The sequence below is a fragment of the Sinohyriopsis cumingii genome, unplaced genomic scaffold, assembly GCF_028554795.1.
Source record: "Sinohyriopsis cumingii isolate HCF-2022 unplaced genomic scaffold, ASM2855479v2 utg000043l, whole genome shotgun sequence".
NCBI lineage: Eukaryota > Metazoa > Mollusca > Bivalvia > Unionida > Unionidae > Sinohyriopsis > Sinohyriopsis cumingii.
This window is the reverse complement of record NW_028315864.1, coordinates 366,452-654,809: the sequence shown is the minus strand read 5'-3', so window position 1 is coordinate 654,809 and position 288,358 is coordinate 366,452. Positions and strand designations below refer to the sequence as shown.

Below are 288,358 nucleotides of genomic sequence, written 5' to 3'. Positions count from 1 at the left end.
AAACACCGGTGACGTAACGGATGCAATTGTTCTTTACGTTTCACTTGTATTTTGACCAGTTCTCGGTAAATGCGTTCTCTCAACTCCACAGGCAAACCACGAATGTTCTCTTGTAAAGTATCCATGAATAGGTCATACTAAATCCTCTTTTGTCTGACCCAAGAAATGCACTGTTTGCACAGACATGGTTTTACTTCAGTGTCGAATTTAAATGGTTTAGTCACTAATTTGCACATCACAATTTGTTCAGTAGTTTCCTCTTTCACTAAGTTGACATTGTGTAAAAGATGTTGGTATGTCTTTAACACTTCTTCTGGAATTCGATGCAGTAAGTTTACAATGTAGTACATAGAATCATCAATCCCAAACCAATCCTGTTTTAAACCATGGGGTCGTTGATGAATGTCTGTCCAATGGAACACGTTTAACTGAATCAGTCCTTATATTGTATTCAGGTACCAATGATTCAAACACCGGTGACGTAACGGATGCAATTGTTCTTTACGTTTCACTTGTATTTTGACCAGTTCTCGGTAAATGCGTTCTCTCAATTCCACAGGCAAACCACGAATGTTCTCTTGTAAAGTATCCATAAATAGGTCATACTAAAACCCTCTTTTCTCGGAGGTAATAAGTGAATTTTCTGTACAAATCTGATTGTACTCCAGTAGCTGAACCAAATGTTCTAGTCTCTAGTTCACACACTACACATCGCAGAGAATTTTCCTCTAGAGACAAAATTCGATCAGGTAAAAGATTATGGTAATCCACTAACTCATCCTCAGGTACAAGTTGTAGAATAGTTAACATGTAAGTAGTAGGATGAGTAGACACCAAAGTCTTACTGTCCTTGTCCAGTTCACCAATATCTTTCCATTGAAACATTTTCAACTCAATCAGTCCTCTTATAGCATTCAGGTACCAGTGGTTCAAAGACTGGTGACGTAACGGATGTAATTGTTCTTTATGTTTCACTTGTATTTTGACCAGTTCTCGGTAAATGCGTTCTCTCAACTCCACAGGCAAAGCACGAATGTTCTCTTGCAAAGTATCCATGAAAAGGTCAGTCAGTATGATTGAATTTACAATCTTCTCCTAGAGTAAAAGTAATCCACACAGTAAGTAATTTCTGACCACTGCCATACAGGGTAACGTCCAAGAATGTCACTGAAATCTTTTGATGTAAACGGTCTAAAGCGTTATAATAGGATGAATGCACCCTTGATCCAGAGAAACCTAACACATTGATTGACCTTTTTCACTTTCCTTTTGTGAATTTCTCGGCACAAACGTTCTACAGTTACCCATTGAGATTTCACTCTGGCAAGTCCTTGCCAAACTTCCTTGTAGATCTTCTCTTGCAGTTCTTTAGGTAATGATTCAATATCATTTTTGAAATGAAGTTTAAATACTGGTCTCAGTGATGTCGAACATTTGACTCCTAGCCAGTCTGGTTTCTTCAACGACATGGTAAGTTACTTCAATGTCTTGGTCCCACTAAGGGTAAGTAATGACAATTCGGTGACCATCGGGCATGTTCCAGGTAGGCTGAATCCTGTGGTTCCCAGTGGTGAAGTGACACACCGCAACTGAAGAACTTGACTTTATCCCCTTATCCCAAGTAGGAAAATCCGGCTCTGGCTAATTCTTTGGGGGTCGGTCCTCCTAGACACTTAGGCCATTTTCCTTTGAACATTTGAAGACGATTTTCAAAGTCGCAGTATTCAGGCAAACGCACAGGGAACGAATATTCGTCTTTCACAGGTTCGTTTCGATGAGGGCAGGGTGACATCGATAGGAGTTTGTTCAGGGCTGGATGACATCCGTAGTGTGGTAGACGTGAAGGTTGACATCCACATTTAAAATGAAACCCAGTAAAGTGTCCGAGAGAACGAGTAGCATCGCTTTCGCATCCATCAGGTTTGACACGCACAGCATCACTTTCCATGATAGGGGTAGTGAGAACAAAGTTCCCATGATGCTTTACGGCATCGCGTGCAGCATTGCTCCCATCGCAAGGCTCACAATCGCATTCCACTTCAGAGGCCCCAAAATTGAATTGTGCCTGTCTGAATTTGTTTTGTGTTTCTCTGAAAGTATTCATCTTGTTCGCTTGGTCTTGGTAGTCACAATGAACTATCGATCTTGGACATTGTCCCTTTCTATATACAGACCAATACCAACGTGTCCATACGGCAAAGTGAAGTGATTGGGAAGTCGCACTCGCTTCTGGTACACGATTTGATAGACTTTTTTCCAAGGGTCGACTGACGATTTGGTGAGTGGGTAAACGTACAATCTTGTTCGGCTGGTAGGTGAGCACTTTAAAGTTTTCATCTTCTCCAGACTGCAAGGCTTCTTTCAATACGCCAAAGTTCATCACTCGCCTGCTACGATAATTCAGAGTCAATCCTTTCACTTTACACTCCGTGTGCACTTCTTGTTTGTCCCGGTATTCGTATCCGTAATTTTTAGGACCGCCACTTGCGAAACTTAAAATGTTGTCGTCGGGGTGCTCGTCTGTCCAGGCTCCTAAACGGTCTCCTTCGATATCAGAGTGATGTTGACCCTTGCGCTCGATGTAGATGCAAATGTCTGTGTCAAAGTACAGGACACGTTCCCCTAACAGTTCTAAAGCTTCATACAGTTTTAAGCGAGCATGAGCTGTCACGTAAGCCGCAATTATGACATTTCCAAATTCATCGGCTTCTACAAAGTCCAGATCTTCGTAATTCACTAAGATCAAATCCTCGCGAACGACGTCCACGTGTTTCATGTAGATGATTTTGTCGTGAATCATCTGGAAGTAGCGGGAAGGTTCTGTCAAATACTCCGTCTTGGGTAAACACGGTCGTTGTGCCATTTTACCCCACAAGCAATTTAATATCACTTTGGCAAACGATCGCCTGCCTTCGATTTTCTTGATGTGATCTAAAGTAATGCCTACTTGTGACCATTATTTCTCTTTGAATTTCTTTTGGTGTTCGGGAGTGTGACACCAAGAAGGATAGCCAATGGCTTCTTGTTTCAGTTTCAAAAAAGCATCTATGTTGTCTGCGAAAATGCCTTCCTGAGTTTGGTCACCCTTGTGGTATTGTTGTGTCTTGGGAAAGTGACAAATTTCGTACACTTCTAACAGTTGGTATCCCATGTCCAGAGTTTTAAACAATTCCACGCTAACCCACGTCCTCGTCAAGGCGTGTTCTTCCTGGGTGTGCTGACAAGGTTGATCTTGGTTACACGTTTCGGTACAAGTACGGCACAAGGGAAACATCAGTCTGCCTTGGCAATGGTGAGGTAACACGGGATGGTACAAGGCCGTAGGAGGCAAAACTTTGCACTTGATCAAACCTTCGTATTGTCGAATGCCTTTCAGGTCGATGTGTTCCGTTAGCAATTGCGGGTGCCCTGCAGGAAAGCGACAATATTTGCACACGTAGGGATACAGCGAACACACGTCCAAGTATTTGATTTCTTCTCCTTTCTCTTCGTCGGCTTGGTACAGCAAACAGGTGGCATTGGTTATTCCTCCGTACAAACTACCCTCGGGTTCAGGGGGTCCATGACCTGGTAACTTTCCACGAGGCGTTTAAACTCGGGATCGATTTTCAAACGGTGATCGTACTCGTGTTCCCACATTTCCACCACTTGGTATCCTTGCTGTTCTAACTTCAAGCGCCGCTGACAAGTGTCCTGGTACAAGTCTTCCATAGTTCGATGTAAAAGCTGATTTTTAGTGTTACGATCAGTGTAACAGACGGCACACCCGTGAAATAAGCAACCGTTAAACTCGTACACAATCTTGGGGTTTTCTAAGTCCCAACCATCGACCGAATGCGTTCCGATGATCTTTTCACCCCCTCCGTTGCGGGCATGATGAATCCATTTGTCTTCCTTGTCGCACAAGTAATGTAACCAGCGTAGGGCTTTGACCGAGTATTGACGTTTGACATAGTTGGTCGTTTGAGGACTGATGACAGCCACGGTGTTTTCAGGCATGAATCGTTGTCGGTAGACTAAGGAACATGCTTTGGCAATGGTGCAAGCTTCTTTCAAAGGATCGACCCCTCCGTGTTCCATGAACAGTTCTCGAATTTTCCACAGCAACGCCTTAAAATGTCCACGTCGGAACGACAATACTTTAGCATTTCTTCCTGAAAGTCAAAAGGGTCCGAGGCGTGAGCCTGGTACCAAGCGTAGAAAGCTTCTCGTTGTTCGGTATGCTTGTTGTCGGGGTCGTAATAGTGAGCCTCAGGCAAATGGGGTAGAACGACGTTGATTGGCTTCGGTATTGAAAAAGTGTGGAAAGTACCCTTTAGCCATTTCTGTCATTCCAAACTTTTTAGGCATTCGACTCAAAGGCATGGCCAAGTAACTCATCGAATCTTTAAACTGTACTTGTCCCATCTGTATGAAAATGATTTTTGCTCCGTTCAAAGTGACTTTAGGACGCTCGGTACCATGTTCCGTATAGTATCTGAGAAGAAACTGTCCATCGTATCCGGAGCAATTGTGAGCCATCACCGTGGCATGACGATGACAATCTCGGTAACGTTCGATGTCCTCTTGACTCCATGTCTTGTCGATGGGGTCTAAGACCCATTGGGCGAAATCGGCTAACGTGTTCGGTCCCCGAAAGATATTTTCACGTCCTCCAGGAATCTTGCTGCAGTGAGGGCAATGACTGAAGATAGGTTCTTGAATGCACTTCTCGCACGCTCGATGAGCCACGGAAATTAGGAATGTAAATGCCAGTCTCTTGCATGCATTCAAAATCGAAAAAGATGAAATTGCCTTTCTTCTTCTTGTGATCATCCTCTTTCTCTTGTTGGGGTTGGTACTTTTGCATGTAGCATTGGTGTTCCAAGTTCACGATTTGGTGACAAATGTGACATTTTTTCTTTCCTCGACATACTTGTGGCTTGATAGTATTGGTACATATGCCTTGTCCACACGTAGGGCACAATCTCAGGAGTTGACAAGCACATTTCTGCTGTGAACCGTGTGTCTTGAGATGTTGTTGGTAACAGGCAGGGCTGACAAACGTGCGCTGACAAGCAGGGCAATGCACTCGTTCTTGTCCTTCGTCCAGACAGGGTTGAGAAGCCAAACATCCTGAGCATTTCGATCCACAATGTTTGTGTTGCTCTCGATTGTTATAGCCATAGTCACATTTCTCACAGTAATAACTGTATCCCAGGAATCCAGTGATGGTGGTAATGGCATCGAAATGTTCATCGTGATAATAGACATGAATGTATTTTCCGTCCTTAAAATCTCGGCCTCGAAACAACAGAGGTCCGCGCACTTCATGAGGGTGCACTTTCAAGGTGTAGTGTGGAGCTAGGGCATCTTGCAATTTTTGCATTTCAGGAATACCACGGGGTATGTCTTTGGAAAACAGACTTGTTGTAACAGGAGTTCTTTTTCATTTCGTTGTTTGGCTCGGTCCGATTATCGAATGTTCTCCCAGACTCTTTTCCATTCTGCCGTGTCGTTTTTGTCGGCATAGGTTCGTCCCACCACGATAGCCCTGGCTAAACACATCTGGTCTTGAGGGTTGTGAATTAGGACGAGGCTACGCTTAATGCTTCGAAGACCGTTCACCAATAAGACCTTTTTGCGTTGTCCAATTCCTTGAGGAGGAGAGACGTGGGTCATGGACAGTGTCGCTTTTCCATCGGTGATGTCAGATTGGTCATTAGATTTTTGCACGTGTTGAATCTTGTCCATGACTTTGGAAGCAGTCAATTCTGCAGGGCTGCTAAACTCGATCCAAACAGGGGATTTCAAACCGTCGTGTTCTATGGAAAGTCTCAAGCGATCGTATTATTTGGGTTGACATTGGTGTTTGAGTATGATGAGCAAAGAATCCCACATCTCGGCGATGAAGCCACCTGCTTTCTCTAACGGTACTTCGGACTTGAAATCTTTAAACTTCACCCTGTAAGCGTAAGCCGTGGTTCTAAATTTTCTAGAGGAGCGCTTTTCTGTCTCTCGAATGTGATAGTACTTTTCAGGGTTGACTAAGGGTGGTGAACTTTAGTTAGATGAAGACTCTCTGGGCCTGGATTCTGGTTCACTCATGTCCTCTTCAAAATCACTGGCATGAATTTGTGCCAAGACTTCAGCGATGGTACGAGGCGATAGATCACGTTTCTGCCTCTTACGTTCTTCTTCCTCTTTCTTCACGAATGAATTGGATCGTTTCATCTTGACTGTAAAAAGTCAAATGACTAAAGTTTAAACACCATGGGTCACTTTATATCCATGACAGACTAGCGTCTATATAAAGGGTGTGTGTCTTGTCCTTCCACTATTCTTTTCACTCTCAAACTGAGCAGAACGATGGACGAGACTACACAGATCGAGCTTTTCATCAGAGCTTTGCGAGGGGTCATCAGAAAATTTTCTTCAGACCAGCCAACGGACTACTCACCCTTCTTTCGAGATAAAAGTCAAGATACTTGCTATATCTGTAAGAATAAAGGGCATTGGTCTTCAGAGTGTCCAGACCGTCAAAAAAGCAAAGCAGGGGCTAAAAGAGACAAAAGTCAAGATACCTGTTATCATTGTCATAAAAAAGGACATTGGTCTCCAGATTGCCCTAAGAATCAACAGGAGCAAGAAGAAGAAGAGGCGATTGATGGAGAGGAAGAAGAGGAAGAAAGAAGATAGGTGAAGAAACAGAAACTGGAGAAAAAAAGAAGAAGGGAACAAAGTGAGGGTGAAGAGGAGGAAAAAGCTGTGAAGTGAAGAAATTTAAAAAAAGAGAGAGTGAAGACAGAAAAAGAAGAAGCCTATGAACTTTTTAAAGTGCTATGTTGTGTTGTGAATTGGATTGTAAAATTTATACCAGAATAGAAGTCTATAAAACGTAAGTGTCTCATGGTTTTGATTTTTAGAATAAGAATCTACACTCACGCACTCAATCATTCACACGTACTATATGGGTAAAAACAAATGGGTTTTTGAGTTTTAATTGATGTTCGCCATTGAAATACTATCTCTTTTCGAGAGACACGGGTGGCCCTGAAAAGGGCCTTTGGGTATTTGTTGGTTTAAATTAACAAACGTATGAAGCAATCAACTTTAACTGCCTTAAGCCTTTGCCACGGCCGAGGCCTACTTCTGGACTGCGTACTGTCGATGATTTGGTAGAAATCACTAAGGGTGGTATGGTAGGTGTTGTCACAGGGTTGGGTTGTTTAGCTCGGGAAGGTCTTGTTCTCTTCGGTCGTAATAAAGAAGTCTGATACACTTGTTTCAGACTTCTTAACTCCGCTAAAATGTCTAACAGTACCATAACCGTTTGACTTTCACCCTCTTGTTTCTTTGCTGCTTCTTCTTGTTGTTTCTTTCTTACCTCTTCTTCTTGCTGTTGTAGGAGAAAAGCTTGTTCCGCTTCCTTTTGCTGTTGTATAAATTTCTCCAATTCTTCTTTCTGTCTCTGTTTAAAATTCTCCACTTGTGGTAAAGAAGGAGAAGGTGGCGAAGGTACTGGTTCCGGAACAAATTCTTGCTAAAGAAAATCCACAAAATCCCAATTGACCTCTTCTGGAAGTAAGTCCGGGTTCACTTGGGTAGTCTCCACGGTCGGTGCACCCCAATTCATTGTCTTCTGAGTTTGCGCCATGTTTATGCTAACTGTGTCGCATGGATTGACTGCGCACAAACGCTAGTGCCTTTATACAGGGAATGTGACGTCACTGACTGCTCTTTTCCGATTGGACGAATGGTGACTGAATTTTGTAACGCGTGTTTGGATTGGTCAATGAACTCAATCCGTTTCAATCCTCCCTCTCCCTATAAATAATCGCAGTTCGCTGCATTCCTTCACCTGTTCTCGTCACCAAGATGTGGACCGACGTAGAATCCTCAACTCTCGTCTCTTCAATGCTGTTTAGAACTGACTTACCCATGTACGTCCGATCCTCGTGGGTCATTGTCAAGAGGACGGATACCTGTGTGTGGAAAAGAAGAATATACGTAGAAAGACAAGGTTGTTTAAAGAGAGTGATGATCTACGGTCCAGAAGTAAGACAGAGTTTAAGGACAAGAAGGAGACCTAAGCGGTGCCCTCTATGTTAACAGTATGGTACGTTAACATAAAACCAAAGACCCTTTTCAGGGCCACTCCAATGCCTCGAAAAGAAATTCACTTTCATGCCTAAATTTCTTTTTTTTTTTTAAAAAAAATGTTCAGTTTCCCTTGACGCTATACAGTCCCACCATGTTCCATTTCCCTTGACACTCTACAGTCCCACCATGTTAAATTCCCCTTGACCCTCAACAGACCCATTCCCCATGTTATATTCCCCTTGACCCTATGTTCCATATCCTGTGCTCCCTTGTTAAATTTACATAGACCCCATATCACATATACCCTATTTTAATTATAGACCTCTAGACCCGATATCGTCCCTATTCACTACCAACCGCATTGCAGGAGTTATGACATACGAAAAGCGTATCAATGTGACAAGATTTAGGATGCGTGTACTTTTACTAATTTTATTTTCAATTTAATTGGAAAATCTAATTATGCACAGATATTTCAGAGAAAGGAATATCACGTGTCTTAGAAATCCTAATGCGTTCAACAAAGACCGTCTTCTATACACTTTGTTTAAATTTTGATATCTTTTTTATTTCACTTTTGTTCACAGTCAAAATTTTAACACGATCATATGCATCACAATTAAGAAAAGTCAAAATATATTAGAATTAATTCATATGTTTTTATAGGCAAAGTATTTTTTGTTTCCATCTTCAGTCAAAGGAGAGAAATTTCAGCATTCTCTCTCTCTCTCTCTCTCTCTCTCTCTCTCTCTCTCTCTCTCTCGTGAAGCATCTCGAGTTAGGCGAAAACGTTATTGCTCGAAAAGCGATGCTTTGCAAAACGTTTCATCATCGCCATAATTATCATCGTCGTCGTTGTCGTCATCGTCAGTTGTGTGTAATGATTATTAATTAACTTAACTCTTTTAATTTAACAACAAAGTTAATATAAAATTCTGTTTCGGATCCAATCATCTGAACACTTGACCATATCCAGGACACTCTGCACCTAACTCGAATAATCGGTGAAAAGAAATCGTTGTTAGGTGTCAATTCCCATAATGATACAATATATACGGAACACAAGAATGATTATAGATGAATAAATCACGAAATTGGTTTCCTCAGGAAGCCAACTAATAGTCATAGTCATTTTATATCTTTATTATTGAGTAAGTGCATAATATGTTATAGGAGTCAAGGTCAGTACATCGAAAAATTTCCATTTGTATGTAGCCTGCCAATACAATAACACTCTCCAATAACATATGCTTTAGCCCTCACAGTTTTAAAAGCATTTTAATTTCATTGTGTTTCTTCTAAAGAGCTAATGTACAGATATCTGCTTTAAATTTATAAATTAAACAATCGGTTTTTTAGTCGGCACTTGCAGGAGTTACGCTCATCTCAGGCCACTAGTACAGTAATAGATACATGTTGAAGCTAGCCCACTCATATGTATGCGGGGTGGGTGGGTATTGCATCTCAGATACGAGAACATTGCAAATCAAAGTTAACAGTTTACGAGACCAATATGTATGTGACACTGACTATTTGTTTCCAGGTATGACCGAAAAAAGTTGTATTAGGAGCTTAAATTAAAGAGAATAAAAGTTGAGATTTATTGATTTCGAACAAAACGATATACCGTGACTCTTTAGAAAAGATGCTCATGCAGAGTCTGCATCTAGAATGATAATAGACAGAGAACTAGCAAGATGATTAAAAGATGGTTAACAAGATGGTTAAAATAGAACCGTAGGAGGACAAAAAATATTCATTTTATGTTGATGTGGATAAGCATGCAGACTCTTAACTTTTTTTTAAATTACAGTACAACTCGTTAACATTTAGTTTAATCTTATTTTATTTCATAATTTTTAATGGGGGACTACAACAAGTACAATATGGAAAATAAACGGTTAGAACGAAAGCCATTGGCTTATAATGTTTTTCACCTTTTACGATACAAACATTGCAGATATATATAACTATATGGCGAGTGTAATTATGTTTTAGTAACGAAAAACTAAATTTTTTAATAATCAAAGTCAGCGTTTCTTAGTTAAACATTAGCATTAATCAAGTTACATAAGTAGTTGCTGTTGCTTTTGGATTTAACGCCATTTATTAGCGCAAGATAGGCGGCCAGTATAACTGGTGGAGGAAGGATCCGAAAAATCCCCGATAAGAGTCACCGACACAAAGGGGAGCTACTAGCAGCCTTTTCGTATACCAATACTGGTCAAGCCCGAGACTCAAACCCACGCGGACAGAGGTGAAATAGAAGTGATCGGTAAAGGCAAGCGCTTTTGGTTACTCAGCCACCCGGGGCCCTGTCAGAGTATATAAAGCAAAATGATGAACAACGAGGGAGTAGGTGAAGTTGAAGATGAAGAAAAGGATGAAGTTAAAATGAGAACTTGTCAAAAATGTGTCAAACATGGTTTAGAAAGCTAGCAAAATATGGTGAAAAGAAAGGGGAGGGAGTAAAGTAACTAATAAATGAAAAGCAATTAAAATGGGATATTAAAAACAAACAGTACTTTCTACTGGAGCAAGTCTTTGCGATGTTGATGGCGAATCATTTGGAAAAGTAGAGAAATTGCAGTTTGCAGCTGTTCATGACCGGTGGAAGGGCATGCTTGATAGTAACATGAGCGCAAAAGTTAATTCTTTTTTTTTTTTATCTTGTCAATATATTTATGAACGGTATCAAAAATATGAATGCGTATTTCATACAGAAAACTTTTCAATGTCGTTGTATTATATGTGGTTGTTTTATAATCAACTGTACATAACCTCTGATTATTAACACGTTTGAAAGGATTGAAGAAACCTTGCAAATTGCCGGAACAAGGACGAGAAAATATTTTCGACGGGCGTTCTGTTAGCGTGTCGAAAATACGTGAACATAATGTTCAAGGCTTGAACCATTCTTGGGATTTTTATTATTTCGTCTTTATTGACCGACTTCAGAAATTATGTGGATCAAGACAAAGAAATACATTTAAGACAATTGTAATATAATTAAACAAGTACAGCTGCTTACACATGTATTAATTAATTGGGGAAACAAATTGAATTGGTCCAAATGAAAAAATAAATTAATTTAAAGAATTGTTAATTAAATGCATCACATGCACATTAGACAAGCAAGTTCTAACAAAATTTCAATATCGAAGTGTCTGTGTTATACATGTGGATGACCATTGCCATGAGGTCATTATTAAATTTAGAGTATATGATAAAAAGATGGGTATACATACATTTTTAACAGTAACAGATATTGTTAAAATACGCTTTTGCCCAAGACATACACGATATAAATCTTCAAAAGAGCGCAGTCTTGAAAAGATACAAGCTGATGAATGAAAATATTTGTACAACAAAAAAGTAAAAGGTTAACTGAAGAAAGCACATTCAACAATTTTCGTCTGATTCATAAAGAGCAATTGAAGTGCAAAGGTTTACATACTACTAAAGACCAGAGTTATGATGTATTTCACTACACTACTTGAAACCAGAAACTGGGTTCAAAACCAGTAAAAGAATACATTCAATTAATGACAAATAAACATGACCCCAGTCTCAGTAGGTAATGAAGCAAAGAGATCAAAAGTGTAATCGTTTTACTTGGTTACCCGACAACAGAAGAACTGGGATCACCCTAATTTGAAATCGATGTAACCGTCCGAATTTTAAAATAATAATAATTTGGGAAAAATTAAATCGTCCTAGCTGTAACGAAGAAATATTTAAAATCAAGCAGTTTCTATTTGCTGATCCAGCTGTTTACAAACTTAAAGATACAAGGGAGAGGAAACAAAAAGTGTGTTTCATGAACAAGGTTCATTACTATACGACAAACAGGATGACATATGTGAAATTTAAAAGATTTTGCAGACAGAAGAACAAAATGGAAAAGATGGTAAGAACAGCTGAATATATTATGCCGTGAAATCAGTGACTTGTTCAAGGCTCCTATACTGATCATGCGCAAAAGCAAGTCTTTTCATCGGAGACTAACCCTCCATCAAACACTACCCCTCCATCGGATAAAACACATAAAGATCAATACCAAGGGGCATGAAAACTCGTAGCATTTGAATGGTATCGTGTTTCTAGGTTATGACATTTTTGTTAGAAAAAGCTGTAGTAAACAATGATGAAGTTAAAATCTTCAATCACAACGAATTTCCACAACATTACCCCAAATTAGTTTATTAGGATTGGTTTTACGCCACTTGGATAAAGAAACACTAGAAAATATTTATTACGGTATGCAGGTGGACAGATGTTGAAGATGCAGTTTTATCAGAGCTTTCATTTGACATCTAGTAGCCATTGACATTGCAAATAAATCATGCATTCATTATGTGAGACATTCTTAGTTGTGAAATGTTGCAAATACATTAGAGACGAACTTGAAAAGAAAATGAAAAACAAAAGTAGACCCACCACCACCACCATACACAAAATGCCATGAATGTGAATGGTGTAAGCTCGTCATGATTAAAATGGCATCACATGTACTATATAAGAAATGAACCGTTTAGAAAGAAAGTTCAACAAAGAATTGGTCTTGTGTAGAAACACCAATAAATAGAAGCTTAATGCACATTATTTGTATAAGAAGAAACAAAATTTACATTATGTGTGTTTTTCTTTCGAAAAACAACATTTTGGATAGCTATGTTTACTAAACACCCTTTGTAGAAGGCGACAATATTGGAGTGATTGAGCGTCTGAGGATGGACTTCAGTGTTTAAAAAAATACGTCCCCCTCCTACCCTCCAAAATAAAGTCTCCACAAGAAACGGAATAATACGGAACCTTATACTTTGTCTCGCAATTCAATTTATTACAGTAAAATTGGTAAACTCACCTTAAACAATTTAGCATAACAAACGAATTTCTCTAAAATCACAATTACTATACTGAAACTCGGTTTTTCACGTACTGAAAAGTAAACATTATTGACAACTACAATTTACAATTAGATAGTGAAGATTTTATCAAGTGCTACAGAGCACAGTGTGACATTAGGATTTACTAGAATCAGTTAAATCAGACAGTGTGGATTTCAATATCGGGATGTGGAATTTCCTTTTGGTATCTAACATCATCAAAATGTGTCGGAGTCAGTTGTATCCGTTCACATGTTTATTTGTATTTTTTAGAAAAACCCAGAAACTATTAATAGCAAAGACCGATATTCCCAAAGCTGATAAAAAAAGTTATGATAAAATAGCAATAAATAGTAGAGGACAAGAAAGTTGTTGTTGTTGTGGGGTTTAACGCCATTTTTCAGCACACGATAGGCTATGCATGGCGGCCAGTATTAATGGTGGAGGAAGAACCCGGGAAAACCCTGGAAAGAACCACCGACCCACGAGAAGCTACCGGCAAGCTTTCTCACATACCCACACTAGCTGAATCCGAGACTCGAACCGGCGCAGACAGAGGTGAGATGGCAGTGATCCGTAACGGAGAGCGCTTTAGACCACTCGGCCCCCACTCGGGGCCCCGAGAACAAGAAATAATACAGAGTAAAAATAATTTTGATGATGATAGTCCCACCATATAAAAGACGGAGGTTGTGCACAGTTCGATTTGGATATTTAAATGTTAAGATCACACATCGGGTGCGATTGGCTCTGGCACGCTAATGCATAACAATTTAGAAACGTAAAAAAACCCAGAGGTTATAAATAAATAAACAAATAACCAGTTGAAGTGACACCAGTGGTATATGAGCTTCAATAATTTACTTTTTTGCATAGGACATCATTCTTTGTACCCATTTGATGTAATGTCTACAGCTTTTATCAAAATGTAATGCCCAAAAATAAAACATAGTATTATCAGTTTTCAAAAGCATCTTTTTTCTTCCTTTTTCGTTTCTGCTTTTTTATATATAGAATTCTAATATTGCAATTACCAATGTTTATTCGGCCTCGTTTAAAATTGCCTGATAGAATTGTAGAACCAGTCGTTTTTAATGATGATGAAAGAATACCTCCAAAAACAACCGCAATAATGGAAATTGGAATGTCGATGGTTCTGATTTCCTTGTTGTTGTGGTCGTAGATTGAAAGAGAGGGGGAAAAGTATCATTCTGACTTCCTAAAACAGCGGTGTCACTCTAGCGATGTAGGTGTTACATCGCTAATGTGTGCGAAGAGGTACCTGATCGAATTGTGTAAGAATTACCACAGACCAGAATTATTCTCCCCATGAAACGAACTGTATACGAAATGAATAATAAACAATACGCGAATTGTCTGTAATTCTGAAAGAGTTTAAACTGTACAAATTAAAGTGACCAACACTGGAAAGAAAACTGTCGATGCGGCTGTCGTTGACTTGGGACCTGAAGGAGATGTCGCTCTTGGAAACATGGAAATTTCAGTTTAAGGCATGTATAGATGTATTTGAGACTGGGTTGCAGGAAGCTGGAATTCGAGGCTGTTTTAGGTACTGTATGCATTCGACATTCGAATTTCAGGTGTTACTGCAAGAAGAATTCTCACCGGCTATGTAGCTGTTGCTGCTGAAAATCCTCTCAATGGTAATTGTGTTAATTTACGCAATGATGTTTCTAGTGCTGATGTTCAGAACTGTCCCTTCTTGTGGGCGAAAGGTACGAAAATCACAGAAGAGTAGTTCAGTCTTTGCGGAGTGACATCTGACTTCATGACAGCTTGTTTCCCAGTTAAAAAGGATCTCCACCAGTTTTAGTGAACGAATGAAAATGGGATGGTTATCGATTCTTCTTCCATGTTGTTGTAGTAGATCGGAGGAGAGAGAGAAAGATATCGTTATGGCCTCCTTTAGGCGGTGTCACTCTAGCGATATATGTGTTACATCGCTAAAATGTGCGAAAACGTACGGGATCGAACTGGAAAACAGAAGTCGTGCCCTAAGTACACGACAGCAATTCGTGACGAAGCCGTGCGGGCTTAGGGTATTTATAGTGATTTATATTCTGCGACACGTCGGCTTTACCATAATAGGGCGTGCCTTACAATCTCCAGCTTCACTTTACCCATGGATGACACATGACCCTCATGCTACAATGATACCTGGCTTGGTCAGAACTGTTCTATGTACACTCAGACCCTGACTAGATTTTGTTGACACCAATGTCTAGGAATTTGTAAATCATAGCTTGCAATGGATATAGTTTATTAGATACATCTGTTGTCTTATAATGAAGCTGGCATGGAACCACAACATGCAGTGACTAAAAGCATCTACTTGTTTTATAATATATAGCTGTAGTATATTATGGCTTTGTTGTAAAATCGGTTAATACCAAAATTCTACCAATTATTTTCAATATCAGATTTAATAGATTCTATTTTTGAATTGATAATTTGTACAGCACTTATATGACACCTAAATTCTCTTTCCTCTTGTACAGTGAATACTATTTAATGTGTATATTTTTACAACACATTTAGTTAAAACTTTCTTATGTAGTTAATATCCATAATTTCATACGCGTACTGAGTTTACGTCAGTATCGTTCTATAGCTTCATTTTTAATACCTTGATAGACTCTGATTATCAAAATCATAATCAAGATTTACAACATATTCAAGTTCTTTTTAAATTGTTCATCATGTTTCGAGATCATATGGTAAAAATCTAAGTAAAAAAGAGTTTGGTAAGTTTATTACAAAACAAATCAAGAAGATATATTAAATATTTGTCATTAATAGAGCTACTACAGCTTTCAGATCAGCGTTAGATATTGTAGTCTACGCTGTAACATCATTGATCAGGAGATTTCTTCAAATTGACAACTTTGGTTACAAACTAAACTGTAAGATGATATAAGACTTCAACTGGTATCATATACGTCACTGGATTATTATCATTTGAAATAGGTTTACCTCTACCGACAATGAGAGCAAGTTTAAATACTCTTAAATATGAATATTTTATAAACAACGGAAAATACGGAATCTGAAAATTGAAGATCTATTAATAAATGTGCGTTGGTTGTTTTGATATTGATAAAGGTGTGCGACTGTAGCAACAATGATTACACTAGTTATCATTATAGAAGCTGTTGTGGACCATTCAATTATGGTCCTCTGGAGGGAAGAAGACCTTTTTATACTGTTTAATAATGTCCTTGATGAAATTATCCACAACGAATGACTACATTTTTTTCGTGCATTTTTCTTTTCATCTTCCGATGGCATTATATGATTATTTGAAGAAAAAAAAACAAAGAACAGATAAATATGTTTTCACTGGTTATCATATATCATGAGTTTGACCAGTAGCAACATTTCGCTGTTGTTCGAATGAGACAAATCAAATGATGAATAAGGAAACAAAATGAGGTTCATCTTCACTGACACCGTCCAATTTAGGTATGTTTAATCAATAAAGGGACCAGCGTCGTATCAGATTTAATTTTCAGGTCTTCGTGTGCTGATTATTATTCTACAACGTTCGTCATTTGTATCTTTGCCTCTTATATCCATTCCACTACTATCTACTTTCAGATTTCCATATTTTAGCTTTTCTTTAAAGTACTCTTTGTTTTCATCAAATCTTTTACTGTCGTATAATTTATTACACCATTTCAATTTCCTTCGTTTTTTGTGCGTTTTTAAATGAACGTCGGTTACAAATTCAACCTATTGTCATTAATTTCCTTGCATCCATTTAGTTAACCTATAACATAGCAAATTCATTTTCACTGTATAAAAGCAGCCTTGAATGATGACTTGCAAGGAATGTATTAATCCCCTTGTAATAATGTTGAATATTATCAATTTACCGGTGAATAAGACCTATGTGAAAATGAAAACAAAGTTAGCAATGTACCTAAAATGTTACTCCACAAGGGCAGAACACTGATTCTAGCTGTGAACGTGGCAGAAACAATGAACAATATTCACAAGAATTAGAAAAGTGAAAACTGAACCGTCAAAGAAAGAACAAAAATGATCACACATTCTGTAAAATCGGTGCACGACATTCTACGTAAAAGAAATTATGCAAATTCGAATAACACGATCTATTGGATTATAGGCAGAGTATGGCTATTTAATGAATCTTTTTCACTGGATCTAAAAGCAAAGTTTCCTTATGGTCTTAAAGATGATGGAACGACAGAACCTGCATAAAACAATTTCAAGAGACCAAGAACGTCAAAGCCGCTACAGAACGACAGAAAAACCCGTATAAAGTTGGATTTTGTCCAGTGTATGATGCCCAACACGACAAGACTTAGTTCAACCAGATTCAGAAATGTTTTAACTTTTCAGATAATAAAAGAATATATGACACAGCGCAGCTTTTATCGTGAGATAAATAATACAGAATTTGCCTACAGTCAAATGTTGAGTGAGACGAAACATATTATCTACGTTGATCGTGTAGCATTTAAATCTTCTCTCAGTTTTATGTAGCAATCTTATGATCAAGTAGTTTAAGCTGACAACACGTCCACTATCAAACATGGATTGCGGACAAACTGCAACATTGATTATTCCATTTTCACTGAGGCGGTTCTCAGTCGACTAATGAATTGCAGATGAGTCATTTCCGGACAAAATTATTTGCACTGTAACCACAAATGTAAAATGAAATTGACATGGCCGAATGATTTATCTATTTTGGCTTATTATAAGCACAGTTTTATCTGCAGACAAATGTCGACATCAACACAAATCATGATGAACACGTGTTAGCGTTCAACAATAAACTCTGCCCCTGATCTTGAATACAGTACGCTGCTGACACAAGTTATTGAGGTGTACATTTGGTTTGCCGTCAGTGACAGATTTTGTATAGCTGATTATATCTAACTAGTCCAGACAGGGTTCTCTAATAACACTGAACGTAATCATAAAATTAAGGGTTGCAGAGGCTCATGTTTCCTAATATAATTTGAGGTCAGTGGTACAAACAATTTTAATGAGTATTGAACAGGTTTTTTTTTTTTCCTTTTATAACTTTGATAGCAACTGGCCGCCCATCCATTTTATCATGAAAGTTTGGAGACCACTAACCTGGTTTTTATGTTATACAACTGTGTTTGTTACTGGCCCGGGTTTTCGAGCAAAATTTGCGGGATTCATGGTCCAGATTTTTGTGTTGTTCTAACAAATATTTTGAATACCAACACCCTATATGTTTTCATAAAATTCTGAAGGCCAGTGACCCGGGTAATTAAGTAAAATTTTCAGGACCATTGGCCTGGGAAGACGTTTGGAGATTAGGGGTAAAGGTCAGATGCTTAAGGGGTGGGGTATATGACCAAGGATCCATATTATATACAATTGAATGCCACCAGCCCCTATCTTTCCTCTGTTATATGTATATTACCCAAGAATCGTAAAAGTTGCAAATCGTGATAATCACAATTCACTCTCTGTCTGCCTTTCTTATACTAAAGTATAATAGAAAATATAATTTTGAAAGAACTTAAATATTTATTGCAATCTGATATTATTGAATAAGATCTCTCCTGTCTTGTTTTCGTTGTAAATATAGCCTTGGGAGGGCCGTAGAGAGCGATCACGGGCCCTGGGGTAAGAAACACCCGGGTCTCTCCTAGTTCTTGTTCAAACAATTTTTTTTTCTTTTATAAAATTAAAAAGTATTTTTAGGCCCTTGCCCCCTTATAGGCCTGGGCCCTGGGGATATAGCCCCGGTTGTCTCCCCCTTGTCGTCTCTGTGCCTTGGTGTGGGAGGGGGCAGCTACCAATATGAGAAAAGCTGAGACATGATAAACATTTCTTCTGAGGAAAAGCTATTTTTTTCGCAACCTGAAAACATAAAAATCGAAGGTTTTACATTTATTTCGAGCGTCTCGTATTTTCAAACGGCGATTTATTTTCACCCTTCAGTAATCGAATTACTTTTTCTACATTTCATTCAGCTCGCAGGAGACCTTTTTATATTAAAAAAAATCTGGTTTTTGGTGACTCTCTCTCTCTCTCTCTGTGACATTTTTTTAATATCTGGCCTTTACTCTCTTAGTAGAAAATGTTACATAATTGTATTTTTTAAATTGCGTCCAACTCCTTTTTTCTCCTGTGAAAACGTAAAGAAATCCAAATAATGAAACAAAACCCCATAAAATGTACCAAAGCACAATAGAAAAGTTTCAATACGGAACAGATTATGTGTTTGAATTTTGTTTTAGTTCAAGCCGTTGGTCGCGTTACTTCCTGTTAGATTAAAACGCAGCCGCGAATATTCGTCCACTGAATTTTTTCATTCCTTGTAGCAAAAGTATTTCATTTCCGATGATGGGGGATGAGACAAACAGAACATTATGGGTTGGGAATCTGACTGATAAAGTTACAGAGGAACTTTTATATGAACTTTTTCTCCAGGTGAGGCTGTGATTTGCTATGGTTTCCATGTACCGCTTTCGTTATTGTGAATGAGGGACCATCACTCAATAGATTATAGAGATGCACACAAATCTAGATCATCAAAATTAGCTCGATTTAGCAATGACTGCCCTTCCATACGCTGTCAGTGTTACAGATTTTTAGATTAAGCTCAGCGTTTTATACTTTCTTGTTAAATACAAATGTGGAAGCGTTCAAAGAAAAATAGATTCGACACACGCTCATGGCAGACGACTATACCCCCCCCCCAAAAAAAAAAAAAAAAAAAACATCACAAGCTCCGATTCAAATTCCATAAGACTGGAATGCAATTTCCAAATGCCTAAAGATGTCTCATTTTGAAATATTATTTAGTTGCAATTGCTATACTTCAGATAAGAATTCAGTAGGGGTTATTATAGTCTGAATATACCTCCCCGTTTGTTTGTATCCCACTACCAATTTAAAAATCGAAAAAGCACAAATGAGATAAAAGATGCATAGAACTTAGTTGATTTATAATTTTTAAACTGATTATGCCCAGGTGGGAACCTATCACCGTTATCATCTATGCATTTCTTTCCAAATGGAAATTTTCATTGTAATAGATGACCCTGTTCCACCAGTCATTTCCAGTTCATGGACAAGTCCATTTTCAGCGAAAGGATGTATGCATGACTACACATCTATGTACATAGAAGGAAAATACTTTGTTGTCTGCTTCCGATATTTACAATGTCAAATCAGGCAAAAGAAAAGGATGATAACTACAGATTTGTCTTTCACGTGGGTTTAGCACGCAGTATAATTCTCAATATGTGTGTGGATATGGATATAGCTCTAAACTCTCAACATTATGGTAATATATGGAATTATCCATCAGTTACCAAATAGGAGGCACTACATCACAATGTTGTTGGAAGAAATTAACTCGCCCATAGTGTACACAATATGGCACCATGTTGGTATGGAAAGTCCATTAAGAATGCAAGGCACAGAGAATGCCAGCGTTATGAACACTCTGGTCACATTCAGGTTAGAAATTATAAATCAATAAACAAATTGGCTATGTTTTGTGCACTTTATATCAGACTAAAGATTTTCGTTATTGAAATTGGTAGGTGGATGCAAAGAAACAGGGAAAGTATATTCAGACTATAGTGTTCATCTCTTCACTCATTTGAAACTGGATGGTACTGGTGCTCAAACTTTTGCTGAATTCTCTAAGCAAATCCTGTTCAGAACTGCATGTCATGCAGTCTGATCATGATATATGCTAGTCTGTGTAGAAAAATGAATGTACATGACATTTAGGACTGCCCATTTCATTGAGGGAAAGGGGGGACATGATATGTTCAGATTTAATGGTGTATTACAGCAGTAATAAACGCCTCTATCTAGTACAGATGATAATACTTTATAGAAACAAATCACCTGTGCAAACACAAGTGTGTGCTTATATTATTTTCTTTCAAACTATCTGTTTCGTGGCTAAAATCATCCTGAAAAGCATGGGTCAATTAATAGTTGGTATTTTAACAAGATTAAGATCATGAATAATAAGAAAGAGAAGTATTTTTATAGAAAAGGTACACACAGGAATGATGTAAGTCGATAGGTTGTGATACCTTTAAGATTATCAAAATAGTTAAAGGTCACCTGCATGTAATGCAAATCTGATATAAATAGGAAAATGTTGGAGTATGGCCAGTGACCTTTAAGGAAACCTCAAGAAACAGTTTCATATGGTGACTTTAAGAAATAAAATGCCTAAATGTCTTCTATGTGAGGTGTCTTTTCTTTTGTTTTTTTTCTCTCCATTTTGCAGATTTATATATTGTTGTTGTTTGTACTTCGAGTTTGAAGATGACCATGACGTTACTAACTGGTTTGGTATTTGTGAGTACTAACTGGTTTGGTATTTGTGAGTACAAGAGTGGCTGATCAAGCCAATTTGTTCTCTGAACCGTCTCTAGTACACTTGATGGGAGATGTTGCGTGGGTTTGTTTGATCGAAGACTTTCTGTTTTTCTGAGATTTACCCTACTAAAGCCTATGCAGTTCCCCTCTATTCAAAATCTTTAGCGCCAGTATGGATGAGCCTCTGCAAGGTGGAGCGATCCTGTGTGAGATCTTCCCAGTACTTGGGTCAGTGTTAAAGTGTTTCAAGGATGACTTGAGGGAATCTTTGAAGTGTTTCAAGGATCATCCTGAGATTGTTTTGCCCCTTCAGTTAGCCATATAAGATCTTTGGTAGACACATTTCTGATATTGTTGTGACATGGTCTGCTTATCTCAACTATTAGCAGAGTGTGGATCCATGTAATTCCTGCTCATGTGAGAACCTCAGTGGCTAGGACTTTGTCCTGCCATCTTATCCTCATCAGTTTCCTTAGAAAGCCAATGTGAAAAATGGTTCATCTTCTTGGAATAGTGTGTGTGTGTGCCATACAGGTTTTGCAAGCATGCAGCAGGGCTGGCAGTACAATAGTTGTGAAGATCCTAAGTTTTCTCTGATAACTGATACCTCAGCACTCCCTCACATTTACATGTAGTCTGTCAAAAGACACACTTGCTTTAGCAATTCTGGTGTTTGCTTTATCAATGTGCACTGCATGTGTCATTGTGCTGCTGAGATAGATGGACTTGTTCACTGTCACAAGGGCTTGACCATTACTGTGCAAGTAGGCTCAACACCTGACTTTTCTGGTCAGGTTGGTTCATCACCTCTGTCTTGATACTGATTGTAAGACCAGAATGGTCACAAGCTGAAGAGATATGGTCCATAGAGTGCTTCATGTCAGACTCAGATTTGGCATTCAGGGAACAGGCATCAGCAAACAGAAGGTCACAAACAGTCACTTCCTTTGACTTTGTCTTTGCCTGTAGTCTTCTGAGATTGAACAGCTTGCCATCAACTTCAAATTGAAGAGCTTGCTATCAGGCCAGCATCTGATATTGATCCCCATGTCATAGTCATGGAAGGCATGGTAAGCATGGTGGAGAACATCATACTGAAGAGGGCTGGGGCCAACAGACAGCCTTGCTTGATTCCATTGGTGACTGGGAATGGTTCAGATGACTCCGCGTCATCCACAACATGAGCAAGTGTGGAATTGTGGAACCTTCATGGTTACATTATTTGGGCAACCAAACTTTGCCACAATCTTACAAATTGTGGGGAAAGGAGTAGTGTCTTGACTTGTGCATGAGTTGGATTCAAGTGATGGAAACTTGTGCAGTGAGGTCCTTATTTAATCATCCAGGCCTGTCTGAGTTCGGAGATCTGACAATGTTAAAACATCTGGAGACATGTCTGGATACAGTTCCACTGCACCTGAGCTGATACCCTGCTCAGATCATACACTTTTGACATTTGCCTTCACGGTTGGGGAATGAGCATATCTGTTTGCCCACCTGATTGACCACAAGGAACTTTCCAGAGGGAGACATGTGTAGCTGTCCACTCCGGACTGACTGTCATAAGTTGTATTTTCTACTGCTATGCTTGGTAGCATGTGAAGCCTATCCTGACCATTAAATGTATTACAGGCTTCTCAGTTGACATGTACCTCCTGGTTTTGACTCTTGGAATTCAAATTTGAACCATTTCTGACAAATGGATATTCCAGCCTGTGCATTTTGTGATGTACATTGAGTTGGAGTTCAGCATCAGATGTTACCCTTGATCCACTTTTGGCATGATTTCCTACTGAGCATGTTCTATCAGTAACAAACTGACTGCCTCAGTGATCAACATTTGCTAGATCACTGTTTACACAATATTGGCCAATAAGATAGCAACCAAATGTGCAAAGTCAATACGAAGTAGGGAGAGCTAACAGGTTACTGTTGGTGTGCATATCTGTATCAAAAACTAGTCTATTTTCAATTATCGTTGACATTTATGGTAAGTACAGGAAGAGAGCATCAGTTATGACTTGATTGGATTAATGTTTGATCAGATATTGCTGTTTATTCATTTGCCATCAACAAAGATGTAATTCCACTGTTGGTTATTACTTACAACACCTCATACCTGGTGCAGTGATGTGTGGATAAATAACGAATGCTAACATATGTACACAACAAGTGGTAATTGATTTACCTTACTGTTGTAATCTTGAGAGTTTAATATCAAAAGTGGCATATTTCATGAGGTGTTGTAGGTAATAAATGGATCAGATGTCGTGGCATTCAAGCCTTTTAATAAAATTTGACTAACCTATGACGGATGTGAGATGAAATGGAGAGACTGCCTGAAAAATTAATTCACATTAAACACTCAAGTAGGTATTTTGACTTTTTTTGTGTTGTTTACTTTTATTGTGTTGTTCAGTATGTTTTTAGAGGAATAATTAAGGGCAGTTATTGTGTTTTATTTCAAATCGTGTCAAAATTCCAAAATATAAACTTTTTTGCAATGCTAAAAAAAACACTGGCTGAATTAATAAATATGAAACATGGGGGATTTCGTCTCATGTCCAACTCTCTCCTCAGAGAGCTTAGTTTGGAGAAGTATTGGAGAGCAGTCAGTAGCATTAACACCCAGCTGTGGGAAAACTGAAATTTGAACTTTCTTGCAGGTTGAGCATGGTTGTTTTGTCATTACCACATTTTATTACTGATACTGAGAAGATGCTCTCCTTTCTTCACAAAATTTAGTGATTCAAGGGGAAATCTGGACCAGAAAACTATCGAGAGCCTGTTAAGTGTGAACTTTAATAATCAGTTAATGTCATCAGTGGTCACCAGTCAGCAATCTTGTGAAAGAAATTAAGAATGCATGTAGATTTTATTAAAAAAAATCTTTGCAGTGAATTACATGGTATTAACCACCTTCTTTCTCATTGAATTGTCATACACAGTCAGTAATAGCTCAACCCAACATTCAGATACTACCTGGGCTCTGGGTCCAAGACATATATCAAACTCTTGTGCAGTTTTGTTTACATGGGCTACCTGAATTCAACTTTTACCCCAGACCCAACATTCTGGTTACACCTGTGCTCTTGACGCAAGATGTATATCAAACACTTATGCAGTTTTGTTTCCCTTTCAGGCAGGACCCCTTGTAAAAGTAACAATACCCAAAGACAGAGATGGGCGACCAAAGCGATTTGCCTTTATTGTATTCAAGCATGAATGCTCTGTGCCATATACTATTCAGCTGTTTGATGGCCTTTCTCTATTTGGATATGAGCTGAAACTGCAGACAAGATCAGGTACAACAGGCTTGGCAGAAAATGTGTATGTTGCCTAAGTGACAGAGAAGATACTCATTGTCTAAGTGACATAGATGATACTCATTGTCTAAGTGACATAGATGATACTCAATGTCTAAGTGACATTGATGATACTCATTGTCTAAGTGACATAGATGATACTCATTGTCTAAGTGACATAGATGATACTCATTGTCTAAGTGACATAGATGATACTCATTGTGTATGTGACATAGAGGATACACATTGTCTAAGTGACATAGGTGATACTCATTGTCTAAGTGACTTAGATGATACTCATTGTCAAAGAGACAGAGATGATACTCATTGTGTATGTGACATAGATGATATACATTGTGTAAGTGACATAGATGATACTTATTGTGTAAGTGACAGAGATGATAATGCTTGTCTATGTGACACAAGATACTCATTATCTAAGTGACATAGGTGAAACTCCTCGTCAAAGTGACAGATGATACTCATGTCAGGCAAAATAAAACAATATCAAATCAAAATGGCAAAAGATCAATAGGGTATTTGGTAAACAAACATAAAAAGTTACAGCACTAGCACAACAAAATATCAAATGTCATAGGACTGTAAATGCATATAATTATTAAAAGTTGTAAAACAATAAAAATATTGTCACTGTTAGTAAGCCCATATTATTTAATGGGCTCATTATATTCCAGCTAACTTGGAATCTTAGTGACATGTAATAACACTTGGCAGATATTTGAAATTCAGCAAAACCTGAAGAAAAAAAGCTATTCATGGCACTGGCTGTAATACAGATGGAGTTGTTACGTGAAAGTTCTTTTTATATTTGTTCTAAAAGTGGCTTTCAAACTTAGGTGGCTATTAAAAATACATTTGACTAGAACAGAATTGCATTGAAAAATTTATCTTACACATGTCTGTTTGGTCGCATGAGTGTTTTGTCATAGGTCTCGTGTTCGCATGCATGTTTGCATGTTAATTGCAGTCAGATTGATGCAAAACTGAACCAGGGAATGTATTGAGTCATGACTTAATTATTTGTCAGTTAGGATGAAAATATTGCCATAAAATGTTTTGTTTTCTTCTATGATATGATTATATTTCTAAAAAGGAAGACACATTGAGATAGATAATTGTCTGTGTTATTGTGGTGAAACATTGGATAACTTTTGCATCAGCAGTGATAAGATTTTTTCTGGAAAGCACAAGAGTAACATAATAGTTGTAGTCACAGGGGGAAAATAGGCTGTCTTTTGGCAGGCCAGTTTCTTATACAAGAACAAGATGGTTCATATTGACCTGGCATGAAGATCATTCTGTTCTGGTGAATTGGACAAGAACAAAGATTGCAGAATGTACCAGATGTGATGCACCGTGTTTGTTGTTCCAAGATTAACTCTAGTTAGGCAGGCCTAGAATTAACATACATTTTTGTTTGTAGCCAGAAGGTCTCGTAGATTGAGAAATTACTAGTCATGTGGAATCTTTACTAGTTCTTACCACAAAATGTTGACCAGCATCAACTGATACTGAACTAGTCATGAGACCATTAAAATTATGAAAACTGATACTCTGACAGGAAATTTACTGGCCTTGGGTTAGTGGACTGCCACTACTTTTGAACCCAGCTAGGACAAGCACATCCTGGAAAATGTGAGAACATGTACTTGGCATTTGTGTGAAAATCTCAAAACAGATCTCTAAAAGATGTCCATTATGTTGTTTTTTTTAAACCCTATTTTCCATGCAAAGCAAGACATGATAATACCTTTAACATCTTTGCAATTACTGTCAATACCATTGGGTAGGTTTGGGTTAATGTTTTTGCACTGTCGCATGTTTCCTAAAATACTTGATGGATTTCATTCATCGTTTTGGATGTCTCATATTTGAAATCAGATCATTGTTTTGAAAGATACTCACCGCCTTAACCACAACCCATGGTCACAGGACATTTTTGTTCAGGTGTTTTTCTTAGGACTTGGAGTTGGGGGAGGAGATTAATTTGCTGACATTTCCTTAAACCCTTGATTGATTATGTTGATATTTTGAAGTGAATTGCCATACAGCAGACAATTCATCTTATGACAAATTTGTCTTTTTGGGGCTATATAACAGTCATAGAAGATTTGCATTATGGTTATGATTACAGATTTACAAGTGTTTGTCCTTTGTTAAACTGGTTGCAGAGCCTTTCAGTTATATTATGTAGCAAAGACACTCATTTCTGCTTCATGCTCACTTTGCCTTTTAGCCTTGTACTCAAAGTAATAATGTTTGCATCAATGTATCAAACAAGGATTCCACTTTCAGACCTGTGCATTTCTTAATATCTTTTGTGGGAGGTGAGTGGGAGAAAAATATAAGACATTTTGAACAAAGTCATAGTTCATCAGCATCGTTCACTCTTGTTAAAGACTTTGTGGAAGCCGATAATTCTCAGCCCCATTGAACATGTACTCATTAGTGGAACACCCATTGAATTTAACTCAGCAAGTCAATGCAATTAAATTAATAAAAGGCATTTGTGGTATCTCATTATGTAGCAAATACAGCTATTAATTGTCAGTTTCCTGATTAAAAGACCATAATAATTCTTTCATTTTTTATCAGTTATACAGAGGATGTGCTGTCCATGTATGATATTGGCTTTGAAGAGAAACCATTCAGCTAATTAAGGAGCTGTGTGTTTATATTTATACAACATAATGTATGTTATAATCACCTTAGAAGTAGTTGTCAGGATCTGCATCATGTGGATCAAATAAGCTTACTATTACATTTTTGAAGGAAGGTGATAAGGAAGATTCATAGAAGGAAAATTCACATTAAAGTGAAGGGAAAAAATATAAGGTTGGGTGCTGTCCATTTAGTGTGTATGCATGGAGTGGGGGTTTAACCCAAATGCATATGCTTGCATATGGGGGGGTCTACTGATAATGTACGTACGCATAGGAAACGGGGTTGTGTGTGTCCTCAATAATAATTTGTCTAATACGTAACCTGTTCCATCCAGACATTCAACATCAGTGGACTGTTTTATTAAACACGTTAATAATATTGATCCTTGATCGTTTCTGATTAAATCTAGGCCGTTTTATAGAATCTGGGTGTGTGTGTGTGTGTGTGCATCAAGCATACGTATGCAGGTGGGGTGTGTGTAAACAAAATTATGCATTTGTACAGAGAGGGGGTGTCAAGCTTTGTCAGATATTTGCATACATCCTAAATGCCACTGAGTTTGAGGTAACTATTTCTCAAAATGTACATAAACTACTCCGTTGCAAAAAAAAAGTTAAATAAATACCCATGGCTTGAATTCAGTTTAAGAAAGATTTTGCAGCTTACAGAAACAATATCCCAGACATCAGCTGTAGGGTTAATGCTAGCTTGGCTTGCAGATGTACATGGACATTATCCCAGACACTCACTTCAGCTGTAGGGTTAATGCTAGCTTGGCTTGCAGATGTACATGGACATTATCACAGACACATCAGCTGTAGGGTTAATGCTAGCTTGGCTTGCAGATGTATGTGGACATTATCACAGACACTCACATCAGCTGTAGGATTAATGCTAGCTTGGCTTGCAGATCTACATGGACATTATCCCAGACACTCGCATCAGCTGTAGGGTTAACGCTGGCTTGGCTTGCAGATGTACATGGACATTCTATCAAATCCTGTTTCTCAGAAAACTAGGACTAAAGTAGGAAAATCTACCTGTGTTTGAAATATGAAGACCTTTGAAGAAATAAATATGTTGTAGATGTATTTCCATTGTTTGTTCCATGGATTAAAATGTCATGTCATCAAGTCTAGGTAAGTTGACGTTACAAGGTTTGAGGGATGAACAACTTGTCTTAGACATATGGGTGAAAAAAATGATGTTTAATGGTATGGCTGTTTAACTGGTTAATTACAGATGAATGATGTATGCTTTAAGTGCTGTGTGGGTTTTGGCTATGAATTGGCTGCATAACAGGACCACAGTGCTTATTTACTCACACCTTATAGCCTAGCTAAGGTACTTCATTTACTCAAAGCAGTAAGAAAAGTAATATGGAGTAAGGGGGTTGAATTAAAGTCATGTCTCAAAAAAAGGTGGTTTCCAAATCAGAGACAGAAGTAGATGTTATACATAGGCCATTAAAAGATGACTTGTTGGCCTGATTTTCACATATGTTAGAATTCAAAACACATTTACAATGATGCATGCTGTTGTCATTGGGTTTCATTATTGGAATATTGCATAAACAGTTAACTTTCTTTCATTGTTCCAGGGTCATGTGCTGTGACAGTTTTTATCTCCATTGATCCAACCCCAGGAATATAACTTGGAAACCATTGTGATCCCCAGCTTGCAACCATATATACCATTTTTGGCATGCCACGACAGTGTGTTTTATGCAGCCTGTGTGTCTGTCATTTCCCCTGTTGAATGGATGCTGGGTCATAACTTTAAAGCTATTCATACCCCTACCCCTAAAGGATATATACATTTATTTGGCTTTATATGGGGAATTAATTTATAAAGTCAGCATAGATTTTTGGTAATCCTTATCACTACCCCTGAACAATACCCAGAAATCTTGAAAATATTATGGTGAGTCAGAAATTAGTCTTGAAATAAAAGCCCAATCTTCAGGCATGTATTAGATCTGTAATGGCATGTCATCACATTTATTGCACTTTTAGACAGTGGCAAAGCAGATTTTAAAAGTATGTGCATTTTATACAAAATTTAAATATTACTGTAAATAATGAACCAGGCAAAGTAAAAAATATAAATAGTATAAATGTAAAATATTCATAGTTATGCTGTAAACCTGTCCATCAATGAGCTGTCCATCAGTGAGCTAACATATTTGGATAAGGTGCTTAGTAAGTGTCCTCCATCTGACAACAATTTACTGCCACAGTATAGGATACAATGTAGAAACATGCTGCCTTTGTACAATGTAGATATATGTTGCCTATGTTGAAATGGGTGAAGGGAGATAACTTGAATGTCCTTACTATGAAAAGGTACTAGAAAACATATTCTTGCAAATATGATGACCTTGAAAATAACCCTTATAAATTGTTAAGAGAAAACGATATGCAGTTATTTTTATGAGATTTTAGGGTATCTTGGAAACTATTTATATCTGCACACTTTTACCGTGTATATACTCTCTTTACATGGCCATTCAGGTCATGCAACCATTATTGACCCCTGGATCTAATCCTAACCTATGTGAACTGGTCCTTGGGTCATAATTTTAAAACCTTGTTTTAGCCCCAACCAAAAAGTTGAGTGATCCCTGTATAAAAGAGCCTTTTCTGGGACTAGCTAAAACTGGCTTTAATACTTAGGTGTCAATTGGGGTTAAGTTTGATATGAAATTTATTATCTTGAGTCTTAGAAAATGTGACTTTCTTACTTAAGTGACTGTTACACGAGGGTTTATTTCATACGAAATTTATTATATTGGGTCTTGGCAAAAGTGGCAGTGTAATAAATCTGGCTGTAATGTAGAGCATGATATTATGTGGATGTTAATTTCATATTAAGTGTAATATATTAAGTTTTAGGAATTGTGCCTGTCTTATAAAGATGGTTGTTTTTTGCAGAGGTTTCTATTACATGCCCAGTATTTATTATATGAAATGTATTGTTGAAAGAAGTTTTTTATAAAGTTAGCTTTAACAAAGATCTCGGAAACGCTTAATTACGTGTATTTGGACGCCAATTTTTTATCTGGGACGCAGAAAATCACTGAGGCGGGTGTCCTCCGTATGCATGTAATAGGTGTGCGGCAAAATTCAAAGACTTGCCAGTCCTGTTTCTGCCACCTGCTTTGTGGGAAAATGTGTTGATCATTTAGCTGTGCTGATATTTACAGTGACAGAATTCAGTGACTGAAAGACCCCTTGATACATACATGTTGCCATTTTATAAGAGTACATAAAAAAGAACATGATGCAATAGCTGGGCGGCAAGTTCAAAGGCTTTGACTGGTGGCCGGGTGGGAAAATGTACTGATATTTACAGTGACTGAATTCAGAGGCAGAAAGACCCAGAGATGTACGTGTGGTCATTTATAAAAGAACATCAAATAAACAACTTTAGATTTCGTTATTGTGTTCATTTCTGAATGTAGCGGAATAAGCAGTGCACGTGACCTCAAAATTAAGACATGTTGAGACTTAGACAAAATGCCATTCATAAGTGGGTGACAAGTCGCCTAAAAATGTAAACTTCGCCTTTGTCTGTTAGGAAACTGAAAACGACTTTGCCCTGTGATTATTTAAGAGGTACATTGACTGACCATACCATATTTTTTTTTAATGCCCCTTGCCTTAGGCTGGTTAGTTCTAGTGTTGTAGTGAAATGTATTCATCAAGGCATCAGTAGCTAGGCCTAGTTTTTATATCAATTACGTTGACAAACAAACTCTTGCCCATTCACAAGTATTATGTTTTGATAGCTGATTGACCATTAACCCTTTTCCTAGTAAGGTAGCAACTATCAATTTCCTGCATGCTATCCTTTGATTATAAAACATACAAACTTGTGTTTTAAGAGCAGAATCGGTGATCTGGATATATATTAACTGCCTCTTATACACTATTTCGTCATAAAATTAGTTTGAAACTGTAAGTGAACTAGTAGGCCTAACGGGAAATAATGGCTGACTTCGCTAAGTCTGGGATGGACCAGTTTATTAGATTGTCAATTTTCTTAAATCATCGGGCAAATATATTCAGAAAAAATATAAAATCATTGAAACCAAAGCCTAGGTATTATTTTATTAAAGATTTAACTTTAAAATGCAAATTATGTAAGTCATAAACGTATGGGACAATGCTTTGTTGTGGAATTCGCGACATTCGCTTTAAGGTCTAAGCTGTTTTCTGACTTGACATGTATTTGTGAAAATACAGGAAAAAAACAGCAAATCAGATACTATTTATTTGCCTAAAATTACTACAAGTACATATACAAATAAATAAACCATAAATTTGCGATCCTGTCAGTGGACTGTTGTAATGAAGCTATATTATAGTGAGTGATTACATTATGAAAACCTCTCCATCTAAAAATAGATGCACTCATGTCTGTGTTGATTCTGTAGGAAAGAAGGGACTGCAACTTTTGATGGTGGGACTCCTATTTTTACCAAAATGGGAGTCCAGGACTCCTAGTTTTAAAATTCTAGCGAGACCTCTGCTTTAATACATGTATTGGGGTTGTTGTTGTATAGTGTAATTTAATGTCAAATGTATTGTGCTGGGTCTTGCAAAATATGGCTTACATAGGTTGCTGTTAGGGTATGTTTAAATGTATAGCTACACCTGTTCAGCATGAAAAGGGAAATTCATTTCTAGTAGCCAACACAAAATGATAGGGTGAGGCCAAAAAAAAGGAAGAGTTCCATGCAACCCTTGTTATGAGTTTATTGCTAATTTTTTGTGTTGTATATAGTAATGTTATATTTGTATTATTTCATTCTCCACAGTTGCGTCATTTAGCATATCCAGTGCAGTAAGGGGTTGTCCATTTAGTATGTATGCATGGAGGTAGGAGGGTGGCTTAACCCAAATGCATATGCTTGTGTAGGGGGGGGGGGTTACTGATGATGTACATATGCATCAGAAAGTGGTGTGTGTGTGAAACCTCGATAATAATTTGTCTAATACATAACTTTTTTAAGTTATGCAGCTTATTTCTTTGATGAAGCCAGACATTCAACATCGGTGGACTATTTGTTTTATTAAACACATTAATATTATTAATCCTTGATTGTTTTTGCGCTGATTAAATATAGGCCATTCTATAGAATTTGGTGTGTGTGTGTGCATTAAGCGTATGTACACAGGTGGGGCAGTGTAAAAAAGTATGCATGTATACAGGGACGGAGAAGGGGTCAAGTTTTGCCAGACTTTTGCGTACATACGAAATAGATGGCCCCTAATTTGCTGATGCTTTTCCTGTTAAATAGTTAATTGACTGTCTTCAAAATTTACTGCCATTGAAATTACTCTAAAGACATGATTGCTTAACCTGGTCAGGTGTGTACAAGTAGTGTTTGGTAGTAAAGCACTTTCATGTTGACATTCATTATTTGAATAATGTATTTAATTTTGATTTCTCATTATAGGTTCAGTACACAGTTCCCCAGCAAGCAACCAGAATGTTCCAAGTCCCACAAACATGCCTATACCGCTTGATAACAGAGTGCCCAACATAATTCGTTCCAATACTTGGCATGGAGATGACCTTGAAAGACAAGGGCAAGGGCAAGGCCAGGTCGGGTCAAGACAGAACCAGGGAATGTATCCTAATCCAGTCAAAGGTCTCACAGGTCAAGATGAATACAGTGGCTCTAGAGACTATAATGAAAGGAATAACTTGAGTCCCTATCAAGCAGGTGCTGGACCTTCAAGGAGGGGACCAGGTGGAACTTTTGAAGCACGAAGAGAGCGAGTTTTGCACCAACACATGGCCACAGCACAGGTTCACCAGGCAAGGCAACAGCAGCAGTCCCTGAATCCATACAATCAGGGGAGGCAACCTTGGCAATCCCAGGGGCCATATCAGAGACGTTATTGATTATGAATATCATCAAATAACCATTTTCATTGAAGACTCAGGATTTATCACAGCAAATTAAATTCTGTATTACTTTAAAACAAAAATGCATAGGTGCTAGTATAATATATTTTAGAAAAATAATGTCATCTTGTGAAGTAGGCTCATTAATTTTTGAAAGACTAATAATTTTAAAGTATTTTTTTCACTCAGGAACTCATTGTCAAGAGACATATATCTTCATAACTTTATTTTTTATGTTTAGAAAGTTGTAGGAGCACCGGCATAATGTGTCCCACATTATATCATTTTCTCATGAGTTTATGTTCATTACAATTTTCAAAGATTTTAACGTTACAAACCTTTTTTTAAAGCATATCATAATCATGTTTCTTCATGTTCAGTCATTACTCATTCATACAAGCCTTGTACAGCAAAATATTTCTATTGATTACCATATAATGGTAATAATAGCTAATCCAGTGTGCAATTTTTTAAATTGTCCATTTCATAATTTTTGGGGTATCCAATACTATTCTTATATTTTACGTGTTTAATATTTCTTCATCTATACCCTCCTGTTACCTACATATAATGCACCTTGTCATGTTTGAATCACAAGGACTGGAAGCAGTTAAGACAAAATCAGAATACATTTCTGAAACTGAAAATTGAAAAATGACCAGATGATAGCAGGAATGCAAATGAATTTGAATAACTGCAGATAAATTCAGATTTTTTTAAATTGCCTATTTCAGGTTCAGGATATCATAATTAGACAGTGTAGTGCATACCATACCACAGTCAAACCTTAAAGTCAAGGTCACATTAAGAGAAAATATAAAGCATTTACCTCTGTCCATGTATGGGAATAACATTTTAACCACTGAAGATATTTCAATTAACCTTTCACCTGTCATATATCTTGGACTTGGTAGTTCCTCAAATATTCTGTCATAACCCCTGCCTGCAAGGTCAAGGTCACAAGGATTAAGCAAGTGTCTCATTTCCTTATCCAAGTAACCTTCTTAACCCCAACATATATTTTGATAATACATCAGTCAAGTTCTTAACTTCATTTGGGTTCTTAACTTAAAGGTCAAGGCCATTAGCATGGAAAAGATAATACAGACTTATGTGTCATATTTGGTGCTTTGACACCAATGTTCCATTGTGAGTTTTAATACCATTTCTGGCTCTACTGGTCATAGGCCAGAAGAGCTTTGGTGATGACTTGTCTGTCATACAAAGTCTGTCTGTCAACTAGCACAGGATTTTATCACGTATCCTCATAAACTACTTGGAGGTTTGCCTTGAAACTGTACTCACACATTCATCCCATGGTTTAGTTTGTCCTAAATGAAAATGGTGCCATTCAGACATCTAGAATGGCCACCAGAGCAGCCATCTTAAAAAAAACCTGTGACTGCTAAACCTCCTGAATGGATAGCCCTTTGAATATTGGGTTTTAATTAAAAGACTTCACATGATGTATAGTTGGTTCTGTATAAAAATGGTACTTGATGTCCAGAAATCTTGCTATTGCTACTCATCCTGAACAGATGGACATATGGACACAGGATTTTCATCAGAAAACTTATTATGTCTTGTTGGTAACAAGTGACAATGGTACTGATCTGATGTCCAATATGGCCACCAAAGTTGCCACCTAGAAAATATTATTGCTACCACTTCTGAACAAAAAGTAATATTACCGTGGACTTTTCAGCAGAAGCCTTCTTATGTATAGTTGAAGACATTTTATTATGTCTATTTGGTCCTAAATGAAAACGTTGGCACATTGAACTAGGCTAACACGGTGGCCAGCACTGATGTAAGGTCTAGTGTGACCACTATGATAGTCCTCTTGAAAATGTTGTCATTGCTACTCCTGAATAGAAAGTCATCTCAGCATGGAATTTTCACCATGTCTTTTTAAAGGTGTCTTACTGGTACTGTATGAAAATGGTACAGATGTGACATCCAGCATGCCCACTATGGCATCCATCTAAAAAAATCATCTTACTGATAATCCTCCTTAGTAAAAGGTCATAATGAAATGGGGTTTTTCACCAGAATGCTAATTTTTTAATTTATTTAGTTGGTCCTGAATTAAAATGGTGATGATTTGACCTCAGAAGTGGCCTCACAATGAACATAATGAAAATCTTGTTACTAATGCGCCTGAATGGAAGGTCATATCAATGTTGGGTTTTTACCAAATGTCTTCTAGTGGCATCTGGTTTGTTCTAAATGTACATGGTGGCAATCTCACATCTAGTATGGCTGCCACAGTGGCTAATGTGATAATTTTATCACAAAAGATTATTCAACACCTGGCAGTTAAAAATAATGGAATGGTCTTATCTTGAATTCCTGGAAATTCTTTTTGGCCATTAGAGCACCAGTCATATAGAGGGAATTTGTTATATTAAGATTCTTGTTGAAGTTACATTAAATGTATATTTAATTATGAATAGATTATAGATCTTTAATAAATAATTTCACCTAAGTGGAAATATTACTCTCCCTTGTTATAACAATGTAATTGGGGTCCAAATAGCTTTAAACCGAGTGCCTAGATATATATGGACCCACAGTATATTGAGATTTGTGTAACATATAGAACCATGTTATAGTGAGCACTTTTAAAATTTGACACTTAGTGGTTCTTTGAAAAGGAAATTAAAATATAAGACTAACTTTTGTCAAGTTTTCTTTGAACCCTTATTTTTATACACATATAATTTTGGTCATGGGCTACACAGAAGTACTGAATTATATGCAGAATTGCATTATAACGGGAAGAGCTATATAATACTATCGGCAGCAAGATAAAGTCTACAAATGATACATTTAGGTGTTTAACAAATAATGTTAAAAAATATTTGTCACGAACAAATTCGTCGAGGAATAATAACGAGGGACCAATAAAGGCTGCATACCATTCCAGTCCACATTTTTTTAAATATATTTTTTTAAAAACCCTTTTGTAACATTGATGTCACAGTATGTACATGCAGCACATTTTAGCTACATCATTACAACCTTCACTTTTTGTCAAAATATGTCTTGCAGCTGAATACATTATATTACAAGAACTAATTATATAAAACATTGTTTTATTTACTTGAGCTTTTTTGGCAAGGAAAATGTCATGTGATTGCTCTTTACATCGTCTTGAAGAGATATATTAAAAATGGCAGTATATCAACAGGAAAGTGCTCAAGTTACATTGTCTGTTTTTATTATTGTTGGTATCGTCTCGTTTTTGTGTATATTACCTAATTAAGCTACATTGCACGTAACTGGGTGCCTTATTTTCCATATTTGATAGATTCTTTGCATAGGATGGTGTGTACGCAGCAATGCCCACAATTTTAAATGCAAAAATATTTACTTAAAATGCCTTGAGAAAGAAAATCGTCAGGATTATAATTTTGAGCTTACTTTATTTCAGGACAATATTAAATCTGTGTGCCTACAATATTTGAATCCCACTTGTTTCACATGACTTTACCACGCTGTTATATGTTTTCTTATGAAATTCCTTTTCTCAGCATTTTTGTACTAAATGCATCAGAAAAGGAAAATTAGTTACATGATATAAACTTGGAGAATTAAGATTATTTTCTTTGATAACCACAATTACTTCATTTTAAGCGATTGGGTTAAAGGAGAGGCGCTTACTCTTTTGCAGAGTGAAAGCCCAGAAGTATTGAACAAGATATGTTTCTATTCCATCACATATTATGTACAGTTTATATGGGCAAGTGTCTTTATTGTATATATCTTTTATAGATGAAGGAATGTTTGATAAACTTCAGCCTGATATGAGTGTACCTTTACAACAGCTGAGGGAGTGTTTGATAAACTAATGCCTGATATGAATGTACCTTTACAACAGCTGAGGGAATATTTGATAAACTTCATGCTGATGTGTATGTACCTTTATAACAGCTGAGGGAGTGTCTGATCAACTTTGGCTGATATTTGTATCTTTACAATAGCTGAAAGTTTTGTGTTACTCTTTTTACAGTATTTACCAGTGTGACTTATGATTTTGTATGAAGTAAATGATCAAGCTGTCTGTTTTTATTGAGAATAGTTTTGAATGATATACAGCTATTTTGCTGTAAGTGTGCATTCATTGCTATGATGACTACTAAATACATTTACTACTGCCTTATTCTCATTTTACTTTCAGTAAAAAATGCATAGTTATTCACATTTAATTCAGTATAAAATGACCCCAGGGGGTGGGGATTAGCCAATAGTATTCTCTAAATTGAGGTTCTCTAAACAAGTAAGGACTTGAATTTTTTTAAAACACATAATGAAAGAAAGGTAGATGTTCTTCAAGGGAGGAAAGGATAAAATAAAACTAACAAAAATGTAATCAAAGGAGTTCTAGAGTAAGTAGATTAAAAGACGATGAAAGTCAAGATGACATTTTTCACAGGAGACAGCACAGAACTGTCTTCATATAGCCACTGATCACAATATAACGTAAATAGGGATCTGTAGGACAGACAAATTGCCATTGATGGTTACATTGTTGTTTGATCAGTTTTTAATGGCATTTTGCGCTCAGTGTTGTATTATTGCAAGGAGATGGCAGCCAGATTCTTTCCCCCAAGGACACGTTGAGGCTGCATTGAGTTGGTGGTTACCATGTTAGGGCAACATGCATAGAGAAATAATTATGGTCATTATGGATAGGTATATATGCATGTGGTTTGTGGCTCTTAGGTGTAGATAGCCTTTGGCTCAAAATAAGATCCAGGTATGTTTGCAGCAGAAAATTTTAAGTTATTAGAGTTCTTTATGTACCATACACAACAGATACATTCTTTAAAAATTGTTCTAGTTACCATAGTGCAACAAAGAAAACCCACCAGTGGCTGGATGGCCTGATTGTAAACATTGCTGTCAATTTTTAGACAGATTGGAAAGCAATTCTGGCTTGTGCATTAATTATGTATGCATGTTGATCTGGCATTCTAGTTAGAGTTTGCATATTTTTAATTTTCTCCAACACTTTTGTTTGTATGGTCACAGAAGTTGGTATTTCAGAAGACTCATCTTGAGTACAACACCTGTCAAGGAAAATGAGACAAATGTGACCTGATTTTCATGGTTTGCTGGTGTTTATCAACTTTTGTCTTGAGCTTATTTTCTCAAGCTTTACTGACTGGAGTCGCAACTTGGTATGTAATTGCATCACGAGAACTATATTACTACAACAATGATGAAAAATTGGGATACTGACATTTCATGATTCAGTAGTTTGCACTTACATTTGGGCCTATTCTTCATGGTTTGATACATTACTACAACCATGATAAAAACTAGGACACTGACATTTCATGATTCAGTAGTTTGCACTTATATTTGGGCCTATTCTTCATGGTTTGCTACATTACTACAACCATGATAAAAACTAGGACGCTGACATTTCATGGTTCAGTAGTTTGCACTTATCTCTGGGTCTATACTTTATGGTTTGCATCAGTCAGTTCCTCACACTATTGCATAGAATTTTTCTTGAAAAATGTACATATGGTCAGATAATGCCAAGGCGAATCTCAAATAACAATACAAGTACCTGATCATTATTCAAACAATCAAATTGATGAACACTTTCAAAGACAATTATTTGAAAGTATACATCTCTAGTCCTTTCCCCAAAGGATGCTTCTTTTCACTTAAAAATCTTGACTTTGCATGAGGTTCTGATGAAGGCAGGGTGTGTGTATGGACATTTCTGTCGATCTATAATGAGCACATTAATTTGGGACAGAGAACAATTAATTAGATTTATGGGGACAGGTGCTTGTTAATCGCTATACTGCAATAATTTCTAATGTCTGTGTTGGTAGAGGAAGTGATTCTTAATTAAGCCATCGTTTACCTAACTGTTAGACGACTAGAAAAGTGAAGGTTAACTTCAATTTTATATTGGAAGTGTCAGAAGCTTAGTTTTGTTGTTTGGAATTCTATAAGTCATGCTGACTGCAATTTTGGTGCCTAGTTATAAGTCAGTAAACATTTAATCCTGATTAGTTATGCTAAATAAGGGGCATGGTTCCCACATGAAAATTCTTGGGGTTAAATTGCCCTCATTGGAAAAGTCTAGTCAGTCTGCAATTTTCCTGCAAGAGTGAAAATGTAAGGGACCCCAAGACTGAATTTGGAAGAAATTCTCTCATAAAACATTGGTCAAAGGGACCGGATATCTGGAAAGTCAACGGACACATTTTTGACGGTAGAAGCGAACAAAGCTTGAAAGCACAAGGTATTTGCATCCGTTTCATGTAATTCATTGATACCAATATAATGATTTGCTTGAATTTAATGGTTTATATTTGCATGAATTTATTTGTTTCAATCCGTAGATCAATTCTCTTGAAATGAGCATGACAGTGTTTGAATTCATCTATCTGAATTCATACAATGATCTTTATAAAAGTTTGACGAATTGTTTAAATTTTTTGTCCTGATTGTTATAGGAATCTAAGAATTTCATGCATTACCTTAGTTGACACGAGTTACGAGAATATGTGTGAATTCATCGATCTTAGATGATTTCACGTATGATAAAGACTGTACTCGCTGAAAATATTGTAGTTAAGCCACGTAATGAATTTTATTCATTCATTTGTGTAATTGAGATGAGAATGGAACTGTTATGCCTCGTGTAATGTTACTGGGAATCAGTGATGAAATAGCCATTAGGAAGTACATTAATCTTGTGAAACTAGGTTTGTTTAAGGCCTGCCATGTTTAGCTTGACCAGATAGCCTTTGGTATCTGTTTGAATTCTGATAGCACAATATCTGACAAAACGAGAGTGGAGTAATGATCTGTTCCCAGTAGGACAACTGACAGATTTCTCTGTTTATTTTGAAAGGGGAAATAGCTCTTGGATGTATCCACTGACATATCCATGTACCTACTTTTCCAAGTATTTACGTACTTATGTATCCACCTACCACCCAAGGTTTGAGGGCCAAAAGAGGCGAGACACTAGGTTGGAAAAGGGAAAATGCGAAAGGACCTAGAGGAACCACCATAGTGAATGTTGGAGTGGACTGGAATACGCAGGTTAGTAGTACAAGGTAATGACTTGATTGTTCACTCGATTATATGATGAACAATTCTGTCATTTCTTAGATAAATATATTTGTGTTTGAAATTCAGTGAAAGATTTCTTTCAAAAAGAAGTGTACCTTCCTACTGTAATGTATTATCTCAGTTGTTTATGTAATTGATTAAATTTTGTCGTTTTTCCATATATTGGGGGCTCGTGTCATTCTATTCTATATATTTGCTCAGATCTCTGTTTATTCCATCTGTAAGTTTCACACTTTATTTTAATATTTGCTTGATCCGGGCAACAATACTGAGGGCAATAACCCTCTAGATAACAATAGCCAAATAAAGCGGACACGTTGTAATAAGGTACAACCTCACAACACCACCATCAGGCACTTATCTAGGAATCAGAACATTTTTATTTGAGTAAAGAGCCTGAGCAAATATAGAATAGAATAAGTATGTAAACTGTGATAATTTCAATAGTACTTGTCAAGAAATGGCGATCAGAGTGAATAAGATCATTGTCAGCTTATTTTCTTTTATATTCTGTGCATGCAGTGTTCTTACTATTTCTTTTCATATTGTGATGAAAATATTGTAAGAGATTGAGGCAAATTCCTTGCAGTTCAGGTCGTGTTTTAAGTTTGTGAAGTAAAGTGAAGAATTACCTTTGTATTCTCTTGAGAGAAGAGATATTTAGGCCAACCCTGCAGTAGTAATTACGCCTTGAGTGTGTAAGCATTGCGTTGACTTTGGGGAGCCATTCCAGCTGTGTACTGCCCGTTTCTTAATTGTTGGTGCAATGGATAGTTTGGTTTAATTGAGTAGGCCATACTAGAAGTATGATAAACACATGTGGGGCTATTTTTGAGTAGGGCTGTAAAACTTGAATGTAGGTAAAGGACATAGTTCTTGTGTCACTCTACAAGTAGACCAGGATGGCGTCAGACAGACAATTAGTTAGAGAATTTTAAGTCAGTTGGTAAGGACGAATTATGTTATGAAGGGGCCCAGTTAGCTGAATTTGTTGAGCAATGTTACAGAACACAAGGAGCAACTAGCCATGGAATGAGAAAAAGACAGACAAGCAGCTGAACGAGAGAAAGGCAGACAGGTAGCTGAGCGCAGACGAGAGCTCGCACTAGCCAGATTGCAGGCTGAAGAAAAATCTAGAGAATACGAACATATGTTAGCCATGGAAAGGCTGAGGATTGAAGCAGAGTCCAGAAGGGGCGAAGACCTGAATGAACATTCAGGATCCACAAGTAGGCGATCTGAAGACAGACGACCAAAACAGATCACCATGTCCATGTTCGACGACAAGGATGAAATCATTGACAACTTTCTGACGCAGTTCGAAAAGTTGGCACTGGTTCATCAGCTACCCAAAGACCAGTGGGCTATCAATGTTTCGTAATTTTTGCAGGGAGTCACGAAAGACTTCTACCATATGACACTGAACGAGGTAGACAACTATGACACTCTAAGAAAGCGCTTTACAGCACTATGAGCTGTTGATGGAAATGTTTTGGAAACTCTTCAGAGAATCGTCGAAGAGAGCTACCAAAATGCACGCATAATTCCATAGCCGTGTATGCGTAATTTTTTATAAATGGATGAAAATGTCTGTTACCACGTTAATATATGAAGGCATATGCGAGGAAATTTTGAAACAGCACGTTTTAAGTGCATACAGAAAAGACTTAATAGTGTTCTTAGTGGAGCGTGAATTCTCAACCTTGGATGATATAAACATGATGGCCAAGCGCTATAAGAGCATGCACTTGCGTCCTACCACCTTTGGTGGCATGGACCAACCTGCATTGGCAAGCACAGAAAGATCACTGAGGTGGTACCCCAAAGAAGGAATGGTCAGAATGGTGGGAGGCCATGGGCTAGAAATCCCAGCCAAGAACATTTCTGTGGGTCGAGTAAGACTTAGGGGGCAGAGAAGGCTACCAGGGGGAGGAAAGGTAAGCTGGTGTGTTACAGCTGCAACAGACCAGGCCATGTCGTTAAAGATTGTAGGAAGTATCATTCAACAATGATTAATTTGGTAACTCTAAATACTGTTAAAAAACAAAACAGTGGAGTTGACTAACACAGTGGCAGCTACGGTTAATGGTGAGATGGCAACAATGCTATATGATACTGGCTGTAGTTATCCAGCCTTGGTAGATAGTAGATATCTCAAGCCTGGAGATTATACAGGTGAGACATAAGTCCAGTTTGCTAACCAGACAAAAGATTTGTTACTGGCCGTTAACATTGATCTTGATTCACCGTACGTAAAGGGACGAATTCAAGCAGCGTGTTTGTCGGGAATGTCTCACAACGTAATATTAGGGTGAAGATATGTGTTGCCAAAGCCTAACTCTGTGATGTGTACATTGGTACACATAGGGTCCATTGAGACAAGGGCTATAAAGCCGAAGTCATGGTCAAAGCTGCTAAGACCCACGACTTCACCCATAGACAATTTGCTACCTGGCGAGTTGAGGAAACTTTGAGGAAGATTTGTCTCTCAACAAGGTACGCAGGTATGCAAAAGATGGGTCCATACAGAAATTGCCAGACTGCGAGGTGAAGTTCGCGACGAAACACTGTATTTTGTACCAGTATGTCAGGAAAGGGGCCGATACGTTTAAACAAGTTGTTGTGCCCATAGCATAGTGAGTGGAAGTGCTTAGGCTGGCACATGAGGGTCTACTTGGAAGCCACGTGGACGTGGCAAAGACCAGAGATGTTAGTGAGGTAGTTTTACTGGCCAGGTGTGTACGGGGCTGTTTGGAGGTTTTGTTTGTCATGTGACAAGTGTCAGCAGGTGGCACCTAAGACCTCCCATCGACCAGTACCACTAGGAACCACCCCACTGACTGATGAACCTTTCTCGAGGGTGGCAATGTACCTAGTAGGTACAATAAAGCCTGCGGCAGAAAGAAACAGGACAAAGGAGCTTCACTTCGAGGTGGGTGACAAGGTGTTGTTGTTGTCATGGAGGGGACCATTCGTGGTAATAGACCAAAAGGGTGGGCAGAACTACTGTATCCGGGTAGGAGAAAAGGAGAAGCTGTACCATGTAAATCTCCTGAAACTTACTGTGAAAGAGAGGCACCCACAGAGTTTGTGGTTGCTACAGATGTGACTGAAAGAACCTGACAATAATGGAGGAGAGGTGGAAGTACTTCCTAGTTGCCCTTTGATGAGGGAAGAAACCTACGTCAATGATGTCGTTGTTGTTGTTGTTGTTGTGGGGTTTAACGCCATTTTTCAGCACACGATAGGCTATACATGACGGCCAGTATTAATGGTGGAGGAAGAACCCGGGAAAACCCCGGAAAGAACCACCGACCCTCGAGAAGCTACTGGCAAGCTTTCTCACATACCCACATTGGCTGAATCTTAGACTCGAACCGCCGCAGACAGAGGTGAGATGGCAGTGATCCGTAACGAAGAGCGCTTTAGACCACTCGGCCACTCGGGGCCCCACGTCAATGATGTCCTTGATGGGACAATAATATCAGAGCAACATAAAGAAGTGGAGTCATTACTCCAAGCCTACTCAAGCGTCATGACAGAAAGACCTGGCAAGACCGAGTTGGAGGAGTTCACCCTGAAGTTACTGGATGAGAAGCCAGTGAAGTTGAAACCATATCCTCTACCCACTGCGAAATAAGAAACTGTCCGAAATGAGATCCAAGCTATGAAAAACTTGGGAGTTATAGAACCAGCTGAGTCGGTGTATAGCTGTCCTGGTATAGAAGAATGACGGTACACACAGATTTTGTGTTGATTACAGGAAGTTGAACAGGATCACGGAATTCCAGGTAGAACTGTTATCTGATCCTGAGTCTTCATTTGCGGGGGTGACCAGCACGAAGTATTTTTCGAAAATTGATCCGAGGGATACTGACAAATTCAGTCCAAAACTTGCCTTCGCAACACCAGATAGGACCTACCAGTGGGTTGTCATGCCATTCGGGGCCCAGAATGTGCCGACTGTCTTAACACATATGATGTGAAAATTACATGAACCATTAAGGGGGAATGGAGTTTCAAACTTCATGGATGATTTACTCTTAGCGACAGCTACTTGGGATGATCATATCATTTTGCTGAAAAATGTTTTAGAGCGACTTTGACAAATGGGACTGACCGCACAACCATCTAAGTGCCATGTAGGGTTTAGGAAACTAACCTACCTAGGTCATACCTTCAGTGAAGACATGTTAACCCCAGATCAAAGGTCGACCAACTTAGGGACACAATATGATTGACCACTAAGACGGAAGTTCAATCTTTCTTGGGACTGGCAGGGTATTATCGTCAATATGTTGCTAACTTAAGCGATATTGCTTGCCCTTTGACCGACTTTACTTGGAAAAAGGCTCTGATGAAAGTTATATGAACAGACGCATGTGCATGAGCATTCCAGAAGTTGAAGGACAGACCGATGTCAGATGCATGTATTGAAATTGCCTGATGTGACACAAGGTTTTGTCTTATGTACTGACACTTGTGAGAGGTTATGGGGCAGTGTTATCACAAGAGCATGACGGAAACTTATTGCATTCAGTAGCAGGAAATTGTCAACTGCAGAACGAAATTATTCGGTCTCTGAGAAAGAATGCTTGGCAATTATCTTTGGAATATCAAAATTCCAACTTTACCTGTATGGATGAAAAATTATTTTAGAAATTGACCACAAACCACTCGCCTATTTAGCTCACACTAAGTTAACAAATGGATGATTAATGAGATGGTCATCATTTCTACAACAGTACCAATTCCAGGTTTGGTATATTAAGGGCAACGATAATGTAGGGGCTGACTGATTAAGTAGACTGTGGACGTCTGAGGTGAATGGTTCACCTAAGGATGTGTAAATGAATCAAGTTAGATCTCTTTGGAGAGTAAAGATCCCTGATTTTACCCTTCAAGGGGGGCCTATATGTAAGGATGCAAATTCCTGTTGATCTATAACATTAATTTGGGTCAGAGAACAATTTATGGGTGACAGGTGCTTGTTAAATTGCTATATTGCAAATGATTTCTAATGTCGGGAGAGGAAGTGATTCTTAATTCTTTATTTACTTAACCGTTAGACGACTAGAAAAGGGAAGGTTAACTTCGATTTTATATCGGAAGTGTCAGAAGCTGAGTTTTTTTGTTTGGAATTCTATAAGGCATGCTGACTGCAATTTTGGTGCCTAGTTGTAAGTTGGTAAATATATTTAATCCTGACTGGTTACGCTAAATAAGGTGCGTGGTTCCCACAAGAAAATTTTTGGGGTTAAATTGCTCTCATCAAAAAAGTCGTCAGTCTGCAATTTTCCTGCAAGAGTGAAAATACAAGGGACTCTGAGACTGAATTTGGAAAAAATTCTCTTCTCTCGTAAAACATTGGTCAAAGGGACTGGATATCTGTAAAGTCGACATACACACTTTTGGCAGTAGAAGTGAACAAAGCTTGAAAGCACAGGGTATTTGTATCAATTTCATGTAATTTGTCAATATTTAATTGTTTATATTTGCATGATTGGTTTAAATCCGTAGATCGATTCTCTTGAACCGAGTGTAACTGTGAGTTCAACTATCTCAATTCATACAATGTTTTTCTTTATATAAATTTGACGAATTGTTTGAATTTGTCCTCTTGATTGTTGTAGGAATCTAAGAATTTCATGCATTGCTTTAGTTGATATGAGTTACGAGAATCCATGTGAATTCACCAATCTTAGATGATTTCACATATGATAAAGACTCGAGTGTACTTGCTGAAAATAACAGTTAAGTCATGTTATTCATTCATCTGTCTAATTGAGACGAGAATGGAACTGTTATGTCTCATGTAATGTTAATGGGAATCAATGATGATATAGCCATTAGGAAGTACATTAATCTTGTGAAACTAGGTTTGTTTATGGTCTGCCTTGTTTAGCTTGACCACACAGCCTTTAGTATCTGTTTGAATTCTGATAGAACGATATCTGACATAAGAGAGGGGAGTAATGATCTGTTCCCAGTAGGACAACTGACATAAGATTTAGGTTGCTTCTCTGTTTAAAGGGGAAGTAGCTCCACCGACATATCCAAGTATCTACGTACTTACATTTCCACCTACCCACACAAAGTTCGAGGGCCAAAAGAGGCGAGACAGTAGGGAGGTTGGAAAAGGGAAAAAGTTAAAGGACCTAGAGGAACCACCATAGTGAAGTTGGAGTGGACCGGAATAAGCAGGTTATGAAGTTGTACAAGGCAATGACTTTGATCGTTCACTTGATTATATGATGAACCGATTCTATCATTTAAACAGATCGGCTACTTAGATAAATATATTTGTGTTTGAATTTCGGTAAAAGATTTATTACAAATACAAGTGTACCTTCCTATTGTAATGTATTATCCCAGTTGTTTACGTAATTGATGAATTTTTTGTTTTTCCATGTACAGGGGGCTTGTGTCATTCTGTTTTATATGTCTGCTCAGATCTCTATTTATTCCATCTGTTTCACACTTTAATATTTACTCGATCTGGGTAACAATACCAAGGGTGATCGCCCTCTAGATAACGATAGCCAAATAAAGCGGACACCTTGTAAGAAAGTACAATCTCACAAGACCACCACCAGTAGCAACCGCTACAGGGTGTGAATATTAAAGGACAGGTTTCCAATACTACTGCACACCTGCCAAAACGATGAAGACATTCTCAGCAAGGCAGTGGATATTTTTTTGTAAATTATTGACCTGGAAAACGTACATTAAACAGTTCGTCAGTGTCATCTGCTATTATCAACCTGAAAAATGTACATTAAACAGTTCATCAGTGTCATCCAGTGCTGATTCAGCAAATGCATAAAACATTTGTAAAGTATTTTAAACCTTAATTTACCTCAAGTACAGTTTCAGGAACTGCAGTCAAACCCCCAGAGCTCAAAGGCATCTTACTTTCCCTGACTGATATAATCTTTGGGTTTATTGTGAATTTCTTGTGGCTATAATCTCCTGCCATTAAGACAACACAAATCAACACATGATGTCCAATGATTGTAATTGTAGTCTTTGCATGAAAGATGTGGACAGTTTAAGGTGTACAAGGTACTCCTTCCTGTACAGTCAGGTTGGCTGCATGATTAACTCCACTGAATCTATAATATGAAACCCAGATCTGTATCAAACAGTATACGGATTCATAATATTTTTAATGGTCCATTATGTCCGCAGGTCTGCTTATGTAAAGAGTATGGTAGTTATCCCCGAAAAGATAAGGGACCTATGGTCTATGACCATATTAAAACCTTCAACTGAAAACATGCACAATATTTTCAGAGAGAGAGGGTATGCATGCATGCATGGGTATGAAAGGGCAGTGGTATAGTTCAACTTTGGTGGTTATTCTTTCTTTGGTTTAGTAAAAAGTTGAACCAAAAATTAAATAAGTTTAGCTGATACTAACATTGCTTTGGGAAAAGAAAGTGACCATGCAAGGAACTAAAAGGGCAATGCTTACTGATCCTAATTTCAAAGTATGATTGCATTTCTTCAAAGAGTTTTGGATTCAAATGACCTTGATCTACATTAGAGAGGTACATACAGGGAAGGTGAATGTTTGTTGGGATGCAAGGCCATTGGTTACTGATAATTAGATAATACAAGTATGAATACACTCCCTCAAAGAGTAAGGGGTTTATGTCCATACAGAAAAACGAACTGAAACTGTTGATGCTGCCATCACTGGAATGAGTGATATCTGTTACAATGAGACAAAACATGGCAAGCTGCTTTCAATGTGCAAGGGCCTACTACATGGTGAATGTTAACTGTCAATAAGAAATGATGAAAATAAACTTAAGATGAAGTGTACAAGTTTATTTAATTTATAAAAGACAGAAACAAGACAAATTAATCTAAAGCCCTGACTTTGAAGCTTACTAAGAAAAGATTTACATTAACAATGGCAGTTGCAACAGCAGTATAGCATTTTGTTCAAAGAGGCTTTACAGAAAATAACCAAAAGTCTGTTATTCTGCCACAAGTACTACAAATATAATAATGCCCATAAAGTGACTGATGACTGGCTAACACTGAACATTAACTGAAAGTTGATTACCAGTTGTTTATATTTTTTAAACCCTCTATTCTGAAAATCTGTACAGGACTGAAAGGGTCCGACTATGAGGAATGAGTACGAGTGTATAACTTCATAATAATAAATGCAATGTTCAAGCTACATGTCATGTCTTGAGATGTCAACAATTACATGCTAACATGAAAAGTTGTGATAGAAAACAGACATAACAAGATGGCAATATAAGAAAATTTTCTTAATTCTGATTTCAAATATGTAGCACAATATATATATCTCCTTTTAACTTTATCTAACAATACAAGATTAGATTTCTGAGGTACCAATAGCGTGTCTTAAGTACGCTACTCACCCATTTTTTAAATGTGTAAAATCTTCATAAGCAATAAGCATTCAGATTCCTCTCTCCTATTTGCCTCTTTTGTCTCCAACTGCTATCACAGTTTCCAAGGAAACATGGAATGTATAAATTAATGTCAGAAACAAACAGAGATAAAACGTTTCAATAGTATTTAAGGCAGAGTAACAGTCATGTTTTACTTGTACACCTCAATTTATCTATTAAAACGCCAATCAAATTAATACATGGTTCCTATTAAACCTTAGTCAGGGATACAAACAGTTGTAGATTGTTATTTTCATACATACAATTTACGTTTTTGTCTTTCTTTAAACAAAATTTATCTCTGCATGGGAAACAAATTATTAAACTGAGAAAAATATTTTAAAGGTTCACAGCCCCACAAAATCATGTTTAATTAATATAAGAATTGTGTGGATAGCCAAGACATTACAATCAAAATCAATACAAGATCTAAAACCCTAATTTTCTACTGGATATTGTGGAACAAAATGGTGTGCTTTCCAACATTGGTCTATTTATAACCTTTTACATGATAATTTGATTTTTTAAAATAAAAATCACTTTTACAGTTATATCCAGTTAGAACTGATGTAGAAATAGTTCTGTAAATATTTTTCTTTGTGCCGTTCAAAAGAAGATTTAATATACTGGCTGAAACGATGAAGAAAAAAACAACACATCTTATAATATGACAATATGTTAAATGTGATACAAAGTATACATCAAGTATATTCAAATATATAAATTAAGTTGATGAAAAATATTTGTAATCAAAAAGAGTGAAAAAAGATCAAGTGTCAAAGTGTCATAGATTTTGATCTACATGGAAAGCATCATTTTCCTACTAAGTGTTTACCAAGATTTCTTTAAAGGAGAATCACATTATCACAACTAGATTTAATTGCTAGAACCACAGGGATAGCACAAAAACAATGATGGAACACATGATTTACATCATTTGCATTCATAATGTATAGAATGATATACAACTGTAAATTTATAAAGTACATATTCAGCTAGTATGTGTATTGTACTTAGGTGAATATCAGAGTGTGTATTCAGCGAGGAAGAATGCTTTGCATTGATGGATATCAAATTCCCAAAATGCAACCAACTTACCATACCAATTGAACTCTTCTGCTTAAAACACTTGCATACAAGTTGAATCTAACAAAACACAACCAGGGTCTATGCTGTTTGCAGTTGGATTAAACTTGTATGCGAGTATATACGGTAGCTGATAATGTTCAATTTATTTTTAAAAATACAACTCCTAATATGCGGATTATAAAAGCATTAATGATTTTTTGTAACTGTACCCCTTCACAAACTTGTGCTGGTTACCTATTATGAGGTATGTACTGGCCTTTAACTGGAGTACATATGATGCAGATTTTATCTTAGGTTTCTCCCAAAATGTGCATGTATACCGGTCTAAAATTGGAGTAAAATGCAGTGAACCCAGGAATATCATTTCTTTTTCTTCATATCATGCAAGACATATCTACTGTAAAAAAAAAAAAATCACTCCCTTGTTTAAAATAATGTGAACCAGCAATATAATTCTCTTGCAATAAAAAAGTTTTACTTTGTAAGAAAGGTTCACCTTTTTTGTCTTGCAATTAGAAATACGACTCTTGAGAATGAAATGCACGTAATGGAGAACATTCAAGTGTGGTTTTCAGTCTGACTGAATGATGGGAAGTTCCAATGGGCTGACTGCATCTCTGATGTTAATTTCTTATACTATATGGGAAGAACAAACTACCAAGGCATGATAATACACAGGTATGTACATAATTTTAAATGGTCCATACTTTACATACATTTTGCCATTACAAAACACAAGAAAAACCAAAAATACAGATCTTTATGAAAGTACCTGATTTGCCTCCACTGATAAAGATTTTTTAAACCAATCTAGTGAAAAATTACTTTCAAATAAGATTCTATTCACATCCTTAATCATAAAACCAAACTTATATATAGATCAACATATCTCACTATTTGACTACATTTGGCATTTCCTATTCAACATACAATATTTTATTCTTTTATGATTTACCTTTGTTGAATTTATCAATGCTAATCATAATTCATAAATTGGTTAAAAATTTAACTCGCCTGCATCGGTTTATGTACAAATAAAACCGGACTATCTTGAATGCAGCTAAAAAAATAAAATTATAACTGAATACCACATAATCACAACGAGAACATGAAACAATAACTCTAAGAAAATGCAAGGAATTTTAAATTATCCCATACACTTCTAAGAATATACTGCTCAACTGTACCTGACTTGTCTGGAATTTTGAATGACACTAATTCAAGTTTTATTCTTTTTATTATAAAGTACAACCTATGAATGTGAATGTTCACAACATGTACAATGGATACGAACATGTGGCCATATACAATTGTGCATCTAAGCTAAGAATAAAAGCCAAAGTTTACACAAGGATGCATCTGTGGATCGTCACAACAGCTAAATATACTGTATATATGATCACATTTATGTAGGGTTAGTACTGGTGATAGAAATAGGATATTAACTTGTTTACAGCTTAGTCTGATGGGCATAGGGGAACTTGTAAGCTCAACAACAGCAATGATAAATGGTTTGTTAAGTTTTATACGACTTTTTTTTCCCCAGCATGAATTTGAAATCTGACAGCAATTGAAATACCAACTTCATGTAAGATGCATAGGCTGTCTTTTGGTGGCATTTAATTATTTTGTGACATTTCAAAATATCTGTATGTTGGATTTTCATAGCCATTCATCTGCATGTTTGTGACATGTCGTTCTTCTGGGGATGCAGCTGGATCCACTTCAACAAAACCGTGTGTAATAGGTTGTCTCTGAGAGCGCTTCCTCAACATGATAATGGCAATTACAATAATGATGAAAACAGCTACACTCCCAATTGCGATTCCTGCAACACTTCCACCCTCACCTACTTCAGCTTTTGCCTTTACAAAAGATTGCTGAAAATTAAAAAATAAAATGAAATTAATAACAATCATTCTGCAGAATGCAGCGTCTCCTGCTCAACCGCTGCTTTTAATTGTAATGAACAGTTTCCCCCCCGCCCCCAATATACTCCACCAGTGCTTGTCACTGTGATGAAGAATGCCCTGCACAATAGATATATTTACTCTACCAGTGCTTGTCACTGTAATGAACGGTGCCTTGCACAATGAATATACTCTAGCAGTGCTTATCACTGTGGTGAACCGTGTCCACCACAATGGATATATTCTGCCAGTACCTGTCAGTGTAATGAACAGTGCCCTCCAAAATGGTTGTTGTTGTTGTTGTGGGGTTTAATGCCATTTTTCAGCAAACGATAGGCTATACACGGCGGCCAGTATTGATGGAGGAGGAAGAACCTGGGAAAAGCCCCGGAAAGAACCACCGACCCACGAGAAGCTACTGGCAGGCTTTCTCACATACCCTCCAAAATGGACATAGTCATCTAGTAGCATGACTGTACATAAAACACTGTCAGCAAAATGGAGCTGTGTGCTTTAAGACTGAAATCTATGCTGTCAACAAAAGCAATGGAACTGCTGGAAAAGTCATACATGTGTATCATGCATATTTTGCAGAGAAGACAAAAAATGGTATAATTTCAAGCAGAATAAGGTGTAAGTACAATGTAATATATTTCTTGATTAGTTTATTTTAATTATTATCAAGTTTCAACATCTGATAGACAATAACTGGGTCAAATAAGCTGCACAAAATAGCTTTAAATTCCAATATGTATATGCTTTTGTTAACTGCTGTACTTTGTGTTGAGTACTTCCTTTCTTATAGACCTTGATTTTGTATCAAGTACTTCTTTTCTTACAGACCTCAATTTTCTATTGAGTACTTCAGTTTATATATGTTTCAATTTTCTATCAAGTATTTCTTTTTTTATACAGCTCAATTTTTTATTAAGTAGTTTCTTCTTAAATAAATTTCTGTTTGGGTGTCATCAGTTCAGAAGAAAAAAAAAAACAAAAAAAACCATACTTATGGGCTGCATTCATAAGGATAACATTACTCACTAATGAGTTGCTGTGATGGAAGGCATTTGAGTTCTCCTGAATGACTCGTCCTCTTGTAAGAATTTTCAATATGGTGTACATACTTACATCAAGGTGGTACAGCATCTAATATTTCTGATTTTAGACTTGTGCTCTTCATACATTAACAAATAAACATCACTTTCCTTTACAAAATGTATTTTTTGTACTAATACAGGGTCTACTTTAGGATGCGTGGACGTGTGAATCTGCACTATATGCTATTAACCCACAAATCATCCAAATGTTCAAACTTTGCATTGTATTGCAAGCCCTAGCTTTGAATCTGTCACTAATTTCCCTACATTTAGAAAATTCTGCCTTTTTTCACTGGAATTCTGCACCTAAATTATTAGTTATAGAATATAGCCAGCATTATCAGCCACATGTTTCAAATATCAGGCGTGTAATGATGAACCCATTGCACTGAAAAGTGCACTATGCCTTGGTCTATTTGATGCAAACCTATAAACCTAGGAAAATGCTTTTGATTTTTGTGTAGTTTTTTTTATGAAGTGAGTATTATATGGATTAAACTTTTGGAAGATTTAAATTCAACTTGTAAACATGAACTAAAAACGCTACTGTCAATGATAGGAATGTTTTGGAGGAATTAATTTTGACAAGATTGTTTTTATACTTTCAAACATCCCCAAATCATGAAACTAAACTTCTCACTGGCAACAGATGACAAATACTGTGGGGTCCATTCTTTGTGGACTTACATCCATTTAAAAATCTAATATCAATCCAACAAATCTGACTGAGTATTACCTCATTCAATTAATTATCTATATCACAGTAGTGCCCGTTTCAAAACAATTTCACCTTTTGAGATTTCAAAATTTTATTTATTCCGAGCAATACATCTACAAAAAATCTTCATTGCACTGACCTTTGTGAAACACGATGAATCCTAAACTTGCTGAAAATTCCATTTAAAGTTCTTCTTGTATAGTTTTACACTCTGAATTAAATATTGAAAAAAAGCGAGATTTTTCATTTTAGACTAATTCAGTGTCGTCCTATTTCCCCCTTCTCAATACTGACTGATCATATGAAAAACTAAAGACTTTTGAAAACATGAGCGTCATACTACAGCTTACTGCTCAACTCCAGATTGATGCAAGTAAACGAAGGCATCTTTGAATGCACTCGGTTATTTACACAATTTTGCTATGTTGATTATCTCATCACATGAGAGGAAGAACATGACAATATTCTAAAATATACAAGTTTCTAATGTGCACCTGATGGAGCCTTGAACTTGCATGAACTTAACATTACTTTTTGATATTTTTCTCTGTCCCTTTGAAATTCTGTTCATCCACATTTGGAGGACAAGACAACAGGGTCTGTCTTGCCCCTGGGTTCCTAGGTACAACATTGCATTTTGTGATATCTATTGTATATACTCGCTATTGCATTGAGTCCACCTGCAATTTGCACCGACACAGCCATCACATAATACACCTGCAGATCTGGGTCTGTGCAGTTTGTTAGGAGCAGTCAATAGAGCAAACAACATTAGACATTCAATCTGCAGGCACATTATGCTACGCAAGATCAGGATCTTTGCTGCTGCAGCTTGACTTGACTTATAAGCGAGTACAGATAATACTGCCAGAAGAAACAAAAGTAGCTTTGACAGTTTCTTTACTTCATCTTGATGGATCATGTTCCCCTTAAAATGTTAAGAACTTGTAAAACATGAACCATTATGTGTTTTGTTTATGAATGCAATTCGGCACTTACTGCATGGACTGCTAGTTGGTCATGCTGTTTATGGGCCACGAAGGGTTGTTTCTCAATTTCAATGGTATCAGATTCTGAGTCAATGTGAATGTTCTGGATGCCATTCTGGTTTTCTGTGGTCTTTTCCTGGACATTCTGTTTCACATCCAGAACCACTGTCTCTGTTTCTTTAGGCTCCAGCAAGGTATCTGCAGAAAAAATGTAGGAAGCTTGTTAGCAAGCCATTATTTGTGAGTGAAACTCTGTAAACAATTTGAGGAAAGTTTCAACCAGTTAAAAGTTCATGAAAAATGTTCTCATCTAATTCTACAATTATTTAAAGATAGCTTTATAAATTATTTTTTTTAAATAAACCAACTCTTCTGGTCTTACAAGAAGGTTTACATGTACTATAATTTGAGATGTTTCATTACTTTTACAACAATGTTTAACAATCCATTATATCACTACCAATACTGGATTGTTTTATTCCATAGACACATGACCTATCTGTACGTCAAGGAAAGACATACATTATTTAATCTGTCAAATATGCCTCATGGTCTCTTCTTAAATTATGTAATCTGTCAAAGTTTTCAACAGATCCAAACAAAATTCTTTTCATTTTGTGCAATTCAAAATATTACCAACAATCAAACACTTTAAACCTTCCTGGTCAAAAACAAGAACCATCTAAAGAACAAGAACTGATTGTTTGTATGGCAATGCCAAATGGTAACATCTGATGAAGACTTCTGATTGCTAAGGAAATCTTAGCTTGATAAGCAGTGAGTTTCATAATAGCCAATAATGACAGGTTAACACGGTTTATCACATGATCTCACTAATCAAAAGTAAGGCTTATGGATTCTGCCTCTTTAGCCAAACAACCTACAAAGCTTATTATTGGTTATTAATGGTAATAGTTTGAAAAAAGCATTTAAAATCAAATGAAAAACAGGAATAAGAAAAGGTATGAGAATAAATACATTATAAAAGTGATATTATTTTCTGGGTCCCATCCCTGTGGCTAACAACTCAAGTGAGTGTCATGTGCATCATCAAGACAAATGCACAAACCAGCTTTACTTTATAGAATTAAATTACCTGTAATGGCTTTTCAAGACTGAAATTACAACAGATATAAAGACCATAAATATTACTCAATGTAACTCTCATTAGCTGTTATACATTTATTTGTAACTAAGGACAAGAAAATACTGAAGAAACAACAACTCTGAGAATCTGAGGTGTTTTATCAATTCTTTTAAGAAAAGAACATGCATTAACTAGTGTGGGGAAAAAATGGATAATGAAATAAAACTCTTGGAATGAAAATGTGATTGCATCCAAAAAACATGATTCTTGAGAAATCCTTGGCTTTATAACCGGCCAAATTTGTAGATGGACCCAGGTGTGAATGGACTCTCCTCCATGATTGATATCTTGCAAATCAATATGCATACAGTGGAACCCCGCTATAACGCGATGATCAGGGTCCATAAAATCGGATCGCGTTAACTAAGGACAAGAAAATACTGAAGAAACAACAACTCTGAGAATCTGAGGTGTTTTATCAATTCTTTTAAGAAAAGAACATGCATTAATTAGTGTGGGGAAAAAATGGATAATGAAATAAAACTCTTGGAATGAAAATGTGATTGCATCCAAAAAACATGATTCTTGAGAAATCCTTGGCTTTATAACCGGCCAAATTTGTAGATGGACCCAGGTGTGAATGGACTCTCCTCCATGATTGATATCTTGCAAATCAATATGCATACAGTGGAACCCCGCTATAACGCGATGATCAGGGTCCATAAAATCGGATCGCGTTAAAAGCGGGGTCGCATTAATGCGGGGTTTTACAATATTTAACTTTTTTTCCGAGAACACATACGTGTATACATGTACAATGATCAAAAGTCGGCTTATCATCAGATGAATATTAACTGGAATGCATTAATTAAGATATATTCAAAATAATCGATGGCTAATATATTTATAGGTTATTACTGTGCATTAAAAACATTTACTAATTTTTATTTGTTTGAACAATAATACAGATTGACAGATAATACCAGACTATCGCTATATCATGAAAAGTGTATCAACACCGTATGCTACCGTGCCGTCGTGGCATGCAGTTCATCCATAATGGATGTAATTTCATTGAAAATCGTACAGATTTAAAATATTCAATAATTTTGTAATAGTCTGAATTCGTCGTGTAAAATATAGGATGAACAAAATATTGAAACCATTTACTTGCCGTCTGATATCGTACGGTCATTGCATGCAGCTATTCCCGGGTCTACATACGGTGTCTGTACAAATTTCATACTGCTAAAATTTTATCATATGCGACAACTGCAAGAATAATTAACAATCAACGCATGATTTCAGCGTGCAAATAACTTTTATTTCAGATTTTGTGAACATCAAAAGAAACATGTGAAAACTGCTAAATTAATCGTTGCGCAAAGTGCAAAGTCAGTGTGGTTCCAAATTTAAATTTCATAATTTCTTGAAAAATATATCCAATGACGTTTGCTTCTTTGCCGCGAACTGTTGGGTTCTAGCAAAGTCAAGAATGTTTCTTAATTGAAGGACTTTGACGCTGTCAACATCTTGTGTTTCCAGCCACCTTAAACTTGCTTCTAAATGTACTACTGCTTCAGACACTTTTGGTGGGGGAGTTGGGGTGCCATCGTCATCGTTATCATTATCGTCACTGGTTTCAGGTTCTGATTGTGCAGCTTCATTCTTCCTGCTGACATTTGTAACAATTTCGTCATCTGATATGTGTTCGTATATAGGGCAGATGTCACCTACTGAATACCAGTTAAGGATATCATGATGACTGTGCTCGTATTTTTTGAGTGCTTCTTCTGCTAAACGTACGTCATCTTCAGTGAATCCTGTAAATTCAAGCTCATCGTCACTATCATTTTGTGTTGAGGGCATAAAAGCTGGCCCAAGACCCTTTATCCAGCATCGTTCAATGCAGCGTGCAGTGATAGCATCCCAGGCTTTACCTCCAAGGTGACATACTTCTTTTAAGTTGAGTAATGCCAATGATGTGTCGACGGATGCGTTATTATCTGCTACCATTCACTTTATCATTTCACGGCGATAATTTTGTTTAAATACGGAAATTATGCCTTGGTCAAGTGGCTGGATTTCTGACGTAGTGTTTTTCGGGAGGTAAGAAACTTTGATCTTGCCATCACTGCTGACAAGATTTTCCACTGGGGGGTGGGCAGGGCAATTATCCAGCAGGAGGAGAGCTTTTTCCTCCAGCTTGAGTTTTCGTAAATGAGCCCGAACATCTGGAACGAATGTTTTGTGAAACCAGTCGTCAAATATGGAGCTATTCATCCAAGCATTCTTGCTGTTAGTGTACTGAAATGGAAGTGCCTTCATATTTACATGATGAAAACATCTGGGAGCTTTCGATTTTCCAATCATCAGAGGTCTGACTTTGTGGCTGCCAGACTTGTTAACACAAAATAAGAGAGTCACTCTGTCCTTCCTCTTCTTGAAACCTTCTCGTTTGTGACTGTCAGTCTTGGTTGCAAGGGTGCGATCGGGTAACATTTTATAACATAAACCAGTCTCATCGCAGTTGTAAACTTGGTCGGCTGTGTAGCAACCGTCCTCCAGCAACTTTTTAAGCCCAATCGGGTAGGAATTGGCAGCCTCTTTGTCAGCGGAGCGGACTTCCCCAGACACAAGAACTTGGCTGATAGGGTGCCTTTTCTTGAATCTGTCTAGCCAGCCATTACTCGCCTTAAATTTGGAATCATCTCCATTGATACGGCGATCAAATTTCTCTGCTTGGGCTTTCAGAATTGGGCCAGAAATTGGAACACCTTCTGAGCGAGCTTGTACAAACCATTGGTACAAAGCTGAATCTAGGACATTGTCATTAGCTAACTTAACCCTTTTACGCTGTAAACCAGTTTCCTCTTCAAGAATGTTGGGTAGACTACGGAGCTTTCCTTCATCTGTTTTCCACCCTCGCAAAGTGGACTCGCTGATTCCTAGATCTCTGGCAAGCTGAGTTTGTTGTTTGCCCTTCTTTAGTTGATCTAGGGCATACAGTTTCTCTTTAGCAGAAAACGACTTGCGTTTTTGAACTTGCTTTTCCATAACAGTAAAATATTTTTTTATATAAGCAAACAACGTACACAGATAAAGCTCGATAACTAAGTAATCAAGGCCTGCAATGGTTACGAATCACTTTTTATATAAAACAAAATTAAGCTGAACGGATGTACAATTTCATACCCTTTTAATTTACAGATAATAAAGTGGATATTATTTACTTTCAACTGTTTGTTGTTTGATCACACCGCCAAGCACAGCATACATGTTGGCGGCTTTCGTCCTTTGATGTTTATTAAATTGTGCGACTCTTGTATCAACCACAGCTTTGTCTGCTGCTTGGCTGTGATTGCAGTTAAATAAAAAGCCCATGTCGGCTATTGTTTGAGCAACGACTGTATACAGAATTCATGGAAGACAATCACAAAGACGATTTACTGGCTTTACTCATGGATCCGTAATAAGTAACACTTCCGATAATGTTTACTTCGGCTTAACAATTCAAAAACCTAATGAAACCAGTTTTCTCTTCTAGAGTAGAATACGGAGCTTCACCACAACCTGTTCAAATTGATAAATTTCAGAAGCCAAGCGTTGTACACACTATTTCTCGTACGTTATATATATCGTATTATTTTAGAATTCATACACGATCACTTCTCCAAAATCACTTAAAGAACCTGGATAAATTGTTAAGTTCCGATCGTTTATTATTAAAAGTCATACGCGAATTCTTCCACCAAATTATAATAAACGTTTTACACACTATTTCTCGTACGTTAAACAAATATTTTCACGGTCCGATAAAAATACACGTAAATGAATTTCAAATTTCAGGAACCATGCCACGATCATATTATTTTAAAAGTCACAACTAATCTCATGCCCAAAATGAAGTTAATTTCTTGTTTTTTTTTTTTTACTTTTCTCCAAATTTTTTTTCTCCATGTGTGAATGAATATACGAAATTTCGGGAGCCATGCTATGACCGCGTTATATCCGAATTCGCATTATGGCGGGGCGCGTTATAGCGGGGTTCCACTGTATTAATAACCTAATTAAAAATCTACTAACTGCATATCCATAACTACACAAAATCTCACTCAGAAAAATAAATCACTAAAATGGGACAGAGAAAACATATTCATCAACACATTAAAAAAAAAAAAAAGGAAAAAGAAAAATTGGACCCAGTGGCTAAATGTATGGTAATTTCAGGTTCAATACTTTCATATATATATGTAATCAACATATAATGTCTCAGTGTACTTTATATCATATATTCAGGAAAACGCTTCGTACCTAATCTTGTTCACAATCTCCTGCGAAAAGGATCTATTACTGTTTAACATTTTTCAACAATAAAATGTGCAGCATCATACACCCTGCTGACATCATAGGTTTCCTTCTGGGGTTTAAATAAATAGGCAAATAGGGTCTGAAGGCAAATCAAACAGAGACTGTTCTCAAGGAAGCTGGCCCTTAGGTAACAACAGAAAACTGGCCTCAAAGTTAAAAAAAGGAAGCTGGCCTCAGGGTAACAAAAGGAAGATGTCTTCAAGGTAACAAAAGGAAGCTTGCTTAAAGGTAACAAAGGAAATCTGGCACAATGACTTTTGACCAACCAATACCAAAATTGATAGGCTTCTTTCTTACCCCAATTACAAGGCACCCATAATTTGCTGCATATATGCAATGCAGAACTAATGTTATTGTGTATGAAACATTTTCTTTCTTTCAGAAAGTGATCTTGACCTTTGAACTATTTAGTCCCAAAATATATAGGCTTTTTTCTTACCAAATTGCAAACCATACATACAATTTCGCCTAGGTCTATGATGAAGAAATGTTACTTTGTAGAAATCGTTTTATTCTTTCAATCAGTGACCTTGACTTTTGACCTAAAATCTGATAGACCATTTTCTTGTTACAAGTGCAATGAATCCACATAGTTTCATAATGGCACTTTCGAAAGCAAAAGTTATGCAGAACTGAAATAGTGTCCAATTTTCATTATTTTCAGTTTTCTGATTATATCCATTTGTTTTTGCTTTCCTATCATATTTTTTGTTGTCAATATTATTATTTTTTTCTCTTCCTAATGGACTATTTCACTAGTCCAAATACATTTTTACCAACCTCAGGTCACCTGACTACTGCAAATTTTGAACCCAGGAGACCAAAATGCTTCTGTTGCTGCCCACTGTCCTACTGAAGTATGTTTAAATTCTCATCAACAGTAACGAATAAACTTAGCATCTTGAAGAAAGTAAAATGTATGATTTTAAAATGCCTCAAAATATAAATGAACCTAACCCAAATGGTAAAGCATTGGTTTTACCAAGAAAGAAAACTACCTTTCTCAGTGTCTTTGGCTGTCTGCTTGTATTTGTCCAACATCTCTTTCTGCTCATCAAAAGTGATTGGTTGAAGAACCACATTTGTGGCACTGGATTCAATGGTTTGGAACTTTTCTCTGAAGTTTTCTGTCAAATATAGTAAAACCCTATATTATTCCATAAACTACACTGTATGGCTTTTCATAGTTGAAAAACAAAAAAATATTATGATCATTCATAATGGAGATTTTCAAAACTTGCACAGAGATCAATCTGGGCACTGGACCCTGCCCGTGGCCAGTAAATTAGGCCTGGATCAGTTGAAACGATACTCCTGGGCTAGTCAGTTCTTTAAATGAATGTAAATTTTGTCTGATTTTCATATCACTTGTTGTGCAGTGGTCTATTAAGGCTTTTATCTTGCTTAAATAGACTACCATCACTGTTGCATGTATACAGCTTACAGAAAGGCACCACAAACACTACGAAAACTGCCTATCCCTGTTCCATTCTACTTTGAACACATAATACATATAAATACAGGCAGGTCTGAATGCATGCACATTTGTAAACATGGTAGATATTATAATTGATACTATCACTTTTCCTTACAAGTGAACCTAATGGTGGGAATTATCCTGAGGGCTATTCTATTCAAGGACTCTTGTTATTAATTCAGTTCCCACTGTAAACCTTTTAGAAACATCATGATATCAAAAACTGAATAAGTTTACATTTCTGAATACACATGATTTTAGTATAGACTCATCCTTGTTGCAAGCTTCTGTGTGGAAAAAGACATATCAACCAAAGCATTGTATTGACCCATCCTTGTTGCATGTTACTGTTTGGAGAAAGTATTTCGCAGTATAGACCCATCCCTGTTGCATGTTACTGTTTGGAGAAAGTATTTCGCAGTATAGACCCATCCCTGTTGCATGTTACTGTGTGGAGAAAGTATTTCGCAGTATAGACCCATCCCTGTTGCATGTTACTGTGTGGAGAAAGTATTTCGCAGTATAGACCCATCCCTGTTGCATGTTACTGTGTGGAGAAAGTATTTCGCAGTATAAACCCATCCCTGTTGCATGTTACTGTGTGGAGAAAGTATTTCGCAGTATAGACCCATCCCTGTTGCATGTTACTGTGTGGAGAAAGTATTTCGCAGTATAGACCCATCCCTGTTGCATGTTACTGTGTGGAGAAAGTATTTCGCAGTATAGACCCATCCCTGTTGCATGCTACTGTGTGGAGAAAGTGTTTGGTATTATAGACTCATCATTGTTGCGTGTTACTGTGGGGAGAAAGTATTTCGCAGTATAGACCCATCCCTGTTGCATGTTACTGTGTGGAGAAAGTGTTTGGTATTATAGACTCATCATTGTTGCGTGTTACTGTGTGGAGAAAGTATTTCGCAGTATAGACCCATCCCTGTTGCGTGTTACTGTGGGGAGAAAGTATTTCGCAGTATAGACCCATCCTTGTTGCATGTTACTGTGTGGAGAAAGACATCATGTCTTGTTGCAGGTTTTTTATCTAAATATATCTGAAACGTATTTTCAATTCATCACCTAGAGAATTAGGTGCTAATTTCATTAATGAATGTTCCATAGTTAAGTCCGAACCAAGGACTGAAATGGCATTAACGAGGCATCTTGTTTCAGTTACATAGAGAATAATCTCTCAAAAGATTCTTTTTACTAGAAGTTTACTTTCTTTATCAACCAATCATGGCCAGCAAAACCCATATAAGCTTTTTTTTTAATCTTCACCAATTTCTAGTCTGGCGAGTCCTTTAAGATACATTGTACACCAGTAAGGTAGTTTTTACATAACCTGTCAGCATTCTCTAATTAATCTCAGTTCTAATGCAAATCCTACAAAATTATCAATTGGATGCATTGGCAACTACTCAGATATGAAAGTACTTGCCATGGTTCTGAAATATGTTGTACTGGAATACTTCTTGCCTAAAGGTGGCCTTGATTTTGCACACAAATAGCCCCTACCTGAAGGCAGTCTTTTCAACCATGTTACAGCGCATTGTAGCTTACAAAGTTGTTGTGACTCACCACAATGGTGGTTTGGGAATACAGTGTTATTATTGTTTGTCCATCTGTACGTCATACTTCAGTTACAGTTGATTTTGGTCATTACAGGCACTGTTGTCAATAATCCATGCTTAATGAACACATTTCCAGTTTTATTTTACTTTACTAACTTAGGCAAAAATTAAGGAGACCAAAATGCTTCGGTTGTTGCCCATTTCTTTATACATTTGTAATGTACTTAGGCATCTTCCTTGCATAGGTGAAGGTTATCAATCATGCAATGGCATTCTTTACTGCTCACTGAAGCTATGGCCTTCATTATTGCAACTGAAGCTATCGCCTTCATTACTGCAACTATTCACTGAATCTATGGCCTTCTTTACTGCAACTATTCACTCAAGCTATGGCCTTTTTTTTACTGCTACTGTTCAATGAAGCTATGGCCTTCATTAATACAACTATTCACTGAATCTATTGCCTTCTTTACTGCAACTATTCACTGAAGCTATGGTCTTCTTTACTGCAACTATTCACTGAAGCTATGGCCTTCATTATTGCAACTATTCACTGAATCTATGGCCTTCTTTACTGCAACTATTCACTCAAGCTATGGCCTTCTTTACTGCAACTGTTCAATGAAGCTATGGCCTTCATTATTGCAACTATTCACTGAATCTATGGCCTTCTTTACTGCAACTATTCACTGAAGCTATGGCCTTCTTTACTGCAACTATTCACTGACGCTATGGCCTTCATTATTGCAACTATTCACCGAAGCTATGGTCTTCTTTATTGCTACTATTTAATGAAACATTGACCTTCTTTACTGCTACTATTTAAAAACTATGGCCTTCTCTACTGCTATGTTTCACTAAAGTTTTGACCTTCCTTAATGCCACTATTTTTTACCTTCTTTACTGTTTCTATCCACTGAAGCTATGGCCTTCTTTATAGCTACTATTCACATTTTGCCTGTGCATCTCATTCACTAAAATAATGTAATGTCATTAATAATCATGTGGATCAATTTCTGTGGTCTTGTGAAAACTGAAATATTTCTGGGTACTTGACTCCATGGATTCTAGATGGGTTCCTATTGTTTTCAAAGCAAGATCATTATTCTCAGAGTCTTTATATTCCTGGTTTGTCAGAGCCATAAAAAAAATTGGTGACCCATGGAAAATGTTGTATACTAAGTACATATTACATTACCACACTAACCAGTAAAACAATTATATTTTCTCCATGTTGTTGTTGGGTTAAATGCCATTTTTCAGCACACAATAGGCTATGCATGGCGGACAGTATTAATGGTGGAGTAAGAACCCGGGAAAACCCCAGGAAGAGCCACCAAACCACGACAAGCTACTGGCAAGCTTTCTCACATACCCACACTGGCCGAATCCTAGACTTGAACCCATGCAGACAGAGGTGAGATGGCAGTGATCCATAACATAGAGCGCTTCAGACCACTCAGGGCCCCGTAAAATAGAATGAAATTTGTCTGCATTCTTTCAAAAAGATAAGAAGACACAAATTTCTTCTAGTCTTATTAATAGGTCACTCTCAAGAGCAGTTTCTCAAACACAACATATACAACAGCCAGAGTGTATTTTTACACTAAGCTCAGTAACACAGTAACTTCCCAATAATATAGTGACTCCTTACATTTGATAAACTATAACAAACACTTACGAATTTCAGGAAGGATCTTCTTTTCAACATCAGGGAAGCGATGTAACATGTCCATGGCCTGGGTGATTCGGTCTGTAATCAGCTTAAGATGTTCGAGTGTTTGATCCCGGACCTTCTGTGCTTCTTGTGTATCTGTGTCACGAAGATGCTCAAAATGGTTCACGGTATGCAGTCGATCTTTTTCCTCAGCTCGGATGTAAGCTCTCAGGTATCTCAGAACTTCTGCAGTCTGAAAGATGAACATTAAGCCAAGTTTCAGCTATTTGTTTTTAGAACAAAGGTACCCATCCTTGTACTAAGCTAAAAAGTCTTATGAGATGAAAGCACAACAGCAATTTATCACAATTATTAGTCGATGGATAAATCAATATAAATGTGTCATTTTTATCAATCAAGATCTTTTTATCCAACTAAGTGTACATCTGTATGACTAGTATGTATTAAGGGTTATACAATAATCCAAAAAACTATACTTTTTTCAGGGAATGACAAGGATTTGAAGTCATATCCTACATTGTCTGCTGAAAATTCTCTTTTATCAGGTCTATACTTACCTTACTTTAAACAATATATTAGTGACAAGCTAAACATAAAGAAATAAAAAAGGGACACATTACTTATAAAAATATTGCATAGTAAATATCAGATAATTTATCAAATGTTAGTAATTTATAAAGATGTATACGCTTACAATCCGGACCAAAGATGTAAAAGAGAAAAAGTTATTAACAATTTATGAACAGTAAAATCTTTCAATCTCGACCAAAAAAAATGGCCTGGGAAAAGTGCTTTAATGGAGAGGTGATCTGAATTAAATTAGGAGAGGTTTCATCATACCTGATTTTACAAATCAATTTGTTTCCAACTCTGAAATCTGTAAATCGTGAAGTGTTAAAATTCATGTTATATCCCAGCTGATCTTGTAATACAAACCTTAGGTTCAGGTGTCTGAAGGGCATCCATGAAGGCTTCTAAGGCAACACGCTTGCGTTTGTTGAGTTCTCCTTGAATGTGCTGTTGATGTAGTGCAACCAGCTGTTTCTTCTCAGCCTGACCCTCTTGCTCATATGCATGGTACAGCTGTTGGAATTTCTGGAGGAAAGAAAATAGTCATGGTCTACAATGAAAAGATTTGTCTGCAGAAATGAACTGCAAATTATCAGTCATATCACAGAATTCATTATGTATTTATATAAAATAACAATTATCATATATACATATCTGCACGAGTTTTAATAATATATCACCACAATCTTGTTTTTTTTATAGTGTTGTGCAACTTTAGGCATACTCAAACATCATACAAAACAAGATAAAGGCAAAAAAGGGTACAATCCAGAGATAAAGGCAGTGAATGGTAAATGCCTTAAAATATAAAGTAAAATGCCTGAAATAAACTTAACTTTATCAAATACTGAAGACTGCTCAATATCTATAAGAAAATGACAAAATTAGGTACACTGGTCCTAATCTAAAACCTTGAGTCCACTGGAACACAGTTTTGGTGAATAGCAAATATACAATTAGCATTTAAAAGAATAGATCAAATGATCTGTCAAGGTCAAAGAATTATAGATTTCAAACTAAAACACATACTGTGATACAATTGAATATATGAAGATTTTTATTTTTTCCTACAAGAATTCAATATAAAAAGACTAGCTGGATTTAAAAAGATGTTGAATTATAGGTATAATTTACCTGTGTGATGTTGCCATTCAGCTGTTCTGCAGCCTTGAAGTCAGTTTTCCTCAACTCTGCCACATGGTCACGAGCTGCTTGCCATTCCTTCATCATCTACAACAAAATGGTTGTATCCTCAATACAGGTTAAAAAGCATATTTTCATATGATTTTCATTTTTATTCCTTTTCATAGCTGTTTATAGATGAAACAAAACAGGAGAATACCTATGATACACCTACTTACAAGGGTATTATATCTACCAAAGCCAAATGATATGTGACCAAAAATCTTGTCCATGAGTAAAGATGTCAACATTTTAGAAAAAGTCATCCAGGTAAACATCGATCCTAATGATCTGTTACCTGGGTACCCAATCAAAAGGAAATTATATTAAATGTGAACCTGGAATGGTTTGTTTTAAGTTCATACATGTCAACCACCCCAGAGGTATAAGCATAATTATTACTACTACGAGTGGCAAAAATGAAAATCGTACATTTATTTTTGCTACTTGCTTGGATCTGCAGTTAGTTTAAATTCTCGTCACAAATTGGTCAACTCTATATGGATTAGCGCGAGAACATACAAAACATGATAAATTATTTATGCACAACCTTCACTTTAACTATTCTACATCACATCTTAAAGTCTTGGTGAAAGGTCGTAAAGTGATGTTCATACATTCTGAATGCTGTATTAATTCAATGCAGAATTCCTCTTCCAAAATTTGTAAAACACTATTGATTTGTCCTTTTCCTAATGCAACATGTTCTTCAATTTAACAAAATACGTCTCCTCTAACACATTTTTTAGTCATATAACATCCACGACTCACACTGATAAAGCCCGTTCCACTTAATATTTGGCACCATGTTTGTTCAATATAGACTGGTCTGCTACTTAAGTGTGTATCTAACTATAATGAATATGTGATACATTGTTTCAAATTCAAGAAACCCATCTGTTTTCTTAGAAACGTGTCATGTACAGTTACCATAAATAGAAAGAAAGGAAACTGTTTAATGTACATAACCAAATGGTCACACATGGATCAATTTTACATAACATAACCTTGAACTGAACTTGTTATTCTGTGTCTTGCTTGCTCCTGATATTGCCAGATATAATCTTTGATCTGAACTTGGAAACATGGTTGTTTTTTTGTTTTTTTTACCCTATAGCTAATTTCATTACCTGGGTAATTATGAAAGGGTGGGTACTTGACTATCCAGTACCTGTTGACACCTTTATTCATGAGAAAACATAAAAAGATGCATAGTATAATACAGTGAGGTTCTGATGTCTCAAATGTCAATCATTCAAAAATCACCACAACTTGAATAACTCATCTCACTAAATGCACTGCATACTGTTGCCATCAACCATGAAAAAGCTCAACACAATCAAGAACTCAAACAGATCAAAATAGCAAGAAAACTAATGGATTGGTGATTCTGGTAAATTACAAATAATCAAACAGATGAACATAACTTGAAAGAGAACGATAATCACGTTCCTTTTTAAGACCGCTTACAAAATACCAAAACCCCACTAAAAAGTATCATCTTCTCTTTTTTCCTTAGTATAGAATTAAAAACTGTCCAATATTTGGTGGCAAAATATTTCAGTAAATATTTTAAGACCATTTTCAATCGAAATGACTATATATTTTGAACACAGATGCCATCACACTGTCTCAAGGGAGGTACACACTGCATCAAATAATTTCCTCTTATGTCTCTTCATATATATGGACTTTTTGGGATCCAATATAGCTCAACATAGCAAATCCATAAAGAGTGGGGAACATAACTGCAAACAACTCTGCTTTGGTTGGATTAAATGGCACTTAATATCAAGTTGAGGAAAACAGTGTGCATTTCCCAAAGACACTTCAGGTCAGCTAACACAGTTGACCTGGCTGGGTAATGAACCTGCAAACCCTGGTGTGTGAATCTGACACACTACCAACTGAGCCATTGCACCACTGATTACAAACAAACAATTTTCAACTCTACCCTACCATAAGCTGCAAAATATGGATATATATCTGCTGAGACTGTACCTCCCATTACTGATACACGTATAACTCATTCTTTATTACAGTACCGTCTGCTTGTTTCAATATATGAATAAATACACCCACTAAAGGCATTTAAATGAGACTGAAATGGGATAGCAATATACTGCTAACTTAAATTGTCAATATATCCAACACTAAAACTGTGAAATGGTTCAACCATACTAATATAATGGTTCCTAATTTTATGAATCCATTTTCAGATCCAGTTAAAACTGTTGTAAACATCTGCCTCTAATATGAAATTGGTTTCAAGTGATTGAATCAACCATACCTTTAATGGATTTCACCATAAAATTTGAAACAAAAATGTTCTGACTCAGAGAAAAAGTTGCTCTAAAAAATATGTTCAAGGCCTAAATACCTGGATTAACAGAAAAAACTAATTGCAATAGCAGTGAGTTATGAACAATGCATAAAACAGTTATTTAGAACCATAGATCAACTGGAGAAAAAAAACTTCAAGGTGCTGCTTTTATCGTACAATTATCACTTTGGTACTAAATTTTCCTTCAAGAATCGACTCTGATTTATTGATAAATCAAGTGGTGTATTAATCAATATTTCCTTGCCGCTCTATTATTTAATGAATCTGTTCAATAATAGCAACTTGAACGTTTTAATTAATGATAAGGTTCATGAAGTCAAGCTCAACAGTACTTGACAGGATTATCATCATATCCAGACTGACCTTTGTGATCTTCTCATGATGTCTTTTTAGCATGGCATTCTCAGCAGCCTTGTATTTCTGGTGTTCATTTTCATACTTGGACAGGAAGTCATCATCACCATGGAGATAAGCCAGATAGTCATCTCCTCTGGGCTCAGATGTGTCTTCCTTCCTTGGTTCTGTAACAACTGAAAGCAAAAATAACATTCTTCATGTTTATCTACATTTGTATACAGGTATACATAACCAAAATAAAAAATTGGAAAAGATCCTCTCTGTAGATGAACAATGAAAGCAACTGCCAAAGAAAACTTGCAGTAATGACAGTGTCCATCTGTTTTTCTGTTATTTACTTCCCCTGTAACAGTTCAAAATTTATGTTACATATTTAGCGCCCATGTACAATGTAACTCAAGTTTTATTTAGAAGTCGGAAGTCTCTTTTTTGGTCAGTGAAAAGGGATTGCTACTTCTGTAAGCACCAACAAATGCCTGTGCAGAACTGCAGGTAGATTCAATTCTTCAACAACAAGCAACTTCCAGAGACTGATGCTCCTCACTTTTCATTGGAAGTGGGAGAATATAGTTATGTGATCTTGGTGATACAGTAAATTAGTAAAGAAGCACTTGTAAAGGAAGATAGTTTTCTTAAGACGCGTGATATATGGGAGCTCTGTGGTGTTTCCAAGCCCACAGCTAAAGTTTCTCTTGCAGACTATGATAATACTGTAATGATGTGAGACAGTTCTGTGCAGAATGTAATCCCTATGTTACATACTGTTTTTTGTCTGACAGCTTCGTGGTGTTTCCAACCCAAGTTGCAAACTGTCTCACTGTCTCAGATGATATATATATATATATATATATATATATATATATATATATATATATATATATATATATATATATATATATCTATATCTCTGGGACTGCTATGTATGTGCAGCTTCCAGGCCCAATGTTATAAACTATTACTATTATAATGTATATTCCATTTTCTGCAGTTTTTGGTAATAGTGGAAAGAACACTACATACGCAGATTAGACAATCTTGCACTTAAGCCATATATTTGATTACTCTGCCATGATAAATCAGCAATCAGAAGACCTGGATCTAAGGGTATTTATGATTGTTTTTGATACATAATGAATAAATCACAATTCATAAAAAAAATGTTGAATAAATGGTGAAACATTTTTTTTGCACTTTTGCTGATTGGCCTAAAGTTGCTAATAGGACAGTTTGCAACCAATCGAATTTCATAAAGATATATGAATTGTGGGCATGCTAGATTAAAATGTGCTCATGGATGATGGAAAAAGTTAAGCTATCCCACAAGCACTTCTAGTCACTGACTTAGAGAGTTAAAGTGTCACAAAATAGTGATCTTGTTTGCTGAGGAAATGAAATTCTGACTAAAGTCAAATGTAATAATGCTGGTGACCTGGGTTGAAAGGCATGCATGTAATATCCTGTAGAGCAACACCTGCTCTACAGGATATTACATGCATGCCTTTCAACCCAAGTCACCAGCATTATTGCATTTGACTCACTCATGGCCCCTGGGCAGCATGAGGACCAATCTTTCACAAGGTGTGGCCTGCAGCCATGTAGGCAGGTGTTTTGAAAATAAGCATATTAATCAATATGCATAATTAGTGATAAGGAGCCTTACTGCTCATGCAGCCCATGACCTTACAAATGTATCTGCTTTGGCCCATAGCCAAACCTAGGCTGGATGTCAATGCTGTAGAGCATGGAAAATGTACATGCTAGGAATCAACCTGTCACATTTTGCCTACCACTCCATATTGTGACTAAAATAATTGTATTTGTAAAACAAGATTAAACCATTCAAAACAGGAATAATAGTCAACTGCTTGCTCTATGGTATCCTTCAGAATTAAAATGCAGTGACAAAACAAATGACATCAGCACTTTTTAATTGTAGGCTGAAGACTGTAGGAATGCACAAGATACCTATCAAATTTCTGCCCGGCCATGGTTGTTAACAACAGAAACTGATTTCTCAATTTCATAACACTTTCTACATAAATAACAAAAGCTTCAAAGTTGAGAAGTGATGTCTTTTATTCAGTTTCATTGTTCTGTATTCGCTGGAGAAATTCATTCAGCTTTTTTGCAAAAGTGAAAGGTCAAGGAGTTTACAGGACAAGAAATGGAATTCAAGGAATTTGCAATTGTTTTATAAACCATATTATACCCAATGCAACCTGCAAACAAGTCACACACATCATAAATGAAAGCTACAGTACCCTAGGTAAATTTGTGAAAGCTTATTTCTTTTCCTTGACTTGCCTAAGCAAGATAAGACCTGTTCTAAGCTACCTATTCAGTGTAATCCAACTGGAAAAAATTTGCAATAAAAATCATCAAGGGTACAACAAGATCATGAACTAGCCATAACATTAGCCTAGGTTATGGCATTATGTGGAGAATGGCACTAGCTGGGAATCCTGGTCTAGTATTGATCCAGTATGTGAAATTTCCATCAGCATCATTTAATGGCAAACAAATTCACTGAAATAAGCCTATGGTTTCAAGCACAAGAAGTGGTGAGTTCAGAAAATAAATATTTCACCATGCTTGGAGAAAATCAATAAACAATACCCTCCCTGCTAGAAGGAAATATTGATCCAAACTTGTGTGCAATCAATTACCAGCAAATGTAGACTGATGCTTTAAGAATTGATCTGATTAACTTCAGACCATCAAAAAAGGAGATGTAAGTTATGCCATTACAAACAAGACTACCATACAATTTTGGGGATGGGTTGGTTGTGGGTCATAAAGGCACTTTTAAGACATTATGGGCTATATCACTACTACAAATACAAGCCCTAAGTGCCTTTCCCAAAGACATCAAAATATTCCACTCTGACTAGGGTAGGTATCAAACACACAACACTTGGATTACAAGTCTAATGATCAACCAAGTGCTAGGATTTACAAATTCACAAGCCCAACTCATGGGACACGCTTAAATTCAGCTATGTCAAGCTCAAGTTTGCAAGTCACTTGGGGGTGGGAAAGTCTCAAAAAATTGAGAGTTGGAATGATAATACAAAATTTTTTATTTAATGTTGGTGGTGTAGGTAAAATATGGTAACTTTGTGCGCTAATTTACCTATAAAATTTCATGAGAGTTCCTAATGCTTTATGTGCTGCAAGTATTATACCTGTGATCTTGCCACGTTACAAACACCTTGATTTAGTATTTATATGTAGAGCATTCTTTGTAATACCTGGCTGGTTTCTTTCATCTGTAGTATGTGTCATCTTGCAGGCAAGGTCAGCCTCACATTTTCTTGCACACATATGATAATGTGAATACTTACAATTTGAAGCAAATTTTAACAAATAAGGAATAAATGTTTATATTTAAATTTATTAGTTACATTGAAATTGTAATATATGTACCTAACAGGGATTCGCTGATTGCCAAATCTAAACCATAGCTTTTCAAAGACCGTTTTCATGCATGACACTGATTTATTATGAGTAAGTGTTATTTGCTAAAAATACAACTGCTGAGATTTCTGTGACTGATGTGTGTTTGGAAATAAAAGGCACTCTCTTAAACAATTAACATCCAGGAGGATATCATTCAAAAAGTGATTGATGTTAGGAAAAAATCAGCACTCACAAGCAGATTCTGATATGTTAACTACATGATAATTACATGGTATTTCTTACCTACTGCTAGACAAACAATTAAATGGACCAAGAAATGTGTTTTCAAATCATTGTGAAAAGTTGGATTCTCAAACCCTTGAAGGTGACTACATGTTAACAGTAAATAAGTCATTACAAAGTCTTGCTTAAATTCTGTCTGTCTCACAGACACATATACATACACACTTAAAAATGATGTTTGGCGGTTTAACGCCCTTTTTCAGCACAAGATAGGCCATACATGGCAGTCAGAATAACTGGTGGAGGTAGAACCTGGAAAAACCTTTCGAGAAATCCACTGACCCACAGAAAGCAACTGGCAATATAACCACATTGGCCGAGTCTGAGACTCCAACCCAAGTAGACAAAAGTGAGATGGCAGTATTCCGTAACAGAGAGAGCTTTAGACCATGCTGCCACTCAGGGCCCCCTTAAAAATGTAGCTCTTTCTAATATCTTTTCTACCTGTCCCTTTATCTGTCTGTATAAAAGTACATGTCTGCTTTTGGTCTTTTAATTATATCTGCATTCAAACTCTTTCTAATCTCATATCTCTGTGGGCCAGCTGAAAATTTACAAATCTCTGATTTGAATAACTGCAGCAATCCTGTAGAGACAATGAGGCTAAACAAAAGAATCCAAGAAAAAAATCCAAATAAAAACCCATGACAGTGATATTACAACAAAATTGTGAAACCTGTCTTGATGCATTTGTCAAATGATTTGGGATGGTGCCCAGCTGTGCCATGGCTATAGGTCCTACCAGGTTCAGTTGAGCCTTTTGGGATGAATGATCTTGGAGACAAAAGAGGGATAAAGTGGACTCTGACCTCCATGCCACGGATAGGGTTTTCAGCTGACCTTTGACCCCAAAATCTCAGGAGTCAAAATGAAAATATGAAGAGTCAAAACTAAAATCTCGAGAATCAATTCTTTTGGACAGTCATGTGCCCACAGCTGTGATTAAGATTTACTGTCATGTGTTGAATATTGAGAAATAACTACAGTATTTTGTAACAAAAATACAATCTCATTTTTGTAAGTGTTTTTTGTTCTAATTATATGTTACTGTGTGTATGTTTTGTATATGAAACAGACGGATGATTATTTTATACTTTATTATAGTTTCAACTTTAAACATTCCATTATCAACTGCTCAAATCATTTTACGTGCAAAAATATACCCATACAACTATGAAGGATATATATTATTCAAATATCAAGGATGTACATCACAGAATTGTCAGTCCACTTGTCCTTCAATTTTCTATCAAATTTCGGAGAATGACTCTTCTTCTCCTTCGAGCAGACACTATCTGCTTCTCTGGAACCACAGGGTCAGAAAAGTCGTTTCCGAGACAGAGACAGAAAAGAAATACTTCTTTACACCATTGTGATTTCAAAGTTCTGATGTATGCACTGAGTGTTATGTCTGTTCAATTTTCTTCTGAATGATCCATTAATTAAAATGTTTGAGGTTTTAAACGTTTTGCTGATTTAAGAAAATTAATCACCAATAAAACACAATCCCAGACTGAAAAATGGCTTAATGAGAAGCCATTTATTCCCGTTTTGTCTAATTGATCAAAATTTAAAGCACTATCAAACAAATGCGGATATTTTATCAGAAATGAATCCAGTGAAGTCAAAAATGATTCTGGACTTTAAAGCATAAAGCAATTTGCAAATAAAACAATTGAAATTGGTTTAATTCTGTTTGAAAACTGGCTTTGTGAGTCGCCATAATGACATGCTCCAGTTCTGACCAGTTGATTATAATTGCTGATGTCCAAACATAACAGTGCTGATCTCTGATTAAAAGGCAGTCCATTCATGTCATAATTGTTTTCTCTTCCTCTATCATAAACTTCAAATGTAATCTCAAAACAATCCAACCTAAGTTAGCTGAATCTAAGCCTGACTTCAGTGAACAGTTAACTCCACTCAGTTCATGTATTTGTGTGATGGTAATGGCCCTCAAAGGCTAAACTATTGTTGAGCAGATGTCAATCAGTTCCTACTCAGTAAATTTGTTATGGACAGCTTACCCTTAGCAAGAAACTAAGCTGGAACCCAATCAAGGGTAATTAAGATTTATGTTTCAGCCAAAATCTACTTGGGTCAAAAAGACACAAAAGTCAAAATTTCAGTGTGTCATAAAAAGAATATTTTTAAATTATATGTGTCAAAACCCAAGGGTACACATCTATTGAAAACCCTGATGGATATTTAAGTACAAGTTTCACTCAGATGCAAGGCAACTGCTAAAACTTTGTGAGCCAAAATTCATTTGATATTAGATTATTTCTCAATACAGTGCAACTCCGCTATAACAAGAATTTGGATATAACGTGGTCATGGCATGGCTCCTGAAATTTCGTATATTCATTCGCACATGAAAAAAATTTTTTTTCTTCAAAATACATAAAATAGTGTATACAAATTTATTATCATTATGAGGAAGAGATCACATATGAATTCGAATTTAATATGATCCTGGTGTCGTTCCTGAAATTTTAAATACATGTATGTGTATCTTTCTCGTACCGGGAAAGAACATTTTTTAAAGTACGAGAAATAGTGTGCAAAACGTTTACTATCATTTTAGGGAAGAGTTCACATCTGAATTTTAATATAATACGAGCGTGGCGTAGCTTCTGAAATTTAACAATATCACCAGGTTCTTGAAGTGCTATTCCAAAATAAACATTATCATAAATGTTACTTATTTCTTGTCCATGAGTAAAGTCAGTAAGTCGTCTTTGTGATTGTCTTCAATTAATTCTGTATGCAATCATTGCTCAAACAATAGCTAACATGTGTTTCTTTAACTGCATACACAACCAAGCAGCAGACAATGCAGTGGTTGATAAAAGATTCTCACAATTTAATAAACATTAAAAAAAAAGGCCGCCAAGATATTTGCTGGGCTTGGTGGTATTATTAGACGCAATCAGTTGACCAGTAAATAATGTCCGCTTTATTAGCAGGAAATTGAAAGGGTATGAAATTGTACATGCGTTCAACTGTAAAAATTTTTTTTTATAAAAGTGACTTGTCATCATTGCAGGCCTACTGCACTTAGTTCTTGGGTTTTACATGTGTATGGGGTTTTCTTATGAACTCGTTATTAATTTCCTATTTTTTTTAAAAAATATTTTACCGTTATGGAAAAGCAAGTTCACAAACACAATTTGTTCTCTGCACTTTGCGCAAAAAAAAAATTATTATCATTCTGGGGAAGAGATCATGTATGAATTCGAATATAATATGATCATGGCATGGTTCCTGAAATTTTAGATACATGTACAGTTGAACCCGGTTATGTCGCCGGCCTAGGGGGTTTGCCAAAAAGCGTCGAGATAACCGATGATCGAGATAAACGAAAACCAATATGGCGGCAATATATTAACATGTGCTTGAAATTTCTTTATGTACATGATGTGCGTTAATAAATGAGAATGTACAAGCACGTGTTTTTGGAGGTTTTTTTACACAACAGCGTTGCCGCGATTTGTTTGATGAAGCGATCGGCATGCTATAAAAATGTACATACATGTTTGCTAACAACAAAAGGCATATGTGCACCAACTAACAGCAGAGATTTACCAGTATACAATACAAACCACCGTCAATTCTAGATACAAACCTTTATTATATTCTCCAATATTGCAAACACAAAGATCGCTCACAAAATCACAAAAAACGTGCGGGGTGTAGTTCATTTTTACAAATAGCTAACCAGTGTCAAAATTAAATTCGCGAGTCATTTCACTCTGACACAGCTCTGAAAAGTATCGTACACGCGGTTACTATGGTTTCTTTACAAAGTCTATAATGCTTTGTTGCTTTTTGCCTTTAACAGCCTGCTTGAAAACAAATGCTTCAATATTATTTATGCTGTCTAAAGCAGTTTCATCTCCTACAAAAGAACCATACCGTCTAATTTTCTGTAGCATTTCTACCACCTCACCAGCTGAGGGAATTGGTTCCAAATCTTTGTCTGCATCTTCTTCATCTTCTTTGTCATTGCCGCATGCAGATGTGCTTGCCTGTGCTGACTGCACACTTGATACAATGTCTTCATCGGTGATCACGCCATCAGTAACGACGTCTTTGTCGATTTCTATGTAATCTCGGAATTCCTGGACAGTGATGGCTAACTCCTGTGCCTCCTCTTCCAAGATAGCATCTGTAAGGCTTGATTTTTCTGCCACTTCCGCGAGTTCTTCTGCGGCTGCACGGTACTGTGCCTGAAACTCATCATCGGAAATATCCTGAATGACGCAGTGCATCCAGCAGTTTGAGATTGTTTCCTTCTTCACGTCATTCCAGGCTGATCTCAGGAAGTTCATTGCACCTAGAAGGGACGGGGTGTACTGTGCCTTCTTTTCATCATGGAGCAGGTATTGGCGCATCAACATTTTCCTGTAGTACACCTTAAGCACTTGGATTATCCCCTGGTCCATTGGTTGGGGTCATGGGGATCGAGATAACCGACGTTAAGTGGCAAATTTGACCCTCTTTTGTGCTCGAGATATTAAGGTTCGGCGACATAAAAGAATCGACATAACCGATGAGAAAATGCTAAGACAAAGAGAGAATTTGGCGGTTCCACTTCAAAAACGTCGACTTAATAGGGTTGGCGAGTTAAATGAGGTCGAGATAAGTGGGTTCGACTGTATGTGTATTTGTCTCGTATCTAGAAAAATACTTTTTTTCAAAGTACAAGAAATAGTGTGTAAAATGTTTATTATCATTTTGGGGAAGAGTTCGTGTGCAAATTCAAATCTAATATGATCATAACATGGCTTCTGAAATTTAACAATTTCACCAGGTTTTTGAAGTGTTAGGTCAAAATAAACATTATCGGAAATGTTACTTATTACTGATGAATGAGTAAAGCCAGTAAGTCGTCTTTGTGATTGTCTTCAATTAATCAGTAAATATGGTCGTCTTTATTAGCTGGAAATTGAAAGGGTATAAAATTGTACATGTGTTAAAAAAAATTTTTTTTTTATAAACATAACCTGTGACCATCGCAGGCATACTGCACTTAGTTCTCAGGTTTTACAATGGTATGGTGTTTGTTTATGAACTCGTTATTAATTTCCTATTTTATATAAAAATCTTTTACCCTTATGGAAAAGCAAGTTCACAAACACAAGTCATTCTCTGCACTTTGCACAGTGATTAGTATAGTGGTTTTCACACGTCTTTTTTCGATATTCAAAAAGTCTGAAGTAAAAGTTATATGCACACTGAAAGCATGTGTTGATTGGTCATTATTCTTGCTGTAGTCATTTGAACGAATAGGTGTACAAGCATTAATTATTGGAAATTTGCAATGCATAAATGAAAACACACATGAGAAAATTTTAGCAGTATGAAATTTGTCCAGACACCATTCATAGACCCTGGAACGTAATGAACCATACAAGTGCTTCGTCTTTCTTAATTTAATTTTGTTGTTAATTTTTCCCACTGAATTCAGACGCATAAGACACAATGATGTGTGACAAAATTATTGAATAATTTAAATATGTATGCAATTTTGGCAATGGAATTACATATATTATGGATTAATTGCAAGCCTTGACAGTACAATATCAGATAGCAAGTAAACGGTATTGATACTCTGTTCATGCTGTATATTAACGTTGAATTCAGACACAATGATCTGGGGAAAAAAATTAATAAATATTTTAAATATGTGTGCAAGTTTTCAATGGAATTACATGCATTATAGATGAACTGCATTCCACAGCAGCACAATAGTAAACGGTGTTGACACTCTATTCATCATACACATTAAACATGAATACTCGTATATGTGCCAAGGAGTTGTTCTCTGAAAAAAGTTAAATACTGTAAAACCCGGCATTAACACGACCACAATATTAACATGATCCAATTTCTTGGACCCCAATTATCGCGTTAAAGCAGGGTTGCACTGTATGTGGAACATAACAGTAACTTTATCCAGAATGAAAGTGACTGCTTATATGTTGTCTTTTCCTCTTTGCAAGGTAAGAGGAGGCAAAGAAGGCAGCCTTCTGTTGTTAGTGAGATACAGCTAAGAGTATGGAGCTTGTAAGCATACTGCACTATGTCTATGTGAAAGTTTAATACCGACGTCTCCTGTACAATCTGAGATGAACCTGGAGAGGAATGTCTTAGCAACCCCATGTGATGAGTTTAAGTGGCAGGAGGTAGTAGCCTACTGCCGAGCTCTGTGGCGTCAAGGTCATGTATGATACACTAGAGTGGGTGGTATTATAGAAAGGTAGACATATGTAGCTCTACAATGATACCAAATAATCTGGAATTTCAAATTGTACTACAAAAAAGCAGAGGGAAAAACCTCATATTTTTGGACCCGACTTTTTTCTACCCAAAACTTGCTCATGGTCGGAATCCAATTTTGTGCCCAGATTTTAGACTTTTTAGGTCTCAGATCCAAGGCAAACCGGTATGAACTGCAAACAGACAGGTGAACCTTTGCAAAAAGTAGGATAAGATGGGCATTTGGAATAAAGAGTGGTCTCCATACGAAATTAATGGGTCTATTAAGAAAAAAAAAAGATCCTCCATTTTTTAGCCTTTTGCTTGCACGTCAGTCAAATAGCCAATGAAAAACAAGGTTTCTAACACAACTAGGCAGTATTTTATTGGAAGATCACCTGAAAGTTGGTGTTTCCGGATGCATTCAGAAATAGCTTTCAAAATGTGTTTCCTACTCAAATTTCAGACGAAAATGACAAAAACCCCCAGGGGTTAATGTGTTAAAGAGTGGCCTACCAAGCTCACAGAATGTCCTGATTGGTTTCTGATCATCAAACAAGTGGCCCCTTTGAGTGACAAAGGCATGAAAATGGAGCAACTCCATATCCTATGTGTACTGGGGCACTAAACTGGGCATCATCTACCTTGGTTGACTTGTGGCTAATCCATGAAAGTGCCTTTTGGTATGAATTAGGCAAACTGCAAAAGGATTTTAAATTTTTTGACTCGAATTTTAAGATCTCCTGTGGTAGTGACCTGCTGCTATATGAGACATGGCATAGAATGTTTCTGACATAACAGTGCCATTTTATCTTCATGACATTGCTAACTGGTCCATACATCTTGATCAAAGACCTTATATCTTTGGCTAAATGGTACAATTGACTAGTAGTGACCTGTTGGGTGTGTATGAGTTGGATTTTTAACGTAGCTTTTAACAATGTTTCAGTCATATTACTACAATGTCTGCAGTGTGACAGTGTTATGTATATCTGATTTAATTAATATATATATATATATATATATATATATATATATATATATATATATATATATATATATATATATATATATATATATATATATATTAATTTAATTGTTTGTCAGTTTTAAATTTTTATTTTTCTTACATGCTATTGTAATGTAAATTTATTCACTAGAGATGATACTTTTTCAGAAAAATGTAAGACCTTGACTGTTAGTTTATAAACAACAGGTGTTAATCTAAATTCTGACCTGGATTCAGAATTAGTAAACAAAGTTCTATTTTATTTTAAAATGATTGGTTGTTGTCAAGGTCATGATGGGACTACGTGGGACAAGTAGTAAATACCTTTTTAAAATTTTTATTCTGGGAATAAAATCATTGGTCTAATCAAGACCATATTCTGTGTATGCGATATAAACATGATCATGTGACCCCCCCCCCCATTCGCAACTTGGGGGAATTTCGAAACTGCGTCTTATGATACAATATAATCTTTGTTTTGAGAGAGATTTCTCAGTTTTGCGCTTTTCATACTGATGTCAAGTTAATTTGTTGTAGCCAGATTTGAGCTATAACAATTCTTCTGATCAGTTGGATTTTAAAAGGATTAATTCTTTATTCTCTGGAAATATTTTGAGGAGTGCTCACACAGAAATTATGTAAAGACACTGCTTACAAATTTAATTTGGATTTCCAACACCAGAGTGCCATTATTTGTATTTCTACAAGGAACTGTAGATAAGCACAGTACTGACCACAGCATACGTCATCGTCATCCATCTTGGAATTTACATCAGGATTCGAATTTGAAATTATTAGAACATTTATTACAATGACTTTTGCAATTTAATTTGTGGATTATTCTTAGATTATTTTTGGACTTGATTCTTGAAACTAAGTTCTTCTCCTTTTATCATTTTTACAGAATTTTCCAGGAAAATAAATTATTTGTTAAATTTTAGAAAGCTGTTGTTTTCACTCTTGTGGTGTTACTGTTTATTCGAGCCTAAACACGTAACAGACAGTTTATAGTGATGTCTAACACTGGGGCATTACGCCGCAGACATGTAGCATGATGTCCCATCCAGTCACATTATCCTTACACCAGTCCGCCCAGTCCTAATACTAACCTCTTAATGCTGAGCGCCAAGCCAGGCAGCTGTTAGTACCATTTTTGTAAGTCTTTGGTATGACTTGGCTGGGGATTAAAACGCCCGACCTCCCGCATCTGAGGTGGATGCTCTAACCACTAAGCCACCGGAAAGGTCATGACCTGTTGGGATCTGAGACACATGGCCAAATACAAGTGAAATGTAATTTTAGGACAATCAGTTTGTTGCAAAATTCAATCCAAGTTCAACAAATGTACTATTATGACTTTTTGGTTTCCAAAATTCACAGCTTCCCACCTGATTTACAAATTTCAGTGAAAGGTATGAACAATAATAATAAAAAGAAGACTTGAATTCTGCATTATTTAAAATATTTTAAGATTAAAAAAAAACAACAAAACTTCACAAATGTGATGGATTCTACATATAAAAGCTAGAACATAGCAATGCTTGTGTGTGTGCGTGTGTTTTTTATCATGAATGTTTATTGTACACAATGCACCACATGCTTAATCCATATTCTTTTGCTTTTGTGTAAACAAATCCATAATAATGTCTCTCTGTGATCCTTGTTTCATTGCTACATTTGATATATCTGCGTTTACATATGTAAATAATTGAGGGCCACACAGGTGATCAGCTTTGTACAAATAGTGTCACTCATTAAAACTTAATATTAATTTGAACTACATCAGATATGGAAATGCATGGATGAACAAACAGAAACACATTACTGTTTCCAAATAATGTAGATACAATGTGTACATTTCACTCTGAAAGCTTAACTGTACTGTACAGATTGTAAATTCCACCAGTGTGCAATAAAGATTTAGTCCCATGGCACAGATTGTGAAATGAACCAATTCAGAGATGCTGCCAAGATTTTATCTAAAGAGGGGAGCTTCCCTCTTCTGATAAAACAAGGGGGATGAAATAGCCCTATTTCAATATTTAAATAACACTTCAATATCAATATCTCTTTCCTCCTGCTCCTCACTGTTAAGGCCCTACTGAAATCAAAATCTTAAAGATGTCACCCATAGTTATTTAAGCATTAACCTGTTGTTGTTGTTGTTGTAGGGTTTAATGCCATTTTTTAGCTCAAGATAGGCTATACATGGCAGCCAGTATAAATGGTGGAGGAAGAACCCGGGAAAACCCCAGAAAGAACCAATGACCCATGAGAAGTTACTGGCAAGCCTTCTCACATACCCACATTGGTCGAATCCGAGACTCAAACCCATGCGTTAACCTGTAGATTGTTTCTTAGCTTAAATGGTTCCTTACCCAAGTCGGGGGTCATGCTACCAGGTGACATGGGCAACTAAGTAGCCTAACAAATGAAAACTTTGCCATTTTCTGTTTGGAAAGCTAAAATGACTTTGCCCTGTGATTTGTTTAGATGTACATTGAGTGACCAAAGGATTTGATATGCTCCCCCCATCCACAGCAAGTTATTTCCGGTGATATGTTGTAGCTCAAGACAAAACGTAGTCTTCAAGCCATTAAATAGCTGGTGATGATTTCAAGTGTACATTATTTTCTTCATAACTGTTTTGTGCTGAGAACCCCCTGCTATATGAAAAGATGTATACATAGCTAACTTAGCCAGCTGGAGATTTTGAAATTTTTTTTGTTTTGGTTATGGTCAATTTTCCACAACTCACTGGGATTGTCTTTTTGATACTTCTGCTCCAAGAACATTTTTCACCAACATAAGATCTGCCCAAGCTTCACTTTAAGCTTTACTGATTAATATGCCAGAATTTGTATCTGTTCCACAATAGGGTATTAGGACTTTAAGTCCATTAATGCGATAGTCTGCTTGTTCAGATTGAGGTATATTGATCAAAATAAAATCTTTACTTCTTAGTTTCATTTTTTTTAGATTCTTATTTATTAAATTTATCTTAATTTATATTGTTTTGTAGCATGACATCCCGATGGGCTATACTGTGATGAGAAAAGAAATACAAACTTGCACTCTACTTTTAAATTGTATTTTAATTAGGCTTGTTATTCTGCCTCTTCTACATTAAAGTTTGAAATACTACTGAAATAAGGGGTTGATCAGCATGGCGTCTGTTTTTGGCCATCCGTCATGTTCATTAGATTCACATTTGACACCATTTATGGTTTCAAATTCACTCCATTTACACCTTCACAGCTCCAATAATAATCTGAGAAACTTCCTAACTTTAATATCAAATTGCCTTCATTACTATCATCTGCCACTATTTCCCAGATGAAATCACTATCTAAAGATGAAGTACACATGGGAATCAGCCAGTATGGGTTTCCTATGAAGCCTGTATTGAAAACATTCATTTGTAAAATTTCCTTCATGCAAAGTTCAAGCTACGACAAAAAAAATGCTTGTTCCGGAGTCCAATGTGCCAGTCAAATTTAGTTTAACAACCATTGATGTCAAGCTGAAGGAACCCAGATACAGTTACCCCAAAAATAACATTGCAACAAGCACTATGACACCTGCACCGGTGTGACTTATGTCATAACAAGCATGTTACGGGCGACTTGAAACTAACTTGCATGAATTCTTGCACATCACCGGGGTCCAAGTGCACAAATCTGTACAAATTTTGTGCGATTTATGTGATCGCATGCTATGACAGCATCTCTGCCATTGTGCTATCAGTCTGAAGTCTTATTGTAAGGACTATACATTCCACCAGTTTTCTATCAGCCTACAGTCCTTTGTACAGATTATCAATTTTACAAATGTCCTATTAACCCATATTCCTACTGTAAAGATTGTGAATTCCACCACAGTACCATCAACATTTAGTCCTATGGTACAGGCTCAATCTTATTAAATCAACGTGAAGATCTGACAGCACCAGCATAGGAGGCATGTTCTGGTGACCTATGTTATTACCATCAGCACCAATTTTATCATTTAATCAGATAAGTCTTGTATCTTTGCATTTGGGAGACTGAGCAGTATGGCTGAAGAGAATCAATGATTGATGAATGCTTTGATTCACTTCAGATTTCTGAAAGCTGCATTTCCATTGGCCAAAACAAAGTTCACCAGAACATGACCCCTAAGCAATAACTATTAGATCCTTGATTAGGACATTGGAGATATGATTTTAATCTGATTGGGTACAGGCTGTAAAATCAACAGATATCACATCAGACAGCAGTCCTCTGTACAGATTATAAATTCTTTCAGTGTCTCATCAGCATGTAGTCCTACTGTACATATTGTGAATTCTACCAGTGTCCCATCAGCATGTAGTCCTACTGTATGGACTGTGAATTCTACCAGTGTCCCATCATCATCCTGTCCTCTGTACATATAGTGAATTCTACCAGTGTCCCATCAGCATGTAGTCCTGCTGTATAGATCATAAACGACACCAGCTTCCTATAAGCATGTAATCCTACTGTACATTCTACCAGTGTCCCATCATCATGTAGTAATACTGCAGAGATCGTGAATTCTACTCGTGTCCCATCAGCATGTAGTCCTACTGTACAGATTGTGAATTCCACCAATGTCCCATCAGCATGTAGTCCTACTATACAGATTGTCTATTCTACCAGTGTCCCATCAGCTGTAGTCCTACTGTATGGATTTTGAATTCTATCACTGTCCCAGCAGCATCCAGTCCTACTGTAAAAGCCTCTGGTGAGGCAGATAATCTTGTTTCTTATATCAAAAGCAATTTGTTGTTACTTGGCATTAGATGGAGAGGTCAGACTGAGATCTGTGCGGAAACACAACTGCTATAGTGACATAATAGTCTGATAATGGAAATAGCTACCATTACTACAATACATGTACTCATGCAAAATAATACAAAATAATACCATTATCCCAGTTTGAAATCATCAAGTCAGACAATCTAATAAAACCACTCAATTCTGGCTAACACAGCAGGTGGCAACAAGATATCCTAAATACATCCATAGCGACCTGCTGGAGTTATCATGGATTCTTGTACAAGGGCTGCAGGAGTGTGGGTGGTTCTGTAACTTGTGTTTTGGTGCTACACATGCTTTCTGAAGACCAAACTTTACAAACATGCTATAGTCAAAAGTGAGCACAGAACAAGAACATGATAACACAAATGTGCTCCCACCAATACCAAGAGAAATTTAGAACCCATAAAAATTGTATAAGTGATTATTCCAACAAATGCAAGATAATACAAATAACAAGAACAAAATAAACATTTCATTAAATTAATGCCACAAAGTATTCCTTGGAATGAACATCTGTAGAAAATCTCAACCAAATATTTAAACATCACACTTACTAGTGATCTCAAATGCAACTTTCACGTCCAAGAAATATGTATGTAGGAAAGTCTTTACTTCAGGCCTATTAAGATCTTTGGAAATTATCATCTTGCACACAAGTGTAAGTAAAAGAATCAGCTTTCCATGATTTAGGTTGATTTATTTAAGACATTTGAACAGTTTGGGACCACAGTTCCTAAGTATTACTGAATGGAATTTGAAAACTCCAAAAGCGAAAATCCCACATTTGGTACATCCCATTATGGCTACACACCAGGAATGTAATTTCAATACTGAAGTTGTCTTGAAAGACATCGTTTCAATGTAAATTTATAGGTAAACAGATTAATGATTTTTAAAAGTATTTAAAAACACTGTAAAAATCCCTTGCTACAAAACTGATCAAATTACAAACCCAAACTGGTGCATTTTCAATGTCAATTTTTTTTCTGAAACATTGTTTTTTATGCTGGGTGGTATATTAATGTCATTATATTTTAAGACTAGATGACAACAGTACACACTTCAAAGTTTGTACCAAGAGAGGTTTGTAAATGAAAAAAACCCCAAAATTATTGACATGCATTTTGTGTTATGGGATATTCTGGATAATATGTAACAAAGTATTTGCAATCTGCCTGCGTAACCAAAACAATTTACATCAAATCATCTGAAGACTTGGAGACAGAACTTACCAAAACGAAGATAACATCGGAGAAATATTCTGCATTTGAGAATAAAATTGCTGGTTACCAAGAAAACCTCCTGCTCCCCCTTCAAAACAGCATGGTTATGCACTTGCCCAGTGTCGGCAGGTACATGTAAAGCTACTGTATTAGGCTGTATGCTGAACAGTTGTTCAGTTCATCATATGGTCATGGGATCTTTTCCACGCAAGTATTCACGTGCATTCATATTTTTGGTTTACTAATAATTTTAGGCATATCATTGGAAAATTAAGCACGTTTAGAAAAAAGCAAGAGAATTAATTTTTTAACTCAAGTCCTGGATGACCCAAAAAATACTGATCTTACAAGATTTCAGACCCAAACAAGCACATTTCATGCGTTTTCTATCCATTCTTAAATGAAGAAAGGTCACCAAACAAAGACCAGTGCCTGTAAAATGAGCCCAGAATCAAAGCAAAAAACATGAACCAAAACTTGAACAACCTATTTACGATGACCACCATATAGTCAGTTGTGAGACATTTTACCATATGTGGTCACTTATGAGTCCAACTGCAAACTGCATAGACCCAGATCTGCCATCACATAACATGCCGGCAGATCTGGGTCTGAGCAGTTGGTTAGGAGTAATCGTTAGAACAAACTACATACACCCTTGTCTGCAGGCACATTATGCTACAGCAGATCAGGTTCTTTATTGCTTCCAGTTTGACTTGTAGGCGAGTAAATGAATAAGCTCTCTCTCTCTCATCATCCAGAGCTATAGGTAAGAATGTAATAAATGGGGCACTTTACTCCCTGGTTAGGAATTAACTGCATCGTAAAAATTCATCAGAATATTTTATGAACACAAAACTCCAACTTAATATACCAGACCATGTCTGCAACATGAAAAGGTTAATCATGCATAAAAAACAAAGAGTAATTCAGGATTGATCAAATCAGCCATCATAATACACGGACTGTGCATAAGGCAGGAGCAATAAAAGTTAAACTTTGATCTAATGGCTAAAAATGAAATTGATCTCCACAAAATAGGCAGATATGATGCTTATCTAGACAATTCAGGCTCCCCCCATGAGACGTGATTCTAATCTGAGAGTAGATGAAATACAATACAACCAAAGACTAACTTTATGCTATGGCAGATCAGGTTCTTTATTGTTTGCAGTTTGACTTTACTTGTAAGTAAATAAGGTAGTGACATCATCAATTGAATACGTTCAATCTCATCGTCCAGAGCTATAGGTAAGAATTTAATAAATGGGACATTTTACTCCCAGGTTTGGAATTAACTGCATTTTAAAAATTCAACAGAATATTTTAATGCAAAACTCCAACACATCATACCAGACCATGTCAATAACGTGAAAAGGTCAATCATACATCAAAAACAAAGAGTAATTCAGGATGCATTCAGTTATATTGCTGTCTGAGTGAATCTCACAGTGATCAAGTACTATACTTTCAAATGCGCAAGAAATATCCAGAACTTGAACTCAAAGTATACTGATCAAATAATAATACATGGACTGTGCATAAGGAAGGTTAAACTTTGATCTAATGGCTAAATATGAAATTAATCTGCATAAAATAGGCAGGTATGATGCTTATCTATAGATTTAGAGCTCTAATCCAAACAATTCTGGCCCCCCCCCCATAAGATGTGATTTTAGTCTGAGAGTAGATGAAATTCAATACAACCAAATTCAATACAACCAAATACTAACTTGGATCCAGAACTATGTAGAATGTTCTACATTGTGATTTTTTTGAAAAAAAAATTGTTACTTGATATGTAATTCTAATACTGTAAAATATTTAAAAAAAGTAATTATTGTTTTGTTTTATTGAGAAATATTTAAGAGCTGTAAAACTAACTATGGCAGTAAAGTTTAAAAAATGATGACATGTATACCACTTAAATATGGCCAATTAATCTATAACATTTGAATCTGTATATAGAGGTCTGATTCTTAACATTCCTTGGGGGACATTTGCAACAGTGGGCCTTAGACCACAATCCCCATCCCATCCTAGGCTGACCAAAATGAAGAAGATATTCCAAACAAATAGTGCTTTGTCTGCATGGTTTATGTGCCATTGAATTACATAACATCAATTATTTTAATATTACAAAATATTACAAATGGGTAGCCTGGTCAACCTAAGATGAAACTTTACAGAATTTACTAAAGTGGGGTAATGTGTGACAAAAAAATGAGAGTGATTTATCACTGCTTAAAGCTTACACATGAAAAATAAATAAATAATTGTGGTAAAAGGCCAGATTTCATTGTAATGCTATGATTCTAGAACCTGTGTCTCCCTAGTTTCATGACATTACGGGCAGAATAAAGTGCAGACAGGATAAAAATTATGTGGCAGAAAGTACTTAAAGTCAAGTATGCATGGCCTTGATGTGATGATCTCAAGTAAAATTTCTTCTGCATCCAGCAGCATCAGTAATTCTTTGACAAAGTCTGTTGCTGAAATTTTAATATTTCTTCTGTCATAAAATGATCCAGTTATCATGCTACAATTCACTTGAGATGAACATGGTACTCTCCAAAACATCAGTCTGTACTTGACCTTGGATAAATATAACCTTTGCCGAGGGGATGGCCATTTTGATGATATTTATATTTAGTACGCTGTAAGTTGTGTATTCTTCCTAGTCAATTAACAATAAAAAACAGCTGACATACCAGTTGGTTGCTGTTGCTGTTGTGGGGTTTAACGCCATATTTCAGCACACGATAGGCTATGCATGGCGGCCAATATTAATGGTGGAGGAAGAACCCGGGAAAAACCACCAACCAACGAGAAGCTACTGGCAAGCTTTCTCACATACCCATGTCAGCCGAATCCTAGACTCGAACCCACGCAGACAGAGGTGAGATGGCAGTGAGCCGTAACGGAGAGCGCTTTAGACCACTCGGCTACTTGGGGCCCCGACATACCAGTTGGTATCTATTGCAAATATATTTAGTGGATGTCCCCTCCTTCAGTTCAATGGAAAGTTGTTTATCTCAAAGCAAACTACACTAGTAAAACAAAAGACACTGACCTTACAAGGAAAACAAAAGACGCTCACCTTACAAGTACTTAAAATGTAATAAAATGAATTGCCATTCTATTATTATAAAAAACATCAGAAGTTACAATTTATATAAGCTGCAACACAACAACTGTTGGGATATAGCAAGTCATGACAAGTCCCAATCCAAAGTGGCCAAGAACAGCACATGTTTTGACAGAATCAAGCACTGATGAACTGATCATACAAAACACTAAAAACAAACTTCATACCACTGTGTGACTAGCACTCTGGATTTGTAAAAAAATTAAAGGTATTCGGAAAGGAAAGAGAAATCAATGGAACAAGATTTTCTGAATTAGAACCGTCTTTCCTGTTTTCTACATTACATGCATGTCTATCTTTTACAACCTTGTGGCATTTGGCCTAAAAACAGCAGAGAAGTAGCATGCAATCTTGTGGCATTTGGCCCAAAAACAGCAGAGAAGTAGCATGCAATCTTGTGGCATTTGGCCCAAAAACAGCAGAGAAGTAGCATGCAATCTTGTTGCATGGGGCCCAAAAACAGCACAGAAGTAGCATGCAATCTTGTGGCATTTGGCCCAAAAACAGCAGAGAAGTAGCATGCAATCTTGTGGCATTTGGCCCAAAAACAGCAGAGAAGTAGCATGCAATCTTGTGGCATTTGGCCCAAAAACAGCAGAGAAGTAGCATGCAATCTTTTGGCATTTGGCCCCAAAACAGCACAGAAGTAGCATGCAATCTTGTGGCATTTGGCCCAAAAACAGCACAGAAGTAGCATGCAATCTTGTTGCATTTGGCCCAAAACAGCAGAGAAGTAGCATGCAATCTTGTGGCATTTGGCCCAAAAACAGCAGAGAAGTAGCGTGCAATCTTGTGGCATTTGGCCAAAAAACAGCACAGAAGTAACATGCAATCTTGTGGGATTTGGACCAAAAACAGCAGAGTAGTAGCGTGCAATCTTGTGGCATTTGGACCAAAAACAGCAGAGAAGTAGCGTGCAATCTTGTGGAATTTGGCCAAAAAAACAGCACAGAAGTAACATGCAATCTTGTGGGATTTGAACCAAAAACAGCAGAGTAGTAGCGTGCAATCTTGTGGCATTTGGACCAAAAACAGCAGAGAAGTAGCATGCAATCTTGTGGCATTTGGACCAAAAACAGCAGAGAAGTAGCATGCAATCTTGTGGCATTTGAACCAGTGACAGAAGAACAGCAGTATGTACAACCTTTGTGTACCCATTATGTTTCAAGTCCCTCTCAATTTATCTCTGATATATACCTTCTGTGGTGAAGAATAAAAATGTCAGTATTTTGTACATTTCTGGACCTTTCACTTCATACTGATTGTGACATGGGTCCCAAAAATTTTTTTTTTTTGGTAAAAAGGTTAATTATTAATGCTTGGAAGAAAACAATATAAATTACAGGGGCAGAGAGACTGGTTAATATAATCAAACATTCAGCTCCATGTTGCTCTGCAGTGAAGCAAAATCATAGTTATAAAACAAAGGTGTCAATGAAACTGCCCTTTAGAGTGTGACTCAAGATTAGTTCACATAACTCGCTCTGAATGAATACAACTGAATAGTTTACTCCCAAAATGGTCTCGGGCAGTAGACACAACTGTTGAATTCTTTCCACAAGAGCATTACCACATCAATACCTTTTAATTGTTTCAGCTGATGTACAGGTACTATTCAAACCTAAATTCATATTTCTCTTATGAAACAACATTTCTGAATTATGCATTTTATTGTTGGTTAGATATCAGACCCTTTGGACACATCTAGCAAATATGAATGTTGCAAAGAAAAAGTACACACCCATTTCGTTAATGTTTTGGAATGTATTACAAGACATTAAGTGGATTCAAATGGGCCTTGCAAATGTTTTTTGTTATTATTAAAGAAATTATGCTTCTTTATACACATTTTTGATAGAATTACTCTTACGGATAAAAACAGATTTGACTAATGAGCACACATACAGAACTATTAACGGTTTTGTTACAGATTTTGTATACATAAAAATATTAAACAAGTAACAACTGTTTTAAGTACCTATTCAACATGGAAGAAGTTGATATTTAATATGCATTTATTTAAGATGTGCCAATGAAGCATGTATTTTTGTGTTGTGTCCGCTATTATTACCTCCATCTCCTGCCAGTCGTTTTGTGCATGCATCATTTTCTTCAGCTTGACTTTGCTGGTTATAGCACAGCTTAGAACATAGCATAGTCTCGCTTTATGAATATGAGCCATCATGTTTCAGCGGGGTCACACTGAACTTGAATTGGCCAATCAAATGTATGACGACAATACAGGCTCAAGTGAAAAATAAAACTAAACATATCTGTCTTTATATAGAGCCCAAAGTACACATTATAACAAAATTTAATATTGCTTGTTTCTCACTAAGGCATATTAAAAGCAAAAGGGAGACAATCTCACCTTGTATTTGTGCCTGTGGCTGGGTTGTCTTGTGTGGACAGCAAACGAACTCCACACCATGGAACTTGTCTATATCACAATCAACCAACATCCCAAAACTTTCAAGTTCCATATCCTTCTTAGCACATTCTTGTTGGGCTGTCTCATTCCAGTAGCTTGGGAACATACAGATCTTGTCATGCTGGTGGTCAAAACTACAGTGCTGTGGTACCAGAAGTGCCTCACTCTCAAATGGACCATCTATGAGAACAATTCGTGAAAGTTAAATTATTCTTTTATATGAAAAAAATACAAAATAGAACAAAAATAAGGGTTACGGGTAAATGTGTGAAACTTATTGTATTTAAACAAAAAGACCATTTGATGGATATGCCCTTTAATATTTATTCCGAGCTTTTGTTAAGGATTGATCCCAAAGGCAGGATATTTCAGAAAATTTAATTCTAAAATTAGCCATTTTCTGAAGTTAAGCACAAAACAAATCAACCAGATATGACAAAATTATGCATCAAGTATTACCTTTATTACTTTCTTAAATACATCTTGTATTTTGAAAATTAACAGCTTTGTTTCAAATGAAGGGGGAAATTCCTCATAAAATTTTCAGTTCTAGAATAGTCTGTAAACATCATTAACTTTTAACTAGACCTGAGCTCGCATGATTAACTTAAGCTAGACTGGAGTTCTAGAATACAGCCTGTATGCAGGACTAACTTGTAACTTAACTGGAATCCTACAGTACAGCCTGTGAGTGTGATTAATTTGTAGCTAGACTGGAGTTCTAGAATACAGTCTGTATGCATGAGCAGCTTGTAACTAGACTGGAATCCTACAGTACAGCATGTAAGCACAATTAATTTGTAGCTTGACTGGAGTTCTAGAATGGAGTCTGTAAGCATAATCAACTTGGAACTAGACTGGAATTCTAGAATACTGCCAGTCTGCATGATTAATTTGTAACTAGAATGGAGCTTTAGAATATAGTATGTAAGGTCAATTAACTCTTAGCTAGACTGGAGCTCTAGAATACAGCCTGTAAGCGTGATAAATTTGAAGCTAGACTGGAGGTCTAGCATTGAGGCAGTATGTATGATCAACTTGTAGCTAGACTGGAGTTATAGAATACAGCCTGTAAGCACGATCTACTGTAACTAGACTGGAATAAATTTGGTCAAATTCTTGCTCAAGCACTTCAAAGATCTGAGGAACACCCCAAAAATATTTAAGAACCAGAATTTTAAATTTTACCAAATGACCCTGAAAACAAAATTCCCAACCAGTCATGTGTTCTTTTTCTCCAATGATGGATGCAGGCCGTATTTCCAATCAACACACAAAACTATTTGTAATAAGAGGCAACTCTTGATACCCGAATGTTCCACTGATATGGTACAATCATGAGACAGATCTACTACAGGGTAATTTAGTAATTATTTTCCAAGCAAATGCTTCTGTTTCAGATTCTGTTTCCAATCAGAACTGTGTAATCTAAATACTCGTATCCTTTATCACTGACTGAACCTTACATCTGTTACGTCCTTTTTTAGTGGATAAATCTTATGTTTGTTATTTCATATTATATGGGCTGACTGAAAACTACAGCTCGAACAAGCTCAGCGTTTTCATGGTCAGATTTCATGAAATAGATGGCAGTACAGATTAACGTTATAATAATTCATTTATTCAAGAAATTTCAAGTGCAAAATACACTTATGCGTGATTCACAAAAGTCACAGTATAATACAAGGAGTGAAACATTTAAACGGGGAGTTTAGATTAACACAGTTTAATACAAAGTGTGAAACATTTCAATGGGGAGTGAGGATTAACATTGTAACACTCACCTATACATCTGTAAGAGTACACTTTGTGTGAGGATTTTGTACTGAACATGCTCGGCCAATCACTGATGGTTACTTTATGATCTGTCTCCACTATGTTGGTGATGTCATGGTTTGGATATATCTGTAAAATACAAATATATGACCTTTCAGGTAAAATGAACTCAACAACAGCCCTTTGAAGGGGCTGTTGATCTACTGGCTGAAAATAATTTCCAGTAATTCAAGATAAAATCATATCTTCTTTTTAACTGCTAAGTGATGAAACCATTTCTGATCAAGATATTCTTTGGCAATAACAACATTTTTAAATTAGCTCCTGTGTTGTATATACTGGGTGTGAGATTTGCACAATTTTCATTAAGAACCAACAAGACTCTATTAGGAACCAATAAGAGATCAAATGAAGTCTTTTAGTAAGAACCCGATATTGATATAGCTTTCTGTGACCACTGATAACAAGATTTTCAAGATGGCTGCCATGATGGTCATAATGAATATGGCACCATTTCCATTTAAGGCCAACTAGACATTAGATGTCCTTTGGTGAAATTACAGTATCAATTTGATCAGCCGTCTAGAAGTAGTGATAACAAGCTTTTTAACAATAGGCTTTGCCAGGGTCATACTGAAAGTCATAATAAAACCATTAAGAATGAAGAAGACATAAAAATTACTGTTAAAACCTCATGCTAATATGACCTTCATCCAGGAACAGTGCTCACAAGATTTTCAAGATGGCTGTTGTTGTGGCTAGACATCCCATCAGCAACATTTTCATTTATGACCAACCAAACATCAGAAAAGTCTTCTGGTGAAAACCTTAAGTCAAAATGACTTTCCATTCTGGAGGAGAAGCAATAACAAAATTTCCAAAATGGCTGCAGTACTGCCATATTGGATTTCAGATCAGCACCATTTTCGTTTGTGACTAACTAGACAGCATAAAAAGTCTTTGAGTGAAAACCTTCTTTTGATATGACCTTCCATTCATGAGTGGCACTAGAAAGATTTTCAACCTGACCACTGTGGCAGCCATACTGGATTTGCAAGCATCAGTTTTCATTCTGGATAAACTAGACATCATGATAAGTCCTCAGGTGAAAAGCCAAGGTCAACAGGACTGTTTATTAGGAGAAGCAATAACAAGATTTTCAAGATGGCTCCTGTTAGCCATAGTGGACATCGCATTGGCACCCCGTACACTTAGTCCACCTATACATCATATGACTGAGTACTGGAAATGAAGTACAGTAAACATTTACAATAAAGGACTTCATTTTACTAAGGCCCCAATTATAACATGGCTCAGGTCGCAGATCCATTTTTGCAGCATAAGAAATCCCATCTATACTGCCGCCCCCATTATAACATGGCTCAGGTAATATATCCCATTTCTGCAGAATATTCATGTCCTTGACTATACTGCTGCCCTATTTATAACATGGCTCTAGTCACAGATCCTATTTTTGCAGGCTAATAAAACCCCTCATTATACTGCTGCGCCTAATATTACATGGCTCAGTTCATGGATCCCATTTTACAACCTAACCAAGTCCTTGATTATACTGCTGCCCCTATCATTACATGGCTCAGGTCATGGACCTCATAATAGCAATTTCAGTATAAAACCCCTCATTAAACTGCTGCCCCCATTAAAATCCAGGCAAGGTCATGAACTCATAAAGCTATCTCACTATAAATTCTCTCTTTATACCACTGCCTTTATCATCTGGGTCAGGTCATAGATATCAATACATCAATCTCATTATCAAGCTCCCTTCCCCCCAACCAGTCTACTGCTGCCCCCATTATAATGCAGGTCAAGGCATGGAATCCATTATACCATAGGTCAGGTCATGGAATCCATCACGACAATCTCATTATAAAGCCATTCAGTATACCGCAATCAATGTTAAATCTGATCAAAGTGAATTAGCTTTAACTTGTTATTAGTTCTTATTTTGTTTTGCTAAATTTTATTAACTGGCTAATTAGAACCAATTATGTATGTCCTGTCATATTATTAAATACTCTAATACGGTGTTTTATGAACTATTATGTCATGGCTTTATAGGAACTTCCCTCAGTACAGGACCTGTCACTTAAATGTGATCCATGCTAGATGGCAGTTCAAGCAAAAAGAAGCACTACATTGCATGTCATTTTGCCCAAGTACAAAATTTTATTTTCAAGACCATGACTTGAACAGCCTATGGCCACTGAATGCTCTTGTTATTCCGAATATAATTTCAAATACTTTGCATTTTTTCTTTTCAAATACCAGTGAACACCAGTTTAAACAAAGTATTAACATGCATTTCAATCAACTTTTCATGTCAATTTAATGGATATTTATGTTACAATCTGGTCTATGTCATCCATGCCAAAATTTCACATATGAAACCTGAAGGAAAAAGTCATCTTACATTCCTTATCAGCAAATCACAAGCAAATTGTTATTCTGCAGAGGAGTTTATAGACTGTTTCACAGTAAAAGTGGGTAGGTTTATATCCAACAGTAAAGACACTACAAAAATGGGCTTGTACTGCAGTACCTGTTGTTTTCCTTTCTAGGAACCAATTTTTGGAAGTTACATTCACTTCCAAAAACAATTTTGCAGAATGAAACTTAATATTTTCACAATCCTCAACATGTATTTCATTTAATTTTTTATTGTAATGCTTAGATATCAGTAAACTGGATGATTTAAGTGATTCCATTTGTGAGACTAAATGTTGACCTTGAAACTAGCTGCTTCCAATGTTCCCACCACTTCATCTTATTCTGGTTTGTGGAGAAAAGTTTTAGTCAAGCATCCACACTGCTTACAACATTGTTAAAAGAGGGTAGCAAGGTATCAACAACTTTCTGACAGAACAGGACTTACACTGGCAAGGTAATAATCACCCAAATGCCATCAAGAAAGCTTTATAACATTAATATATACATTTTAATATCAGCAGCCAAGAACTGTGTCCTATGTACAGTAATTTAAGTTTGTAATGTACCAGTAACCTTGTCTGGGTCATGTATTTTTAGAACTAACAGGCAAACCACAGATACTTGATTTAATACTTGCTCAACAAACAAGACAAAACATGCAGGCTAGAAAATATATGCTCACTAATAAGCTAAATCCCACTGCAACAATAAAGATCCTGATCTACGGTAGCATAATGCACCTGCTGATCAGGGTCTATGCTGTTTGTTCTACATACTACTCATAACAAACTGCACTGACACAAATCTGCTGGCACATTATGCAATGGCTGATCTGGGCCTGTACAGTTTGCAGCTGGTCTCATCTATCAAGCATGTATATATGGTAACAAGGCAATGCATTCATTTGTGCCATAGATAAGGACATGGGCAGACATGAGCTGATCTCCATACATGATACCTGTCAAATTACAATTGGAAGTTATTTATCATCTCAATCTCCAGTCAATGTCTGTCATTCTTGACTTAAATCCAAACCAGTCTGAAGTAGAGTTAAGACATAACAAACTGAGATGATTATCTGCATGACAGAATCTCTTGTTTCTTGTAAAATTTGAATACAAGGTTGCCAGCATACTTTCAAACAATCAATCAATGGTAAAATTTAATCCTGAAGTGGGACATTTTCAAGTTTACATGTCCCTGGACCTAAATTCCAACATATTAATAACTTTAATAACTGAAATGATTATTTAAGTACCTTATATTACAGCTCTCTCTCTCCATTGGTAAAATGATGCTGTTGGGGTCCTTTACTGCTGACCATGTGTTATTGTGAGAAAAGTGTGATACAGTAGAACTTGATTATCCGTCAGGGTGTGGGACTGAGACCATGACGGATATGAGAAGAGATGGATAATATAATATGTACATTAAAAGTAGCATACAATTGACCAGGTCATCACAAAAATCATAATATCTACTGTAGATGTACCTGTTTCTAATATTTTGACATAAATGAATACACTGATGGTTAATGGAGACTGACAATTAATTGGGTGATGGAAAATCAAAGTTCTAATGTATATGATACCACATTACATTGACAACAGTGCTATGTACTGGACCATGGAATAGTGGGAATTAGCAGTATTTGTTAACTAATGATGTTTTGAAAAGCAAAGTTAAGATATTACAGTGAGCTTCACGTTGTCTTCTTTCAACCGATACTGTCATACTGGTATGATTTTGGTAATGCAGTCCTTTGAGGTATCACATTATAAGTTGAACTGCATTAAAATGATGTGGGTTACAATGTGGAAGAGCTGTAATTACTTCCTGATGAAAGCTTTGCTGTTTGCGGGTCGGGGGGGGGGGGGGGGCAGGTACACTTCAGTCTGAAGACTTAAAACCCAGTTATTTGAGCAAACATCATTTAGGCCTGCAAAGTCTGCTCTTCAAGTCAGTAAGCTTCTGTGTCATATATATATATATACAAGTAGGTCTCTGCTTCTATTTTTTCTAACAGAAGACAGAAATAAAGGTGGAGACCTACTTGGTACAATTTACCAATAAACACCCATAAATGTTTAGGCCATCTAAATCATTTTGCCAACATTACACAACACAACAGCGATAAGTATGCTCTAAATGAAGACAAGCTTGCACACTGAGACATTATCCTCTCTCTCTCTTTCTAAAACCAAAACAAAAATCTTTCTGAGTACATTTTTTAAAATAGTAATTGGGTTCACGAGTTGGGAGCAGAATGAGACAGGAAGTATGTAATTTTATGTTTGTACCATTGTGTTGTTTTGTAATGTGTACCATATAACTTGTTAGGGTATGATCCCTTTATTTTTTGTAGAGTCAGTACCACAAAATTATAATTATTTATTTTACATATAATTTTTTTGTACACAGAAATTAATAATTATTTTTTTTGTGTACGAAAAATTATTTGAAATTCAAAAGAAAGTCAATTACTAACATTTTGGTGAAGCTTGATGCATAAAAACCGCATCGGCATACCTTTTTGCAATAATCCAGGATATCCTTAGGCTCTGTTAAGCAGTCTGTGTCCTGGTCTATCTCCCAGCCATTAACAGTTCTGTGCATAGCCGGCTTGTTACAGATAAATGCCACGCCTGGCTCAAATGTACTTCTAGCTGTCCCCGTGTCCACATTAGCACTGACAGCCTATAATAATAATAATAATAATAATAATAATAATAATGACCTTATTTAAAGAGGGTAACACAATTAGCTAAAAACTAATCTACCCTGAGGCCCTCATACAAAGGAATTCATTTATTTAAGCTGCATCTCTGAAGCCACTGGATAAATTGGGTTTGGAAGAAGGAAACAGAGTGGGCATTTCTAATCTCAGCTGGAATACTATTCCAGAGCAGAGTTCCAGAGTATTGGAAACTTTTTTTAAATAACTCCTTATTTGGTTTGGGAATTTTATACTGTTTGGTTGACATGGATCGCAGGTGGGGAGTATTACCAGGTAGCCTATACTGGAATAGTGATTGTAAATATTCAGGAGCACTATTCTGAGATATCCTGTACATTAATTTGGCTTTTCTCAAACAGATTCGGTCTTTAATAGGTAATATTTTTAACCTACCAGCTAAACTTTCCTTGCTTTCTTTCTGGATTGATATTAGCCCAAATGCTCTTTTTTGAAGATGTGCCAGCTTTGCTATGTTTTTATCATTTGAATTACCCCATACTGTACTACAGTAGTCCAAATAGGGTTGTATGTAACTGTTATAAAATAGTTTCCTGTGCCTTTCAGGGAGAAAATGTCTTATCCTACTGAGAAGCCATAAACTTGAATTGACTTTTTTACTGGTATGTTTGATATGTTCAGTCCATGATAGGTTATTATCTACCAGAACACCAAGTAGCCTATCATGACAGACTATTTGCAGATTTGTATCCTTCCATGTCAGACATAGTTCATCACTATCAAGATTTGTCCTTCTTTGCCGTGTTGAGATAAGTAATATTTTAGTTTTACCAGTATTTACCACCATGCCATTACATGTGCACCAGTTTTCCAGTTTGTTTAGGGCATTCTGTAAAGAAATTTTGAGCTCATGCTTTGTGTTTTGGATGTCTGACAATGTTGTGTCATCTGCATGGAGATCTGTAGATGTTATTGAGTCTCTTAGTAAAAGTGGTAGGTCATTAATAAATAAAATGAATAGTAGTGGACCTAGAATTGAGCCTTGTGGTACTCCATATCTAATTGTTTCAGGTTCAGACAGAACATTATTTATGTAAACATGTTGTGTTCTCTCATTTAAGCACGAAGTAAACCATCTAAAAATTTTAAACAAATCTGATGATAAAGAAAATGTAACCAAATTATGCCAGAACACAGCAAAAACAGCCTGGCTTAAAATACATACAGAATGCCTTTTACTCTGACTAAAAAAAATTCTGATCATAATTTTATCATCTCATTTATTCAAAAATGATTTCTTGAATTTTAACCTGTTTATTTATCAACCAAGTTTGTGTTTCTTTAAATCTGAAAATGCAAAGGATTGTGAATAAAAACTTTTATAGCATTTGCTTATTCTCATGTTTGTTTGTACACCACCTACCCATTTTAAAACTGAAACACATCAAGGAACAAAAATGCACAAAACATATTTCATTCATCAATTTGTAGGTCCTAGCCATACTGTTGCCAAAGGGACTCAGAACACTGTCATCTTGCTTGCATTTTAGATCAAAAGGGGCTATCTTCAGTAACATTTCTGCCATATTTGCAGAAGTGAGAGTCTATTTAAGCAGATATCATCACTAGTTACAAACAGTAACTTGAGGCATTACAGCCAGTTGAACACATATAAACACAATTTACACTTCATGCCCTTTTCATTGCTGTTCAAATATTTTGACAAACAACACAGCCAGACATTGTAAATACTGGATGCAGATGATACAGTTTTTACTTTCTATATACAGTACTACTGAAATGTAATGTACAGTACTATTGAAAATGAACTTTTCCATCAAAATGTAATGGACAACAAGCAGGCTCAATGTTTAACTGGAAATATGCTTGGTTTGAAATGTTAAAAATATGATGTTGTTTGGAGTCAATCTGATTGCAAAGCTTCACAACTAACCTTACTTATTTACAGCTCTGTTGGCATTCTACTTGTAAGTACTGACAAGTATTAAAGCCCATTCTTGTAATCTACTTGATACAACTTTTCCACATGAGCAAAACTTTTGCAAACAAGATACAAAAGTATTTTTTAACAAAGAAAAACAATATGATAAAAAATAAAAGTATAACATTTGTTGTTTCAACCTTTCATGTAACTGATGTGAACTTAAGAATTCAGCAGCATGGATAGTCTTGTTACTTTCATTTTGTATTTGTCATAAATTATTTTTCAAGCCGAATGGCTGATGATGACAAAATAACTAAGGCCTCTGAGAAAACTGGAGTAACACCTGCCTGAAAAATCCATTTTCCATAAGAAACATGCACTGTGATATATGGGAGACATGTAACTATATGACAAGACTGCAACACACCTACCGATGAAACAGTAAACTGGACACATACCATTAACAAGAACAAATGATGACAAGGGGTGGTTATTAAACTATGGTCGATACTTACTTACAAGTCCAACTGCACAGACTCAGATCTGCTGGCATATAATTGCCAGCTGATCTGGGTCTGTGCAGTTTGTTAGGAGCAGAATGAAAAGCATAGACCCCGATCTCTAAGTGTATTAAGTTATTGCAGATCAGGATCTTTGGTGTTTGCAGATTAACTTGATTTGACTTCAAAGTGAGCATACATGGTACAAATTACACAGCAACAAATGTATATGTAGAACTACAAGGTGACGATATCTCACTCAAATGACTAAGTTTTTAGCTACACCTAAAAATGCCAGGAGAGTATACCATTGTACAAATACAAGTGAAAGTGGGTGTATGAAACCTCTTTGACCAAAAGATGAATCAAGATCAATCTCTTCACAATCCCTGCCCGTTTTTAATGTACCAATGCAACTCACTCCTTAACTGCAGGTGTCACAACTAATTATTCATACATGTGAACCCTCTCAGACCTAAAATATGGTTGAAAAACGGTTCTCGAATCTGATTGATCACTTAGTCTTCATAAAGTTCGTGTACAACATTTTTTTTAAAAAAAAAAGGATAAAAGGATAAAGCATACAGAATTAACTCTGTCTAACATTAAAGGTATCATAACTGTTTATCTCATTTGGTTCAGAATGATTCCACTAAGAGAGTAAAACACCTTTCTTGTTTTATCAACTAGTTGTTAGTTTATTACCTAATTTGTGACAATTAATACACATCATTCTATCTACATTAGATGCTATTTGGTAAGACTCTTATTAAAAAAATTATATTTCTGTAGCCTGAAAAAAAACTCCCAAAAACGAGCTTTATTCAAAACCATTATACACTAGGAATACAGCTGTAGTTACTAAAACCTGGCATTCTCCTCAGGAAATCAGAAATTATACCTGCATGTATTTAAAATTCCAACCTGCACTATTGCCAACTGTTTGTTTTAGTGCACATGTAATTAAATTCTAGCCATGTGTCTTACAGTCTACCCAAAAGATACCACCAATAAAATGTGGAACTGTATATTTTAAAATGAAGTACAGCATATGAAATTAGTAAGACTGGAGGGTGGGGCTATTTACAAACAAAAGACATTTTCTATTATTTCTGTTCTCTGAATATTATATCCACAAATATATATGTATGCATGCAATTATAACAAACTTTATACCTTAAACAAACTGCAGACCTTTAATTTCAATCTTTGCTTTCATATGTACCAATATATGTTATGTCCTGCATACTCTTACAGGTATGTGTACCCGAGTATATGTGCCATGCTGACTTTTAAATGAACAGTTGTACTATTTCAAACACACGATTATATCATAAAGCTATACAAGAAATGGATTTACAGAAGGTGTTTTTCAAGTTTTTGATAACTGTTCTATTTAATAAAATGCCTTAAAGCTCTGATGAAATATGCAATCCTAACAGACTGCCAATGACTTCCATAATTTTCAGAACTGATGGCTGTCTGTTCATATAAAAAAACGAGCTTTGCAGGTGAGTGAACTTGCTAGAGGCTTCTGGGATCATGTTATCCCCTCAAAATTTGAAATAAAACATAAAAGATTGCGCAGCTGATGTTCCTGATGCAATTTTCTTGCAAAATAAACCATTTTGTGATGAAACACCTGGCAACAAATGGGAAAACATGGCGGAATTTACCACCTACTGGCTGTTATGGAAAGCCCTTTATTCAAACGATAGTAAACATTCCAGAACACATTCTCAAATTTGATAACATCAACTGTAGCAAAATGTGTAGGGTTGTCTAGAGTAGTTTTATGCACAACAGACCTGAGGTAGATTAAACCTGTAATTCTATACCAAGTGCTGTGTTATAATCCTTGGTAAATAGATAGGATTCACCCCTCTAAGAAGTGCAATCTATCTGACATGGTGACAGCCCTTTAATCAGTTGTTAATGAAGTTATCATATTAGATCAGTTAAACTCTGGCCTCTAAATACCTAGGTTAAACAACCGAAACCTCTAATATGCCAATCTATGCAAAAGGTACAATTTTCTCTTTGTATGCCTGAAGGAGGAGTTGTAGGAAAATGTGCCCATTCAGGTAATATTTCCCTCTGCCTGATTATTATTAGGCATATGCAGGCCTTGTAACACTGCACTAAAGCTGTCAAAATTTAAGGGGGTACCCGACAATCTTAATGAATGGTTACCTGGGTACCCACTCAAAGAGAAATTGTATTAAATGTGTTTCTGAATTGCTTTGTTGTAGGTCCATACATGCCACCACCACCCCAAGAGGTATAAGCCTAATTATTACTGAGAAGCTCTTAGTGCTTTACAACATTAGACAACATCTATAAGATAAAAAAAATAAAATGATATGATTACAAACACAAACACAATGAAATTAGAAAACATAAAAAAACATGCTGAGAATATTTGAGGTAGGAATCATTATTAGGTCTTTAATACATACTGGTCTGCTTCACAAGTTTTTATCGAACTATGAGTGTGACACATGGTTTCAAATGAAAAAACCTGTCAGTTTTCTTGTAAATGTGTAATTACAGTTACTATAAATAGACATATATAGCCAAATGGTCTACATGTTGAAAATATCTGACCAGTAGACAGAGATCCAAAATGGGTAAATATGCAGCAGCCAATAGTCACACAACACGAGTCGTGAACTGTACTCATTCTTCTTCTTCTTTCTTGCTTCTGATGTCACCAGATATAATCTTTGATATGAACTTGGAAAGATGTTGGTTTTTTCTTTAAACACAAAAGGATATCCAATAGCTAATTTTATTACCCAAGTAATTATGAAAGTGTGGATACCCTGGTACCCATTGGCAGCTTTATACTGCATTCACGTAGACACAACTGCTTGAGAACTGTTGGGTTTATTCAAAGTATAAATATTTTCCTACAAATCTATTCGAAGCTGCTGTGGGCATAATCTTCCGAATAAGCCTCTTACTTAAAAGCTCACAAAATTTAAAAAATTGAGGATAAGCATATTACCAACATACACTGTCTCATTTTTTCTTCACAGGAATGTAAAACTGGCCCCAATGCATCCTCCTGCGTGTTTAAGAGGCAATTAAACAACTTCAATCTACATGAATCCAAAAAAAGAGTAAAACTCTTCTCAGTATTTCAAGAGTTTTACTCTTCTTTTGGATTCATGTTGCAATTTTTTTTTAAACCTCAATGCAACTGGCATTTATACAATAGTTAGGATGTGTTATGAAGCCTGTACATACATTCTTTTCCTACAGCAAGCCTGTACATATCTAATACATAAATCTGTACCCTACAAAAGGGCAAACTCATGTTGCATTTTTTTCACCACATATAGTATGCTGGAGACCTGTATTATAATTGCTCCATGCTAGAAAGGAATAGTTAATACTGGTACAAAATTCATGGTTATCATGCAAGAGGTGATTGAAAAAAAAAAGAACATATGCTTAGCCTGGCAAAGTACTAAAAGTTTTACTTGCTTTAAATAAATTATAGCTTAATCAGATATTATTAAAATATGTAAGGTGACCGTGTTAGTGATGTTTTTTTTTATACTTATTATATTAATGCATGTACTTTTAACACCAGTTACATGTCTGCCTTCTCTTGGGTAAACATTTTTCAGTTCTTGATCACTTGAAGGAGCTTGAAAAAAAGAAGGTTTTAAGTATTAGTATGGTCATGGATTTAACCAAGTTAGCAATATGCTTAACAGAACTTCCTTTTCATTAAAGAGAAACCCTTGTCAGCATGTGCTCGACCTGGCAGTTTTTAAGAAAAGTCACTTGACTAACATAAATTTTAAACTACTTCTTCAAGTCGGGCAAGTGAAGCTATCTAAACACATTCTTCAATATTAATATATTTTTTATTCGTTACTGTGGGAATAAATAATTTTTCCATTAAATAAGTTTTTTTTACTCCTATGTCACAATTTGCATTTTATAAAAATCTTTTCCGAATGGAAAATTTCAATCTAGAAGGTTCCAAATGTTTACTACACAAAACATTAGTTATAACTAGGTCTGATACTAAAATTATAATAAGGAACATGGTAAACAATGTCCCTGACACATATGCAGCACTGTTTTCTGCTACAATTTTGCCCTCAATTTGTTTAGAATATTTCATAAAAATGTGAGCCACAATTGAAGTATCAACTTTATGTGCAGATACATTTTCTGCAGATATGCTGCAAACCAAAATTCTGTTCTTTTTAGACTCCTCATATCTATCATTGAAGTGTTGCGCAATCATGTTCTGCACTGAATTCAAGCATCTGTATGAATTTGAGTGAAACCCATTTACAGCTGAATTCTGAGGTGGCAGGGTCCAGTTTCATAAATTGGACCCTGGCAAATTTCTTAACATAAGGCTATGGTGCGACTATTTTCAGCTATTATTGTTTACTATTTGAAGATATGGATATATTTGTGAACTGGGTGTTTCGGGCTTGTGTTGTTCTTGAAACTGATGTCAGGCATGTATACCTTCCATTGTTACTCTGCAGTATGTTGATAGTGAAATACCAATAGCCGGCAAGGAAGAAGAGCTAGCCTCACATAGCAGTAAACACATGGATTTGGGGTAAGTAGAATATCTCAAAAACGGCTTGGATGACTATTTTCAGTTGCATCAGCCTGTTTAGTACACATTGTTTTCAGAATTGTCATCTTGGAAAAGGGCTTGTGTTTGCACTGTGAACATCACATGGTGTCAAAACTTTCAGACATGAAAAATGCATGTATAAAATAGGGGTTGGGGTGCATAAACTTCTTCTGCTATGAACTGCCATTGACTTCTTTGGTCAAGTGGATAATATTCTTGTGCTCTGTGTTAATATATGTATTAAAAAATATGGACCTTTTTGACCTCACTTGTGTATTTGATTATTTTATAATTTTTTATACTAGGTTGCTGATTGCAGCATTACATTTGTACATAAAAACTGGACCCTGCCCCCTGAGTCTGATGTGGTAACTGTTGACAAAATAAAAAATGTTAGATGTATGATCACTCAGAATAACAGATGAGATGGTCTTAATGGTAATGGAATTGTTGAAGTTAGTTGGTAAAGTAATACAAGGGTCACAGGTTCAAATTCTAAATGGTAGCTCAAATTACAAATTGGACTATGGGAGGTTACTGATAAACATCTGTCAGGGTAAACCTAGCGAACATTTTGAATATGAGCTGTCCCAAGCATGACCGGTTGTGTCAGGCTATAATTTTCCAAGCAGATAATATTGTATGCACATCAGTAAACTTGGTTGGTATATTCATTGTAGTGGTTACTGCTCATCACAGACAAAAGACAGTCACATTAACCAACATGTTATGCTCCATAAACATTGATGTGAGTATGAAATATGCCTCAATGTAGCAGAAATCTTTCTCGTTATTTTTATTTTTTCTTTCTCTCTGGTCTTTTAATATTATCAGCAAACTTTAGATGGGGGAGGGTTACTGTCCATCCATCCATCCATATCTGTTTGTCCTGCTATACTGCTTGACACATAGGCTGCCTTGGTGCTGGCCATCTCTGTAGGTGGATGATATTCAGTGCCCTTACTGGGTTCAAAGGTCAGATAAGCAAAAATTTCAATAACACTGGTATTAAATTTTTTTATTTTTTTTATTTTTATTTTTTTTACCAAGGAGTCTTTTGTAACGCATTCTGGCGCTTTGACCCCTGGGTCATGTTCTAGAATATGAGTGGGCCATGGTTATGAGAATGTAAACAAGTATGAAAATTCTTAGGGTTTTTTTCCATGAAAGGTTGTGGGGGTAATTGGTTAAATGATGTGGCAGGAGAATACCATAGTTACTAGCGTATAAGCCAAATAATTTAGGTAAAAATAAAGGCCTGGAAGAGGGGTGGGTGGGTCAGCTTATCCGCTGGCCAATGTGAACACTTGACAGTTTTTAGGTCTTTTTGTTGACTACTGTAATGGCTGTAAATCCTGAGACACGAAACAATAATTTTCTCTGTGTCCTAAGACATAGGCATATGAAAAGAGTAACTTTCATTGACTCGACAATTATTAAACTGTTATAAAGCACTATGATTGATTTCATTATTATTTTGTGTCACGTTTGCCTGCCCGAAATAACGTAAGTCAGGAACAAAGGAATGGGTTAGCAGCCATGTGTATATGTAGACCCTGTGGCTTTCGTAGCGATTTGTGTTTGTACAAGAGCCCCGCTTCATTGGGTGTCAAAACTCACATGTAGATGTTGGAACCTTTGTTCTAGAACAAAGGACCCTTGTTGCTGTTGTAAATCTCCCCACGTTGACAGATGGCCTGAGGCTCATCTGATAAGCTGGACCAACTGGGGTAGAATTGATATCCAATTGGAACTGAGAAAGGGTGGGGCCATCAATTCGAATCAGAATTTAACAGTCATTTGGGCTGGGAACAAATTAGTGATTGTAAGCCATCGTACTGGTCAAGCAGCAATATACTCCAAGGAAGCCACTCGTGAACTGGCGGGAAAACCCTTAGTACATTCTAAGGACAAAAAGCTTCATAAAGGTCAGCGAGTTATTTGCTCGACTGTTGCAGAATGTTACGGCATTGTAATTGTAATTATGTGCATTTTTTATATTTACTTACTAGAATTATTAGTACATAGAATTACCTTTGTATTGTTTAATTTACATGCGTACTTGAGAAATGAGCAATGATTATGTAGATTGCTAGCTCATAGTCAGAATTAATATTGTAATTCGCTATTTGGTTACTTCGTAGTAAACTAGTGTATTTATTCATGTGATATTCTAGATTTTGCAACTGTTGAATTGAATTGTAACTCTGGAAATGGTTGCAGTGTGTAAAATTAAATGATATGGATATTTGAATATTTGTATACACTTGTGGGAGTGTAATGTACAGAAATGCATCTGATTGTTGTGATATTGTTCAGAATAATGAGATTAAGAATATATATATATGATGTGACGCAATTTAGTGATGTCTGTATGATAAGTAGGATACCGCTCTTTATTGCAATGTTGTTTTCTATAAGAACGTATGGGTTTTTCGATGTGCACGAATACATGACCGAACCTGCAGATAGCCTTTATCTGATGATTGATTGTTGATTTAGTGTGAGGCGAGATGGCTAATGAAACATGCTAACGTCCTTGTGTTTTTCGCAGGAAGCTTTTGGGGACAGAACTACTGGGTAGTTAAGTCCTGAGTCTCAGTGAGGGGAGACAGGATAGAACAAGGCAGTAGGCAGAGAACAAGCCTAGTCGCTAGAGAGAGAGAGAGAGAGAGAAGGAGTAGGAGAAAGGAGACAAGAAGGGGAAGAGTATAGGAAGAATTGTAGTACGGAGAACGCCAGAAGGAGGAAAGGAATTGGCAGAGTAGAACACAGATGAGTAGAAACCAAGTACAGGGGAAAGCCATCTCACACTATAATCACGTGATGAAATGGGTTGTTACATGGTCGAGAGGAAGAAGATTGGTTGAGAAATTAATATCGTTTAAATTGTATTAAATTGTTATTCTTTTGAATTTCACCTTTGTGTTCTCAATAATTTAACTGTCGGCATTGCTGACTGGGGGCTTGGAGCTTTACCTCTCTCTATCACTAATTTCACTTCCTACAAAAATGAGCCAGGGTGGGGCTTCCATAGTAATTTAAATAAAATATTGGGGCCACCCCACCTCAACCCATAGCAGAACGTCATAGAACGCCACATTTTGCCTGAGCATATTTTTTTTATTTCTCCAACACGAAGTTAAATAAAGGTAAATACAGACTTCATAATTCGCAGCCAGTTGAGTTTACCAGGGTGACCATGCTGAACTATAATGTACAGTACTTACACAGTGCAAAGTGTGCACAACGTCACTTAAATCCTTACTTATTCACAAACATAGATGCAGATTTTGCTTTATTCATTGTTTCGACCAAATTGCATTCTTCCAGATAACATTTCAGCTAGTCTTTAATAGCTGTTTCATTTATGTTGAATCACGCACTCACAAGTTTCTTATTTTCAATGATTTAAGTGATCCTACAAGCTGAGGTAATATTTATGAAAAGGTATGCATGTTTAATTGTATAAGGCACATAACCAGCATAACTTACATTTTCATGAAGAGCGGTAATAATAAAGGCTAAAATGCTCATTATAGACCAACTATGATCATCATGAATCTATTTTAGTTTTGGGTTTTCCCAAGCCAAAATGCATCCTTGCTGAAAGCTTGTGGCAAGCTTGCGGTAAGCTTACGATAAGCTAGTTTGATGTTTATAAGCTAACATGGATGCTTGCGCAAGCTTGTACAAGCAAGTGCAGGCTTAGGCAAGATAGCTGGATATAACCACAAGCTTTCTTGTTTGTTTCAGAAATTAAAACTAGCTTGCACAAGCTTTCTTATTTGCTTCATGAAGTAAAACTAGCTTGCGCAAGCTTTCTTGTATGTTTCAGAAAGTAAATTTAAACTAGCTTGCAACAAGTTTCTTCATATATATATATATCCATTGCTTGTGAAAGTTTGAGACCATGTATCCAAGTAGCATGCACCATCACGGTCACGCCCCTATGAAAACAAATTCATGACTTCATGAACAATCATGAATTGTTCATGAAAGTTCCTCAACTTAAAGTTCATGACCACTTCAAGAATTTTGATGAATCATGTACTTGAAGTTCATGAACACACTGATGAACTTTTATGAACTATTATAATATCTTTGAAGTTCCTGAAATGTCATGAACTAATGGTTCATGAACAATTCAAGTACTTTGATGCAATACCAAAATATTTTTTTAAAAAAATATATATTACATATCTATATCATTATATTCATAAAATGTTCATGAAAATTTATCATACAAACTTCTCACAATATTAGTGAAATTTAAATAAAGGTGAATATTTTTTTTTCTTTTTTTAAATTATATGATACTGTATAAATGTTCATACAGATCTTTAATTCAATACTTGTGTACTTAACCTGAGTATTTCTGGATTAATATGGGAAAACATTTTCTGGCCAGCATGAACAAAATGTATTTGCTTTAAAATGCTTTCAATGACTTTGTCCTAACGTTTGTTTTTTTTCTCCATTACTGTTATAAACTGCATATTCTATTGACTTAGTCACTGGTTGCCAATTTGCCGTAAAAACCAAAATATATTAACAACGATTATCCTGATTGGATGACTGTGAAAGAAGACATGATATAATTGGTTAATATATGCGCGAGATTTCAACAGTTAAGCTTCCTCAGAAACCAAAGATCATGCAGATGGTTAGGCAAAAACCTTGAACAAAAACCGTGGAATGGACAGATGAGAATATTTTCAATATCATTTTTTTAAGTAAGTAGAAGCGCAGAGAAGCGATTTTGAAGAATATGAAGGAAATGATTTGGTGAGAGCAGAATTAGGCAGAAAAGCGTACCAAGCCTGGATGATCAAAATTACGGTGAGTATCTTTTTCTTGGTCATTCGTGATTATTTCAGTAGAAGTTATATGGATATTTTATTGGTTTATATATGTCATCATATTATTTATAACCAAGCTAATGACATGATTTTGTTCAGACCTAATTTAAACTTGCTCATCGAAGTTTTGAAAATCACTAAACATCATCACCCCCACCCCCCAGTTCTCGATACCAGACGTGGTATGATATCGATAGGAACTGAGATGTTCGAGATCGTTTTCTTTTACATGACATCACTATTTCTATAATCTGATGTAATTTGGTAATTTAAAAAAGAAAAACTCAACAAAATAGTTAATGCGTGAAACTGTACACAATACAGGTGCAAATAACAACGTGATGAAACCGGAAGCAGCTATACGCAACATGTGGAGTCAGAGTGGATGCATTAGTGACATACTAAGGGCCTATACCACACAAGTCTGGCGTTTTATCAATAAAAAATGGCGAAAATATTTTAAAGCATGAAATAACCATTATCTGTAATATATATATATATATATATATATATATATATATATATATGCACACAGATACGGTTATTTAGTGTAACGATGTTGTCAAAAAATTTTTTCATATTTTACTGATTAAAACATCCGACCCCTGTGACTATACCTATGGCTAGACAGCTTCAATTAATATAAAACTAGTGACAAAATTCTGCAATAATATAAATGCTTAGTATTATGTGTAAGGGATTAAATCATTTTTGAGCTGGATCATACTATTTCAGTAAGTAAAGTGGGGTACAATGATAATGTGCTAAAAAGCTAAAAACAATGTTGATCAGAGATTATCTGTAATTAACTAACTTTACCTTTTTTTTCAGACCAGTCAGCAGAAAAGTAAAATTATTAGAGGATGAAGTTTGTAGGTTAAGGAGGAAAATTTGAAAACTGGAGGATCCTATGGCCAAGATGGAAGAGACATTAAATTGTGACTGCTGCAACAATGTTAAAGATCCAAGCAGTAATCGGATGGAACAGCTTAAGTTGCAGATGGAGACATTTAGTTGTGACAATGGACAGGATTTGATTAAATTATAGGCCCTGAACATCTTCACAAAAGTGTTATCTGACAGGTCAGTCTCTGGAAGAAGATTGCTCAGGAGAAACCCCAGCAGAAAGACAGCCCCATGAAAATTTTTCAAAGAAATATTACAGAACATACAAAAAGTGTTGCTAAGGGTAAAAAAAAAGAATATCGCTTGTCAGTTTAAATTTATCTGAAATTAAATACAGTTTTTAAGATAAGATGTTGCATTTTATAGTGTATTAAAACCCGCCACATCTAAGATTATTATATGATTCAGGATGAAATAGGTATTTGTGACTTGTCAGGTAATCATATTTTTTTAATAGGCACTGTTCATGAAGTCATGAATCATTGAGAAACTTTGTTCATCATAGTTCATGAATATGTTCATGCACTTGTTCATGAATGATGATGATCCCGTTTGTGGACTTTTATGAACTGTTCATGAATTCAGTTCATGAATAGTTCATGAATTCATTATTTTGTGAACTGACTGTTTTCAGTTCATGCACATTCATGAACCTTTTGATGAACTTTCATGAATGGTTCTTGAACCAAGTTCATGAACAGTTCATGAATTATTCCTTATCCTTCTGTAGGGGCGTGACACTTGCAGCTAGGAGAACACATAAAACTTCTGCAGCCTTGGGTAAGCTTGCAGTGAATGAATAAACTTGAACAATGGAATTAAACTTAATGTTTTGGCTGAACAGATTTGTTTTCCACTGCATTGCAACTATAAGATTACATTATTTAATCATTAAATATGCAGATTATTTCGTTGGAATGAAGTAAAACTTTGCAATATATTATAATAATATGGTCCACCAGGAGCAGTTGAGCCTAAAATGCATTTTTGGACAGGGGTCATCGGACTCCCAGACCCCTCTTCACATTTTCAGGGTTTTTTTGGAAGGGGGAAAAACACAATCATGTCTGATTTTTGAAAGCCCAGATGCTTATAGCAAGAAATCTGTGCAAGCTTGCTACAAGCTAGTAACAAGCTTGCACAAGCTAGTAACAAGCTAATAACAAGCTTGCGCAAGCTTGTGTATACTTATTGTATTACGTAAATAAATAACAAGCTTGTGCAAGCTTAAGCTTGTGCATGCTTATGACACTATCTTGTTAAATAAGCTTGCGCAAGCTTGCAAAAATAAGCATGTGCAAGCTTGCTGCAATGTTCCAAACACAAGCTTGCTGCAAGCTTTATAAATTAGCTTGTTTAAAGCTTGCTGCAAGCTTTAAAACAAGCTTGCAATTTTGGCTTGGGTTAGCTGAACAAACACAACTTTCCACACAATGGAAAGCTTGATGTTTCGGTGTCTCCTATGTTGATATCGACGAATTTGTGTTTCGTTTTGTGACAGCAATATAGGCCAGTTAGTCAATAAAACCCTGAAACTGGCTTGTGATAAGAGGGAATTTCGACCGGTAACTATACCAGTTTAACATTGGTATATACGGTATAAAAATGATAGGTGTTCCCTCGTAAGTTTCTTTCGTGGGAATGGAGCTGTAGCATGTGGAGTTGGGATTGAAATTAATTGTGGACGATTGTATTGTTGTGGTTTATCTTTTGTTCTGGTTTATTTGTGTATTATTGTAGCGGTAAAAATAATCATTAATTTATGTGAATAACATCCTATTTAGTGAAGAAGCAAAGCGAATGCTTTATACTAAAATAATTATTTCGCCATAACAATAATTCACAGGTGATACAACAGAACATGTAGGACTTTTCTTGTTTAGAAGAAATGAAAATCGAAGACATAATGTAATAATCAGGAGTTCTCTAAAAAAATCAGAAGATATTATGAAATTAGGAGGATAGGTGTAAAGTGACCCCAAAATTCAGGAGGTTTTTTTCTCCTATTGGCGTGAAAGTTGACAGGTATGATGTAAGGTGCTTACATCAATGCAAACTTAAACTTGGCTTTTATGGTATTAGCATAATTTTCGAAGCATTCTTTCTGAAACTTTATAAGAAAACAGAAAATTAAATAAATTACTTTTCAAACAAGTTTATACTATTTCTTTTTAATAATGCACACCAACCTTGATATAAGTATAAATGTAATTTTTTAAATACAAGATTGTCTAAATAAATGAATTTAGAACTTACGTTGTGCACCTTGAGATGCTTTGTTATTGTAAGTCGGCTTATACGCGAGTACATACAGTAAGTAGAATATATTGCTAAAGTGGATGCTAATCTAAAATGTGTCTTGCTCACCTTTCCACCATTGTACTGTTGCTAAGGGGATTTAAAATAAAGTTCATAAAATCCACTTTCAGTTGACAGATATTAACTTAATAAATACACAAAATGGAAGTTTGTAGAAACTTGTCTTTATGGAACAATTTTCAAAATATTTGAAAACTGAGTATGCCTTTTCATGTGGTTAAAACAAATAAGGGATCCTCACTCAATCCCGCATTATAAGCTTGAGTTTGAGAGTTATTGTGGGAGGATTGTATAGTGGATTTCCACCCAATGGGTTCAGGTGATAGATTTATTGACAAATGGACAAACAGCAGGAATCTCAATATTCTTTACCCTTAAGTGTATGTGTGTGTGTGTGTGGGGATGATAGTTTAAGCTGACAACCTGCTTAAAGATGAAAGCTATAACCAAATAACTGCAATTGTACTGTAAAACACCAAGTCTAATCAGACCAATTACTATTTGATGTGGAATTCAAATGGACCTTTAGCATGCCACCAAAAAGGCTTGAAAAGATAAATAGGTCTGCAAGATAACACCAATACTTCTACAACCTTGCCAGCTGGTTTATATAGTTTTTTTTAAAATTCCCAACGACTGTTTGATGATATGTGTGTTCCTGTGCTGTAAAAAACTAAATCTAATGAAAACAAACAACTACTTGATGTGGTAACACCAACTAATACTCCTTGACAGCTGAATTATACAGGCTATTTAGCCATTTATGCAGGCTATTTATTCAGGGAATATGGATTTCTCACAGAATGAATATTAAAGACCATCAGAAAGCAATTACCCTAGTTTGACCAGAAAGAGGACTAATAACCACATTTGTTCCAAATAGTATGCCAAAACAAAGTAGGATGCCATTGATTTGTGTGTGTGTGCAATTTGGATTTTTTAATGCAGCTTTAGCAATTTTTAGTCATATCGCTACGATGTCTGCATTGTGGCAGTTTATAGGGATGTCTAGCACTGGGGCATCATGATGCAGACAGGTCCCACCCAGTCACATTATCCTGACACCATGATGACCAGTCCCAACACTAACCCCTTAATGATGAGAGCCTAATGAGGCATCTGTTGGTACCATTTTTATAAGTCTTTGGTATGGCTCAGCTGGGGTTCAAACCTGTGACCTCCTGCATCTCAGGTGGATGCTCTAGCCACTTGGACATTCCAGTGGTTTGTAAGATATAATCAGTAAAAAAATTTAATGAAGGCCAACTTTATTTAAATTGTTGCTCAATATCCATCCAATATTCATATTATTTTGCTAAAGAGAATGGTAAAGATGATAAAAGGTATCACCAACAATGATTAGTTGTAACCTATAATGTTCAATTACTGATGAGCCATTGTGAAAAGATAAAAGTATTTAAATCTGTGAAGCATTTCATGACCTTTAAACTGTAAAACCTATAGTTTTTTGAATAACTCTAAGTGTCCTTTCTTTATACTCCAGAATCCATACTTTCTATATTTACTCAAAAAGTGCAAGGCTATCACAAACACTGGTCAATGTATGATAATGGTAAAAAATTAAAATTATAATGCAAAACCCATTTTTATTTTCAATTTCCCCCTTTCAAATTTCAATACATGTATATGCTATGCTATGCCACTCCTGGACATGGTGACTGCATATGATTTAAACAGCAACTTGTATGAATAACACACATTGTTTCCACTGCTTTGGCTGTTCAGCTTTTCAAATTCTTTTTAAAATGCCCAAGAGCAGTGAAAACCACACTGTAGCTCTCATTTTGATTATGTATTCTCCCTTTTACTACCTGTGTGTGTGTGTGTGTATATATATATATATATATATATATGGTACACTGGTGGTACAAGATTTTATCTTTTCTGATGGATTATCTGCATCCAGATATCTGCATGAAATGCCTGTGGTAAAATTAACTTCCCCAAGGCACAAAATAATCATCTTGAAGGTGCCATCTTTATTTTAAAATGGTTGTCTATGTTAATATCAATATAATTGTAGATTTCTCAAAGCTTTTGATGATTAGAACATCCATAATAATGACTCAGATATGTATACTATCAGACTACAAGAAGGGCATGGTAACTCAGTTGGAAGAGTATCAGGTTTGAAATCCAAGGTGCACCGGTCCAATACTCTCCCAAGCCAGCATGGGTTGACTGCCTCAGTGTACCCCTGGGAAAGGTACTAGCTCACATTTCATCTTCATATGTTAAATCAATAATGCATTCACAGTGCCATTAAAAAAAAAGCAAACCCAAACAACCTACTAGAAAACTGACAAATAAAAATTCTGAAGCATATAGCTGAATCGATGGAATAATGTAGCATTAACTGCCACAATGCTGCAAAAGTAAAAGTAAAAGACTTTTGTCAAAAATATTATGAACAGCAAGTAAAAGACAACATGCAACCAAACAACCACTCAGATATACTGGGATACATATGTTTATAATGGTGGATTAAACAGGGGACCCAAGATTTACTCTTAAGTAAGCCAAATCTTTGAAACTTCACAACACTGCAGTCAACTTAAAAACCCCACCACATAGCAGCCATTTTATCACTGCCCCATTAGCATAAATCATTATCATGAATGCTGAAGAATCCAATTACATCCACAATTTATGTCTACACCATTGTTTCTCAGTAAAGGGTCTGCAGTCCAATATACTCCATGACAGTCTGCAGTCATATATACTGCATCACAGTAATTATGCATTACAGTAACAGGTCTGCAGTCTGATATACTCCATGACAGTCTGCAGTCATATATACTGCATCACAGTAATTCTGCATTACAATAACAGGTCTGCAGTCTGATATACTCCATGACAGTCTGCAGTCATATATACTGCAACACAGTAATTCTGCATTACAGTAACAGGTCTGCAGTCTGATATATTTGGGCAATAACTTGGTTTACTGCATGGCAGCATAAACCCAAAAGGCAAAAAGATCAATATTCTATTAGGTTTTACCACATAAATCACAAAACACCGGCCCAAACTATTTGCACACAGTCTTAAGGGATTTAGTTTCTTATTCTAGTGTATTGACTACAAAATTACTCAGCTAATGATTCCCAGTGATCATCCTCAATAATAACACACTCTGCAGTGAAAGCTTGTGTATTTGTCTGTATCCTGGTGTCTGTGTGTATGCATATGATAAAGAGATCAGCTGTACATGTATGCCACTTTAATTCGAAAAACTACTGTAATGATTAGCAGAAAAAAACTGCAATTGCTACAGTGAATAAGTTTAAAAATTTAGCCCCCTTATGTGCTTGCCAAAAGTCTGAGCAGATGGCAAGTTGCTGCTGCTGATGGTTGCATGAAATGACAAAAGTGCTGACATTTGGAGTTAACCCAATTGTCAAAACTCAGGGCTACAATTAAAGGTTCCATTACTTGATTTTATGCAACAGTTATCATTATTTACAATTCCTGAAAATATAATAGGTATCCTGGCATTTTACTATAATTTCTAAAGTACGGCCAATGGTCTTTGCAATTGGACAAAAATTTATCATAAATAAGCTAACCTGGCATTTACATAATAAAAGAAAAACAAAAGCTCATGTGGATTTGTGGGCTTAAATATAGCATATTTCACAGCAGTCAGTAAAACATCTAAAATTAACCTGGCTCACATTTCAACAAGGAGTTACTGATGGATCATGTTATTAGCTCTTTTTCATATCTGGCTTGGAAATGCAAGTACTGAACAAAGAATTTGCTATTTTCTTCATTATCTGTATATCTGATCTCTTAACCAGGAAATCTGAGATAAAACTAGAAATATATACAACAAAAATAAAAAAGGGAAATGAGCTGAAATTTGGCCTCCAAGAAGCATATGACAATTCCTGGTATCACAATAATATGCAGCTGTACTCGTATCTAAATAGTAACTAATTACAAAAAAATCTGGACACAGACATGCAACAGATCTGAAAATTGGGATCTAAATGGTCATATATATATGATGAAAAAATTGACACTTGGCAAGTTAAAATTGTCAACAGGTTTCCATCCAGCAACCATAAGAATTGTGACAAAAAGAAAATACCTAAAGAATTGGACTATAAAAAAGCACGCAATTTAACTGTGCCATCTACTGGCTCTTACACTAAATTGTCAATTCTATGCAGAAGCCTGATGCACAGCTGACAGTATAAGTGTCCAATACATCTTCTGTGCAATCAACCTCAGCTGACATGGATCCAAATTATGCAGACGTGGAATCAAATACAAAATATGAAAAACAAGTCCACAGTAAAATTATTGCTGTGTATCCCCCAGGGCTGTAAAACTGAGGGTTAAAAAACAACTTGGTATCATAACTTAAGGTCAAATAAAAAATGTGGGGGTCAAAAATGTACTGACAAATTTTCATCTGATCCATACTTTTTCAGCTTGAAACAGGATATTGCAACTTGCACAACATACTCTCTCTCTCTCTCTAAAAATACAAATAAACCAACATGCACAATTAACGGACAAATGCATTGTCCATTCATAGTGCAACAAACACTGAGGTTAAACATCTGGACGACATCTTGCTGAGCTCAATGGAAAATGTTTAAGAACTAGCGAGAGTAGGGGAAGCTACTCTGTCATAACATTGCCTACACTAGTTTGGTTCCCTGTTTCATGCTCCCTTCAATACACTCCGCTATATGAATAGTTAAGTGCAACACAGGAAGCATACAAAGCAGGGAACCAGTCTATGCCTCTGCTGGAAGTATACATGATGCCATCCCTCCTCCAAAGTATTGGATATTAAATAAATCGTGATCGCATTATGCGAATCCTTTGCGTTTGAAAAATGCAAGGCAACAAAATGTGCGGACCAATTATCTCCAGTGTGCATCCCTGATGCACAAATGTGCATAAAGGGAAACACTGATTATTGTCACTTGAAATGCCATAGCACAGATAAGGCTAAGCTTGTATTAATGTAACTATCAGAAGAAACCACAATTCAAGACAAGAATTTTGAGCTGCTAGGTTTTTGGAAATCATTGCTTTAAGAAAAATTCACTGTGGTATTTTCTGTATTTAACATCTGGAACTTGAACCTATAGCATTGTTTAACCTGAATGAACATACCATCACACAACAAACTATTTATGACGAGCAATAAAAGCTTTGGGCCAATGCTCAAGAATAAATTATTATGCTTAATTTGAATGCATAAATACACTGCCTATCAGATTATCTTTTTTACTATGGTAAGCATTTTTATTGCTATAAAATATATCCAAGTTTAATGCAGAAATAACTGACATTCAAGAACTCGCATATTTTTTCATCTCCAACCTCATTAAATTAAAAATAAGTTGGTTCTATTTTTTATTATTTAAATATTTTTTATCCATCCATCATTGTATTATTTAATATTTATATAATAATGTCACCTTTATCTACTACAGCTAACAGGTTATGTTAGAAACATAAAATTATGCATTTAAACTTACAAGTGGTACATTTTGAAAGAACATCTGTCATTGACATTCTGTAAATCCCATGCATTAAAAAATCTGTAAATATTAACCTTCATTTAACTGTAAGCATCTTGGTGTTTTGATTTATGTTAACTTTCCAAACATAAAAATGGAAATTATTGTCAACATTTCTCTCATTGTAAAAAGTAATAATCTTGAACCAAATCAAGTTTTACATAAAGCAATAAGTTTACAAATATAGTAGTAACAAGCAACCTCTCTGGGGAAAGATCCATAATGAACATTATTTGGTGTTTGTGTTGTTGCAATGTATGGCACCTCACCACAACAATCAAGTCTGAACAATATAAAATTGAAGAGTTGTACAAAACACTATACATGTAAACATGAAGCACAACAATATGAACTATAAAGTACAAATGCTAAAACCCATAAATAGTATATAAAATAAAAGAAAAGGAAATGAATCATTGTTTATAATACTCATCAGGAACCACCATAAACAGTCAAGCTGAGTATTTCCTGTGTCTGAGGTTTAATATTTTCAACAGGAACTTGTTAAAAGCCAATTCAAGTGAGAAAAAAAAAATACATGTAGGCAAAGTCTTGCTAGAAAGTATCAATTAAACCAGCAAAGTGGCAGGAAAATACATGCAAATTCTGTATATAATGAACACCGATTTATATCATTGGATTGGGCAAATTAATTTGTTCCTTTCAGATTGGTTTTGTCAATTTCCTGAATAAGAAATATGGTATAAAATTGAATTAAGGGTAAAATGTTGACAAAATTGGATCAGATTCACAATTATGTATTCTGTATTACATACACAAACAATTATTAGGAGTCCCACATATAAATGCAGTGGTCATTTCCCAACATGTCATTACATTTAAATGGTGCAGTCAGTTACTAAATGTATGGACATTTGCAGTATTGTCCTGAAATTTGAACATGCTTCTGGACATTTGTCATGGACCATGTCGGAAATATGTGAAACACAGAAACTACCATCCTCTTTTTTTCCCCATAACAAGATGCACACTTAGGTTGCCAGGATGAGTCATTAACCACAAAATATTAACCATGCCTTCTTTGAAAGTGGTAAGTGGCTTAATGACATAGATGAATTCAGTTGTGTGTATGATTACATTACACTATTTGCACAAGTGTTCTCACAATGATCATGTTATCAGACCTGCCAATGTTAAAAAGGCAGTCAATATTTTTCCATTAGATTACACCAATTTTCAGGGAGGTCTAGCTAAATATTATGCAGGGCTATAGTAGACATGAAAATATGCAATGGAAAGTTCAGAAATGTTGTTGGGGGTGGGGGTCAAAAGTTGTTGTTGTTGTAGGGTTTAACGCCATTTTTCAGCACACGATAGGCTAAAAATGGCGGCCAGTATCAATGGTGGAGGAAGAACCCAGGAAAACCCCGGGAAGAACCACCGACCCACGAGAAACTACTGGCAAGCTTTCTCACATACCCACATTGGCCGAATCCTAGACTTGAACCCACGCAGACAGAGGTGAGATGGCAGTGATCCGTAACGGAAAGCGCTTTAGACCACTCAGGGCCCCGGGGTCAAAAGTAACTGTAATAATGTAACATGTACCCACTGCTGTTGTATAATTACTTTTCATGCTAAAGAAACCTCATCTGTTTGATGTGAATACATCCTCCCTGAGTGGAAAGTAGTCACCAAGACAAGGTTCATGTAATCGCCTAGCACAGAACAACTATCTTCTTCAATGATGACAATTACAAGAGGACAAGAATGTGTGGTTGGAGGAGGGTATATGACAATAACAGAGGGAAAGTACTGGATAACTAAAATTAGCTTAACTTTTCACCTTCTGCTATTAGCCTGTGTCAATAAAGATGCATACTTGAGTTGTAACAATGCTCCCTCTGTGACTGTTGATATGTCTTTCCAGCCAAGGGTTGGGACACCCACCCACCCCAAGACGCATATAAAAGTTGTTTTGTATCAAAACTTTGCAGGATGAAATTGCAAATATGTGGTCTTTTTAACAATATTTAGCCAATGAAAGTAGTCCTTACATAAAATTATGACAGTGTTCTATCAGAAGTCGTACAGCCTGCAAGTAGGAACTTCCACTGATAACGAGGTCAGCTGTTAAAGTAAAACAAAATGGCAACATATATCTATTCAAACAATTCTGACTCAAGTTTTGAAGGATTTGGAAGCAATTCCATGGCAAATGACATCAACTTTCAAGATCAGATTCATAACAAAGGCTCAGACATTTTCTCAAGCCCTGTTCTGACACCTAACATTTTAGATTTATCTGAATCTGAGGAAGAAATGCGCAACAGAATGAAAATTCTACCTGCATATGAGCTAGTGGTCGAGGTCACGTATCAGGTCAACTCATTTCATTTGATCAATTGAGCATGGTTATAAATTTATTATGTAACTTATGTAATGAAACTACCTTAAATTCGCCTACTTGTTTAAAAAAAATGTGATCAAAGATAACTAGGCAACCAAGCAAATTGACTACCTGGTAAAGAAAAAGCTTTGTTTCAAATATAGTTCATTGTGGAGAAGTTAGTTCCTGAGTTTAATATGACCTAACAATACCTGAATCGGGCATCTGACATTTATCAAAAATTAAAAGAATGTCTACTAATACTTGCAATGCAACCACAGCATAAATGTTTTACTAATAGAGCAATACAAAAAATATCTTTTTCAACACTTACCAATGTTTCACAATATAAATGTCATTATTTTTTTAAACGAACATTGTTATGCAGCAACAAACAGCAGTCACATATTAATCATGTTTTCATGTACATATAAATGTTTTGTAGAAAATGTTAATGTTTTTTTAAGATGCTGTTGTTGTTGTTCTGGGGTTTAACGTCATTTTTCAGCACAAGATAGGCTATACATGGCGGCCAGTATAACTGGTGGTGGAATAACCCTGGAAAACCCAGGGAAGAACCACCAACCCACGAGAAGCCACTGGCAGGCTTTCCCACATAACCACGCTAGCTGAGCCTTGTCTTGAACCCACGCAGACAGAGGTGAGATGGCAGTGATCCGGAACTAGGCCCCCTTTTTAAGATGTTGGGTATCTTTAAAATCAAGGTAATGTATACAAAAGAGCTAACAAATTCATCTAAAACAGCTCCTTATCAAAATTTATTCCCAAATGTGATTATAAAACAAGTATTCAACCAATACACAGCATCCTACCATTTTCTTGATTTCCATTATGTATCGTATCCAATTCTGAAATTTTTAAAAGTCAGAAACTTTCACCCTCGATTATAGCGCTGTCTATCATTTTGGACCCTGTTGTGCATGAGCCATTGTGGAAAAGGTTCAGTTTGTTCAGCTATAAGCCCCAGTTGGCAAAAAAGATAAATGGAATTGTAACTGCCAATAAGATTGAGCCAGCCAGTGTTGAAGACAAGGCATGAAGCTCACGCTGTCTTCTTGTAGCTGGCAAAGGCATGCAAAAACACAATCTTGAATGTAAGGTCCTGGAAGGAAGCCTCACTCAATGGTTCATAATGAGTTTGGTCAAAGACCACAGAACCAAAGACAGATTCCATCAGGGCATATATATGACAGCTCTAGACAGGTCTCTGCCACTCAAAATATCTAATGAGATTGTCAAGGTGTAAATCAGAACCAATTCTGAATTTCTTTGGTATGAATGATCCAACTGCTAATACAGCCCAAAACCTTGTTATGGCAGAAAGGTTACTATCATGAGATGATTAAAACACCTGTTCAATGTCAGCATCTCATCATGAATTGTGCTAAACCTTGCTTCAACAAACACTATTTAGCACCAAGTGCCAATATGTTCTCATTTGTGAATCATTATCAGGTGGACTTTTCAGACAATAGCCTTTCTTTGGTACAAAGTGCAAGGCTGTGTTATAAGCCTGGTTTTCACAAGACTGGCATACAGAAAGTTGGTAATGGATCAAATTCACTGCCTTCTCATTATCTTTTGACTCAAGATTACAAGTACAAGGCAAATTCAATTCAATAATATAACAAAATAATGTTAGCTGTAAAAATGGATGGCTACACTGTTAATAAAAGTTTTTATGAGCACACTGCCAGCAGCAAAGCTTCCCACCCCCCACCCCCAATCCATGTGCATTTTCTATTGCAATGTGTGGGGAAAGTTATTTTCTTAAACATTATATATGATTTTGTTCTGGTTTTTTTCACTTGGGGAAAAAGTGATAGGGTTGGTAATGAGAAATAGTGATGGTCGGCTGACTGGAAACATATTTTTTGTTTGGCTATTGAGAAGACTGAATCCTTATTAAGAAAACAAAACACCTAAGATGCCTAGAGATTCATGGAATTGATCTCGGAATTATAGTCAATTGGGCCAAAAATTTGATTTATTTTGGTTAAATAATAAAGTTAATATGGTATGTTAATTTCTTTCTTCTTTAATTGTGTTGTCGTATTATTCTGCAGAAACGCACATAATCCATAAAGATGAGAGATAGAATTAAGCTGATTAAACAAATCTATCAAAGGATTTAATCTCTTCTGATTTTACATTTTGCAGAATAATACTGACTGTACTAATTATTTATACTGGTGACAAAACAATTTACAGATAATACACTAACATATTGTAAAGAAATAAAGCCTCGTTATTGAGTCTCCAACTTTAGGTCTGGTACTCCAAGCAAGAACCCCGTTTATAGGAACAACTAACAAAATCAGATAGGTCTAGACCAAAAATGGATGCCCTTGATATGCAAAGATTTCTTTTGACTCGAGGGCCAGTAGTCTGACAATGTAAGACACAGCACATGTTTTTATTTTAGTGCTATGCCTCACTATCCAAATAACGGCCTTGTAAAGCCTGTTCCGATGTCAGTTGACATCAGAATGAGTAGTCAAAGTCTCAGGAATATCTCACACACTTGGCCACCTATACTGACACTCTTCCACTAATATATGTGTAATTAATATACTTACAGTGCTATCTTTATCCTGGTGGAATGAAAATATGACACTAGCAAATGGATGCATTTTCATGTTCCATTAACATACATTTGAATTTGTTGTAATGCGACAGTAGTTGAGGTATGCCAAAGTATGTTTAAGTAGGTTCATGTTGGGGATATGTTTCTTGAACAAAACGAAACATTGCTTACAGTTCCAACAGGCATAATATATTTTTATTCATTTCGTTAAAGAAAAATATTTCAACTTAACCCGATTTCTGCATTCCTTGCTTTCCAGCCAACTGAAATGTAGGCCAACGAAACCTGAAAACAGGTCCATTTCTTTTTTGAGAATTTGAATTTATTAGAGAAAAGACATCAGGGTCAGTTAAGTCTGGCAAAAACATTATAACTTTACTTTGTAGAAAAGCGTCTTTATTGGCTGCCAGTTATGTGTGATATTCCTGAAAATCTGACTTACGTTACACTGTTGGTCACCATCAAAACATGCTACACAGTGCTACTAGGCAGTAAGACCCATCACCCCCCAGAACAAAAATATCAGGTGATGTGTCTTGTGTTGTAGAACTAGAAGGCCCATTAACTGTTTTGCAATCAGCAGTGGATGCATGTCTTCGATCCTCAAGGATGAGCATCTTATCAGAGAGTTTATTGTTCAAATCTCTTTTTTTTTAAAGTAATATGGTCAGCATGTTTAAATTTAAGAGTCGATGCTTCCTAGAAAATGATGTGATGTTGTATGTCTTTGATGATCACAATAATTCTGTAAATTTTGGTGTTCCATATCTATTATCTAAAAACATGTATACAGAGTTCTTCCTTTATATCTATTTCATTTGTTTAGAAATATTAAAACTAGGCACTGCAAATACTGGATGCAAGTGATGCAGTTTTTACCGATATGAACTGTTAAGGGAACCAGAAAAGGGCAGGGACCAGTCTGTCTGTTGATTACATAGAAAGCTTCAATCTGATTTGAAATGCCAATAACTTGACAGTGTTTGAGACCCCTGGTGTCAATCGGGTTTGAAATTATAAACTGATGAATGAAAGGACCAAGTTTTGTTAATTTTTTATATCCCTGTAACTAATCATTTCGAAAATCTTTACTGGGGACACAAATAAAAGGAAGTGTGTGTGCATACTACACTTGATTTGTTTAAAGATATGTATGTACTATTTTCTTACTTCATGACAGTATGCACCGACCATAAAGTATGGGTACATACATATTAATACTAATTCAGTAAGTGAAATATGTTAATTATTGAGGCCCAAATTGTGTCAATTCTCAAATTGATAAATGTCCTCCTTTGTAATATATATATATATATATATATATATATATATATATATATATATATACAGTATCCATCAACACCAGCTCCTGATATATATATAGTAACCATCAACACCAGCTCCTGATGTTCTGCGCTGTATTCTGCATCGCGAACGATACTAATCTGTTTCTTTGCGAGTTTTCAGTGAAAGTAATAGCAACTATGTATTCTGATGAACATGAGCGATTAGTGTGGGAAAAACAAAGAAAAAGCAAAAACAATCGAGTATGAATCACAACGGCTATTCAATGACATAACAGGATTATATATAATAATTAGACACTAAATGGAAAAAACGTTTCACGATACAAAAAATATAATAAACAACCCATTAAATGAAATAAATGTAACCCTTTAAACATTTCCTTTTGACACGTGAAATTCCTCACAAATCGTTTTCATCTCAGATAGCAATGGTTGCCATAATTGTATTTTTTTTTTTAAAGCATCGCTTATAAAATTCACGACACAATCACAACTGTGGAAAGAATATGAAAATGCGGGGTAGAAATTACCTCTACATAAGCAAATGTAGTCCTCAGTAAAACGACAACAATTAAAAGCACAGCTGGACCGCTAAGAGTCCTCATCTCCGGTAAATGTCCAGAAAAGTTTGGGTTAAATCTCCAACTCCAGCTCTACCCAGCGAATTCGATGTAGCATTAATGGCGACGTGACGTCATATCTCATTATGCCGAAAACCCAATGTGTTACAGTCGATTTGATAGGACAATTATGAAAAGCAACACAAGAGAGAAAACTACGTCGATCCCGGATTTTTTTCTAACTGTCATTAAATATACAATTAATATTGTCATTCAGCCTGAACCTTTACTAACAGTAAATATATAAACCTGTTTATTGGGAATTTTCTGGGGAATTATCCATGTAATCGCTCTGGTTTTAACCAATCAGACAACGGTTTACAAATTGCTACAACTCGCACCTGTGAAATTACAATTAGCGTTCCGATTGTCAAAGGCATAGTCGGAATGATTCACCATACGGACCAGGAAAATGTACATGTAGGAAAAACCGTCTGCATCATCTCAAAAACTGATGAGCGTAAAGCTAACATGGAAAATTAACTATACTGGTATATTTTGTAATAATTTCCCATGTGTGTTTTTCTATAAGTTTTGTAACTAATTTAGCACGCCGAAAAGTGTTGTAGATTATCCAATATGTCACGACTCCAGTTGTTAATTCCAGTCCTTTTAATGATCATACCCACCCACCCACCACTTTTTATTTAACTCGTCATAGTATTGCCTGCACCAAACTTACTTTTTAATCCCTCTTTTTACCAAAATGTGCTTCGTATTTCCAGTCGCTTTTCCTGAAACATACTGATAAAGTGATAATAATAATAAATCGAGAACATTTTTGATTGTCACACGTTATGCAGGACAAAAAATTATAATGTGGTATTTATTACTTTTTTTTATTTTATAGAAAAGGTATTTTTTTCATATACTCTCCCACATTTCCTCAGGACAATTTAATTTATTTGCCCAGATAATGGTATTAAGTACTGATTTAAGGAACATTGCAAAAAAGACACTCCTACATTTCCCAACAATAAAATAAATATTTAGTATTTTTAAACAGCTGCAGCGATCAGATATAAATCCCCTTCTTGGCAGTGTCTTGTCATATCAGGATCCATACATGTGATGTATTTAGTGTAACAGTCTGTGAAATAAGATGAAATGTTCTGAATAGATTCTGCTTCATAAGTTGCAGACTATGTACACAATAATAGCTGAAGTGATTACAAGATATGGTCCTTTGGCTCAGAATTTAGATTGCTGCAGGACCTCAGGTGGCTGAGTGGTCAAAAGTGCTTGTTTTTACATGTTACTCACACGTCTGTCCACATGAGTTCATGTCATGCATCGACCATTGTGGATATGTAAGAAAGATTACCAGATTGGGTAGTATATTCTCCACCAAATATACTGGCCACTGTAACATATCATTTGATGAAAAAGGTATTAAACCCCACCAGACCAAGCATATATTTTTGCAGCATGTAAAGTCAACAATTTAATACAAATATTTTTGAAAATCTTACCTTACAAACTATATTGATTCTGTAGAAAACTTAAATATAGACTTTGAGATGACACCAAAATACAGTGAGACTTTTTCTCACATTGTGAGATATCTTAATTGATTGTCAGCAGCAGCATTATATTTTCATCATTAATATTAACCAATGATACAAATAAAAATTCAGAAACATTTAATGTTAAATGTATTGCATTATTTTTAAATGCAACCTGCATGTAAAAGATTTTCTTTATCAAATTTGGAACCACTTTTAAAGCGGGGCTTATGTTTTCAGAAGTTTAAGCTTGTTACAGTACATCATGAAATAAAGGTTATACACAGTAGCTGTTATACTAGATGTATAATATCTACCACAGAGTTCAATACAGATCACATATTTGTGACTTGGGCATAGTAAAATACACGTAGTCACTGCCCCCCCCCCCATATTTAGTGATAGTTACAGCATCTGCATTAGTGAAACACTTATTGAAATACTGTGTGACTGAAGTATATGAATATGACAAGTATGTTGCCTAACTGTGCCAGACTGGTTTCAAAGTAATGCATTATTGTGTGTGTGTGATTTAAATTTTTAACATAGCTTTAACAATTTTCCAGTCATATCACTTCGATGTCTGCAGTGTGGCAGTTTAAAGTGATGTCTAGCACTGGGGCATCATGCCACAGACATGTAGCATCATGTCCCACCCAGTCACATTATCCTGACACCAGGCCAACCAGCCCTAACACTAACCTCTTAATGCTGAGCGCCTAGTGAGGCAGCTGTTAGTACCATTTATTCAGAAGTCTTTGGTATGACTCGGTGGGAGATCTTACCCACGACCTCCCGCATCCAAGGCGGACGCTCAAACCACTAGGCCACCAGACTGGTTTCAAGGTAATGCATTGTAGATATATATGCTTCATATAAGCAAAACCAGTAATCAAAATTGAAGAGACTGCACCATAACTGAATCTTTATTTTTCTCCATTCAATGTATGCAAGATAAATCTGGCAATTTGCCTGAGATTATAATACTGGTAATGAAAAAAGATTCCCAACTGACATAACATATATCATGAATCAAATAGCATTGAAGTCTGCTCATGTCATTAAATATCTGTTGAGAAAACTTTCTAAACATAAATGGTTTGCAAATGTTGCATGGCTGTACAGTTATTACACACAAGTAAAGAACACACCACATTTATTACACACAAGCAAAGAACACATCACATTTATTGCACACAAGCAAAGAACACATCACAAGCAAAGAACACACTACATTTATTGCACACAAGCAAAGAACACACCACATTTATTACACACAAGCAAAGAACACACCACATTTATTATACACAAGCGAAGAACACACCACATTTATTGCACACAAGCAAAGAACACACCACATTTATTGCACACAAGCAAAGAACACACCACTTTTATTGCACACAAGCAAAGAACACACCACATTTATTGCACACAAGCAAAGAACACACCACATTTATTGCACACAAGCAAAGAACACATCACAGAATTTGAAACAAACCATGATGATGATTTACATTTGTGACAAGTGTACAAAAATTGTTACATAGCTCATTATTTAAATTTATGAGTGATATATTATTTATCTTACACATAAAATTTAATTTGTTGCTCTGTCATTGATCATAGTTTCTTAGTTTTTGGATTTCAAAACAATTTTCATTCATTCCTACTTTACAGACAAAATAATACTATAATTGCTATAAGAGGAATCATTAATATTTGAAGAAAAATATCTGGTTTTATCTAATCTTCATGTAACAGGCATGTGCAGCTTTTGCAAAGCTTGGGACAGATATCAGTTGTTAAATGTATCCATATGATATAAATCTAGCTGAATAAAACCACTTTGCAGGTATACTGCTGCAGTGGCCTAGTGGTTAGAGCATCTGCCTCAGATGTGGGAGGTTGCTGGTTTGAACCCTGGCCGAGTCATACCAAAGACTTTAAAAAATGGTAGTAACAGCTGCCTTGCTTGGCACAAAGCATTAAGAGGTTAGTGTCAGAACTGGTTCTCCTGTTGTTGGGATAATGTGACTGGGTGGGACATGATGCCCCAGTGCTAGACGTCACTGCAGAAATCATAGTGATATGACTGAAAAGTTGTTAAAGCAACATTAAAAATCCAAATCAAACACACACACAGACACACACCAGGTTGCAGCCATAAGTTGCACATGCTTGATGTGACCATTAGCAGTCCCAATGAAAAAGGAGCTACCCATGCCAAATGTTTGGTGGTCCTTTGATGAGTTATTGTCCCTATCAGGCAGAATCCTAGACTGAACCTTGCAATTACATATATACATGTATGTGTATGTCACATGTGATCCCAATCATTTATCGAAAAAGAAACAAACAAAAAAGTAATTTCTTGCTGCCTCGTGACATTAGGATACATGTACTAACTTTTGCATAATTATTGTTTGAGGTTTTACAATTTGCTTCTTTTATACTTAAGCATAGTAACTGTGTTTGCATGCATTCATACACTTTTGATGGGAAAGCAGCTGGCCCACATAACTAAATAACTGTACTTTGGTATACTGTAATTTAGGTCTGTACATACATTTGCTATATCCTTTTTTTCACAAGGTGTAAAATGATAATGAGATACCCTCCATCCGCCATGCATCCATCTGTTCATTACCACACTTCCTCTTAAGCCGTTAGTTGTAAATTCTTAAAACTTTACAGTCATGATGCTTCTGTGGTGTCTGTCTACAGAAGGGGAGTCATTATTGGTTCCCATGTTTAGGTTCAAAGGTCAGATATGTAGAACTTTTTCTTTACAGTAACATTTATATTTTCTGAGTAAACATCGTATATGCAGCCTTAGTAGAAAGAAGCATATGTCTGTTGGATTTTGAAAAGTGACTGCCTCATGTCTGGGGTATAGGGTATTATGTAATGAAAAGAGGAGAAATTTGAGATGGTGAACCATTGCACTTGTTATAGTTGTAATATAATGTCAATGGGATAAGCTCACTGTAAATTACAGTAATTATGACGATGTTCTTTTTTGCACTGCATGTTGCATACTTAGTGAATCACTCAGATGTATCTTCTTTCTCCAGGCTTAAACAGCTTTCACCAGCAAAATGAGCCAATCGTTGCGAAGAATCTCTGAGGAGACATCACAGGGTGATGAAGAATCGCATGACCGGTCACGGTTTGAGCCTGCACATGAGCAGCATGAATTACTGGATAATCCTCACAGCATGCTGCATATTCCAAAACGTTATATTTTGGCAGTTATGGCATTTTTTGGCTTCTGTAAGTATTTCTATGAAATGCACTAAATCACGCATTATGCACGATTATACATAGGGGTGAAATAATTCATCGATGTTTCAATGCATTTGCTGTACTGGTACACATATCGATACAAGACATGAACAGTACAAACCAATACTTATCTGTACAAGTTTCTTAAATATGTAGCAGTCATGAATAATTATTAATAATTATTAATTATTGGTTGTTTATATCTTTATTTATAAGTTGATAACTTGTCTGAAACAGATGTCACAAGCACAGCCGCTCATCTTAGTCAGTCAAAATGAAATACTTATTGACCCTTCTGCAAATTAACACAAGTTGACATTGTGTGTAATATCCCACCCCAACCACTGATTCCTTATTATTTACCTTATTCCAACTGCATGTTCAGCGCAACGGAGACATTCCAGATGTGTTTCCCCATGTATAATGAAATATTTTACTAATCATTTAAACACCACTTTCATGCGAAGTTATTCTGAAATCATATCGTATCTTCTCTACTTGGGTTTAATTTAATGGCTATACTTCTGGTGTGTCATACACTGAAAAATGTGGGGCCCCGAGTGGCCGAGTGGTCTAAAGCGCTCTTCGTTACGGATCACTGCCATCTCACCTCTGTCTGCGGCGGTTCGAGTCTAGGATTCAGCCAATGTGGGTATGTGAGAAAGCTTGCCAGTAGCTTCTCGTGGGGCGGTGGTTCTTTCCGGCGTTTTCCCGGGTTCTTCCTCCACCATTAATACTGGCCGCCATGTATAGCCTATCGCGTGCTGAAAAATGGTGTTAAACCCCACAACAACAACAACAACGACAACTGAAAAATGTTGTATTGAATTTTGATTTTGCATAATGTTTGTATATATATATATATAAGGAGAATGTGTGTTGTGAATAGTTTTCCTTCCTTACTAACAGAAACAAGTGCCTGTGGCCATGACAGTTGTTTTGCATCTGCAAGAAATATAGTGTGATTGATTTTGTTGTGATTCATCCCTGCTCCTGCACCACAACCTTTTCTATATTAGATTTTCCTTGTGCAAGGAAATTACACTATTCTTCTGTTTTGAAGATAACACCATAATGCCTTCCAAGTTAAGTGAAGAAGTGAAATTGGTAATAAATTCTTTTTAAAGCAAAGCAATTTACATGGTGGCCAAGATTAGTCATGCATCAGATTGAATGGAGCAGCCTAAAATGACCTGAAAGATTGAATTAAAATCATTGACAACTAACAATTAGTCTTTGAAAGTATTTGTTATCTTGTCAAGGATGAGAATGGCATATGAAGAGATGATAAGTCTATGTCTGTCTGCTATCTGCATACTGGAAATACAACCAACCAATATACCAACACATAAAAGAGCACTACCTACAAACTGACAGACCTTCAAAAGTTGGAAAAACATCAAAAGTATATTGATAATGTATAATGTTGTATGCTATCTATCATAAATCGTATTTTGATATGTGGCACAGGTTTATTATTTCACCACTATTCATATAGGAAGAAAACTGAATTTGCCAAAAACGTATTAACGAGAAAGGCAGTAATGATGCAAAATAATATTATTAACTCAATTCTTTGTTGAAATGCATTGAGGATAATATGGTAGCCTCCATATCATTCTCCATTACTGCATTTCCTAAACAACTTGATGCAATTTCATAAACCTATCTATAAGTTCTTCCCTATTATAACTTGCCTTGTTATGTCTCAATTTTGGATTTAAGATGGGACTATGGAAACAGTCATCAAAATCATTCCAGTATATGGTTGAAAGAAAACAAGGTGAAGCTTGGTCTTATATCTGCATTTCCTTTTCAGAATGCTATTATTTAATAAATTTTGACATTGCCCATTATATCACAGTTTTGACAGTGCCCATTATATCACAGTTTTGACAGTGCCCATTATATCACATTTTTGACTGTGCCCATTATATTAGTTTTGACAGTGCACATTATATCACAGTTTTGACAGTGCCTATTATATCACAGTTTTGGCAGTGCACATTATATCACATTTTTGACAGTGCCCATTATATCACAGTTTTGACAGTGCCCATTATATCAGAGTTTTGACAGTGCCCATTATATCACAGTTTTGACAGTGCCCATTATATTACAGTTTTGACAGTGCCCATTATATTACAGTTTTGACAGTGCCCATTATATGAGTTTTGACAGTGCCCATTATGTCACAGTTTTGACAGTGCCAATTATATCACAGTTTTGAGAGTGCTCATTATATCACAGTATTGACAGTGCCCATTATATCACAGTTTTGACAGTGCCCATTATATCACAGTTTTGCATAATATGCTTTTCCTAATATATTGTGATTTTTGTATGAATGACGGTTTTAGGTATAGGACAGTTTGGTACAGAATGTGGTTGGCTGTAATGGACAGTGACTACCTCATTATAACAATGGAGATCTTTGTTGTCCTTGTGGTAACTATCTACATGAGGGTTGTCATTCTAGGGTTCTGCCACTGGGATCCCTGGTAGGGGGTCAGAGGTCAAATATGTATAAATTGCAGCTGTGATGACATTTTAAAATATTTGTAAAAATTGATTCATGCACAGCAGGATAACATTATATTTGTCATGGATTGTGCATTTTTACTTCTGGGTTACTGTGATGGATATGGTGTCAGTACAGGTTTTTGGGGTATATACACGCTCTATTCTCAAAATGAAATTTTGAAGGAAAATCCATTTTTTTAAAAGAATTATTCGAGTATAGGAAGGGTTTAATGAAACAATAAAGGTAGGCCTTGAAACATGCACAGTTTTTGTGGATTTAGTTATGCAATATTTTTTATTGAGCTAATCCAGCAATTGCAAGAATATATGCAGCTGTTCTAATTAATTTTTTTCGTGAACATTTAATTATTATGACTCTTCGGTCTTAAGATAAGTAATAGAATAAAGAAGCAACAAACTTCGTAAAATTCAACAAATAATTTCTTTCCATAGAATACAAATTGAAAATGTAAAAATAATTTAGGGTAATGCAAACTAAATCCCAAATAATCCTACAATTTCTATCACAAGTATTAATGAATAAACTTCTGAATAAACTTTAGTGGTATTTCAAATAATTTTCCAATGCTGAAAGTGCTTAATGTGCCTGTAGTGCACTTTAGTCTCTAATGTACTAATGTCGCATTGGTCAGTCTTTGGTTTATCACTTTAATTTTCAGTTAAGGTCTCTTACCATGACTATTTAGAACTCTTTGTATTTCCAGAGAATAATAAATAATTTCACCCATATCAAAATCTGAATACAAACAATATAAATGATTTCAGCCCAGATGTTACCACAGAAATAAATCATTTTCCCAGTAAACAAGATTGTAAAGCCCTCTATTTAACCTAGGTCACAATTATTTTTTTTGAAAAAAAAATTACTTAGTAGAAACTTCTTTTCTAGAAGATTCTGTCACTAAAATTATAGGCACTATATCAAAAGTGCGCTGACAACTGCGTGCAATGATAAACAACCCAACAAATACGTGCAAGACAAAAGCACACATGTGTACAAAGATAAGGTTGAGAAGACAATAAAAAAGGTTAACTGAGAAGACAGTACAAAAATGTTAACTGAGAAGACACCAACAACTCAGTTGTAGCCTGGTATCGTTCATTTCAATAGATGGTAGATTGTCATCATCCATCAGTATTCAAGCTAATCGAACACTTTCATAAAGAACAAGATCACTACAAATTGAAATTTGAGAGATTTTGTTCGGACAATCAGAGGCATCTAAATCAAAGTACGTTTGTCTTAATCACTATCTCCAGGTTTTGGTCCCAACATATGGAACAGTACCGTTAGAAGATTACTCGTGAGGAATAGCTCATAACATTAACATCTAACATTTCTACTTATGATTTATACATAAATCAGGTTAGTTTTGCACAATATTCTTTCTTTCCTCTCAATATTTTAGTAAGTCAATAATAGGTTTGTTAACATTTCACAACAAGTGTGTATAGGGCACCTGCCGTGCATAAAGTACTAAACATTCTAAGTAAATAAGCAAACATTGTTTTTAGCAAATTTATATGTTTTATTTATTTAATGCATTATATTGTAAGAACATTTGTTCACACGCTGTTATGTGCACATTTGTTGCTGCATGCTTTTGCCTGTATGCTTATGTCATCGCACATTTTTCTTGTGCACTTTTGTCAGGTCACCAAAATTATAAAAAAGAACATGGTAAACACAATGTCTTTTGAATTATTCAGCCCAAGATAAATATGTTTACTTCTGTAGATAATGATCTAAATATTAAACCTAAACTCTGTTAGCAATGTATTAGTTTCTTATCAGAATTAAATAAAACCAATTATTCAGGTTAGGTTGGCAATGTACTTGATTTTGAACAAGGTCAGCTACAAAATAAAATTTTACATAACCCATAGCTAACAAAGAACGCAGATTAAATAAATATGACATAATGCTTGTGAAACAGTTGAAGAAATTTGTTGTTACTCATATAATAGAAAGTAGTAATGCAACATGGCATCCACTAGGCTTGTAAAACCTTTAAATCAAACAAATGCCAAATGTTTGAGAAAAAAATTATATTTCATACTATAAATTATATTGTATTTTATGGCAATTTTTCTAAGCCAGTTTGAAGCAAATCTAAGGTCCTATCCATTAAAACTTGTTTGTATTCTTTGCATTTTTTACCTCATAATTCCAAGTTTGGATTGGTGGGATGCAGTAATTCAGTAAGAGTGATTTTGAAATATTAAAAATAAAAATGATATTTTCAAATTGAAACTGAGACAAATAATCTGATTTGTTGTACAGTGTAGCCACTTTTAAGCAGCTAGTTATGGGATGGAATCAGTTTCATTGTACACCTCCCTCCAGTAATTATTGAAAAGATAAACAGAAAGACAGACTGATATTAGAGAAAATCCTTGTAATTGTTACCAACAGAATATGAGAAGCAATGCCATGAGGCATGACAGTCACCTATAACTGCATTTTTTATTTCAGAGATGCTTTTTGGGGTTTTTTAAGTGTAATTTTTTGCATTTCTTCCCATAATTTACTTTATGTTGACTTGTCCTTAAGGCCTGATCAGTTTCAGTTTACTTCCACTCTGTTAGGGGATAACTTATAATGTAAATGATATTAAAACTGTAATTAAAAAACAAAACATGAAAAAAATCGGTTTAGATCTCCATTTTGCATAAGAAAGTGCATTCTTCTTACCCAGGATAAATTAAATTGAACAGTTCCTAATAAATACTTTTATTTAATTTTAACTTTTTCATTTAAATAGAAAGTGATCTACTTTTCAGGCAATGTGTACGCATTGAGGGTCAACTTGAGTGTAGGAATTGTTGCCATGACAACCAACCACACAGTAATAATTGATGGAAACAAGACTCTGGTAAGATACATTAATGAGATCCTGTGAAGGGTTGAAATTGAAATGATGTATTCTATCTGTCCATTCTCCTGTCTGTTAATACACACTTCAGTTTATCCTGCAGAGTTGTATAAATTGTATAGCCTGATACCCTGTACTAGCTGATGTTTTTGCTGGTCAAGTGCATGATGGTAAGAGTTTAGTACTGGGTAAGTAGAAATTTTAAAAAATGAAGAAGTTCCAATTTTGTTTGCAAGGCCAGTTCACTGCTTTTTTCTGGTACCAACCTCTTCATGATGATCATTCCTCTCTTGAAACTAATACTGTTAGCTTGCAGTCCAGATTTAATTTCTAGTCTGTGCCAGCATGGCATGAAAATGTGACTTTCCAAACGTTGGCAACAGACCTGCTTGCAGACATATTGGCCTGGTGCACCACAATGATGTAATCCAAAATGTCTTTGAATGAGCTCTCATTAATTCCAAAATAAAATATGTTGTTACTTATATCTGATATAATTCATATTTATTTTAATTTAATATTTTGTCAGTTTTAAATTTGAGATGATACATTTTCAGAAAATTGTTTGACCTTGACTGTTAGTTTATAAGCACCAGGTGTTGATCTAAATTCTGACATTGATTCAAAATTAGTAAACAAAGTTCTATTTTATTTTAAAATGATTGGTTGTTGTCAAGGTCATGATGGGACTACATGGGTTAAGAAGTAAACACTTTTTTTATTTTTATTCTGGGAATAAAATCATTGGTCTAATCAAGCACATATTTTGTGTACGTGATATAAACACGATCACGTGACCCCCCTTTTGATTTCGCAACTTGGGGGAATTTCGAAACTGTGTCTTTTGATACAATATAACCTATGTTTTAGAGACATCTCTCCCAGTTTTTGGGCTTTTACGCTTGTATCAAGTTGTTTTCTTTGTTGTTGCCAGATTTTGAGTTAATTATCTTCAGATCAGTTGGATTTCAAAAGGATTAATTCTTTATTCTCTGGAAATATTTTAAGGAGTGCTCATGTAGAAATTTTGGAAAGACAGCGTTTACAAGTATAATTTGGATTTCCAATACCAGAGTGCCATTATTTGTATTTCTACAAGGAACTGTAGATAAGCATAGTACTGACTACAGCATACGTCATCGTCATCCATCTTGGATTTTCCATCAGGATTCGAACTTGAAATTATTAGAACATTTATTACTAGGACTTTTGCAATTTAATTCGTGGATTATTCTTAGATTATTTTTGGATTTGATTCTTGAAACCATAAGTTCTTCTCCTTTTTTCATTTTTACAGAATTTTCTAGGAAAATAAATTATTTGTTAAATTTTAAAAAGCTTGTTGTTTTCACTCTTTCTGTGTTACTGTTTATTCGAGCCTAAACACATAACAAAGTTAATTCAATTTAAAGTTAGTGAGCACTTAGTAATTCCAATTAATAATTTTAATAAATAATTCCTCTTAAATTATATCTGAACACTGTAAAAAAGTGATATCCAATGGATTTTCCACAGACTAATCTTAAAAAGAGGAATGAATTTTTGTTTATCTGCTCCCTATTTATACATCTCCACTTGATCTTCGATGCAATAGAATGTTCTGGAAAACTAGACATTTCAGTGGAAAATTCCACTAACTTGTAAATAAGTTTAGTCCTTGAACTAAGATTCTAGTAAGCATCTTTTTACAACTTGCAATCATTAGCAAAAAGTCATGTATACAGAAAACTCCATCCACAACCCACAATCTTGGATGAAAGTCATAGCACTAAAGAACCTACTTGTGTTTCTATGCCTTCAAGCTCCAAATCAACCTAAATAAATATACACAGTTTTTTCTTTGAATTGCTTAAACATGACTTGGTTTGTGTGCCAACAGCATGCTAGCATGAAACTCTTGCAAATAGTTGTCACTGCCCGGTAAATATTCTGCAGATGTTTGTATCTTTTTAAACAGTAGTTTAATTTGATATGAAACTAGCTAGTTGTGCATGTATGTATTGTGTCTTTTCCTTTTGGTGCATGCCTGTAGGTTGCATAGGAGTCTTAAAATCAGTTGTAATAATGAATTTGTTTACAAGTTCAGGGAGATTTCCCATTTGATGGTTTAGTTAGATGGGTTCAATTGCAATGTGGGGTATTGTGAAATAATTCATGTATTGTGGAGAAAAATATTGTGATGCAGTCAAGGATGTAGACAATTAATTCATTCTTATTTCATATATTCTTGTTTTAAAATCAGTCTGCAAATGTGTTATTGTTTTTTATATAATTTGAAAGGAAACCTTTTTTTTGTTTATTCACTGGAATTCAAAGTGCTCATTGACTCTAGACTATAATATTATTCTGGGATTATTTATTCAAAGGATTTCTAAACAATGCTATTGTGATATACTAAGACTCTTGGCACATCAGCACATTTGAGGACCTGGAATTAACTCAGAATGCCATTCTTTTGGACTTGTAAAACTTTTTTAGAATTATTCTGGACTTGATTCGTAATACTGCAGATTCCTCTTAAATTTTCATTTTATAGCTTAGAGAATGAACTTGTTTGTTTTGCTTTATTCTGTTACATAGTGTATGACCATAGAATTGTATGTATGGATGTATGGATGAATCCATGTATGTATGTATGTATGTGTGTGTATGTATGTATGTATGTATGTATGTAATGTATGTATGTATGTAATACTAATGCCTAATAATTTAGAGAACAATAGTTACATCCATATAATTGCAACCGTTGTTCATTTCTGATTCTAGTTTTTTCTAGTGTAGGCACTGGACACGAAAAACAAAATTAAAAATGATCAGGCAGGGGCAGAAAAATGAAAAGTGTGTGAGTTGAGTTGAGATGATACAGTTAAGTACATGGTTGACACATCCTCTGCATATTGTACTAATATGTATATTATATGATCATTATTTTATACATTGTATATTATATGATCATTATTTTATACATTGTTAGTGAAATTTTCTATATTCCATTGTGTCATACTGAACAATACATGCCCAACATGCCACCAAGTTTGTTGTTAGTGCATGTGAATACTTGTTGTTATTATTTTTGTATGGTCATGTATTCCACTGAAATTACCACAAATGAAACAAGTTTGCTTCAAAAGTGTTTTTTTTCTCCATTATTTAATAAAAGAAATTCATTGCAAATAGCATTTGTTCTAGTTGAAAAATACTTGTTTGTTTTGTTGCAATGTTAAATTATCTTCAGGTGCATATGTCATGACATTAGAATGTTGTTATGTAGAGCATTACTGTTGATGATGCATGCAAGCCTTGAAAAGAGGCATCTTTTTTGAAAGATAAATACAGTTTTTTCTCTTTTTTTAATGGCAGTTGAAACGGGTTTTAAAATTGCTCATAGAGAGCAAAAATCAATATATGATAAATACATTTCTACATTTGAATCAGAAAATATGTAAATATGTCCTCATTTCTTTCTGAGTGATATTATACTCCTCATGTAATGCAGTATCACTCAGAAAAAAAACTTGTTCTTGTTTTCCCATGCAGATACTTCATGGGAAATTATAGTACAGTAAAACTTGTTATGATAGACCATCCCTTCTGCCAACCAAAAACAGCCTCTCAAGACAGGTGGTCTCTCATAACAGGTTTGTACAAAAAGACCAGTTTCCAAAGTGCAGTTTTAGAACGGTGAAATATAACCACAATCACTGTACATATATTCTATTCTGAATTAATAGTTCTTGCTAAAATATTGTATGCATTCATCAAAAAACAAAATTAAAATGCAATAAATGTATACTTCTATCATTAAACATGAAAACACATTTACGTTTGAAGATCACGTACATGTATTAGCATATGAAATCATTTCTGATTTACTCGTTTTCCTTTATAACACCCTAAATTTGCTTTACTGATGTTTAAACCGCTATTTGGTCTGCTCTTTTTCACTTCTTTCAGTTACAGTAATTATTTTCTTCAGTGTTAATATTTGTTTTGTTTTAGTTGGAGGTTCTCCCATTGTTATTAAGGTATTAGGTGTCAACATTATGAATGCTCAGTTATAATATCTTCTGTCAAGACAGTTTTGACTAGGCTTTGGGAAAATATGACAGATCTATACATTCACATTTCATATCTAACAATTAATGAAATAAAAAGAAACAGTTAACTCATCGAGAAACAGAATCATTTACTTAGAGACAAAAGTCAATGGCTTAATTCAAAGATGACATACAGGGATTAACTCTATATACATAGTGTGCAACCTGGTCGCACCAGCTTGAATAGATGACAGCTTGGTAACTGGAATGTAATCACTGTAACATTGGGTGGAGAAAAAAAACAACAAACACCACAAGCAGGGATCGTCCTGGGCTTCGCCAATGTCGCAAATTGAGATTTTTTTTCCTTATTGGCGACAAAAATATCCCATCTGGCGATTTTTTTTGGCGACAGACTTTTTGGTTATTTAATTTGTACATACATGTACAATCATGGATTTGGACTGCATAAATTAAAAGGGAGAATGAAAGGAAGCCACAAACTTGACTAAGCAATGCATTGGAATAGCAGCAGGGAGGGCGAATCCTACAAGCTACTTTTCTGAGACACCCCATCCACTGAAACTATTCCCGATAGAAGCGTTATTTCCATGAAATAACACTTTTATTCAGAAAACGAGACAAAAAAAAAATGTCCTTGAAAATGCTTTGTATTTCCGCTGATATAACGCGAGTTACTTCAATAAATCCGACTCGTATCCGACATAATTTCCATGGTGAGGTATCATCGAAAAATCAGGTGTAGTTTGCACCCTCCCTGCTGCTGTGGGAAGACGAAGATTTCCAAGGAAACATTTTCATGTTAACGGAATTAAATCATTGATAAATAAATAATGGCAAATATCGGAGAAGCACTCACAACTAGATTGGCACGACAACGACTAGCCGCGATTAAAAAATTTCTTCCGGTTCGTGATTCCGTCAAAGAAAAATTAAAAGCAAGACAAGAAGCGCGAGTTGAGTTTGCAACATCTGCGGAGGAATTATTTAAGCCTATTACAGCAGCTACTGGTGAAATTAAAACTGCAATTGTAGGAAAACCTGATCCTGCCGACCCTACCAAAACAAAACAAGGGTTACTTCAAGCAATAGAAGAACTTAAACAGCAACAGGCAGATGCAGGTGCCGCAGCTGATCCAGGTGCCGCCGGAGTAGTGACAGTTGCTAAGGAAACATTTATTAATAAATTTACCGAAGATGGTATTACTGAAATAAAAAATATTCCGCTTACTAACATAGATGAGCTTAGGGAGTTTTCTGCTTGGATTGTCTTAAATTATCCTAACCGGCAAGAATTTCTAAAACCAGGAGCTGCCTCGGGTATGACTCAGGGAGAGTGGCGGGATTATGTTTATAAAGTAAACCGAGGCATTTCTCGAATAGCTAACATTGATGATACCTATAATTTTATAAAAACTGGCGTAATTGGGGTTAATAAGGAACTAAGAGACCAACGAATGAAGGCAAAGGAAATGGAAAAGCAGGCAAAAATACAGGAAAGGGAAATGAAAAAGCAGGCAAAAATACAGGAAAGGGAAATGAAAAAGCAGGCAAAAATACCGGCGAAGAAAACACAAGCTCTAAAACAGACCCCGCAAATGACACTGCCCGATCCAGTGCCTGAATTTTTATCGCGTGAACAAATGGGCGCTAGCGCTCCCGATGACGATGATGATTTTACCACTTCTGTTTCGTCGCCGCCGCAAACTCGGCTGTCGTCTCCCGAACAAATAGGAGAATTAATCATGAAAAAAGATAAACTGATAAGGGAACAGCTCGATCTTTCAATAAATAAACAAAAAACAGAGGAACTGGACCAAAGCAATCCGGAAAATAAGGCTAAGCACAAAGCCGCAATTGCTGCATATTATAAAAATAAAAAAGAAATTAAAGCAATAAACAAAAAAATTGCTGAATTAGAACAACAAGAAAAAGAGAAAACAGGCAGCGGATATAATAACCACATCTGTCCTGATAGCGTCGTCAACGATGTGTCCAGACTAGAAGTTCTCATCGGAGGAAAACGCGCCGGAAACAACTCCCCAGAAATTATAAATGAGGCCGCAGGTATCTGTCAGCGACTATTTCAGCGTGGCATCATGGATATAAGTACATACCGGGGACTCATTGATGAACTCACGGATGGTTACCACAGCGACTAGTGAATTTAGTTAGAGAAACAATAATTAAATAAAATGATCGTGCACAATTCTCAACCTAGACACGCTAGCGTGTTACCAGTCCGCGTAGTGAACTCGCGATTACCAGTATACAGAGCAACCTACGGAGATGGTCTCGGTGATACAATTACTGGTTTGTTTTCAAGAATAGCCCCTAAGGCATTACCGATTGCAAAACAATTGTCGATGAAAGCTATTGATGTTGTCAAGGATAAAGCCCTTGGATCTGTTGGTGATCTCGCCGGGAAAGCATTCGCGTCAATCAAGGACAGACTGTCACGGTTAATTCGCAGATCAAAAAAACCACCACCGGTGAAACTGGCGAGTACTGAACTTATGCCAGCGGATGTCGGTAAAATAATAAATCAGGCCGCCAATCAAAAACTTGCAGAGCTTGTAACCCAAACACCCGAACAAATAAATACAAGCCTGATATCAGGAAGCGGATTTCGTTTTAGAAGACGATAATTTTATATAAAATGTTTAAACTTATATCTGATCCAGCGTTCGACATGGATGCACCAACACTCAAAGATGAGTCCGTGCGCGATTATCAGTATTATTCTTATGAGGCAACAGTACCTAATCAACGCGGACGAATTGAATTACGAGTCCAGGATACAAGTAGATATTTCCTGCCCGCTGAAGCATTTCTTGAAGTCACGGGTGAACTTGTAACAGATGTTGTCGCTAATACAGCATACGGAGCTAATGTTCGAGTTGGTTTTGTTAACAACGGTATCATGGCGCTGTTCAAAAGTGCTTCATACAACATTGACGGAAGAGAAATTGAAATAATTCAGGATAATGTTGACGTTGCTACAACAATCCTGGGATTAGCGAGATACTCAGATGATTACACTAGATCAGCTGGTCCGACTATGATGTTCGCTAAGGATAATTCTGATAACCCGGATCATAGATCTAGCATTGTAAGACGACCAAGAAACTTTGCCGATAACGCTGATGCTGATGTGTGGCCGATAGTTCATCACAACCCTAATCACAATCTTGGTTTTGCTACGCGTAAATTAATGTTATCAGGTGACCGTAGGAGATTTTCATGCGCAATTCCACTGTCTCACATCTTTGGATTTTGCAGACATGTCAGAAGGGTTATTTTTGGAGCCAATCATACAGTTGTACTTAACCGAAAAAGTGATGACGTTGACGCTATCTGGCGAGACGATGATGCTGGTGTCGCTGCCGGTAAAGTAATATTATTCAAGCTTGCATTGTGGATGCCAGTGATGTCCCCATCAATCACTGAAGAGCAACGGTTACTCTCTTTCATGGACACAGGCGGTAAATCACTGATATCGTGGTTAACAACATCAACAGATTCCATTCAAGGTGCCGGTCTTGGGCAGTTTACGTGGCATATATCATCACAACAGGGAATATCAGCGCCGCGACATATTTTTGTTGCACTCCAGACTAACGCAAGAGTAAATAGTCAAACACGATCGCATATGATATTTGACAAACTTGCTGTCTCTGAAGTTTCGCTGCGAATAAACGGGCATCAAGAACCATCCGAGGATATAACGATAGATTTTGAAAATAATCAAGTTGCGCGTGCGTATCATCGTCTGATGACATTTATGGGACGCGATCAAAACGTCGATACCGGGTTGCAGATATCACAACTGGATTTTACAACGCTGTATCCCATTTACTACTTCTCGCTGGAACATTTGGATCTAACAAAACAATCTGTCGTTGATATACACTTCAAAGCTCATGTAGGTGAGTTTCCCGCTGGTGGGTTTAGAGCTGTCGCGGTTATACTCTCCGATAAAGCAATGCTGCTTGAAGGTGTTGGCGGACGAATGAGAGTTATTGACGCTCCCGTAGAAAACATGTGATGTTTTCCAAAAACATGTAACAATTAGATTAGTTTCTGAAATATAATGTCATACAGTCACGTTAATGTCACCTTGACTTCCGGTCAGACAAAGAAATTGCAATCGAAGAACGCAAGCACGTGCGGGACATCAATAACACTAAAACGAGATCAACTTGTTGGTGGTCCAAACAAGCTGTCGTTGACTAATACTCAGATTAAACATTTTAATAAGGCACTAACAGCAAAAACCGGTGTCCGACTTAATTTCTCTGCTGCAGCTATCAAGGACATGACTAAAACCGGTGGAATATTTCCTCTTCTCGCAGCAATACCGGCGTTGATTGCCGCGGCAGCACCAGCCGTAGCAAAGGCAGCAGCACTTGGTGCAGTTGGAACCGCAGCTGGAATGGCACTAAAGAAAGCAACCGGACACGGGTACAAAAAAAAGGGGAGATCCGCTCGCGGATCAGGGCTAAGACTACCAGGAACTCCGGCATCATGGTACCCAAAACGGGTTTAAAAACGCTTCGTGAGACGCAGTCTCCAATGAGCAATTTTGATTTATTAGATGCTGTTAAAAAATTGCGTATAAAACATTTCAGAGGAGTATTTATGCGAGATCAATTACCGCAACAACCGAATAATCCAGAAACTGGCATTATCAATCTCGACAACAAAGACGGTCCTGGAACTCACTGGGTTGCTTACGCGATCGATCCACGTGGAATTATCTATTTTGATTCGTACGGTTTAGCACCGCCAGTTGAGTTTCTCAGGTATGTCCGCGGAGTGCCTCGCACTCTCAACAGCAGATTTTATAATGTTCCAGTGTGGCAGTCGACGTTACCAACACAAACATTAGTTGATCCGCCCATTTGTGGGAACGAGGTTTTAAATGTTCTTGATGCAATCTCAAGAAATCCAGCAACGTCTCCGCATCGAGTAGTGCATGAATATACCGCATCGAGAAATGCTTAGCATTTTCATGCTAGCATTTGAAAAACAGCAATAACAAATAATGGTAGATATTTACGGAAGACCTTTCACACGAAGAGGTAAACCAAGCACAGATGCTGATCTCTCAAAATATGCGACCCGAGATGAAGTCGAAAATCTTTTGAATCTAGCCGGAGTTGACCCAGATGAAGTTGCTATTTTCCAAGACAAGCAAGGAAAACTAAGAACGAGCAACATTAAGTGGAATGATATAATTCGCAGAGTTCTTGGAGCTACCAAGGATAACTTCGTTGCATTTAGTGATGGCGGCCGGATCAAGGACTCGAATATATCAATCGCAAGCATCAAAGACAGTATTGATAAAGGTGTTGATAAATGTGTGAAAAAAGCCGGTGACACGATGACAGGAGAACTCAGCATGAATGGAAACAAAATAACCGTACTCAGAGATCCAGCCTCGAACGACGATGCAGCAAACAAACAGTATGTGGACACAGCCGACAGCGTCATAGATACCAAATTATCCACGTTACGAGCTGAGTATGATGTTCATGTGACCCAGTTTGGAAGACTTCGCAGAAACGTTCTTAACACCGTAGATGAGTTCTTCGGGAAACCTAATGCCGTCAGTATGAAACTCACCGAAATTAAGGAAACATTAGATAACGTAGTAAATGGAATTCCGCAGATAATGGAAAAATTTAATTTAATTAAAATTCCTGCCGGAGTAACCCCAAAAAACCTTGTGTGTACGATAAAATCAGGAAGGGAAACATGGTCACAACAAAACAAGACTATTACACATACTGCAGATGTTACTGGAATATACAGACTGACAGTACTCTCTGCTGTAGAATTTAAGATATCTACCAGACATGATTTAACTAGCAAGTTTTCCCGAGTTGCGTCTGTGGTGATAAACAAAAGAACCGAAGAAACTTTTACGCTGGAAGCCGAAAATCCGGAAGGATTAGCCACAGTCAGTTACTGGTATTGTCTGGAATTTGTCGCCGAAACACCTTAATTGGTCACCGGGTAAAGTAATAATGGAAGCATCCGCGTATAGATACAATCAAGTCCGTGAGTGGCAATCTGAGTTAAAAACTGTCATCGACGCGACGTCCCAAAAAGTAAAAAAATACCGCAGACGCATAACAGTGTTAGACGTTATGGTTTATTCAGTATCCGCCGTTGTTGCATCCGCGGGAGTAATACTATCAGCGGTCACTCCGGTAACAGCAGTAGTCGCTGCCACGATCTCTGTTTGTGCGACCACAACCACGGCAGGAGTTTTCGGCATCATAGCAAAAAAAATATCCTCGTGTGCTAACACAAAATTACACGATTACACGACAAAATTAAATACAGCCACGACCGCATATCAGAAATTATCATCGCTGATATCATCATCGTTAGACGCGCAATCCAGCGACGCTGCGTTGATATCAGATTCTGAATTCAAACTAATGTCAGATGCGTACAATGACTATTTGAAAACTAAACAAATAAATAATGTCAATAGAACTGCTTCAACAAATAGTCACAAACACAACACCGGTAAGAACCACAATGATCTCAGTGTCCTCGACGACACCACAATTCGGTATTAATTTTCGAACTCCAATTCCAGTGAGTGAAATCGCGTTGGCAAAGCTTAGTGTGTATCACAGCTGGCCCAATATCAGGTCGGAATCATTTGGTGGTTTGCAGCCGAATAATTCGTTTGTGTTCGGGAGACCAAGCACGGACCCACAACAACGTGAACTTGAATGGGATACAATTACGCTACCCACTGGGAGTTATCAGATCGAAGAAATCAACAATGAGATACAACGCCAAATAAAACGAATCACCGGCAAGGAAGCCAAAATATCTGTGACCGCGCACGAACCAACGCTGTCTACGGTCATTGAAATCTCAACACCGGGATACGCCGTGGATATTTATAAAAGCTCAATCAGGTCTGTATTAGGATGGCCACAAGAACAACCCGAGGTCGGACCGGATCTACCAAAACCTGAAAAATCAGATTTCGAGACCACGAAAGAAGAAGTACACGACCTTTTCGCGAGACCGCGGACCGACAAATTTGGTATACCTCAAAATCCACCAATAATTGATGGAGTTTATTTCAGTCCAGTCTTCAAAGACGGGTTGGGGTTAAGTTTTCGCCGAACCGGGCACCCTGGTTTCCTTGTTATGAACGTAACCGCGATAGAATCTAGTTTATTTGATCCGATCAAACAATTTCATAAAGAACAGCTAGAACTGTTGCGAGTATATTTTCAAGATTATATTTCTGATATAACAAGTCCTGGAACTGCAAGCAGTTCTCGTGATAAAATTATCACAACCGTGGAAAAACTAAACAAACTCGCATCCGCGATGGAATTTATAAATCATAAAGTAATTCAAATATTTCTGACTGATCCTACCCCGGACAGAAGAATAAAATTTGCAACTCTGTATAATATCCGCGTGGAAGATATTCCAGATTTTACACTTCCTGGATATAACGCGCCCACGCTACGAAAATCAGTCCAGGATCTCATCGATGAATCTTTCGAAGATATTCTTGCCGCGTACACGCGAACAAAACCGCAGCCGGTTATTCTCAAGCACGACAACAGTACTACCGCGGACGGCAGACACATCTCACCGGGGATCGTAAATATCACAGATGTTATCGCGGTCAATCTTGTATGTGACGTCATCGACGGTAGCTACAGCGCTGGCAGCGCTGACACAACGACGGCCCAACAGGGGTTTATCCTGTATACGTTCACACCAAAAGATCCGCCCGGGTTTCTGATTGTGCAAGAACCAATCAATCCTGTCTATCTACGGTGTAATAATCCGTGGTTGTCAACGATAAATTTCAAACTCACCGACCAACGGGGGAATTTGTTGGACCTGCGTGGCGAGACTGTCTCCGTGAACTTACTGGTGAAATCCTAAAATGCCCCCCGACCGATGCTAGCATCGCCAGGTGGTTCATAAGTTATCGTTGGAAACTCAAAGAGTTTCTCCTCGAAGAGTTTCTCGTGCTAGCACGCATTTAAAAAAAAACGGTTGTATATAATGTATCAATGTGAATACATTCACGCACGAGTTCATATTCATGATAAGCAAATTCTTTACGAGGCAATAAAAACCGCATTTGGAAACTCAAAGAGTTTCTCGGGACAGCCCCCAGAACAGTATTTCCCCGTTAAAATAATCGTTGACGTGTACGGCAACGAAGACTTCTTGTTAACTCCGTCACAATTGACGCAGTTACAGCAAAATCATATGATCACAGCTTGGTGTCAACGAGAACAGATTATGAACTATTCTCATTGTTGTATTGATGCGCCCGCGCTCGAGTTAATCCTGAAAATGTAAAACATTTCTGAAAATGTAAAACATTTCCAAAATCTGAAATTGGAAATGCAAAGCATTTCTCTGGCGATGCTAGCATCGCTCGGGCAAAAAAAAAATGTATTATTTTTTTTTACCGTGAAAATGTACAAAGCGTGAGACACTTTCAGTGTGTGAAACTCAAAGAGTTTTCCACGCATAGCGTTTCCACGCACTTATACTTCGTCGACGGAGTCACAAACACTAGTACCCGTAGGCATTTCCGTGTCAGAACTCGAAGAGTTTTCGAAACTCGAAGAGTTTTCGGAAGTGTTAGCGTTTCCAAGATTCTTTATGTGACCTTGTAGCCGTCGTACCCTGGTGTTGATTAATTTTCGAGTCTCATATTGTTGTGACAATCCAAGCCTGATCTTCTCAACTGCGCCGCACAGTGGAACGAATTCAGATACCTGATCGTCAGTTATCGACGCAAGTGACCCGTAAACGTAATTCTGTATATTTTTAATGAACCTATAACACGCGGCGAGATTGTTCTTGCCGGCGCGCTCATTCAACGATTCAAAATCTGACATAATTGTTTCAGCGTTTAGTAAAATATTAAAACCACGCTGTTGCAATTTTTCGAGTTCAACAATTATGACATTTATGTTTTCGTGATTCATATTATTATATTTTTTATATTTTTAAATTGCATGAGAGTGTTTACGAGTTATCGTCGAGGATAAGCTGTATGTAGGAAAATGAAATATATTGTTTGAGCGATTTTGAAAATGCTGTTTTGTAGATCCCATTTGCGACTCGTTGTACCGAAGGTTGACAAATACCGAAATATTTGCCAGCTGCGGCCATTGATTGAAATATCATTTCTTGGCCCGTCTCTGTATTTCGAGACTTAACAGCCCATTTTCCAACTGTTTTACAATGACCTGTGTTACCCAGTAGGCAGTTCTTGCGTTGCGTGACCATCCGAAGATTGTTTATGGCATTATTGGTCGGATTCCCGTCAACGTGGTCAACGACAAGACCCTTAGGGATCAATCCATGGAAACATTCATGGACGAAACGATGACAGAGATAATCTTTTCCTCCAGCATGGAATTTTAGATAACCGGTATTGGATACAACACCGATTGGTTTCCGTCGCCGGCAGTGTCTGACTGTACCATCGTGTGACGCTTCATAATTTGGAATAGTTGGATGTGGAACAAATTCTTGTTCGGGGACGAATTCTTGATTCATTATACTATAAGCAAATCATTTGTCTAATTCATAATTTGTCTGAAAACTTATTTATGTAATCACGCTCCGAGAGAGTGTTCGAGGCTGGATATTTTTTATCATAATACCGTTTTAGTTCTCGATAGCGTTTTCCCCCACACGCTGAACATAATTGCGTTTTTCCTCGTACTCCAATGCCGCATCTGATACACGGTATCGGTCCTAGACTCCCGCCGCGGACCTGTTGAGCATGTTGTCCACAGTATTCGCCTCTGCAACGTCTGTTACACGGCGCTGATGAATTTAGTTTGATCCACTTGCATGAGAAACTCTTTGAGTTTCCGTTCATTATATATAATATATTTGTCTATTTAAATACTTGTCTTAATTATAATAATGAGTTTTGAAAGACTATCCAGAATAAAACCCGCAGGTTCTCGATTCGATCTTGACCGGTTAACCACTGATCGTCGACGAAGAGAGTTAGCAACGGTAATTGGTGTTATCAAGGATGCCAAAGAAGAGTTTCGTCGTGATGGTGCCGCACACACGTGGTCTTCGTATAAAATTATCCCGGAAATGCAAAGCATTTCTCCTCGAAGAGTTTCCCGTGAAAACTCCTTGAGTTTCATCATTGATGGTACCATCAACGATACAATCGCGCGTAATATAATTGAGTATCTCGACGATAGAAGATATTTCGTGCAGATAAAATTTATTGTTGGAGTCGACGACGAGGGAACCCGAAAGTGGATTATCAGAGACAAACTAGACCCTGTTCTTGATCCGCGCGGAAAAACCATTTTGTTGAGCAAAGACTCAAACCCGGGAGTACTTGTTGGGATTGATAAACCGTATTATGCCAGAGCGTATCCTGTGACCGCGGTCGTTTATGGAATTTATCCGATAAAGAAACCAAGTGTCGATAAACTCGCCCCGATGAGGGTGTCGCCGTTGACAGAGTCAAGGATGAATTGTGTAGCTGAGCGAGTAATGGAACATTTTAAAAATGCACCACGTGGAAATGGTCTAACCGAGATCAGAAAAAATAAAATAACAGAATGGGCTAAACGAGTAGCGGATACAGGAGCGTCAATAAATGATGTTGCCGCGTTGGAATGCTCGCTGAGATTTCCTATAACGGTTTCATCGTTAACCGGTACGGTATTGTACGAGTCAAAATATAATCGCAATGGAGCTTCAATAAATATTATCGATCATAACAGTCACGCTTGGACTGACCAGGTTAGGATATTTCCGCGAGACCGTGTTGTGAAGTATTACTCGGGAAATATGTTTGATTGTATTCATCGGATAAGTAAAACCGATCCAGTGTCGGTGTGGTTATTCTCGAGCGAAGATGGAGAATATAATCAGTTTGTGAGACCCGACGGGGAAATATACAGAACGGCGGCGTTACAGCACGAAATGAAAAAACTCGCAGAAAAATATCATGCGACGGACACTGATACGTTACTGCGACACTGTTTTACTGTCCCGGGTGTTGCCGCGCATGTAGCCCAGGAACGAAATTCATGGAGACCAACTCCGAAAAGTTTTCTTGCGGATATCCAACAGAGCTGTGTTGAATACGGACACGGCGGTTTGTGGAATACTCGATATGATCACCGCGGTATGATATCCGTGGACATGACGGCGTGTTATCCAGGAAGTTTCCTTGGGCGTGGAGAATGCAGCGAATATTTTAAACGGTTTGGCCACGTTACAAACTCGATGACAAGAGTTGCTGTAAACGGACCATTGCCTGATTTTGACTTGACCGGATTTGCTTGTGTGTCGTCGTTTAAATTCGCTAAGGATTTACATCCTGTGTGTTATGTTTGGTTTGGCAGACATTTCGTTGAGAAGCGATGGGCACCGATAGTGTTATTGCGATACATGCTTGACAGTCGAATACTGTTGTCGCTGACCGTCAGCGAAGCGATTATATGTTATTGTCGTCAAACCGAAGTTTGGTTGCCAACTCCGGTTACATCACAAGAAGTCATCGAAGATTGGTCACGAGAATATCCAGAAACTTCTATCGACGATATTATCAAAAATGATGCAAGCACAGCAAAAGATCTAGGATGAAGAATAATAGGGAAATTCACTCAAGGTGGAGCGTATGATCATAAACAACATCACAGTCGATTAATCATGGACAAGACTGAATTGGATCTTGTTGTCGCTGATGCAGCCACGAACAACATACTCTGTAACCGCGAAGATGTGTTTCTGTCAAACGGGGAAAAACTAGGGACTGTTTTTAGTTATATCGACGGAGAATCATCTCAGTACACACATTTGAGATCTTCGATGCTAGCTTATGTATCCATAAATTTGTTGTCGATGATTAATAGATTCCCTGTTATCGCAGTGAGAGTTGCAACGGATTCATTTTATATCGATAAAAAACACTCAGCGCTGTTGGATAATGTTATATCGGATGATCCATCGTGGGGCTCGTGGAGAATAAAGAATGAAATGTTACACGGATATTGTGAATCAGCTGACGTTGTAATCGAGGATGAGTATCGCAGCGCAGAAATATCTTCGACGGTTTCGTCGGGGGCAACTTTGTTGCTGCCGCCGGTGCACGATCCTGTTACAAGACACAAAACAGTTTATCTGAACGGCCCTGGTGGTTCTGGTAAAACAACTCGGGCGATTGAATTATTTAGAAACTCTGACTTGGTCGTGCTGACTCCCACACACAGACTTGCCAGGGAGATGAGACAACGGGATGTTAACGCGTGCACGTATCACAGTTTTTTCAAATACAGCGGCGGCACGTGGACACCTGAACGAATGGGGACGAAATATATTCCCGAGAAAATAATCTGGGATGAGATAGACACTGTGCCGTTGGATACATTAAAACAGTTTCTGGATTGGCTGCTAAAGAAAAATACCGCAGTGGTGATGTGCGGCGATCATGGTCAACCACCGCCATTTACAGGTGAATCTCCACACACGTGGCTGAAAACTTTTGTAGATTATTATGAGGAAATAACTAACGATCACAGAGCACTCGATGAAACGCTGAAAGAGTTTAAGGCGTTGATCAGGCTACAAACTAATAAAGTCCAGTGTGAGATAATGCGTGAAATAATTCCAGAGACGGAGCTGAGCGACTTTTGGGAAACGTGGAAACCAGATGATTTAATTGTTGCAAGTAGAAAGATAGTCAGGGACACGCTTCAGCAGCAGTTATTTCAGTTACATCAGAAGAAATTTCCCATGTTGGGAGTGCCGTTGTGTTATAGACCAGCTGATACGCGATTGCAGAATATTGATGTTGATATTCCAGGACGCCTGACTGCGTCAGGGACGGAAAAACAAAATTTAGTATTAAATGATATTGTTATCGTTGATGTTGATGCTGTTGAACAGGCACTGAAAATGAGCAAATCCCCGTGGACGCTAGGATACGCTATGACCATCCACAGTTCGCAGGGACTAACTATTTCAGATACAACAGTTTGGATTGTTGATGATCGCATCGAGTGGTCAAATTTAGTTTATTTAGCCGTGTCAAGAGTAAGAAGGATAGCTCAGTTACAAAGAATTGTATTAGATGATGTTATCAACGACAGCATCAACAGATCAATCGCTGATGATACAATAAGAAAGAAATTAGCCGGTTACAAACAGAGCGACAAAAAAAATGGTAGAGAGTTTGATCTCGACGAAACACTCATTATACAATTACAACAACAGCAGAATAATCACTGTGCGAGTTGTAATTGTTTATTGCTGTGGCAGTATTCGAAAAACGACCCAAGACAATTTACCGTAGATAGAATAGATAGCAGTCGCGGTCATACACGTGAAAATGTGATGTTGACCTGTCTTGAGTGTAATCGACGCAGAGGTGTTGCTGCAGTTATTTAAGTGATCGAGGTGGTAATTGTGTATCCGTGGGAATCACCTGAAGTTGCTCGCGTGTGAATCCACGCTGAGGAGCAGTCGAATCTAATCTGTAGATTGCGTTTCTCCCAGTTGATCTTGTTATGCTGGATATCTTATGTGTAGTAACACTCCATGTGGGATCGGTTGCTCTTTTTTTTCCTCCTTCTAGTTCGCCTGGTTCGTATAAATACCTAACGGTGACATTACCCAGCAGTGGGGACGCTAGCGTCACTGGCTGCGTTGAAACATATCTGCGTGTACTGACGGGGGGTATATATTTTTTTGTGATTGCATTTACAGGTCTCATGTTTGTTGTTCTGGTAATTTCATTATTCAGTGCGGCTATCACGTTTGGCAGTCTTGCAACCCATTCACGAGATCTCGTATCGTAAATGAATTCCCTTGCGTACTGGTATCCGAATAATCTCTCAGCGAGTGTTCGGTTAAATCGCTCAACAATTGCCTGATCCCGATGAATTTCAGTATGCCCTCGTCGTATAACAACGTTATGCTGCTTTGTCAGTGATGATACCGCGCCCTGAAATTCTTTACCAGGATCAACTTGTAATAATCGGGGCCAGCTTAGAGGTCCTCGCTGATAAATTCGTTTAAACGCAGAGGCAACTTCAGCGGCTGTTTTAGTCGCTAACGGTTCTGCTTCTTTGTATCTACTAGCAACATCAACTACTGTTAGCGCGTATTTGTATGTTTTTCTACGGACAGTATCATGAGGCAGGAATAGTATGTCAGCCTGATGAACTTCATTGGGGGTACTAACATCAAAATGTGCAAAATTGATTTGTCGAGGTGGCGGTAGGTAGATTTGCCATATTGCTTGTTTTGACAGCCATTTTTTGGCAACCTTGCGTGTTACTTTTGCTGCGCTGGCGAGTTTATTAATTGCTGAGTTACCTCTCCAGTATCCGGCCGGGGAATAATAAATCGCTTCCATTGTTATTAATTATCCAGCGCCTAATGCTAATTTAGATTTCATCGCTGATCTTATTAACCAATTAGCGAGTGACTCCTTAAATGATTTATTTTTTATGGCGCTTAGTGCATGAATTAATTTCACATCCGCGATATGCCTGTCTTGTAGATCTTTACTTCGATAAGCAACATCATGTATGTGACACGCTGCGTCGATAGCGTTTATCGGATACTCTCCCGGTTTTGGTTTAGATTGTTCATCAAGTCTGATATCTAGTCGGGTCCCTGGACCGCAGTAATTGTATCCCGGAAGATGTTTTTCTCCAGGATATTTAGCCCAAGGGGTACCTGGAAGTCGTCCGAGGGTTGCTGCGATGTCACCTCCGCTGACTTTGTCAGGCTTTTTTTTTGAAATCTAAATTTTTTTGTGCCACATCGCACACACTTACCAGAGAGTGCTTGTCTGTTATTTTTTGTTGTAATGGTTGTTATGTCGTTTGTAGGGGTTCGTGCCTTACACTTTACACAATATAAATCCATAATTATTATTCTTTATATACAAATGGAGATCACTGATTTTTCTGCGACGCGAAGGAAAGAACCAGTCAAGCATAATTCCGTGCTACCAAATTCTATCAGAATGATCATCATAGGACCGTCAGGATCAGGTAAAACGCAACTGCTACTGAACATGATAATGAAGTGGATGAAATGGGACAAACTATACTTGATAGCTCCGTCTGTGGATGATCAACGTTGTTATGATGTTATAAAAGATTTTAATGAGAGTGCAAAAGCGCTGAGTGAAGACGGCGACGAAGTAGTTGAATTTATAACTGATATTGAAGAAGCTCCGTCCGTGGAAGACCTTAACGGGGAAATAAATAACCTAGTAGTGTATGATGATGTGATGCTGGACAAGCAAAAAAATCCTGCAAGAATATTTTCACGAGGTCGTCATAAAAACACTGATGTGATTTATGTTACTCAGCGTTATACACAAATACCAAAAGTAATCAGGGATAACTGTAATCTTCTTGCGGTGTTTAATGGAGTTGATGTTCACACGCTGAGAAATATTCATCAAACCTGGTGTAGCGGCGATATGGATATTAATAAGTTTAAGAATTTCTTTAGTCGCGCTCAAAGAACCCCGCACGGATTTGTGACAATAAATTTACACGATCCCAGAACAAGATACCGTATCGGACTTGATACACTGTATGGTTAACATGAAAATATTTTTCCTTGGAAATCTTCGTCTTCCCACAGCAGCAGAGGGGCGCAAACTACACCTGATTTTTCGATGATACCTCACCGTGGAAATTATGTCGGATACGAGTCGGATTTATTGAAGTAACTCGCGTTATATCAGCGGAAATACAAAGCATTTTCAAGGACATTTTTTTTTTGTCTCGTTTTCTGAATAAAAGTGTTATTTCATGGAAATAACGCTTCTATCGGGAATAGTTTCAGTGGATGGGGTGTCTCAGAAAAGTAGCTTGTAGGATTCGCCCTCCCTGCTGCTGGAATCAATCTGTTACACAAACGATCCTTTGTTCGTATTGACAACCCCATCTTTACAGTGCATGGTTACATCATAATCTGCTTATGTTGACATCTGGGCTGAGTACTGTATGCTGAGATACAGTCAATCATGCTACCGAACTATACCTGCAACTGACCGACTTCTGAAAACGTGAATAGAACAGATAGAATTAACCGAATGACTAAACCTTTTGTTGTTTTTTATTTTTTTTTACATGTACCAATACAATAGTTTTGCTGAACCTTCATAGAAAACTGATAACCTTTGAAGTACCGACTACTGCATATAAATACAAAGCAAATGGAAAAATTCTCAATCACAATTATATCTGTCGCCAGTGCAGCATTTTACTCATTGACCTTTTCCTTTTGCCTTCAGTCCGTGTTACGGCTGCAGAGACTTAAACTCCGCAACAAGAAATAGCAAAAAAAAAAAAACAACAGTTTTTCATAATTAATAAGAATTATTTATTTCTCAAAATACAGGAGTGAAAGAATCCCTAAATTGGGTGTGAATTTATGCTTATATATACGGTCCAATATTGCCAGGTGTTGACTCATGTAAGTTTCATTTGTGGGAATGGAGATTCTATTTTGCTTGTCGAGAAAATTTATACAGCATTCAGTGATCATTCTTGGGATTTGGGAAGCAATTCACTACAAGCTTTGTGAAGCTAGCCATAAGGGGTGGGGTGGGGGGTGGCTGAGAGACTACTGGTGTCACCTGTCAGTACTGAAGACTGTGAACGTAGATTCAGTAAGATGAACCTCATAAAAACTGACATCAGAAATAAACTGCATCTCATCTCTCGAGAATTTAATGAGAATCAGCATGTACAGATGTGAAAAATTAGACTTTGAAACTGCATTCAACAAGTGGGCAGCCCTAAAATCGCGATGGATCTTCATGTAACACTTTGTAACATTTTGTTAATGCTTGATTTAATTAGAGTATTATCTAACCCATCTTTTGTTATTTTCATTGCCTGTTACATTAATAGACTAAATTAACACTTGAAAAAATGTACACTACTTGTTCTGGCGACACTTTTTGAAAATTGGCGACAAAATACTGAGGTTGGCGATTTTTTTGGCGACAGCTTTTTAAAAGCCAGGACCATCCCTGACAAGCCTTTAACACTATCATTCGAATCCCTGAAATGATTCTCACTTGCTGGTTTAATAGACAAAGACCTTATTCACACACACACACCCCCCAGATTAACTCTAAAGACAAACAATATATGTGGCCACTACCTTAATTTTGGCACTACAGTGGCACATTCACGATGTGTACATTAACCTGGTTTACGGACTGTACCAAATCCAGTAGCTTGAATCTTTTGTTATTTTCTTATGTTCTTTTCATTTGTGTTTTTGATCAGAACGGTCTTGCCTATGGACTGCCCCCAGTTTTGTCTACATTCTTGATCCTTCTAATGCATGACATACAATGTCTCTCAGTGTGTTATTATACACCCACCATATGCATGTCTGTTCCCTTTTCTGTTTCCATACAAAACTCAAATTTTCCTCAGTCTTATGTTTCGTGTCGGGAGGAAGTAACAAATCATATTTTTAGCATGACAAGCCATGCTTCAATCTGATTAAAATCAGACCTCAATTTCATGTAGGACAGTGGTGATCTGATTTAGATTACACAGTGTTATGGCAGGTATGTCAACATCTTGAAAATATATTTGCATATTTCATTAGCACAGTCAAAGTTTCCTCAGACAAATTAAAATATTTTCGATGGGCACCTCACAATACAAGACGTTCCCAATCTAAAATTAGAGGGCATTGGACTATCAGATTTTTTTTAACACTGCCATGTATAACCTATTGTGTGCTGAAAAGTTTTGTTTAGCCCATAACAAGAGCTACAATAACAACAGCCATTTATGGCAGTCTTCCCAACATTGCATTGCACTATATATGGAAGAGATTTGTGGCCATGGTGATTTTGGACCAAAAGTTATATTTTCAATATTTTGAATACATGAATATCTTGGTCTGGTTTATAGTACAAAACTTGCATTAGCAACTTGTCAGACATCAGGTTTCATTTTATGGAATAAATGTCTAGTGACCCTGAAATCAGAGCGTTTCAGTATATTGCAAGACTATAATTCATTCAGATTTCATGGCCAGTACAAAGACTTGATGAGATGTGTAGAGATAATTGGGCTTGCATAATTTCTATTAATTATTCATTGACAGTACTGATGAATAACCTACCCGGTAATCTATATTCTTTTTGCCACATGTTTGTTCCCAATTATCTTGACGTGTTGGTCAATATGGTGGTTTAATGAAGTGGGAGTCTTGTATAAAAATGAATGTCAGCAATGAGGAACAAATTGATGTCTTATAATTGCTTGAGGATTGTTGTTGTTGTTGTAGGGTTTAACGCCATTTTTCAGCACACGATATGCAATACATGGGAGCCAGTATTACTGGTGGAGGAAGAACTCGGGGAAAACCCCGGAAAGAACCACCGAACCCACGAGAATCTACTGGCAAGATTGCTTGAGGAACATATTCAGAATTTATGATGTGGGCATGATGAAAACATTCCTTTTGAGCAGGTTCACAGACAAACTATTTAAAGTTTATGTGGAAACAGTAGAAGATGAAATGTATCATCAAAGATTCACATTTAAATGTCTCCATTTAATCCATTTTAAACAATAACTGATAGGGGCCCTGAATGGCTGAGTGGTCTAACGTGCTCTCCATTACTGATCACTGCCATCTTACCTCTGTCTGCGTTGGTTCGAGTCCCAGATTCTGCCAATGTAGGTATGCGAGAAAGCTTGCCAGTAGCTTTTCGTGGGTTGGTGGTTCTTTCTGGGGGTTTTCTTGGGTTCTTCCTCCACCATTAATACTGGCCACCATGTATAGTCGATCGTATGCTGAAAAATGGTGTTAAACCCTACAACAACAACAACAACAACAACAATAACTGATTGCTGGACTTTAAAAGGAAGTCTCACTTGATGTTGAATATTTAAATTAAAAAGATATTGTTGATAGTACTGTCATTGTCTTTCTTTTAAATTTGCAGGAATATGAGTTTAAGGGTCAATCATTTCAGTCAAACAGACTGTCAGCTGCCTGCAAGTATTGTGATATTATGATTACATCAGGTGTTGCTAATGTTCAGTTTGCTGTAGATAAAATGAAATTAGACTAGGATCTACTGGTAATTTATACAACAGCTGATTAGATTCTCTGCAACATGTCTGCCATTTAAGCATCTCATAAAATGATTCATTCATTGCTGATACTGATATAATTCATGTGTTAAACGTTTTAAATTTGCAAAGACATATCTCACTCTCTCAGAATGTTCCTAGGCCTTCTGTAATTTCATGTGAAAGTTCAGTTGTAAGTTTTTATGATTGAACATCTTTGTAAAAAGACTCAGATATGGGATATGTCTCAAACAGAACCTGACAATGTCTACACAAACATGTCACCATGTCTGCACAAACATGTCATCTTTTCATCTCAATGAAATTACATGACCTCATCTCCTTAACAAATCTAATCTCTTTTCCAAATTTTGGGAGCCTCTCACTGGGGCATTATAAGGCGAACTGATGTTGTAACAGACCCTTGTATGGCAGATGTCAAAGAGTCATGGAACGTGTATGATTCAACGAAATTACAGCAGAACACATAATATGGTAGATGCTGTTTTGTCTGTGAGTAGAGAAACATAGGTATCATTTTTTGGCAAGGGTGTGACAATGCAAATTGACTAAAAATGCAAAAAGACCATATCATAATATGTTCAAATTATGGAAACAATTTAAGTTTAAACATTTAGTAACAAGTTCTGCATGTATTACTCCTGCCATAAGCACAGCTAATGATTAAGAGTGGCGTGTTCAAATAATGGCACCTATGGTACATTTGCTCTTTGAATTTGATAGTACTCAATCACTAGGTTGGAGACTCAGGCTTGGCAAATGTTGGAATGTGAGAAAGCTGCCTGTAGCTTGTCGTGGGTATTTGGTTCTTACCAGAGTTTTCCAGGGTTCTTCCTCCACCAGTTATACCAGTGACCATATATATCCTATCTTGTGCTGATAGATTATATTGAACTTCATAACAACAACTTTATCATTGTGAGAAAACTGACTCAGATTTAGCCATTTAATAAAACACACCCAAAATCTTGGACACAAATCCATCTGCCACAATGTGAAAGTTAGAGAAGATTAACAGTCTGGTTTCATATGCTGACCTCATTCAAATAGACCTTTAGAATGCATTACTATATCCATGATGAACACTGAGCATCATTTTACTTTCTGGAATTGTGCATGTCTATTTTGCTGAATTTACATTCCTTTAAGAAGTTTTACTTATGATTTGCTGTATAGTCATTCACAGGAAAGCTTAACGGTCATAAGAGGTTGCAAGAACATGAAATGTCAGTTTGCATTTCCCACATTTAACATGCATTTTGTGAATATGCAAGTGTTATGTATATTTAATTTTTATTGTGTGCTTGCAATTTGTCAGTGATTGAGGGTAGAGTTTGGCCTACCAGACTATTGTCATGTTTTCTAAGATGTTTACTTAAATATGAGTTAAAAAACCAAGCCTTGATTATGACCTTAAAATGATGTGCAAGTAAATTTGTTGGCAATATTTTGGAATTTTTCTGTCAGAATGCCATACATCCAGGGGATTAATTCTGTTGTTTAATAGGTCATGTGAAAGTTTGTATAAAGAGGGTGTAAAAAAATTCTTCATTCGTGTTTTAAGTTCTGTCTGTGCAATCATTTTTAGTTGTGTTCCGATATAATTTGAGAGGAAATATTTATTTAAATTATTCATTGGAATTACAAAGTGCTCACTGACTTTTTGGACTAAAACACTTCTTTGTGACTATTGAGGATTCATTACTTTTTGGACTAAAACACTACTAGATTATATCATTGTGGTGCTTCAAGACCATTGGTACATCAGCACATTAAAAATTATTGGAATTCATGAAGTATGGGGTCCAGCATTGAATGGAAGACTTCATATCATTGGCTGGAAATCTCTGGAGCAGATGGTATATTTTCTATATTATAAAGTTTTGGTTTAGACATACTTAGTTACCAATAAGTAAGATTGAGTGTGTCTGTGGGGAGCAATTCCTTGGGCACTATTGCAACATTACTTTCTGTTTTTATAGTAGTAGCAGTAGTTTTAGTTAAGATTGTTATCATTCTTATTAATTTCTGCATATGAGCAAGAGGAAAAGTAGTTTCAAAAGTCAGTCTTAACTTAAGTGGGAAGCCTCGGCTAGCGTGAGTACATGGGAAAGCCTGCCAGTAGCTTCTCGTGGGTCGGTGGTTCTTCCCTGGGTTTTCCAGGGTTCTTCCTCCACCAGTTATTCTGGCCTCCATGTATAGCCTATCTTGTGCTGAAAAATGGCGTTAAACCCTAAAAACAACAAAACAACATAACTTAAGTGGGTGCTACCCTATTAATTTCTCACTTTTCTTTTCTGTCTAACTGAGTAAAACCAAGGATTAGTTTTTAGATTCCAATTTTTTCTTAACTGATATTCTTTAAGTAATATTGGATTATTCCTTCCAGTATATTTTGAAATATTTTTTCAGCAATAAACAACTAGTTTGTAATTGAAATGGATTACAGGATAAATTAGGTAGTGCTATTTTTTAATCAGTGTATTTCTGTATTACTATGCATCACCTTTTTGGGGGCCAGAATTGCCAATAAAAGCATAATAACCTCAATCAGAGAGCTGTTTTCTACAAGTATCAGTTCATAATTTCCACAGATGAATTTACTGCCACATTCTGTCTTTGACATTAAATGGAATAAATATAATTTTATCCATACCCATTTACTCGCTATTTAGTAAAATTATGACCTCAAAAGTTTGTTATGTTTTTTAAAGCCATTACAAAATATTATGTTCCATTTTTCTCTGACTGGGAAAGGTCATTCCCTTTGATGAACAGAATCAAGTGCAATGATAATGCATGTTTTTTAAAACATTTTATGATGTTAACATTTATTTATACTGATGCTGTCAGAACATTATGGGGTGATCAGTGAAGCTTGCTTTGTAAATGTGTTAAATCATCCCTCAAACCTGTATAGGTGGTGACCCGAGTGGCTGAGTGGTCTAAAGTTCTCACCAATTTGGATCATTGCCATCTCACTTCTGTCTACGTGGGTTCGAGTCTCAGGTTCGGCCAATGTGGGGATGTGAGAAAGCTTGCCAATAGCTTCTCGTGGTTTGGTGGTTCTTTCTGGGGTTTTCCTGGGTTCTTCCTCCATCATTTATACTGGCCGCCATGTATAGCCTTTCTTGTGCTGAAAATGGCGTTAAACCCTACAACAACAGTAACACCAAGCTGTATAGGTATGGGGGGGTTGATATATCAGACTAGACAGCCATTAACCCCTTTACCATGAAATAACCCATTTAAATATACCTTTAGTGATAATAGGTATACTGGAAAACCATTATGTTTCCAGGGGATGCAGGATCCCTATTTTTAACCCTTTTGTTCACCAAAATGGAAATATTTGCTGAAATTAACATCATTTAGCTAAAATCTATTACTTTGTCTTGTCTGATGATTTTCTCCACTGGTGTTTTTATAGGATGGTTGATTGCAGACATTTTTGTCACATATTAAATTGAATATCCTCTAAAAACTAAATGATATTGTTCGAGTCCAGTCTAGTGAGGCAGATTATGAACCATTCAGGGTCCAGAAACACAAACATGGGCATATATGTGGTCTTAGTTCATTTCTGTATCATAATAACAAGAATGCACTGAGAAGTAGTAAGAACAGTTTGGAGAAAAATTTGCCATACTAATTTTGAAAATGTTTTGATTTGGTTTTGGAAGATTTAGCAGTTGTGGTTACAAAAGAATCCAATCATGGATGGTTTTTTGGAAGACAGCTCAGTTTATAGAAATCCATGTAAGCATAAATGATCTGATAGATATATTAATGTTGATTTATAAAAGTTCTTTTTGATTTTACTAAATTGTTGCAAATGAATTGGCTTGTTGCTTTTAACCGAAAAAATGTATTGATGGTTGGAATCCCATACCCAGTTTTTGTGCCCATGAAAAAACTCAGACATCAGGTTTAAAAAATAAAAGTAGTAAAGCTAACACATGTATTATCTTAATGCTATACATAATGAAAATTGCACTTATTGAAACTGAAAGGTATTCCTTCTTACATCAAATTTACTGACTTACAGTATAGATTAACACAAAGTTATAATGAAAATGCCAATATGAATAGGATTTTGCATGTTGATAGTTTCTCCATTTGCAAGTAGCAAAAAAAATTTATATTCTAGGCCAGTGCTGTATTTGCTAAAATCATGTAGCACCATGCTTTTTTAATATGTGGCTAATAATGTAGAAGGCTGTACTTTAAAATGCAGCTGCAAGCTTTCAGCAATCACCCACACAGCAGTCATGGATTTAATGACTCATCTGTTCTGTGCTGGTATGTGTAAATGACATTTTCGATATTGAAACAAATCAGTTTCGACTGAAACTTGAACATATGAAAAACTTTGAATCAATATTAGGTTTTGAACAGGGAAGTATCTTGTTTTATGGGACTGGCAAGACTAATTTGAAAATGGATTGAAAGGACTGGTTTCAGATTAGTTTTTTAACAGCCATTTTATCAGCCTATTTTTTCTTTAGTCCATTTATTTAAAAAATAAGACATCTTGGTGATAAGAGCTTCAATTAGTGCTTTGAAAATGATAGTCCAGAATATAATTTCAGTAAAACTGAAGTTAAGTATATACAGAATACTGTTGTCTGAGCTTTAAAAGTGTGGGAGAAAAAAGGTCTTAGAAGAAGGGACTCAACTCAGAACACTGCTCACTCAGAAGTTTAAGTTGCTGTAAGCATTTTTTTAATCTCTGAAATAAGCCAATTTACTTGTCCTCCTTAGCCTGCAAATTTGTATGCAAAACTTGGATTAAGAATGCTGATGTAGATTTGGAAACTGATTTAATGTTCATTAAGTTTATGAAAATTTGATCCCAAAGTTATGTAATTACCATATTACCTTTGTAGTAATTGATAGAAATCCATTCAAAAAAAAAAAAATACAGTGACTACTATATGTTGAGATACGCAACTCTTTTGAGGTTTCCATGGTTGCATAATTTTCTTATAGCAGGAGATAAAATAGATTGTAGTAGTTTAATTCATCAACTAACAGCATTGTCATGAAATTTAAAAAGTCCTAAAAGCCAATGGAAACTTTTAGAGGCACTTGTTACTGAAGCAATAGGAGGCTGTGATCTCAACAGTTGACCCTTGACAGTGTCAACATCAGTATTTAATTTTATAGCTAGCAGGGGCAAGAGATTGGGGAGGGAGAGGGGGAGCTGAGGGCATGGATTCATGAACTTAAAGAGGCCTAGGCTTAGGTTTGAGGACTGTGTATGTGTGAGTGTGCATTCTATTTTGGGTTCATCAGAAAGAACCAGTGTCCTCTATCATTTGTGGATTTAAGATCTTTTTGCTCACACAAGACAATATTCTCTTGGATCAGTTCAAACAAAAAAAAATTAGTTGTCTATGATTGTTTGTTTAAAATTTAGCAGAGATGTTGCTAGACTAGCCAGACAGCAGTTAGCTATTACTGTTAGGTAAAACAGAATCAGCAGTATTTTTGTTTTCATGTTCTTGAATCAGATTATAGGTTGCATAGCCTTTTCAGTGGTGTTTGTTTTCATATCAAGATGAGGTACTCCAGTTAGCCTTTTGATTGGTCCTTTTGTGAAGTTGCTTTTTTATGCAAAAATCTTGTAATTACTTTCAGCGATGCTCCTTAAATTAGTAGCTTCTTATTTTAGGTTGTCATAGCTTTTTTAAATGGTAATGCTGCAGACATGCAACTTTGGAATTCAAAGGATATGAAAAGTGATTAATATCAGAATCAGCAAATTATAATAATAGTTTGATTGCAGAAAATTGGAAAAATAATTGAAACATCTATATTTATTTTTTTTTTTTTATATGTCAAACCACTTGAAAATTAAGATTTTTTGGATAACTAGATTTTTTCTTCTATTTAACTCAAATATTATTGAGTTTTGAAAAGACGATATTTTAAAACACAGAAAGTTAGAACTGATTGTTTATCTTTTCAGTAATCATGCACTTGATTATGTTTATTTATAACATTTTCACTTGTCATCTGTAATCAGTTAGTAATTATTTTAATTTTGTAGCTTCATTCATTTCTGTCAATTATGTTTGACAAAATGGTAGTAATAGAATAGACTTTAATAATAATAATAATAATAATAATAATAATATTGTTATTATTAATATTATTATTATTATTATTATTATTATTATTATTAAAACAGTGATAATTGTATTAATTGCTTTGTGAATTAAATTCACATATATACATGTATTTAACTTTACATTTGCTTTAAGTGGGCTCGATGGGGCCAAATGATGTGAATCACTTGCCTTTGCAGATCACTGACATCTCATCCCTGTCAGTGTGGATTTGAATCTTGGCTCGGACAATATGGGTACGTGAGAAAGCTTGCCAGTACCTTTCTGTGAGTCAGTGGTTCTTTCCAGGTTCTTCCTCAACCAAATATATTGACCACCATGTGTAGCCTATCATGCAGGAAACGTCACTAAACCTTCTAGACTAAGTCTTTCATTTTAGCTGCTTGTTTAAAGTTTATGATGGGCTGACTCTCATTTTTCTCTTATTTGTATAAGTCTCATTCAGATGCCTGACCATTTTATTTAAAAGGTATATGATTATTCTGAAAAATAACAAAACCACAATAACTAAACTGTAGATAGTACCACTCTTATGCCATCTATTATTTGCGGTCCAAAGAGCAATTAACCATGCATAAATGTACATAAGAGGTTTAAATTGATTATTAGGACATGTGTGACTCATATATTTGAATGCACTGCTGCATCACTTGTTTCAGAGATTTATAAAACATGTATATATGAAATTACACTGTACACAGTGCAGTCACTGATAACATGTATCCTCAATACAGTAACTCTGCCATCCATTCCACAAAGATTTAAACTTGAAACAAGATCATTTTATTATAAATGAGAATGAGCTGTCAGTAATTGCTACATTTTTTCTCATTCACTGCAATTTGTATTATACACATTGCTAGAATCAAATGGAGCAGGGTTTATATGCATTTATTGGGAACATAATGGGTTGGATGGTGGGGGAGATAGAAGGTTCTTACAAGAATGTAAATCATTGCTTTGATGATGTTATTGTTAGATTGACAGACAAACAAGCATGTAAAAGAAAACAGTAGGTGAAATTGGGTGAATGGAATTGTAGAAATTCTTTTATCTGATCAGGACTTTAAAAAGTTCATGTTAGTTTTCTCACATGGAGCATTATGCTTATGTTGATATCTATGATCCAGTGCTTGTATTCCACTGGAATAAAATCTTGTCATTTCTTTTTCTAATGTTTTTTTTTTTAATTTAAAATCATCAGTTATTAACCTAAGTGCAATAAAATACCAACTTTTCCTTAAACTGCCACTGCCATTGTTTTTGTTAGCTCTATGGATCATTGGCCGGAAAAGATTATTGCCTGGCCTGTCATCCAAAGTCATGTCCATTAGCACAAGTTTGTTATCACTGCTTCCCTTAAATTAGTTGGAGAATTGCCACGAAACTACACATAACATTCATCCTAAGGTCTAGTTCCCATAATAAGAATGGCACTGCTTGGATATCAGGTCTTGTCTTACTACTTCCCCATAAGATGGTTATATCGACATGAGGTTTTCACTTCAAGACCTTATGATCACTAGATGGTCCTAAACAAAAAGTGCGACAATGTAGCATCCAATGTGGACACCATGGCTTCCATCATTAAAATCTTGTTTTTGCTACACATATAAATGGAAAGTTTTATCACAGTTGGTTTACACAAGAGGAAATCTTTGAAAATTGTGCCACCTGATCTCAAGTATAGCCCCACTGTGGCCATCTTGAAAATCTTGTTATCACCACTCTTCCTCAGGATGGATGGTCATATTGACATGGAATTTAAACTGCAAGACTTCTTAAGATATCTAGTAAGTCCAAAGTTAAAATGGTGCTGACTTGAGTGTTTCATCATCTACAGTTAATAACCTTTTTAGATCACTTGCACTTAGGTTAAGGAAGAACCCTAAAAGTCAAAAGTATATTTACTATAACTGAAAGAAGAAAAACTCTTTCTGACAGTAACATAAAGTTCTCCTTAACATTAATGGAACAAATGATGTAAATAATCTGCACTTGGGGTAAGGAAGATTTTGGGCTGAAAAGGTTAAATGTCAAGAACACTCTGAAAAAAGTATACTGGTTTATGTATAATAGCATGAGTTCTCCATCAATTTTTATGAACATTTGTAGCTTGGTGTAAGAAAGTAATCGATTGACTTTGGGGTCAAAAGGTCACAGGACAAGACCATTGTGACAGAAAGAAGAACATGTTTCTGTACAGTAATATTAGTTTTACACCAGATACCTGGACAAAAAAGCTTTTTAGATGGGTAGTGCTTAGGGTAAGTAAGATGTCTGCTAATTTGGGGTCAAAAGGTCATGGTCAATATGCCTGAAAGAAGAAAAACATCTTCAGTACAAAAACATTAATTCAACATCATGGGCCTGGACCAAACTTTGTGGATGGCTTGTACTTAAAATAAGGAAGAAGCCTGTTGATTTGGGGGTCAAAAGTTAAATGTCAAAGCCACTGTGACAAAGAAAAACATGGATTCTGCATAAAACTTTTTAAGTTATCTGCTTTAAGGACTATTAAACTGGGCATAGTGCTCTGGTTATATTTTTGGTATTGTGTCACTTTTAATGATCAGTCCAAGTTTGATATAAAATTTAGTAAACACAGTTTTTGCTCTTTCATGTTCTGCAACTTTTTTATATAGCTTACTCACACACTTTCATATTGCTCATCTAGGCTTTCATTATAAGCCAGTTCCTTCTCACCAAGACAACCTCTTCATCCCTCATTTCCTACAATGCATTGCCACCATTACCTTTTATGTACTTTAAGGCTTTGTTCAGGAGTGCTGTCCATAAGTGGCATCACTTCGATGAAAAACAGCTTATGCTTCTAAAGGTTGCAGCTGAAACAAAACATATTTCTCTGCAAATGTCAAATGTAAAAGATATTTCAAGGGCAATATCATATCTGAAAGTATTTATGAAAGCCTTTGCTGTTGAATTTCCTTCTTGGGGAAAATTTGGATTGTGTTTCTGAGACAGATCCATATGAATCCTACAGATATTAATCATTTTTCAGTCTAAGCAAATTGACTGAATATAGCCCTTTTATACTTAATTACAGCTGTTGCATTTTCATAAGAGTCAGAGTTATCAGACTAGAGGTGCTTATGAAAATATATAGTGTACTAAACTTATCTTTACATTTGGTCATAAAATTATCCTACCTAACTGCATCAGAACAAGCCATATTCAAGCAATGGGCAAAGCAAAGTTTATGTTGAATGGGGAGTACTTTAACATGGTATGTACAGCTACTCCAGTACACTTTTCTGTCAGAGCTCCATTGCTAGCTAGTGATGCACTTTATAATATATATTCCCAGTTTTGGCAGCTCATAACATTGCTGATGATGGTATCGATAAAACCATGTTCAATGGAAAATTATCTCTGTATCTGATTCAACAGTTTTCATGTATCTGATACATTTTGACAGCTTTCTTCAGCTGTTTAATCTGTGCTTTTGTCAAGCAATAAAGCAAAAAAAAAAAAACAACCAAGAAATTGATTTATTTTATCAGTTCTAACTTTAGTATGAACAATACAGATTGTCTTCAGAATGTGTGTTACTGTACATTATTGCATCTTATTAACCCAAAATCCACAACCCATTTACTTTTTCATATGGGATTTCTGATTTAACAGTGCAGAAAGACAGTATATTCTCATTCTAAATTTTGCATCATGCCAAAATTCACTGTAATCAGAGGCATACGAGTATTTTTGTACTTCTGCAGTATAAATGATTATCAGCGCATGCACATGTGATATCTGCATGTGTTGCTGCAGTAGTCACATAATTTTCAACAAGTGTACATGTGGTGTTATGTATGTGTGTGTGTGTTTGTGGTACCACTTTGACATCCAGTATGACCTCCATGGCAGCCACATTGAAATCTTGTTTTATGTCAGCATGGGGTTTCACTTCCTGTGTTGTTTGTTTGTTCCTAAATGAAAATTGTGCTAATAAGTCGGGTATGACTACCATGGCAGCCATCTTGAAAGTCTTCTTGTTTCTTTTCCAGAACTGAAAGTCATATCAGCATGGTAGTTTAACCAGAAGAGTTTTATGATATCAAGTTGGTCTTAAATGAAAGTTGTGCTGATCTGACAGCCCATATGGCTGCCACAGCAGCATCCTGAAATCTTGTTACTGCTAATTCCTGAACAGAAAATCACATCAGCTTAGGTTTTCACCAGAACACTTATTACAATCTTTAGTAATTTCTCAATGAAAATGATACCACTTTGAACTTCCAGTATGACTGTCAAAGTGGCTATCGTAAACATTTTGAATGGATGGTCTGTCAGCTTGGGTATTTTACTAAAAGGCTTGTTTATGAACTCTCTTTGTGCCTCAGTGAAAATGATGCCAAATGGGCCTCAATGAAAATGATGCCAGATCGGCCTAAATGAAAATGATGCCAGATAGGCCTAATAAAGATGATGCCATATGGGCCTTACAAAAATGATGCCAGATGGGCCTAATAAAGATGATGCCAAATGAGCCTAAATGAAAATGATGCCATATGGGCCTAACAAAAATGATGCCAGATGGGCCTAATAAAGATGATGCCAAATGAGCCTAAATGAAACTTATGCCCATCTGAGATCCAGTATGGCAGCAGTCTTGAAAATCTTGATATTGCTACTCCACCTGACTGGAAGGTCATATCACAGAAGACATCTTGTTGTGCCTAGTTGTCTTAAATGAAACTTGTGCCGATTTCCAGTATGGCCACCACAGTGACATCTTGAAAATCATGTTGTCGCTACTTCTCATAAATGGAAAGCCATATCATTATGGGTTTTTTACCAGAATGCTTATTATAGTATCAGCTTTGTCCTTAATGAAAATGGCATCATTCTACCTCAAATGTAACCACCGTGGCAGTTATCTGGAAACTCTTCTTGTCACTTTACCACCGAAATTGATACTCATATTTACATAGGTTTTTAACCAACAGACTTTTATGATACCCATTTGGCCGTTAATGAAAATAGTGTCTAATGCAATCATCCAGTATGGCTGCCACAGTGACCATACTTAAAACCATTTTGGCACTGATTGTCCAGAATGAATGGTCATATTGCCAGTGTGTTCTTATTAAAAGCCTTGAAAGCATGCCTAGTTTGCCCTAACTGAATATGGTGCTGATCATATATCTAGTTTGGTTACCACAGTGGTTTGTTCAAAATGTTGTTCAACAATATCAGATATAGATTCAACCCTCAGCAGTTGAAAAAGAAAGAAAAAAATCTTATTTTTGGATGACCAAAAATTCTTATGGATATAAGGGGATCAGTTTCCTTAAGGGGCTCTTGTTGATTCTAGAGGCAGTTTATTTAATATTTTTCCTATTAGCAACAAGTATGATGTGATAATAATTAATTATAGTGTGGCAAATATACATGGCACAATGACAAAGATGTGGGCATGAAGAGTATTCTCTCTCACAAAATTAGTAATGATGAAGTTTTTAAACAGTTTATAATGTTATTGTTAGGATCTTACCATGTTTATAGAGACCAGTGATTTGTCTTGGATATGTACTGAGGATCTATAGACCATTCATTTGCCATGGTCTGTAGAAATATAGTAAGATTCTCTCTACACAACCAAGACAAATCAATAGCCTATATAAGTGTCATAAGGTCCTCACTACATAATCAAGACAAAGCACTTGTCTGTAAAAATGCAAGATTCTGAATGGTTGAGTGAGGATCTTACCAAATTTTTACAGATGTGTGATTTGTCTTGATTTTGTAGTGAGGGCATTTCCATACTTTTATAGATGAGTGATTTGTCTTATCTATGTATTGAGGATCTTACAACATTTTTATAGGTTATTGATTTGCCTTGTTTGTGTATTGAGGATCTTACAACATTTTTATAGGTTATTGATTTGTCTTGTTTGTGTAGTGAGGATCTTACAACATTTTTATAGGTTATTGATTTGTCTTGTTTGTGTAGTGAGGATCTTACCACATTTTTATAGGTTATTGATTTGTCTTGTTTGTTTAGTGAGGATCTTACTACATTTTTATAGGTTATTGATTTGTCTTGTTTGTGTAGTGAGGATTTTACAACATTCTTATAGGTTATTGATTTGTCTTGTTTGTGTAGTGAGGATCTTAGCACATTTTTACAGCAGGTGGTTTGGTTCTGCATTAATGGTAGCGTTGTGACTCTTCCATATCATTCTTCAGTTTGACTGATTTACCCTCAATTTCTTTAAATAACTAAAAATGTATTCTTCAAACTGAAATTTTTAATTTCCTTTCTGATTACTTAACTTGAAATAATGATATGTTTTACTAACACAGGGCTTGCATTTTGCATAAATTTCTTGATAGCCACAGGGACTTTTAAGGTTTTAAATTCACTAGTCCTTTTTTAACCTTCACTAAACCACCCCCACCCCACCTCCCAAAGAAGCTGCTAAATAACACAGCATTAAGTGTTTAAAAAAAACAGCAGTTTATACATTTCTGAGTCATACAAGATATTCAGTTAAATAAAGAGAAAATAAAGAACTTTTCAGTTGCAATTATAGATCATTACTGGTAATTAATATGGAAATGGCTTTCAAACTTTTTTCTGAAATTGGTAATAAGTAATCCATTACAGGCATTTTCCCTGCAGTAATTATACATCTAAGCAATGTTTTAAACACTTAACATGACATACCAGAAATGAAACTTTGGCTGTACAATTTGTTTGCACAGTAATTATTTGGGAATGTTAGTCTTGGTAAGAGTACACGTTTTTTTTATATAGTTTTCAAGAAAAACAATTATTACAGGTTGCATCCCTGTTGAACAGCAAGTCCCAGTTTTTTTGCACTGCACACACTTTGATGTATTTTGGCTTTTGCCACCTACTAGGGTAACCCCTGCAATTCAGAATTACCATTTTTCTAGCCACCATTTTTGTTTCTGAATCCATGGATAAATTTCCTAAAATTTAATCATTAACTACAGATATGATCTCTTATTGTGGATGTTATATTTGAAAATGCAAAATTTCTAGTTCTGTACATTTTGTTCCACAATGAAATTATGTTTTAAATCAAATAGGAACAGAAAGGTATATTGCGTACTATAGCTGGGAAGACGTTTAATAAAGTGACATTTACTAGTCTGAACTTTTAATTTTATTACCATTGGGTAAGTGCACTACTACCAATTACAAGTCTCTGTTTGTTTAGTAGGCACGAGAGATTAGAATATATATACATATGTTTGAATTCTCAAGAAATTGGTTTGTATCGGCACAAAAAAATGCAATGATTTCCTGACCTTTTATGTATTCCTTAACTGTACAAATTTAAAATCTTACATCTTTTTTTTCTTCTAGTCAATTATTAGATTTTAAAAATTAAAATCTCGATATTGTCAGAAGTGTTATGAATAAGATTCCATACAATCTTTTATTTGAGGAGAGTTTGGTAATGAAACTAGAGCCAGACTTTCTTTAGCGTACATGTATATGATAAGTGCCGCCATTTTTTAAAGGATTGATGCTGACAGCAGGCATTTATAATGATCAAACAGGTTTAAAAACTATTCCTACGTGTAAGCAAGTTCTAGATAAGATTCAATAGCACGGGCATAAATGTGCAAATGAGGTAAATATGTTAATCTTCTAATGAAATGATTACTAAGTCAACAGATGACTCATTTTCCACCATTTTGTAAAAACATTGTATCTTTCTTTGCTCCTCAAGGGATGGACATTAAACTAATGATAAAAAGTACAAGAATGAGTTTTCTTTGCTTCAGACCAAATCGGTGACACCGGTAGCTTTAATTCTCAGACAGCCTTTTGATATTTTCCATTGGTGTTCTTGCCTTCAGACTAGAATTTGCTCTTTTCATTGATTTTGGCTATTTACTCCTTATATTTAATGTGGGGTGTGGGGTTGTTTTATTAACCATAGAGGATAAAGTACTAGTTCAGCAGTGAGAAACTGTGGGACAGCTGGACAACCAGAAACACACATTTTTTTGCATTATGTAATAATAATACTACAATGCTTCCTCATTACAATGCTCTTCATAGGATTCATTACAGTGAGTCCTCACTTTGGTGCTCAAGGATGTCACAGATGTGTACAGTGAGATTGCCTTAAAATGAAGCAATTCATAAATTTGATTTTCCTACTCAAGAAAGAAATGGCATCCATGACCATACCCACATTATAATTAGAACCACTTAATAATGAAGGCTTTCAAGTGATTGATAGCTCTATGCACATTCTACCTCAGTATTACACATTTATGGCTTCTTGAATAGTATTATAGTGAGGCATTACTGTACTTTGTATAATGTACATGTTTACCTCAGTAACAGGTGAATAAAATAGCTATTACATGGTACTCATTTGTGCCTACCTTGAATATCACAGTGAGGGCTTATTCTAATTTTGTATAATCTACTTTAATATTAGCGATGTCAGCTATAAAATGGTATATATTTGTGGCTCCCTCTGACAGTATTATAATGAATTATATTTGTACTATGTATAATGTGCCCCAGTATAACCTAATTTTATCCATATAAATGATACATGCATATGGCTGCTCGAAGAACATTATTGTGAGAGAATTGCCATTCTGTGTATGTGGAAATGATTGTGATATTGATTGGGTTGGTATTTATGTCTTTGTCATGACAATATATCGCTGCATTTTTGCTGAATTGCTAATGTTAAGATCTAAGAAGTACAGCAAAACAAGCCGTAGCAGTAACAACAATATAATGGACATTTGCCTAAAAAGGATATTAGTTTAGAATGCCTTCTTTTCATTTATTTGCACATTAAACCCTATACAAAGAAAGACACCTGCTCATGAAGAAACAATATATCTTGGTATCCCTTAATGTTCTGTATAAACATGTTTTAGTGTAATATAACTTTGTTCAGCCTGTGGTTAGCTTGAGAAGACAACTTAACAGAAATTTATACAGACCTATAATTATTAAAATGTTTGGCTTTTACTTCTGCCAGTATTGATTTCCTGTGGAGGAATACAGTAACCAGCAGTTTTGACATTTTATTTTATTATCCTGAAACTTAGATGAAGCATCGTTCATCACTTTCATTAGATTGGTCAACTTTTCACTTTCTGCTGATGAAAAAACACCCACAAAATTACTTCCTTCTTTCAGATTATAGTTTAGGATGGTTGTACTTCCTGGAACACACTAAAATTACACAATGTAAAAGTATATATTGAAACATACAAATGTCTCATACATATTGTACTCTTTTGAGAGGGAAACTGCATTTACATGCTCTAAATTTGAAAGTTTAAAATATTCCAGCTTGAAAAAATGTTCTATTCTTTATTCATACAGAAACAAGAGTATTATAATGTCAAAGTTCATGGATTCTGGAAGCTGAAATTTGAAATGGCTTGGTAGTTACCTCTGTTCCTAACTGATATGCTATAAAGTTCCACGTGCCAGCCATATAGTTTTAAGTCCATTGTTTAAAATTATACTGTGCTGCTTACCTTATGTCAGGCTTATGCTGTGTGTGTGTGTGTGTGTGTGTGTGTTCATGGATTCTGGAAGCTGATATTTGAAATGGCTTGGTTTAGTTACCTCTGTTTCTAACTGATAAGTTATCAAGTTCCACATGCCAGCCATATATTTTAAGTCCATTAAAAATTATACTGTGCTGCTTACCTTATGTCAGGCTTATGCTGTGTGTGTGTGTGTGTGTGTGTGTGTGTGAATCATCAGCTAACTGCACATGCAGGAGTGCAGAGTTTGTTAGAACCTGGGGAAGCATGGTCAGTCGTCAATGTAGTTATTCATTTTAACGCACTGTTAAAGGTGGCATTTGTCCATCAGTTATCAAATAACAGATCTATTACAGTAGACTGCTAACCACTTAGCCACTTGCAGGTTGCAGTCCATAACATAATCAGGTGGCTCGACATGAAGTGGAAATGATGTATTATGTAATAATCATATTGATGTAACTCTTAAGCAGTCTTCATCCAATTTTTGCAAAAAATTCTGAATTATTGATAGTATATGGATAAGTATAGACAGAGCATATTTAGTTTTTTTTTTATGGTCAGTTGATAATATATATAGTTTTCAATCCTATGACTTGCACTAAATATTCCGATTTTATAAAAGTCCAAACAATTATTGACAAATCAGTTTTGAAATTATTATTAGACATACTCCTCCAAATGACTTGTTCAAGACATTTTCAAGGTATCATTTATTCCATATGCCATATTAACCTTGTTCTTCCACTGTCAGGGAACTAAACATGTACATGTATGTTCTTTTGCATATCTGCTGATAGACGAACATTTCTACAGTGAACTGATTTAGTAAATAATTTAGTCGGAGAAACTTGTAGTTCTATTTTATGCAGATTATATAGAATAACTGCAGAACCCATTATATTAAACTACTGTCCTGGATGTTACTTATATGATGATTAATCCAATATGTAAGTCCATATCTGAAGGACTTTTAGGCAAAATTCCTATAGTGTGGAAGGATTGCATCATGTATAGCTCTTAACAGCCATTTCACATTAGTTTTCTTTTTAATGGCTGTCTTGTTGGCATGCATTTTGTTAGGTCATCTGCTTGTATCCCATCCAGACTAGAGGCAAAGTATCTGTGTTTAATCAATCAATAAACTTTTGGCATGCAGAGCTTGGATCAGCAATTTCTGTTTAATTGATTTAATCCTTGTGGCATACAGATAGTCAGGATGATTGCTTTGATGAATAGACCAAAATATTTAAATTATTTAATGCTGTAATTATCCAAAACTATGTCATACCTTCACCTACAGAGATACAACATGAATGTTTGTTAATAATTACATTTATTTGAGTATTTATCCATAATATCATTTGAGACAAAAATTGGATGCCTAGATTTCATCCATCAGATAAAGATTCACATTATACTTTAAAACATTAAAATATGCAACTAAAATGTTTATGGGCTTGTAGACTTGGAAACTTTTTTTTTTTTACAATCACTTTTATTTGACTATAAATTCATTACTATTTTCAAGTAAATTTGATTGTTGACCAAACTAATTTGCATTGCAAATATCTCTGACTGGAATGAACTGTATATTAGTGTACCTAAAGGTATGGTTAATACTAACTTTGATTAATTGAAGCATATGTTTATAACTATAAAAATAAAATTGAAATGCCTTCCAGGGCTTAGCCCTTGCAAGCAGTAATATAATCCATGATTGTGGCATAAACTGCTTTAATCTTCATTAGCAAAGTTTTTTGCTACAGTGATGAATTTTATTACTCTTAGCAAAATCTGATATATTGATGGCATTTTAATGACAATCATATGTCTATTATTGTAAAAGATACAGTTTTTTTATTATGATACACTCATCTTGAGACCTTGTAGTCGATGATTCTGACAAATAATTCCAATCACCTTAAGTAGACAACAATCTTGATGATAATACTAAGTGCCTTAAGTAGTCAATGATCCAGACAGATGATACCAATTGTTTAAGGACCGCTCCGGTGGCCTAGTGGTTAGAGTGTCTGCCTCAGATGCGGGAAGTCATGGGTTCGATCCCCGTCCGAGTCATACCAAAGACTCACAAAAATGGTACTAACAGCTGCCTCGCTTGGCGCTCAGCATTAAGAGGTTAGTGTTAGGACTAGTCGGCCTGGTGTCAGGATAATGTGACTGGGTGGGACATCATGCTACATGTCTGTCGCATGATGTCCCAATGCTAGACATCACTATAAACTGCCACACTGCAGACATCGTAGCAATATGACTGAAAAATTGTTAAAGCTATGTTAAAAATCCAAATCACACACACACATACATACCAATTGTATTAAGTAGCTATTGATCCAGATAGAAAGTACAAAGTGTCTTAAGTAGACAATGATCTAACAGATTATACTAAGTGTCCTAACTAGTATAATGATCCAGACAGATAATACCAATAATTACCTTAAAATGCTAATGATCCAGAGATAATACCAAGTGCCCTAGGTAGACAATCATCCAGACAGATAATACCAAGTGTCTTAAGTAGTCAGTCATCCAGACAGAAAATGCCAGATTCATTAATTAGGCAGTGATCAGACAAATGATATCAAGAGCCTTAATTAGACATTGACTGAGACAGATACTACCAAGTGCTTTAAGTAGTAAATTATTCAGACAGATGATATCACATGTCTTAAGTTGTCAGTGATCCGACCGCTCCAGTGGCCTAGTGGTTAGAGCGTCCGCCTTGGATGCGGGAGGTCATGGGTTCAGTCCCTGGCCAAGTCATGCCAAAGACTTACAAAAATGGTACTAACAGCTGCCTCGCTTCATGCTCAGCATTAAGAGGTTAGTGTTAGAACTGATTGGCCTGTTGTCAGGATAATGTGACTGGGTGGGACATCATGCTACATGCAGACATCATAGCAGTATGACTGGAAGATTGTTAAAGCTTCTTTAAAAATCCAAATCACATCACATGTCAATGATCCAGACAGATAATGCTAAGTTTTGTAAGTAGTGTATGATCCAGGCTGATATTATACCAAGTGCCTTTAGGAGTCATTGATTCAGACAGGCGATATCAGATGTCAATGATCCAGGCAGACAATACCAAGTTTCTTGGAATCAAAATTTGGTGATAGTTTATTCTACCTGGTAAATTTTTTAAATGACTGTTCCTTTTACATACATTGGGATAAGTGTTTTATATCACTTCTCCTCCTAAACTAACTGGTGGATTGTAGTGCAACTTTATTGACACATTCATCCCTTGGTAGGCCTAAAATAGGTGCTGCTCAAACATCCATTATGCACACAACAACAGCCATTTTGAAAATCTTGTTGGCACTCCTCCTGAATGGATGGTAATATCAACATCAGGTTTTAGTAATAGACTTCTTGTTTGTTTTAAATGAAAATGGTGCCAATTTAATCCATTACAGCCATCATGGCAGCTGTGTTGAAAATCTTGTTATCACTATTCCTATGCAGCACTGATGCGAACATTGGGTTTTTACCCAATGGCCTCTTATGGTGCCTAGTTTGAAAATGATGCTGATCTGACATCTTCAAAATCTTCTTATCAATCAAGAATATCAGAGAGGGTGTTATCGCTGGACAGTCTAAAATAAGAAATGGCTTTTCTTGGATACCTGGAAATTCATTTTGGCTAGCTGAGTACAAGTTCCATTTGAGAGACTTTTGGTTGAGAAAGCTAATGTTTCTTTTGGGTAATAATCACTTTTAGTTATTAGAACACACTAAAGGTATATGCAAATTTCCAGACAGCTCTTATTATTTTCCATGGTCATACGTCTATGGTTGGTAAGTATTATCCAGGCATTATTGCTTTCCTCAATGAATGCTGTGAGGCTCACAATGCGCTGTCTGAAGTACTTCCATATTTTATTAATTTGTCTCAAAATAATGTTAATGCAATAAAAATTTACCCATGTAAGTTTCTGTTGGAACATCATTCTTGTTAATATTCCCAAGAACATCTGGGAGGAAGGACCATATATTGGCAGATATTGTCTGCCCATTTGTGCAGTTATGTTTTTAGGTATGTCAGGCAGACTGTTTTATAAGCATATTTTTAGTCTCTATTAATTTTTTAGGTATTTTTGCCTCTTCATATAATTCTTTAAATTTGATTTCTTTTTTCAGATGACATTTCCTGATTTTAACTGGGGTGGAAAACTGCAGGGGATGATCCTTGGATCATTTTTCTATGGGTACATAGTAACTCAGCTGCCAGGGGGTAAGTACATGTACTTATAAATGTTTGCATAAACATACAAACACATGCAAATTTCCTTGTACATTTTCTGACTTATCATATATACTTGCTTTTAAATTGAGTCAAGCTGCAAACATCAAAGATCCTGATCTGCAATAGCATAAGGCACCTGTAGATCAAGGTCTGTGTTGTTTGTTCTGATAATTAGTCCTATCAGACTGCACAGACTTGAATCTGCCAATGCTTTGTGCTACAGAAGATCTGAGTTTGCGTATTTTGCATTAGTACTTATAAGCAAGTATATGCAATATTATTCCCTTCATTCTCATATCATTATTGTCAGTGCAGCAGCTTCAGTTTTATAGCTGAGGCCCTTATGAGCCCCACTCAGTTATTTCATGCTGGTTTTATAAATAGCTAATGATTTACTGTGAAGCTGTTGGCCAAGTTACTGCTGGGCAGTTGGAATGCTTTTTCACATTGTTTTCAGACACCTTAAAGTAATGTAACCCAATACAATTTGTCATCTGCCACCTTTTGTTTCAATGTTCAGTTTTCTTGGAAGATTTATAGATCATACTGGAGGGCTCCATAAGGGTATGACTAACGTAGGACATAACTAATAATCACAACTGCTTCTGAAATTACTTGTGATTTACAATGAAGCTGTTGGCATAGTCACTCCAGAACAGATTAAAATATCGTTCATTTCTATTTTTAAGACACTTTAAATAAAGCAGACCAGTAAATTGATTTGAAGAAAGAAAAAAATGTAGATTGCCTGTGTGTGAGTCCTTCACTCATTTAAATTTTCAAGGAAAGATAAATGGCCATACTGGGGAGGGAGGGGTTAGCCCCAAAAGGTATGACTGAGGTAGGACTTAATTAATTTCGAGAATAAAATCAATGAACAAAAATGATTTAAATGAAATTAAGCAACTGACAACATAAAATACATGCAAAGGAAAATAATCTAAATGATTAGGTGTTTAAAAACTGACATGATAATTTTAACTAGTGTAAAAAATGTTATGAAATTATTGCTGTATGTAATATTACAAAGCACAAAAACAATTTCATCTCTCAGCAGTATTATTGCAGATTGTGGATTGTGTAATAGTTATTTTTAGGAAACAAAATTAGTGGCATGTCACAGACTAAAACGGTTATAACTATGCTAAAAGGACAGATAGCCCAAATAGATGAAAAATCACTAAATAACAGAGCCATTCATGTAAAGACTAATTATATGTAGTTTGTATTTATTTGTAAAAGAAAATAATTACAATGGTATTGGGCATGGTTACAGATTTGGTGCATTGTGCTGAAACAGAGTGGAGGAACTGATGGAAAATGCTACAAAGATTATGAATAACACATTTATTTTGGATACTTTCTACACATTGATCGATGATTTTCTGGAAGGGGCCATTATGTGATGCTACACAAGCATCATTTGGAGGGGGCCCTAATGTGATGCTATACAGCATTATTTGGAAGGGGCCCTTATGTGATACTACACTAGCATCATTTGGACGGGGCCCTTATGTGATGCTATACAATCATCATTTAGAAGGGGCCCTTATGTGATGCTATACAAGCATCATTTGGAAGGGGCCCTTATGTGATGCTATACAAGCATCATTTGGAAGGGGCCCTTATGTGATACTACACTAGCATTATTTGGAAGGGGCCCTTATGTGATGCTGTACAACATCATTTGGAAGGGGCCCTTATGTGATGCTATACAAGCATCATTTGGAAGGGGCCCTAATGTGATGCTATACAAGCATCATTTGGAAGGGGCCCTTATGTGATACTACACTAGCATTATTTGGAAGGGGCCCTTATGTGATGCTGTACAGCATCATTTGGAAGGGGCCCTTATGTGATGCTATACAAGCATCATTTGGAAGGGGCCCTTATGTGATGCTACACAAGCATCATTTGGAAGGGGCCCTTATGTGATGCTGTACAACATCATTTGGAAGGGGCCCTTATGTGATGCTATACAAGCATCATTTGGAAGGGGCCCTTATGTGATGCTATACAAGTATCATTTGGAAGGGGCCCTTATGTGATGCTATACAAACATCATTTGGAAGGGGCCCTTATGTGATGCTGCACAAGCATCATTTGGTTATTTTATATACCCACCAGAGTTTAGCATGTATCATTCAACCCAAGGTACCTGCCTTATTACTACATTTTCCTTTTAGACTAATTTTTATTTTAAGCAATATAGACCAGATGTACTTGTTATCAAAGACTTCTTATGGTATCAGATATGTCCCGAATGACTTTAGTCTGAATTTATGACTGCTAAGGACCACTAAGAGCTTCACTGAAGCACATTATGTAATTGTTGATCATGTTCTGGTTCCTCTTCATTTTTCAGCTGTGTTTATCTGAAGAGGAATGTTAATTCTGTTCTATTGAATATGAAATAAATGGTCTTATGAACTGTTAAAAATTATTCTGATTAATTTAAATCAAATTTCTTCATCTGTGATGGCATTTAAATCAGGAAAAGATTATAAATTTGTGATTAGTTACTTCCCCCAAAAGTTAAAACAAAACTACTTTATGCTGCTTGAATTTGTCAAATGTTCGTTATTGTTTGTGTTAAGATATCCTCTTTATTTAATAATATTATTATTCTAGACTTAAGTATCACTTTGGATAATGTTTCAGATTTGGTACTGGTATACGTTTTAGGACAATTGATACAAATTTTTTGTTGGTTTTGTATCAGCCAAAATCTCAGATGATCACACTTTGGTTGATTGAGTTTTTAAATGTGATATTGAAGCTAGGTGGATTGACAGTTTGTAAATAGATACTTGTTACAAATTTTTAGGAAACGGTCTATTCATTGAAGTTTAATCTTTCTCTTTTCAATAGGGAATGTGTACAGTATTTCTCCCATAAAGAGACTTGGCAAAATTTTGTTTTTTTTAACATGGCTTCTCATCAAATATCAGTTTATCATCAGAGAAATACAGTATATTTTTGGTTCACAACCTGTTTTATTCCACCATCCAGTTTACTTGTAATGTGTTTGAACCAGATTACAGTCCTTGCTGTTTATCTGTCCCAATTATTGATGACTAATCTTTCCTTTTATTGCATGCTTTATCACAAGACCGTATGAACTTATACTTCCCCTCACCTAATTAGCTGTTTGATGATTAGCTTTTATCCATTTCCAGTATGTCAGAATGCGTTGTTACTATCAAGATGTTTTTTGTATGGCATAAGGGTAATCAATATCAGGTAATTTCCTTCTTCTGTGTGTCTGCATCATTAAAAGTCATTGGTTTTGAAATAATTGATTTTTTTTACAGTAGAACACATAATTAGGGTTGGATTGATTCACTGTAGGACAAAGAGAGTGTAAAACCATTTGCAACCCAGCTTATAAGGACATATGGGGAGCCATGGTAACTTGGATGGTATAGTGTCAGATTTGTAACCTAAGTCTTGTGACTTTGATATCCACCCATGCAGTCCAGACCAGGTCAGCAGCTGTGGTGTATTCTTTGGAAAGGCACTTAGCTCCCATTAGCAGAACATGATATACAGTGTAGCCAGTAATGTGTTAAATGTGTCATTAAACACAAAAAATCTATAAGGGAATGGGAAATTTGGTCTCTTAGTGATTGAAAATGAACATAATTCTTATTTATTACATAGCATAATAACAATCATACACCACAGTGTGGCATAACATTTTGCAATATCACATAATATCATTAGTCATTGCAAACCACCATCATGTAAGAAAATATAATTTTAAAACTTAGTGATGAGAATAAGTCAGAATTTCATATTGATAATCAGTTCCACTTAAGCAACTAATAATCAATTACTAAGAGCAAATTTTAAGTTTTGTTTGTTATACAGTTATATCTTTGCTCAAGACTTCACAATGTTAATAAATGTACAGGAGTGATCTCTTTTAATGACATGTATTTTTTCTATTTTGTTGTTAAGTTTTGTTCCACAAATTTCTTAAATGAAAGCAACTTTTTATGGCTGATCGTCTTATGTAACTAAAATACTGTTGCAATCCCCCAAAAGCTTTTCAGTCATATTTGATGTGTCTGTAATTTAAAGTGTAGAAGGACACATTTTCTTGATTGTCATTAATTATAAAGACTACAAAGGATTTTACATTTAAACTGCAAGAAATCATCAAAATGTGCTTAAATGTATTAATTCAACAATTTAACAGCTTAATCATGTAATCATGACTATATGTTCCTAATTATTAAAGTTTGCACCTACAGAATATTATATGGTTTTATATTTGTGAAGGTCTAGCACTGGGCATCATGACACAGACATTTAGCATCATATCCCACCCAGTCACATTATAATGACACCAGGCTCAAACCAGTGCTAACACTAACCTCATAATTGCTGAGTGCCAAGCAAGGCAGCTGCCAGTACCATTTTTATAAGTCTTCGCCTCCTGCATCCGAGGCATATGCTCCAACCACATAGGCCACCGGAGCGGTGTGAAGGGAATAAATAGTATGAATCAACTTTATTGGATTGGAAGTCGTATTTTGCTTACCATTTACACATGAGTTTTACTAACCTTTGCATTTTGCATGCAACTGAAAAGAAGTAGTCTATCTTTGCAAACAATTGATTATGGAGTTTTAAAATCGATTCTCTTATTGGTTTGCACAACTATGTATGATTACAATGAGTCTGCTGTTCATGAAGGTTGACCTAATTGTACTATTGATATTTTGCTGCAGCATACTATTTGGCTGAATATGAATACCTCATTTAATAAACTATTCGGGCCAAACCAAATGCGAAATGAATATCCGGTACAGGCCTACATATTATCATCAGTTTTTGTGGTTGACTGAAACTTTAAGATGATATTACTATAGGTGTAAAGTTAACTCACTTTTCATTGAGAAAATTCTATCTTGCCAATGATGCCTACTTAAGCATTATTGTCAACATTGTTAAAGTTTTGTGTGATAGTTTACAAGATACAGGGGTTATACTGACAAATGTATGAATGCAGACAAGACACCCGGTGTTCTGTGCTATCTTTATTTGTCTCTTGGCTAATCAAGTTGGGAGGGGATAGCATCCTGCTGTTCATTCATTACACCCTCTTTTATCACATGTACTTATAGGCAGAAGTATCACAACAGGATTAATTCAGTCATATAACTCCAGGTCACTGAGACCTTTTTTCTAAGCTTCAGTGCCATTTTTTGTACCATATACTTTAATTATACCTTCCATATTTTAGACCCAAATTCACAAGCACTTATGAAATTTGGCATGTGGATTTACATTATCTTAATGAGTATTTAAACCATACCAAAACTGAATCATTGTTACCCAATTTGTTTTCAAACTTGAACCCTTTTGTATTTTCAACTGTTCATTCTTTAGTGTCTTAAATATTTTGTACCCTGCTTCAGCTACTCGAATTTGGCATGTGATGCATCTCAGGAAGAGTAACAGAGCCATATAAATATTTGTCACTGTAACTTTAATAACTGACTTGTGTATTTCCACTGTGTAAGTCAGCCATTTAAAAACTATGTTATTGTGACCTGTTGTTTTGCTTAAGTGCCTTTTATAGTTTTAAGTATCTTTTCCTTGATTATACCCTCAAACTCTTGGACTCTATTTCACCTACATTCATGAAAATTAGGATGCAGATGCATCTCAGTAGGAGTAACTCACCCATAATAAATATAGGATGCTGTGACTTAGTGTTGAATTTTTTAAAATTTTTAGCCATTAGTTTTGTATTTTCAGTTGTGTGTTCATTAGACCCTCAATGTTTTGAACCCTATATCACCTGCACTCATGAAAAATGCCATGTTGCGGCATCTCAGGAAAAGCAACACAGCAGTAGAAATCTATGTCACTGTAACTTAGCTTTCATAATAGAGTAGCTCGTGAATTGTCAATTATTTGTTCATTACACACAAAACCTTGGACACTATTTCACTCATGTAATTGATATTTGCATTATCTTTGACATAGTGGTTCAGCCTTACCAAAAGGAAGTCACTCTGACCATTGTGTTCATGTTCTTCACATTTGATTTTTCAGCTGTTCAGTATGCCCGTAATATCATAGACTCAGTTTCATCTACCCTCATAAAAATTTGTGTTTTAGTGCATATGAGAGAGAGACAGAGAGTGAGAGTAACTTGACCATACAAGATCTAGGTTTACTCTGGCATAATTATTATATGTATGCACTTTGATTGACTAAGTGTTTAGCTTCAGTGAATAATTTGTTAAACCCACAGTATATTGATTCCATTTCATCTCTGTCATGACAACTGGTATGTGGCTGCATCTCAGGAGTAACTCAACCTTATTAAAAGTAGGCCACTGTGGCCCATTTTTCATGCTTGAGTGACTTTTCCATTTTCAGCTCTCCATTCCTTACACACTCATTTATTAGTACCTTTCCTCATCTACACCTATGAAATTAGTATATTGATGGATCTCAGTAACAGTAACTTTGTTCATACCAAAACTAGGTCATTGTGATTTAATTTTCACACTTGACTGGTATATATATTTTCTGTTATCCCTATATTACACTCATTATCTCAGATTCTGTTTTACCCTACTCATGAAAATTTTTATGTGGATGCAACTAAAGGAGAATAGCACATCTTTGACAAACTGTGTCCCTCTGACTTGTTTTTTATACATTGAAGGATGTTCATAATTCAGCCATTTGTTTGTTACTTCCTGTATTTTTATCCTTATAACATTCAGATTAATCAAACTGTTTCAACTCTGCACAGATGAAACTTGGTATATTGATGCCTCCTAATGAGTAGTATATTTGCAGTAATATTTCCTCTACCAGCGTAGTCATCTGTTCTCACAGCTCATGCGTAATGGATTCAAAATTTGTTAAGGGCAGCCAGAATCAGCTGTCATGATGTATCTCTTTGCAAGGCTTATAACTGACATAGCTTTAGAATCAATTCATGATGCCAGTCTGTGAAGGTGGTCATAGCAAAAATGTGCATAGGTTTTGAAGTTTTTTCATTTACTTGTATTTTCTAAACTCTGTGACAGATTTTGTTCAGACATGTACTTAGAATTAGTTATTCAGACAAGATAATTCATTCTGTATTGTGCTTATTTGCCTATACAAACTTCAGGTCAAGGCCTCTGTCAATGAAAACTTATCTTCACGTCTGTAGCATTTTCATTTGCTTGTATTTCCTAAACCATCTGATGGATTTTGTTCAGATAATTGTTTTCAAACTATAGACAATTCATCCTATGAAACAATCGCTTATACCTTTCACAATATGTCATAGTCACATTCATGTCAAAATGTGTGTTATAGCTTAAGTTTAACTTTTTCATATGCCCCTGTCACATCATATGCCCATGGGCTTGGGCATGTGGAAATAGTCCCTATGCACCTTTTTGCATGTTGTGAGAGGCAACTAACTGGAGGCGTCCTGTTTTCAAACTTGGTTTTTGTAGTAAACATCATGCAAAATGTGTGCTGAATGTTTACTCAACTTTGAAATGTTTCATGGAACCAGGAGATTCAAGCGCCATAATTTTACTTTACCATGTTTCCTGCCTAGCTTTTATTTCATCTTTATATATTGTGAATTGAGTTGATATTCCATTAATCCCACCTGACACAGCCTGAAATCCTAATATGTTTTTCATCACTTTATGTATGAGATATCTGGTTAACAATGGGAATCTTATTCTTATCACTGGAGCAAGTCAGCATGAAGTAAAGTAATATATAAAACATTATGTTAACAATTAGGATCTGTTCTTATGTTTTATCTCAGGTGCATGCCATTGTAAAGTATTGTCTGGAGAAATCATTTTTGAAGACAAAATATTTTAATCCTAATTATTTATATTCAGAGTGATTTGTCTGCTTCTTTATTGTTTCTTGGCAGTTAAAATACAGTATTATGCAATTAGCCTTGGTTATGTTTCTCCTCGGACATATTTGTTAAAACCCATTCCAGGAGTTTGCTGCAACCAGAATGAATTGGGCTTATTAATAAGACAGAATATAAGTCTTAATCAATACTATCTGGAAGAATATCAGGCATTTGTGGAAAGTTTTAATCCCAGTTAAGCTTATACAAAACAATTTCAATAATGGAACTGGAGAACCAGTATCATGCACTAACTTTTATTCTTCCAGTTTTAATGGAATAATTTAAGCAATGGGACAAGGCAGTTTCTTTCCATTTACCATATACTAGTATTACTCCCTTGTAAGTTAGGAATAATCAGTATAACAAACGACATAGAATCTGATCAGCCACCACATTATGCAATTGAAGATGTGTCTGTGTGATACTAGCCTTAGATTTTATCAGGACTGTGTTTCATCATTGGTGCTGATGTTTGCAAGTAACTGTAATTTAAAATATCAACTTGGCTCACTTCTCTACTCAGGACACTCAAGTTATCTGGACCACCACATGCCAATATCAGTGTCCTGAAAAATAATCAGTAAATTAACATACAAGCAGCTTGAATATCTGGTCAGTTTTTTTTTTAATTATATACATTTTCACATTTTAATAATAATAATAATAATAATAATAATAATAATAATAATAATAATAATAATGATTTTTAAAGACAGTGACACAGGTAGTTATATGAACTAATCTTCCTTTTGATCATATTATTTTCATCCTCATTACAATAATATTTTGATTAATTACTCATATAAATAATGATTGTGTATGTGGTTATCAGAAACAATTCCCTTTCAAAATATTGAATCATTTGTTATAATCCAACAAAATCCAATGTAATATTCTAAATCTTCTTGCAAATTGCCATTGCAAAACTGAATTTAACACCCAAATCAACTTTATATAGACCATGAAAATATCTCTGCATATGTCCCTCCCAAACAAAAGTTGGGTACAGGTTGTCTGAATAAAATAATAATAGAACATTTTCACTTGAAGCAAATCTGACATAAATCTTTGCACACTCTCACCCACCCACACCAGTACATCTCTCTCTCTCTCTCTCTCAGCCATGTATGGGCTTAAGATCAGATTAAATACATTTTAAATAAGATATTCGTATTCTGTCTGTTTTAAGCAAAAATTATTTTCTGGAGGAGAGCTGAGCAGTAACATAGCAACATTTTATTTCATTCATATGACTTATAAAAGTAATTGTCTACGATGACATGTTTGAAAACGTATTGTCATTGGTCTCAAATCTGAGAATATAAAGAACAATTATAGTTGAATATAATCAAGATATGATACTACCTTGACACTATATCAAATATATGTTTAATGTAAAATATATTCAGTGAGAATCTTGCATATTTCCAAATGAAACAGCTAAAATCATTGCTAAGGAAGTCTAAAGATTTTACTAAATTACCACACCAATTAACTATTCAAAGAATTATTCGGAACAAACCATGAATGGTCCATCAGTTATATAACTTTAGGGATATAAATCTATTGAAAAATCATTTCAGGAAAGGATCACAAAGTTAATTGTTTGAAAATTACGAGTATTTCATTTTTATGAAGAAATGAGAAAATGTGATTTTCCATTTGTGAGAGCAATTTCACTGGTTATGCCTAATATTTGCTTACTTATTGATTAACTCCTTTTTTTGCCAAACTAACTAAGCTCTTCATCTTTGTTGACTCCTCTCACCTCTGATAATATCCATGATCCATACAATTGAGACATTTTGTAAAACATGATCAAGACTATCTTTTTCTTTCTTGTTTGTTAAGCAAGAAGTATACAAGAAATAATCTTGGACTGCTTTGTTCCATGCTGCCACCTATTGGTTTAAAGGGAAGATAACTGGTCATGATCCCTCAATATTTTGGTGAGGTTAATCTAATTTAATATATTGTTCACTTCAAAAACAGGTGTACAGTTGTAAAGGACATAGAGCTTAAGGTCTGTTGTTGTTGTTGTTGTAGAGTTTAACGCCATTTTCCAGCACACGACAGGCTATACATGGCGGCCAGTATTAATGGTGGAGGAAGAATCCGGGAAATCCCCGGAAAGAACCACCGACCGCTTCAGGTCTGTAAAACAGTATGTTTGTATTATATGGTGCACAAGACAAGATCTACAGTAGTTAGAAGCTGCACATTTTTTAAGAGCATACTTTCCTAAATCTGGAAATATTTGATTAATTTATTGCAAAATATTAAAAGCTGTTGTTTTATACATGTAGATGGATCACCTGCATTTCTATGATTGTGAACATGACACATGTATTTTTCTAATTTTAGGTGATTTGCATCCATGCTTTTTTCCTTCTCTATTATGTTCTTTCCCTAGCAATCAATAGAGATGCAAGTAATTTAACAAGCCAGGCAGAACTCTGACATTACATGGTTTCGCATTGATTTTTACTGCATTCACATTCTTTAGATTGTAAGCTTGTACTAGTTCTACCAGTCACAGACCGGAAACTTTGGCTTGTGCATAAACTGATATTGCATCATACAGAGTCAAGTACTTTTTGATTAATCATCATAAAACTCCATATTTATCTCACAATTTGTGTTCTGGAACAAAACACAAAAATCTCAGACACCAGCATCTTTGCATATGTCTTGCAAGTTTTTAATAATTAAATATGCCATCAGGGTTTAATCATGGTTCAGCCTTTAAGAGCCATTGGTCCATCAGAATTTCATAAGGGTTCACCAAGAATTTGACATGGTCTGCTCATTTTTCTTCACAATTCAGCTAGTGATTATATGAAGAATAATGTATATTCTTACTTTTAAGTCAAGTCAAACTGAAAACTGTACAGACCCTGATCTGCAGTCACATAATGCATCAGCAGATCTGGATATGTGCAGTTTCTTAGGTGTAATCATGCAAACAACATAGACCCTAATCCTCTGACATTATGTTGTGGCATATTAGGGTTTATGTTGTTTGCATATAACTACTGATTAAGACATTAACTATTAACTAGTCTCTGGCTCAGCCAATGTATGTATGTGAAGAAAGCTGCAAGTAGCTTCCCATGGGTCAGTGGTTCTTATCAGGTTTTTCCCCAGGTTCTTCCTCCACTAGTTATACCGGATGCCCCTATATAGCATTCTTCACTAGCCAAGGTTCCGGTATGTTTACCTTGTTTACACCTTGGCTGATTGATCAGATATTTCAGTGCTTCGAGTCTGAATTTCATTGGATGTGGTAGCAAACAACTGCATCCAATAAAAATCAACTTGTTCAGATTTGAACCCTGTTCTTACATGATCGAGAAAAGGGGAGCACACAACTGGAATGGACTCATAAAGAAGGAATTTTCACTGCCAGTCTGTGTTTGTGCAAATACATCCTTTCTATGACCAATTTGGATTCTTAGTACATATGACAAAAGGGATTTTAGTGTGGGATTAAGTAAAATACATAGCAGTACCAATATCTGGTTTCTAACTAGTAACATGTGGGGTGTGTGAATATTGGAATTTCAGAGATATATGTGAGAGAAGTAATGATAAATCTGGGTAACTAGGTCAGCATCATAGAAACTAATGTAAGTTGTGGGTGAGAACATATCAAGTTTTTGGGTTTCAAGAAGGCATTGATAAATCTGGGTAAACAGGTCAGCATCATGACATATCTGGATAACTGGGTCATATTCCTGCTGTTTCAGCACTATATAGTTATGGTATGATCTGGAGGAAGGGAGCTGTCATTCATCTAGTAATGGTTAGCCAATCATATTCTGTATGTGGGGAAAGGGTGATATACAAAATGGGAGGTTAAGAGAAAGGATACCTAATAGACATGATGGAATGATAGATATTCTGAGTGGACAGATATAGTGAGAAACAATATAGATAAACATTAGTGTAGAATTTAGACAGGTGGACAGAACTTAGTGTGTATATTGGATATAAACAGTAAATTACAATATGACTTAGTGTTTTAATTAGTATATGACTGGTCCCCACCTCATCCTGAAGTCAATAGGAAGACCCAACAAGGTCAGACATACCACAGCTAACTGGTCAGATGTGGTGGAGAATCCTTGTAGCTGACTTTTTAGCTCAGCTGGAACTGAGAAAAATAATACAAAAATAAATGCCATGGCTTCATGGAGAGATTACATCACCATAACAGCCTTCTCTTGAGATCAGGACAGTGCAAAAGTATGGTATTCCAGATAAGAAAAGTTCTGCAAATCAGATGACTAAAAGAGGAAGTATAAGCACCACACTGTCATTAAGTTTATCTGCGGAAGCAGAAATCTGGTGTTATTTACTCCAAGAAAATGTGCAGGCTGATTATAAAGCACTGTTGCAAAAGTTTAAAGAAAGGTTCTTCCCATCAGAGGTCTCACTGTACAGCAGATTGAGAGATCCTTATTCGGTGGTACAAGGAAGTGACTCTGTGCTCGGTTATCTTGAGAAAGTAAAATCAAAGGGGTTAGACCTGGGGAAATCAACTTCAGAAATCTTTGACATAGCCATCTTATGTCACTTGTTTTAAAGCTCAAATAAACAGTGACACAAGAAAGAGTGAAAACAACAAGCTTTGTAAAATACAGTAATTTATTTCCCTGGAAAAATTCTGTAAAAATGAAAAAATATGAACTTACAGTTTTATAGAATGAAATCCAAAAATAATCAGAGAATAAAATTTTAGTAGTCCTAATAACAAAATGTTCTACTGATTTCACATTAGAATCCCAACGAAGAATCCAAGATGGAAGAAGATGACGTATTCTGCAATCTGTGGTGTTGAAGTCTACAGTTCCTTGTAGAAATAAAAATTATCACTTCGGTTTCTGATAGCTGAATAAATTTTGATTAAAACTGTCCTTGTTCCACAATATTACATGAGCACATGTATTTTTCTGACCTAATTGAGGGTGAAGTAAGAAAATTACAAATATTTTTAGGTAAAAATAGAGATGTTTCTGCCCAAGACATTTCTGAATTAGGGTTTACCAATGTCTATTGTCATGAGATAGATACAGGGGAGGCCCTGCCCAAACAACAAAGGTTCTACCACACTACCCCTGCAACTAAGGAGATATAAAGATAGACCAAAGAAATGTTACCTCATGATATAATAGAAGAGGCCAACACTCTATGGCAAACTCCAGTAGTACTGGTAAGGAAACCAAATGGGGGATTCAGGTTTGCAATTGATCATCAGGCATTAAACAAAGTTACCAAACCAATGAGCTTCCCTATACCTTGGTTTGATGATATTGCAGATGTAATTGGACAGTCAAAGGTTAAGTTGTACTCCAGTCTCGATTTGAAACGGCTTTTGGCAGATACCTCTCTCAGACTTGGCAAAACCTAAAACTTGACTTATAACACATGAAAAGGTGTTCTGATTCAAGAAACTTCAATTTGGGTTGTCCAGCAGTCCTTTAGCCTTTTCTATGGTCATGACATAGGCTTTATGAGATTTAAACTGGTTGTTTGCTCTAGTCTATATTGATGATGTTCTGGTTTTTAGCAAGAATTTTGATAAACACTTGGAACATCTGAATTTGGTGTTTGATAGACTTTGGAAGGCCAACTTGTGCCTGAACCCTTCAAAATGCAATTTTGCTGCCTTTCAAGTAAAATACTTTGGCCATATTTTCTCTAAAGAAGGCATTGGTGTAGATCAGGAAAAGGTGAAGACCATGTCTGAGTTTCCCCTGCCCAAATCACAGCATAATGTGAGATCATTTTTAGGCCTATGTAATTACTATCACAGTTTTGTAAAGGGGTTTGCTAGCACTGCAGCACTCTTAAATGGGCTCCTACAAAAGGAGGCCAAATTAGTATGGACTGAAGAATGTAATAACTCCTTTAAAACTCTTAATGCTGCCTTGACCACAGCCTCCACTTTGTGTTGCCCTGATTTTGAGAAGAAATTTATCCTATACACAGATGCAAGCAACCTAGGTATTGGCTATATTTTAGGATAGAAGGATGACAAAAATAGAGAATGGTTTGTAGCTTAAGGGGGAAATGCTTTAAGAAAGGCTGAAAAGAATGAGGAATTACAGATCTGGAGGGTCTAGCTTTGGTAGATTAAGGTATACACCATTTCCATGTATACCTAGGCTAGCATCCTGGAAGTTTTGGTCTCTACTGATCATGCGGCAATTCAAGCGATACAGTCAACCAAACTGCAGGCAGGCCACTTGCTGAGCTTGGCATTGCTTCTACAGAGCTATGATTTTGAAATACGCTACAAGCAAGGAAAGCTCAATTCAAATGCAGATGGGTTGTCACATAGGGAATATTCAAATCAGTCTGGAGAAATCCCTGATGATCAAGTACATGAAGTGGTGGTCGCACACACTAACATTGATACACAACTTCGGGAGGCAATATGGTAGAATATGTACTACAATCGCCTGCATCATTACAGGTATGTGCATCAGTTACTAAGGCAAAAGACACCTTTTCAGTGGTTCAGGCCACTGAGGATTATATGAATATAGATCCTATTGATCATGTTCAGGAAGTGTTAGCCTTAAGTTCAGATAGTCTTAAGGATATGCAAGTCGCCGATCCTGAGTTAAAAAAGGGATGATTGAATACTTAGAAAATAAGTTCCTGCCAGAATGTAAGAAAAAGGCTCACCTAACTGCAAATGAGTACATAATTGACAAAGGTATCCTCTTCCATGTACATTACCCAAAGCGAAAGGGACACAAAAGTAATAGAATAGTGAAACAATTAGCAGTACCTCAATCCCTCCGCAATGAAATCTTGTTATCATATCATGATGCTCTCACTGCAGGTCACCAGGGTATCGAGAGAACACACCATGCCATCCGATTAAATTATTTTTGGCCAAACATGTAGAAGGATAATCAGTATTATGTTAAATCATGTGAGACTTGTCAGAGAGTAAAATGAGATACACATCACAGAGATGCACCCTTAAAGGCTCTCCCAGTAGATGTATTTAGCTGCATTCATGTGGACATCTTGGGTCCCCTACCAAAAGTTAATAATGGGGAATGATTTGTCCTATTAATTGTGGATGCATTCAGTAAATGGCCTGAGGCATTCCCTTTAAAAACTTGCGAGGCAGGAGAAATAGCCAGAATTCTTTACAATGAGTTTATATGAGTTAATTCTTATTGACAGGGGTCAAAGTTTTTTATCCCACCTGATTAAGGAGTTGTGTAACATTTTCCAGATTTAAAAAATTCAAACAACTAGCTACCATCCAGAGGAAAACGCAGCTTGTGAGCACATGAATGACAGCATAGCAACTACCCTCAGAGCTTTATATGATGAAAAACAGTAAATCTGGCCGAGCCTATTGCAAAGTGCGATGCTTAGTTATAGGGCCACTCCTTCAACTCAGTCAACAAAGTATTCACCTTAGTTTTTGCTATTTGGGCGAGAATGTCACACTCATTGATACAGTATTAATACCCACTTCAACAATGGACAAATCAGCTCAGTCACATCTGACTAAAATCCTTGAAGGTCATTGAGTTGTATAGAGAAATGGCTAGGCAAAACATGCAGCAGGCTCAAGCAAAATATAAGCAGCAACATGATAAAAAGTCCAAATCACCTCAATTTCATTTGGGGCAGAGAGTTTGGTTACTGTTTTAAAGTTCCAGTAGGTATGTCACCCAGGCTGTGCCATAAATGGGTTGGTCCATACTATCTCGCTAAGGTACTGGACAATCATAGGTTTAAATTATGGGATTGTGAGAAAAATAAGCTGGTAAAGTCTTTAATCCATGTCAACAGGCTTAGGGAATATATTTCTCCTGACCTAAGACACACTTATTTACAAGGCCAGTGGATAAACAGAGCAAGGAAATTTAACCCAGAGTTGATCCCTGATGATATAGAGACAGACTCTGCTACACATACACAAGTTGTGGGCAACAGGCAGACTGAATCTCCAAGTGGGTCAGATAATCAACAGTCTGGCAGACTGTTGACAAGATATTACTCTGTAAAACTTGTAGAGGCATAAAGTGGTAAAATGGGTAGGAAAACGAGAATCTACAGAAGAAAGAGTTCTCCCCTTATCTAATTAGAAAGTTTCATATGCATAAAACTCTCAAGGGAAAAAGAAAACACTTAGGCCAACCACATAATTAGTAAAAGAATGAAACACCACCTAATCACATGCATGGGATGAGAAACAGACACAGATATAAAATAAAAGAAAGAGACCACCAAAAGGTTCATGAACTATTAATGAATGTGCATGAACTGAAAATGATCAGTTCATGAAATTTAGAGAAACGGACACAAATATAAAATAAAAGAAAGAGACCACCAAAAGGTTCATGAACTATTAATGAATGTGCATGAACTGAAAATGGTCAGTTCATGAAATTATGAATTCATGAACCATCACTTCACAAACTGTTCTTGAACAGTTCATGAAATATTCATAAACTGAATTCATGAACAGTTCAATAAGTTCACAACTTGGGTCATCATCATTCATGAACTCTCATGAACAAAGTTTCTCATGAATGATTATCTGTCAAACTAACAAATACTTTTTTCATCCTGAATCATAAAATAACCTTAGATGTGGGTTTTTTAAAACAGTATTAAATGCAACATATTATCTTAAAAACGGTATTTAATTTCAGACAAATTTCTGTTATGCAACAAAGAACATGTAAAATGACAAGTGATATTCTTTCCTTTTTACTCTTAGTGACACTTTTTCATTCTTTTGTAATTTTTCTTTGAAAATATTTCAAGATATATTGGGGCAGTTGTGTTCAATCATCTGTTGAAGCATATTTCATCGTCAAGGGGCTGTCTTTCCACTGGGGTTTCTCCTGACTTGACTAATCTTTTTCCCAGAAACTGACCTGTCAGATTACTCTTTTGTGAAGATGTTCAGGGCCTATAATTTAATCAAATCCTGCACATTGTCACTACTGAATGTCTCCATCTGCAACTTAAGTTGTTCCATCCGATTAGTGTTTGGATCTTTAACATTGCTGCAGCAGTCACTATTTAATGTCTCTTCCATCTTGGCCATAGGATCCTCCACTTTTCAAATATTCCTCCTTAACCTATAAACTTCAACTCGAATAATTTTACTTTTCTGCTGTCTGATCTGAAACACAGATAAATTAAGTTCATTACAGATAATCTCTGATCAATATTGTCTTCAGCTTTTAGCACATTATTTTTGTACCCAACTTTATTTACTGGAATAATTATGATCCAACTCAATTTATTTTAATCCCTTATACTTAATACACAACTTATGTAAGATGGAGTTGAAAACATATCAAGTTTTGGGGTTTCAGGAAGGCATTGATAAATCTGGGTAAAGAGGTCAGCATCATGACATATCTGGATAACTGGGTCATATTCCTGCTGTTTCAGCACTATATAGTTATGGTATGATCTGGAGGAAGGGAGCTGTCATTCATCTAGTAATGGTTAGCCAATCATATTCTGTATGTGGGGAAAGGGTGATATACAAAATGGGAGGTTAAGAGAAAGGATACCTAATAGACATGATGGAATGATAGATATTCTGAGTGGACAGATATAGTGAGAAACAATGTAGATAAACATTAGTGTAGAATTTGGAGAAGTGGACAGAACTTAATGTGTATATTGGATATAAACAGTAAATTACAATATGACTTAGTGTTTTAATTAGATTGGGTCAGACAGACCGTACCTAACGGGTCATACTTTCCTTCAAATACATCTGCAATCACTTCTCTCTGGTACACAGTCATACTTTTGATGTGAAACTTAACTAAGTATCCTTTTGAAGTCAGTTACCATTTTCAGCAGATGCACATTGTACTGCTGTTACATGCTGTTGGTTAGTTGGCATTAGATACTAAGGGAGGAAACCATGAAATCCAGTAGATTTTGCTAGGACAAAGCATTGGAATATCTGATCGATCTGCCAAGGTGTAGATAGGGTTAACATATCAGGACATTTCCTAGTGAGGATGTGTATAGCCTATCTTGTGCTGACAAATCGTTTTAAACCCAAAACAATAACAACAACTATTCCTGTAACAATAGAGTGACATAGGTACATAGGTAGAATGAACCTAAACTATTTGTAATCCAATTTGAAGATCCCATTGATGACAGAACAGTTAATTAATTCCATTTTGCTTCTTCAAAAATTTACAATTTATCACTAGGCAAATTTGCACATGTGCTTCTTGCTTGTGTGTAATGTTGAAGTACTTTATTTATACTGTGTGCGTTGTCAGATTTAATTTCTGAAATTAAACTGTTCATGAAGACTCTCTTCCTCCACAGCTGTAGCATTCTGGACAGCTAGTTTTCTTATATTACACTTTGCAGCACTGAACTAAGTTTGCATTGCAACTTCAGTGTTTTGATATGACTGGCATGGTATGCATGCAATTTTGTATGCATGTTAAGTATTGCCTTGCATGAAAGAATTGTCCTTGGTTTGGTTAATACAGAGAGCAATGAATTGTGTCATGATGTTTCTTCCTTAAGCAAATGCCAGATCAGTTTTCTTAATCATTTGTGTCAGAACTTTCTATTTCTAATACTTTTAATGACAATGAAATTCAGCCGATTCAATGCAGTTTTGTTACATTATCATTGTTCGCGTCTGTTCAGATTTACCACGGTAATCTTACTGATTTTAGGCTAAAACAAGTTCACTATACAAGTTTGCCTTCTCTTCATTTTGGCTTACGGACCTTGCCTACATAAAACATTCGCTTGGCATATATGTATAGTGAGTGAAAGTGATGTAATATCTTGGAGCCAGACTGTCATTAGCAGGCAGCTTGCTTATATCATATTGACACATGTGAATTGCATATTAATTTGATAAGCATTTTACTGATATATATGCCTTTACTATTGGTAACTATACTTCTGAGAAAAAGCTAAGTGGTGGTGTATTCAAGTAAAGGAATGCATCACTTGCAGTTTTTCTTATGCTCCACCCTGGCACAGCAGGATTATTCTAAGAGGCCATTGAATTCTTTTATTGTGCTGGTGGTGCAAAGACATGCTGTGCCATACTGTAAAACCATTAAAAAAACTGTAACTTGGGTAGCATGATCAGATTCTGACCAGTTTGGTAATTCCAACCACTGACATATTGAGTGCTACTGAGATCAGCTGTTGCATAATTACTTACAAGCAAAATAGCTTGTCTCTTTGTACTTGTACATGAATATTTAAATGGGTATGGCTCAATTGCAGCAGATAGAGCATTTTGAAATTACATCATTACATCATCACTTGCAGCTCAGCTTTGACCTGGAAGTATTGATTTCAAAAGTAGCACGTGGCTTGCAGGATTCAGGAATCTTATAATATAGATTTTGATTCCATTTAAACCAACAGCTAATATGATGTGTCTTGCACAATCATAGTCTTCATTTCTATAAAAAAAAAAATTAAATTTTATTTAAAGATTTCAGTTGTGGTCAGATTTTACTCATGTAAAGTGACCTGCTGGGTAATTTCAACCACCGAGGAACACTAATAAGTTAAATGACCAACCATAACTAAAACTTGGCAATTTGTTTCACAAGAAAGATTATGTTTTCTTAACAACTCACGTGAAATGATATTCTTAAAAGCTTTAGTCAGCATAGAAGATATGCCAAGGACCAGTTATGTCATCTGGAGTTTGGCAGCCTCCTACAATGGCCTTAATGGATGATTTGACAGTTAGAGCCATGTCAGTTGTTAACAGAAGGTGTTGTAAGAGCTTGAACATTTTACTGTCTGGGTCAAGATGAAGTTCAAGTTCTAGCAAGCTCCAAAGAGAAGAGTGCCATGGTCCAGAAAGAGTACATCTTGCAAAAGAGGAAGACAAGCAAGTTAAAGTCATCAGCATGAAGTAGGAGCAATAATTATGCAGCAGTACTGCAAGGTCCAGGAAACTGTAAGATTTGAAGAGCTTAAAGATGCCCAGAAAGTTTCACTCAGTGTTTGTTGCTAAGTGTTCATCATATACCAACAGACCTCAAGACATGGGGACTAACTGATAATCGAAACTTCAATGTTTTCAAAAGATTTTTGAATATTGATCGTATGCTGTCATCCTACACTGTAGTTCAGACAGATGGTTGTTATTGTTGGTGTCATGACAAAGTGTGTGAAGAGATCGCTGCCAGTATGAATAATCCACTAGATTGTAAGAAACATGAAGTGAAAGTGGTCCCATCAACTTATCTTCATTAGCTTTTTGAGAAGTTGCAATACATGGAGCAAAGACTGAAGGGAAAGGCATCTAGACAACTGCACAGGATTTGGAAATGCAATCAGATATAAAAGAACAGCTGAAGTTTCCAAGGACATCTGTTATACCAACTTCAGACCTGATATTATACTGTGGTCAGGAAGAGCATGTGATTTTGCTGGAACTGACAGTGGCATGGAAAGCTAGAATGGAGTTAGCCAGTGAGAGGAAATAGACCAGCCTGGACAAAATTTTCCATATGGACTGGATATGGAATCCATATGTACTTTTACAGAAATATCCACATGGACATTTTTATTCTATAGCTGAACCACTCTTGTGGATTTCAGTGTATCCATATGGAAATGTTATGAATTCTTTATGTACTTCTTATGAAAAATCCCATGGAACATGCAAATTAGTCCATGAGATATGTAGATTGCCCATATGGAATAAAATTAAAATTCCATATGGAATTTGTCAATAACCCATATAGAATTTGGCAATAGCCCAGATGGAATTTGTGAATAATCCATATGGAATTTGGCAATAGTCCATATGGAATTTGTGAATAGTCCATATGGAATTTGGAAAAATACCATATGGAATTTGTAAATAGTCCATCCCATAAGAAATTTTCCAGGCAGACTTAAGGCGGGTGTTTTAAGCGCTTTCTGCCTAAACCATAAAAAAATCTGCTTCAGATTTCTATTAAACTGCCAAATGATTCTTAGACATTATTGGAAATCCATGATAAATATTCATATTAATTTTTAAAATGGATCATAAATTTTATTTTGACAGATATTATCAGATAAGATTTAGGTTTTTCTTGTCCTCATTTTCTTGCATACAAAACCTAATCCATGATGGCATCACTTAAGTCTTTTTCATTTCACTGAAAGTTTTGTGATAATTCACAAATATTTCAACCAAAACTTTCACTTAAGTTTTGGAAAGATCTCTATCATTTCATTGAAAGTTTACTTAAATTTTGATCATTATATAGTATTTTATGGAAGTTTCAGTAGTATTTCAGACATTTCAAAAGGTTTCAAATAAATAATGGATATGAATTAAACAGGACTTTATTAATCAAGGTGATATTTCAGTGCACATGAAAAAAATTATACAGATGTTATAATTAAATGACATCCAAGGTAAGAGATATGGGAGTTAATAATAATAATAATAATAATAATAATATAAAAACTTTATTTAGAGAAGGTAACTCAGTTAGTTACAGAACTAATCTACCTTGAGGCCTTTTATCTGTTATGTACAATATATACAGTATATACAACATGATTTAATAATTAAGTGATTTTAAAAATCCAAGTATCAAGCCATGAACATATGAACAGGCATCTGTGAATACATAAGCATGTATAAAATATAAATTATTATCCTGCATTGAAAAATTCAGTGTTGAAAATGGTGCAAAATTACAGAAAAACATCCATTTGAGACATTGATTATGAAAAGAAGAAATGCTAGGAGCCTGCCTTATGTCACTTATACTGCAGACTTGATTTTTGATTAATGTACAAACTATGATGCTGCTGTGGTCTCGTGAATTAGTCCTCGTTCCATAAGCAGCCATGACAAACGTTTATCATGATATAATTATTCTTATTTTACATTGAATTCTAACACACCTAGAATATTTTGACAATATACACAATATTGCCTCACGATATTAAAAGATGATTCTACTTTTCAGCCAAGAAAATTCTGCAAAGATATGACTATCTTTGATACACATGGGTATTTGGCAACATTTCCCACCAGTGATCTATACGCTGTGCCTCCTTAAATTCTGGAAGTTAGTCAGTTTGGAGTTGTATAACTTCAAAATTATCCTGGCTCAGTTCCTTGTCATATTTAGAGCTTTAGCCACTACTGTAAAGCTCTTTATGGCACAAAAAGCAAAATGCGAGTCCTGGCGTTCAGTTCTCATACAGATTGACCAATTACGTTCATATCGACTTTGCATTCAAACTATTCTCATTGCCGCACGTTTTTCAAACGGTTATTCAAACTTGTATCCCACTTGAAAATTCGAATTGCCATGTTTAGCATGCATGCTCATTCTCATCAATTTCCGTTAAACGATGATTCATTGAACAAGTACAAAATTTTGACCAATCAGAAAGCTGTTAACAGCGATCATCTGTTAAATAATAAACGGAACAAATACTTATTAGAAGGCTTGTTGCGAATAGGGACCAGATAGAGCATTATTTTATAATTAAAAAAAAGAGTTTTGGAGACGATATTAAAAAAAGGGTCCATATTGAGGGAAATCAGATTCAGGTCAGGAGAAAAGCGAAATTCTGTTTTAAAACGGAAAACATGAAAATTTGTTTCAAGGCAGTTTAATCCAATTGAAGTTAAAAAAAATACAACAACAACAAAAATTTGAAAAAGAAATATAACAAGGAAAGATGTGGAAAGAAGTTATTGTGCCCAAAATGAACAATAAAATTACAGCTATCAGAAACAGGAAATATAAATGTTGCTGAAAATCATTCTAATTGTACAAGAAACAAAAAATACATTTTATTATATCTTATTGATATTTTTGATTGAAATGTCAGTGATATTACAAGAACAAAATATCACTATATTTGCAGAATTTTTGACAAACTATCTGAATTTTCAGTCACGATTTCTCACTGATATTTTCAGAAATGTTGGCAGAGTCAGTAATATTTCAATCAAAAAATTTCTCTGATATTTTCAGAAATTTTGGTAAAATTTCCTAAAATACTGTAATTTTAGTGAAAAAAATGACATTTGAGTGAATGTAAAAACATTTTCATTGTGATTTTGCTGAAATTTCAGTCACATTTTCACTAGAGCATATTTTAATAGGAAGCAAAAAAAAAAAAATATTTTTCAGAGTAAACATCAGATCAAGTCCAAAATCCACCTTGCACCAAATTTTCTAAGTCCACAGATTTATCAATGATTGTACTACCAAGTATTAATATTCTGATCATGTTTACATTTTCTCTACTTTTTTGGTCATGTCTTTGCCTGTTTTTAAACGTCAGTGGAAATAAATTAAAGAAAACTGACATGCATGTGTTTTCTTCAAATTTATATGAGCAAATCTATTCATTCTTCCACATCAGCTACACTGACATATACATGTATTCTAACTCCCACCATTATTTCTATTTGAATCAGATAGTTTAGGTCATTAATTCTTCAGAGAGTATTTTCCATGATGCTATAAGACAAGAGCCTGCTTTCCATACAGAAAAAAAGTGCTTATGGATTAAAGTTGCAAATTTATTCCATATGGAATTTTAACTTGCTGTGAAGTACTCATGGAACTGATATGGAATAAATTGCCTGATTCCATAAGTGTTTCAGTCTATATCCGTTCCATACAGATTTCTGAAGTATCCCATATGAAATCCATGAGAAATTTCTGTATGGGAAGTAACAGCTGCTCATCCATAAGTACGTGTAGGTCCAAATTAATGAAAACTCATTAATCAGGACATATTTACTGGGAATGAAGTTGTCCAGATTAACAAGGTTCCACTCTCTTTGTGTGTGTAGCATATATATATATATATATATATATATATATATATATATGCATCTTTCACCAGCATCCCTCTCCTTTCTCTCTACTTGGACTGTGGATTGAAGAAATTGTTTAACCCTTTATATAAATGGATAAAATAGCATCTTAATGACTTGCAAATTGATTATTAAACTTGCAAGAAAATTAGAATATACAGAAGTGATTCATTAATACAAGTGCTGTAGCAGGTGTAATTGGCCAGTTTAATTTCGTTGGATTAAAATAACCAGCAGGAAAATGACTCTTGTGAACAGGCTGGTAAAACCCACAAAAACCAAGACAAAAGTCAAACAGGTTGTGAAACTTCTAATGAGGAATTGGATTTCACAGTAAATAAAAACATTTTCACACCAGCTGGATGTCACTTAAAGCTGAAGCTTAACTAAGACATGGCTATAATGAAGTGGCACAAAATTGTATACTTTGATTTCTCCTGCACTGATAGAGTATGGTCAGAGACATTGAAGAGGAGAATCTTAAGCAAAGATAGTTATTTATTTGCTATTTAATTAAAGTATGTGTAAAGTGTAAAATGGACTATATAAATTATATCTAATTTTATTATGAGGTTGGCCCATTATGACCACACCATTGGCTCACTTTATCAGATAAAGCATGCCAATTAGACCCTTTTTTGTCAAATACAGTGATTTCTTTCTATAATCATGTTCATAATTTGATAGTGACAAACTCCAGGTTCTATTTAACAACATGAGACTTAAATTGACCTCTCAAGATAGAATTCTTGGTGTATTCATAGATAACAATCTTACTTGGTCTATTTACATTAAACATGTTTAAAAAAAGATTAATTTTTATCTTTGGCTACTGAGGAAAATCAAAGCATACATTTCACTTCAGTATAGGGTTATCTTTTATAAAAGTTATATTCAGCCATATCTGGACTGCTGTAATGTACTTTGGGGTAATACCTCTAATTCAAACATAACACTTTTAAGACTCCAAGAGCGCTTGCCATTTAATAGATCAATGTATGGACAATTTTCACGATGCAATAAATAATATAAAGGTTTTAATAATACATGAAATAATATTTCTTAGAAAGGCCAAATTGATGTATAAAGATTCCAGAAAAACTATTCCTGTCTATCTAAGCAATATGTTTCACCAAAGAGATGCTGATGGTACTCCAAATTTAAGGTCCATAAGAACTAAGAAATACATTATACCATGGCCACAGAAGGAATTGTTTAAAAAAAGTTTTAAATATATGCTGGTCCACTGGTATGGAACAATATTCTCAGTGACATAAGGCAGGCTCCTAGCATTTCTTCTTTTCATAATCAATGTCTTAAAATGGATGAAATCTTTAGAAAATTAAACAGTTCTAATACAATAAATACCACCTGCTTTTCTGTAATTTTGCATCATTTTCACAGTTGAATTTTTTAATGCAGGATGATATTTTATATACATGTATGTTTATGTTCTCACAGATGCCTCTGCATGTGTTCCAGGTTTGATACTTTGGCTGTTAAAATCACTTAATTATTTAGTGTCATTAGCCATTCACATCATGTTGTATATACTGTATATATTGTACATAACAGATAGAAGACTTCAAGGTAGATTAGTTCTGTAACTAATTGAGTTATCTTCTCTAAATAAATTCTTTATTATTATTATTATTATTATTATGGGAGCCATGCTATAGGTGTCATACTTGGGTACATTGTACATAGTACAGGGGAGCCATAAAATTGTCAATAAATGTTTTTGAAGTAACAGAACATAAATAACCTATCTAGTTTTGTGGAAAACCCTTTTACTTGTAAAATTAATGAACACACAATTAAATTGGGGTGCATCATATGCAGAGATGCCTGATTTGGATTTGTAATGTAACTTGAACAGTTCTCCAGTAATATCGCTACAATGCCTGTTTTGTCAGTTTATTGTGATGTCTAACACTGTGGTATCATGCCACAGACATGAAGCATCATATTCCACCCAGTCACATTATCCTAAGACTACAGGAGAGCTGTATGTAGAATTGGCAGGCTCGATTACTCCCATTTATCTACTTGATCTCTTCTCTTATGACTTGTCGTTTCGCTTGGGGCAAAGGGTAGGGTTTCCGCTGGACTGGCCGATTGTCCGCCAGCTCTAATCGAGAAGTTCTCCCAGGTATTTCCATAAGCACATCAGAATGCCCTGCCAGTAACATCTCTATCTCTTCCCGCTGCTCCGCAATCAACATGGGGTCACACTCCATGTCCGAGGGTGTCTCAGCTCTCATTAATGGACAGCTCGAGACAGTGTTCACACCTTCTGTATTGCCTTCAGCATATTCGGTGATGATCATAGCAATGTAAAAATTGCTGATGGTCTCTCTCTGTATCACTTAAGGAGATTGGCATGGTACAGCTTCTCCTTAGTCGGTAGCCGTATACGATAGGTTTGACCACCGACCTTCTGGTTACAATCTATGACCCCCTCCAAGAACTTGCAGCTTGTTGTGTTCTTGGGGTAACAGCAGCAACACTTTGTCCCCTACTTCATTCTGGTGTCATTTCGTGCAATTGTTGAAATGCTTTGCCTGATGTGACTTCACCCATTTGAGGTTCACCTGTGCAAGGGAACAAACTACTTCCAGTTTGTTTCACAAATCCACAACAAACTGATAGGTAGTACATAACTCTTCAACGGTGTGATCGTCTCTCCACAGTTGTCTCACTTGTGGTATTTCCTGATATGCAGAAAACATGGCAGGAATGTACCGGTCCCAATCTTTGGGGTGGCCTTCACACAGCTTCATAACCATATTTTTCAGAGTTCCGTTAAACCGATCGACCAGTCCGTTACATTGGGGGTGATACAGTGTAGTCATGAGGTTCTTAATAGACATCAGTTGGTTCACCTCTGCCATCATGCGACTCATGAATTGTGTCCCCTGCTCGGTCAGGATCTCAATGGGCACTCCAACTCTTGACCAAATCCCAAACAGGGCTTCAGCGACCATTTCCAAATTAATATTACGCAACGTGACAGTCTCCAGATAGCATGTAGCATAATCTACGACCGTTAAAATATACAGATTTCCTTGCGACAATGTGGGCTTTATTGGTCTGATCAGATCTATTGCATTGCATCAAAATGGTTCATTGATAAGGGGTATACTCCCCAAGGGGACAGGTTGATGATCCATTTTCGGTTCCATTATCTGACACTTGTCACAGGAGAGACAGAATCGCTTAACATCTCCATGGACCCCTGGCCAGTAGAATTCCTTGACAAGATGATCACATGTCTTTGCAATTCCCGTGTGTCCTCCCATGAGACTCTCATGCACGAGATTCAACACTTCGCCTTGCATCTTCCTTGGCATGATAACTTGCTTGAAGTGTATGCTTCCTTCCCTGGCGTGGTGACACAAGATTCCCTTCTTGTATGCGAACTTCACCGCGCCATTCGTAGTTTCTTTCTCCATTCCTTCTGCAGCATATTTATGCAACTGCGCCAGAGTTGCATCTTCCTGCTGCAGCTTCCTCAATTTGACCAGAAGTACATTACTGACCAGTGTTGACATAACTTCCATTGGCATTGGTTTCCTCTGTCAACTCTTGGACCTGGTTTCCTGTCAGTGTATAGGTTTCAGGGTTCAGTTGTGGCAATACATAATGACATCCCAGTATGATGTCATGTAATAGTCCATCCAAGGATTCCGCTTCAATTTTCCCCTTCATGTACAGTGAATCGAGGTCATTGACAGCCACTGGCAACGAGTCACCATGGTGTTCGTGTACTGGACCTCAGTTACCTCCCCTGTGTAGTCCTCAGGCTTAACATACTTCTTGTCATACAATGACTGGAATGCTAAACCCTGTGTCATACAAGAAGGTGGCACCTTCTCCGTTGACGGTTGTGGACGCGAGGTTTGCTGGTTTATAGTTTGTCTCCTGCTTGCACTCCTTCCTAGCGACGGCATTCACCTGGGTCTGCCTGTCCTTGGGACAGTCCCTTGCAAAATTCCCCAGGCGCTTGCAGTTGTAGCACATCAGCATCCCTCGGCATCCTGCAAGGCCTGTTTTTGTGGGTGAATCCTGCCCTGGTCTATGGGTGGCATCCTTACCTGTATATCCCCCTCTGACCTTCCCATCGCCCTGATGGTTACGGACAGCCATCTCTTCCTCAACCACATGGTGCGAATCAATGGGTCAGGGTCAGGCCATATCCCCGGAACCTCCACTCTTCGAGTGTGCCTGCTCGCATCTCTCTGCCAGAATCTGGCGATTTCTTTGAGAGTCCGGTGCTCTCTCTTTCCACTATAAAGACTGTCAACTCATGACAGTAAGTACTCAGGACATTCTCCTTGAACATAATCTCACATAGCCTGTCATACAATCGATCGACTTCTGCCATCTTTATCTGCTTCTCAAATAACCCTCAAACACAGGTGTCGAATTGAAAGCAGGTTTCCTTTGCCTTTTTCGTTGAGTCCCGATAAAGTTTACAGTACGTTTTGGCAGTCAGCCAATAATAACAAAGAAGGGCCTTCTTGAGTGCGTTGTAGTCATCAGCTTCTTCTGTGGCAAAGTTGTGGTAAACTTTGCAAGCTGCACCTTGCAAAAAGGCTGATATAGTAATCGCCCAATGTTGCTTGGGAATTTTATGAACACACACGAGTTCCTCACATTGCACGAGGAAATCATCAATGGACTCTTCTTTTCATTGAACCGCAGCATACTTATATGTACCATTCGATAGTCTAAAATCGGTCTTACACTTCCTCCAGAACTTGTACTGGAGTCGTCCCTATCGGTGGTCCTAGCTTCTGCCCTTAATTTCTCCATTTCAAGAGCATGAGCAAGCTCTCTTTCTTTTGCGGTTGCTGCTATCCTGGCCTCATCCATCTCCCTCTGTGTCTCTCTGTCCGCTGCCTTTTCAGCCCTCCATTCTTTGATTCTCTCCTCTATGAAAGCTGCTAGGCGATCTCCCTCGTACCCTAGATCTTCTGAGACCACGGCGCAATACTCTTTTATCATCTGTCTTTCTGTAGCCATTTTATAATGATAGTAACAGAAAGTGATACCCTGTCTTGACTTAGTAAACAATTGACAGATGTTACACGTTCCTAACCCAATACTTACCAGTTGACAATAACTAACTTCGCTCAGGTAAGATATTTTGCCCAATATTTCCTCACAATTACTGCAAGTAACTGAAATCTACCAAGCATGCAAATATCAAAATATAACATACACAAGTTGAAAAATCATAAAAATTCAAATAAGCAGGATGGAAAATATCTCACAACTGTTCACTAATACTTCCTAATAAATAATACTTTAGGTCATAAAGATAATATTTATGTCTAATTCATATCCCGGACAAAGCCGCCACTGAAGTGTGACGGGTTGTTATGCTTCCACTGTGGTAGGTGTGTATGGCTGGGGTGGGGTACTCCCAATATTCTATTTAAATTATTATAGAAGTCCCACCCAGGCTCGATTTTGGTTGGAAGTTAAATTAGTGAAAGATAGATGTAAAGCTCCGAGCCCCCAGTCAGCAATGCCGACAGATAAATGACTGAATATACAAAAAGTGAAATTCAACAAATAACAATTTAATGACAATTCAATATTCATGTGCTTCAAATTTCCCAAGTACTCTCCTTTCGCTCGACCTTGTGATAGCCTATTGCATCGTTTGATTAGTAATGTGAGATAGCTTTCCACTTGTCCTTGTATTCTGCTCATCTGTGCATTCTTCTCTCCTATTCCTCCAATTCCTTTTCCTCTTCCTCCCGACTTTCTCCAAATTCCTTCTCCTCAACTTCTCTATACTCCTTCTCCTTCTCCACTTTCTTCTCCTTGACTCCTTTTCCTCCTCCTCCCTTGACTATCTCCACTGATTAGACTTGTTGTCTCTGACTGCTCAGCTAGTCTCACTTCTGCCTCCCCTGTTAGAGACTTGGGACTCAACTGAACCGGAAGTTCTGTCCCCCAAAAAGCTTCCTGTGAAAACACAAGGATGGTTCAGTTTTGTTTTTTAGCACTCACATCTCAAACTACACCCAGCCTATCATCAGATATCGGCTATTAAATTTATTTGGTCACTTATTCATTCACATCGAAATGCTCATACATTCTTGTATGGTAAAACGTCATAATAAAAGCACGGTATCAATTAATTTTCATATATACATCAATAAATTGCATCACATCATTACATATTCCTACTCCCATTATAATAAACAATATCACAGCAATCAGACGCATTTCTTTACATTAAAATGCATACAAAGTACACAAATATTAAAATGTCCATGCTCTGATATCCATACATCCATATCAACTAATGTTACTTCAACCATTTTCTAAATTCACAATTCAGTCATGTGTAAAATCTAACATATCACATGAATAAATGCACTAGATTACTATGAAGTAACCTTAGAAATAGTGAATTACAAAATTAATTCTGACCACAAGCTAACAGTATACATCATTTTCTACATAATACTCAAGCTCATTTCTGAAATACGAATGTAAATTAAACACTACAAGGTAATTCTATGTACTAAACGATCCTATTAAGTGTACATACTGCACATAATTACAGTGCTGTAATATTCTGCAAAAATCGAGCAAATAACTTACTGACCTTCATGAAGCTTTGTTTTTCCTTAGAATCTCCTCTCTAAGTTTTACCGCCAAATTATGAGTGACTCTCTTGGAATAACCCTATATATCTACATTTTGAGGTACTGCAATTAAAATTTATGTGAGCAACATTGGCAAGGACATCATTTTCACTGATGAGCTGAATGAACTATTTATTGGTAGTATTACATCCTTGTTTGCTTATAAAGAACATTTAATGTTTCAGTGTTTTCTTTAACATCTAAAAGAATTCTGGATACATTCTATGGAGGGGGATTACCGTCATAATTATGTGCGTGTATTTCCTAATCTTCCTTGATGCATTATTGTAAATGGCTGCTTGCAAGTGCTACTTTCATAATTCTATCAATGTATATTGTATTTTCATTGATGCAAATTGGATGTGGCAGTTTGCAAGTGCTACTTTCCTTCTGCATTATTGTAAATGACTGCTTGCAAGTGCTACATTCAAAATTCTAGCCTTGAATTTTCTATTTTGCATGGATCCAAGCTGTAAATGATTGCTTGCAAGTTTTTTGATCTACTTTCCTTCTGCGTCATTGTATCTTGCGATTTGCCAACTACTGAATTGATTCTGTAGTTTGTCGCATGACAAACGCAATGTCAGTTATTACATGTTTTGTATATTCTGTTTATAAACTTTACAATTGCATCATTCCAATTGCTATTTTCATACAGATTTGGACTTGCAACAATGTAAATACTATCCTATCATTTGACAAGTGTGACAAGAGCTATGGTACTTATAAACATCACTTTTAATTTTTGGCAAATAAAAATGGTTCAGATCTTGTGATAAGTCTTATTAACAAAATGAACAGCTTAAGGGGTTTTATGGGCTAGACTATGCATTTCCTGTCTATATGACTTAGTAACAACAATGTGATTGCTCACTGACCACTCATTACCAGCAGGTACATAAGTGTCTCCATTTTCTCATAATGACCCCATTTTTTCAGAAAGTAACAAACTGTTGCTTGTGTGGCTTTAATTTCTAAAACCCAGTCTTGTGTCTTCCCTGAGGCTTAGTACTTGGGGGACTAGTTACTCACATTAAAATGACTAGCATGCTTATAAAGTAGCTGTTACTTTCTGCTCAGATATCTTGCAACTGCAGTAAAAAATTGGCTAGTGGTTTCTATTATTCTGTGAAGAAACTAACCAACTTACGAATCTCTCTCTCTCTGTCTCTGTCTCTCTCTCTCTCTCTGTCTCTCTCTCTCTCTCTCTTTCTGCTGAGTGATTAAGACATTTAAATTAAGGAATTTACCTTATCCATTGTTCCAAGCCACATACATCAGGGATAAGAGGCCAAATTTTAATTTTCATCTCAGGTTCATAAATATAATAGTTTTGTGAAGGTCAAAGCATCAGAAATAACAAATTAGCAAATACAATATAATCCTTTTCATGGCTATTTGCTCATAGCAAGTGTAAACAACTTGTTTTTATTGGCCACAAAGTAAATGCATCAAAAAGTGAGCATTCTTTGTATAGTGTATATACTGAATACAGATCCAGTAATGGAATGTTTTTGGGTATTCATTCTTGAAACAGACACTAGGGAATATAACCTGACTGTTCTTGAGTCCTAATTTATTAGTGTATGTTGTATATAAAAGGTAATGTGTTTTGGCCAATCCAGAATTTACACTTTTAATTCCTCAGAATTTGCAATTTCATGTCCAATCCAAAAGCCAGATTGTGTGAAAAGCTTTGTCTTCATTCATGTTTTATTCATGTGAAAGTGAACAACAAAAGAGATTGGCAAATAAATCTATAAGAACAATGTAACAAGACAATCCAGGTATTTGTTCCTTGTAATTGCCTGCCTGTATGATAATTTTTGTTTCAGACTAATTTTTTTAACAATATTGTTTTTATGAATGCCAGTTTAAATTAAACTTTTTTTCTCTTATATTTCCCTTGAAAAGTTAAACATAGGACTGTATATTGTTGTTATTTATTTATTTTGCTTTGTTGCATAGTTGTATTGTGCTAATATTTTTAGTGTCATGACAATATTAACTTATATTTTAAACAAGATAAAATAATGATAAAATCACAGACAAATGAAGATGTTTGTATGGGGTGGTGGATGCTACAACAGCCTGAGTTGTGACTAAGCTTAAAAACTTTGCAAGTTTTTTTTATAAAATTATGTGGGGGGTGTCTTATTCTTCTAACAGAAAACAATCACATCTGTAGAATGTACGTGTAAAAACTTGTATTAATCTTTTTAACTACTACATTAATTTAATATCCAAATGTATCAAGCACTTTTAGTACTGTACTGCATGTAGCAGTCATAATGCAAACAAATTGAGCTGGTTACTGGTAGCGGTAGCAATGTTATTTATATTAAATATATTATATTTTTATAATTGCTACCAAAGGAGTCTGATGTTTTATCAGTGAGGTACCATACAATCAGTATGAATACATTTTAAATAATAAAAAAATGTAGTTTCCAGTTTGATATCTGTCGAAATAAAGCATCTCATAATTGATGGAAGTGTTCTTTATGTTTACATGTAGAAAGTATATTTCATACTCTTAGAATTTCTTTTCTTATATAATGAAATAAGTTCATATTTTTGTAGTAGATATGCTTTGTATGTGATGTCCTTGTTTCAAGTCATTGGCTTCTTGCTGTTGTATTGGAATTGGAGATCTAAAATAAAATTGGAGATATGACATACTTGTCACAGACAACTAGTGACAATACTTGCTGGCTATTGCATAATCATCCATGCCATACATATATAAGAATTCTGTATAATTTGACTATTTACCTTACTTCTTGTTATATATATATATATATATATATATATATATATATATATATATATATATATATATATATATATATATATATATATATTTAATTACATAGGGTTGAGAGAATAAACAGAATCCTCATCTCTGTAATGTACTCTCGCGCTCTTGCTGTCTCTCGTGAATAAAGAAATGAAAGTATGGCCTCGAGGTGCAATTATCTGCACTTTGTTCAAACCTTATGAGGTCTTTACTGCTACAAAAAGCAGAATTTTCACTGCACTCTAAAATAATAAATATGCTCTAAACTGATAACATTGTGAATGAGAATATATAAACAAATTAGGGCCTTAAATCTTGCTAGTAAGCAGCTACCCTATTCTGCCACCGTGATGCAGCAGTAAATTAAACAGACAAAATGTTCAAATTAAATGGGGTGGGAAGGGTTAGTGGAAATATAATGTTGTGTAAATACATCTAATTGTATACAATTCGATACATTTTATTTGTTTTGTGCTACTTGCAGGCCACCTCTCTTCCAAATGTTAATACTCTGAGACATCAGCTGCTGTAATTTAATTTGAATGATTTTTTAAATAAGACTCCCAAACATGCCCTAAAGTGGTATAACCTCTTGTTGCTAGGGTCAGGGGATTAGTCATATTGTAAGAAATTGATGTGTCACAGCGCCATCTGTTGTCATAATGAGGCATTATTTTATTCTAACTTCCTTGATTCTAACTTGCAATGTGCTTGATGCTACACATTAAAGTCATGATTTTGGAAGGTGCAATTTGTGTAACTTGTGATATAGCAAGTTTATAAATGGAATGTTAAAACTTGTAATAACTGACATAGCATTTGCCATACGACAAACTACAGAATCAGTTCAGTAGTTGGCAAAATGCAAGATACAATGATGCAGAAGGAAAGTAGATGTAAGCACTTGCAAGCAGCCATTTACAGTTTGCATCAGTGAAATACAGAAAATTCATGACTAGAATTATGAATGTAGCACTTGCAAGCAGCCACTGACAATAATGCAGAAGGAAAGTAGCACTTTAATTGCAAACTGCCACGTACAATCTGCATCAATGAAGAATACAATATACATTGATTGAATTATGAAAGTAGCACTTGCAAGCAGCCATTTACAATAATGCATCAAGGAAGATTACAAAATACATGCATAGAATTATGGCAGTAATCCCCCTCCATAACATTCATGTGTTTGCTTTTGTTGGCAAAACTATATCAGTCTGTTCATTGTGTATATGTAGTGCCACTGACGATAAGTACGAAAAGTATCCAAATATTTCCAGTGACTAGCTCTAAATGATACGACTATTTGATTTCTGTAAACTGTAGGCAAGTTCAGAAACAGTCTGCTTTATCAGTTTAAATGGACATAAAATGTTGACAAAATCAATATGAATGAATATAAGATGCAGTTTTTGTTTGAACTGCATAATCTTGATGAGATATAGTTATCATTTTTGTGCCAGCACCTGCAGTGGCAGCAGCTGCATCATCAGTGTAAAATATGTTGTTGTTGCTCATTTTTAGTAGCACTTTTTTGACTATGTCATGTCGATGAAATAGGAGTTAAGTACCTTTCTCAAGGATACACCAAGACATAGGTCACCTAGACTGGTCTGGACAGATGTCGAACATGTGACCCATGGATTACAAGTCCAAAATTCCAATACTATATGGGCTACCAAGACTTATTCATCACTGTTAAAGATTTTCAGTTTGCTAGAAACCACAAATTTAAGCATCCAACAAAATATTATCTTTTCATGGTAATGGTAGTATGCATTCCCCATTCCAAGAATTTAGGATTAGATAAAATAATGTTTTTTGAAAAAAAGTGAAAATTGCTGCCAATGAAAACAAATGAATTTAAAATATTTTTTAAAATAGCAGCTGCAAATACTGGAATTTGATACACTAGCTGACTATGAATGATGGTTTTAAGGATGTGACTGTTTTAAAAAAGGTTATCTGAGTTAGCTAAACAATGTGAACTGTTGATAATCAGTTTTTAATGAAGCTAAGTTATTTTGCAAACATTACTCATGAAATGTAACTATTCATGTAATCAACTTAAAAGTAATATTTTGTCTGAAATTTTGTATGTTGATTATTTAAAATGCTGAATGTTATTTAAACCTGGCTCATGTTTGCAATGAGCCAATGAAGTTTACAGGGGTCTATTTTTCTTTGATATAAGTAGTTTAATATAAATGTATTATTACTGTGGTCTAGCTTTTTGTTAATTTCATTGTTACTGTATACTACAAAATTTAAAGAGCCACTGAAAAATGTAGTTGTTGTAAGTGCTGTTTAAATAGGAATATTCACTATGTTAAGTATGAATGAAAATGTTGTACTTTGTAAAACCATGTAGAATTTGTGTCTTCAAAAGAAACAATATTGCACTATTTGTGCCAAGTGTCTTGGTTGAGATGTCTGAATCTTATAGTCTCATAGCATATGTGAGATGATCCAATTGGATTTAATGAACACCTTGCAGGATCAGGGATGTGGAATAGACCTTCCTCATCTCATCAATGGAGGCAGTAGTAATGGAGACAATAGCTCAGAGATTAATGTGCCAGACTTGTGACAGAAAAGGTGCAGATTCGAACTCTACAGTTGTAACAGCTTGGGTTGCCTATGATGGTGTGTCCTTTTACAAGGCACTTTTCTGCATTTGTCCAATAACTATATTTCCTACTTGAGTTGCTGTACCATAACTCATGAAATCAAACCAACTGATTTCCATTCGCAAAATTTAGATCTTGTTTAGCCAATAAGTAATTTGGGAACTGATCTGATTCTCGTTAGATAAAAGCTTGGTAATTAATGTATTCCAGCCATTATGGGAAGTAGAGCTGGGTGACACTCAGGGGGATCCACTTTCGCTACATGACTTACAGATTTTGAAGAATCCAGCATTATTATTGAAGCAACTGTATACATGAAAACGTCCCAGTTAGGACTACCAATAGGTTTAGAGAATAGTGGTCTTTATAAGTCTGATTTAGAAAGGAAAGTTAAGTCTTCTATCAAGTAAATGGGAGTTTTTTTAACCACACCTTTATTGATGTGTGTTCTGTTTCAGGGCTGGTTGTAATACTGCTATCACAAGTTGAGGTGTACAGTCATTATGTCAGTGGAGCATAAAAAACTGATCTAGATAGCAGTTACAAAAATGCAATGCCTGCTGCTATTGCATTGCTTTTCTTTTCCTTCTTGCTAAGTCCCCAGTCCCAAGTTAAATATTCCCTCCTCAGGTAGTAATTTGAGGTCCAGAATCGAAAAGAACATCATCCCAACCCAATTTTGTAGTCGTACCTAATGTATGAAATATCTTCCTGTTTTTCCTTGGACTATCATGCAAGTAAACACCTCATTTTGTGCAAAGAATTTGTTTTGGAGTGGGGCCAATCATGTACCTTTTTTATAAACATTTTCAGTTTAAATCTCCAAATCCTTACATTAATTGTTTTTGTGTATTCTATTCTAGCAGTTCTTCTTTTAATTGTTCTCCATTTTTATTATTAGTTTTAGGGTAAGTATTATATAACCTTGTTTGGTTCCTAGTTATATTGTAAATGTTTCTCTTACAGCAGATATCTGGTGGCCTAAGTGGTTAGAGCATCCGCCGGGGATGCAGGAGGTCATGGGTTTGAACCCTTGTCAAGTCATACCAGATACATTTGAAAATGGAAGTAACAGCTGTCTTGCTTGGCTCTCAGCATTAAGAGGTTAATGTGAGGACTGGTTGACCTCTTGTCTGGATAATGTGAGTGGGTGGGACATGATGCTAAATGTATGTGACATGATACCCCAGTGCTAGACATCACTATAAACTGTCACATTGAAGACATTGTAGTGATATGGCTTAATAATTATTAAGCTATGTTGAAAATCCAAATCAAACACACACTATCAGCAGATAAATATTTTGCAAGATGTGAGTACTTTTTGGGATAAGAAAACCACTAGAGACGCTCACCCCACCAGTCATTTATGTATTAATTATACATACACAGACAGATGTTTTATTTCAGCTTGTGGATTGATGCATGGTGTGACTTGGCAGAAAGTTGTCATACTTACTGAGATAGGAAGAAAGGTCTCACCTATCTCAGGACAATGCATCTCCTTCCAGGGATGGGTTTGGAACACTTACACTGTTAAGAAAATCTTTGTGCACAATGGGACAAGAACCAGGGGCAATTTAGTTTGTTCAAACATTGCAAAAGACTTTGGATCCTTGATGATCATTTTGATCTTATCAGTGCCTGTTGGGAATAATTATCATAGCATGGCCACTTCCAGGGAAGGAATTGTATCAATACCTGAGAATGGGTTACACCTAACCAGCATGGATGAACAGTGCACTTGTGAAGGAGGTAAAGTGCTGGTAACCAATAGGGCATGTTTTGCCTTTCTGAAGACATCAGAGTATGTGGGCCACAACTCACCTACAAGTTTGTTGGAAGGGATTGTCAATTCCATTCACCTAGGAGAAAGGCGAGTAGGGTTTGTTCTGTTACCACCTGAGGTGGTTATGGGATCATGAAAATCCTGTTTCAAAGACTCCATTTCCACAGCTGGAGACCAGAAAGGACAGTCCTGTCTTGCTTTAGGACTGAGTGTAGGATGACAATAACCTCTCTATTCTGGTGGATGCTAATGAGATCCCAAAACTAGTTTCAGCAGATCCTACCCATCTTTTAGAGTTGGGTGAGCCTTCCTACATCTTGGGTCAGGTGGAGGAAGAGGAAATATAAACTCCTCTCCTGATGAAATCAATGGAAATCTTAGAGCTAACTGCTTGAAACCTCGTGACAATAGCCTCTAGTGATGATCTATTTTGGCTACTTCCTTCAGTTTGTTGCTGTGACATTGAGGTACACTTGGCTAATGTCCATGGCACTTTCTGTGGATTTTTTTGCATCTCTGCAGAGATGCCTCCTTGGAGACATCAAAGTTCTAGCTGTACTACAACAAAAAACTGTTGATGACAGCACTGGTTGATGTGGAGATGCCTTCCAGTGGTCTGAACCATTCATAGCATCACAGCATTTGAGGAACCAGCTCCAAGTCCATCAAACCTGACCAAGACAAATGTACCCACTCTGATCAACTGATCTCCCAAGTTTATCAACATGGTTAACTTCAACAGCCATACAAGCAGCCTTAGTTCAAAACTCCCTCCTGCCTGTCTTTCACTAGATGAGGCAGTTATAGATGCCAAAAGTATTAGTGTTTGGGCACCTCCATCCCTAAGGAGGGAGGCAGTCGGCCCTAGGGAATCAAGCCCTCATTGTCCTCTTTCCTGTGCCCCTGTACGAGCATGACTAGCCCTCTTTTCAGAGGCTTGACCAGCCATACTGGACAATATGTGGGTTTTTTCCACCTTAAAGGAAGGTTACTGGCTGCATTACAGAACATCATCCCCTGTTGTTGACCCCCATATTGTTTCACTAGATCCATCTTTTAAACTGAGGAAAGAGGTGTATGCCTTTCTTTGGAAGATCTCATTGCGAGGGTAGTGATGAACTAAAGTTATAGTCTCAATTCTGGAATCTGGAAAGGGCAAAATATTTCAGCTCATTATCTACCTTTCTTCCTCAGTCAAGAATGTCTTAAGGCCCTGCGCAACTGAGTGGTCTCCATTGATCTATATAATTATTACCTTTATATTGCTGACTTCCTGTCTCAAAAAATACCTCCAGTTTTTTCTCAGCTAAGAGGTTTTTCGATTACGGACTCTTTCACTCAAACTGCTACCTGCAGAGCCTTTACCAGAGTGATTTGGGTAATAGCAGCCCATTTGAGGTCATTAGTGATTCCCATTCTTCACTGTTTCAATGAGTGGTTGATACACAACTTCCTCAGACCTCTCCCTCTGTGTCTTATCCTCAACCAAGATAAACTGGATCTTATCCCTTCTCATAACTTTGCCTAAATGGGAAAAAGCTTCTCCAGTAATCAGTTGATAGTACATGTTCCACTCGACAGGACTGCTTATTTTGTGCATCATTGTGGATCTTATGGCCATGACTATAGAGTTGGCTTGCATTTACTTTATCATCTTGGAACTGAAGATGGCTACATCATTAGATCACAAGGGAAATTTCACTTACACCTCTCCAGTTTCTGCAGCTTGCAAAGGGAGGAAAGTACAAGGATATGCAGTTAGCTCACAGATTCCCTTGGGATTGATTTTCACCACCACCTGAGTTGGTATCTAGATTACGACCAGTTCCTGAATGGAACTCTGATTCACAACCTATTATCTCCACTCTGTTCTGCAGACAGAGGACCCAGAGGAGGTAGTTGTTAAAGCACTGTGGAAGAATTGAACCATTACTTCACAACCATAAGATGTGGGTAGTGTTTCTAGCCTTACTGGGGTATGTTATCATTGAAAGGTGGCATTTTATTATGGACAACATGTCAATTGCATCCAGGAGGTACACATGCTCCTTTTCTTTTCACACAAGTCAGGAATCTCCTCATTTTCAGAGAATATCACTCTCAGAGTCCACCCTTTCAGGGCAAAAGGAAAAATCATAACAGGAGCCTCACAGAATTACCTCTGGACCAGTTGGTGGAAGAGTAAGATTTTCCAGTTGTTGGGAAGGTCCGTTGTGGACTTGTTTGTTATGAGAATAAACAATAAGCTGCCTCTTTATGTCTCTGACATGTACCAGATCATTGGTCCTTGGTAGTCTATACTTTTTGCCTGAAGTAGGATCATCATTACACTTATGCCTTCCTACCTGTCAGATATAATTCTGCAGATTCTACTTCAGGCCAGGTTCTCCAGGTGTAATCTCTCCTGATAGCCCCACCATGGTCCACATGATTGTGTTAATGAATCTTCTCAAGCTGGTGGCAGATGATCCAGTATTTATGATGCAAAGTGGAGAATCTTCTGTAATTGGTGCAGCGGTAGATCTGTTGATCTTAACTGTCCCCCATTAACTGCACTCACTAATTTCTCTTCCTTTCTGAGGAAAGAGAATGTTTACTATGCACCTAAGGATACTCTTAAGGTTGCCTTTGGGACAGATCCTCACCTATCATATCTCATCAGGTATTTGAGCTTCAGAAATTAGTTTCTTGCTGATCATTGCTTTGATGAAGCCTTTTCTTATGTTCATTGGGCATTATTTATGAACCTTGATCGAAGCTCCAAGAACCATACCCATAAGACACTTTTCCATCGCATCAGCAAGGAGAATGAGTGAATCCATGCCTTGTCTATGAAGAAGAGTTGCTTACAGTTCAAAGATAACTGTGATACAGTTCATCCCCATGCCAAACTGGATTTCTGGCTAAGAATCAGCTACCATCAGTCTCCTGTTCCTGTTGCGATTCCCAGTCTCAGTTGTATCTATGTTGGCAATGAACAAGATAAACTACCCAGTATGGGCTTTTCGATTTTATTTGGCTTCCTTAGAAAGGAAAAGAGAGCATCTCTTCTCTCTCACAGGGATTCCTCTGATAATTTGGTGGCCACCATTTCCAGGCAGAGTGTCCTTACTATCAAGAGAACTTATCAGTACCTCAGAAGGCTTTTTCATGAAAATTAAAACCATAAAGTTAGAGCCAATGATGCATCTTGGGCCTATTATTCAAGTAGGATTCAAATGGTTTTTGTGCAGCAATCTAATCAAGCTGCTGGTAGATAAAGCCCAGGAGATTACCACAGGTTCAAGACCTGCTGTTGCAGCACATTTTTGGACAATAACATGCAAGTCACCTTCTGGTGATCTGACTCTACCAAGTGATGCTTCTGCCTCCTATCTTTGGTACACCAGTAAAAACAAGTATTCCTTGGGTCCAGTTGTGGCAGAACAACATGCTGTAAAGTCATCTACCAGCTTACAGTAGGAAACATTCCTACAACAAAGGTAAATACATTTTTCTTGTACCAGTTTTTGTTTTGAGGCCGCCAGCCTCCCTCATGACTAGTACCTTTCTCAGTGCAACAGTTACTGCAGCTGATGATATATTACTGCTATTAAAATGAAGTCTTTTGTGTCGTTAAACTAATTTTAATTATGTTCCACTTACCTGCTGCTATCATAATGATTGCCTCCTCCGACCCTGCTCTGATGTCCAATAGTTTTGGGAAAAAAGTCAAAAAAGGAAGATATTCCATATTGTTATGTATATTTAATTTGCATTTCATGTTTGTTATATTTTTCTTATTTTTTTAAATTTCATTTTATGCTTTGGAAAATTGTATATTGGACTTGACCTTGACCAAAATCAAGTTCATTTTCTACCTGAATCGTTGATTTTGTTTAGAACTTATGTAAACATCTAATACATAGCTAATATTATCTTTATGTTTATGGGTTAACTATTAGGATTGTTATCAAGGTCATTGTGTTTTCCATTTTCTTTATTATAATTTTAGTAATAAACCTTCTAGTTATGAATAAGATTTATCTTGTAAACATTTGAAACCTTCCAGAATGAAATTTTCAATTAGGTAGTGGGGTTTTTTTTAGAAAATGATAATTAACCCCTGAGGATAAGTAGAGGGCTACATACTGGTAATCTTGTTTTTCTAGAAATTGGTTATTTGTGCTGTAAGATCTGAGCAGAATCAGTTTTCTTATTGATATGTCCAATGTTTCATTTGGGCTGGAATTTATTTATTCAAATTATTTAATTCAGGGTACTATTCTATGGAAATACAAAGTGCTTAGAAACAGCATTCTTGGAAATAGACTTGGATTTATAGTGAAATTTCAAATAAGGATATATTCTTGGGTTGTATTATTGTAATTCAACAAAAGACTGTTGGCACATCACTACAATACGGGTCACCAGAGGCACATCAATACTTCCAGCATTGGAATTATTTTACAATACCACTTAAGGTTGTTTGGAAAATTTAATCATTAGGTCTTGTGTTCAAACTTCTAGGATTATTTGGGATTTAATTTGCAATACCATAAGTTCTTTTTACATTTTTCACTTTGTGGTGCAGGGAAAAGCAATTAAACATTAGCAGATAAATATTGCATAATTAAAACTAGTTTTATCGCTCCAAGACTACATAAATATGACATTAAAAGCACCAACGAGTTTCTCAAATCCTTCAACACAAGATTATTATCCACATTTGGATATATTTAAAAAAAATCTTTAAACAAAATGACAAAAAAATTATTTTTCTGGCAAAGGGAGAGTAATGACACAATGATTTCAGGAATTTACTCATGTAAAATTTACATACTTATTTGTATACATGTTAGAATTGGAGGTTTAACTTGATAAACTCACAAATAGGTTAATGGGAATGAACAATTTTAATTTTAATTTTCTTTCCATTCTAAGCTTGTAGCTAGTAGAAAGCTGTATAATTTTCTTTTCAGTTATTTTACACTTGCTATAAGACAAAATATAGTATACTATATATGATGTTGTCCATCCGTCTGATAACAATTACATCTGGGTGCCCCATCATGTAAAGTTAAAAAAATTTGTGGATGGCTTGCTTGTGTAATAAGGAAGTAACTTATCTACTTTTGGGTCAAAGCCTAGGTCATTGTGACAGAAGGAAGAATAATGGTTCTGCACATTGATACTAGTCCTACATCACAGATCTGACCAAACTTTGTGGATGAGATAGACATAGACTAAGGAAAGTCAAATGGCAAGCTCCCTGTTGCTTAAAACTGTTGAGTCTGTGTACATGTAGTTTTCAGCATAGGATCCTGTACAGATTATATTAATTGTTTATATTAGTGCTAGTCAGGCACTGTCAGAAAGCATCAGATTTACCCCAGACAGAGCACAAATTTCATGACCAGAAGCTATTACATTTGCAATTTTATGCTATTTTCCTAGTCTCTGAGAGACAGCCAATAGACTGTATTTGTGAAAGTATTGTAATTGCAGCATGCAAAATTATAGCTAACTGATCTTGGCATTTACAAATGGAGATATTTCAGTCATCATTGATATACTGGTAATGTGATATTTACGAAATGCTTTCAGGACAACTCAAAGTTTTAAGTTATGTCTGTGTGATATTCAATCCAAATTATTATATCATACAATATATGCATCAGTATGCTTTGTAAAATTCAACAAATAATTTATTTCCCTTATATACAAAGTGAAAACATAACGAAAAAAAGAACTTTTAGTATTGCAAATTAAAAATCCCAAATAATCCTAGAAATTACAGACACATACCCTAATGACTAAAGTTCTGAATAAACTTTGATAGAAATCCAAATTAAATCTAATGCTGGAAGTGTTGAGGAGCCTATAGTGGCCCATATAGTGTTGATGTGCCATGTCTTTCATTGGATCAAAACAATATAATACAAAAAAATTTCCTTATTTGAAATTTCACTATCAATTCAAGTAAATTTCCAGGAATGTTATTTTTAAAGAGCACTTTGTATTTCCAATGAATAAATAATTTGAATTAATAAATTCCAGCCCAAATGAATTACTGGACAAAACAATGTTACAATTGATTATGCTAAGATCTTAAAGCATGAATGATTGATTTCTAGAAAAATAAGATGATTTAGTCCTCTACCCAACCTTGGGTCACAATTAGCATTTTCAAAAAAAAAAAATGGTTACCTAATGGAAATTTTCCTTCTAGAATGCTCTAAATCTTTACAAGAAAAGATATTAGTTATAATTACAAGTCTGTTACTAAAACTATAATATAAAATGTTGTAAACAACAGATAGACCTAGCATTTCATGGGGAATTTTCGAAGTACTAGTCTCAGATTGAGATAAACATGTTTACTACGGAACCAAAATCAATGATATAAGTCAGGAAAAATAGGTGCAAGGGTTATAAGTGACATCAGGTACAAGGGTTATAGTGACGTTAGGTACAAGGTTTATGCTGACATCAGATACACGGGTTATAGTGACATCAGATACAAGGGTTACACTGACATCAGATTCAAGAGTTATACTGACATCATATGCAAGGGTTATACTGACATCATATGCAAGGGTTACACTGACATCAGATTCAAGAGTTATACTGACATCATATGCAAGGGTTATACTGACATCATATGCAAGGGTTATACTGACATCATATGCAAGGGTTATACTGACATCATATGCAAGGGTTACACTGACATCAGATTCAAGGGTTATACTGACATCATATGCAAGGGTTATACTGAGGTCTGATGCAAGAATTATGCTGACAGTAGATACAATTGTTACATTGACAAGCATTCAAATGCATGTGAGACACAAGCATATGTGAACACTTCTGAGGTGCACTGATGCAGATTGCAAGTTTTAAAAATGTCTTTGGTCAGTTTTACCATTTTTATTAATGTACAAACAAATTGTGTGGAATGTATGCATACCAGTGATGCCAGAAATGAACCATTTTACATTCCACATCAGTGTTTCTTCAAACATGTAGCTTAGTTAGTATAAGCACACTTTTAGGAGTTGGTCATTGTGTTTAAAATATTACATTTTACTGTAGCATACACAATTTATTATTCTGTGAGCAATGAACTGTTTGATTTAGCAACTGACAGTTGGTGCCATATATAATCTGGTTGATTCAAAAACTAACCGTTGGTGCCATATATAATCCAGTTGATTCAAAAATTGACAGTTGATGCCATATATAATCCAGTTGATTCAAAAACTGACGGTTGGTGCCATATATAATCTGGTTGATTCAGAAACTGACAGTTGGTGCCATACATAATCTGGTTGATTCAGAAACTGACAGTTTGGGCTTTATTTAAGCTGTTATAAGTTGTTTGATTCAGCAGCCTGCAGTTTGGGCATTATGTAAGCTGTGTGATTGGCAACTTACAGTTTGGGTATTTATGTCAGTCAGTAAGATTGCTCCAGTGAACTAAGGTTTCTCTTGATGTAATGCAATTCCAACTCTAAATAAAAATTGTCTATGATCCAATTCAGCTGAAACTGCCATTATCAATAGAGTTATGTACAAGTAACTCTGAACTATATACATATGTTGGATAAAGAATCTGAAAATGATACTTATACTAAAAATAATAGCAGAATAAAAGTACAACAATTAATATAATTAATAAACATTGTATTTATGAGAGGTCACTGTTGATCTACTTATTTGGAAGCGGGGTGTAAATTAACTCAGTTGCTGAATTGTAAACTTACCATTATGCTGCTGGCTTTTGTTCATGTATGAAGATTTTATCTAAACAATATGTAAATATTGTTACGTTTACAGAGAACTTTTTTTATTAGGGTTTAATTCATCATTTCACACAAAGATATTAATGTATACTTTGTAATTATTTTTAACAGACACAAGATCTGGTATATAATAATAAATGATGACTGGTGGTAATGTTTACAGGAAGGTGTTAAGCCATGGTGGCTCAGTGGTTAACGTACTAGATTTTTGCAACCAAAAGGATGTGGGTTCAGATCCTACCATTGGAAAGACAGGGTCAGCTTAACTGTGATGTACTTTACTCTAATTGCCTTGGCATTAAATAACCTACCTGTCTAGCTGTGCTTTAATGCACCAAACCAAAACTATAAAATAGCAAACTATTGGTGGGGGGGGGGGAGTTGCAGGTAATATAATTATTAAACATATGTGTGCTTATGAAAGTGCATGCTAAGGAAGCTTCACCATAGTATGATAATAGTCTAACCTTGACGTAATTTAGTCAATATTGTTTTCTTATTTCATCAACAAAACTTATTTAAATATTGCTGATATTGGAAAAAGGGGGGTTAATGGCTTATCGATGGGCCAGTGTCTAAACTTGAAAGTTTTTAAGTCTTTTTGTTGGCTACTGTAATGGCTTTAAATCTTGAGACTCAAAAAAACATTCTTTTTCCATGTCCTATTATTAGACATATGCACGTACAAAAATCATGTTCGATGTCCTGACACTTATTAAACTGTTATAAAGTACTATGATTGATTTTGTTATTATTTTGCGTGTGCATATATTCTGATTTCTCCAACACGAAATTAAATAAAGGTAAATACAATGTACAGACTTCATAATTCGCTGGCCAGTTGAGTTTACCTGGGAGACCAGGCTCAACTATAATGTACAGTACTTACAAAGTGCAAAGCATGCATAGCATCACTTAAATCCTTACTTATTCCCAAACATAGATGCAGATTTTATTTTATTCATTGTTTCGACCAAATTGCATTCTTTCAGATAACATTTCAGCTAGTCTTTAATAGCTGTTTCATTTATGTTGAATCACGCGCTCACAAATTACTTATTTTCAATGATTTAAGCGATCCTACAAGCTGAGGTAATATTTATGAAAAGGTATGCATGTTTAATTGTATAAGGCACATAACCAGCATAACTTACATTTCCACGAAGAGTGGTAATAATAAAGGCTAAAATGCTCATTATAGATCAACTAAGATCATCATGAATCTATTTTAGTTTTGTGTTTTGGCTGAACAACATCATAACTTTCTACACAATGGAAAGCTTGATGTTTCGGCATCTCCTTTGTTGATAGTTGGCGGATTTGTCTTTTGTTTTCCGACAGCAATATAGGCCAGTCAATCATTAAAACCCAGAAATTGGCTTATGTAAGAGGAAATTTTGACCGGCAACTATATCATTACATTGATGTGCAATTGCCTTTCATTCCATAATATTAGCAAGATTACCGTAGTTTTGTAAAATGGGTTGTAAGGAATACCTGTCAACTTCTCAAAAGCCAAGTAGGGAGACTGAAAAAAAGTATATGGAGATTGGGACCGAAAATCAGGAGTTTGTTTTGTGGCATTTTAAAGCCTTGTTTTCACTAAATATTGACCGATCTTCCAGGTCCAATATGCATGAAATTCGCAAAGGACACGCAGTTTCTCCCTGTGATGCACCTTATTTCCCCCCAGGATGTGTCCTATTTTCATATTCTGGTCAGCTGTGGCCAAACTGCACAATAGCTAAAGGTTAGTCTTAAATAAACAAGCAAGAAAGCCAGCGTGACTAATTAAAAGTTAATCCTTATTGATGCAACTATTCTGAAAAGTATTTGAAATGAATCTATACTAGATCTTACTATACCCTCCACCATTAACATGTACAGATTTTGTTATAATTTTGACCTGGATGTCGGCAGCCAAGAGACAGTCATGCACAGATGACTCATCTGAATGGTTTATATTCCTGACTCAGCACTTGATGCTGATGTTCGCTGTTGGGCTGTTGATCATGCAAGCCATCAAAAACATCAGTCTGTTATTCAAGAATTAATGAAGGCTCAATACCTGCTTTAGTCCTGAATATGATCTCATTCCGGGATGGTGTATTGAACAATATTGCACTCCAATAGACCATACCACATGACCTGTTTAACTACTTGGATTGTGTAGTTGCAATAATATTAATAGTCTAGTCTGTGGACCTGAGTAATCATTCATTGTTGGTCTATAATTTCCAGGTTAAATTCAGTGGTTCTACTGGTCATGGACAATTTTTGTGGAGACACTGTATTGTTGTGTCTGTCTATTATAAGGACTCACGGTACTAATTCAGTTCCCATAGTAAACCTATGCAAACACCATGATATTAGAAATTCAATAACTTAAAATTTTTGAGTGCTCATGATCATACATATATTTATCAGTATAGATGAAACATGGATGTCAGCTTCTGTGTAGAGGAAAGGATATGAGCCGCGGCATTTTCTTGACCTGCATGTGTTTGAAACATGTGCTTTCAATTCTGCACCAAAGAGTCAGGTGCTAATTTTAGTCATGAGTGTTCCAAACTCAAGACTGTTAAAGGACTGAAATTCCATCAATAAAACAATGTCTCTTTTTTTTGCTCACTTACAACTAGAATGAGCTCTCAAAAGATTCTTTTTCCTACAAAATAACTTACATTATTAACCAATCATGGTCAGCCCAAACCCATAAATACTCTATTTTAGGTTCACCATTTCCAGGCTGGTTCCCATTTTTCCATACCATTAGTACTGTGTGTCCTGGGGCCTTGAGTGGCCGAGTGGTCTAAAGCACTTTCCATTACGAATCACTGCCATCTCACCTCTGTCTGCGTGGGTTTGAGTCTCCGATTTGGCCAACGTGGGTATGTGAGAAAGCTTGCCAGTAGCTTCTCGTGGGTCAGTGGTTCTTTACTGGGTTTTCCCCGGGTTCTTCCTCCACCATTAATACTGGCCGCCATGTATAGCCTATCGTGTGCTGAAAAATGGCATTAAACCCCACAAAAACAACAACAACAACAACCATGTGTCCTATATCCACCCTTGATTTTGTTGAAAGCCCTAAGTAGTTCAATACATAAGTAAGCAATGTACATAGTCCTGTTTGTCAAAGATTACATTTGTGAATATTACATTATATTACATGTTCGTCTTCACCTAAAGATCAATAGTGCATTTCAGGCAACATTTAAATACTTGATCTTTATTTAAGAAAGTAAGAAAAAATATTAAACTAAAGCTGTCTTATAAGAATCATCTTTTTTAATATCACCATTTATTGCTTTTCAATTAAATGCTGAAATATATTACCAGCCTTGTCATATTATGTAATTAATGAGTAAATGGTCAAGGTGACCATCTATATGTACATGTGTTATTACAGAAAAAGAGATTTAAATGACAAAAATTACCTAAAATTACCCCCCCCCAAGACATATTTTAAAACTAAATTAAAGTAGACGAAAGTCCTTTAAAATGCAAAATATGAACTTTCAAAACACTCACTGAAAGAAATTAGAGGAATGCAAAGTCATGAGAGGTCTTCACCATTAAGCATGGTGGAAAGAGCTCAGTGATCATATCTGAATCATTATGTTTCAAAACACAACTAGGAAATATCGTATTGTTTACTGTAATTACTCTATAAATGTTAAATTGTATAAATTTTATATATGCTTCACTTAGATATAAACCAAAGTGCTAAACACTCCACCTAACATAGTCAACTCTATACACTGTTTCCCCTTCCCCCTTCTTGGCAACAGTTGATATATCTGAATATGCATTTAATATCCTACCTAAAGTCACTCTGTGGTTTACAAAATGTATTAATTTTGCCTGTTATCCATAAATAGAACCATGTGATTGCATTTATAGTAAAGTAAATTGCACTTGCAAACCTATGCAAATACCATGGTATTAGAAATTCAGTAACTTAAAACTTTTGAGTGCTCATGATCAAACCTATAGTTATCAGTATAGATGAAACCTGGATGTCATGTTCTGTGTAGAGGAAAGGATAATCATTGAGACGCGGCATTTTCTGGACCTGCATGTGTTTGAAACATGTGCTTTCTTAATTCCGCATCAGAGAGTCAGGTGCTAATTTTAGTAATGAGTGTTCCAAACTCATGACTGTTAAAGGACTGAAATTCCATCAATAAAACAATGTCTCTTTTTTTTCATTTACAACTAGGATGAGCTCTCAACAGATTCTTTTTCCTAAAACATAACTTATATTATTAACCAATCCTAGTCAGCCAAACCCAGATATATTCTATTTTAGGTTCACCCATTTCCAGGCTGGTTCCCATTTTTCCATACCATTAGTACCATGTGTCCTTTATGGGATGTATGTTTTACATCATTTGTTTTCTGTTCACCTGTTTGCACAAATTTGTTATCACTACTCCTGAACTACTCTGATATTTGCCATGAAACATTCAATCCATGGTATAGTTGGTCATAAATGAAAATGGTACTGCTTGAAAATTTTGTTGTCATTAGACCTCCTGAACTGATTGTCATATCAAGATAGGGTTTTCACTAACAGACTTCATATGATGTCTAGTTGACCCTAAATGAAAACAGTGCCAATCTACATCCAATATGGTCACTACAGCAGCCATCTTAAAGATCTAGTTATTGCTACTTTTCCTAAAAGGAAAGTCATATTGACAATTGGGGTGTCATCAGAAGACTTTTTATGATATCTAGTTGGTACTAAATAAAAATGGTACTGATCTGATATCTCATATAGAAGTCTTGTTCCAGTGTCTTGTTGGTCTGCAGCTTGGATGTCCAAGATGGCTACCACACAAGCCATCTTAGAAATCTTACCTCTGGTTGTCCTGAAGTAAAGATAATAATGACATGGGATTTTAACTAGAAGACTTCTTATATTGTCTAGCTGGAACTATATGAAAATAGTGCTCCTCAGATTTTCATTATGGCCACCACAGTGATAATGTTGAAAACATATTTACTATTACTTCTCTTGCCCCAATGGTGATATCAAAATGTCGTTGTTACTGAAAGAATTCTTATGATATTTAGTTGGTCCTAACTGAAACAATGTCACTTAGACATTTAATATGGCTGTAACAATGAACATCTTGTTATCGCCATTTTGCCTGTTCAAATAAACATTGTACTTTAACTTTAAAAAAAACAAAAACTTTTTTATGATGTCCAATTGGTTAAATTAATTTTACCTCAAAGACCTGGATTAAACGTTTTGGATTTTTTGCAGGTGGGATAAGGAAAAAGCCTATTGATTTTGGATTAAAACATGAAATGTCAGCATCACTGAAACTGTTTATGCACAAAAAATTTAATTTTCATTCATTTATGTTCACTGAAATTTGTAGATGACTAACATATAGAGTAAGAAAGAAAGCCTGTTAATTTTGAAGACAAAAGGTTAAAAGTATAATCAATGTAACTTCAAGAAGTAAAATGATTTTGCATAAAAATTATTACTAGACCATGTTTCTTGACCAAAATTTGTGGTGGACTATATATTTTGTCTTCAAAAGATCAATGGTTGGTGTCATTGTTGCCACACAAAAATTGGGTTTTGAAGGATTCCTTTTTTTTTTCTTGAGTAATATCTTGGGCCAAAGTTTGTGCATGGCTTGCAAGAAACCTGAAAAGTCTGGGATCTGAAGATCAGAAATAATATCCATGTTTTGACCACAGTAAGAAAATAATGTTTTTTTCACATTAAGTTTGTTATGTGTGTTCAAATTGTGTGTTCATTTTTATGATTATAGATTGTAAGGCTTTTTTAATAAAACATATTAAATAGCTAATTTTGTCCATTGTGGGTTTGTATATTAAGATAAAGTCATTTTGTTTTGTAAACATGTTTATACATGGCCTTTTGACTGTGAAAGTGTTGAAGTGATATTGTTGATGAATTTTATGGGATTGAGTTCAGGTCAGTGGTTTCCCCCATGGAAATTCTGGCCCACCTTATTTCTGATTGGTTGGCTGCTAAAGAACCTGATCTTGTTGACAAGTTGGAATTATCTGACTATTTGACCTTCATCCTTGTTCGAAAATTGTATCTTATTTTGTTATATAAGGTAGTGAGTAACATAATTAATTATCCCATTCTTAAATATTTGTCTTAGTAGAATCATCTTTAGCTGTGTTCAGTTATAATTTGAGATGATTTATTTATTTCATTTATATATTGGAATTATTATAGGGTGCATGTAAACTTTAAGAATAAGTAACTATTTTGGAATTACTATGAATTTATTTAAAGATATTTTGGATTATATCATTGTGACTTAGCACATCAAACTTCATCAACACAATAGCTTGGACATCATTCAGAAAATTACTGGATCTCAGTTGGAATACTCTAGCTGTTATGTTTGTACTTGTGATAGAACTTTTAGGACTATTTAGGACTTAATTCACATTACTTAAGTTATTTTTTAATTTTGTACTTTGCATTCTGGTGAAACAAATTATTTGTTGAATTGTACAAAACTTGTTGGTTTTCACTTTTTTCTGTTACTTAGTTTAAGAGCATAGAATCTTAAGTTAAAGATTGGATACATTTATCTCAGGTTCATGTCATTAAGACCATTTTGTCATTAATCTTCAGACTGAGCCATGCCTTGCTATCGCCTACATCGAAGGCTCTTAAACACAGAGAATAGTATAATATAATTGTACTGTTGCTCAAATTGTTTCAAATATGTTGTAGGCGTTGCATTTTTTTATCAACTTTATTAGTTGAAAATTTTATGAAACTGACAATTTAAGAAAATAAAGATATCTATAAAGTTCCTTTTTAATGAATCATGGTCCATATATTAGAGCTGGTTATAGTTTGTGTTAGATTTGCTTGTTTTGGGACATCCCCATAGGTCTGTTTAATCTGTTTAGTGTTGATAATAAATTTTCTGCATGTTTCTCAAAAGAGCCAATGGCACAGTCTTGCAAAGTTGAAATTTAATTCTGTAAAAGATTATTGAAGGAGTTTTATATGAATATGCTGGGTATTTATATATGAGCTGTTTAGTGCTAGGTTCAGCAGGTATTAAGTTCTCATCACTTAGTGTCAGCCACAAGTGTACTGTTACTTTGAACTCTGAAGTCATGGATACAAGAACTTAGTGTCGAAGACACATTCATGCATTGATTGTTAGAGATCCATTGGAACCCATGCAGTATTATTAGAGTTTTTTTAAAAAAATTATCTGTAATTTACCATGAAACTACATTGGAATACTTCGAGAGTTAAAAGAATAGTGGTTGTAAAATTGGCCCTTGAGAAACTCTTGCACTAGCTTGGAACTGATGAATCGAAACAATATTAAAGCAAATGTTTTAAAATCTCATGTTTAAATATGAGCAAAATAAAAAATAACATTTACTTGAACAGCCATACATTTTTCACTTTAATAAAATATTACTTTTCCAGATACCAATAATTAGTCATGTTTGTTAAAGTTACGTGGAAGGAGTTGCATTTCCTTCAGCATGGTTGATTATGTTTATAACACGTTATATGTTGATAAAAACAAGTCAGAATGTGTATAAAGCATGTGATTGAATTGTTTTGCCAGTATAGAGAGTACAGAACTTGACCTTTACTTGTCATCTATAAAGAACCACTTTTGGTAGTTCATAACTGAGGTACTGCTTTGAAGTAGTCGACACCAATTTTTTTTTTTAAATGTCATTTTGAATGGATAGAAACACTCGGTAGCAAGAACCATTTTGATGAGAACTACATAAAGTTAACATCTAGTGACCCCAGCTACTAAATGAAAACAAAAAAAGGCCAGCAAATAGAGTACATGCCATTACTATTTTAGGTCTAGGTAAGGAAATCAAAATACTAACCATCCAACAGCAATGATTAAGACAACTATGCATCAATTCTAGTTATGGAAGCAATTATAAGTGTGAAAGATGCCATCAACACACTTGCTTCAGCTGGCCTTGGTGCCTAAATGCTATTGATGCTCCAGGCTTGAAGGATTTCAGAAACAGCTTTATCAGCATAAATAAAGGGAATATATAGCATCTTCACAAAAGATGTACAGATGACCTCCATCTGAAAGTTGAAAGTGTAAAACAATAAATCGTTCAATATTGGCCAAGGCATCAAGCAAGAGTAAATATTATCTCCCACTGTATACAAGAGCGTCAGCAGTTATCTTTTTCATACCGTTTAGGTCTCACAGTATGGGAGCATCATGTAGTAAAACGTATGTGGTGATCACCAGTCATATCGATTGACTTTGTAATCTTCACGTGAAAAACAACATAGCATCATCAGTGCTGATTAAGGAGCAGTATAGTGATAGTGATATTCATTGGTCTGAACAGATGCAAAGTGCCAGTCAGGAAACAATTAAATACACTAGTCTAAAAGTCAGAAACAGCAATAAATCTTTGTATCTGCAATATCCCAGCATGAAAGCTGACATGAAAGAGAGAATAGAGAGTGGGAAAAGACCCATGTATACCATCATGCATGCATACCCACATAGGAAGAATGGAGCAAACCCTGTCATCTCAAAACATATTGATTGTATATGGTCTGGAATCACTGCAAATATCTGGAGCAGATCTAAGAATGCGAGGATTATAAAATGAAAAATACTGTGGCACATCCAGTTTCTCCTGGACTGATGTGCCGTTGTTGCCAACTATATACTGTTGGGTGTATCATCTGTGGATGTCCACGGTGCGATCAGAATCTTTGCTCAGTTTGGGAACATCATCAGACAATGAGAATTAGAATATTCAATTGTCTGCAGACAACTAGTCATAAAGAATGAGAAAAACAAGAAATGGTTGATCCACATAATGGCATATCTGCAAAATAAAGTTCCCATCAGCATTTGATCTGACAACCTGCCAGACAAACAATGCTGAAAAAGAATGGTCAAAGAAATACTCATATACATTTGTGAAAGAAATGGAAAAGTGGGTCACAGTCCAGAATGTTTATTTTCTGCTTATGCTAGCGGTAAATTATAGCTGGATGTTAACAGTTGTTAATCTCTCTCAAAGGAGCAAAAATTGACTTGTTCAGGGAGAAGCACCTCTGAGAATGCCTCAAGCCTGATGAGGAATTTCACTTGTTTTTGATAGAGTAGCAGAAACTTAAACAAATGTGACAATTCAGGATTTAGGTCAGGAGTTTGAATATAATGACTATAAAGTATATTTTACTTGACTCAAGTGCATAAATTAGACCTTTGCACACATTTTACAGTAGACAATTGAAAATGTATGGGTTATTTTTCTGAAATAAAATTTTGTTACAAGCTGAAATATACTCGTTATGATACAGAAGTATTGAATTTACATCGCTGAGACTTGCACATTATGACTTTTTATGCCCAGCTATGAATTTGGAAGCATCTTCAGTCTGCCCATCAATGCATTGTACCTCAGTTAAGTTTGAATTTACATGTAGATATCTGCTCATGCTCATTGACTGCAGGCTCATATAATTTTGTGTGTGCTAGGATCTTGAGGAATGAAATAGTTTTCAAACAAGAGAGTTTAAATTGGGCCTGTACTTCACAGAATGTTACAGTTGGTCAAGTTTTGCATTTGAGTTAGTTTCCCATCCAGTGCTGCACTTTGGCTTCTTGACAATGTAACTTGGTGTAAAACTCTTTCTTATAAAAACTTGTTGACTGTGACTATTATACGGTACACTAACTTTTAATTTGGTTAAGTTTGCTTTTAAGTCTGTTTCCTGTGCACTGTTGGCTGCAGAGTCATACAGTTTGTTTGTAGATATATCTTGGTGAGTACATTACACTTTCTTGGTGCAGAAATACACACATTTCTAGTGGTCCCATCATGCATCATCATGATATTCTTGTAATTTTATGTAATTACTTTTTTTCAGGTTTCCTGGCCAATAAGTATGGAGGAAAGTATTTATTTGGTGGAGGGATTTTCCTGACAGGTGTTTTCACACTGCTGACTCCACTGTGTGCACGATGGAGTGTCTACCTTCTGATAGCCTTACGTGTGTTTGAGGGATTCTTTGAGGTACACTGTACATGGTCTTCTGCAGTCCTAAACGAGCCATAAAATCCCAGTTGAATTATAGAAATCTTTGTTATTATTGACCTTGTATTCTTTTAAAACCATGACACAACAATGTTAGCCTTTCTGTCTGTTCATCTGTCCATCACATCTTGGGTAAGTTTTTTTGTTTAGGTCATTTCATGCATCAGTGTTCGATGAACACATTTCTAATACTTGCCTAATTTATATTATATTTCCTTTTTGATAATTTTTTATTCAAAACTGTGACCTTGATAAGCTTTTTTTTTTTTCAGATGAAGGCATATTTTAATTTATTGTATGCATTAAATTACCTTCCCTCATATGGAATCCATGTATGTATATGTGTGTGTGTGTGTGTGTGTATATATATATATATATATATATATATATATATATATATATACACACACACACACACACACATGTATATATATATAATAATATATAATAGATTGCTTAATACAGCATATTTTCCATCTTTTCATTCTTAAATCAAGAATGGACAAGATATTGAAAAAGAACTGTATTTCTGTATTTTAATTAAGCCAATTGTTGGACAGACCTCCCTCATTATACTGATGAACTTATATTAAAACCACTTTATACAGACCTCTCTCATAACACTGTCGATGGAATCCATACAGTATTATGCCTTTAAGTGAGATTGTCTTACACACCACTCCCCTACTGTAATGCTCTCCATGGAAGCCATGCATTATACTCCTTTAGAGTGAGACAGCCTTATACATCACTCCCTCACTGTAATGCTCTCCATGGAAGCCATACAGTATACTGCCTATTGTGTGACAGTCTTATACAGCACTCCTTCATTGTAATGCTGGAAATGGATGCCATACAGTATACTGCCTTTCGAGTGACAGTCTTATACAGCACTCTCTCAATATAATGCTGTCCATCAAAGCAATACATAATACATTTACTGCCTTACAGCAAAATGATCTTATGTTGAAATACTTTATACAAATAATTTCACTGCTACATAATAAAATGGGATCCATGACCATACCTGTCTTATAACAGGAAGATATTATATTGAGGCAGTATTATAATGAGGGAATACCTTATTTGACATATTTAGTGTCCTATTTTGTCAAATTCTATGAGGCAATTATTGGTGGTCCTCATCAAAAGTCTTTGATTTTAAAAGTGTTCATAAGTAGATGACTACTAAAACAATTATTCCAAATTATATGGGGGCCCTGAGTGGTCTAAAACGCTCTCCATTATGGATCACTGCCATCTCATTTCTTTCTGCGTGGGTTCGAGTCTTGGATTCGGTAAACGTGGGTATGTGAGAAAGCTTGCCAGTAGCTTCTCGTGGGTCAGTGGTTCTTTCTGGGGTTTTCCACGGTTCTTCCTCCACCATTAATACTGGCCGCCATGTAAAGCCTATCATGTGCTGAAAAATGGCGTTAAACCCCACAACAACAACAACAACAACCAAATTATATGTATAATGGTACATTTTTGCTCAGTTCACTCTGGTGTACCATTTAACTTTAATCAGTCAATTATATTTTGAAATGGATGCGTCTTTAAAGACTTTAAAAAGTAATTTTTTTGATAATGGAGCCACACTATAATCCAAGGGTTTCTTGAACAGCCTCATTGATTCTTTGGGAAAAGCATTTAGCTCCCATTTACATCACTTGATATGGCAAAAAATGAAAATGCCCTTACTGAATCAACCAACTATGCCATGGTATCAGCTTAACTTTCTTGTTTGCATTACTTTGGCAGACATAATCCATAGCAAGGACTGATTAATCTGCATTAAAGTGATGAGAGACTTGGCTAAGGATTTCTTGTATTGATTTGAGACATTAGTTTAAATTATGATTTTCTATTGCATGTTGTTAATGCTTGGGGGAGTGTTGAGATTATTTTGTATAATTCTCTAACTAACCCAGACATGAGTCAGAAAATACATGCTCTAGGTCCTGTATTAACATGAGTAAGAAAATAAATGTTCTAGGCCCTGTTTAAACAGGAGTCAGAAGATGCATGTTCTAGGTACTGTATTAACACGAGTCAGAAATTACATGTTCTAGGCCCTGTTTTAACAGGAGTCCGAAATACATGTTCTAGGCCCTGTTTTAACAGGGGTTGGAAAATACATGTTCTAAGAACTGTTTTGACGTGGACCTGAACATACATGTTGCTAGAACTGTTTTGACGTGGACCTGATAATACATATTGTATATCCTTGTTAATGTTTTGTTAGAGCTAATTAAGGTAACACAACAATTGCTGTTAATTAAGAAGAACTATTTGCAGCTCATATATTAACTGAATTGTTTTGTATTCACATGTATCTTTGAAACTAACAACAAAAAAGGAAACAGAAATATAACCCCATCATCAAAAATATTTCTTCTAGAGTGCCTTGAAAATTTGTCCAGTTTGCAAATATAAGTTTATTTGCAGTACCACCTTTTTAACTGTTTCTTTGATGACATAAGAGAATATTTGCACAAATTATAAAATTAAAATACATTTTTGGTGTACAGTTTACTTAAGGTGTCTTCTTTTAGGTTAAGTATTTTACAAATGTACTGACTTATTGGATTTGCATTAGTAAGACATGTATTGACAATTACTGCAGAGAATATTGGCACTGAGGCAGTGTTTATACATCAACATACATGTAAAGTTAACTTTACACAACATGCTTGCATATTGTTTGTTTAAAATTGTTTAAAGTGGTTTTAAGCAGAAAAATACATGCCAGCATTACTATTTTAATGTAAGGCTTACTGAAATGACTCTTATATTACAGAGTTGTCAAAAAACAGACAAAACCATGAATTTTTTTATCAAATCATATTTCGTCTTGCCCATATTTGCTCAGGATCTGGGTTTTAGACAGTGGGGTTTGTCAGGAAAACAGAAGTTGGTAACTTTAATCGGGGTAGCTCATATGCTTTCATGCAAAATATATGTGTTTTTGGATTTTTAATGTAGGTTTAACAATTTTTCAGTCATATCACTACGATGTCTGCAGTGTGACAGTTTATAGTGATGTCTAGCACTGGAGCATCATGCCGCAGACATGTAACATTATGTCCCACCCAGTCACATTATCCTGACACCAGGCCAACCAGTCCTAACACTAACCTCTTAATGCTGAGTGCTAAGCGAGGTAGCTTTTAGTACCATTTTCGTAAGTCTTTGGTATGATTTGGCCAGGGATCGAACCCACGACCTCCCGCATCTAAGGCAGATGCTCTAACCCCTCTAACATTATAACATTCAGGAAGTATCAGCAATCAGCCTTAAAGAAATTGAGGGTGAAAGGGACTGCCAGATACTTGTAAAGTCTAAATAATTGGCACAATATTATATAAGATATTTTGCTGAATACGAAGCAGGAAAGTTGATTTATTGGATGTCATGTTTGGTTGATTTGAGTATTGCTCATGGCAGCAGAGATAATTATCATCACCATGAGAATACAGAACAAATAACAAACAAATCTTATCACATTGAGTCATGGGGTTTTGAGATGCAGTAGGATTCAGACAAGGACCCGTTTGGTCCCGAGTTCAGGACACTAATCATTGAACCACTTTGCTGTGTCCATTAGTCATTTTTTTTACAACATGCAGGAAAGTGCATTGTACTTATGCTGCATTTGAAATATTTATGAAGCTTGCCTTGCATTAGTAAAATGATACATTGATTATAACACTGCCTTGGAAATAAATTGGTTTCAGATAGATGATAAATAATAATAACATAAAGAATTGTTAAGCCTTTAGGACAGTACAATGGCTTGGATAAGTGAAAAGTCAATAGAATTGGTGTACCATATATGCATGCATACAAGTTAGGTCCAACTGCAAAACAAAGATCCTGATCTGCGATTACATAATGTACTGTCAGATCAGGGAATCTGTTGTATATTCTACTGATTAGTTGTAACAAATTACATTGACTGGCACTTTATTTATTGACAGATGAGGGTCTTTGCATTGCTTTGTAGTTGTAGTGTACTTTATATGAGAGTGTATGTAACACAAATATAAATTCATGTTTCTAGTTGACAGTGCAGTGTCAGATCCCTTATAACGTATGAAACTGATATGTACTAGTCTAAGTTTTTTAAATATTGATGTTTGGCTCTTTTGCATTCTATTATCGGCAAAAAAGATATAATGTAAAACAAACCACCAGATGTACCTAAATATACCCTTATTCCAGGCTGTTTTAAAAATCTTCCTTGACTGCGAAATTAAAACTAATGTATTTAATTATATGTATACATTCCATAAGATATGTGTTCAGTATATTTGTGCATGTCCAGTTGGATAAATTGAAAGTGAATAATTGTGACAGGGACATAGGTGCTATATCCCATGGTCACACTTTTGTTCTTACATATTGGACAGGGGGGAGGTTAAGTGGTCTTAGGTGCTAACCTTTATAGATCATTGATATCTCACCTCAGTCCATGTGGTTTTGAGTTTTGGGCTTGGGCAACATGGGTATATGAGAAAGCTTGACAGTAGATTCCTTAGGGTCAGTGATTCTTCCTGGAGTTTTCCAAGGTTTTTTCTTCACCAGATATTCTAGCCACCATGTTTAGCCAGCCTATCGTGTTCTAAGAAATTGTGTTAGACCCACAAAAATAAGAACATGTCCAGGATTCAGTCTGAGTGGGCATTAGGTACAACTAGCTCTTTGAAAGAAGTCACAAAAAATGTGACATGGGCCACTACTTTTTCTTATGGCTTCAAGCAGTTGCATCTAGATTAAATAATAAATGTAGCTGAAAAGTTATAGTTAAAAGGATAAATATTCCTCTCATAGCATAATTCAATATTGTCTTGTGCACAGGGTAGAAGTAAATCTAAACAATTTTATAATCAAACTGAAGAAACTTTATTGATGACGTAGCAATGGATTATGATTTATTTTGATTGTTCTATGATACATTTTTTTATCACTTTCCCGATTGTCACTGTTATAATAATTGCAAACTCATCACCCCAGCCAAGTCATACCAAGACTCATAAAAACAGTATTGCAGCTACCTCATTAGGGAATCAGCATTAAGAGATTAATATTAGGACTGGTTGGCTTGGTGTCAGGATATTGTGACTGGGTGGGACATGATGCTACATGTCTGTGGCATGATGCCCCAGTGCTTGACATCACTCTTAACTGCCATACTGTAGATACCATTGCAAAATGGCTAAAATTGTTAAAGCTACATTTAAAAAAATTAAATTATACACACACACACACACACACACACACACACATACACACACACACACACAAAAATTCATCACAATAATTCGTTCTGAAATGTTTTAGGTATGTTACTTGCTAGTGAGTAAGAACTGTATTGCCATTCCAGTTTTAATAGCCATTCATTCATGCTGGAATTTTTGTCAGAAGATTTTGAATGTTCAGATTATTCAGCACTTAATGGATCACAATCAGTATCAGGGAGGCTGTTTAGAAAATGATATGTTGCCATTGTTATCATCCTGACCAGATTGCTAGCTGTTCTTGACAACTTTAGTTTTTCAAAAACAATTAGTGATACATGTTCCTTCCTCTTGTCATGTTGGATTAATCTGACTTCTTAATTTATCAAAGTGAATAAAAGTGATGCAGTATCTTGGAACCAGACTATCATAACTAGGCAGCATGCACATTTTATACTTGAATCACATATTATTTCAGTAAGTCGTCCACTTATGTAGATGCTTAACTATTGTTAACTGTACTGTTTAGAAAAAAGTAAAATAGAGGGACCTTAAAGTACTGAGAGTGCATCACTTAATGATTTTATGCACCAATCTCACATTGCAGGATTTTTACAAGGGGTCAGTAACTTTTTTATTGAACTAATAATGCAGAGTTGTGTTCTATATTGGATCTTGCACCTTCTGATCAGAATTGATTGATGCCCCCTCCCCCCCAATAACCCTTGTTTCCAAATGAATGTTCATTTGGTTTCATATGAGAGAGAGAGAGAGAAAGAGATATCAGCCCATTCTTGCCAGTTATATAAGTTTTTCCACGTTGAATGTCTGCTTAGCTAAAGCTTTTGTAAATGAGAAAAACCACACAGTAGTAAGTGAAAATTAAAAAGCAGACATATCAGTCACAATATTTAGGCATCATTCAGTTTAGGTCCCAAGAATCAAAATATTAACTACAAAATAAAGTTAACTATCCAATTTAGGTGACTGTATGTTGTTGTGAAACATCTACATTCCCTCCAAAGATTTTTATTTTTAATGTAGGTTTAACAATTTTCCAGTCTTATCACTGCAGTGTCCACACTTTGGCAGTTTATAGTAATGTCTAGCGCTGGGGCATCATGCTACAGACAAGTAGCAAGATGTCCCACCCAGTCACATTATCCTGACACCAGGCTGACCAGTCCTAACACTAACCTCTTAATGCTGAGCATCCAGCAAGGCAGCTGTTAGTACCATTTTTATGTCTTTGGTATGACTGGGCAGGCATTCAAACCCACAACCTCCTGCATCTGAGGCACCCACCAAAGAAGAATGCCCCATATAAGCATGTGCATGAACACATCCTCGTGGTTAGACAGCACCTCTATTCATGCCAAGTATAGGTTTGACATCCTGTCTGAGTACAAAGGTGTCACTGGTATGATCTAAAACTTAACAGTAGAACTTGTCATACACAGCACCATATGTATCAATATTGACACACATTCTTAAGTGAGACAAAAAATGCTGAAAATATATACCAAGCAGCTCATGTCCAAATAAGTAATTCAAAATAAATGCATTTTTTTAGACTGTAACTGTTATTGATTTAACTCATTATCTTTGCATGCTGTATTTACGTGTCAAGAGGTTGTACCTTGTACTTCTAAGCTCTGTAATGTTAAAAGCATTTACACTAAACCAGTTTCAAATTTTCGATGGTATTCAGGGAAAGACCATGGAAAATTCTAGCATGGAAACCAGTGGAATATTTTGACTAATATTCCAGGATTTTTCCAGGGTAGGCTGGAAAACCATAGAAAAGAGAAAGGAAAAGCATGGAAAACCCTGGAAAATTCTAGCATGGAGAACCATGGTGTGTTGAGCTAATATTCCAGGCTCCTGCCAGGGTTGAGAGTTTGTATTACAGAAAGGGAGAAAGATGTAGTTCTACAGTGATAACAAATAATGTAGACTTCTTTATAGAAGAGTGTGTCAAATTTTATCTTTTTATAAGTGGGAATTGCCTTTCAAAAGATGATTTCTTGCAAAAGAATGATACATTTTAGGAGTTATGCAAGAATGTTTAGAGTTCCATGTAACAACATAACATTTCTTGTTTAATATGTAACTTATATGTATGCATTTCTTATTTCAGGGTGTCACCTATCCATCAATTCATGCCATATGGTCAAAATGGGCTCCCCCACAAGAGCGTACAAAGTTGGCCACTTTTGCATTTTCAGGTAAAGCCATTTAATGTGCTGCATGGGCATCATCATAGAGCATAAGAGTGTTTGTGAGTCAGTATTCACCCTTTTGAATATATTGTTTTTTTAGATCTGTTCCTGTGATTATGAACCATGTTTTGAGAAGCACTATTTTGAAACTGGTCAAGATAAAAAAGTTATCAGTGCATACATGAAAAAAATGTGTTTGTTTAAATATTTAAAATAATAAATAAGAAAAATTAAGTATCATTTTCAAGAAATGATCATGTTTAACAAATTAAGGACCTGACATTGAGGATGGTTCCAAAACATCTATATGATTGTCTATTTAAAATTTCATGCATCAGATATAACTGTGCTAAATCATGAGGCACAAAATACAGTTAGTTTTATTAATTTCCTTATGTATGTGTGTGTACTGCATTAGATAAGTTTAAAATTGGATAACTTTGACAAATATCTGTAGGCCAATATCACACCATGATTCTTACACTTTATGATCAAAACAAAAATATTCCCCAATGACCAGAAGAGTGAAATTCATGTAGTTTGTTTGCGTTGTATAAGCGACACATTCTAACCTTTTTTCATGTTATTTTTCTCATTTTAATTTATTTGGAAATATCTCTATTTGGCTGATTGTTTTTGTCAGAGAAAAATGTAAGAGTAAATTGAAATATTGTAAAGAACCTACAATATTCTTAATGCCACTGATATATATTTCAGACTTCAATAGTCACAAACATTATATCCATTGACTCTAAATCCCAAAAAGGTTTATATGTGATACAAAATTAATCACCATAACATTTAATAGGCTGTATTGTTTTCATTGCAAGTAAAACGCCTTTGTTCCCACCAAAGATGGATGACTAGTACCTTTTATCAATAAATGCATGTACACTTCCAGTACATAAAGGGCACTGTATCTCATTTCAACTCGGGTCAGGTAGTAGGTACATTGTATTCAGTGATTTTACAAATCTGTCAGAAAGCACAAAGGATCACTGGTAAGTTAAAAAATTTACAAGAGTAACACTTGGCAGATGTGTACATTATACATTAACTCAGCAGCACATTGTTAAAATGAAATGTAGCAAAATTGAAAATATATACTAAGGAGCACACGTCCCAAAACTAATTTAGAGTAAATATATTGATTTGTAAATAGTGGTAATTGTCTGAAGACTTAGCCCTGTGAAAATGAGAGGGATGAAATGGGGGTTCTTTATAGAGAAATCATTCAATTTTGAGGACACCTTTGATATTTATATCAAGAATCTTGATGTGGTCGATGTGAACTGTTATCACAATGAAATCTCACAAGCTTGATATATTTATATTTAAAATTATCACAATGAAATCACACAAGCTTGATATATTTATATTTAAAATTATCACAATGAAATCACACAAGCTTGATATATTTATATTTAAAATTATCACAATGAAATCGCACAAGCTTGATATATTTATATTTAAAATTATCACAATGAAATCACACAGACTTGACATATTTATATTTAAAATTATCACAATGAAATCGCACAGACTTGACATATTTAGATTTAAAATTATCGCAATGAAATCACACAGTCTTGTCATATTTATATTTAAAATTATCGCAATGAAATCACACAGGCTTGACATATTTATATTTAAAATTATCACAATCAAATCACACAGACTTGACTTATTTATATTTAAAATTACCACAATCAAATCACACAGACTTGACATATTTATATTTAAAATTATCACAATCAAATCACACAGACTTGACATATTTATATTTAAAATTATCACAATGAAATCATACAGGCTTGACATATTTATATTTAAAATTATCACAATCAAATCACACAGACTTGACATATTTATATTTAAAATTATCACAATGAAATCATACAGGCTTGACATATTTATATTTAAAATTATCACAATGAGATCACACAGGCTTGACATATTTAAAGACTAAGTAGTCATATGGAGCATATATTCAAACTATTCATGAAGTTCTGATTGTTACCCTTACTGTTATCACTTGCAAAGGGCTTTTGGCCTATAAAATACCAGGTTGAAAAGTCCACAAAATCATCACATAGTTGTGAACACATTTGACTGAATTTAATATGGCAATGGAAACAATGTAATAATCATTGGCTTTAGAATTTGCTATGAGCTGATAGTCATATTAGATATAAGTATAGACTGGGGTACTCCATTCATTCAGAGAGTGCATATGAAATGAAACATACTAAAATTTGCATCTATGGGTGATTAACTCCACACTGCAAATTCCTTCTTTGGCTCCCAAGTTGACATGAAAAGCCCTAAACGAAAAACATGCATCACTGTAAATAATGTCCGCTGATGATTCAAATATTCTATAGCTGATGAATATGCATCCACAGAAAGGTCAGAGTTCTTGTAATAATTCCAGGTTAGTATACATTCTATTGAAAATAGTGTCCTTATGTTCTGATCTTCAGGACAAATTCTCTGATTAAATATAGATGAAAATGTATTGCAGCAAATAAGCTATGCATATAACACATTTTCTGTAAAATTATTTTTGTCATTTGTTTATAATATTCATTATATGCTTTAATTCTAAAACATGTATACCTTCCAATATTAGACATTTTTTTTCTTCCAAAAATTATTATTTTTCAGTAATAAACTTAAAGAGTACAAAGAAATGGATATGACAAACTGCATGAATTATGTAATTCTAGAAGATATTGAAATTGTTAGCCCAGGAAAGAGACATGTGTAATCACCAGTGAGATAACTAAACAGCAGTTTACAACACATTTCTTAATTCTCGTGTCAAATATCTGTATAACTCTTGCTTGTGTATGGTGAGAGACTTTTATGTAAATTTATAAACTTTTCTTTGAAAATCAGAATTAGTTTATTCAAATTTTATTGCTGCACAATATATTGCGCACCTTTATGGAAAAACCTTAGTGAATGTATGAAAAGAAAATTAGCTCTTGGTTATGATATGGTCTTTGTTTACTATTATGCTTTCCATTATGGACTGTGCCACTGTCATGTTTGTATACTATAATGTATTTAGTTCTGAAGAACTAATTAGAAAGTATGTGTTTTCAACGATAACAAGAATATCTAATAATAAGAATTTTATCTTGAAATCTATTTGGAACTATGACATTTGTTTTAATTCTCAGATTATAGACTGACGGAAAAAATTATTCTCTAAACCTCTTACATTGTTTTGTTCATAACAATGACAGACACATTTTGTTGTTGTTGTGGGTTTAGTATCATTTTTCAGTACATGAAATGCTGTACATGGTGGCCAGTATATCTGCTAGCAGAATAACCCATGGAAACTGACCCAAGGGAAGCTACCAGCAACCTTTCTCATGTTGGCACACATCCTGTAGTTGTCAATGTGTTTGTTAATATGCATGAAGGTTTGGGTCATGTTTTTTTATTTGCTTGTAGGTCCCATGATGGATTTTCATTATACGTTAGGTTAATCAAATGTTAAAGGAAGACACTTCCATCTGCAACATGCTGGTATGCTTGCTCAACCTGTTGACCTCAGGGTCAAGGGTACATCTTGTACAGCGATACATTCAGGCCCTGTTGTTATGTAACAGCCATGTAATCCATAGAAATTTGTACCTTATAAAATAAAAAAAATCACTGTATATGTATCTAGAAGGACAGGAAGTAAATATCCAAAGGTAACTATGGAATAAATCATAATGAGATTTTAGCAACACCTTTGCAAGGAAGATGATTGCAATGTAGATTGATATCTCAGTACACTCTTGTCTCATGTTTGCAGGTATCTGTTATTTTATTACAATATCGTTAATGGAAATTTACTGTAATTGTCTGTGATTTTCATACACTTTGTAATGATGTGGGGGAAGGGAAAGGAAAAATACTTGGCTGAAATATGGCTAAAATTATCATATCATTCTTAAATACAACAATTAAAGTTTCAAAATAATTTCAATTTGTATGGTTTGAGTGCATCAAGCAAACTAGAGGCAATGCAAAATTACAATAAATTATAGCGCATTTAGAGACAATAAATGTAGATACTTTGGTGGAGAGTATAGCTTGTCCAGTTTTATTATGGCTATGGATTGCATTTGATTAACAGGACTTGACTGTATACATAAAATCATGAAATTTTAAATAACAATGAGATTAAATATGTAAGTGACATGAAATTTCATGACTGCATTAAATTTGACATTTTCATGACATACATTTGGCAAATAAATGATCACACATACACACAAGGACATATTGTATTATTGCAGATTTAGTTTCCTCTCTAAATTGAAGAAAATTGCATACTTCCTATCAATTTGTGGTTTACAGAATATCAATTGTTTCAGGTTCCTATGTTGGCACTGTGATATCTCTCCCTGTGTCAGGAGCCCTGGCTGACAGTAGAGCAGGCTGGCCAGCCATATTCTATGTATTTGGTAATTATATATATGTTAGACAAAGCAAAACACATTAAAATGATTACTCTTAAGGTATTGAGGTCAGTCTTATAGTAAAAACAATTACCTTTTTACATATATAGTTGCAGCTAATATGAATATTCCATATAATGGGTAACTGGTAAAATAACCTTTATTAGTCTAGTCATCTGTTACAATTTCTGAACAAATATAAGTGAAATAGTTGTTGTGCAAAAATAGTCCTGCAACAAACCAACTGATGATATCATTAAGAAAATATACCTGTTCTAGTTTGCGATTAAAACACAAATTTATCTTTTTGTAGATATTTTAAAAATGCAAGCTCCCCATAAGGTTACTAAATAATATCCAGTGTGTATTGAGGGTATGGACAGAGCAAATTTACTTTCATTGTTGAATCAGGATACTGGGAGAATTGTGCATTCATTGTAGACTGTGAAGTTTTTCGTTATCATAATGGCCATGTCTTCCATTTACCAATCGTTCATCACTGAATTTTTGCATGCAATGTTTATGTGTGTGCAGGACCTGAAAATTATTGCAGCCTGAGGTCCTGGACTGACTATGATTTTAGCTGCAGACAATTCATACGTAAGCAGCACTAGCCAATCAGACCTTTAATATTTCTAAGTTTTGTTAAATTTAAGACAGTGAGCTATTTAATCCTTAAAACATCTGAAAAGAGTTATTAACCCTTTACCTCATACAAGCATCTTTGAACGCCTCTACTCCATTCGCATGGAAGCGCCTTTTGATGCCTCTACAAGGTTCGCATAGAAGCGCCTTTTGACGCCTGCTGTAAACATCAGCCATTTTGAGCTAGTTTTCGTAGCGCCACCTTCGGGGAAAACCCCCCTATTACATACTACATTCATTTCTGCGAATGACAATTACGTCAGATCACGTGGTCGCTATTCGTGCACTGGTCGATATCTGCTATTTAAAGTAACTGGGTCATAATCTCCAGTCTCCAAAATGGCAGCCGCGGATTTCATTCAGTACGTACGAAGTTTTCACGCTTAGAATAACAACCACAAAAGATTCAATAAATTAGGTAAAGTCTCTGATATTGATGTAGACAGCAATTAGTTTTTATAAATTATCAAATTCAGGTGACTTAGTGATATAGACGCACACGAAAACCTTGTAAATTTAGAGTATCGGAAATGGCAGCTATGGTTGGTCACGCGGCCTCACGGACATGATGGTGAACGAGTTCTCTCAAGATTTTGAAGCACATAAAAAAATTCTTCTGTGGAAAATAATTACACAGCTATAACAATCGGACTTTACTCTCAAATTTTTCCACATATAATATATATGTACCAAAAATGTAAAATGGTTAAAATTGTTGTTAAACGTAACATACACTAAACTGCTTAACAGTTCACAGGCAGGATTTCATTCAGTACTTACGAAGTTTTCACGATTAGAATCACAACCATAATAACCAAAAATAATTACACAGCTATAACAATCGGACTTTACTCTTGAATTTTTCCACATATAATAGATGTCTACCTAAAACGTAAAATGGTTAAAAACGTAAAACCACTACATTGCTTAACAATTCACAGGCATGCCTATGTGGATGCGGTCTGCTAGGTAACAGGTGTTCTATTTATAGCATGCTGCACTTTGTCACTATGTTCTATGAGGTAAAGGGTTAAAGTGCACTGATACAAGTGGTAGTTGGTCAGTATTGAGCAACTGGTTTTGTAGAATTTGACTGGAAATCTGCAAAGCATGAAATCCGCTGATTATGTTACCAGTCCAACCTTAATCTTTGTGAATCAAGCGTTTGTCAGTTCATGACCATTGCTAGACCTAAGCAGAAAATAGGATCGGATTACTGTATGTTGAAATTCTGCGAGTTTGTTTAAATATGGCTGAAAGCAAGACTCAGCCATGGGGAGTTCATCTGTTACATCTGCTTTTAACGTCTCATGTCCATAAAGGATGGAAATTATTATAACCATAAATGTGATCAGACTTACCAGGATCAGTGGGAATAGGTTTGGCCATGCGTTTATTATTATGAGATTTAATTTATTATATTTTCAGCATGTATGGCTTACTCAAGGTTAGTCAGTCCTTCAAGTGCCTTATTCAAAGCACATCCAATTTTATAACTGTTCCATTGATAGCATACAAAACAAGCAAACATCATATTACTTACACCAGTCTGGATGTTGATGGTAAATAAATATATCCTGTCTCCATCATCAAGTCCCTGATTCCCTGAGCCTATACAATGCTGATTACACACCGAGTTGTTCAGATTTTCAGAGGGACCAGAACTAGTTAATATCTGTCTTAATGAGATCACAGCATGTTGTATGCATTTTGACACATACTGTACACTCTGGGTGTACGGGAGTGTATTGAAGGGATAACACCTCTGGTGGGAGAACATTTGCACCTCCTTTGGGGTAGCTCACTCACCTTTGGTCCCCACATGCATTCAGCTCTCACCTGTGGCTCCAAGAAGCTGTAACATGAGCAGCAGCCACACCCCAGTAAACCACTTCGACTGGCAGGCTAAACCAGGTGAGGGTAGCCAATGGGATTTAAACCATCAGTACCTGATGGGACTGACCGTTGGTTGGCCTGTTTGCGACATAAGGGAATGCCAAAAACCACATCCTTGTCTCTCCCATCTCAAACCCAACAGCTTGGGCAGTGGATGCCCTATCATTGGATTGGACCAATCTGAACTCATACACCAACCCCCCCATCACCTCTAATTCCAAAGTGATACAGAAAGCAAGGGAATCAGCCTGTAGTATCATCCTCATTGCATCACTCCATTGGGAGGAATTGTGGATTAACTACCTCATCATTCTTGCATCTGAAACCCCGTGGAATTGGGTTTTCCTTCATCTATTCATATAAGCATGATGGCAGTTGTTTTATCCTTATCCAGAGCCCTGAACCTGCATGTCTGGATCATCTCAAACAGGCCCACAAAATTCAACATTTTTTCAACCAGTCATGGAGAGAATTGCTCAAGAGTGATGGCCCTCCACTTCGAAAGTGTATGAAGTCCATGGTACAGTTTCACCCAGTGCTTCACAAACGAACATATCTTTTCTTTCCAGGCATAGATATCACGGATAGCTAATTGCTCCACTGGCTCTTCAAAGTGAGCAAGCTAGTGCCAGGTATGATCCAAGGTTAGCGATCCACGATCAGCAACACCTTTCATAATCACCAGAGAGAGGATAATGGACAAACCCATGACTTATCCAACCTTCTCACCAACTTTATGTATACATGGCCAGAAACATTAACCCTAGGTCCAAAGCGGAACCTATCTTGGCTAATAACCTGGCTGGATAAGACATCTTTAGAACCATTTTCCATGGCATCTCTGGCATTCCATTTCTTTCAAGACCTGCTTCCTCAAGGCATTAGCAACTGCATGCAGAATTCTTGAAATACTTGCCTTATCAGCAGACCTGATTTACATGCAAATTCAGACAAGACAGGTCAGTCTTATTCAAAACTGCATCCTCTTTCATTGCAGAGAACCGCCTCTCTTCCACAGGTAGGTAAACTTTTGTCACGAACCCTCTGTCTCCTTTGGACACATCAACTAAAGGCCACCTACAAGAACCAGTCCAAGCTTTTAGGTGATTCGTTAATATGAACAAAGCCTTCAGTGTGTTGAGAGAGAGATCACCTCTGTCTATTTCTCATAACAGGACAGAAATATTGATCAGAACAGAATATCGTGTGCTGGAGTAAGGGAGTTATCGCTCTGCATACAACTCCAACTCATTGAACTTTTACACACTTTGGCTTATGAGGTTTGAGTAGTTGCCACGAACCTAGCATCAGACTGGAACTGTTTGCTAACCGACATCAGTCAGGCTCTAGGATGGAGATTGGAGTCCACATTCTCTTGCTTTTATCTCCAAGAACTGTCATCCCAGAGAGGCCAATTCGATATGTTAGGACCTTTATCTGCACCTCAATAGGTCTCCCTTCTAGATTGATCAACAGCTTCTTAAGACGTGGCTTCACAACTTTTGCTGGATTTGGGAGGGTGGGGGACATTTTTTTCCCTTTTGAATTGTCACCCCAACAGATGGAGTCTTCTCCAGTCAGGTTACCTAGAAGCTGTCTCAATACCTTAAGGGAGCAGAGATGGTATCTCCAGGGTAAGGGGAGGTACCTCCCTCCACCTCTAACCTATTCTCCTTAGTTAAGATTGGGTAATGTATTCAAAGAAGAAACCAATTTTTCCTAGTTAAATGTTTCTTCGAAAATATTTAGCCAATCATAATACACATACACCCTCCCAGACTTCCTGCAGTTATATCCATAGGGAGTGTGCCCTCCGCTCCAGTAATAACTGGGATATTCTTACACTGTGCCACTAAGTATTGTAAGGGGAACTCGCTGTGCCCAATGTCAAATATGTCAGCATACAACTTTTAGCTTCCTTTAGCTAAAAATAGTATCTGGGAGGACTGGATTCATGAGGGCCTAAGGTATATTGATTGGGTAAGTATTTTCAAAGAAATATATTTTACAAGGAAAATTGGTTTCTTTGTGAAATTTATTCACTGTATTTGTTTGAGTGGTCCTACAGCCTTCAGTGTTGAATCCTATTTCATTAATCCAATCAGCAGATTGATTAAATAGATTATTGAGTATTTTACCGTTTATTTTGTATCATCATGCAGCCTTCACATATGTTGTATATTTTAGTGTTTTTATGAATTAAAGCAATATGAATTACATTAATAGTTTCTGAATAAAATACATTTTTATTATTATATACCCATTGTTGTTGCAAAACTTGATATCTGACATTTTATGATTCACATTGAAAAGTACAGTAGATTAATTTATTTCTCATATTTGCAATACTGGAATACAAAGAAGCTCATCTGTTTCTTATACATACATGACAACAGAACCAAATTTAATACACCACTCCCTCGATAACTCGAGCCCTGATAACTCGCAAACCCACTTATAATGCAGGGTCAGCCATGGATCCCATTTTTTAAACCAGAAAATGTCAAAAATGTATCACTAATTGTTGAACTTGAAGAAAATAGTGATCCAAATTGGTAATAGAAACTTTGATAACTCGTTCATTTTATCATCAAAAACGGTAGATAGGACCTGAAAATTTTAATCAACATTATGAAAAATCAATTTTTAAAAAGAAGTCATATAACCTGTTATATTTTCTTTTCAAATGACATTCTTAGTACACCATAATTAATAATATTCAAGGACATTTCAGTCAATGAAAATGTCACTTACACTTAGTGGAGACACTAATAAATAAATACCATTTAAATAAAAAAATTATCAATTGCAATGTGTCTTCTTTTAATTAAATGTAACATGTGTCAATCTACTGTAACAGCAATGCCTGTGAGCGTTTCTTTGAGAACCTAATTAAGTGCCCACCATGTTTTAATATCGTTCTAGGGGAAGCATTTTGTTGTATTGTTGCACTAAATAAAACGCTGGAAACCTTTTATATTATCACGGTAATTACATCTTTTGAATCAAAGAAAGGAGGTGGAATTTTAAAAAAGTTAAAAGACATGCAAATCTTACATGCTTAAGAAACAGCGGCTCCGGTCATATGTTGGATAACTCATTTAATTTGATCAATTGAACACTGATAAATTTTATTGTGTGCGTAATCTAATTAAACTACCTTAAATTCACCATCTCAGTCATAACTGTGATTAAAGATAGCAAGGCAACCAAGCAAAATGAGTACTTCGTAAAATAAAGAGCTTCGTTTCACAGATACAGACCATTGTGGAAAAAACAAGCTCCTGAGAATTCCTGAAATCGCACATAGAGATATCCTAAAGGATGATAAAAAGTTTCACTATTACTTGCAGTGAAATCACGGCATCGATATTTTACTAATTGAAAAATACAAAAATTTTGTTTCGACGTAGATGATTGTCTCATGAAATAAATGTTGAGTGTTTTTGATAAAAAGGAATCTTGTTTGGTAGTGTATCAACAGTTAGTCTGGTTCCTTGCTTCATAGACTCCTACTTTCGCAAAATACTACTGTGCATCATTCCAGGAAGCAGACTAATCAACAAAACAAAATGCCATGACATAATACATGAATGTATTGCTCCGGTGGCCTAGTGGTTAGAGTGTTCGCCTCGGATGTGGGAGGTTGTGGGTTCGATCCCCAGCCGAGTCATACCAAAGACTTACAAAAATGGTACTAACAGCTGCCTTGCTTGGTGCTCAACATTAAGAAGCTAGTGTCAGGACTGGTCGGCCTGGTGTCAGGATAATGTGACTGGGTGGGACATTGTGCTACATGTCTGCAGCATGATGCCCCAGTGCTAGACATCACTATAAACTGCCACAGTGCAGACATCGTAGCGATATGACTGAAAAATTGTTAAAGCTATGTTAAAAATTCCAATCACGCGCACACATACACGAATGTTTTCGTGATCTGTGTTACAGTAGGTTGTTGAAACCAGTTGCAATCATGTTGTCGATCTTTCAGATATTGGACATTTTGAAAATAAATGTAATTTATAGAGAATAACAAACAACTTCACCGAAAAAGGCGCTTTACTGACAATTTCTCGACTTGATAATAAAACAAGGATTCAGCCATTTAAAAGCCCAGTCCCCCCAACCCAGAAGTTGTATGGATGTCTAGCAGGTTTTTTGGCGGTTCCTTGGTAATTCATACCCTCACTTATAGTGCTGTCTGTGTTTTTGGACCCTGATGTACGGGGGTTATTGAGGGAGAGGTGTATAACTAACTAATATCATGTCACTAACAGTAAGTGCTGGTTATACTTCACATATGCAGCATCATTAGAGACCGAACATTTCATTTTCAGGAGGGAGGGGAGGAGAGGATTATTTTTCTTCTAACTGAAGATAATTTTTTTCAACTGATTGAGTGCAGATAATCTGGTACTTAAAAATGCACCATCTTGAATTAGGTGGTAGAAATGTTGGATAAAATTCCACACATCATGTGCATTTTTACGATCTGATAGAAATTATGGATGACCAGCGGCAGATAGTTTTCAGTGGTCATGCATTAGCAGAAAAAAACTTGAAATTTAAGCAGACCAAGTAAATCTTGTGTTGCACAGAATAATGATTTCAGTGATTAAACAACAGCTTGCATATAATTAATTTAGAACCTATTGCAACAAACATTTATGGTAATTAGTGTATTTCCCATTTTAGGCCTCTGTAGGACAAAGTTGGCTTTAACCCTTTATTGATCGGATTGTGTATCAATCCATCAATCCATCCATCCATCCATCCATCCAAAGACATCCACATCACAAGTTTGCTTAGAATTCAGAAAAATTTATTATATGATCATTTACAGTCTATTACATGGCAGATATGCAGTCAGTCTATTACATTTAGAATTAATAAAAATTTGATACGCATATTTGATTTAAATTTTTGGACGAAAGAAAATGGTCGTGCAGAAATTGTTTAAAACTTTATATACAATATTAGCATAATAAACAAAGATATATACAATCTGTTCTTCTTAATCCAGTACACATTTTGCCTTTAAAAATGCTGGATTAAGTCGTGTCAAACTGAGGTAAATTTTTCATCTTGTCATTAAATTGTTCCCATTCTGATGTCATATTAAGGTAAAAGTTGGATAAATCATCGATTTGATACCTTGTAAAATTGTCTGATAATTTTCTGGATTTAGGGCTAAATTCCAGTCACAATAATTATTAAACTTTTTCAAGATGAAAACCTTGGTATTCAGTAACTTTGAGTAGAATAAAGTTAGACTCATATAACTTTCTGAATCTTCTAAACTTGGTTTATGATACAGATTTCCAAGATCTGCTTTGGAAAACACAGTCATTATGAAAACAATATGTTTTTTTTGTGGTGCATTAATCTGTATTAATCTGTATACTTTGAGATAAAGCTCAGATGATTTTTGTTTAATGTTGTTTTGCAAAATTTCCATTGTTTCAAAAGCTGTTACGTGGTGAAACAAAAGTGAAAAGACAACTAGAAAGGATACTCCAATATGACAGTAAAATGTGCTGCATCAGACTGTCTTTCTCCTGACTTGTCAGTAAAATGTGCTGCATCAGACTGTCTTTCTCCTGACTAGTCAGTAAAATGTGCTCTTTCAGACTGTCTTTCTCCTGACTAGTCAGTAAAATGTGCTGCATCGGACTGTCTTTCTCCTGACTAGTCAGTAAAATGTGCTCCATCAGACTGTCCTTCTCCTGACTAGTCAGTAAAATGTGTCCCATCTGATTGTTTTTCTCCTGACTAGTCAGTAAAATGTGATCCATCAGACTGTCTTTCTCCTGACTAGTCAGTAAAATGTGTCCCATCCAATTGTTTTTCTCCTCACTAGTCCATAATATTTGCTGCATTAGATTGTCTTTCTCCTGACTAGTCCATAGTATTTGCTGCATTAAATTGTGTTTCTCCTGACTAGTCCATAATATTCGCTGCATTAGATTGTCTTTCTCCTAACTAGTTTCTTACATTGACATTCCTGAGCTATCATATGTATAATGGATAGAAGATGGAATAGCAAAGGCATACAGTATATAATGCTTTTTATTTGATTAGGCTCAATAGCAGTCTTGTGGTTCCTATTATGGTGCTTCATTGTGTCTGAGTCCCCAGCCATGCACCCAACTATCAGCAATCAAGAACTGGAGTACATACAGGGCAGTATCGGCTACACAGATGAACAGACTCAGGTTTGTAGTTTTCTCCCTTGATGTGTATTCCAACTTGAGAAAAAGATTTGCACCATATTTCTTCAGTTTATTAAAGGACCTAAAATGATGGGAAAATTGATTAAACTGGTGCTACTTCATGCTTCACCATGGTAAATCCCATGCTTTCTATTGCATATCAACTCCCTCTGTGTCCCTCCAGATGTCATAACCCAAAAGATATTAATGTAACATGTAAAAATGTTTCCTAAAAATAAGCAATGTTTATAATTTTGACTTTGACTACCTACAAGGGACTCTGAGGCATTTTCTTATAAAATTATACCCCTCTTGGATATGGTCATGAGCAGCATAGATACCACATTTAGTGCATTTCCAGATGGACCAATAGATGGACACAGTATTACAATATCTTGTCACATTGAAGCATTATGATATTTTGAGACATTAGAGGTGCAAAGCCAGTACTTTGATGGTGAGTATGGAAGGTACAATAAAATAAAATACTGTTATGTCACTTGTATTTCATGACAATCTGTAGAAATAGAGAAACATTTAGTTTCTTATAGTAGAGTACTTCTGTACACTAGTACTGATATTAGTACCACTGCTTCTTGGACTGTGGTACTAATATGAGAAAATGTATATCAACAGAGCACATTTTTGACATGTTCCATATGGAAAAAATTAAATAGCCCTCTTAATTAATGCCAGAATTGCTGCCATATTAGTTCAGCTAATAACTACCTCATTTTTTTCATGTGCCATATAAGGACATTGCTGCCTTTTTTGGAAACATACACAAATCATAAAAAGTATTGTATGCATTGAATAACTTATTCTAAAATATCCAAATATAGCATAGCAAGCCATATTTAGAAAAAGAATTACACTGAAAATCTTCTGTTATCTGTCATGATGGACAAGTTATGGTTAGCATCAACATGCCAATATAATTTACCTGATATAGGCTTAATAACTTTATCATTTGCCATTTTTCCTTAGAAACATAACTATAATTAGGTAGTAGATTTTAACTACAGTCATCTTTTTGTCTTTTACAATAGTTTTATTTGCTCCATTGTAAGGTATAGGATCAGATAATGAAGCCTCGACCATGTTGAGGCTAGGCCATCCTAGCTAACACTGTACACCTGCTGTGAATTTAGGATAATTATCATCCACAAATCTATTATATCAGTGAAGTTAAGTGTTGGTATAATCAATAACCATGCCTAGATAATTCATCTAATGCAAGCAGTGGTGGCATCTTGAATTGATTCTGTCTGTATGGACATCCCAGGAAGTTTCATGGCATGAATTATGCAAAAACAACCTGACATAGGCACAATAAAACTTGGAACTGATGATGACTGATTACATTTTCAAAATTTGAAGCAGAATTGTTTCCATTTACTGCTTTTAAACTTTTGTGAACATTTTTTTCCATTTATTATTTTTTAACATTTGTGAACATTTTTTTATGACAACATTGTTTGCGTGATTGTGCAAATAAAACATTTTATGTGGGAGAAAATGAAATTTGTATAAATTTGTATATGCATATGTCAATGACCTCATTGCAATATGTACTTGCTTATAAGTTGTCCAGCTGTAAACATACACCCTTATCTGACATCCAAAAATGCACCAGAAGATCAGTGTCTGTGTTGTTTGTTCTACTGATTACTCCTAACAAACTGCATAGACCCAGATCTGCTGTTGCATATTGCACTGGCAGACCAGGATGTATGTTGTTTGTTCTACAGATTACACCTAACAAACTGCATAGACCCAGATCGGTCAGTACATATATGTGATGGCAGATATGGGTCTATGCAGTGTACAGTTGGACTCAACTTATAAGCAAGCATATACTGTAGACACTGATGCCATTTATATCATTTAGTAGGTTTTGGGACTTGTGAGGGGACTTGCAGTTACCTTCCTCAGTAGGGGTATGTGTGTTTTTGTGTGTATGTGTAATTTGGATTTTTAACGTATCTTTAACAATTTTTCAGTCATATCGCTACAATGTCTGCATTGTGGCAGTTTATAGTGATGTCTAGCACTGGGGCATCATGCCGCAGACATGTAGCATGATGTTCCACCCAGTCTCATTATCCTGACACCAGGCTGACCAGTCCTAAGTCTTAATGTTGAGTGCCAAGCAAGGCAGCTGTTAGTACTATTTGTATAAGTCTTTGGTATGACTCAGCCAGGGATCAAACCCACAACCTCCTGCATCCAAGGCGGATGCTCTAACCACTAGGCCTTCGGAGCAGTCATATGTTTTTGAATCAGAACTTAGCTCTTTCTTTTTACTTTCTTTTGAGGATTCATTTTTTGGGACCATTCCAGAAAGTTTCTATATATTGTATGTTTAAATTTTAATAGCACAATCCCAGGTCTAAACATTTTAAAAATAGGATAGCAATAGAGGGTTATTCCATGAAGTGAAGAATAAATAAACTTTGAAGCTACATTTAATTTTTTAAAAGTTGTGATATATTCTTTAGCATTGGTTTTCATTGGATATGAGTATATCACCACTTTGAGGTGTGTCGGTTGTACAAGATTTGCTTTTATTTTCATTCCTCTACATGTGTGATATAGTTTGTTCAAATGATAAAGTCGTGTGCAGGTGTTGACAATTCATTTCCAAATTCAAAATGTCAAGCAAAAGTGTTCAGCATTTGAGTGAATTTTTCTTTCACTTGCTGAGTTGGGGGAGTACAGATTCTTGGCTTACCAGTGTTTTACTTAAGTTTTCCATTTGTTTTGATCAAGCTCATACAAGTGCTTTGCTATCTTCAGTGCTAATAAACACTTACCAGAAGAAGAGCAGACTGGTTTCAGTTTCTGATTAGTTATGACAATCAAATTAGTTTGTTAACATTATAAGTTTTGATTATTTATGTAAGAGATGGTTGAAGAAGAGTCTATTCTGGATACACCAATCCAACTCATTTACACTGTAAAAGATGTCATTATGCTTACGATGTCATGATAGTCTCCAATCTTTCTTATGGTTTTAGTCCTGAAATGACAAAAGTTGATGGTACTCTGGGTGGCCAAGTAGTAAAGCACTTGCCTTTATCAACCACTGTCATGTCACCTCTGTTTGCGTGGGTTCAAGGCTTGGGCTTAGCCAGTGTGGGTGTATGAGAAAGCTTACCAGTCGCTTGGTGATTATTGCCAGGGTTGTTGGTTATTAACAGGGTTTTCCCAGGTTCTTCCATCACCAATTATATTTGCCACAATGCATAGCCTATCACATGCTTAAAAATAGCATTAAAACTACAACAACACCAACAACAAATGTTTCCAGCTTCTAAACAAATTCTTTTTTTGTAAACTAATTCTTTTCCAATCACATAAAAAAAACCTGAAAATATTATATATTCCTAAAGTTATGTTTATAATGATGATTCACCTTCTTGTTTTTCCAACACTATTTCCTAGTCAGAAATGAGAAAACATTATTCATCATATGGGTTGGGATATGTTTTGTAATTCCCATGATCAGCATCAAAATTTGTCATCAGAAATAAAAAGAGTCTTGATCCTGCAATTAAATTATACCTTCTGGTGGCATTTCATATGTGTTCGTATGGGATCGGAAATTCCAGCAATCAGGATCAGAACTTTTTTAACAAGAACTAAAAGGAGCCACAAGTTCACAAGTTCAGATTATGAACAAGTCTTCTAATAAAAGATTACTAGTCAAGGTCCAGTCATTGTACATCCAAGCTATGCAGCAATAGCCAAGAGTGATGGCTAAGTTGCACTTAAGTGAATGTTTATGAGGAATAAGTTATATTTGATAATTTATTTTAGAATATAAAGCCTCCGTGGTGTTCTATTCTGACATCACCTGCTGTGTGGGCCATTGTTGCTGCTCATGTTGCTGAGAACTGGGGATTCTACACCTGGTTGACAGAGTTACCCACATTTATGAAGCATGTTCTCAACTTCAGCTTGTCACAGGTATAAGAATTCAACTCTATAAAAATGCTCCTGACACTTTTTTGCTTTTCAGATGATAGTTGGTTTCACACATAGAAGTTAATAAATAGATATTTATGATCTTGAATTCAAAATTGTAGCGTTTTGAATTTAACAATAATTTTGACTGTACATTGAGGAGCAATAGCCCTATCATAGTTATCATTTTTCTGTCCATCTGTTTATCTGTCCATCTATCTGTATGTCTATTCATTCACACAACTTGTAACCAGCAGTCTTTGTAACCCTTACACATAACTGGATGCCATTTGATAATTGAATGTGATGTGCCTCTTCAAGGTATCATCTTCTCAGGTCTAACTTTGACAGTTATTGCCCTTTTTATATCACTGTTCAATCTCCACTATAGCAGACCTTGTAAGGGGTGTTCCATTTAAACATACATAGTACCCAGGGAAAGCAGTGTTTTGAAAATATATGCCAGGGTACTTTGATTTCACCTAGTTCATAAGAAAACTCTAAATTGCATATATGGGTAAGTATCACACATTAAAAGTGCCTTCCCTGGGTCCCAGGTATGTTTAACTGGAACAGCCCTAGCCGAAAGCTCAGGAAACGTTTAACATATTTAGATGCAATTTCGTGTGTACATTGTCTCATAGACCTAGATGTTGTATTGAGGAGACTTGAAGGAATTGAATTTCAGGCATTCCATGTCATCATTTAGAAGTGTCATTGAGACCCAGTGGAGCAGATTTTAGTGGTCAGATCCTTTTGCAATGTACCCAGAAATAATAGCTTATGTTTTAGTGAGGCAACATTTTGTCATCACTTTTGTATGCTATTGTGTATATTATAAATAAGATTGGTAAGCCACACAGCCTGCATACTGTATTTTCTAGAACACTGAACTTGACCGCATATCATTTGGTTTCAAATTCTTTATCAATTGATCTAAAAGCTTTTGAATTTTGCAAACTTAGTGTGTTTGTTATGTTTTTAATGCCAAATTTGACTCGTGTTTCACTTTTATGACATATTTGACTACAGCCGGAATATGAACAATATTGATAGAGGCCTATTTTCAACAACACCAATGATGTATACCAAGAACTTGACAGATTTTCTTCTTGCATTGTATTCCCATGTATTTTGCACAAACCCACCAATTCTGCAGGTGATCTAATATGTGAATTTTTTTTTTTTAAATTAGTACCTGATGGGGCATTTAACATTGAAAGGTAATCTCATGAGGCCTGTAATTAGAATATTTGATATAGTAGGAGATGGTCTTATGGCCTTTACAGCTGAGGCCTGTAATTAGAATATTTGATATAGCAGGAGATGGCCTTATGGCCTTTACAGCTGAGAAAATCTGATACAGCAATTTTGGCGAAAACAGTTTTTATAGTTTAGAGTTGGGTTTACCATCATGAATGAGATTGTTGTAGTAAATTCTGTTATGTTATCAGTATTTATTTTTAGTAGCTCATTATTAATACTAAAATGAATTTTTTGTTTCAATAGAGTGGGTTCCTGACTGCCTTACCCTACCTAGTCATGGCAATCGTAGTGATGACCAGTGGTCAATTAGCGGACTCACTTCGAAGCAAGATAAAGGTCTCCACCGAAAGGATTAGGAAAATATTTACCAGTGGAGGTAGATACACAGTTGTAATTGAATTAATTAATGTTTCATTTGAAATTTATCCATAAGTATGTTTCTTCTCAAAGACAATTTCAAATTTTTGAAATTGAGAATTTTGTCATAGCAGAATAGACCCTTTTCAGCAGATAATTTGGCATAGTTTTTTCATTGTAACCCAAGTTGCAGACCAAACCAGTTTATCTTAGATAAATTTGATAGCATGTGAAAATATCTCCTCAGTGACAAAATATTTCAGTATTTTTATGTAAGGTCTTGTGACTTGAAAACTAATTAGGGCCCCACTCATTAAAGTGAACCCTATAGTAATCATGCTGTTTTTCCATCCATCTGTCCTACCTGCCTGTCTGTTAGGTTTCTGCAAGATAATTTGACAGGAAATTGTTGGATTTTCCCCAAATACAGTATGTCAGTTTATATTGAAACTTTGATTAAGCTTGATTTCCAGCATTCCACAGCATCATTTAAATGACTTATGCCCCCTGATTCCCTGTCCTTCTGACTTTGGTTTCTGCAGCATCATGTTACAAAGGATTATTAGATTTGAACCAGATTTGTCAGGCATGTTTATACTGATGTGACATTAAATGAGTTATGACCACAGATAGCCTTTTTCTCAGTTTATGGCATTGGTAAGCACATTTAAGCAGCTGGGGCCTTTTGTGGTGTACGTATTGCTGAACTGCAATGTCAGCACATGTCCTCATTTTTATAATATATAAATCACACAAAGAAAATAAGCACAACAGATCCAGTTTACATTCAAAGTTATCAACAATTATAACTATTCAGAATAAACTTCATTTCTTTTGAACAGTAGATGGGGGACCCTTTAACCTTTAAACATAGCTCCTTCTAACCTAACACACTATTTGGCATTTTCAGTTTGATATTTACAGCTCTTATTTCTACATAATAACTCAATAAACCAAAGGTTTATTATTTGTGTTTGCAGTTCAAATCTGTATTCTGTACATATTTTTTTCTCTCAGTATTTGTCTTTACTGCTATCTGCCTCTTTTTCTCTTTTATTAATTTCCCTGATGATTACCTAAGTTACATGCCTAAATCCTTGTTACACCTACAAGTATTTGTTTTTTTAATTATTTATTAATTGTCACTTTATCTCTTATTTTCATTTTATTTGGAAACAAAATCAAAGCATACTTTATCAGATTTTTTAGAAATATTATACTCACTATGGAGATAATCTTTTAACTAGTTTGTGTCTTGGAGTGCCCAAAAAAAGTTTGAAACCTTTAAAATAAACTTAAAAGAACCTTAAAGTTTCAAAATTAAATTTCACTCTGACCCTGATTTAATATCAACAAAACATGAAAAAAATTACATTTTGAAGATTTTTCTCTTTAATATACCTTTAACAAAGAAATCACTGATAACAAATTAAAACCTTGAAGAAACAAACGTAAAAGAACCTTAAAATTTTTAAATTGAATTTCACTTCTGACTCTGATTTAATATCAACAAAAGCATGAAAAAAATTACATTTTGAAGATTTTCTCTTTAATATACCTTTAATAAAGAAATTACTGATAACGAATTAAAACTTAGAATTTTTTATGGCAACTTGATAGAACAGCATTTACAGGATTGCTTTGCAATAATGCAGACCCTGAATCGTTCTTAGTTTCCAGTACTTTAAAGTTGAGAGGTTACCAGTTCAGTATAAGCAGTACCTGCAAAGTTTTCAAGTCTGTTCCACCTCCACGGTTACCACAGACAGTGTAATATGATTCATAAACAGCCTGATGTGGAAAGTTTTGTAAACAGTGCCAGAGAGATGAAGTCTGAAACTGATGGAAAACCATATTCTTTCTGTATTCACTGCTCTTGCCCCCTTAACATCCTTCTGGCACTCTGGTGTCCTTAAATTGAAATTAACCAACCACCCCAAAAAATCTTCAAGATTTAGTCACTCGAGACTAAAAATCAACATCCTTATATATATATATCATTATCATTAACCTATCTTGTTTTTCAGCTTTCCTCTGTCAGTTGGTTTTCATGATTGCAGCAGGTTTCACACGGACAGCAGTTGCTTGTATAACCAGTTTGACCTTGGCAGTGGGATTTGGAGGGTTTGCCTGGGGAGGGTTTAGTGTCAATCATCTGGATATAGCGCCACAGGTATAATCATTTTCTGAAAAGAAAACAATAATAATGTTAGTGATAAATGGTAATAATGACAACAGTATCAGGAGACTCATAGGCCACATGCCAGGAACAACAGAAGGTAAAAGTCCTATGATCTGACCAGAGAGTGTAGGAACGTATTGTAAGTGCCAGCATAGATTGTACATTTAGTGGTGGGAGCACTAGGAGTAATACCATAGACTTGAAGGCTGTCAGCTAAATCAAGGAATGGCACTAAAACCAGACCTGCTTAAGAAATCACTACTTTTGGAAAAAGTATGGATATTTTGTTACAAGTCTGGGATCATAAACTAAGTAGCAGAAAAAGCAAAACAAACTTGAGTAACATATAACAAATAATTTATTTTCCTATAATATATGGTATAAATTTAAAAGGAACTTAGAGTATTGTGAACTCACAAATAATCCATTCTGCCACAAGCCCAAAATTACTGTATTCCAAATGAAAATATACCAGTGGTTTTCCAAATGAATTCCAATCTTGAAAGTGCTGATGTAAAGATTGGTTTTGAATGTGCTGATATACCATTTGGCTTGATGTATCACAATGATATAAATCAGAATTCTTTGAATGAGTCCTCAATAATCAAAAAATAGTGTTTCAGTCCAAAGTTTAATGAGCACTGTAATTCCAGTGAATAATTTGAATAAATAATTCCTCTCAAAATGTAATGGAACACAACTAAAATTGATTCCACCAAAGACTAATCTTAAAATAGGGATGAATAACTTTTGTTCATCAGAACCTTACATAAAAAACTAAGACCCAATAAGATGACCAGGATGTGTGTCATTTTTCCATCAAATTCATTATAAAAAATTCACTTCTAGAATCTTCTAAGGTTATATTCAAGACTAGATCTTGAATTAAACCCAGTGGTGAATATCACATCACGGTTATTTTTCAAGTGTCAGGTTAGACATTGTCAATGTTATTTTTTTATTTACAGGACTTACCATAAAATTTACTTTGCAAGTTGTAATGATTTTGTATTTGCAAAGTTGTGAAAAGATTGGACATATGAATTTTAAAAGCAGAAACAACAATCAGTATGGCATAAAAAGGAACCCAATCTATTTTGGAGTCAACAGGTATAAGGTCCTGGTCACTGTAACTTAAAGAAGAAAAATGGTTTTCTCACAAATATTTGAGTTCTCCATCATCTTAGATTACCAAACCTTCACAATTATGAAAACTTTAATGTTTTAACTTTAAAGTAAATACAATCTCTATAATTTATGTGTTCAAGATAAATTCGCCCTCATGAACTCATTTGGGGATGTGCGTTACATCAAAATAGTGTACATTGGCTACTTTTATTGTTAATACTTGACAGCAATATGAAAGTTTGAGTACATCAGTTTTTGATATTAGTCAGGGTGTAATATCATAATTGGGATTTTTATGGGATTGTTTAAACATGATTGCTATCACTTTTGATATGGAATTAATCAAAATATGTTTTTGATGCCATGCATTAAATATATTAATTATATTGATTCGAGTTATTTGAGAAATGCTAATTTTTCTTGTGAAAATAAAATCTCATGCATGATATTAAACCCAGAAGGATTAAAATGATTACTTGTGGATACAGTGAGATTGTTTCATTTATCAACATTTAGTCGAGAGACAGTTACAATTATGCATGTGCATGTCTGAATCTTACATTGGTATATATAAGCATCAGCATTTCCCAGTTTTTTTTTATATTTCTGAAGGTCATCTCTGTTATATAAGCATTTAGATGTAAACTTGTTCCCAAACTAAACCAGATATATAGTGCACTTCTATGTACAAATTACATACTTCAGTATCACTTATCAGCTCCCATTCCTTTTGCATAAAGTTATTCCATAGTACTATTTGATTTCAGTATGCCAGCATTTTGATGGGGATTTCAAACACTTTTGCAACTCTTCCTGGAATTATAAGCCCAGGTCTGACAAGCCTAATTGTTGAAGATAAGGTAAGGTCACACTGTATGGAATCTCTCTTTCTCACTTTCTGTCTCTTTCTCTCTCACTTTGGGATCATCCATTTGGCTTAAGGTTTCCAGAAAGCTGAAACTTTTCAAAACCTAATGACTGTAATATTGGAAGGACTTCATCTTTTGAAGGCATCAAGGAGGTGAAGTAGAAATGGTCATTCATTGTTTTGTCATGCTGTTAGAGACATCAGAGAGAAGTAAAGATGTTTTTTTTTATTATTTGATTTTAATGCAGTGACATGTAAAATATACTACTTAAATAATGTCTTATTTTATTATGCGGTTGACTCAGTAGGATCACACTAGCTGGCCCCTTTTTTGTCAAACCTAGCTGAAACACAGTTTGCAAACATTTCCTTGATCAAAAGGGAAGATTTTAGTCTGAGGATTCAGAATGTATAATCATTATTATTACATATTTTTTTTAAACATAAATTATACACCAGATTATCCCAAAAGGAGGTTTTTAAACTGACAATTGGCAGTGTAGCGTGATATGCAATATCAGTGTTTGAGCGCAGCTGATATTTCAGTTTTACTCTTGTCAAACTAGCCAAAACTGGCTTAATCATATCTACCTGTCTGACTACATATATATATGTGTGTACGTATATATATGTATGCATATATATGACTCTGCCTAGACACATTAGAGGTTTGAGTGACCATTACAGGCGTTGAAAAGATTTAAGAAGATAATATGATTGTGTTCAGATTAAATTAAACGTTTACAATATAGTTGTTAAATTATCATACAAGTATCACTCAGTTTGTACACCTGTGAAACATGGTTTTGTATGTCAAATACTTTGCACAGTTTCCTGTACAAGGCATCTATGGGAAACTAGATACAGATTGGAAGAAAGTGAATGTGAGATGGTCTACATCAGGGCTACAAATTCCCATGAATTCAGTCCCTTTTGATGGAAGGGGAATCAAGTTTTCTTAACAAACTGGAATTTATGAGTCAGATACAGATACAGATGCCAAAACTCAGAATTTGGGGTTTGGTTTCTTGTGGGGAAAAGATCACAAAATGTTTTCATATCTTTGCACTTGATTGATTATCAAGGGCCTTTTAGGCATTATAAAGCTATGGTGAATCAAAAACATATATTTAATGTGCGGAATGTATAATTGTAAAATTGTAAAATATTGTCAATTATTTTACAGAGTAATCCAGGCCAATGGCAGATAGTGTTCTTCCTGGCAGCAGGTATATATTTGGTTGGAGCTGTCATCTATGGAATATTTGCTTCTGGCAACAGACAGAAATGGGCTGAGGTTCCCACTGGATACATTCCTCATAGAACTGAAGTAGAGCATGTACACTGAGCTGTGCATAACATATCTATTGATCACCAGCAGGATGCTTTGTAACCCTTGTGCAGTGGTAACAGGTGGGGACCCATTTGGAACACCTTATGGTTTAATGTGAAGAGAATGACACCTCATTGTGATTGTCAGAACTAGATGTCAAGAACTAGATTACAAATGTCAAGGCCATTTTCTGCCAGTTTGATGCATTAAGTGCCACCATTTTGTTCTGGTACATACAGGATAATTGCTCACAAAGTTCACTCTCACTTTCCTGTACAAGTTGAACTGTTCTGAGATGATGTAGTAGATATATGGCCCAGTTACTTGTTAGATCACATCATTTGTTTGTGTATTTATTATCAAAGATGTGTACCTGTACAAGTTGTTTCCATTATTCATAATTTTAAATTCTGCATGCTTTCAACTTGACGCTTTTCTGACTTTTATGATACGATAATGTTGTTGTGTTAATTATTGCAACTAGATCTGGTGATATATGCTCTTGGCATATATTAGCACATTGGGTGTTATGATGGGCACATTTCCATGAAATCCATGCATATTTCTACAATCACGTATAACATTCACTTTGGCCAGTACAGAAAATCATGAGGTGTTCTGAATGGAAGGTCACCCTGATGAATTGCTACCTCATGTCTCTGCACCAAAGTAGTTCATGAGTTATTAGCCCTTTTAGTGTCGAAAGCGGTATGCCTTATCAGGGGTTATCACAGTAGCATCATTCGCATGATACTGTTTTCTTTGCTTTATGACATACAAGCATCAAAATAATTACCTAATTAAACAAAATATATCCTTGCCAGTTGTACTTTGCTCAAATATGCCAAACTTGTTTTTATTTTTGTTTAACAGCTAAAGATAACTTTTTATTTTGTTGAAGCGACTATACTTTGTTGAATTACATATCCTGTGTTCACTGCCAAGAGGCTTTTAGAGGTAGTATTGTTCACACACTGCTTCATATTTTGCCTTTCTGAAACATTACTGGAAAATCATGCATTTTACATGGGAATCTCTTGTTGTGGTTTTGTGGTTACGATCAGCTTATTTTCGTCAGTGCTTAAATGTGTGGATTGATAAGGAGGCATTTTGTCTCTACATAAGTACCATTACTCACTGGGTTTCGAAATCCATGTTATTTAGCAACAATAAAATCCCATTTTAAACATTGGTGTCCCACAAAACACTGAGAATTTACAGTATATCATTTATCTTTTTAACAGATTTTGTTTTTAAATTGTAATGGTGTTCATTTAAACAAAACAGAAATATTGTAAATATTGAAAGAAAACCTATATTTTTAGGGAAGAAGTATTTTTTAAATTAGTGGAATAATGAAATACAAGTACTATTATCACCAAAATAATAGGATCAGATTTAACCAGATCAGAAATTTTATGCGTTGTGAATTTTATTAATTTCCTAGGCAAAAGTTTTATTTTTTATTTTTAGATAATGATGTTTTAATTGTTACTTACATTTTGTAGGTATGGTTCTGATGGTGAAATGTAATTCATTTCAAACAGAAAATGAATGAAAAGAGATTTTTTTTCTTGACAGACAAAACCCATCATTCATTGGGTGTTTAAATCTGTGGTTCGTATTAAACAGAAAATACATGAAAATTGGTACCCCACAAATAAAAGTGCATTCTCAGTATCTGTTGTAGTAAAACTCATCATAATCAAAACTTGTAATTAAATTATGTTATCAATGTGTTCAATAAAATTAGTTAGCAGAAAATATTGTTGCTTGTGTAAAATAAAATGTTTGATATTATGCCTCTGTTATTGCCTTGCCAGTGAAGTTAGGATTTTATCAATGTTGTGCACATTTATTATTGTGTTTTTGTTCCTTAACCACTAAATATTTTGTGACATATAATCTAAATCCCATTAAAGGGGTAACATTATTTATCTCCCCATGAGGCTCTTGCCAAGTGGAGAGACAAACAATGTAACCCTGTGACTGTGATTTCCTAGTCATGGTACAAATACCAACAGAAATTATTTTTCTCACCCATTGTATTCAGGTTAAATTAAATATCCCAGCATTTTTAGAAAATAGTTAGCAGATTCAACACATACAGTATTTATCAGGTCCTTTTATTGCCTATTACTGTATATAAAGGTCATCAGGTCTTGTAATATCTTATGAAAACCTGAATAATTGTCTAAGTAGAATCTAACTATATATGCTGATTTTAGAGAAGAAGAAAAGTAAAGAAAAAAAGTTATAAATATGATGTGTTAGAAGTATTGCACAATGAGAATGTGGAGTAATGTGCTAATGTTTGTAAATGCTGCACGTTAATGCTAATATGGTAATAAGGGCAATTAGGTAACCTATTGACCCTAAGTACACAAGTTCCACACATGAGGAAAAAGAAAAATAAATATTTGATTACTGGATTATCACATTTAATTAATGGATATCATTTGAAAATAACAATCAGTAATTAATATCTTTTATAATGTTAACTTTTAATTTTCATCAGTTCTAATATGGTAGGCAAAAGTGTGATTCTGTGCAGTGCAATACTGGGTACACAGTTTAGATGAAGTGTGTAGTGACTGTGAGAAGATTTCTAATACATGAATCTTGGAAATTTATTAATTTAATTGCAATGCCTGACCAGGAAATGAGGCAGGCATTGCATTTACTAGTGCCATGATACACTACATAGAAATCTTGTGGAATGACATGTCTACTAATGAATGAACCACTCTGATTGGTAAGCACAGGATTTTTTATTTGCAATCACATTATTATATTTGATTCAACCACTCTGATTGGTAAGCACAGGAGTTTTTATTTGCAATCGCATTATTATATTTGATTCAACCAGTCTGATTGGTAAGCACAGGAGTTTTTATTTGCAATCACATTATTATATTTGATTCAACCAGTCTGATTGGTAAGCACAGGAGTTTTTATTTGCAATCACATTATTATATTTGATTCAACCACTCTGATTGGTAAGCACAGAGGTCTTTATTTGCAATCGCATTATTATATTTGATTCAACCACTCTGATTGGTAAGCACGGGAGTTTTTATTTGCAATCGCATTATTATATTTGATTCAACTGGAGCAGATTGGGAGTGTTTGAAAGTTTGAAGAAACAAGTTTGACATAGCACATTTATGGTTGTTGTGGGTTTTGTGGTAATTCTTAGGTGAGTTTGGATTTTTGTAACCAATGAGGTGTATTACCTGCATGTATTACCTGTATGCCTGAAGCTCTACCAAATAGCTTCATTTCATGTGCATATGTTTCTCTCTCAGAACGTTTTGTTTGGGTGTTATCAAAGTTGGAGAGACCATTAGTTGCTTTATGAGTGAAATTTTTACATATATTGATTTTATAACAACTCCATCGTACACAGCAGAAGGCGACAAGGGTTTTTCTCTTTAAAAGTAGTTCCTAATGTGTGGACAATATGACTGAGACAGCCAGACTGAGATAACAATTATATGGTTTGCAGATCAGGTAGATTACTCAGTTATTTGAGTGAAAGCTCATTATCTCAGACCCTATTTCAACTGTATGTTTGAAAATCCCAAGATGCATCCACATATCAATTTTCAAAAGTTTCATGTACACTGGTGAGAACTGGCATATAGATACAGCTTAGATTAGAATATCTCAGCTATACCAAAACTAGTTCAAAATGGTCTAATTTGCACACATGAGTGCTTTTTTGCATTTGTAGCTGTTCATTCTTTATACCACAGTAGTTTGGACTTTATAATACCTACACTTGTGAAAAATATTCACTCATCCATACCAAAACAAGATCAGTTTGACCCATTTTTATTGTTGAGTGTCGTTTCTATTTCAGTTCATTATGCACTCAATATCTTGGACCAAAATTTATCTAAATGAAAATTTGTATGTTGATGCATCTTGATGAAAATATTTCAGCCATACCAAAATTAGGTCAGTACATCCTGATTTTCATGCTGCATTGATTTTTGTATTCTCATGAATATTGGTATGTATTAGCTTCTCAGTGAAAGTAACTTAACCATGCAAAACTAGGTCAGTATGTCCTAATTTTCATGTTTGAATGATTGTTTAATTTTCAGACATTTTTACATTACATCCAGAATATCTTGGGAACTTATTTCACTAACACACATGAAAATTTGGTATATGGACATAACTTGAGTAATTTGACCATGCAAAAACTAGGCCATTGTGACTATGTATTAACAATTGAGTGACCTTTTTTACACTCTGTTTATTATATCCCCTATTCACTAATATTAATATGCCAGGTTTACTAATTTTAACAAAAATTGCACAGTGGATGCATATTTTGGTTGAATAATCCTTCCGTATCAAAACTGGGTAATTATGAATTAATTTGTATGCCTGGGTGACATTTATGTTTTCAGCTATCCATTTGTTACACTCAGTATCTCAGTCTCTATGTCACCTACACATGAAACATAGCATGTTATGGCACATCAGGAAGGTCAACTCAACCATAACAAAACTGTATCACTTTAACCTAATTTTCAGACTTGAAAATTAAAGTCACCTCTTGTATTGTCTTCTAAACTAGTTTCTATAGTGGTGGCTGGTCTAAATTTGCACATGTTTGTGATGTGATGTGATCCATGCTTATGAGTAAATACTTTGTTTTCTTTGAAGATTAAATAATGTAAGGTTAGAAGCTTTACAAGTACAGTAAAACTCTTAAGCCCAAAGCATAGGGGTCATGAATTTGTGGTTTAAGATTTCATTTGTTATGAAAAGAAAAGTGATGCAGAAAATTGAAATAATTGATGTTTCAAATTATGAAAGTGTACTGCACTTTGTGTCTATCCTGCTGGGGATTGTTCTTATGTTTTTATTTCCCAAGGGAGAGAGTCCTTATAGTCACTGTTAATTTATAAGGTATTAAAATAAATATAAACATATTCATAATACCATATCATAAATTTCTAAATGTAATTTATATATTTGAATCAGCCAATAAAAGGTACATAATAAGGACTATTACAAGTGTTTATACAGTTTTAAAATGCAGATCATTGCTTTAGAAATATAAATATCTTTTATTCATAGCAAGAAAGTTAATATTTTTGGTGCGTTCCAAGCCTAATATCCATACAGTTGTGCCTAGTAGAAAGAAATAGATAAGATAGATAAGATTTTAAATTCTGGTAGCAGAATTCATTGTGAAAATCTGGTTGGGCAAGAAATTTAATTGATTATTCAGTACTCAAATTGATTAGACCTTTCTTAAATACAGCATATCACTTCATTTACCTCAATGAGGCAGAATCTTATGATGTTTCTGCATGTATGAATAATTTAGAGCATATTTGTTTGAAAATAGTTGTTTTAACGTGTATGATATTTCCTTAATGTGATATTTATGGTAATCTATTAAGTAATTTTTTGTCATGTTTGGTTGGTATCATATGTTTACGAAGTGATGCCATACAAGTGCTACTGATGTACAATTATTTGTTGTCAATGGCAAACACTCATGCATGGCATCAATTTCCTGTGATATAGTGTATGTATTTCTCAGTATATGAGAAAGTTCTAACTTTCATTTATTACTAGACTCAAAAATGAAAAACAAAACAAAACAATTTTCATCATTAATATTCTCTTTTGTAGTCTGCTGCTTTTTATTTGTATGCCATTTGTTTATACCACTAATGATCCCACCACTTGATAGATATATGATTTAGTTAAACTTTGATCTCTTAAATTGATAATTTAGAAGAATGAGGTTATGATATCAGTGATATGTGCCTGCATACTGCAATGGGTCTGCACAGACAGAATGAAGTGTGCTCATTATTCTATCACACATGTCAACATGTAGTGTTAAAATATGATCCTAGACAAAATAATAGTCTGAGCATTTCTTGCACAATACATTTTTCATCTTCTGCTTCTTTTTCTTCTTTATATATATATCTAGTCATGTTGGTATATGGACTGGTGTGTTGAGGAAAGACAATGTTTGCTCTTTACCTTGAGTTCCATGCTCAAGCAAGTTTTTAGAAGAGAGGGTCTGATTGGATCAATAATCTAATGGAAATAAATAGGTTATAATATACTGAGAGACTTAAAAAAAAAAAACTAGTAACAGATAATTCTTTGACAGCTTAACACATTCCCATCATTTATATCTGCTTTTCTTCTGGTCTGTGATGACATGTGTTGGGCATTGTTTGTATTTCTAAATTCTGTCAGTATTCTTAATGCATCATTTATGGTTAAAGCACTTTGTGCTTTTTTTTTTAAAACTGCCAATATTTTCTGATCCCACCAATTTTGAAATGTAATTTTGTCAGTTGCATATCAAACATATTTAGTTAATGCATTGTATTGTGGTACAGTAGTACATGAAAGATCTATCATTCCAAAGTAATTAAAGTATCTTGCCCAGAGATACCACACATTTACTTTTCCAGACTGATCCAATGGCTGTCTTTGGACTTGCACCGTTCTGTGAATGAGTCTGACATACTAACTTTTGAACCCCTGTAGGTGTCACAGTATGATTATTAAATTACGCTTAGTGTTTTGCTACTCTATGGTCTTAGACTGTGACAAAACAAGAGTGACAATCAACAAGTTTTGTAAAATTGAACAAATAATTTGTTTCTCCAGAATACAAAGTGGAAATTTACAAATAACTTATTATTGTGAGCTAAATCTCAAATAGTCCTAAAGGTTCTATCACAAGTCCAAAAGTATGGATTATTCTAATTGAATTCCAGTGGTGTTCCAAATGAATTCCAATTTCTAATGTGCTGATGTGCCAGTAGTCTTAAATGTGTTAATGTTCCAACTTTCTTTATGTATCACAATGATGTAATCCAAAATGTCTTTAAATGAATTCACAATAATCCCACAATAGTGATTAAGTCCTGCAGTCAAAGATCACTTTGTAATTCTACTGAATAATTTAAATAAATAAATCCTCAAATATTCACTGAAATGCAACTCAGATTGATTCATTAAGACTGATGTTAAGATATGAAGTGAGTAATTCTGATATAATCAATCATAATATAAAAACATGAGACACAATTTGAGGACCAGGATGAGGGACAACTTAATGTAAATTTCCATCAATCTGTAAAGAAAGTTTGTTTCTAGAAATTTTTTTGGTCAGAATCAAGGCTGTGTCTAGAACTCAGACCAAGAAAACATGTTTGCCATATATGTAGGTCCAACTCCTACACTTGTGTCTTTAAATTCACACTTCTTGTATCCATCAGATTTAAGCAACACATACATTATTTGGATGCATTTAGAAGGTGAATTACCTCTTACACATAGGTAAACCTTTTAAAGATTTCATCTGTTGAGGTCCAATTTTGACAGTTGTTTCCATTTTTTCATTAATTTTAAATCAAAATTACAGGATATCCATGTTAATTAGCATACATTCTTGCATCTAGGGCATGGGAATGCAGGGTTTCCATTTTTCATAGCCTTCATGCAAATTAAACCACAAGAGGCATGCCAGTCTTGAAGTTTAAATGTGATACATTTCTCTGTCCATTGTATAATGCACCTTTTATGTATTGGGCTTTTGCATACATGTTGCTAAAATATACATGTCAGTGACACAACTCATATCTGAAACATTTTATAATACATATGACTTAAAAGTAAGAATCAAAAGAGTTCCAACATACTAGCAATCCGATTGGATAAAGTAGACATAGTCCGTTTACATTGTACATTCATGGTTAAACCCAAAGTAAGCAAGTCGAAAAATGTTGAAGAATCAGACTTGTTTTTCCTTTTTTTGTAAGACATTACTAAGAACAGTTTTTTGAAAGTTCCAAAGTTCCAGCTCTGAGGATGGTGATTTTTGTTATTTCAAATCAGGCATCAGGATCTTATTCTGGGAAAGACGGTTGCAGTCCCCCAGCAACTGTGACTGCTGCCATTGAAAAAATGGGAAATATGACCTTATCTTTAAAGCAAAGTGTGCAATGACCATTTCTACCAAAATAACAAAGGAATAATAGTGATGTACATGTCAAGCATAACCAGAATAGCTTAACCATGACAGGATGTGTGGATTACTGAACTGTTAATGTTACAAGATAGTAAGTAACTGCTTATATAATGAGCAAATATATAATGTATGTAAGGAGGTGAAATAGTAAAATATAACAAAGATGTGTACTGAGTAATAATGATTTTTATCAAATTTTGTTTGAACCCGTAAGTCATGAAACTATTTGGGTCACTTAATTTGCTAGTTTGGCCAGCTTCTAGTAATATTGGGAAGTTGAGGCCTATTGTAAAAATCCTAGGAGTAACACTGTATCATAGCTCAGGAAGCTTTCAGTATATTCTGATACAGTTTGATAAGAACATTGTCTCATACACCTGGCAGTGCCTCTTATGCGCTTGTCTCATCAGGTCTGTTTTGGATAGAGTTATTGCCCTTTGCAATAAACTTGATGTCTTCGTAGGGGATGTTATTTGCAACTCACATAGCTCAAGAACCCTTCAGCATAATCTAAGGGAACTCACGAGGACATTGTCTATTTTACCTAGATGTGCCTTGCATGGGTTTTGTCTCATCTACATCATTTCGGAGAGAGTTGTGGCACATGTAAATCAACTTTATATATTTTAAATGAGATGTTGTATGTAATCAAAATATTTCATGAATCAATTAAAATAATCTGTTGCAATTTTATGTAAACTTTGTTTTTAATAGACATAAATGTCTCTTTAATTGGTTTTGTCTCTTTTATGACAATTTGGACCAAGTTGTCTAGTCTATCTTGTTATCAACCTCATAATCTTAAAATGGAATATTGCACTCATGAGTTGGATTTCAAGTATTCCATGTATTCATTCAGAGGAGTTGTGGCAAAAGAAAATGCATCTTCTTCAAGCTTTGCTTTAACAACACAAAGTCCACTGTGCTAATAGCTCCAGTTTGATCTTGTAAACATATCTAAAGTGGTGTTGTGAATATCTGTTAATGTTGGTTAATGTTGCATAATATTTGACAAGAATATACATGTATTGATAAGAATAGCTGTGTCTATTTATGCCTAGGATAGTGATATATTTTGAGATACAGTGTTTTATTTATACAAGCAAGCAGTGTTACAGTGCAATTGGTAGATTTAATTGCTCTCATTTTTATGAAAATTGCAATCAAAAAAATAACCTAATTATGTGTTTGTATATTTTAAAGGTTATGGGACTGAGTTAAAAATGTTTTATTATAATAATAAGGCTCTTGAATGTTCACATACTTAATTATAAGCTCAGATGTAAAATTCTGGAGATAATATTTAATATGTGCAAGATTGAACAAGACAGCAAGAGATCTTTCTAAATATGAAATCAACCACCATTAGTCTATGGATTGGGAATCTTTATAAATTGTAAAAATATCCATCAAAGAAAAACAAAAATTTCCAGGACAGGATATGAGTGGAGATATTTCTGATATTGAATCTATTTTAAACTAAACAAGCAACAAATTATGAGTAAAAATTCTAAATATTGTTTCATATAACATTATATTGCTACACAGTGAAACTCACTATAGTACATGTACTTATATAACCTCCCATTTGTTTGTACCTCCTAATGATTTTAAAAATGAAAAGCATCAAGGGTTTTATAAAATGCACTAAACTTAGTCATTTCATATGTTGATTTATAATTTCTAACCTATTTCCTAGGGGTCCCTAACACTGTCCGATTATTGGCCTTACAATGTAAGCAAGGAGGCAGACTGCTCGCTGTCCATTTCTTGTTTCTAGAATAGTCTATTTTATAAAAAACTGTGTCATTTGTGTCCAGTATTTGCAGTGTCTTGTTTTAATATTTCTAAAACAAAATATGAACATATAGGAGGAACTCTTGTATACATGTGTTCAAAGAAATGTAAATCCAATATTTACAAAATCACTGAGTTTTTCAAAGATGGTGAACTACATCACATCTGTAGCTTGAAAATGGACTGATGCAGGCAAATATGGCAGCCATGATGCTAAGGAAACTCCATTTTGATTCAAAATGCCAACAAGTTGGCAAGGTTTGGGTCCCCCTGGCAACAATCAAGTTTGAACTTAGAAATGAGTGTATGAAGTGGTTACGTTTTGTGCATTTTTGAATGTATTTGATGCTTTCTGGGTTTTCTTTTATGCTTTGTTTTTTTAAAATCAGTAGGGTACAAACAAATTGGATAGTGTGAGAATACTATAGAAATCCAATCTCCCTTACATCAGTGATGGAGATTGGTAAAAATTAGGTCACAATGCTGGAGATATATAATATTTGTATTTTGAAATTTCTGTTCAGTACATGTAAAAAAAAGCAGTAAATATTAGTGCGTAAAAAAATATCTTGTGAGGTGATGCTCCAACATTGCATTTATTTGTTCAGCTGGAAATATTTCAGGGACAGAGACAGAAGTATTGTTCCTCATTCATTCATTTTTAATGGCACTTTTAATATATTATTGGGTATATCATTTGGCAAGGATGCATGAAGACAACCAGCCCGAGTTGGCCTGGGCAGGTAACAAACTCACTCCCTTGGATTATGAGTTTGATGCTAACCACTGCTTATTGGTGATTTGACAAAATTATATGACATTTTGTACATACAGTAAAACCTCTCTTGAAAGACCACTACTGTGTGAGACCACCTGTCTTGAGAAACCATATTCTCAATGCAGATTTATTGATTATATAATGTTATGACCTGTTATGAGTGACCACCTGTATTGAGAGACCATATTTTTGGCAGAAGGGGTGGTCTTTCAGGACGAATTCTACTGTGCTAAAAAAAAAAATATTTTACAAAAAAGAAATGACTTCAGCAGACAATAAAGAATTGGTATATAGTTGAAGCTCTTCATATGTACTTACAAAGGCATTTTTAAGGTAAGAAATTTGGCAATGTTTCATTGGTTTTAAATGTCTACTTTGTATCACACGTTAGATTTGTTTTTATCTAAAAAAATACCTGGAAATTTCTATCTGTAATGTTTTATGAAAACAAAATTAAATCAAATTGCTTGTATAGGATTTTCAATATCAAACACGTGTATTAAAAAGGTACAGAAGATGTCAGTTTATATTACAGACTTGTTGTTTATTGTTGTTATACTCTTTCTTGGTGTTATATTTATTTAATGTTTTCCATCTTAATGTCTTTTTTTGTCTAATGATCTGTTGATAAATTAAAACTATTTTCCTTGAATGCGTTTTTGCTAGTTTCTTTCTGTCTATCTATCTATCTATCTGTATGTGTGTCTGCCCTTCCATCCAGCCATCTGTCCATTTATTTATCTAGGAATAAACTGAAAATGAACAGTGCACAACTAATTTTCAACTGTCACAAAAGTTTTGTCAAAAGGCAAAACCAGAACAGACAAACAAGACCAAACATAAACACGAATAAAAACATTTAAATTTACAAACATTTAAATTTACAAACATTTAATGGTTATGGGTCTAATATATAAGTATATCCACAATTTTAAGAAATTAATTTGCCTTTGACAAAGACTCAGTGAGTGTTGAAAGCACAATATTAGCAAAAAACTAGATCTGTGTTGTCCTTTTTCAGTTTGTTGCTTTTATCTTACTTAATCCCAGATACACAAGTGTGATCCCCTACTGGATCCAGTACACTTCAAAGAACTGTTAATTACCATATAATCTGTATTATATATATATATGCATGCTTTGTATGTCCTTAGTTCAAATATTGTCCTTCTGACTGTGTAACAGATGTTTATCACAGACACTGTGTGGACTTGAACAGCAACTGGCCTGGCAATTTTAGAACAATTTGTGTAGTGGTTTTGTAATACATGTAGAAAAATGTTTTGTCACAAGGATAGATTAAATGGGTTTTGGATCAGTTAAGAGACAAAGATCAGTCACATAATAAATGTGAAATCACCTTATTGTACTGTAATCTGGTATAACAAGGATTGATCCCATATATGGTATTTCTTCAAGTCTGCCATAGAAGCCCATTACTTTCTACAGCAAACCCATGGTTCGAACCAAAATTCTGGGTCAAATACAGAAATACACACAAACTATAATACAGACAATTATGGCATGTTTTTGAACAAGCATCATAATACATATTATGTGTACACATGAAATGGTGCTGGTTTAACATTAAAACTGTCCTACATTAGAATGATTACATGGAATTGCATGGTAACCAAGTTAATACACAGCAATAATCACACAGGATAATAAGAAGCGTGAACCCTTCTCATTATGTCCTATGTACAACCTACATAATTCAATCCAGCTTATAAATTTCTGATGAACATCTGATTATCCTGAACAAAGTAATATAAAATTGTGTTGTGTGAATTTTATTTTGACCTATTGGAGAATTAAGAATCATTCTTAATCTTTCTCATGTAACAAACTACTTTCTTAAACACAAATGAAAGAAAAGGAAAGATGCACATAACTATTGGATATCTATATAGCTGAATGGATGCTACAGTAATGGCTCAGACAAGCAATGTAACAAAGTATCAATGCAAAGTGTCAACACTGCAAAATTAGAACTCTATATAATGGGCAGGGACCATGGACAGTAAACATGAAATAAATGAGCTTTTTCTGCCAGCAATCTATACATGCCACAGTAAGCTGGTCAACCAAGTGAGTGAAACTATATGTCATAGTCTTCTGATGGATATAAACATACACCATGACTAATGTTGTATGTGGCAAGTAAGATTCATCTATACATATATTTACTTTCCAGTACAAAACAGTTGCAGTCTGGTGTATGCAATTTCATGAAAGGCTCCAAATCTCTAAAGTATTGTCAGAAAATGAAGTACAGAATTTAGTGGGAATCATTTAGACAAGCCAGAAATGAATTCACAGACTACAGCTGAACCACATCCCATTTATAGCCCAGCAGTTTAAGGTGCATGAAAGTCTGATTCTAAAAGCAAACCTTAACTGAAATTACTGAAGCATCAAGTATCAAGCATTTTTTTGTCAGGATTCTACATGTTCCCTTATATAATCTCCTGACCAGACGCATGGGGCATTAGATTAAAATTATTGTCCATCCTGATCTTTACTTGTGTTCTTTTATGTAGACACAACATGCACAAACACAAACACATAAAGATACATAGACTCACAAATATTGTACAAAAAGAACCACTCATTTACAAACCCTGAGGTCTTTTACATTGCCTGTTTGTTTGTTTGATGTGAAAGTAAAGAATAACTAAGAAATCAAACCAAAGTTTGGCAAAAGGGTCCATTTTTCTTAGACCCCTCACTTCTGTTATTGACTTTGGCAACATTATTCCAGCCTCCTGTACGATAAAACACTTTTTATAATACATGAAATTTGGGATTTTTGTTGAACGTGACATGTATGCAACTTTTTTTGCAAACAAAATTCTAAACTTGATAAGATCATCAAAGTTTTAATTTCCTCTAAAGACATCTTTTAAGTAATTAAAAATTTTTAATTGTAAGTTTGGATTCATTCCACAAATAATTTCAACATTTTTCAGTACCATAACTGAACAGTCACAGAAAAAGTGCTCAGTTTGTGCCATTCCCTCCTTACAGAAGGTGCTTTTATCATTATTACTTCAATTAATCTTTTCAAAAACTTGGATTGTTGCAATATTTCTATGTAGAAATCTAAAATTAAAGCTAATCAGTCTTGTATCTTTTGTACAAAGTTTAGTCAAAACTAGAGTTGGTCCATTCACTGATGCCAAATGCACACCCTAGCTGCCTGGACCAAGTTTCTTTTTTGCCATTAATCTTTTGTATCTTGGTTTTTATTAGATCTTTATCTGTAAATTTATTCTTTGCTCGTACCCTAAGAAGTTAAGTTTTATTGAGTATTACATGCAAAGTATTTCCACTAAAAAAAAAACTTTTTAAAGGCATTAAAAAAATTGTGGTTATAGGACCTGATTTGGGTAGGCTTGTGTTGTACTGCCCAATCAACATACATAACAAAGCTGCATATTTCAGTGGCTAATAAAAAACAACAAATAACTCAGTTTACAATGCAGATAACTACTTTTGTAAGTTATAGTCGGTTACTGCATGTCAAACATGAGCTCATTAGATTTATTGGTCAGATATTGACCTGTTGCTTGGTGCAGCAATGGGGCACGTCTCTTTGTGCACCTGTACTGAGTAGCATTTCATTTTCTGACTAGAGATACAGTACAAAGAATGGCAAACTGTTGTTGTTTTAAAAGATTGGCCCAGCCTGGTATGTTTATTGCTTCTCAAGTTTTTGAACTCCTGCCAACTTTAGTTTTAACCCTTGACACTGTGATGACAGATTGTGATACTCGTTTACTCAGCTTCATGTTTTTGATGTTGCTTTAAGAAATAGTGATTACAGCTTTCTTGGCTGTACAAAAATAGTTGGATAGCTGACATTTATAGCTTTTTGAAGTTAAATTAAGCTTATGCATTTTTGAATGCATTGTTGTATTTTATTACATGTGCTTGCAAAATTGGAGCAATTATCAATGGTAGGACAATTGTTATTTTTCTCATTCTGCCATTAATCACTATGTTTTTGTTCCTTTCATACCAAACTTTTTTGTACTTCTTTTCCACTTTCTGTCAATCTTGCTGATAAGAATTGTTACAAAGTGCATCTTCTGTTTTAACTTTTATTTTACATTTTGTATATTGTTTGTGTTGGCCTTGCTTATTACTTTCTTCTTTAATCATGTAGTATTATTTCAGAATGTATTAATACTATATAGAAATGCACAGTGTTTTTATTTTTGGCAAGTGCATGTATGATAGAATGATGGAATGTTATTGGTGACTTTTCTTAACTTTGAATACAAGAATCAGTCTGTACCATTTTTGTGACTGTGTGCCCCCAACTCCCAACACAAATGTGATAATGATAACTAGATTGGTTTACAGTAAAATTTGATCAGAATATTAGGATTTATCCATGGCAACGGATCACATGAAATACATGCCACCAGTGCAAGAAAGTGGCGTTATACTTGCCAAGATGCATCTACCTATCAATTGATTGACACTGTTGCTAACATTGCCAAGAAAATGGCTGACATGCAAAAGAAAAACTCACTGATATATGAAAGCTAGGTCACAGAACACAACTGAACCACCTGCCATTTTGTATGACCTGGTAGTTCATTGTGCATGAGAGGCTGACTCTACAAGCAAATTTTGACTAAAGTCAAATGTTGCTTAGTGACATACATTAAGGTTGTCTTGTACTGATCAAGACAAAGTGATGTTGCACAAACAAAAACACATTCAAGTAGCATCATGTCTGAGAAACTGAAGTGTGAAATTCAGTTCACAATTACCAAATCTTGGTAAGATGGTGTATTACTTACCCAGACACATTTGGTATAATAAGCTGCATGCCTGGGGCTAGCAAATACTGAGAAACCGACCTAATTACAGAAGTTAGCCATGGTGTGACAGGCAGGCAGATAGATGTACAGATTTATGAGCAGGTCAAACAGTTTGTGCCCTTCTGCAGCAGAGCATAAACATATCAGTTTCATAGTTAAATTGAACCTAAATTGAAAGTACATGATGTAAGCCCTACACCCTGATACACCAATGTTAGCTACAACATTATTTGCCTCATTATGACATGGGCCCTAATATAATGTACATGGTCATGGATGCCATTATATTCACTGAATTCTATTTTTGTTTCTGCACAACAATTCCCTTTATTATCTGGATTCGAACTCTGATTGTTGGACCCACCCACTTTCATTTCTGAACAATAACTTAATTATTGTGTTTCAAACTATGGTCTACAATTGGATACTGATGACACAATGGTTGAGTTTGTCAGCACAATACAGCAGTCACGGGATTTCAAACTAATTTGGCACATTGCCTGATACTGATGACACCATGGTTGAGTTTGTCAGCACAATATGGCAGTCATGGGAATTCAAACTAATTTGGTATATTGCCTGATACTGATGACACCATGGTTGAGTTTGTCAGCACAATACAGCAGTCATGGGATTTCAAACTAATTTGGTATATTGCCTGATACTGATGACACCATGGTTGAGTTTGTCAGCACAATACAGCAGTCATGGGAATTCAAACTAATTTGGTATATTGCCTGATACTGACGACACCATGTTTGAGTTTGTCAGCACAATACAACAGTCATGGGATTTCAAACTAATTTGGTATATTGCCTGATACTAACGACACCATGCTTGAGTTTGTCAGCACAATACAGCAGTCATTGATTTCAAACTAATTTGGCATATTGCCCGATACTGATGACACCATGGTTGAGTTTGTCAGCACAATATGGCAGTCATGGGATTTCAAACTAATTTGGTATATTGCCTGATACTGATGACACCATGGTTGAGTTTGTCAGCACAATACAGCAGTCATGGGAATTCAAACTAATTTGGTATATTGCCTGATACTGATGACACCATGGTTGAGTTTGTCAGCACAATACAGCAGTCATGGGATTTCGAACTAATTTGGCATATTGCCTGATACTGATGACACCATGGTTGAGTTTGTCAGCACAATACGGCAGTCATGGGAATTCAAACTAATTTGGTATATTGCCTGATACTGATGACACCGTGGTTGAGTTTGTCAGCACAATACAGCAGTCATGGGAATTCAAACTAATTTGGTATATAGCTTGATACTGATCCAGCTTTGGCCAAGTTCATTTGTCAGCCTTCTATGTCAATGTTTAGCGAACTACAGTCACTGATTATAAATCCAAGTTTAATTCCCACACAATAATTCCCTTTTTATTATTTGGTTTCTTCCAGATTTGGTACATTACTTGATATTGATGAGACCTGGGCTGGGTTTGACTGTTAGCAGTCTGTGTCATTTTTAGCTTAGTTAGAACCAAGAATTGTCACACTGCCCACTTTGAATTCTGCAGAATATCTACCCAATTTGTTTTTATATTTAGGCCATATGTTGTGTCACATAATTTTCAGTCACATTAGTGGTGTTTACCTCCCTTGATTGAATACCCACCCACTTCCATTTCCATGCAACCTCTCAGTTTACGATAAAGATTTCAAGCAAAATGTGTGGATTAGCCATATTGTCTGACCCATTCACTTTCAATTATGTGTCATTTAGCAGAGTTTGGTCACACTAATTGTCAGACTCACCCACTTTCATTTCTGTACATGAATGGCACTATTACTGGATTTTAAACATATTGGCTGACCCATTAACTTTCAATTCTCTGTCATTTAGCAGGGTTATGACACCCTAATTGTCAGACCCACCCACTTTCATTTCTGCACATTAATGACTCCCTTATTGGATTTTAAACAAATTTAGTAGGTAGCTTAATATTAATTAGACCAGTTGAGTTTGATTGCCAGTGCTTCTTTGGTACATTGTCATCATGCAACATTATATATTAGTAGGGCTATGACCTTGTACAGACTTGCAAACTTTCCTTTCTTTGCAAACTCATTTTATGATGATCACACTTTAGTTTGGTTTTATTTTTCAGTTTGATCTGCATGACCATTGAGCAGATTTGTATCCTATGATTATTGGACCCACCCCCTTTTTTCCCACGCTATAATTCCCTTATTACTGAATTTCAAGAACATTTCATCTGCAGGTCTATACTGATATACCCCCTACTTGTTGAATCTATTGACATTCATTTCTACCCAACAATTCAGTTCATTTCATTTGGATATAGACCACAATTTGGTATGGAGTTTGATATTATGGATACATAAACTCATTGTCAACATTCTGCCATCTGTAATCGTCTCCCTTTACAAATGTACCTTAATTCATTTACCATAACACCATCCTCATATGGCCTTTTCCTCTACAAAATTACACTCCCTCACCAGGGAACATCAACTCCTGGAATTTGCTCATTTCAAATGATGTACCACAGCACATAGTGACCTCAACTGAAACAGCTCCCTTTTAGGACTGCCCTGGTCGGTGTTATAGCAAAGGATGTGTGTAGTAATCATATATACCATTTGGAATTGTTCTGAAACCCAACTGTAATAGTATGCAGTGTTCTCATTTGTTGACCGCTCCGGTGGCCTAGTGGTTAGAGCGTCCGCCTCGGATGCGGGAGGTCGTGGGTTCGATCCCCGGCCGAGTCATACCAGAGACTTAAAAAATGGTACTAACAGTTGCCTCGCTTGGCGTTCAGCATTAAGAGGTTAGTGTTAGGACTGGTCGGCCTGGTGTCAGGATAATGTGTCTGGGTGGGACATCATGCTACATGTCTGCGGCATGATGCCCCAGTGCTAGACATCACTATAAACTGCCACATTGCAGACATCATAGCGATATGACTGAAAAATTGTTAAAGCTACGTTAAAAATCAAAATCACATCTCATTTGTTTAATTACTGCATTCACAACCTGCATGGCCTTGTCCAGGACTGTCCTGCCAGTATCCAATACTGGGTCTGCTTTTTGGATATAGCTTCAGGCATCCATTTGAAAAAATCCTATGGAGAACTCAGCTGCACAAACTTTATTTAAATTTCAGTTTAGACACAATTCAAGGGTTTCGTAATCAGAATGACAGGAGCATCAACAATCTCTCCAATGTATAAATATGTATATATATATATATATATATATATATATATATATATATATATATATATATATATATATATATATATATATATAGTGAGAATTGTTTTTAACAAAACCTTAATAAAATGGCTGATTGTTTCAATGCTGCAACAGCTTAATGAAAAACCTAGCTTTTCCTTGAAAGTAGGCTCAACATGCAGGTATGCATAGAAAATTTTATTGCAAGGATTCAATTATGCATTAAATAGCCAATATTGCTTGTCAAAAGGAGTTATATTCTTTGACTACTTTAGTTGCTGAGGATGATAGCTACATCCCAGATATAAACTGAGATGAAAACCTGGTCTGTATCATTGTCTTTTCTCTATAGCTACGTCAAGATTAAAAGGAAAATTCTTACATGTAAATGCTATTTGTCCAGTCTAAAACATGAATCTCAGAAAACAAATACATACCAGAACTATCTTGATATTTGATTATTCTGAAAAAGCACAAGAAATGAACGAACAATAGGTTGTTCACAAGCTAAAACTATGATGCTCGACTTGATAAACAGGTGAAATATGTGAACTGTGCTCTGATAGTGAGTAATAGTCAACCTTTTAGTGCAATACAGTTCAAAGTGCAATGCAGCAGAAGATATCTATACTGTAGTTAATTTTCCCCGCATCTCAAGTTTAATTCCCTGCATCAATACTGTGGTGATCCAGTTATGAACAGACTTGTCAGGTAACGTCCTTGGTCATGCGGTACATGATGATTCTGCCTTTTGATGGGCATTCTCCCCATTGTAAGAAGATAAAAGCAATGAGTAAGATTGCCTGGACAGCCAAAATTATTCTAAAAATTACATCTGGGGCGATGTTCATCAAGAGGGTTTTGCAAACATGGTTGAAGCTGTAAAAATAAATTTTGTGTGCATAGGCAAATAGCCAGGTTGGAGATATGTACTGGGTGCTGATGCCAATCTCTGGAAAATGAGTAAATGAGCAACAGGAGAAATGATCACTAAATCCTTGATTATAAATGCCATCACATCACTATTATTTCTTCTTTAGGGAATGAAGAGAATGACATAAACCTAAAATAAAAATAGCTTTTCAGGTGTGCCATTTGATCCTTTTCTGGCCTGCTGCTCAATGTTTCTGTCCAAAAACAAATAAAGCATATTTATGGATTTTTATTTCAAATGTTGCAACCAGTCTTGTTTTTGCTTTGTTGATAAGTAACAGTAATAGAATTTATATATATCAAAGTTTAATATTTTCCCCAACATTTCTAATCAAGCACTGGACACAGACTAGAAAGCGAGATAAAATAATGACTACCACTGCATACTATTCACTAATTTGATCAACTTTTAACTGACAGCAAGTTACATCAAAAATACAATTATATAGTATGTGCATGTCTATCATTATTGTAATACTAACAAGCTCTTTTCTGAAAGGTACAAAATAAGTTGTACAATCACCTTTGGTAAATGTAGTAAGAAAAAAACGAGATTACTTATTAAAACCAAATAACCACTTTTTGTCAGCTTCAATCCAGAAATATGTAGAGTTTCTTTTGGGCCATTGCAGAGAGGGGGAAAAAAAATTACAAAAAAATTTTAAAAAATTTGTGCACTTCTCTTTGACCAACACTGTGCTCTTACTGTGACAGTTTTTATTTGCAACTATCTGGCTTTGTGCACATACAATATATTATCTTTGATTTATCAAATGATTTAAATGAAAAGTCTTTAACAACTGTAACATTTCATAATTTAATGCAATACATGGTTGAAAGACAATGTAACTGGTTTATAAAATAATATACTTCCAAAAAAAAACACCAACAGTACCTTCTATTTAAGTGATGCACTTGTACATACATTAATAACAAAAATGTCAAACAATCAGGATGCAAAAGCTCTCTCACACACACACACACACACATCATGTCCACATCATAAATACTGCTATTCCATTTACCTCTAAAAATCACATCACACCCCAATACAACCAGTTTTGGGGTTCAATATAATTCTCAAAAATAAGAAAATTCAAAGAATTACTTCGGAGAAAACAAACTGTTAATAAAACAGTCACAATTTCATGATCATTAGAAAAAAATGACATTGAATATTGGATGGTTATTTCTGTTAATGACCCAATCTCAATTAATAAACCAATTTAGACATGGTATTTGACTCTGTGTGGTTCACTATGACACATCTTAACAAGCTCATTCAGCTAAACCATATTTTGCAGCATGGAACTGAAACAAATTGGAAAATCTTTTGGTCAGTTTTTTTTCTTCATCAAATCTCTTCAACTGCAATATTATACTTTTATATCAGTCTCAAACAGGCTGAACTGTTCTTCATCCATCTGGGATTGCTTTTCACACAATTTCTGATGCCAAGTCCACAGAGGCATTGATTCCTGACAATTCTGGTGGGTCAATATTACAATTGCACTTGCCCTCGATAGTTGCCACCCTATCATAATGGTTACCATTTGTATGGCACAGCGTTATAAAACAAGGATGGTAGGATATGTCCCCGGAGTAATGAAACATCGGAGTGAAGAGAAGCCATTTG

At 35.7% G+C, this 288,358-nt stretch overlaps 4 protein-coding genes and 1 long non-coding RNA gene across 5 annotated transcripts in view; 2 read left to right on the top strand and 3 right to left on the bottom strand.

The window, feature by feature from the left end:
• The first annotated feature begins 19,266 nt into the window (after nucleotides 1-19,266).
• On the top strand, nucleotides 19,267-35,943 carry LOC149774987 (uncharacterized). The gene is made up of 3 exons (XM_089944560.1): nucleotides 19,267-19,436; nucleotides 24,499-24,661; nucleotides 32,811-35,943. The coding sequence occupies exons 1-3, from the start codon at nucleotides 19,347-19,349 to the stop codon at nucleotides 33,260-33,262; spliced, it is 705 nt and encodes a 234-aa protein (XP_089800686.1). The 5' UTR covers nucleotides 19,267-19,346; the 3' UTR covers nucleotides 33,263-35,943.
• Nucleotides 35,944-48,199: 12,256 nt separating this feature from the next.
• LOC149774986 (amyloid-beta precursor-like protein) lies at nucleotides 48,200-126,466 on the bottom strand. The gene is made up of 11 exons (XM_089944559.1): nucleotides 126,294-126,466; nucleotides 98,610-98,777; nucleotides 93,638-93,758; nucleotides 91,794-92,033; nucleotides 69,260-69,426; nucleotides 66,505-66,600; nucleotides 65,737-65,895; nucleotides 64,804-65,032; nucleotides 61,076-61,204; nucleotides 54,630-54,817; nucleotides 48,200-51,785 (listed from the first exon to the last, which is right to left on the bottom strand). The coding sequence occupies exons 1-11, from the start codon at nucleotides 126,366-126,368 to the stop codon at nucleotides 51,525-51,527; spliced, it is 1,833 nt and encodes a 610-aa protein (XP_089800685.1). The 5' UTR covers nucleotides 126,369-126,466; the 3' UTR covers nucleotides 48,200-51,524.
• Nucleotides 126,467-126,764: 298 nt separating this feature from the next.
• LOC149774984 (sialin-like) lies at nucleotides 126,765-269,743 on the top strand. The gene is made up of 13 exons (XM_089944572.1): nucleotides 126,765-126,874; nucleotides 130,963-131,161; nucleotides 136,502-136,593; nucleotides 179,668-179,761; nucleotides 235,165-235,310; nucleotides 242,712-242,799; nucleotides 247,176-247,265; nucleotides 255,882-256,015; nucleotides 259,835-259,984; nucleotides 261,491-261,623; nucleotides 263,632-263,777; nucleotides 265,682-265,774; nucleotides 266,969-269,743. The coding sequence occupies exons 2-13, from the start codon at nucleotides 130,987-130,989 to the stop codon at nucleotides 267,128-267,130; spliced, it is 1,503 nt and encodes a 500-aa protein (XP_089800698.1). The 5' UTR covers nucleotides 126,765-126,874; nucleotides 130,963-130,986; the 3' UTR covers nucleotides 267,131-269,743.
• On the bottom strand, nucleotides 196,281-210,101 carry LOC149774985 (uncharacterized). Its single transcript, XR_016416660.1, has 3 exons — nucleotides 210,016-210,101; nucleotides 209,266-209,544; nucleotides 196,281-196,860 (listed from the first exon to the last, which is right to left on the bottom strand). It is a non-coding gene; the product is annotated as an uncharacterized LOC149774985 (long non-coding RNA).
• Nucleotides 269,744-287,525: 17,782 nt separating the features above from the next.
• Nucleotides 287,526-288,358, bottom strand: part of LOC149774983 (uncharacterized) — a 3,266-nt gene continuing 2,433 nt past the window's right edge. The window contains exon 3 of the mRNA XM_089944568.1: nucleotides 287,526-288,358. This exon is cut by the window's right edge and continues 832 nt beyond it. Coding sequence (XP_089800694.1) covers nucleotides 288,160-288,358 — 199 coding nt within the window. The 3' untranslated portion in view covers nucleotides 287,526-288,159.

Bases quoted from the DNA above. Each gene is read 5' to 3' on its own strand.
- LOC149774987 (XM_089944560.1), top strand. From the start codon at position 19,347: ATGATGGGGGATGAGACAAACAGAACATTATGGGTTGGGAATCTGACT. The intron at 19,437-24,498 runs GTGAGGCTGTGA...TTTCCCTTTCAG, and splicing joins TATATGAACTTTTTCTCCAG to GCAGGACCCCTTGTAAAAGT. The intron at 24,662-32,810 runs GTACAACAGGCT...TTCTCATTATAG, and splicing joins GAAACTGCAGACAAGATCAG to GTTCAGTACACAGTTCCCCA.
- LOC149774986 (XM_089944559.1), bottom strand. From the start codon at position 126,368: ATGAGGACTCTTAGCGGTCCAGCTGTGCTTTTAATTGTTGTCGTTTTA. The intron at 65,033-65,736 runs GTTTGTATTACA...TTCATCTTTCAG, and splicing joins TTCAGACACCTGAACCTAAG to ACTGCAGAAGTTCTGAGATA. The intron at 54,818-61,075 runs GTAGTTTTCTTT...TTTTTTCTGCAG, and splicing joins AGCCAAAGACACTGAGAAAG to ATACCTTGCTGGAGCCTAAA.
- LOC149774984 (XM_089944572.1), top strand. From the start codon at position 130,987: ATGAGCCAATCGTTGCGAAGAATCTCTGAGGAGACATCACAGGGTGAT. The intron at 131,162-136,501 runs GTAAGTATTTCT...TCTACTTTTCAG, and splicing joins TATGGCATTTTTTGGCTTCT to GCAATGTGTACGCATTGAGG. The intron at 247,266-255,881 runs GTAATTATATAT...TTATTTGATTAG, and splicing joins AGCCATATTCTATGTATTTG to GCTCAATAGCAGTCTTGTGG.